General features: G+C 38.2%; 7 protein-coding genes across 10 annotated transcripts; 2 read left to right on the forward strand and 5 right to left on the reverse strand.

Moving 5' to 3' along the window:
• Nucleotides 1-21,406: 21,406 nt before the first annotated feature.
• tmem181 (transmembrane protein 181) lies at nucleotides 21,407-39,917 on the forward strand. 3 transcript variants are annotated; one of them, XM_062994640.1, is made up of 18 exons: nucleotides 21,538-21,556; nucleotides 22,232-22,355; nucleotides 22,637-22,740; nucleotides 24,139-24,200; nucleotides 25,794-25,887; nucleotides 26,368-26,483; nucleotides 28,209-28,337; nucleotides 28,468-28,548; nucleotides 28,690-28,789; nucleotides 30,128-30,258; nucleotides 30,708-30,799; nucleotides 33,340-33,397; nucleotides 34,881-34,983; nucleotides 35,209-35,260; nucleotides 35,667-35,749; nucleotides 36,250-36,339; nucleotides 37,370-37,436; nucleotides 37,612-39,917. In XM_062994640.1, exons 2-18 carry the CDS (start codon nucleotides 22,348-22,350, stop codon nucleotides 37,694-37,696), a joined length of 1,455 nt encoding a protein of 484 aa, XP_062850710.1. In that variant the 5' UTR covers nucleotides 21,538-21,556; nucleotides 22,232-22,347; the 3' UTR covers nucleotides 37,697-39,917. The 3 variants fall into 3 exon arrangements, with proteins under 3 accessions (XP_062850708.1, XP_062850709.1, XP_062850710.1); XM_062994638.1 differs by lacking the exon at nucleotides 22,232-22,355 and having other exon boundaries at nucleotides 21,407-21,561; XM_062994639.1 differs by lacking the exon at nucleotides 22,232-22,355 and having other exon boundaries at nucleotides 21,407-21,561; nucleotides 37,615-39,917.
• A 1,567-nt stretch (nucleotides 39,918-41,484) lies between these two features.
• On the forward strand, nucleotides 41,485-52,316 carry yaf2 (YY1 associated factor 2). 2 transcript variants are annotated; one of them, XM_062994643.1, is made up of 4 exons: nucleotides 41,485-41,598; nucleotides 41,888-42,013; nucleotides 47,712-47,921; nucleotides 51,842-52,316. In XM_062994643.1, the coding sequence occupies exons 1-4, from the start codon at nucleotides 41,573-41,575 to the stop codon at nucleotides 52,083-52,085; spliced, it is 606 nt and encodes a 201-aa protein (XP_062850713.1). In that variant the 5' UTR covers nucleotides 41,485-41,572; the 3' UTR covers nucleotides 52,086-52,316. The 2 variants fall into 2 exon arrangements, with proteins under 2 accessions (XP_062850713.1, XP_062850712.1); XM_062994642.1 differs by having other exon boundaries at nucleotides 47,775-47,921.
• cntn1b (contactin 1b) lies at nucleotides 47,593-83,405 on the reverse strand. Its single transcript, XM_062994641.1, has 25 exons — nucleotides 83,341-83,405; nucleotides 77,807-77,888; nucleotides 77,621-77,662; nucleotides 77,390-77,516; nucleotides 74,853-75,034; nucleotides 74,570-74,665; nucleotides 73,174-73,380; nucleotides 71,373-71,472; nucleotides 71,047-71,228; nucleotides 69,072-69,196; nucleotides 68,859-68,976; nucleotides 68,219-68,369; nucleotides 67,869-67,996; nucleotides 66,741-66,913; nucleotides 66,379-66,502; nucleotides 64,377-64,544; nucleotides 64,105-64,254; nucleotides 63,791-63,861; nucleotides 63,448-63,679; nucleotides 61,000-61,112; nucleotides 60,242-60,431; nucleotides 59,325-59,440; nucleotides 58,922-59,078; nucleotides 58,247-58,401; nucleotides 47,593-47,842 (listed from the first exon to the last, which is right to left on the reverse strand). The coding sequence occupies exons 2-24, from the start codon at nucleotides 77,880-77,882 to the stop codon at nucleotides 58,319-58,321; spliced, it is 3,111 nt and encodes a 1,036-aa protein (XP_062850711.1). The 5' UTR covers nucleotides 77,883-77,888; nucleotides 83,341-83,405; the 3' UTR covers nucleotides 47,593-47,842; nucleotides 58,247-58,318.
• A 2,029-nt stretch (nucleotides 83,406-85,434) lies between these two features.
• Nucleotides 85,435-91,243, reverse strand: LOC134322830 (uncharacterized; the record flags this gene model as incomplete). Its single annotated transcript, XM_063004189.1, has 3 exons — nucleotides 85,435-85,652; nucleotides 88,857-88,864; nucleotides 90,552-91,243. Coding segments are annotated over 3 exons (897 nt in total), but the record flags the coding sequence as incomplete, so codon positions are not given.
• Nucleotides 91,244-101,062: 9,819 nt separating this feature from the next.
• Nucleotides 101,063-184,475, reverse strand: nrcama (neuronal cell adhesion molecule a). The gene is made up of 30 exons (XM_062994644.1): nucleotides 184,389-184,475; nucleotides 145,339-145,514; nucleotides 142,036-142,053; nucleotides 141,700-141,805; nucleotides 140,488-140,681; nucleotides 140,207-140,329; nucleotides 138,835-139,051; nucleotides 138,379-138,498; nucleotides 136,167-136,351; nucleotides 133,623-133,754; nucleotides 128,985-129,128; nucleotides 128,642-128,753; nucleotides 128,329-128,489; nucleotides 128,069-128,216; nucleotides 126,394-126,518; nucleotides 125,619-125,720; nucleotides 121,485-121,682; nucleotides 119,952-120,022; nucleotides 118,968-119,193; nucleotides 118,712-118,827; nucleotides 118,261-118,465; nucleotides 117,290-117,412; nucleotides 116,964-117,128; nucleotides 114,691-114,720; nucleotides 113,039-113,104; nucleotides 111,312-111,425; nucleotides 110,962-111,117; nucleotides 110,317-110,448; nucleotides 109,819-109,897; nucleotides 101,063-101,697 (listed from the first exon to the last, which is right to left on the reverse strand). The coding sequence occupies exons 2-30, from the start codon at nucleotides 145,430-145,432 to the stop codon at nucleotides 101,463-101,465; spliced, it is 3,897 nt and encodes a 1,298-aa protein (XP_062850714.1). The 5' UTR covers nucleotides 145,433-145,514; nucleotides 184,389-184,475; the 3' UTR covers nucleotides 101,063-101,462.
• A 6,142-nt stretch (nucleotides 184,476-190,617) lies between these two features.
• On the reverse strand, nucleotides 190,618-207,133 carry pnpla8 (patatin-like phospholipase domain containing 8). Its single transcript, XM_063004201.1, has 9 exons — nucleotides 206,375-207,133; nucleotides 204,040-204,189; nucleotides 203,797-203,948; nucleotides 202,807-202,901; nucleotides 200,191-200,362; nucleotides 199,680-199,737; nucleotides 199,375-199,569; nucleotides 196,049-196,247; nucleotides 190,618-191,880 (listed from the first exon to the last, which is right to left on the reverse strand). The coding sequence occupies exons 1-9, from the start codon at nucleotides 207,131-207,133 to the stop codon at nucleotides 191,606-191,608; spliced, it is 2,055 nt and encodes a 684-aa protein (XP_062860271.1). The 3' UTR covers nucleotides 190,618-191,605.
• A 466-nt stretch (nucleotides 207,134-207,599) lies between these two features.
• Nucleotides 207,600-208,778, reverse strand: LOC134322844 (uncharacterized; the record flags this gene model as incomplete). The annotated part of the gene is made up of 2 exons (XM_063004214.1): nucleotides 207,600-208,378; nucleotides 208,574-208,778. Coding segments are annotated over 2 exons (984 nt in total), but the record flags the coding sequence as incomplete, so codon positions are not given.
• Between the last annotated feature and the right edge of the window lie 5,805 nt (nucleotides 208,779-214,583).

Genomic DNA, 214,583 nt, shown 5'->3' on the forward strand with positions numbered 1-214,583 from the left:
TTGTTTTCGTTTTTTATTCATACTAAGACAGAGGAAAGGAATTCATTTAAAGCTCTTTATTGTACTGTGTCTTTCTTCTGTCTCTGTTGCAGTTGCCACATTTGTTTAACAAAACATACCAAGTGCCAAGATTGTAAATTAAAAGTCATTGAAGACAATGAGTAGTTGATGAATTTCCCAAAAGTAGATCTCTACTTCCTTCAACCCTCAATAGACTGAAAGAACTGTGTCCCTACTTATAACCTTCTTTATATTAATACCAGAAGAAAGACCTGTTTTGAAAAATTAACAAAGCATACCATTATGACATTATAAGCCATGGTTTTAATAGTTGGCAGGAAATATAAATGTACCCACAGTATATTGTACATGGAGGTGAAGTGTGGAGGCATGCCTATCACATATGTTTTTATTTTCCATTGTTTAATAACATGCAAACACTCATTCAGTCTACCTAAAGTCAGATGTGAAATTCAAAATTCTTAAGAAATTTTAAGGATTTTACAAATCACAGGCTATCTCATATATCTGCAGTTATAAGTGGATTCTTGTGGATTCATTGCTAGTGTTATAATTTATTTGAGTAAAAGCTGAAATTTTATTTTAGGTGATTGCAGTTATCTGTCATTTCTGGTGAGAGCCACTAATAGAATAAGTTACAGGGGTTTGCACAGAGTAAGGCAGACTTTATCACATAACTGCAAATTTAACTGTAACAGTTTTTATCCCACAGAAAAATATAAGACATTCTTGTTCACACTCTAATTCAGTATCTTTGGTGTAGATCCAAAAATGGAGAAAGCACTAACAATAGGACAACCCATAGCCTAGTGGTTAAGGTACTGGACTAGTGATCAGTAGGTCACTGGTTCAAGCCCCACCACTGCCAGGTTGCTGCTGTTGGGCCTTGAGCAGGGCCCTTAACCCAATTGCTCAGACTGTATACTGTAAATGCAATGTAGTTCGCTTTGGATAAAGGCGTCTGCCAAATGCCTAAAATGTAAATGTAACAACAGCATTGTACCAGATAAGATGCTATGCATAAATGTTGTTAAAAGAACTTCCTAAAGATTTTGAATTCCAGCAGCTGGTAATATTGTGATAGGTTTTATATATTTTGTCTGTGGCTTTTCACTGAGAACTTTGGATTCTCAACCTATTCAGTAGGTAAAGTGGCTACTCTTAGCTGAATATTATGCTCTGCAGTGGACTGTCTGTCAGTGGCTTCTCGAAAAAGAAAACTTTTAGTAAAAAACTAAAGCTCATACACTACCCTGAGTTCTAACTGTCCTTCTCTGTCTTTCTCTTAGTTTTGTTGCAGATAATAAAAAAACACAGAGTTTCTTACATTTACTTTGACTTTTATTTGCAACACATTCCAAAAAAAGTTTGGGCGGGGCAATTTAGGGCTAGTAATGAGGTGAAAAAACTAAATGAAAACAATGGATGCCATGTGCTTCAAACCAAAGATGAAAAGGACCATCCAGACTGTAAAAAAAGTTGGGACAGCATGGAAATGCAAATAATAAAAAAATGCAGAGTTTCTTACATTTACTTTGACTTTATTTCATTGCAGAACCTGAGATATTTCATGTTTTGTCTGGTCAACTTCAGTTCATTTATTAATAAACATCCATTCCTGCATTTTATTGCTTGGCAAAGGTTTGCCAAAGTAATCCCTTGCCCATGAGTTTATATCAGCTTTTGTTGAGTGGCAGTTCTTGATGCAGCGCCGTCTGAGGGATTGACGATCATGGGCGTTTAGCTTAAACTTGCACCCTTGGCCTTTACACACTGAAATTCCTCCCGATTCTTTGAATGGTTTAATTATATTATGCACTGTAGAGGGAGAAATATGCAAATCCCTTCCAATCTTTCTTTGAGGTACATTGTTTTAAACATTTCAATAATTTTCTCATGCATTTGTTGACAAACTGGAGATCCTCTGATCATCTTTGCTCATCAGTGACTCAGCCTTTCCTGGATGCTGCTTTTGTACCAAACCATGATTACAATCACTTGTTGACATCACCTGTTTGGAATCACATAATTATTTTGTTTTTTCAACTCATTACTAGTCCTAAATTGCCCCCGTCCCCGAGTGTATTAACAAATGAAATGAAGTTGAGCAGACAAAACATGAAATATCTTGGGTTCAAACTGTCTGCAATCAAATAAAAGTCTAATTAAATGTAAGGAACACTGCATTTTTTTTATTTACAACTTTTTCTGATCTGGGGTTGTATATGAGCTGAGTCAGTTATTCTGCTGAATGAGCATACTGGCAGTTCAGTCCAGTCTTTTATTAAGGAAGACACATGGGATCGTTTAAAAGTCTGTTTGTTTGTTTTTTAAAATTCTGTTATGCGAATTGCATGTCTTGATAACTATTTAACTTACATTTAAAATTACATGAGTTTGAAAACATTTTATTATACACTGCCTGGCCAAAAAAAAGGTCACACACTCTAATATTTTGTTAGACCGCCTTTAGCTTTGATTACGGCACGCATTCGCTGTGGCATCATTTCCACAAGCTTCTGCAATGTCACAACATTTATTTCTGTCCAGAGTTGCATTAATTTCTCCCCAAGATCTTCTATTGATGATGGGAGATTTGGACCACTGCGCAAAGTCTTCTCCAGCACATCCCAAAGATTCTCAATGGGGTTCAGGTCTGGACTCTGTGATGGCCAATCCATGTGTGAAAATGATGTCTCATGCTCCCTGAACCACTCTTTCACAATTTGAGCCCGATGAATCCTGGCATTGTCATCTTGGAATATGCCCGTGCCATCAGGGAAGAAAAAATCCATTGATGTAATAACCTGGTCGTTCAGTATATTCAGGTAGTCAGCTGACCTCATTCTTTGGGCACATAACGTTGCTGAACCTAGACCTGACCGACTGCAGCAACCCCACATCATAGCACTGCCCCCACAGGCTTGTACGGTAGGCACTAGGCATGATGGGTGCATCACTTCAGCAGCCTCTCTTCTTACCCTGATGCGCCCATCACTCTGGAACAGGGTAAATCTGGACTCATCAGACCACATGACCTTCTTCCATTGCTCCAGAGTCCAATCTTTATGCTCCCTAGCAAATTGAAGCCGTTTTTGCCGGTTAGCCTCACTGACAAGTGGTTTTCTTAAGGCTACACAGCTGTTTAGTCCCAATCCCTTGAGTTCCCTTCGCATTCTGCATGTGGAAATGCTCTTACTTTCACTATTAAACATATCCCTGAGTTCTACTTTAGTTTTTCTACGATTTGATTTCGCCGATCACGATCATTCAAGATTTTTTTCCGACCACAATCCTTCCTCGAAGATGATGTTTCCCCACTGTTCTTCCACTTTTTAATAATGTGTTGGACAGTTCTTAACCCCATTTTAGTAGTTTCAGCAATCTCCTTAGATGTTTTCTCTGCTTGATGCATCCCAATAATTTGATAAAAAGCTAAATTTGATTAATTAAATGAACATGAAATTATTTAAATGTAATTTCAGGCTTGACTTGATATCGTATTGTGTTAAATGATTAGTTCTGTGTCCCAGTTCTCAGTTTTGAAGTGTGTATCACTAACAATACCCTCATCTATAGTATAGTACATCTTAGTTTATTATTGAATAATAAAGTTCAGCTGCTTTAAACACACCCATTGCTAAAAGGGTGTATACATTAATTATATCAACGAAATTATATGCAAACCCACAGAAAACCACAAAAATCCACACCACTTTTATAGACACTACATATCCTGCAGTGAACAGCGTGCACAGTGTTTGAATAGCTCTGGAGCAGAACAAACACAATAGATCTTGGGGGGTTGTCATGATAAAGAAATTTATTTGCTAGATTTAGATTGGTAGAGAAGAGTTTTCTTACATTTGGTGCCAAGAAAAGCAAGCAAGCCATGTGCTTTATACTAAAGAACCTTTTTCTCCACCTACAGCACAACTGCTCCTACATTAAAAGCTTCTTTATGTCTGTGGCCACTGCATAGCACATTTGTCTAATCAAATTTCTTTTGTTACATTTAACACACACACACACACACACACACACACACACACACACACACACACACACACACTTTATAGAATCTAGGTCCAATATTCCTACTGTGCTTAAGGTGACAGTGGCAAGAAAAAATACCTTGAGAGGAACTAGACTCAACAGGGACAATTCCTTTTTGGGCAGATGAATTGAATTTTTACTAATTAATATAAATAAACCAGATTATTATTTAAGTAAAAAACTTTGACTAGTGCCAGTCATATGTAAAAAAAAAAGGTTTGCTAGCAAGAAATAGCATAGTGCTGTATATTGTATTATAGATCTTTTATCTGAAATGTAATTAGTACTGAATGTTATTACAAAGCTTTTACTCTTTAGTCTCATTGAGGAATTGCCAGAAAGAAAATGCACATTAGCACAATCATTTATGTATGTGCAAACCCTATTTCCAGACGTTGGAACAGTTGGTGCAGTAAAAACAAGAATCTGTGATTTGCTAATGGTCTTTAACTGGCAGTTAAAAAGAAGTACAGTAAGGCAAGTACAAAGAAAATATTTCCAGTGTTTTTACTGACCAGCTTAACTGTATTCTGTAATTATAAAAAAATGTATTTGCAGCAGAAACAACTGTTACATTCCTCTTCCTATTAATTACACTTTTTAATTGTTAGGGAACTATGGATACTAATTGTTGCAGTTTTGCAAATGGAATTTTTGCCCATTCTTGCTTGATCCTATTCATGATGTGCCATACTGGCAGGCTAGTCAAGCACATGCTCTCAGTGCCTACAAAGCCACACTGTTGTAGAGTGTGCACAATGAGGCCTGGTGTTGTCTTGCCGATCTTCTTTTTATCCTTGGCAAAGACCGCTAAGGCAGTTTTGGAGCCAAAACGTGGACTCATCTAACCATAGCACACATTTTTACTGTCTTTTAGTCCATCACAGATAAACTAATAAAGTCTGGCACAAAGTAATAAGCCACAACCCTTGCTTGCAAAGAGTGATCAACCCTCGCCTCATAATACCCTCAGCTGTTTTCTTATTGTGGAATGTTTCAAAATAGTGTTACTTAAACAATTCATAAAGGTTTTACTCTTTTTTGCCTTTTTTTAAGTGTATCCAGGGATCAAATTCACAATTAAATTAACAAAATGCATTCAAATGCATTTAAGAATTAACAAGTTACAGATTCATGTTTTTGTTGCATTTTGCAAAATGCCAGAATATGGGAAAAGTTTTACTTATGTGCTGTCTTTGACTTTGCCATGACCTGTACCTTTATCTTCTCTCATGTTTTTTTTTTTTGTAACTGACTTGGGTTTTTACCTTCATCATCTTTTAAACTCCCTTTTTAAAACAATCTGAACTAGCCCAGAGCATAGTCTAGACAAGAGGCAATTTTATTTTCGTCTGGCTACTAAATGCTGTTATTATTTTTTGCTTTATCACTCATCTTCATTTAAGCAAAGTGAAAATTAAATCACTTCACAGTTATCTGATTACACCTGATGCACATCACTGATACACAAAAAATCCCCAAACTTCTGATAATAAGCACCCTGTATTGCTTTAATGTTTTAAATTACACACATCAAACTGTTCCCTCCTTCATGGCATCTTATTTACATGCTCCTGCGTGACTAAGATTGGCCAAGTTAAACTCTATTTAACTTAGCCCAACATCTTGGACTTTTCTTGGAACTAGGAGAAGGGCTGGGATGATCAAGGGAAGAGAATGGCCCTGGGCACAAGTCATTTTATACTGCTTTAAAATATTCTGCACACTACTTTCGTAATAGTGTGCAGTTAAATACACTGATCAGCCATAACATTAAAACCACTTCCTTGTTTCTACACTTACTGTCCATTTTATCAGCTCCATTTACCATATAAAAGCACTTTGTAGCTCTACAATTACTGAGTGTAGTCTATCCGTTTCTCTACATATCTTTTTAGCCCCCTTTCACCCTGTTCTTCAATGGTCAGGACCACCACAGAGCAGGTGTAATGGTGGATCATTCTCAGCACTGCAGTGACAATAACATGGTGGTGGTGTGTTAGTTAGTGTGTTGTGCTGGTACGAGTGGATCAGACACAACAGCGCTGCTGGAGTTTTTAAATACCGTGTCCACTCACTGTCCACTCTATTGGACACTCCTATTGGTCCACCTTGTAGATGTAAAGTCAGAGATGGTTGCTCATCTATTGCTGCTGTTTGAGTTGGTCATCTTCTAGACCTACATCAGAGGTCACAGGATGCTGCCCACAGGGCGCTGTTGGCTGGATTTTTATTTGGTGGACTATTCTCAGTCCAGCAGTGACAGTGAGGTGTTTAAAAACTCCATCAGTGCTGCTGTGTCTTATCCACTCGTACAAGCACAACACACACTAACACACCACCACCATGTCAGTGTCACTGCAGTGCTGAGAATGATCCACCACCCAAATAATACCTACTCTGTAGTGGTCCTGGGAGAGTCCTGACCATTGAAGAACAGCATGAAAGGGGGCTAACAAAGCATGCAGAGAAACAGATGGACTACAGTCAGTAATTGTAGAACTTCAAAGTGTTTCTATATGGTAAGTGGAGCTGATAAAATGGACAATGAGTGTAGAAACAAGGAGGTGGTTTTAATGGTATGAATATAAAGTATGTGAAAACTGACATTTGGATAAAACTACAAAAAAACAGGTGCCTGTTGTCACATAGCATTTGCCTTCCTCACTGCCACTAAAATCCAGAAACTTATCATTTATTTTTCTACATTTAAAGTTTTTTTTAATTAGCTACATTAGATTATCTCCTGATTGGGCCCTTGATAAAATGCTTCTGTATAAATTCTAAATGTAATTACTTTTACCTCCAAACAGTGTTTTTCAGACCCTGTTCTTTGTGTGCATTACTAAAACCCTAAATATTGTACTGAATGGGTGGGTCAGTATAAAGTTGCTAAAACATATACATAACATACATGCATTGGGCACTGGGTGAAATTACAATTGCTATTGAAGTTAAAACAGAAGCAAACAAAAACTTCTGCTTAACAAACAAAAAAAACATGCTGACCAAAAAGGCAAACCAAAAAATATGACCGCAAAGCACCACTACAAAGGATTATCTTACACAGGAGTGGGGGTGCACTGTACTACTGTTCGACAGTGCTTGCACAAAAGAGTCGGCATGAAAGAGTCATCAAAAGAAAATCTTACCTGCTGCTTCATCACAATTGCAACCTCATCAAAAAGGTCACCAGGGGCAAACTGAAAACAAGTGCTGACTGATAAAAATTAAATTAGAATTACTTGACCACCAAAAATATGTTGGAGAACAATAATAGCATGCTTTGACATTGTGTGGCAGTCCGTGAAACAGAACACATGTTGATAAAAGAATGGCCCAAATAATTAAATCAGAAAATCATGAGCAAATTCAGTCAGTCAAGCAAGTAATACTGAAAATTGGCTGGCTTTGAAAGTTACGACATATTTGTGTGTCAAAATACTGTGCAAGCAAGAAAGATCAAAACTTCCAAAAGCAGATGACAAATTTAAAAGCAAGAATAGAAAGCCTACTGTCTAGCTACAAAAAGCATTTGCAAGGAGTGAAATCTGCTCAAGACAAAGCTTAAAAATAAAGCAACTATTAATTCTAATGCTGGGATAGTATACACTGATCAGGCATAACATTATGACCACCTCCTTGTTTCTACACTCACTGTCCATTTTATCAGCTCCACTTACCATATAGAAGCACTTTGTAGTTCTACAATTACTGACTGTAGTCCATCTGTTTCTCTGCATGCTTTGTTAGCCCCCTTTCATGCTGTTCTTCAATGGTCAGAACCCGCACAGGACCACTACAGAGTAGGTATTATTTGGGTGGTGAATCATTCTCAGCACTGCAGTTACACTGACATGGTGGTGGTGTGTTAGTGTGTGTTGTGCTGGTATGAGTGAATCAGACACAGCAGCCCTGTTGGAGTTTTTAAACACCTCACTGTCACTGCTGGACAGAATAGTCCACCAACCAAAAATCTCCAGCCAACAGCACCCCGTGAGCAGCATCCTGTGACCACTGATGAAGGTCTAGAAGATGACCAACTCAAACAGCAGCAATAGATGAGCGATCGTCTCTGACTTTACATCTACAATGTGAACCAACTATGTAGGAGTGTCTAATAGAGTGGACAGTGAGTGGACACGGGATATATAAACTGCGCTGCTGTGTCTTATCCACTCATACCAGCACAACACACACTAACACACCACCACCATGTCATTGCCACTGCAGTGCTGAGAATGATCCACCACCTAAATAATACCTGCTCTGTGGTGGTCCTGGGAGAGTCCTGACCATTGAAGAACAGCATGAAAGGGGGCATGCAGAGGAACAGATGGACTACAGTCAGTAATTGTAGAACTACAAAGTGCTTTTATATGGTAAGTGGAGCTGATAAAATGGAAAGTATGTTAGTTATCAGCTTAAGTGCTTAGTAAAGAGATCGTTTTTAACCATCTTTTGAGTCTCAGTGAGAGACTTAGATGTTCAGACAGACAGAGGAAGTTCATTCCACCACTTGGGTGCAAGTACAGAGAAGAGTTTTGATGCGTGTCTTCCCCAAATTCTGGTGGAGGATCAAGTTGAGCAAGCCTAGTGGCTTGGAGGTTGCGTGGTACAAAGCTGGGTTTTAGTAGTCCTCTAAGGTAGCTTGGGGCTGGCCCATTTTTGGCTTTGTAGGCAAGCATCATTGTTTTAAACTGAATGCGCACAGCTACGGTAAGCCATTGAAGAGAATGCAGCAGTGTGGTGATGTGGCAGCATTTAGGTTGACTGAAAATCAGGCAATCAGCTGCATTTTGAATTAGTTGCAAGGGTTTAATAGTGGACATGGGAGCACCTGCCAGGAGGGAGTTGAAGTAGTCCAGTCGAGAGATTACAAGTGATTGGACAAGAATATGAGTGGCTTCCATGGAGAGAAATGGCTGAATCTTCTTGATGTTGTAAAGAAGGAACCAGCATTATCTTGTTATGTTGGCTAGATGAGGAGAGAAGGACAACTGGTTATCCAGGACAACATCAAGGTTTCATGCTTTGTCAGATAGTTGGATCTGAAAGTCATCAAGAGAGATGACTAGGTCTTGGGTTAGAGATTGAACTCCAGGAATAAGTAACAGCCTGGTCTTGCTGGAATAAAGCTGTACGATTTAGCCAAGCAGTACACAACGTACTTGGAAAGTATGCAGGGAATACTTGAGCAGTATGCAGTTAATACTGGGGCAGTATAGGGGATATACTAGAGCAGGGGTCGGCAACCTTTTTTGTACTCCGTGCCGATTGAAAAAAATAGGTTGAAGATGAAGTACTAAGTGTGCCATGGAATATGTCATATAATACAAACTGTTGCTATGTATGTGACATAAACCAATTAATCAGTTAATTAATCTTACATGTCAGTGTGATCCTTGTCCCTGACTCTCTGCAAAGATGATCCATCTGTGGTGTATATGAGGTGAACTTACTGGCTTAAATTTTTGAAGAACACTCGTCTGTTTCTTGTACCTTGAAATTGCTCGTTTGATTGATTCCATTTTGTCAGCATCATCCTTAAATGAGCTTTGGTGTTTTGTCTCAAAATGGCAGCGCACACTTGAGGTCTTGTTGAATTGAACAAACATCCACTTTTATATAGCCATGCTATACCACATTTTGCACAAAACTCAAAAGCTGACTCATTTCTGACACCTTGATTAACTTTAACTAGCATAAATTACTCAACCTTAACTGGCCATAGGTGGAGGCAGTTAAGGTGGAGTAATTTATGGTTGTTAAGGTTAATCAAGGTGTCGGGAGTGAGCATATGTAATAGGGTGTAAGGACGGATCCAACTAATAAGGCGCAACCCTGAGCATGAAATACATTTTTTACTCTTACCAAAGAGAGTGCCACACAAACGTGCTTCAAGTGCCAGCTTTGGCACGCGCGTGTGCCATAGGTTGCTGACCCCTGTACTAGAGCATTATGCAGGAAGCAGCAAGAATTATGTCCTGGAGTAGTATGCAGGATACTGTAGCAGTAGATTCTTTGGAGCATGTTGCATTACATTAAAAATATTTACAATTTAAAGTTTATAAAGTAAAACAGTACAACATGTCTGCGAGATATCTCACTATAGATGTCGTCTCATCCCCTACACACCGCCCCCGCTTCCAAAAAGCAATGGCTGCACAAGCGTAACAGCACTGACATCTAGTGTTAGACTGTTTTCAGTACAGTATTGCATTTTGTATACCGCTCTGGTAACCGCAATACACATTGAATGCCATCACGGTACAGCCTTCTTACTGCTGTAGTATAGCACTGCATTCTGCCTTAGAATCTACTTCCCAGTATAGGATGCACCATTTCAGTTCATATTATATCAGGATCATAAATCAGTTTGCAGTAAGAGGCAGAATGAAAGGCATACAGCATATCCTGAGGCAGAATTTATGTTTACTGCATAGTATTTATGGCCTTTTGCTTTAATATATGCTGCATACTGGGCAGCACGGTGATTTGGTGGGTAGCACTGTGGCCTCACAGCAAAAAGGTCCTGGGTTTGATTTCCAGGTGGAGCAGTTCGGGTCCTTTCTGTGTGGAATTTGCATTTTCTCACAGGGTCTGCGTGGGTTTCTCTGGATGCTCTGGTTTCCTCCCACAGTCTTAAGACACACAGTCAGGTTAACTGGAGATACATAATTGCCCTAAGTGTAAATGCGTGTGTGTGAGTGCCGAGTGCGTTTGCCCAGTGATGGACTGGTGACATGTCCAGGGAGTTATCGACCTGAATAGGATTTAAAAAAAAAGGCAATAGATAAAACAGACAATGAATGAATAAATGAATTAATGTTTAAATGAATATACTGCATACTACTCTATTATATATGGTAATCTGCTTTACTATTGACTGCACACTGCCTTGGTATATACTGAGGTACTTAGGTGTGCACCTGAGTAACAACCTCACCTGGAGCAACAACACTTCCTGTCTGGTCAAGAAGGCACATCAGCGGCTCTACTTCCTCAGGCGGCTGAGGCGAGCCGGACTCGGGAGCTCAGTCCTCACCTCCTTCTACAGATGTGTGGTGGAGAGCGTCCTGTGCTCCAGCATCAACGTGTGGCATGGAAGCTGCTCGGCTGCAGACAGGAAAGCTCTGCAGAGAGTGGTGAAGGCGGCACAGAGGACGGTCGGAGTCAGCCTCCCCACCACCACCGACATCTACACCTCCAGATGCAGGAAAAGGGCCACCTGCATCATGAAGGACCCCACTCACCCAGCACACTCACTTTTTGTCCCGCTCCCCTCAGGCAGGAGGCTGCGGAGCATTAAGTGTAGAACAACAAGACTGAGAAACAGCTTCATTCCCGAAGCTGTAAGACTCTCAAACTCCACCTCGCCAAACACTCTGCACTGACACTTTCAGAGTACACTTGGACACCTTACATTTACGCACAATAAGACACTGTCTTTGCACCTTGCACTTGGTCATTTTATTATGCTGCTACTCAGTTCTACTACCCATGCTTATAAGTTAAATGCACTCTTATTGTTCATGTTGCTGCTACATTTCTACATTTTTACATTTCTACATTTTTACATTGCTACATTTACTTCTACTTTTTATATTTGTAAATATTTTTCATACTATGATTATTCTTTTGTATTGTATATATTAGATATTTTATTGGGTGTAACTGGGACCTTGGGTCATAATTTCGTTCCACCTCATGTACCACATGTGATGTGAATGACAATAAACCCTCCTTGATTCCTTGATTCCTTGATACTGCATATTGTCTCAATGTTTATTCACTGCCTTTATACATGCAGCATACTGCTGTACTATTTCCTGCACATTGCTTTTGTATTAACTACATAATGCTTTGGTATAGGCTGCATACTGCCTCAGTACGTAGTGCATATTAATTTAGTAGGCGGTAAATACTTTACTGGATACTATATCAGAATTTTGGTTGGTGTATAATGAACACGATCAGCTTGAAGCCACTGGTCAAACTGCTATGCAGTAATTCTTCTTAGCGCCACATAAACATAGCCTAGTGGTTAAGGTACTGGACTAGTAACCAGAAGGTTGCTGGTTCAAGCCCTACCACTGCCAGGTTGCTGCTGTTGGGCCCTTGAGCAAGGCCCTTAACTCTCAATTGCTCTGACTGTATCCTGTAATGTAAGTCGCTTTGGATAAAGGCGTCTGCTAAATGCTGAAAATGTAAATGTAAATGTAAACATTTAATTGTTTAACAGGTCTTGCTGATATTCAGCCCTGGGTCTGGACTGCTTTGCTTGGGGGGGCAGTAAAACATAATGGGTGGGCATGTAGTTAGTCATATTTTTAAAGCCAGAACTTTATTCAGGGCTTGATTTGTGGAGGGATGACGACAGCAGAGCTAATGATACTGGTTAAAATAATGGTTAAATACAACCCCAAATCAGAAAAAGTTGGGACAGTATGGAAAATGCAAACAAAATAAAAATGCAGTGTTCCTTTCATTTATTTTGACTTTTATTGATTGCAGACAGTTTGAACCCAAGATATTTCATGTTTTGTCTGCTCAACTTTATTTCATTTATTAATAAACCTCCATTCCTGCATTGCAGGCCTGCAACACATTCCAAAAAAGTTGGGACGGGGGCAATTTAGGGCTAGTAAGGAGGTGAAAAAACTAAATAATGATGCAATTTTAAACAGGTGATGTAAACAGGTGATTGTAATCATGGTTTGGTACAAAAGCAGCATCCAGGAAAGGCTGAGTCTTTGATGAGCAAAGATGATCAGAGGATCTTCAGTTTGTCAACAAATGTGTCAGAAAATGATTGAAATGTTTACTAACAATGTACCTCAAATAAAGATGGGAAGGGATTTGCATATTTCTCGCTCTACAGTGCATAATATCATTAAACCATTGAAGGAATCAGGAGGAATTTCAGTCTGTAAAGGCCAAAGGCGCAAGCTGAAGCTGAACGCCCGTGATCTTTGATCCCTCAGACGGCACTGCATCAAGAACCGCCACTCAACAATAGCTGATATAACCACATGGGCAAGAGATTACTTTGGCAAACCTTTGTCAAGCACTACAATACAGAGTTACATGCACAAATGTCACTTAAAACTTTACTGTGCAAAAAAGAAATCTTATGTTAACCATGTCCAGAAGCGCCGTTGACTTCTCAGGGCTCAGAGGCATCTAGGATGGACCATCACACAGTGGAAACGTGTGTTGCGGTCAGATGAATCAGCATTCCAGGTTCTTTTTGGAAAAAATGGACGCCGTGTGCTCCGGACCAAAGACGAAAAGGACCATCCAGACTGTTATCAGAAACAAGTCCAAAAGCCAGGGTCTGTCATGGTATGGGGCTGTGTCAGTGCCCTTGGCAAAGGTCATTTGATGCACAAGCTAAGCAAACCCCTTCTAATGCACAACATGGTCAAAAATGACCCATATTCATCCACTCAAGAATTATTTTCATATGCACATTTATCAGTTATTCATGTATTTGCTGTCTTAGCTAATAAAAGCTATCTATACTAGAATATGTAAACAGCTAGCAAGCAAATAGTATTGGACATATTCAAGATTCAAGAGCCTAAACTTTGGTTGTCTTTCAAAAGATCAGTAAATATGTTTTTGACTACAAACACTTACAAATGTCAGTAGTTTCTGTCAAATTCCATAGTAAATACATAAGGGTCATTTTGACCCATGTTGACCCATTAGAAGGGTAGTGATACAAAAATGATTTTTATTAAAAAAGCAAAAAATATAAAACTGAAATAAGGATTTGTAATGATCAACAACAACTTAATTGAAAAATTCATGGAAGCTTGAATGACGAAATTAATTTATTGCAAAGATATAGAAAATAAAAACTCAGTTGGGTCACTTTTGACCCAGGTTGTGCATCAAAGGGTTAAGTACTTTGAGATCTTAGAGCAACATGTGCTGCCTTTAAGACGTCATCTTTCCCAGGGACGTTCATGCATTTTTTAACAAGACAATGCAAAACCACATGCTGCACACATTACAAAGGCATGTGGAAGAAGAGGGTACGGGTACTGGACTGGCATGCCCGCAGTCCTGACCTGTCCACAATAAAAGAATTTTGAAAGGATAAATGTGACAGTGACAACCCTGTACTGTTGCACATCTTCAGACGTGTTTGCAGGAAGAAAGAGACAAAATAAAAGCTGAAAGTCTTATTGGTGCCAAAACGTCTTTTAAGTTTGGTGAAAAGGAATAGCAACATTATAAAGTGGTAAATGCTTTACCGTCCCAACTTTTTTTGGAATGTGTTGCAGACCTGAAATGCAGGAATGGATGTTTATTAATAAATGAAATTAAGTTAAGTTAAGTTAAGCAGATAATACATAAAATATCTCAGGTTCATCCTGTCTGCAATCAAATAAAAGTCAAAGTAAATGTAAGAAACTCTGTATTTTTTTATTATTTGCTTTTTCCATGCTGTCTCAACTTTTTCTGATTTGGGGTTGTAAATACTGGTTAAATTATCTTAAATGTTAAACTCAAAAATATTGGTAGATGGTTTTAATAAACCTGTCTGTGAAATTACAGCCTGCAGCTGAAAAATCATCAATGAAAGTTGCATTATTTTTGTGATCATTTCAACTGTTTGGTAGAGGCTCATTAAAATACTGTGTGCACTAGTAAAAAATGTATTAATTGTTTGTTAAAGGTATAATCCCAAGAAACTAAGAAACGTGATTTTATTGTTTTTTTTTTATTGATTTTAAGACCAGTAAAGGGTTAATGAATAAACTGTTAATAAATGAGGTTAAGCAGATGATGTTTAGATTTTTCAAAAACCAGTTAAACCACCATGACCTACAAATTAATATCCTGGTAATGTGCCCTGATGTCAGTGTTACAGTCCTTCCAATCATCTGTAGCAGGTGATATCCAATGCTTTAATTCAGGGTCACTTTCCCATTCCTTTCAGTAATTTCTTTTGTATTTTCCCCACTTTGGCATTGCGAGCGCTAAACAAGCCAAAACCGTTAGCCTAGAAACGAGTCCAGAAAAAAAGCCTAGCCTATGCCAGACTTGATGGACTTGGCAACGGTGTCTTTTGTACTGGAAAGAATAACCTGTCGATCAAACTTTTGACAACGGGTTGGATGTGGTGGGAGAAGGCAGGCCTAGAGCTCTTTGGTCTTGCCCATGGTGGTCGAGAGATTTGAACGGAAGAAACTGATTCTGTGACAGGAGTCTTTTATACAGGGACAGGACTAATTTGTGTGCCTCATGGGCACATAACCAGTCTGTGGGGGTCAGAATTCTTGCTGGTTGGTAGGGGATCAAATACTTATTTCCCTTAATTAAATACAAATTAATTTATAACTTTTATTTAATGTTTTTTTTCTGGATTTTTTGTTGATATTCTGTCTCTCTCTGTTAAAATAAACCTTCCATAAAAATTATAGACTGTTCAAGTCTTTGTAAGGGGGTAAACTTACAAAATCAGCAGGGGATCAAATACTTATTTCCCCCCACTGTATATATACACACACACACACTTACACACATCCACTTAAATATATCTATAGTAATTCAAAAGTTTTGTTCTTTTTGTGTTTGTAAATGTAAAAGATTGAAGATGTGACCTACTTTATTAAGAGTGGGTGTAGAGCTTTTCTATGCAGCCTAAAAAAAATTATACATACAAGTATTATACAGATTATTACAGAAACTTTTCTATCCCTGGAGTTAGTAACTTTACAGTCAAGCCGGAAAGTCTGCACATCCCTTTCACCTTCTTCACATTTTATTATGTTACAGACTCATTCTATAATAGATTGAGTTCTTTTTTGCCTCAAACATCTACACACAATCACCAATAATTACCAAGTAAAAACAGGGTTTAGAATGTGCAAAATACGTTTATTTAGGGGTTACATATCTGAACACACCCTCAGCCTAATACTTGGTTGATGCACCTTTGGCAGCAATTACAGCTTCAAGGCATCTTGGGAAAGAAGCTACAAGCTTGGCACACTTGTTTCTGCCCATTCCTCATGGCGTATCCTTGCAAGCTCCGTCAGGTTGGATGGGGAGCGTGGCAATTTTCAGCTCCTTCCACAGATGTTTGATTGGATTCAGGTCTGGGCTCTGGCTGGGCCACTCAAGGACATTCACAGATTTTCTCCGAAACCACTCCTTTGTTCTCTTGGCTGTGTGCTTCAGGTCGTTGTCATGTTGGAAGGTAAACCTTCGCCCCAGTCTGAGGTTTAGAGTGCTCTGGAGCAGGTTTTCTTCAAGGATCTCAGGGTACTTAGCTTAGAGCATTTTTCCCTCTATCAGGACTAGTCAACCTGGTCCCGCTGCTGAAAAGCATCCCCACATCATGATGCAGCCACTGCCATGCTTCACTGTAGGGATAGCATTAGCCAGGTGATGAGCAGTTCCTGATTTTCTCCAGACGTGATGCTTGGTATTCAGGCCAAAAAGTTTAATTTTGGTTTCATCAGACCAGAGAATCTTGTTTACTCTAGGTGCCTTTTGGCAAACCTTTACTAAGGAGTGGCTTCTGTCTGGCCACTCTACCATTAAGGTGTGATTTGTGGAGTGCTGCCTGGATGGTTGAGGTTCTCCCATCTCCACATAGATATGCTGGAGCTCTGTCAGATTGACCCTCGGGTTCCTGCTCACCTCCCTGGCCAGGGACAGTCTTCCCTGATCGCTCAGTTTGGCCGGGCGGCCAGATCTAGGGAGATTTTTAGTGGTTCCAAACTTCTTCCATTTACGAATGATGCAATTTTTCTGTACCCTTCTCCAGATCTATGCCTTGACACAATCCTATTTCAAATTCCTTTGACCACATGGCTTGGAGTTTGCTCTGATATGCACTGTCCACTGTGGGACCTTGTATAGGCAGGTGTTGGCAATCCCCAATCATGTCCAATCAATTGAATTTACCACAGGTGGACTCCAATTAAATTGTAGAAACATCTCAAGCAGTATCAGTGAAAACAAAATGCACCTCAGCTTGCTTTTGGGTGTCATATCAAATGGTGTGCACACTTGTGTACATATGATATTTTACGTTTTGATTTTTAATAAATTAGCACAAATGTCTAAAAACCTGCTTTCACTTTGTCATTGTGGGTTATTTTGTGTAGAATGTTGTGACAAAAATGAACTCAATCTTTAATAGAATGAGTCTGTAATGTAATAAAATGTGCAGAAGGTGAAAGGTGTGCAGACTTTAAGGCTTGACTGTAATTGCTTTTAGCAACTCCTGAAGATTAAAAATGAAAACGTTATGTAAATCTTAATGATAATCTTTTGTTTTATTGGGCATGCAAAACAGCCAGACATCGCTAATGTTTATCCTAGAAGGACTGAAAAGTGGCTAGTGTGATTTTTGTGGCAACTGAGTTATTATTTTTTCCCCACTTTTCCCCAATTTTTCTTCCAATTTAAGTCATATCCAATTACCTGATTGCATTTCGCTTCCTCTACTGCTACTAACCTTCACTCCTGAATAAGGTGAGCCAACTAACACATGTGTAGAGTAGCAAACCGCCTCCTTTGAAAGGAGCTGAAAAAAAACTACACCAACAACAATTGTTTGATTAAAATGAAAAAAATACATTTATTACAATTATTACTACTAAAATTGATCATTTTTCTACTTAGTTGTAGTAGTAGTATTTAATTTAAAAGATTATTTTCAAAATTTGGAATTTTTCTAAAACCAAAATATGAATATGCAATTACAATATAGGTATATTCTGTATACTTCCTCAGTATTTACAGCGTACTGCCTTAGTTTTAACCGCATACTATCTTGAAATTTACTACATACTGCTTTAGTATATACTACATACTGCCTCAGTATTTACTGCACACTGCTCCAGTATATACTACATACTGTCTCAGTATTTACAGCATTCTGCCTTAGTTTTAACTGCATACTATCTTGAAATTTACTACATACTGCTTTAGTATATACTACATACTGCCTCAGTATTTACGGCATACTGCCTTAGTTTTAACTACATACTATCTTGAAATTTACTACTGCTTTAGTATATACTACATACTGCCTCAGTATTTACTGCATACTTCTTTAGTATTTACTACATACTGCTCTAGTATATACTACATACTTCCTTAGCATTTACAGCATACTGCTCCAGTATATTCTACATACTTCCTCAGTATTTACAGCATACTGCCTTAGTTTTAACTGCATACTCTCTTGAAATCTATCCTTAGTATTTACTACATACTGCTCTAGAATATACTAAATTCTGGCTCAGTATTTACTGCATATTGTTCTAGTATATACTACATAATGCCTCAGTACTTACTGCATACTGCTCTAGTATATACTACATACTATTTCAGTATTTACTGCATACTGCTCTATACTACATACTGCCTCAGTACTTACTGCATACTGCTCTAGTATATACTACATACTTCCTCAGTATTTACTGCATACTGCTGCAGTATATACTACTTACTATCTCAGTATTTACTGCATACTGCTCGAGCATATACTACATACTATTTTAGTATTTGCTGCTTACTGCTTTAGTATATACTACATACTGCCTCAGTATTTAGTGCGTACTGCCCTAGTATTGCTGCATACATGTGTAGTCCATACCTGTCAAGTCTCCCGTTTTGGCCGGGAAACTACCGTATTTTACCCCTCTTTCCCGCCGTCCTCCCGTATTAGTATTTTCCCGTAAATTTCCCGTATTATATTATAATTAGTGATGGGTCGGTCGTGAACGATCCGGCTCTAAGAGTCGGCTCTTTAAAGTGAACGACGGGATACGATTCGTTTTTTTTTTCCGGGTTTTTTTTCTGTTAAAGCCGCACATGATTGGTCAAGATGCGTAGCGGTGTGCACACGAACAGAGGAGAGAGAGAGAGAGCGAGAGAGCGAGAGAGAGAGAGAGAGAGAAAACTTGATAAGGTTTGACATTGCGCTTTACATACGCAGACATTACACGCTGGAAAGGTGAGGAACATGAGTGAGAGGAAACAGTAAAGTTTGGACACGAGGAGCCCCTTTTACAGACCCACTGAACTGGTGTATTCAGTCTACCCACATATACAGTGTATCACAAAAGTGAGTACACCCCTCACATTTCTGCAAATATTTCATTATATCTTTTCATGGGACAACACTATAGAAATAAAACTTGGATATAACTTAGAGTAGTCAGTGTACAACTTGTATAGCAGTGTAGATTTACTGTCTTCTGAAAATAACTCAACACACAGCCATTAATGTCTAAATGGCTGGCAACATAAGTGAGTACACCCCACAGTGAACATGTCCAAATTGTGCCCAAAGTGTCAATATTTTGTGTGACCACCATTATTATCCAGCACTGCCTTAACCCTCCTGGGCATGGAATTCACCAGAGCTGCACAGGTTGCTACTGGAATCCTCTTCCACTCCTCCATGATGACATCACGGAGCTGGTGGATGTTAGACACCTTGAACTCCTCCACCTTCCACTTGAGGATGCGCCACAGGTGCTCAATTGGGTTTAGTCCATCACCTTTACCTTCAGCTTCCTCAGCAAGGCAGTTGTCATCTTGGAGGTTGTGTTTGGGGTCGTTATCCTGTTGGAAAACTGCCATGAGGCCCAGTTTTCGAAGGGAGGGGATCATGCTCTGTTTGAGAATGTCACAGTACATGTTGGAATTCATGTTTCCCTCAATGAACTGCAGCTCCCCAGTGCCAGCAACACTCATGCAGCCCAAGACCATGATGCTACCACCACCATGCTTGACTGTAGGCAAGATACAGTTGTCTTGGTACTTCTCACCAGGGCGCCGCCACACATGCTGGACACCATCTGAGCCAAACAAGTTTATCTTGGTCTCGTCAGACCACAGGGCATTCCAGTAATCCATGTTCTTGGACTGCTTGTTTTCAGCAAACTGTTTGCGGGCTTTCTTGTGCGTCAGCTTCCTTCTGGGATGACGACCATGCAGACCGAGTTGATGCAGTGTGCGGCGTATGGTCTGAGCACTGACAGGCTGACCTCCCACGTCTTCAACCTCTGCAGCAATGCTGGCAGCACTCATGTGTCTATTTTTTAAAGCCAACCTCTGGATATGACGCCGAACACATGGACTCAACTTCTTTGGTCGACCCTGGCGAAGCCTGTTCCGAGTGGAACCTGTCCTGGAAAACCGCTGTATGACCTTGGCCACCATGCTGTAGCTCAGTTTCAGGGTGTTAGCAATCTTCTTATAGCCCAGGCCATCTTTGTGGAGAGCAACAATTCTATTTCTCACATCCTCAGAGAGTTCTTTGCCATGAGGTGCCATGTTGAATATCCAGTGGCCAGTATGAGAGAATTGTACCCAAAACACCAAATTTAACAGCCCTGCTCCCCATTTACACCTGGGACCTTGACACATGACACCAGGGAGGGACAACGACACATTTGGGCACAATTTGGACATGTTCACTGTGGGGTGTACTCACTTATGTTGCCAGCTATTTAGACATTAATGGCTGTGTGTTGAGTTATTTTCAGAAGACAGTAAATCTACACTGCTATACAAGCTGTACACTGACTACTCTAAGTTATAGCCAAGTTTCATGTCTATAGTGTTGTCCCATGAAAAGATATAATGAAATATTTGCAGAAATGTGAGGGGTGTACTCACTTTTGTGATACACTGTACATGTGATGGCACATAGACTGTGTAATGTAGCAACATCTGTCCCCTCAAAGAGAATCTTTTCAAAAAAACAGGGCAGATGAAAACAGAAGGAGAAACAGGATCTTCGCTAAAGACTTACAAATACCTGGATGCTGCTTTTTATTTTTATTTTTTTGCACATTTTCATTTATACTGTTGAGTGATGCTTTGTTGATGTGTTCTTTTACTCTAGATGCAAATGTACAAATAATATACACAATCAGACCTTTTTGTTTAATTGAGATGGGTCTTTGTTTTTGTATTTTATAATTTATTGTTGTAGCACTCTTCCATGTTGAGTATATAAATAAAACAATTTAAATAATAAACATTTGATACAATGTTTTTACATTAGTAATTAATTTTACATGTAATTTGGTAATAATTTAATTTAAGGAACAAAAAAATCTAAGGAGCCACTTGGGAGCCGAAAGAGCCGGCTCTTTTCAGTGAGCCGAGCCAAAAGAACCGGCTCTCTAAAAAGAGCCGGAATTCCCATCACTAATTATAATTTTAAAAAACATTCCTGTGCCTCTCCAAACTGAAATGTCACTAACCTCGTGAGAACTGCCACCCAGGCTGCTGCAAGTGGCAGTTCTCACGAGGTTAGTGCGGACAGCGGGAACAAACCTGGAACAGGGAGAGATGGATGGATGCAAGGAGAGAGAGGGCATTCCTGCCAAAAAAGTAAAGACTGCATGTAAATATCTAGAGAAATGGGACATCGAATTTACCTTTCTAAAGAGGAGCAGGATGGGGCAGAGTTATGCATTCTGTAAGGTTTGTAACTGTGTTTTCATTTAGGCTGTATTATAAGAATTACATATGTAGGAATGTCCACAGCATTTCAGTGTCAACAAAGGTAGGCCTATCAGATTCTGATCATCTAATTGTAGTATGTAAGTGGTTCACAGGTGGTTATTTTAGATTTCTTGTAAACCTGTCTTAAAATGTAAGGGATACTGAACCTCGGTTGGGCTGGTGGGACGGCTCGAAGCGCGCGGCGGAAAATTTCCCTTATTTTTAAATCCAAAACTTGACAGGTATGGTGTAGTCCAGTATGCAGTTTGGGAGAATTAGGGGCTGTTTCCTCAGAATACTATAACAGAACGAATAAATGTATCAATAAATTAATAGAAAGTTACAATGGTGAACATCCCATGATCCTGGAACCTGGGATTTGTTTTTGTCGTCTCTTACTGTGTGTATTACCGTGTTTACTACCGTGTTTACTACCGTGTTTCCTCCACTCTCCCTAAAAAGATGCCAAAGGTGAATTGGCTGTTTTAAATTACCCCTAGATATGAGTGTTCAGTGTACCAGTGTTCAGTGTTTCCGGGTAAGCTCCTGATAAACCGCCACCTTCATCAGGCTGAAACTTATAAAATATAATTGAATAAATAAATCTCTGGTTCAAGCGCAAGTGGTTGACAGACTTTTATTTTGACAGAAATTACCGCTCGCTCTTATCAGCGAAAATTATACAGAGCTGAGGTATACGGATATGCTGTGCTGACCTGTCAGGAACTACGGTGATGTGTTGGGTTTTCAAAACAGATTGCCAAAATGGACATGTACGTTTAAATACATTTCTTTATTTATTTTGATATTTTTGCAGTTCCAGATATGGGAGCGTTTTTAAGTTTATTGTGTCCGTCTACTGTAGCTGTGTATGTAGCAAGCTAGCCGTATGTTTGACTGCACCTAGCTAGGTATATAGCAATAAGTGGTTTCAGTAGATTGGTAGGTGCATGATAACTGTTACCGGTTATCTTAGCAAATTCTCAGTCAGATTGTCAATAAATCTTCTATTTGAAACGATAGTAAATCACATCTTTGTTTCTGTGTGTATTAGGTTAGCACCTATGCGGCTTTACACCCTCACCAGAAGGCATTTCGTTTTGATGTTTGTGGTGTTTTTGATGTGTTTTGGACTCACTTTGTTAATTGGTGTTGCAGGTAAGTCTGTCTGACTGATCAAAGTAAAATTATTTAATATTTTCTGTGTTTCTTAAGATACCATAGTTTTACTGCAGTGATTAAATCGTTTAAATCTGCAAGCATTTTTTCTCAATTCCAGTTCTACAGCTAAAACATCTATTCCTGCTAGAATACTGAATACACCGTGATAAATGTCTTATTTGTAAAAACGCATTATTTGTATGCATTATTAGCATAAACACTGATCATCCATAACATTAAAACCTCCGTGTTTCTACACTCACTGTCCATTTTATCAGCTCCACTTACCATATAGAAGCACTTTGTAGTTCTACAATTACTGACTGTAATTCATCTGTTTCTCTGCATGCTTTGTTAGCCCCCTTTCATGCTGTTCTTCAATGGTCAGGACTCTCCCAGGACCACTACAGAGTAGGTATTATTTGGGTGATGGATCATTCTCAGCACTGCAGTGACACTGACATGGATGGTGGTGGTGTGTTAGTGTGTGTTGTGCTGGTATGAGTGGATCAGACACAGAAATGCTGATGGAGTTTTTAAACACCTCACTGTCACTGCTGTGATCACTGATGAAGGTCTAGAAGATGACCGAACTCAGCAGATATAGATAAGGGATAAGCTAGGTAGGAGTGTCTAATAGATTGAACAGTGAGTGGACACGGTATTTAAAAACTCCAGCAGTGCTGCTGTGTCTGATCCACTAATCCACTAATCCACAACGCACACTAGCACACCACCACTTGTCACTGCAGTGCTGAGAATGATCCACCACCTAAATAATACCTACTCTGTGGGGGTCCTGACCATTAAAGAACAGGGTGAAAGCAGTCTAAAAATGCATGCAGAGAAACAGATGGACTACAGTCAGTAATTGTAGAACTTCAAAGTTCTTCTATATGGTAAGTGGAGCTGATAAAATGGACAGTGAGTGTAGAAACAATGAGGTGGTTTTAATGTTATGGCTGATAAGTGTACTTTATACTGGGAATAGACCTAAAATTACATTGAAAAATCCAGAAAAGAATTGTAAATTAAAATGACATTGTTTTTCATACAAATGACTTCTGTATAGCTAAACCATATAGCTGTGAGCTGTCATTTGCTTGTCTGCACTGTGACTTTTTTCTTATATTTTTTATATATAACGTTTATTAATCCAGAAAGCTCTGATTTTTAAAATCAAATCTTTACTGTTAGTGTTTCTGTAGGTGTAAATGAAGTATCTGCATTTGTACTTCATCTTTCATAATTAATGCATAGAATTCCCATGCTTAAAGAAATGCTGACAGACTCACTACATTCATTGAAAAACTTGAAACTAAAGGGTAAAATTGTGTCAGTTGGAATACAAGTAGCTGCTTTTGAACTGTGATTTCTTTTGTTTTTATTTTATAGGACCTAAAATTATAATTGAAAATTCCTACAGTGTTTTAAACAGTGGTGCCAATGCATCTAAGGTAAGTATAACTGCATGTAGAATGCTATCAGATGTCATCATTTGTATGTATAGGTTTTAGTGTACTCTCCACAGTACATGTGCCCTCCACAAGTTAATCTGAGAGTGTATTTTGAAATGGAGTAAAGTAGATTAGAAAATCCATTTAAAAACTCAATGTTTATTCCTTTATATACTGTATAATACTGTATACTCTACCATGTTGTTATACTGTGTCACAAACTTAAATTTCTCAAATCAGAATGCAGCAGATCGAAGTCTGATGTATTTAAACCCATACACAGTTCATGCATCGATGCTTTCTGTTTTTAGATGCATTTGAAATGTTTAAAAGTCTTTACTTGATGAGACATTAATGGCTGCATTAATGTACTTGAATTTAATATGCTAATAAGAAATACAAACCCCATGTCCAGAAAAGTTGGAACATTTTGTAAAATTGCTGTAAAAAAAAGAAGCCCCATCTGAGCTTTTTGGTGTTTGTTAGTGGTGTGCGATACTGCAAAATTTGGTATCGATCCGATACCAAGTAAATACAGGGCCTGCTGTAAGTACAGTAGCTGCTCTCAGTAAGGTTGTAAATAAATTCAGTTGTTTAAAGGGGTCTGATTTCTTGTTTCTGGTGCTTTACTTTCTCACAATGTTACCATCATGGCGTATCACCACCAAGCGGCTAACTCATACCACATAGTTGTGTTTGCTGGGTGAATACATTTGCAAATTTTTAATAGTGACCGAATATATGTGTCCTTGTCAATTTAAAAGAAAAAAATCGATGCTATTCTGTTTACATTTATAAGCACAAAGTCAAAAGGAAAGAGCTCTCCTTCACCAAAACACGGAATAAGAGCCTCACTACATGCGCCGATTCATTTGCGTAGGGTGCGCAAAGTGCGTAAGGTGCACCCGTACTTTACGTACGTATAGTTTACACTATTATTTCCATAAAATTGCCCCAATTTCTGTATCTGCAAAGCAAAGTATTCAAAAACTTACAATCTTCCAATACCTACCAATGTACTGATGTCTGTTAGGATTTTAACAACAGAACAACATGATGGTACCACAACAAAACACAGCAGAGCAGGAGGGGAGGAGTGGAGTCTGAACAGACATGGTCTTTACTTTCTGATGAAATGGGAGAAACGTGCTGAATGTAGCGGAGAAAAAGTAAAACTAAAGTATCGATCCCATCACACTAGTATCGATCCAATACCAATACCAACGTTGGTATCGATAATATCAATATTTGGATCGATCCGCCCACCACTAGTGTTTGTTACAGGCATCACATTCTACAATAAAAAGTGTTTATATTTACAAACTACAATGAAGTTGGTCAGTTGGAATATTTTTCTTAATCTTTATCTACTTTTACTATTAAAAATTCAAGAAAATTAATAAATTACAGATTCTTTTTTTTATTGCATTTTACCAAATGTCTCAACTTTTCTGGAAGTAGGGTTTGTACATTTTCCATATAGATTCTTCTATTAATTGATAATGATTATTCATACCGTTGAACATTGTTTAAAGAAACTATACAATATTAAGAATGTTTGTGAGGTTTGTTGGCTTGTGTTTTGTTTTTTAGACTGGACCCTTTCAACTGAAATCCCCACCACTGTCAAATTATAACCAGCAACTATGGCTCATATGTGTCATAGAGATGGCACATCAGAAGGACGGTGAGACATTTTAGCATGTTTCACTGATTAAACACCTCCTAATCATTACTGTGTATCTAAGTTTTTTTTTTTTTACTTAATGTTGTGGACAATGTTGTGTGTTATTTTGTTATAGAGGTGAGTTTGTTCTCAATTTAGTGCACACTTTGTTATTTTGTTATAGAGGTGAGTTTGTTTGTTTGGTAAAACAAGGTTTTAGCAACACTTTTCAGGAGAGGCTCTATGTGCACATGATCATGAAACAACATGTTTTTTGCTGTATAACTGTAATTAAGTGGTTGTTCAGAGATGTCAGTACAATTTTTATCAGGCTATCAATTCTACTAATTTTGATTGCTGTGATAAAGTGATATTATTTGATATAATATTTATTTCTTTATAGTGCCCCAGTTGCTTTTTATATAAATGACCAGCATTCACATTAGTTTGGTTAATTTTCAGCATTTAACTTCTTACAGTTGTGTTGTTTGCTTTTCTCAGAACTCAAAAGAAAGTTTGAGATGAATGTGGAATTAAAAGGTGTGATGCAGGATGGCAGCATAATGCACATTAGTGATAATGTGCACCGTAAATCCCGTACCCTGCGCTGTGCCCCAGTGAGTCTTTCAGCAACTTAAGAAATATCATTTATTGCTGTCGTTTGAACTGTTTTGTAAATGCTGACTTGATTATTTGCTTTTAAATATTTATATTAATATTTATACAGTGGGGTCAAAAAGTATTTAGTCAGCCACTGATTGTGCAGGTTCTCCTACTTAGAATGATGAGAGAGGTCTGTAATTTTCATCATAGGTACACTTCAACTATGAGAGACAAAATGAGAGAAAAAATCCAGGAAATCACATTGTAGGATTTTTAAAGAATTTATTTGTAAATTATGGTGGAAAATAAGTATTTGGTCAATAACAAACAAGCAAGATTTCTGGCTCTCACAGACCTGTAACTTCTTCTTTAAGAAGCTCTTCTGTCCTCCACTCATTACCTGTATTAATGGCACCTGTTTGACCTCGTTATCTGTATAAAAGACACCTGTCCACAGCCTCAAACAGTCAGACTCCAAACTCAATCATGGCCAAGACCAAAGAGCTGTCGAAGGACACCAGGAAGAAAATTGTAGACCTGCACCAGGCTGGGAAGAGTGAATCTACAATAGGCAAGCAGGTTGGTGTGAATAAATCAACTGTGGGAGCAATTGTAAGAAAATGGAAGACATACAAGACCATTGATAATCTCCCTCGATCTGGGGCCCCATGCAAGATCTCATCCGGTGGGGTCAAAATGATCATGAGAACGGTGAGCAAAAATCCCAGAACTACACAGAGGGACCTGATGAATGACCTGCAGAGAGCTGGGACCAAAGTAACAAAGGCTACCATCAGTAACACACTACGCCGAGAGGGACTCAAATCCTGCAGTGCCAGGCGTGTCCCCCTGCTTAAGCCAGTACATGTCCAGACCCGTCTGAAGTTTGCCAGAGAGCATATGGATGATCCAGAAGAGGATTGGGAGAATATCATGTGGTCAGATGAAACCAAAATGGAACTTTTTGGTAAAAACTCAACTCGTCGTGTTTGGAGGAAGAAGAATGCCGAGTTGCATCCCAAGAACACCATACCTACTGTGAAGCATGGGGGTGGAAACATCATGCTTTGTGGCTGTTTTTCTGCAAAGGGCACTGGACGACTGATCTGTGTTAAGGGAAGAATGAACGGGGCCATGTATCGTGAGATTTTAAGCCAAAACCTCCTTCCATCAGTGAGAGCATTGAAGATGGAACGTGGCTGGGTCTTCCAGCATGACAATGATCCCAAACACACCGCTCGGGAAACGAAGGAGTGGCTTCGTAAAAAGCATTTCAAGGTCCGGGAGTGGCCTAGCCAGTCTCCAGACCTCAACCCCATAGAAAATTTGTGGAGTCCGTGTTGCCCAGTGACAGCCCCAAAACATCACTGCTCTAGAGGACATCTGCATGGAGGAATGGGCCAAAATACCAGCTACAGTGTGTGCAAACCTGGTGAAGACTTACAGGAAACGTTTGACCTCTGTCATTGCCAACAAAGGTTATGTTACAAAGTATTGAATTGAACTTTTGTTATTGACCAAATACTTATTTTCCACCATAATTTACAAATAAATTCTTTAAAAATCCTACAATGTGATTTCCTGGATTTTTTTTTTCTCATTTTGTCTCTCATAGTTGAAGTGTACCTATGATGAAAATTACAGACCTCTCTCATCTTTCTAAGTAGGAGAACCTGCACAATCAGTGGCTGACTAAATACTTTTTGACCCCACTGTATATAATATTTTTTCCCTGACAGCCTGAACAGAAGTGTGATGAGATCATTGTTGTGCATCTGGGTTATCTGACATACACTCAGTATCAAATCAATGTCAGTCTAAAAGACCTGGAAGATCTGGTGCAGAACATCCAAAATGTTACATTTATGGTGAGCGACTACTGCCGTATTATCGGTCAAAGATGATTTAATTTTATGCTCTTTTTAAACAACAAAAATTTTGAATTGTTTAATGATCCTAGCAGAGTAATGTCCATAATCCTGTGTTGTCCTGTAACAGATCAAAACATACAACCCTACATTCTCCCAGACTGAGATCTGGTTCCGGTTTGTGTTTGTCGTCATGACTTTTGCAGTGACGGTAAGCATGTTCTCAAATTCTGTTGTAATAACGATATCTGTTCATTTGTTTTTGTTTTTTTGCGTATTGTATTTATATTTTTGGGAAATGTTTTTTTTTGTAAAATGAGATGATAAATAGTTTATTTTATGTGTTTTTTAGTGTATATTTGCTCACTCTTTAAGAAAATTCTCAATGAGAGATTGGGGAATGGAGCAGAAGTGGATGTCCATTTTGTTGCCTTTACTTTTGCTGTACAATGGTAAGCATCCCATGTTCATAATTTAACTAACAATCTTGTACTGGAATTCCTAAAGACTAAAACCTGGCAGTATAAAAAGTCTTGGCACTAACAAGGATTTTAAACCACACATTAGCTTTATGCGGTGAAAAATTTAATTGCTCTAATTACAATCTTAATTCCAGATAAATGAGGCTATTTGATGTATTGCTATATTAGTCTTTCTAGTTAAGAAACACCACTTGTCGGGAATGGTTTAACCCTTAAGCTTGTAGTGGGAAAACCTACATGGTGTCCCTGGGTAGAATAGGTCCCCAGCCTTCTCATGGTGTTTGTTAGTGGTGATCAAATGAGGTGCCTTGTTTACAGTGAGGTGTGACCCGTGTTTGCAGAGAAAGGGATCCTGGTGTTTGAGGGGAGTGGTGATCGTGGTCACCATGTCCTCAAAACAGTACTTTGGCCCAGACTTTGCATAGATGGGAGGTTGGAGAGGCCCGCTCCTATAAATCGGCTGTTCAGAATATGTCTTGGTTGTATCTTTCATTAGATCCCTAAAATGTGCTTGCTCAGGGTCAATCAAGCACCAGTAACACCTGGAGTTTTGAGTATATCACCCTTGTATCCCTTTGAAGAGGAAATTGCTAAAGTACATACAATGAACGTACAATAAAAAAGAAAACAAGAAAGAACCAAAAAAAATCACATTTATTTGTTTTATGAGTGAAGCTCATCATTGGATACCAAAGGGGAATGTTGAGCTTTATACCCCAAATACAATTATATTCTGTAAATGTCAGAAGTATGGCCATGGATCATTCACATTCACGGTACCAGCTGCACCTGCAGAGAGGGGGGCCTTAACGTCCTAAAGCCCCCAAATGCAGGAACTATGGGGGCTCACACTAAGCAGCAGACAACTTTTCCTACATGGTTTAAGGAAAAGCAACAGATAATCAAATGTACAAGAAAAATGAGCCATACAGAGTCCAAAAAAATCGTAGGTGACTCCCCCAGCTTTAGGTTTACAAAGTCCTTTGCAGCAGTAGTGAAGGCTACCCGATCCAGTGCGTTTTAAAGTAAACATAAATGCAGATTGTGTCCATTTGTATTTACTTTTGTCTGAAATTTAATTAAAGTGCATTCAGGTGGCGCAGTCTGTTACACTAGCCCACTATCAGCTGGCCTGGTGTCTACACAGACATAATTGGGTATGTCTTGACTATGACACAGACATAACTGGCTATGTCCGCCTCGGCCCTGACCAGGATAAAGGTTAATGAAAGTAAAAAAAAATTAGTTAACCTATAGAGTTAAGTGATCTATTAAAACATATGCCATATTTTTCCTCTCCTGTTTTAGATCCATTTTTCCCGTTGTCCTTCCTGACAAACAGCTGGTTTCCTGGAACACTGGACACGTTTTTTCAGGCTCTGTTCCTGTGCATGCTGCTGCTCTTCTGGCTCTGTGTATATGATGGTATCAGAGTACAGGTTTGTTTTTTTCCCTTCTTTTATCTAAATGATTAAAATTTTAATTATTTATTTATGATAGTAAATACTCAACGAAATAAGGAATTAAAGTTTTAGCAAATGTCGAAAATATTGAACTTTTTGACATGTTATAATTTGTGCTGATATGGCGTTAAACTCTACTGTCTCTAATCTCTAATAGACAGATATACCTTCCTAATACACTTGGGTATGCTTAAGAAAATAATTTCCCTAATTTGCCAAATTCTGGGCATTTTTGTTTTTATTTTTTAAATCGTTGTGCCTCTTGAAATTGCCGCCTTGTGTTTCCAGAAACATATCCTAAACATTTTGTCCTGGCATGTGAGGAGAACTTACAATCTCTTGACAATCTCTTAAAAATAAATTGTGTTTTTTACAGCATTCTCTTACATTGTCAGGTAAATTCTAATCTGTAGTTATACCCTTAGGGGGAGAGGAAGTGCTTTACATTCTACTTGCCCAAGCTGGCAATTGTGGGCCTGCTGTGGATTTCTGCCGTGACCCTAGGAATATGGCAACTGTAAGATATGTCTATAATTCTATTATTTGTCGTACAAAGGAAAGATTTCCAATGTTTTCACTGAACAGCTTCATTGTATTTTGTGAATGTAAACAAATTTTCAATTTGATGCCTGCAACATACTCAAAGTTGGGACGGGGTTAAATGTGGCTCTACCAAAGGATCAGTCTCTGCAAGCAAAAATGGGTCGGGCTCACCACTTTGTGTAACCTCATGAGGAAATTGTCAATCCAGTCAAACAACATTTCTCAAAACTGCTAATAATTTAAGTCTTTCACCATGTACTGAACCTAATATTATACAACCCCAGATCAGATGAAGTTGGGACAGTATGGAAAATGCTTGAAAAAAAAAACAGAAGTTGTGTTCTCTGTGCGAAAGACACAAAGGACCTTCCACATAAAAGACCTAAATTGCTTAGTAGTAATGCGTGTGCTTGATTGGCCTGCCAGCAATCCGTTTCAAATTAAAAGCATATAGAACATTATGAGAAGGAAGATTGCACAATGGCATCCACAGACTGTTGAGCAGCTAAAGTCTTCTACAACCCCTGGCAAAAATTATGGAATCACCACTCTTGGAGGATGTTCATTCAATTGTTTAATTTTGTTAAAAAAAAAAAAATCACAAACATGCCACAAAACTATCATTTTTTTAAATTCCAACCTTCTGGCATTAAGAAACAATAAAAAAAGAAAGGAATATAATTGTTGTGGTCAGTCACAATTGCTTTTTTTAGATCAAGTAGAGGAAAAAAATATGGCATCACTCAATTCTAAGGAAAAAATTATGGAATCACTCTGTAATTTGCAGTTCTAAAACAAACACCTGCAGCAGATTAAATTAGCTAATTATTCTTTAGTTTAAAAAGAGTGCTCACACCTTGGAGAGCTGTTGCACAAAGCGGCTTGACATAAATCATGGCTCCAACATAAGAGATGTCAGTTGAAACAAAGGAGAGGATTATAAAACTTCTTCAAGAAGGTAAATCATCACGGAATGTCGCAAAAGATGTTGGTTGTTCCTAGTCAGCTGTGTCTAAAATCTGGACCAAGTACAAACAAAATGGGAAGGTTGTAAAATGGAAGCATACTGGTAGACCAAGGAAGACATCAAAGCGTCAAGATAGAAAACTTAAAGCAATAGGTCTTGAAAACAGAAAATGAACAACAAAACAAATGAGAAACAAGTGGGCGGAAAGTGGACTCAATGTCTGTGACCGAACTGTAAGAAATTGCCTAAAAGAAATGGGATTTACATACAGAAAAGCCAAATGAAAGCCATCATTAACATCTAAACAGAAAAGAACAAGGTTAAAGTGGGCTAAAGAAAAGCAATCATGGACCGTGGGGCACTGGGTGAAAGTGATCTTCAGTGATGAATCGCAAATCTGCATTGGGCAAGGTAATGATGCTGGAACTTTTGTTTGGTGCCGGTCCAATGAAATTTATGAAGATAACTGCCTGAAGAAAACATGTGAATTTCCACAGTCATTGATGATATGGGCCTGCATGTCAGGTAAAGGCACGGCGGAGATGGCAGTCATTACATCTTCAATAAATGCCAAAGTCTACATTGAAATTTTGGACACATTTCTTATTCCATCAGTTGAAAGGATGTTTGGTGATGATGACTTAATTTTTCAAGATGATAATGCATCTTGCCATAGGGCAAAGGACGTGAAAACTTTCCTTCAAGAAAACATATAATGTCAATGGCATGGCCTGCAAATAGTCCGGATCTCAGTCCAGTTGAAAATCTCTGGTGGAAATTGAAGAAAGTGGTCAATGACAAGGTTTCAACCTGCAAAGTTGATCTGGCAACAGCAATAAGAGACAGTTGGAGCCAGATTAATGAAGAATACTGTTTGTCATTAGTTAAGTCCATGCCTCAGAGAATTCAAGCTGTTATAAAAGCCAGAGGTGGTGCAACAAAGTACTAATGGTGCAGTGTTTTTCTCATGATTCCATAATTTTATCTTTAGAATTGAGTGATTCCATATTTTTTTCCTATACTTGATCTAAAAAAAAAAAAAAGCAATTGTGACTGACCACAACAATTACATTTCTTTCTTTTTTAATTGTTTCTTAATGCCAGAAGGTTTAAGAAAATTAAACGATTGAAAGAACATCCTCCAAGAGTGGTGATTCCATAATTTTTGCCAGGGGTTGTATAAAGCAAGAATAATATTCAGTTATATACAGTTCACAAACAGTTAAAAATGTCATTAATAGGATAGGTAATGCAACACAGTGGTAAAACATGCCTCTCTCAAATTTGAGCGTGTCAGTAAAAGCTTTGTTAACCTTTATTTGTCTCTTTGAGGGAATGACGGTATCTAACAGAACACAAATTCTTGTTTGTGTTGCATTTTAAAAAATTTACCAGAATGAATAATTTTCTAGTTAAAATACAATGTGTGGACATATGATTGAGAGAAACTGTGGTATAGGCTTGAGAATAAACAATTCAATACACTGCCATCAGCTGACATTTGACTTTAGGCTGCTTGTTGTTATACCTTTTCATTGTATTTTTAGGGTAAATGAACTGCAGGATCCTACTTATCGATATAACATCGATATCAAACACTTTCAGGTATGAACACTACACGTTGAAAAGTCTCCCTAGAACCTTTCTTTAAGTCAAGCTAGAAAAACTTTTAGTTTTTTTTCTGTGTGCCATGTACTGGAAAGCATGATTCAAAGCATGAGCTACACAGCATGTGGATGCCTGGCCTTCAGGGTTTTTATCCTTTTAAATGTAGATCATAGACAATGAGTCGTTGTATCTCACCAGCTCAATTGCATCAGTGGGTTCCAAGTATAGATCTAATGTCAGTCAATTCCTGTTTAGTAAGGTTACATTTTAACGCTGAAATATTTTGATCTCTGCAATTATAAAACATAAGATAAATAAACACATTTAAACATTTAAAACACATTTACACCATTAAAAATAGTTTCAATAAAAATTAAAGACTAAGTGACAGGGGTTTACAGATAGTATAAACGATAGAAGGTTGCAAAAAAGTTGCAATATATTCCACAGATTATTTAAATACCTAACTGAGAATAAAGTACTTGCTGTAAAAGTATGGTTCATTGTTACATTTTTTAAAGGTGTTTTTAGATGGCAGTCTTTCAGCGTAGCCCTTTAAAAGGTTGATACAATATTGATACCAAAGCGGTTCTAGCTACCAAGCCTTCATTCTGCAAATTATTCAAAATATTACAGCCATCATTATGACCGATTCGCCTTATGTTTACTTCTTTAATAGACACATTTACAACCCAGAGTAAATCAATGTATTGGATCTGAAACAGTTATGTTAAGATTGTTCTTATCCAGTGTTGAAACCATGTTCGTAAGGAAGTCCTGATATTGGATTTTGTCCTGCTGACATTCTGAATATAGTGACATTGACAAAAGTAATTTTACTTTGGATTATTAGGCATCTGTTTATCGGTGTGAGTAGAATTGCTTAAACATTTTGCCATACAGTTTAGACCTCTTCAAATTCTTGGGTTTGTTGATTTACTTAGTGAAAATAATTTAACACCCCCCTTACTGAAAACAAAGTTAAATATGGCATTTTTTACTAATGTCTGTTCACACTTTTTATTCCCTGAATTTAATGTAATTAGACAAATAAATGAATGCATTATGAATTTTTGCATATGCCACATTTTGTTTCATTATTTTTTTCAATTTGTTAAATGAAGCTAATCAACAGTCATCGTGCATTAAAATATGAAGAACCTTGTGTCTTTAAAGGATGTTAAGGTTATTAACAAAAAATGGAATTTGATCAGGGTTATCCCAATTTTTGCGTTAGACCAAATTTACTGTCCCCATCACAAATATTGGTACCTTTTGAAAACAAATATGTACTGCTTATCCACATGATTAAATAAAAAGCTATTATCTGTCATAAGCAATGATTAAAAGAAAAAAAAACAACAACAAATGCACAGTTTGTGCACAATGAACAAAATATTTGTTTACATTTTACATTTCAGTTGTGTCTCTGTCAGTGTAATGTATGTATGTTTGTAATGCATAATGTATGTTTTTACAGGGCATGAAAATGTTGTTTGTGTGCTTGGTGGCTCTGTATGTTCTGTATCTGGGGTTTCTTCTTATTCGAGCGTGGTCAGAGCTGAAGAATATGCCGTACTCAGGTAATGCACACATTTTCGTGGATTAATGTATTTTTCGTTCTTTTTTTAACATTAGTTAACATCGTCTGCATTTTGAGTTTTTACATGATAACCAGTGCTAATATTTTCTGATTTCTACATAATTAATTCAGACTATTACATTTGAAGAAATTTTAACGTAGACTTTATATTCAGTTTGAGTTAAAGAATTGTAAATCAGTAACAGTTGTTTGGGTTTTGTTTTAGATTTGCGAGTGAAGTTTCTAACAGGTCTCACTCTGCTGGTTTTGCTAATAAGGTAATTTTAATTAACTTTTCCACCATAATGCTGCAATACATTTGGATGTTTGCTACTAAATAAAACTACTGATAATTCTCTTCTTTTAAACAAAAGGATAAGTTTTGGTCACACAAATGTTTACTCTTCATAACTGAATGATTGGTCATGTATCATTCATTGGTCCCATAGAAATAAAATAAAACAATATTTACACTTTTATTAAGTAAGAGCACTTTAAAGTGAACTTCTGTGATAACTGATAAAGATGACTAACAAACTACTTACATTTCAATGGTAAAAATATTTGCTAACCATTGGGATATTTAGTTCAATAAAAGAGTAACAGATTAAGTTTACATTTGTAATCATTTTACACTGACTGTTAGACATGTTATTGTTTTATATATCTCTTTTACTCTTTCAGCATGGTAATACTCTACCTGCGGTTTGGCTCAAAAGCTCTACAGGACAACTTTGTTGCAGAACTGTCTACCAACTATCAGAATTATATCCTTTGATGTCATTTTAAATGATCCCACATTTCTTGTGCCAGTTGTTAAGAACATTATTTATACAGTTGTATGTGAAAATGTTCAAACCCCCCACTAGTTGAAGGGTATTATAGTGATGTGTATAAAATTAAATGAAAATATACAACAAGAAGTAAAACAGAGAACAAATATTTATTGATACAAGCAATTTTGACATCATAAGTTGACATGATTTGGAGTTTAAATGAAAAACATCCGATTCTCATGAAAAATGTCCAAGTCGTAATTATATTAATGTGTTTGAAATTATATCATTATTTAGTCCATACTGTGCAGTGAAACACTTTTTTTGCATTTTCCATACTGTCCCAACTTTTTCTAATTTGGGGTTGTATGTAACAAAGCATTGCTAATTTATCCACACTAAGTAGTAATAGTAAATAACAATTAAAATATTTTCAGATGTTTTAAGATATTTTGTGTTTTTTGACCTACCATGTTCCTTAACGTCTTTACCAGCTGAATTTTTATCCTTCTATGGTCTTTTGAACTTTTACCTGTACACACTAGCTTTTATCTACTCGCCCTCCAAAAATGCAGTGTATGGTAAGTTGTACATCAACACCAATAGACACCTAATAATGTAAATACACAATAAGGACAAGGGCAGTTAGTGTCCTGACCCAATAAATATATTTTTACTTATGTTGATGATTTTGGAATAGTGAAGGTCAGTAGTTTGCCCCACTTTTATATATAATTGCATAGTGTTGTTTTTATATAGAGAATTTGTTAAAAATATTATTTTTGCATTATTCTTGGCTTGGCTTTACAAAAACAATAATAGTGAAATCAGTTTTTCCCATTGTGAAATTACTTGTTGCAACTCTGCATTTGTGTTAGAGTGTGTTTCTACAGAGAGCTCCAATAAGTATGGAGAAGCATGCTACGCTCGCAGTATTCCTCTGCTAATGCCACAACTAGACAGTGAGGGTTGTTGCAACAGCAAGGCAGTGGCTCCACATGAGCCTTTCTTCCTTGGCTACAGTCTGTGTCTGTTTAGTTCTTCATCAGGCTGGTAGCACTGCTAAGACTCGGAAATGAACCTATATTTCTGCCAGCTGAAGTGATTATACAGTATAATTAACATCATAATGAAAGAAGCAGGACTGGAGAAAAATGATTAAGGATGCAAGATGGAAAAGTGAAGGAACCATTAATACCTTTGATGTGTAGATGACACAACACCCAGGCCCTTAAAAGAAAAGAGTGAAAAGATAAGACTTAAGCTCATTATGATAAAGACAACAGTCATGGCAACAGGCAAGACCCTTACTTTGTCATTAAAAGAGATGGTGTCGAAGTGGTGGACAGGGTTTGCCTACTTTTTAACATTATTAACAGCGTAGGATCCAGCAGTTAAAAAATACACAAACTGGTACACAAGCAGAACAAGAAAAAGGAACTAGTGATCTTCAGATGTAAAGTTTTTTTTCTCTTCAAACAATATCAGAATTGTCCCGACTATGACCCACTGATTTTTTAAGTATAGATGTACAAGTTAAATTTGAGCGATTTGAGTGAATGCTTGTTTAGCGTTCTGTACTTTGACATGCATTGTATGTTGTTTTTACAGATTCCCAGATGAAGGACAATCCTGCCTTTTCCATGCTGAATGATTCAGATGATGAAGTTATTTATGGGTATGACTAAAAGTAACATTTTTAAAAGATTCTAATTTCTAGCACTACAAAATATGCTATAACATTATATTATAAAAAAGTGTATACAGTGAAAAATTCTGATCCTTACTAAATGCCATGCTGTTTCTGTACTTTATTTTGTAATTTTATAATATATTTTTTCTTATGTGTTAAGCAGTGACTATGAAGACATGCCTCTTCAAAATGGCCGTGCCATCAAATCCACCTCCAAGTACCAGGATGAGACAGACAGTGACTAACATGATTCCTGATTTGTTCAGTTGCAATATTTTGGGACATGAGATATGAAGATTGTGAGAGGCTTTAGTGGCCTTTGTTAAAAAATGCCAATATCATATGCATACGTATGCTTAAGTGACAGTTTACTATGTCAAATCTACTTTGTACCTATACTAATTGGTCAGATGCAAGAATGTCTGCAATATACTGTAAGTGTACTTTATAGGTTTACGATTGTTTATGAGTGGGACAGCTGGTACAGTGGGTGCTGCATTGGTTGTAGGTGTGTGCTGCCCCACATGTCCATGGCAACCATGACGTGGACGGTGCATAGCATACCTAGATTGTTTTTTTTGTTTGAAGTACCCCATCCTTTAATGAAAAGGGACAATGGTTGAACGTTATTTGGGAGGGAAAAATCAAAAACCTGCAGAGTACACATACACGATGGGTGTACCAAATAAAATGGTTATTAAGTGTAAGTACAAGGTAGCTGTATCTAAAGAACAGGTGCATACAATAAGACAAAGTGCCAAAAAGTGCCTGTTGCCTAGGTCCTTTTGGATATGCATGCTAAATTGTATATACAAATTGGATATTTTTAGATGAATGTAATAATGAAATTCTACCTGTACTTTGCAATGGATTACAACTTGTTTTGTGGCAAATTTGTAAAGCTTAGTTTAAACATTTTAATCTGCGTTAACATGACTGCAGTCGAATATGTATTGAAGTGTAATTCAACACTTTGTAAATGTCATTTTTTTTATTCACCAGATATGGTTAACTTGACAAGAGGTGGTAATCTCTTGAGTTAAACAGTGGTGATGTGAACTTTGCCACACGATTCTGTTAAACAGCTTTATATATTTATTTATTGGGATTTTCTTTTTGCTGGACTGTTCAGTTTAAGACATCTTGTACACTACAGTGGCTTGAAAAGTAGACTTGACGGGTACTATTTTGCATTCTGCATGTGTAGCTAATTTAGAAAGCTATTTTGCCTAAGAGATTGTATTACAGATTAAGAGTAGTTAAATTAGCTTTTAAGATATTTCTTAAAATTGTATTGTAGCTAGCTCCTTCCTTGTGTGCTAGGGCTGGCTAGTAGCCCTACCAGTTGTACCAGGATCTTGTGGCACTTTAAGTTTTAAGATAAGACCACTACTCCAGACCTCAGTTCCAGTCACTGTTGGTGAGGATATTGTTCATGTTTTCTTTATGTTCACAAGCCACCCCCCCACCCCCAAAACCATGCAGTGTTCAGAACAGGCCTCTTAAGTGTCTCAATGGCTTGGGACAATGAATACTGACCAAATGTACCACACAGAAAAAGGCCTGCTAAAATATGGGACCAGAACTAAATTACTCATACTGTTTTTGTTTGTTGCAGTCACTGTCTGTGAGTTTATCACATTGTGTCCATATGAATTCGCTCCCACATCCCAAAAACATGCAGAAGGGGGATTTACAATTCTTAATTGCTTTCAGGTGTAAGTAACTAAAAGAGTGTATGATGTCCTGTGTTGGATTCTTGCCCTGCTCAGGGTGTGTTCCTGTGTATTTCACTTTTAACCAGTTTTACATTGAGCAAGCTAGCATGATTGTTTTCGTTAATACCGTACAGACCAATATCAATTTTACCTTCCTGTCAGAGATTTAAATTGATGGCTAAATTCAGTCCAATCAATGATTGTGACATTGTGTGGTAAACTGTTGTTTGATAAACTGGTCTTAATTTTTTTCTGAAGAGAACTGTCTTTACTGTGTTACACAATTTATTTTGCACACGTTCTGTCATTGCCATTCCAATTTTTGTGATATGAAAGCAAAAAAGTGCATTTTTACATTCTGATTTAATTTAATTGGGCTTTCATCATAATGTTTTGTATACTGTAAATAGCCAAAATGTATGTGAAAGAGAGGTGAAGTAAAAGCATATTTAAAGGTGTGGATATATTTTGATGTTTGTCGATTTATTCTACAAGCATATTTCCCAATACAGTGTTTAATCTGTGAAACTGTATTATTTAAACCACCTAAAACCTTAATTCCTTACCTATTAAATTGTTTTAATATTAAAACTGTCATCTTACCAATAAACTTGGCTCAAAGTAAAAACAGTTGTTCAGTGTTTGTTTTTTACTAAAAAGAAAAGCCTGAACCACTGATGTGAGTTATGCGATTATGTTGGACAGGTTAATGCAATTTGGAATCTGAAGTCTTTTAATATTTTCTGTAGAATAAAAACTTTAATATTGTCATAATTAAAATAAAAAAAGCTTTGAAAAATGTTTCTTCCTGCAGTGCTTATTCTGATAGCTTTTTACCAGCAATACAGCTATGAAGAATTTAAGGCCAAGTTAAATGTAGTTTAGACTTCAACTACACACTTCTTAATCACTGAATTCAGGTGTTTCATTCAGTCCTATTGACATGTGTATACAATTAAGCACCTAGCCATGCATACTGACTAAAAATGGGTCCTTCCAAAGAGCTCCCTAAAAGTGTGGTACTGTAATAAAATGCCACTTTTGCAACAATCCAGTTTGCTGAGTGCTAAGTCGCAATGCTCAGCTGACTCAATAAATGCAAAGTTTCAAACCTTGTGTTTCATTAACATCAGCCCAAAAAATATGTGCCAAAACTCTGGAGCAATGGAAATGTGTTCTGTAAAGTGCTTATCAATCTGGCATTCGAATGGATTTCAGTTATCTTCTTGAAAGGTGAATGGTTTTAAAGATGCCCTTGTAAATGGACAAGAACGGAATCTATTTTAAAGTTGTAATATTTTGTATGAAGGTTAGCCTACCCCAAACAGCATCTTAAACCATTTTGTCCAACATACGAACAAGCTTAACATTATGACCACCTTCCTAATATTGTGTTGGTCCCCCTTTTACTGCCAAAACAGCTCTGACCCGTTGAGGCATGGACTCCACTAGACCCCTGAAGGTGTGCTGTGGTATCTGGCACCAAGATGTTATCAGATCCTTTAACTCCTGTAAGTTGTGAGGTGGGGCCTCCATGGATCGGACTTGTTTGTCCAGCACATCCCACAGATGCTCGATTGGATTGAGATCTGGGGAATTTGGAGGCCAAGTCAACACCTCAAACTCGTTGTTGTGCTCCTCAAACCATTCCTAAACTATTTTTGCTTTGTGGCAGAGTGCATTATCCTGCTGAAAAAGGCCACAGCCATCAGGGAATAACCACATGGAAGGGAGGACCCAAGGTTTCCCAGCAGAACATTGCCCAAAGCATTACACTGCCTACACCAGTTTCAGCTTTGGTTTTTTGCAAGGCCAGAAAGTTACAAAATTACAAACTATATAATGGGCATCATATATATTTCATGGAAACAATTCCTCCTTTTTCCTTAAATGCAAAGCTTGAGCATGTCGTTTTTGCCATCTTCTCACAGTATTGTAAACGTTTTGGACACCCTAGGTCCATGATTTTTATGTTTTAACACATGCTTAAATATGACCTTCTTAAGATTTCAGTGCACAGCTTACATTTATTCTTCCTCTCATCAACCAAAAACTAGGATTTGAAATAAAATACGTATCTGGATTTCCTGTAGAACACCCGAGTTTTCCCTCGAATATATTTCAATGACATATTCAGTTGTAAAACGACGGTTTCTAGTTCGTAGTGGTTTTTCCGAGAGAAAACCCGAAAGGGAAGTTCTGAGTTATGAACTAGCATCATCAGCCAGCTGCTCTGTTTATGTTCAGTGAAACGCGGGGGAAGTGCTCGTGCTCTGTCACGTGACCTTAATTCTGGCTCTGGGGCTGCTGCAAGAGCCGGGGACTCAGGAGCCGCATCGCGGCTTCAGAAAAACACCGACCGTCCGCTCTGTTTACACCGCTTGGAAACCGTTTTTTTCTCAAATGGGAGACAAACGGAGCCCGACGAGGTAAAAAAAACCGCAAACAAATAAACGCTCATACAGTCCGTGAGGAAATTCGAAGCGAGCTGAGACGCTGTAATGAGTCTCCGCGTGAATGAGTGTTAACGTTAGCTAGCATCACTCGCGACCATGGCGGACTCGCGTTTTTAACAGCCTTTCATGACAGGAGCTTATAAAGTCGGAACACGCTTTTGGATGGCGCGACTCGCTATGGGTTAAGATTAAAGGCGGGGCGTTTTAGAGAAAATACCGAAAGTTAGACACGTGGTTTTTGTGTTTGTGTGTTTTTCGAAAGGCCGAAACGGCAAGCAAAACCCTCGTCCGACGACTCGCACTGGGACTGCAGCGTGTGCACGTTCAGGAACAGCGCCGAGGCGTTCAAGTGCATGATGTGCGATGTCAGGAAGGGTACATCCACTCGGTAAGTACAAAACTCAAGCCTGGCTAGTTAGATAAAACTAAACAATTATCATTCATTATTAAATGTTCCTGGTCCGGGTCAAGGTGGGCCCATTGCTACCCGGAAACAGTAACTGGGCGCCAGTTTATCGGGCCATTACGCACATTCAGCCACTCACTTGTAATGGTAAGTCACTGGTAACTTTGAGCAGCATATTCACTTTATGTATATTTTTGGAAAATGGGAGCAAACGCAGTACCTTTCTGAGTCCACATACAGTAAACAGGCAATGATCGAATCCAGTCGCAGGACCAATATTGCTGTGGTGGACCCACTCTACCAGCTGTGCAACCTTGTTTTATTTAACTTTATCTTAATTAATCTTGTCTGCTTGGTTGAAAACCATATTTGTAAAGCGTGTCAGAAGTCATTATTTACTGAGAGGATGTGGTTTGGAACTAATTAGTAAATAGCTCATGTGTGATTGTAAATATTGTGTACTCTTACATAAACATAAGATGGAAGGGTTAGAAATGTCCAAACATCATAATAATTAAACACGTGTGTGGCAGGTGCAGTTAAAGCATACAAAACTACATTCTGTGTATATTTACATTTACATTTTTGGCATGTAGTAGACGCTTTTATCCGAAGCGACTTACAGTTATGATTAAACACAATTTTTGAGCAATTGAGGATTAAGGACCTTGCTCAGGGGCCCAACAGTGGCAACCTGGTAGTGGTGGGGCTTGAACCGGCAACCTTCAGATTACTAGTCCAGTACCTTAACCACTGAGCTACCACTGGCCAAATTAAAAGCACATCATGAATGATTGATGACGGTATATTTACATTTGCAGCATTTATCGGATGCTTTTAGCCAATGCGACTTACAGTATATTGTTTATTGAGGATTAAGGGCCTTACTTACTTAAGGGCCCAACAGTGACAAGCTGACAGTGGTGGGCAGGGGCGTAGCACCAAATTCTGGGCCCTATGCACAAGCAGTGCCCATGGGCCCCCCTCACCCCAGTCCAGACTCCTTCTAGACTCCTCAAGGGCCCTCCCCCGACTTGGGGCCCTGGTAGCTCAGTCCCACTTTTCACCCCACTACGATACCCCTGGTGGTGGGGCTTGAACCAGTGACCTTCTGATTACTAGTCCAGTACTTAACCACTTGGCTACAACTGCCTACTTTATTTGTATAAATAAACCAGACTGCATTTCTGTGCTGGTGGTAAAAATAAATGACAATGGCACTGTGCCATTTACAATTCAGACATGGAGCTAGATAAATGTAATAGTTTAAAATAAACTGCAAGCTAACATTGTAAAAAAAAAAAAAAATACTAGCATTTGCATTGGCACTAAGCAATGCACTCTTCTTATACTAAATGGACACATTAGTTTTAAACACTGGTTTACTTTAAACTGCGGTTTTGCTTTTGTTAAGGCTTGAACTCTGGCTTTAACTTTCTCCAGACAATTATTATTCCAAGATAACACCTGGCCCTGTATTACAGCTCCAGGGAAACAGCAGTGTATTAATTCACTTGATCTTTAGTAATTGCAGACAATTAAATGCAATTACAGTAATACTTGACTTGGTTTATACAGAAGTGTATGCCGTCATTTAACAGTGATGTTTGTTAATTTAGTCTTGACAGATTTGAACATGATCACTAAACAGTAAATACCTGTTGGCAAATTTAATTGAAACCAGTAAAGAACCAAGAAATGATTCACTCCATACCTTAATATCATTATTGAATTCTTGTGTGCGACAAACATGGAAACTTAGTCTGTTGCAGTAGGTAAAGGTAAACACACAAACCAAAATGCCAGAAATTGTATGTCTGTAGGTCTTATATCATTTGTTTAATGTGCATGCTTATCCAGACATTCTGTTTTGTTATTCATGAGGCATGTTGTAATTTGTACATGCAATGGGAAGATTGCTTTGGCAGGCCTGTGTGGCAGCTGGCTTGCAAATATCTGTCTTACTGGTGGTATACAATGGCTTAATCAAGCACAATGTAATCAGTGACTAAAGCTTTATACACCCCGAGTCTCATTGGTAGTCTCTTTCCCTTTAACAACCCCTATCATTTTTGCTGTTGTCAATGGCAGTTGGTTATGATGTAGGTAAATAAAAGCTCTTAGTTTCACAGAGAATCATGTTGTGACTTGTAAGAGTTATATTTGTTTTTGTTTTTATCTGTGATGTATGAAATATTGCGATATACATTATAGTTATTAGTTGCTTTTATCATTTTACTGGCTTTTTCTATTTGAATTAGTCTGCAGTCCTTATCATGGTTTTAAAGTCAAATGCTTTATAAGGCAATGGCAATATTGGCATGCAGGTACTGTATAAAGCAGTAACTGAAAACACGTCTGGCCTTCTAGGTCAGTCGAGACATGAAAGCATATTGTCTTTGTGCTTTACGACAGACTGTAAAGAAATCACCTAGTATTTATTTCAGTTATGCTGAGGGTGGCAAAAGAAATGTTCTGAAGTCTAAACACTGTCAGCCATCTCTAGTCAGCACATTTTAGCATTGCCTGTGTTTGCCCTAGTTCTTAGAGGTCTATGTATATTTGATGTTGACAGACCGACAGCCGATTAATGAGGCACTGTGTTTTTGTGACTGATGCCAGCCACCCATGTTAATGTGACACCCACCTCTGTGACGTTCGTTGAAAATAATGTTCTCTGAAGTAGGAATACCACTAAAATACCACTAAAAGTCATAAGATAACTAGTTAGTGTAATTTTGACTAGTTAAGGATTAAGTCAATGGACATAATTTGTTTTTAAAAGTGAGAGTTGGCAGGAAAAAGACAGCGGTGGCTATAGTGGAGAACAGCAACCAAATATTTTTAAAAAAACCTAGTAAAAGGGAAAAAGAGTAGATAATCAGATCACAGAAAGCAGGGTCCAGGATATCTTTGCGCCCAGTGTTTTTCAATGAAACCAGACCCACGATGACCCTGACCAGGATAAAGCAGTTTATAAGTAAAAAAGTAAAGTGGGGTTTCTCAAATGTGCACTACTTTGTTATATTTTTAAATACACATTACATTTTCCTTGCTCTTTAAGCTTACTTTCTATCTGTGTAATGTCATTATGCTGTCACCTGTCATTGGTGGACCATGCTACTCCCTTTGCATTCTCCCGCTGTGTTTGCAAAGTGTGTGTTTAGCAAATGCTGCATAAATAAATGACCTTGCTGTTGTTAACAGAATTGCTAAGCTTTCATACAATAGCAGGACAGTCAGTAGTTTTGTTTCAATGTTTTTCACAGTGCTGCTGTCTACTTAAATCTTTTCTGTAAAAGTAATTGATGGTAATAGCAGTGGTAATTTCAGTGCCAAATCAGAAACAGTTGGGACAGTATGAAAAATGCAGATAAAAAAAAAATGCAGTGTTTCTTTTTTATTTGTATGAACAGTATGAACCCAAGATATTTCATGTTTTGTCTGCTCAATTTCATTAAATTTTTTAATATTCATCCATTCCTGCATTTCAGGCCTGCAATAATGTGGTTTCAAACAGGTGATATCAACAGGTGATTGTAATTATGATTTAAAAAGAATGATTGGAAAGAATTTGCATATTTCCCCCTCGACAGTAAATAATATAATTAAACAATTCAAGAAATCGAAAGGAATTTTAGTATGTAATGGTCAAGGGCACAAGCTTAAGCTGAATAGCTGAGCTCTCTGATCCCTTTGACAGCACTGCATCAAGAACCATCATATGTCAGTCGGTAGCTGATATAACTACATGGGCAAGGGATTAGTTTTGCACACCTTTGTCAAGCACTACAATGCAGAGTTACATTCACAAATGGCACTCAAACTTTACTGAGCAAAAAAGAAGCCTTTTTTTTTTTTTTTTTTTTTTTTTTTTTTTTTTTTTTTTTTTTTTTTTTTCCCTCTTCCTCCTCCTCCTCTCCCCCCTTTCCCCCTCAATAAATGGTATGGGGCTGTGCCTTTGGCAAAGGTAATTTACACTTCTGTGATGGCAGCATTAATGCAGAAAAGTACATTGAGATCTTAGAGCAACATATGCTGCCTTCAAGACATCTTTTTCAGTGTAGTCCATGCATTTTTCAACAAGACAATGCAAAACCACATGCTGCATACATTATTAAGTGTTGTAAGAAGGAATGGCAACATTACAAAGTGGTAAATGCTTTAACGTCCCTCCTTTTTTGGAATGTGTTGCAGGCCTGAAATGCAGGAATGGATGTATATTAACAAATACACTGCCTGGTCAAAAAAAAAGGTCGCACACTCCTTTAGCTTTGATTATGGCACGCATTCGCTGTGGCATCATTTCCACAAGCTTCTGCAGTGTCACAACATTTATTTCTGTCCAGAGTTGCATTAATTTTTCCCCAAGATCTTGTATTGATGATGGGAGATTTGGACCACTGCGCAAAGTCTTCTCCAGCACATCCCAAAGATTCTCAATGGGGTTCAGGTGTGGACTGTGGTGGCCAATCCATGTGTGAAAATGATGTCTCATGCTCCCTGAACCACTCTTTCACAATTTGAGCCCGATGAATCCTGGCATTGTCATCTTGGAATATGCCCGTGCCATCAGGGAAGAAAAAATCCATTGATGGAATAACCGGGTCGTTCAGTATATTCAGGTAGTCAGCTGACCTCATTCTTTGGGCACATAACGTTGCTGAACCTAGACCTGACCAACTGCAGCAACCCCAGATCATAGCACTGCCCCCACAGGCTTGTACGGTAAGCACTAGGCATGATGGGTGCATCACTTCAGCAGCCTCTCTTATTATCCTGATTTGCCCATCACTCTGGAGCAATGGAAGAAGGTCATGTTGTCTGATGAGTCCAGATTTACCCTGTTCCAGAGTCCAATCTTTATGTTTCCTAACAAATTGAAGCCGTTTTTGCCGGTTAGCCTCACTGACAAGTGGTTTTCTTAAGGCTACAAAGCTGTTTAGTCCCAATCCCTTGAGTTCCCTTTGCATTGTGTGTGTGTGTGGAAATGCTCTTACTTTCACTATTAAACATATCCCTGAGTTCTACTTTAGTTTTTCTACGATTTGATTTCACCAAACATTTAAGTGATCGCCGATCACGATCATTCAAGATTCTTTTCCGACCACATTCCTTCATCGAAGATGATGTTTCCCCACTGTTCTTCCACTTTTTAATAATGTGTTGGACAGTTCTTAACCCGATTTTAGTAGTTTCAGCAATCTCCTTAGATGTTTTCTCTGCTTGATGCATGCCAATAATTTGACCCTTCTGAAACAGATTAACATCTTTTCCACAACCACAGGATGTGTCTTTCCACATGGTTGTTTAACAAATGAGAAGCTACTCACTGCATCAGTTAGGGTTAAATAACTTGTTGCCAGCTGAAACATAATCACCCATGCAGTAATTATCCAATAGGAGGCTCTTACCTATTTGCTTAGTTAAATTCATGTGGTGACCTTTTTTTTGGCCAGGCAGTGTTTAATGAAGTGGACCAGACAAAACATGAAAAATCTTGGGTTCATCCTGTCTGCATAAATTAAAAGGCAAAATAAATGTAAAACGGGTTGTAGATATTCAGAAAGCCTTGGTTCCTTTTATTACTCTATGTACAGTGGATCAGATTTCTTCAGTGCTTTTGCTCAGGCATGTTTTGATTTGATGTTTTGTTGCTTTTCTCATCTCATAAGGTGAGGTCACCTAGATTTGCAGTTCTGGTGTTCAGTTTCCCACCCCCTTTTTCTTTTTTTTTTAACAGGAAACCTCGTCCTGTCTGCCAGCTGGTAGCACAGCAAGAAAAGCAGCAGTTTGCTTCGCCCACTCTACCTAAGAAAGAGAAGAAGGAGAGGACAGAAAAGGAAAAAAGTGAATTCACACTGAAAAGGAATAACCACAAGAAAATGAGGTGACTGTTTGGCATGCATGTTGTTTTACCTCTTTATGACAATATTAATTGACGCTCAGGAAGCATCCACTGAATTGCTAACTTTAGTCTTAATAGTTGCTATGAATGATCTAGTAGTACAATGAATAAGGACTGTGATGAGCAGAAAGGAAACCTAAAATAAACATGAATGTCTAACCTTGAGAGAGAAGGGTTTCATCAGCAGAAGACCACATTGGTTTTTACTCTTGCCAGTCAGAACGAGGAATTTAAGACTACACAGCTGCGACCAAATTTTTAACAACAAACTACCAGGAAAAGTACTGAACTTACTATAAAAAAAAGTTATTTACACATACAGTATTTAAAACATTATATACAGTCAAGCTGGAAAGTCTGCACACCCATTTTACCTTCTCCACATTTTATTATGTTACAGACTCATTCTATAATAGATTGAGTTCTTTTTTGCCTCAAACATCTACACACAATCACCAATAATTACAAAGTGAAAACAGGGTTTGGAAAATATGCAATTTTATTTTACTGACAAAAATCCTTTATTTAGGGTTACATATCTGTACACACCCTCAGCCTAATACTTGGTTGATGCACCCTTGGCAGCAATTACAGCTTTAAGGCGTCTTGGCAAAGAAGCTACGAGCTTGGCACACTTGCTTCTGGACATTTTTGCCCATTCCTCATGGCATATTCTTGCAAGCTCCCTCAGGTTGTATGGGAAGCGTCGGTACACGGCCATTTTTAGCTCCTTCCACAGATGTTCGATTGGATTCAGGTCTGGGCTCTGGCTGGGCCACTCAAGGACATTCACAGACTTTCTCAGAAGCCACTCCTTTGTTCTCTTGGCTGTGCGCTTCGGGTCGTTGTCATGTTGGAAGGTAAACCTTCAACTCAGTCTGAGGTCCAGAGCGCTCTGGAGCAGGTTTTCTTCAAGAATCTCAGGGTACTTAGCTGCATTCATTTTTCCCTCTATCAGGACTAGTCGCCCCGTTCCCGCTGCTGCAAAAAAACATCCCCACATCATGATGCTGCCACCGACATGCTTCACTGTAGGCATGGCATTAGCCAGTTGATGAGAGGTGCCTGGTTTCCTCCAGACGTGACGCTTGGCCAAAAAGTTCTGTTTTGGTTTCATCAGACCAGAGAATCTTGTTTCTCGTGGTTTGAGAGTCCTCTGGGTGCCTTTTGGCAATCTCCAAGCGGGCTGCCATGTACCTTTTACTAAGGAGTGGCTTCCGTCTGGCCACTCTACCATAAAGGCGTGATTTGTGGAGTGCTGCCTGGATGGTTGATCTTCTGATAGGTTCTCCCATCTCAACAAGGATACACTGGAGCTCTGTCAGAGTGACTCTCGGGTTCTTGCTCACCATCCTGGCCAAGGCCCATCTTCCCCGATCGCTCAGTTTGGTCAGGTGTAATAAGATTTTTGGTGGTTCCAGACTTCTTCCATTTACAATTGAATTTATCGCAGGTGGACTCTTTAAATTGTAGAAACATCTCAAGTAGTATCAGTGAAAACAAAATGCACCTCAGCTCACTTTTTGTCATATCAAAGGGTGTGCACACTTGTTTACATACAATATATTACATATTGATTTTTAATAAATAATCACAAATGTTGAAAAACCTGCTTTCACTTTGTCATTGTGGGCTATTTTGTGTAGAATTTTGTGACAAAAAATGAACTCAATCTATTATAGAATGAGTCTGTAATGTAATAAAACGTGGAGGAGGTGAAAGGGGTGTGCAGACTTTTCGGCTGGACTGTAGGTAGACACTCCACTGATCGACCACATTTCATTCTGCTATTTTGGTCAGAATTTTTTTGTCCTTGTTTTTTTTATTATTATTTTTTTATTGTGGGAAATTAATTAAAGGAATAAAGGCAGTATGTTATATGACTAACATACCTTGAGTTCTAATAAAAGGACTATTACATGGAATTAAGAAATCTTATTTTTAACAAAAAAGAAATAGAAAAATTTGGTATGCAATGGTAATATAGACTGAGTGCAATAAACAATGAGTGCAAATCTATCATATTATTAAGTTTTTTATTAAATGTATTTTTTCTTATATTTATTGCATTTTTTTTATGCAGTTTAATTGAAATGTTGCAGTTTGTGTTCTTCTCTGTATGGCACGTGTGTGACCTGCATATAGCTTTCCCACGGTTCAGTCCAGAATGTGGAAATAACAATGCACAGGACTTCGAATCTATTTAAAAGTGTTATATTCCTTATTTAAATGTGTATACATTATTTTATTATGCATACACATCTTTTATGATCTTTATAAAGTTTGCATTTTAAAATACAAATCTGAAATTCCCATTTAAAACAATAAAGGGGACTTTTAATCATGAGAGTATAAAACCAAGTCAGTTAAACTCCAGAGATAACAAGTTAATTTAGGAAGCATAAGCAATTGTAAATCAGTTTCACCTGCTTTGGTGCAAACAAAAGTGACAACAGTTGAACTGGAGAGGCAACAGCAAGACAACCCCCAAAAGAAAAAAGGTTTTTGCAGCTGGTGGTCACAGATAATTACTCTCTCCTTATATTTTCTGAGTAATTCTTCTTTAGTTTAGCATTTTACTAGTGTCCTTGTCACTACCGGTAGCATGGGGCAGTACCTGCAGCCCTTTCAGGTTGCACAAGTAGTTCAAATCCTCCATTATGGCACATCCGTACATGGATGGCCTTTAGTAGGTTTGCTGTGTCTCCCAGCAAAGTCTCAAGAGCATGGAGGAGATAGTAGGACCGATACACAAGGAGAGCTGGACAGAACTGTTAAAGGGCATCAACCCAGCTGCAGGTCCAGTATCTGACCCTTTGTGTTAGGAGTAACAGGGGGAGCACTGCCAGAGCCTTACACAATGACCTCCAGTGGGATAATGGTCTGCATGTTTCTGACCAAACTGCCAGAAACAGACTCCATGAGCACTCCAGGAATGAGGGCCTGACTTGCAGCTCAGCACCATGCAGTATGATTAAAATTTGCTAGAGAACACAGGTATTGGCAGGTCCACCATTAGTGCCCTGTTTTCTTCACAGATGAGAGCAGGTTCACACTGAGCACATGACAGACATGTCTTTTGCTTAGAACACCTTTGCAGCTCCAGTTGAATTATGGGATGGATGATCGGAACACAGTGTGCCGTGCTTGCATACTCAAACATGGCTGTCCATGCGGTTGGTCATCCGGGTACTTTTCACGTACTGTTTAATGAATATTACGTATTCGAACACACTACCCCCTCTCGCATACTATTTTGCGTACTATTCATTATGGAAGTATGTGATTTCGAATGCAGCTTAGATCCATCAGTGCATTAAACATCACCAAGTAGCTCTACAGACTGTCCAGGAGCTCACTGATGCCTTAATCTCGGAGGAGATCCCCCAAGACTTCATCGTCTTATCAGGAGCATGCCCAGACATTGTCGGTTGTGCAGGCATGTGGGGGCCATACACACTACTGAGTCACATAATGAGTTGCTGTGAAGAAATTCATGCAAATTGGATTAGCCTGTGATTTTCAGTGTTATTTTTAATCCAGGGCTCAGTGGGTTGATGATTTTGGTTTCCAGCAATTGTTACATTATTTTGTTTTCGACAAATTACATAATTTATATCAGTAAGATTTTCTATTTGAATCTTTTCTTTAGTGAGATCTGATATGTTTAAACAGTGTAATTGTAAAGATGTTATGATGTAATAATGATATGGGCAAAAACAGGGCAAAAATTTTCAATCTAGGGACAGTCTAAACTTTGTAGCGTCTAGTAGTAGTTTAATGTTTATTTTTTATGCCTTGACATATTATTCCTACACCAAGTTCTTTGTCCCCTGAATACATTTATTAGCATTTACCAAAGTTAGTATGGGTCTTTTAAATCTTTGTGTTTGTGTCACCAGGCCCAGGTTAAAAAACGTGGACAGAAGCAGCGCTCAGCACCTGGAGGTGACTGTAGGAGACCTGACTGTTACCATAACAGACTTCAAGGAGAAAATCAAGACATCGTCAAGCTCATGTTCCACTGTCGCTTCATCTGAGCAGCACAGCCTGAATGGTTTGGGGACAGAGAACACAGAGATGGGGTTCTCCCGGCCCTCCTCACCACACAGGGAGGATTCATCTCTTAATGGGGAGACCCATTAAAAATCATTCTGTAGCAGGCCCTTTTCCCCTTATGTCCCATGCAGCATTCTCTTTGCACCCGACAGTACACAGCAGCAAGTGTGTAAATGCCAAGACTTAACTAATGATGTAGACTAAACACTGATCCATTAACTAACCCTTACTTCCTCATCTGGAGGATTTAAAGCCTGGAACTTTCAGGATCATATGCTTCTGTTTTTTTTTTTTTTTTTTTTTTTTTTTTTTTAAGAATACTGTCTGTAACCACACCCACTAAGTTAGCTATAGTGCATTTGGAACAGGTACGAGTATCACTTGATGTACAGTGCCAGTTTGGTGGGTTTGTATTATACATCAGATTTCTTGCTAATTGTACAAATGTATTGCATTTGAACTTTAACACTCATCATGTCTATTATCAGGTAGGTAGGCATGATGTGGTGAAAGGCTATTTTTGGAACATCAGGTACAGTGTGGTAAAGTAAGCGTCATTTCCTTCTCTGATTCTGTACTGATACTTCAGTACTGATACTGAAACTGTGATGAAAAGCGGGAGGTATTTCTTATGTTTATTGCACCTGCTGGCACTTGGTGTTTTTTTTATCAGTCAGTAACTTGTTTTATCTCTTTTAGTTTCTAAGAGTAGTATATTGTTTCATTCATATTTACTGCAATATTTCATCTTGGTTCTTTTTTACCACAATAATTAGCAGTGAGATATAAATATATTGCAGTACAATATTTTCTCTTTATTAAAACCTGATATTTAGATTCTTTATTGTATGTATCTGAATTAAAAGAGTGTTATGTCATTCTTATTCACCTGATTTCGGTATACTTTCTTTTTCTCCCTTCTAATATTTTATTTTCTAAAGTTTTTATTACAATGCTGTATTTCCCCACATGATGGTAATGATGGTCCAAGTGCAATGCAGTGTAAGATTGTTCCACATTTTGTATGAAAGCTGATTTTTACTGTCTTCATAGGTGGGGTTACAGTGGTAAAGAGATATTTAACATTTTACCTCATCAACCAATTGAAAAATATGCTGTCAAAATATGCTAATTATTCATTTGAGGCATGCATTACATGACAAAAAAAGTTGGTGCAATGTAAAACAAGAAAGCTTGTGGAATGGTAAACATCTGTTAAAACGTTCTTCTGGATATGCTAACAGTAGATAGTAACAGCTGCTGCTATCATGATTGGTTATAAAAGGAGCATTAACAAAAGGCCTAATTGTTTTCAAGCAAGGATGAGTCAAGGCTTACCACTAACTGTGAGTGAATAGTCCAGTTTATGATTTTCTTATCATTGTACAATTGCAACAAATAAATAAATAAAAGATAAAGCTTAAATTATAAGATATAGAAAACGTAGAGTACTCTTTCTGCTTAAAGGGCAAAGCCAAAAACAGGTATTAATGTTTAAAACGTTGGAACCATCAGATGACTCTGCATTAAAAATCAATAGCGAGATTGGCTGGGGAATACTTAAAAAAAAAAGTCTTGTCAATAAACACAGTTTGTAGCTGCATTTACAAAAATCTTTTAATACTGTTCAAAGCAAATGTCATATATTAAAAGCAGTCCTATATCCAGAAATGCCACCATATTTTCTGGGCTTTAGCCTATCTGAGATAGATTCACGCAAAGTGAAAATGTGTGCTTTGGTCTGACGAGTCCATCTTTCAAGTTTTTATTTTTTAAAGAAGATAGTGCAGTAAAAAAGTATTCTCAATTTTACAAATTGCTTTTTAAAATGATCATTTCATTTATTAAATGAAAAAATTGCTGTTCAGCTACTAAAAGAACTACAGGCCTCACTTGCCTCAGTTTTGTCAGTGTACACAATTCCACAATAAGGAAAGACACTGGGCATTAATGGCATCCATTGTAGAGTTGGAAGACTCAAACCCTATTGTTTGTGTGCATTGCCCAAAAACATCTAGATGACACCAATACCTCTGAGATGATATTATGTGCACTGGTTACATCTGGTGTAAAGCTAACACCTCATTCCATCATAACATCATACAAGTAGTGTGATGATCTTTGACTGATGTAAAAGTAAATTCACAAACATCATTGCAGTTGTCACTACCAAGGGTGGCACAATCAGTTATTATGTGTGGGGAGGGAGATGAAACATTTAAATGTGACAAATTAGCATAAATTGAAGAAATCAGATGGTGGGCAAATATTTTTAACTGCACTGTAAATGTCATGGTCTTTAGTCAAAGAGAAAGAAAAAAACATCCCCATTTTTACTAATTTAAGGTTTAAAAGCTAGTGCCATATGGTATAGCTTTGTATTAATGGCAATGCATGTGCAGCTTGCTTTTAAATCTGTAAAGGCATCAGTAATTAGGGTTATTTGTGCATTTTGGGGTAACATGCTGCCACCTGGACGACATCTTTTGTGGGGACGTTTCTGCTCATTTTAGCAAAACAATGCCAAGCCACATTTCTGCATGTGTCAGAACAGCATAGCTTCGAATACAGGTTTGTTGCTGTCTATATAAAAAATAATTTGTATAAATACAGTTAAATTTGTGAGTCTTGTGTGGCAACAACAAACTAAACTTGGTTTCAGAGGTTTTGGCTAGTTAAAAGCAAAAAATCCTGTCAGTTTACAATTTATGTAGAATTTATATAGAGTTTGTTCTGTTTGTTTCATTTTGTAATTTAAAGTACATGCTAATTTTAGGTGCACCAGATGACCCTCCCTTTAAAAAAAAAACAATTAACCCTTACCCTTGAAACCCTCTTAAATGTTCCAGTTAAGACCGAGGTCAAAAGACTATACAGTCAACTTGTAAATACATGCAAAACAAGAGTGCGTGCAAGTGGATTATTAAATTGACCCTCTACCACCTCACCCTCTTACTATAAAGTCACGTTGTAACATACAGAATGTGGCTTGGCATGGTATTACTGAAACAAGCAGAGATGTCCCTGAAAAAGATGGCATAATATTTTGCTCCAAAATGATTATTAAGTCCTTAAAATTAATGATGCTTTTAAAGGTGTGCAAATTACACATGCCATGACAAATACTGGCTTTAGATAGTAACGATGGTCATTTTCCTTTGGCACAGAAAACACAATTTTCCATTAATTTCAAGGCCACTTTCTTCAGACCACAGCACACATTTCCACTTTTTATCAGTCCATCTTAGATGAGCCTAAGCTTAGAAAAGTCAGTGACATTTCTGGATGTTGTTGAAATATGGCTTTCTCTTTCGGCTTGGTGGGTACATAAAGTGTGCAATAGGCTGTCTGCACATATATCCCTCGTTGCTGTCATGGGTAAAATTGTCTTCCCTGGGGCGGATGGGATCTTCCATCAAGAAAATGTGACATGTCCGACATTGGTTGGAAGAGCGTGGCCAAGGTTTCTAAGTACTACCCTGGCCCCCTAATTGCCCAGACTTGAACTCAATTGATCATCTGTGGGACTACTTCGATCGTCGTGTTCGCTTTTTTGGATCCTCCCCTCCAGCAGCTGTGGGATGCACTGCAGTCAGCACATGTGACAACCTACCAGGACCTGATTGAGTCTCTCCCTGCCCATCTAGCTGTTGTATGTATTGCACACGGGTTGAGTCTCTCCCTGCCCATCTAGCTGTTGTATGTATTGCACACGGGTTACTCTGGACATTAGCAGGTGGTCATAATAATGTGACTTGACTGTGTATTTTTATATATACCCCTGTTAAAATGGCAGGTTTTTGTGACATTAAAAATTCTCACAAAGATAAATCATTTCAGATTTATTTCAATCTTTGACGACACAATGTGGTTGCATACGTGTACACACTTATCATTTGGAATGTGCCTTTGTTCCTGCCACCAGTTTAAGTGTATATAAAATTTAGCTCTTCTAGCAGGATTTTACTCACTATTTACACAGTTACATCTTACAGCAAAAGCCATGGTCCACACAGAGCTTACAAATCTTAAAAGGGATCACGTTGTTAATAGGTATCAGTCAGAAGAAGGCTACAAAAAGGCATCACTATATCACAAAACACAATGAAGACCTACATCAAGTCTGCCAAAAGCATGTGGGGAAAATGTATGGTCTGACAAGACCAAGGTTGAACTTTTTGGCAATAATTCCAAAAGGTATGTTTGTTGCAAAAACAACTCTGCCAAAAGAACTATACCCACCATGAAGCATGATGGTGGCAGCATTATTACAACACAAAACCTGGCATTGCAACAGGGGTGTTTAGACTTTATATATCCACTGTGTGTGTATGTATGCTACATGCATACATACAGTGCTCACACTGTAGATGGTAACTAATTATTGTTCTGTTGTTGTGTGCATTGTGATGCAAACTAAATAAAAGCAAGAAATTCTTCCCAATGCTTTTCTAATTTGAAATACAAACTTTATTGATGACAGGGGTTTCCTTAAAGATTATTGTGTCACACTTGTAAGTGGTAGTTCAAAATGGTCAGTCTCTGTAGTGACGTTAGGTAGGGGGTTCAGCTGTTAACCAAATAAATGATTTTTTAAGTATGAGACTCAGTTTGACCTTAGTGTAACAATTTTATGGCTCTTTAATAGTGAAATAACCTTTTAGCTCCAGTTCTCATAGTCTAAATCTTCTATCCTTCTGAAAAGTTTTCAAGACCACTTAAAGAAGTGTACTAGCCAGTGATAGCTCAGTGGTTAAGGTACTGGACTAGTAAACAGAAAGTTGGCGGTTCAAGCCCCGCCGCCACCAAGTTCCCACTGTTAACCCTCAATTGCTCATCGTGTTCTGCTCATTGTGTAAGTCGCTTTGGATAAAAGCGTCTGCTAAATGCTGAAAATGTAAATGTACTAAGGTGGAGAGCACATGGCAAACATTTACATTTGTAAACTCTTGACTACATAGCACAAATACATAGTGTTGGGAAGTAGGATGTTGGCTGTTGTGGCTTTACACAATTTTAGAGATTACTTGTAACATAGATTAAACATTGATAAGGTTAAAAGACAACAATCGGTACAAGATAGTTCAAGGTGCATTCTAGGAAGAACTCAGTTTGGGTCCCAGCACATCGATGCAGATGATCTGTCCTCCCCCAGTAAGCTTTTGACCAGCAGTTTAGAACTCTGGCCTCAGTGTCAAGAATAACAAAGCAAAAGTGCAGGGCCTCATACTTGGGTATCACCAACCCCAGTCATTTGGCAATGCTGCTCCAGAAAACAACATATAACCAGAACAAAACAAAACCTACAGCATGTGCACTATTTTAGGGAAGTGAGTTTAATAATCCACTCCTACACACGAGCCGTAGGAAGAACATAAAAGCAGTGCAAATCAGAATGCTTAAATTGTCCTCTACTTTGTTTTCTAAATACATACAAGTCCTCTGGGTTTAATGATAATTTTTTTAAGATATGACAAGGGTGTCCAAACATTTCATGTTGGGGGGCCAGATGTAAAAAGAAAAATCTGCAATTACAGGCCACAGACTCCATGTATTACATAAAAAGTAACAGGCCTCCTTAATTACTATAAATGCCACATTAAAGTGACTAACTTTAATGATCTACCTATGACAGTGTTGTGTGAACTCAGATTTCTACCAGTAAATAATCCTTATGAGAACATTATTACACCCTGTCATTACAGCAACTCTTTCCTGACAAAATAAACATACACACTTTCCTCTGAAATCAGTGAAGAATAATAATTTCCCAGTGTGCCTGAAATCTTTCTTTGGAGCTGTCATGTCTATTTAGAAGTTCAGAAACATTATTGTACGTGTAACGTCGTTAATGGTTCGAGTTAGGAGAAAAGATAGTGGGAACGTTTTAAACTGGTTTTATGTATTAGCGACACCCAGTGTTCAAACTAGGAATATCTTTTTTTAAAACCTTTGGGCCAACTTTTATTTCATTTCTAAAATACCTCACGGGACGTTTTAAAAAAGGTAACTGTAGTTTGGACACCTCTGAGTTATAGTCTGTGTGATTTGTATTTTAAATGTATTGTTATTTCTTAAGCTAGTAAAGCTAGTTTGACATTACAAAATAGCATGTAGGTTAATGATAAATCCAAAAAAGACTATAGTGTGCATATTTGGGATTAACTAAATAATGTGGAATACTTTAGATTGCAAATCATGACTGTAAAAAACAAATAATTTAATTATGTAATATTAATAAATTGCACCTCCATAGACAAAGGGAGTAATTAGAGTAAGGTTCGAAATCTTCTTTTGACCAGAAAGTGAGCAGGTCCTCCTTAAAGGTCCAGATTCATGTAGACCAACACCAGCAGCAGCAGAGACACAGCACAGAGAGACTGAGAGCTCAGTACAGCTCCACCTGTATTATAAAACAACACACAACAACTGTAGTAAGTGATACAGGATGGGGTCAGTACAAAGGTAGGAGTTAATGGTAAATCAACAGTCAGCTGTTAATTCATTATTTTTCTTCAGTAGCTGCTTTATCCTGTTCAGGCCAATGGTTGGTTTAGAGCCTATCCCGAAACTCTTGGTGAAATGCAAGAATGCAACCTATCTTCAATCTACTTCAGGGCAGCACACACCCACCTATTCACTTACTAACATCTGCTAAGAAGTCCTAAGAATAGGATGTGTTATATACTCAGTATTAAATATAAATATGATTTACATAATATCATAATTTACATTAATAATAAATCTAAATTGAATACAACGACAAATAACTACCATTGACTAACACAAGCAAGAGTTGCGGCACAAGGAGAGGTGCCTGCTGAGGAATAAAAGAAAGAAGAAAAGGATAGAATGAACCAAGCAGGAGAGAAACGTAAAAAAAAACCAAAACCAGCTAAGGAAAAACAGAATTCTCTGCACACCTTGCACTCGTATCTGTGAAATCGGCCCATCTCCTCCCTCGCAGCGAGCCCGTATCTCTACTAAATAATCTCCTGTCTCAGGCATGGGGAAGTCAATGTAGTGCCTGCCAGTGGTGTATAATTTCCCATAGCGCTCCCCTTCTTTCCTAAACAAGATCTTCAAGCAAAGAAAATAGAGTATAAACTGTAATGTATAGTTATTCAATGCTGAAAAAAAAAATTATTGCATGGATGCAATCTGGTGGGAATAGGCATTCAAACTACTCAAATTTGAACCCATACAATAATCAGTTTTATCAAAAAGGAATTATATACATGAATCATTTTAAAGTTACAGCAACAAACATATGTACGAAAAAGTATTAAGTGTACATTTTTATTCAGATACAACAAAATTACTCACCTTGTACCCCTCCACATAAGACTCATTCCAGTAGTTGTAGATGTGATCCCAGTAGATATACAGCCATTTACGTGTGAAGCTGACATATTTGTACACTCTCAGACGACGATTTGGAGCTAATAAAAATAGTAAATGCAAAAAGAATAGTCAGGTATTGATGTACATTGTCTTCAAAGACACAATACTTATTTTTAAGCTTTGATTAGAAATGTTAAAGGTTTTTTTTAATGTTCCTAAAAATACATTGGCAAGCACTGGCAAGTCTCAGTGTATCTCTTAATATAAAACATTTTAAGTGTCTGTACTTAATAAAAAAAATGTCAGAGACATACAAGATTAACTTGATGAAGACCATTAAAGACCATTCAATAGTCTGATTATGTAAAATATGCATTTACATCACACCCTATAAGAAAAGCTTTAATTAATTTACCTATTGCTGATCTCATTAATTAATTCATATTATATCAATTGATTAATATTTTATGGGCGGCATGGTGGCTCGGTGGGTAGCACTGTTGCCTCACAGCAAGAAGGTCCTGGGTTTGATCTACAGGCGGGGCGGTCCGGGTCCTTTCTGTGCGGAGTTTGCATGTTCTCCCCGTGTCTGTGTGGGTTTCCTCTGGGAGCTCCGGTTTTCTCCCACAGTCCAAAAAACATGCAGTCAGGTTAATTGGAGACACTTAATTTATCCCATAGGTGTATGTGTGTGTGTGTGTGTGTGTATGTGTGTCTGCCCTGCGATGGATAAGCAGACACACATACACAAGCCTGGATGGTGACCCTAACTGGATAAGCAGTTAAGAAAGTGAGTGAGTGATTAATATTTTATTTATAAGTAACATATAAATTAATACAAAATATACAGAACAATCTTTTGATATATATATAAATAATTAAGAAAAATATATAATTACGTGGTCTTCTGGTGAACATCTCACAGTGCTCACTAGGTGGTCCAAGTCCAGCTCCATTGTAAGCGCGCACTTCAATGAGATAGTGTGAGTCGGGTCGCATGTTCTCCAGCCGGGTTTGGTTAACTGAACTGTGCACCAGAACACGAGAGGCTGCTGCCTCGTTGTCGTCATATTTTCTCCAGTACCGGATCTAAATAAACAGAAAACAAGTCACCATTTATGCAGGTACAGGGTTATCTAATTCAGTCTCAGAAAGAGCTGCATTGTGTACGGAGAGACAGGCTAAGCTCTCCAGATCAAATGCCTGTGCAGGTGTCTTGACCAGACAGCAAAAGCCAAAATTGTACTGCGTCAATAAATTTACAACCTTTTTTCTACCAGAGAGACACAGCCAGTCATGTCTGTGTAAGGGTGTCCAGAAGGTCAATAGCACAGCTGAGATTTGGTGGTGAATGAGCCATTAAACAGCTGTGCTATGTTTTGCTCTATAGCTGTTTTTGTTTCCAAATGTAGTTGGAGTTTAAAAATGTACAGTTGGAAAAAGTGCAAATTCACTGCTCAAAATAAAAGAAAAAAAATTGAACACTTAAATCACACATCGATCTTGATAAACAAAAGATTCATGTTAATAATCATGATATAAATGATCTTATTTGTTGAGTAGAAAAATGAACTCAAACCCTCTTTTATTTGAGCAGTTTAAGTTTACTACCACCACTACTGGCTAACAGTTAGATGTTGTTCTTTTTGGATCTCACCTGGTAGCCATCCACCCAGTGAGGAGGAACCTGATAAACTGGCAGCCACCACACTAGAGCCTCAGTGGAGGTAACCTGACGTGCATAAACGTCAAGCGGTGCCTCTGTGGGAGCTGCAAAATACAACAGGGTTCACAAATGGAGTAACATGAACAAAAAGCCAATTATACATTTTGACTACACTAAAACATGATTGGTTTGACCTTACAACAGATCCACATAAAAATAATATAATTGCACACTTAACCCCACAGCATTGCCCTCAGGCAACAGAAAGTTTTCTTAAGCTCCATGTCCAGTGCCTGTTTTTTTAAATGATTGCAACCAACCAGAATGGTCACAAAAATATAAAAAAAATAATCTTATAAAGTTTGAGATCATCATCAAGCATCATTTTAAAGTGGGACTGCCTTTTCTGACACATGGTAACAGGAGCACATGGTATAAGAAAAACATGAGATTTTTTTTTGCTTTATTAATCTTATTTAAAATAACTTGGACTGTAAATAAAAAATATGTGCACGTGTATGAAGGTGTAAAGAAGTCGTCTGTCAGGTTTTATGAAGTTTATTTTATTTTGCATGTTTAGAAATGTGTTTTTTTCTTTTTGTTGCCTCAGGGCAACGTTGTGCATTAAGGGGTACTTTTCAAGGATGTTTTTGCTGACTATGTTTTAGAATGTTATAATGTATTAACACATGTATTTGTGTACAGTATAAGCTCCAAATTCAAATGTGTTTTTTTTTCTCATTTAAATGAACTTTTTTCATACTTTTTGATAAAAATGGACATAAGGGTGTTTTATGGAAGACAGGAACAGGATCGCCATGTTAGGCCAATGCCATCTGAAAGTGAAGACAGTGAGACAGACAGCACTGACAATGAGGAGGAGTGGAGTGTAGAAAAAGGTTTGAGCAATAATGAAAATATAGGGTTTTAATTTCATACAGCAGACAACATACAAAAAAGTAGTTGAGAAATATTGGAGCAACATCAAGCTGTGACAATAATTGTTTTATTATTGTGTTTTTGTTGGCATTGGAAATATACTCAAGACACCAGTGAGGAAGAGAACAAAGAAGACAATTTGTCAGAAGATGACAGTAGTTCTTCCTAAATCCCTTGATGGAAAACACACCTTTGCCTCTACAGTACCCCCTGAATGGTTACACATTTCTCCATCAGCCAGTGAAATGTTGGCATGTATACAGATAGAATTGTGCTAACAATGGCATAATAAGAAGTGACCTCATGCATCTTTATGCCTTTAAGTCCCAATTTGCACATAGTTTGTGCAATTACAAATAAGATGTCAGGAAGAGAGAGCGACCCAGTGGTAGGATTTCCCAACAGTATTAGGAGAAGAGGGGGAAGCAGGGGCCCAGAGCACCTATCCCTAACCAACATATCAGACTGGATAATATCTTACACTGGTCAATAATGTGTGACAAGAAATAAAGATGCAGGGTTCCTGGGTTCACAAGAATGCCCAAAATTATGTGCAAAAAGTGTAATGTACCACATCACAGCAGAGAAGAACTGCTTTTTAAAGTTTTATGAGCGAAGTCTTAGTGCATGACACAACACACTACATAATACAAACCTATACCCATGTACAAAAAAAAAAAACACGTTTCTAGCGCTTTTTTTCTTTCCTTTTTAATTGTTTGTTGACATTTTTAAAAATATTTTCTGATTTAGTACTGCTCTCTGAGTAGTTAATTATGATCTGTTTTATTCATCATTTTCTCTGAGAATCAAAAAATATTTTTTGATGGGGGGGTCAATAAAATAAAAAAAGATATTTTATCAAAAAAAATTTCCAAAATAAACCTAGAAATAATGTGAAATAATTTGTTTCATGTACCACCAAAATGTGTGCAGGGTTAAGCCTTATATACACACTTAATTTTGCAATAATTTTGTTTATACGTTTTGTATTCATGTCAATTTGTGTACAACCAAAGAACATAAATCCAAAGTAGCAAATCAAAGCAACATTTTTTAACTGCAGTGCAAAAGCCAAAAAATGTGAGCCAAAGTCACCAGTAAGAAATAACTTCTGTCAGTTGCACATTCATGCTGCAAAACTACTATGCTCTACTGGATTCAGATCTGGTGAATGGGGAGGCCACTCACAAACACTGAATTCGTTGTAATGTTTATGAAATCAGTTAAAAATAGCATTTGCTTTGTGACACTAGCCATTATCAGATAAAAATTGTGGCTATAAAGAAATGCATATGGTCAACATGCCGTGCAACATAGGTGCAGCAGAACAGATTTATCTGTTTAGTTTTGATAAGCCTGTGCCCACTGTAGCTGTGGATTCCTGTTTTTGGCTTATGGTTGTGGAACCCAATGTGTTCTTAAACTATTGTGGCCAACACATATTACATACTGGGTTTGAAATAGTTGAGTTTTAGTATGGCCTTTAGTGTGACTCACCACTTTCAGATGAGTAAACCACTTTGATGAGGCTGTATGGGCCCTCTCCCTTAGTGTTGTAGCCTTTTACTTTGACCTGAATCTCAGTGTTGGGAATAATGCTGTCCCTGTAGACATAGCGTCTGGCCTCATGGTCGGCCACCGTTGACCATTTCCAGTTGAAATCCTCGTGAGCTTTAAATGCAACCACATAGCCAAACCTTTTACCAAAAAAGTACTGGGGCTTCATGGGCTAAGGAAAAAAAAGCATGAGATGATTCATTTCATTCAGATCAGTGTTTTGTCAAATCATGATAAAAGTAATGGAATGCTTTGGGCTACACAGAGGAATAATAACACCTACTGTCCAACTGATTATAAGCTCGCCATTCATGCCCACAAAGCCATCCACATCAGTTGGAGACATGGTAGGAACTAAGAACATAAAAGGCTGGTTAGACCTTGTTTTCTATGTGAATATTTAAAATGATTCTACAAAAAATAGATACTTTTTGCTTAATAAGTTGAAGGTCCCATTAAAAATATATAAAACAAGCATACCATGATTTTATGTTATATTTCAAAGTCTATAATAGCTCTAGGGTCATTAGGCAGTGACCTTTAAACAGAAATTCTGTACGTGTACTGCAAATCAGTATAGTAAACAAGGAAACTTACTAGCATCCCAGGTTTTGATTTTGATGGAGGGCACACTGCTCTCTCCTGCTCCCACCTCATTTATGGCATATACACGAAACTGATACTCCATCCAAGGATACAAGTCAATAACCTCTGCTGCCTCAGCTTTCCCATCCAAGAATGCAGGAGCTAAAAAACCCTTTACATCAAAACTTGTAACTTTTTTTTTTTAGATTTTACTAATACAATTTGTCACCAAACGATTGAAAAAATGTAGACAAAAGAGAGGGAAAGTATTCCAATACACTCACATGTATCTGCAGTCTTCCAGTCCTCTGGGTCTAAAGCGTAAAAGTCTCGTGTCTGTATAATGTGTTGGATAAGTGTGTTGCCATGATCTGAGCCCAGACTCCATACTAGCTTTACTGATGTGTCTCTGATCTCCTCCACACGCACCCCACCAGGAGGACCAGGCCTACCTGATACATGAAGAGATACATTTTATGTATACCCCGCGTATACCAGTGGCGATTTCTCTAAGACTGCAAGGGAAGCTCAGCTTCCCCTAAAATGTAAAAAATTAAATGGTCAAATATGTACAGTTGTGTTAACATTTCATTGACTACAAATGCGTTAGAACACGTTCATCTTGAAGACGAGTTCGTTCAGAATCAGCTACTTATCACAAATCGACTCGATTTTGTTAACTTAACTCATACATTACCGGAGCGTCAATGCATTTACCCGCAGACGCTGAGAGTCTCTTTGCTTCTATGGGGCTGCATGGGCGGGACTTCGAAACTCGCCGGTCATTGGATAAATGCCACGATTTTGTCCCGCCCCCAGACGCTGAGCGTCTCTGGGGGTGAATGGGGCTGTGGGCGGGTCTGGACGCTGAGCTTCTGCAAGATGATTGGAGGATCAGTCGAAAGGCTGAATGCCGTTTTGATTGACAGCTGTCGCTGGGAGCTTCAGTACCATCGCGGATTTTGCGAGTGAAGTCGGAAGACAAACTGCAACCCATTTCATGCCATTTTCTTGAAAACTAACAAAGGGGAGAATTTATACATTTATATATAAATAAATTGACAAATTTTATGATGTAAGCCGACAATGAGCTTCCCCTCTTTGAAAGACCAGCAGCCGCAACTGCCGTATACTATACTTAAAATATAGAGAAGCACTTACAGTGGCAGACTGTTATCGCTGTGTTGTATTAAAGAATGCCATGTGAGATCTTTCTTACCTACTGCTTTAAGGCTCTACAACGAGTCACATCATTCTCTTTCATCACACATGCTACTGTAATAACACTTTTCACTATGCACTGTAAATAGACTGTAAATACTGTTAATTCTCCTAGTTATGTTCATACTCATTGTTTTAAACTATCTTATACCATTTAGTGCGATACCTCTTATATTTAGTGCAATACCTTTTATGTAAATGCAACAAATCTGTCTTATATGCTTATTTAAACATGCTGATAGCTATACTTCTATTTCTTTTCCCTCATATTTTACTCTAATTTATGTCTCCATCCATCTATTCATCCACTGTTGGCTCCTTAATAAGCCGATAAAGCAGAATCACATATAACATATAACATGTGACCTATTAATCACTCTGACAGTGTGCCATAAAACCTTTTACTTTATGCATTATTTATGCATTTTCTTCCCTTTTCCACAATTTACAGAGCCAATTAGTCTTCCGCTGCTAAAGATGCCAAGAGTCACATGCTGATCTTTGTGTTCCTCCACATCTGTACAGGTGCTTCGGGCTACTAACCAGTTGTACCATTACAAACTAGAGATTTTTTATTGTTTCCTGTCCAATATTAATTTTCTTGTTTCTTCTAGCCTTTTATTAGGAGACACTTTGTGATCACAGTACACTGTTGTTTTTTGGAGTACTATTGTCCTCCCAGTATTGACAGTAAGGTGTCCTAACAACAACCCAACACCTGATACCATATACACTGATACCTGATAATAATAAGTTCAATTTATATAGCGCCTTTCAAGAACCCAAGGATGCCTCGGACACCAAAGGAGTGATGGACTCCACCAGTACTCTACATATTAATAAAAAGGGTACAATAAGGTGACAGAGTGTACAGAGCAACAGATGAGCTACAGTCAGCAACTGAATACAGACAAAGTGGGTGTTTAGTTGCTGTAGCTTATAATAAATAAAATAATTAATGATTGTTCATATCAGATAGATGTGCCTAATAAAGTGTCCAGTAAGTATATATTGTATTGATGTTTATTATAGAAATCAATTATTGCTTCTTTGATTAGGACCAACCTTTTACAACAACCTCAGCAGCTGCAGTGGTGTTGTCAACAATGCTCTGTGCTGTGCAAGTGTAGTGCCCTGCATGTCCAACCTGAATATTTTTAATCATCAGGTCTCCACTGTTCTCCTGATCCTGTACAAAATCCAGACATATGTGAATTAATGTCATGGTAAAGACACTACAATTACAGCTAATTCACTAATATATACAGTAGTTTTCCTAATAATGACATATTTATTAGATTATCTATTTCACAAATAATGAATTAATGTCTAAAATTCAGTTATAAACTTTAGGATGCAGACATAACAACGATAATTTTAAATGGCTTGTTAAGCCTTGACAATTACGTAACCAATTTGACTCTTACCAACAACTGCTCATAGTGCTCAAAGTCGGTGGCAAAGTTAATGACGTTTGAGTCCACTGACCAGATGAATATAATATCCAAGCTGGTGTCATAGGAGGCAGAGCACTTAAGAACAGTACTCTCACCCACCAACAGCTCCACATCTGATGGACCTGTTGTGATTTTAGTCGCCTCTGAAAAAGGAACACACAATCAGCCAAACATCTAAAAATATGTACCAGATAAGTACCATACCTCCTCAGACAAGTTCAGTTTTATCACTGTAGAAATGAATAACATATAAACTAGTATTAAAGTTAATTTAACATTATAACATTATTAACCTTATTAATAATTCTGGTAACAACCCATAAGCAAAAATCACCAGATAGACAGCAAAATTTAAAAAAAGAAAGAAAGAGAGAGAACTGATAATAAATATAGATCAGACTTTTTATGCTTATTCTACCTTTTCTGTGCTTAAGTAACCATAGTTAAAATGGTACATAGCTTTTCTTATACAATTTGTATACAATATACTGTCCAAACATTTTATAATTTAGGGTTGTAGTATAATATTTTTCAGGGTGCATCTGTCCAGGGTAAACTTTCCATGAACCTTTTACTTGTGGATTGTTAAATCAGTTGTGGTGATTTGTAGGTTTGTAGGGATTTGTAAAGAAGTATTTGCAATGGCTCTGTAGGTCAATCCAATGCTGTTTAAAAAACTGTCCCTAAAAATGATAGTACTTTTCCTTGCATGGTAATTGTCTTTATACTGAATTCAAGTACAATTGCTTAAGAGTTTTGCAGCATTAATAATCCATATTATTTTGATGTAATATTTAGATATTTTTCAAATATTATTTGAATAATCCACATAACAGTTTAAACATATTTTAATGCTCATAAATGCACAATAAATAACAATAAAACATAGACAATTCTATTAAATAGCAATAGACAAGTGGTTTAAAACTTGCCTTACATTTATAATAATTTATAAAATAAAACATACTGGGCACTGATTAGCAGATTGTGTTCATTTTTATTCTGTCAGTTGCTTATGTTTGCTAAATTACAATCTGATGTACAATTTCACATGTATTTATTTAACTGAAACCATAAAAAAGCAGTGTTGTCACTGACCAGTGATACTAAGGGTCCCTGTGCTGTTGGCCTTTCCACGATCATTTTCAGCATAACATGTGTATAAACCTTCATCACTCTTCGTCACATTTAAAATCTCTAGACTGCCATCATCCCAGACAAACATACTATAACAAATTAGAGAGAACAAGAGGTATCAATGTTTAATTAATGTATTAAATAAAACAATACAGCACACTAAAGGCGAATCATATGACGCTAAACCAAGACAAGCTAACAAACTGTAATAAAATGTTCTTTAAAAAAATTATTTTACCTAGTACTGTACATATATAATTGTGAAATCTTGGCCTTGCTTGGCAATAGAGGTGGATCAGAATCATACCTACCGGGAGTTGTTGGAAAGCAGTTCAGAGCCACGTTTCCAAATGAACCTGGGTTTTGGAGCTGCTCGTGGTTTACACTCAATGACCACGCGGCCATTCTCAGCCCCTAGCAGGACTGGTTTCACTGGGTTGTATATAAATGTAGGTGCACAAGCTGACAAAAGTGTGTTAAAACAATTTAAATGTTGATTATTAAATATTTTAAGATAATACATTGTAATACATTATAAGAATCTTCCATCCACTGTGGTAGGTTAATTGAGAGGGGCCACTCCATTCCATGTATTAACAACTAATAAATCTTTTTTAAATTAATTTTTTTAAACACAATCCTTCAAACATTAATAGACACAAGACACAATAAATTTCCTTTTTATACAAGGATTTCACAGATAATTAAAAAAGACTAAAGTATTAACTAAGTGAAATGCATATATTATATTTTTATTTTTATAATGATTTTTATTTATGCATTATAAAAGAAGATGTGTGCAAACCAGTTTTACATGTAGATATGTACACACAGTAAGAGTCTACAGTCTCTCACTTTGTCATTTTGATTAACTGTAAAAGAAAAAGTGCTGAATTAAGCACTTGCTGTGGTCAGTAACTATTTGTGTGCATGTTTGTCGAAAAGACTTACAGACGACACGCAGCTCTGCATTAGCGTAGATGGTTCCCCAGTTGTTTTCAGCAACACACTGATACATGCCTGAGTCTTCAAATGTGAGACTGGAAAACTTCAGTTCCCCTTTTCCATACTTAAGCAAAAACACAACAAGAATTTTGTGCAACTCATGCAAGTTTATATTATGCCTTGTAATTTAATGTTCAACAAACTGGACAGAGAACTCACCGAATAGCCATCCTTTAACCAGCGGATCCATGGCAATGGCTTGCCTACAGCAGTGCAGGACAGAGTAAGCTCACTGCCAACATCTTTTTCTGTGTCATTAATATGCTCTGCCCACTCTGGAGCACCTGGCCAGGCAATAATAGAAAAACAAATATGAAGCAAATAGAATAATAAGACTGAAATGTATGTGTTTATGTGATAAATGTATGTGTTTTTGTTTTAAGTTTAACTGCTAAAGAAATGGGTTTTTTTTTACCTTTATTTGATATTTAATTAAAAACAGTATGATTACAAGATATTTAATTTTTTAACTAATCGGCTTTATTTGTTTTTTTATGTATATATACACTGATGAGCCATAACTTTAAAACCACCTCCTTGTTTTTACACTCACTGTCCATTTTATTAGCTCCATTACTTTGTTCTACAATTACTGACTGTAGTCCATCTGTTTTTCTGCATGCTTTGTTAGCCCTCTTTCATGCTGTTCTTCAATGGTCAGGACCACTACAGAGTAGGTATTATTTGGGTTGTGGATCATTCTCAGCACTGCAGTGACACTGACATGGTGGTGGTGTGTTAGTGTGTGTTGTGCTGGTATAATTGGATCAGACACAGCAGCGCTGATGGAGTTTTTAAACACCTCACTTTCACTGCTGGACTGAGAATAGTCCACCAACCAAAAGCATATCCAGCCAACAGCACCCCGTGGGCAGCGTCCTGTGACCACTGATGAAGGTCTAGAAGATGACCAACTCAAACAGCAGCAATAGATGAGCTATCGTCTCTGACTTACATCTATAAGGTGAATCAACTAGGTAGGAGTGTCTAATATAGTGGACAGTGAGTGGACATGGTATTTAAAAACTCCAGCACTACAACACACACTAACACACCACCTTCATGTCATTGTTACTGCAGGGCTGAGAATGATCCACCACCTAAATAATACCTGCTCTGTGGTGGTCCTGTGGGGTCCTGACCATTGACGAAGAGGGTGAAAGCAGGCTAAAAAGATATGTAGAGAAATAGATGGACTACAGTCAGTAATTGTAGAACTACAAAGTGCTCCTATATGGTAAGTGGAGCTGATAAAATGGACACTGAATGTAGAAACAAGGAGGTGGTTTTAATGTTATGGCTGATCAGTGTAAGCTCAAATATAGCTCCAACATGTTCAAAATCATGTGGGACAGGGGCATGTTTCCCGATGTTCTTTCCTATTAACAGTGTTCAGTAAAGGTTTGAAAACTGTTGACACCAATTCTTGTAGTTTTAAAAATTTCCCATTTTTGCTTGACACTTTAGCTGCTCATTAGTATGGAGTATTCATTGTTATATATTGTGTTTTATAATGCTCCACATGTTTTCAGTTAGAGAAAGGTCTAGACTGTAGGTGGAAGTTGCAAGTGGGTTGTGCATCATTTAAACCAGGATAACAAGAGTAGCAGAAGGTCTGGAAATGGACAATCTAGAATGGCAATAATATGAGGGTTCTTCAAAAAGTTTCCACACTTTTTTAAACTCTATTTATTAAGAATTTCAAACACAAATGACATCACTTTTCTACATAGCCACCTTCCTTTGCGATGCATTTTTCCCAGCGTTGTACCATTTTAATGCCATCAACAAAAAATGTTTTTGGCTGAGCGTGTAGCCACTGATGCACCGCTGCTTTCACATCATCATCACATGAAAATCTTCTTCCCCTTAAAGCTTCTTCAACTGTCCAAAAAGGTGGAAATCAGATGGCGCTAAATCCAGACTATAAGCTCTCTGTCTTTCAGACACAACCAATTACTACTCCTTCCACCCTCATCGTCACAACTAAATTGTATAAGTGCGAAAACTTTTTCAAGATCCCTCATATATTATGATTTAATTATAAGTAACATTTAATAATTATCAGGCCTTGGCGAGTCATGAGGTGAAAATTACTTTTGTACACTGGTGTCACACATAAAGTTGTCCATACCTTCAACATAGAGCCACTGGCGGTACCAATCCATGCCTTTGATGTTAAGGGCCTCACATTCATAGCTGCCCTCATCTTCATACTGCACATTAATGAGGTGCAGCAGCGCACCATTCATGCTAACCTCATAGTTGGGTGGGAGATCCGCATCCAGCTTTCTCCAGCGGATGTGTGGGAGAGGGCTAAACAGCACATACACACAATTAGTCATGATGATAAGCTGACTCTTATTTTTATTAAAACTTCAGACAAGTAGTAGGACTGAAAAGTGCAGTCTAACCCTGTCAAACCCTGGAAAAAACCTATATCTGATTGTGATGACTTACTTTCCCAGAGCAAAACACTCCAGTGTGATGTTTTGTCCCACTAGGGCATACGTCTTAGGAAATTTGACCTGGATGTCTGCAGGATATCGCTTCACTTCCTCTATAAAGAAACAGAGGGAAAAACAAATTATTATTTTTTTATTTACAGTCTCCAATTCAGATGGCTGACAAATTAAGGAAAACAACTAAATAAATGAATACAGAAACAATAATGCTTTTAGAGGTTTACAACATTATACAATTAAGCAGTAAACACCCTACAATGCTCTGTGACATAAATAATAAAGATGGTAGAGGAGGAGCGACTCTTTATCTGGGCATTGATGGGAGTTAATTAACCACAATGGATGCTAATCTGGCTACTATTTGAATGGAAACTGTTACATACATACAGTAAATAATAATGACAACCATATAAAGGGTTGGGAACTGACAGTAATGTCTGTGCACTGGTGCAATACATAACAGGAGGAATCAACTATTTTAAATGATCAAATAACAATAATTAAGGATGCCAAAACCAAAAACAATAGTAAGATTGTTAACAGCAGAATGCTGAGCAACAACCTACAGTGTGTAAAATAAAAATGATTCAACCCCAATTGCTAATTAGTTTTATTAGCAAAATATACAAACTTTCAGCTGCTTGCAATTAACTAATCATACAAGAACAATTTTAACGGCTCAACACAACTAATATGAGTGGTTTCTTCAAATCCAAGACAACATGCCACTTTTAATGACCCCTGCAGTGTCAGAATTATTCAGCTTCATCATGGCAAGTGTTTTAGTACTTAATAGAGCACCCATGTGCTGCTATGACCTGCTGCAAACATGATACACCAGTTTCTGGCAGCGTTCCTGAGAAATTTTAGTACTTTTCTTATGCATAATAATATTCTTGGGTTTGCGCGCTATAACTACCTACTTTAAATCTCACCAAAGATTTTTATAGGGTTTAAGTCTGGTGACTGTGACAGCCATTCTAGAATCTTAAATGACTTCTTCTAACAACCAAGCCTTGGTGGACTGATAGGTATGCTTGGTATCGTTGTCCTGTCAAAAAGTCAGGACATCCCGATATTTGAATGAACAGAGTAAAGTTAAAAATGATCCGAGGCCTTTAACTGGTCTCCCTCTAGCTCTGGCCCAAGCTGCCTCAACAGCAGGGATACTGGTTTAGACAACTGCAAACTTTCCTGAATGAGTTTACCTCCACTTCAAAGCAGACAGACCAGAAACAAACAAAAGGGAATCAAGTTTTCCCCATTCACACACACGCCATGGATTAAAAGCTCAAGCAAGCCACAGGCCTAACAAGTTAGCAGCAAAAACAGCATTCTGCTGCTACCAATACCATTGGCTCCTACTGTCATTCTGCTGGTTCTCAGACTATGGTCCCTTGATCTTCTACTTATTACATCAGTAAGAATTTTTAACTTCGATCTTTCATTCATTGAGATCTAATGTGTAATTTAAGTGTTTACGTATGTGAGCAGTGTATTTAGTTAGCTAATTTGTTAATACTTACTTTTTAAAAATATAAAGTAATGCATCTTAAACTGTTTCATGTTTTAACAGTCAAAATAGTGAAAAACATGGATGATTATGAAAACATTACAAAATTCTTAAAACTCAAAATTCTTACACTTTTATGATGTCACTTACCCTAAGGCCCAAATATGTTCATTTAACTATCTTATTTTGTCATCGCTGTACACACAGTTTGCTTTGTAAATGAGACATACATATTTAAAAAAGCCTGTCCTATCAATGTCAATATTGTTCTCTACATACTTACTCTCTATCTCTGGCTCCAGGGCAATGGGTGTGCTGAATACACTTTTGCCAATTAAAGGGCTCGACACAAAGCATGAGTAGTTGCCAATGTCAGAGACCTCTACTTTAGAAATATAGAGATTCCCTGTGGTCTGTGACACAAAGCGTCGTTGATCAGGAATGATAAAGTTGGGAAAATCATTGTAGATCCATCGATACATCACCTCAGCTGAGGAAGAGAGTGCAGGACAAACATTAGAAACTCAACACTTATGGATTGTCAATTGTATCAAATATACTTCGTCACAAATTATACAAAACTTATCTGAATAACAGAATGTCTTTACCATATTCACAAGAAAGTTATTCTTAGCTATAATTATTGATGTGTTAAATTTATATTGCAAATACAAACTTAATTCTAAAAAAGCTGGAACTGTAGAAAGTATGTAAATAAAAACAGACAGCAACGATCTGCAAATCCTTTTTGACATGTATTCATGTAGACAAGGTATTTATGCTTTCAGCTAATTAACTTTTTCTTTTTGTATATATGCTTGAGACAGGGGCATATTTACTGTTACATCCCCTTTAATGTAGTGCACTAATCAAATTAGGAATTAGTGTAATAACAACAAACAATAATCACTCACTCACTCACTTTCTTAACCGCTTATCCAATTAGGGTCGCGGGGGGGGGGGGGGGGGGGGGGGGCTTTTTTCAATGAGCGCAAGGCACACAGTAACACCTTGGACGGGGCGCCAGTCCATTGCAGGGCAGACACACACACACACACATATAGGGCAATTCAGTGTCTCCAATTAACCTGACTGCATGTTTTTGGACTGTGGGAGAAAACCGGAGCTCCCTGAGGAAACCCACGCAGACACGGGGAGAACATGCAAACTCAGCACAGAAAGGACCTGGACCGCCCCGCCTGGGGATTGAACCCAGGACCTTCTTGCTGTGAGGCAACAGTGCTACCCACCGAGCCGTCCTTCAAACAATAATCAGTAAAGTTTAATTTCATTTCATTTCAAGTTTTACCACTGCTTAAACCTGGGATGTAAATTCATCAAAGTCCTAGCCATCCCCCTCTTAGACATAGCCATTTGTGTCTGTGTATACATGCCCAACTGTTTGAAAGCACCACTGGGGATTTGAACAATGCATATAGCAGTAGTGGGTAGTGTAATTTACCACAGCACCACCCATGCGCCTAACAAATAAATGTACATTTTTTATAAATTAAAAAAAAACCTGGAAAGACAGTTTACAATGCTTTCTGCTTTTATTCGAATCTTACATACTGTCCCAGTATTTTGGATTTGAGTTAGTATATGCAAAAAAAAGTCTTTTTTTAAAAAGTATTTTACGTTAACACTGGGTTAGTACTGTTGTGAGCAGGAGCCCTTACTTGGATAGCGAGAGGGTGGATTACACAGAAGAACAGCCCCCTGTCCCTCTTTAACAGTCACAGGCTCTCTCTCATCAGTAGGAAACTGGTTAAGATCTGAGTGTAAAAACACAGAATCATACAAAGCAGCAGAAGGGACAAAGTTGTATAGAAAATGAAATAGAAAGGATTTTTTTAAGCTGAATTAGCAGACTGAAAATATTTATGATTAAGACCGTAGGAACAAAAATAATCTTCTACAACATTGGTTGAGAAAATATAAAAACAGGTATATTCCACATACATCCAAATCGAACAACAGCTTCTTTGCTGATGACCACGCCGTAAACATTCTTTGCCACACACACATATTTTCCAGCATGCTTGCTTTTGTCTGGGTTGGTGATGACCAGGTTTCCACCTACTAAACTGTGGTGTTCATCTGGCTGCTCCAACAGCTTAATCTCCCAGTTATTATGCCACCATCTGCAAAGAAATTAAACCATAAGCTATATATATATATATATATATATATATATATATATATACAGTATATATATATATATAAAAATTTAAAAATCCACATTATAGCATACTAATTCAAAATACTATATAGATAAAAAAATCTAAGACAGAATTATTTTTGCCTGGACATACTTCAGTGGAAATGTACAGACATATTCATTAATTCATATTCAATAACCACTTCTTTCTTCTTTTCTGCTCCAGATTACGGTGGATTTAAGCTCGTCTTCATAATGCGCCAAACATTTTCAATACCAGACCAGCAGACACACTAATCCAGCACATGCCCTCTGTGTCTATAAAGCTATGCTGTTGTTGTGTGTGCAGAATGACACATGGCATTGTCTAATATGTTGCCTTGATGGCAGCATATGTCTCACTATTATGTTCACAAATATTCAAGTCACTCATGTCTTTAACACAGTACCTTTTTATCTTTAGGACAAAGAACTCGGTAGCAGCATATCTTAGTAACATCTAGTATACAGTCTGTATACAGTCTGACTGTACTAGCAGTTTATTTAAATTTTCATCACAGATAAAAATTGACTGCAAATTGTCACATAGCAGCAGTGTTAGAGCTGATAACTGCTTATCTAGCAGTGTTATCCAGCTAAATACAGGCTCAATTTAGGGCTAGTAATGAGGTTAAAAAAACTAAATACTAATGTGATTTCAAACAGGTGATGCCGACAAGTAATTGTAGTAATCATGATTTGGTACAAAAGCATCCACAAAATGCTGGTTCTTTGAGGAGCAATGATGGACAAAGGATCTCCAGTTTGACAAATTAAGGTCCAAGTAAATGTAAGGAACACTGTGTTTTTTTCATACTGTCTCAGCTTTTTCTGATTTGGGGTTGTGTATTCTCTGAAACGACAAAAGTAAAGTATGGTGTTCCACAGGGGTCAGTTTTGGGACCTCTGTTATTTGTTTCACTGCTATGCAGACAGATTTTGCATAATTCATTACAAGTAGACACTCAGACATGGAAAAAACGGAAACATGATAAATTAACTAACATTCAAGGGCAGATGACTGTCAGACACTGACACAGCAACAGATGGGCTCATTAAATTTATATACCAGCCAAACTTATCAACATCTACACAATTAGCATGATAGGACAGTGTAAACAAAATAAAAGACTGGATGTCATGTAACCTGCTACTAAATTCAGATAAAAATGAGGTATTACTTGTCAGATCCAAAGCCACAAGGGTCAAGTGTCTAGGCTTTCTTTGTGACACTGTAACATGGCAGCTGCTAAAGTCCTTCTACGTTGCCTTTTTTGGCCGACAGGTGGAGGTTTTTCAACATATCACGGTTTCTCCCTCAAATTTTTTTGTGCCAGAGACAAACAGGTCTATCCAGACTGTTATCAGCAAAATGTGCAAATACCAACATCTGTCATGGTATGGGGTGCATCAGTGCCCATGGCATTTGTGACTTGCATATGTATTAAGGTATTATTATTGATAATGCATATATTGAGATTTTAGAGAGACACTTGCTGCCATCAAGGCAATGTATTTTTCCAGGAAGTCCATAATTATTTCAGGAAGATTATGTCATTCTTATTCTGATGATGTCGTGTCTCATTCTGTACAAAGTATAACAGCATAACTTCATAGACACAAAACGCATGTGTTTGTTTGGCCTGCCTGTGTCCTTTTGAAAATGTATGGTGCAGCCTGAAAAGGAGAATCGGACAATGATGGCAACTGACTGTTGAGCAGCTGAAGTTGAAGTGGTATCAAGCAAAAATAAAGAAAAATTCCAATTGCAAAACTGCAACAATACTGTCCTCAGTACCCAAACCATAAAAGTCTCCTGAATAAATAAGAACATTTTTGAAATGTGTTGCAGGGATCAAATTCTAATGTTTTTTTATATTTACAAAATACAATAAAGCTGATCTGTAAAAACATTTAAAATATTTTCTTTCTTGTTTCATTAAAACAAAAGATTCAGGGGAATTAATAAATCACAGATTCTTCTTTATGCGTTTTTCAAAATTTTTCTGAAAATGGTGTTTGTAAATTAAAGTATTATAGGTATCTGCAGTAATAATGAAAACAACAATAACATTGTTTGGTAGAAAGGCCATTAAATATTTTTTTTTGTAAAATGAGGGTTGAATAAAAACTGGCCTAATGAACACTCTACCAAGACTACAGTGCAACTTATACAGTAAGCTAAAGATCTACTGCATCTCTACAGACAGAACTATTAAAATAGATTATACTAAATAAAACTGATAAACAATCATAATTACAAATTCAGCAAGATGAAGAGTATCAGTGTAGTGCTTACTTAATAGTGGCTGGTGGGTTGGCCCGGACTCTGCAGTTCATGGAGATTTTGGCTTCAGGTGAATCCTCAGCGTATACTGTGTCTAAGGGCTCCTCCTCAAATATGGGCCCAAAACCTGTGGCCTCCTCTGACAAACAAACAAACACAGTTATAGTTCAGATTCACATTTCAGTAGATATTCTATTAATATAAACCACATTCAAGTTGGAGGGAGGAATGTATGCAACTTACTGTCAAAGATTCTGGGTTCAAAGAACCTGGGCTTGATTGCATCTACATGAGACATGAGAAAAGTAGCAAAGTCTTGAAAACTGTTCCTTTGTTTTCATGTATTGATAAAGTATAAACTGGTATTAAGTGAGTGACAGGTTATAAGTAAACTTTTATAAGACATGAACAAGAGTAAGGTAAACTTACTAGCTGAAAAGAGCAAACAAGCTAAACAGCACAGGACCACCAGCTGGGCTGCCATTTTGATGCCACCGACCACCATGCAGCCCTGAGCAAAAATAGAAATGCATATGATCCTGTTAATCCCAGTAATATGTGCATATATACTTTCTCTCTCTGTCTGCTAAAAACAGGAAACAATTAATCATCACAGTGTAACAGCAAGTTATTGAATTCAGTGACATCAATCTGTCCTGTTAGGAACCATAAGCAATTGTAAATTAATTTCACCTGCTTGGTGCAGATGAACGCTGGAGAGGCAACAGCAAGACAACCCCCAAAAATAATATGGTTTTGCCGATGATGGCCACAGACATTTACTCTCTCCTTATCCTTCCTGCCTGGTTGCATTTTGAAAGTGTCATTGTCACTACTGGTAGCATGAGGTGGTACCTGCAGCCCATTCAGGTTGGATAGGTAGGGTAGTCAAGCTCCTCCAGGATGGCACATCCAGACATGCCATCACAAAAAGGTTTGCTGTGTCTCCCAGCACAGTTTCAATAGCATGAAGGAGATATCTGTTACACAAGGAGAGCTGGACAGGGCTATAGAAGGGCATCTGCCCCTTTATGTGAAGAGGAACATTGTCAGAGGCCTACAAAATGACATCCAGTGGGCTAATGGTCTGCATGTTTCTGACCAAACTGTCCAGACTCTATTAAGGCACTCTAGTCCTCTAGTAGGATCTATGCTCTCAGCCCAGCACCACTTGTATTCGCCAGAGAACATAGGAATTGGCAGGTCCACCACTGCAATCCCATTCTCGTCACAGATGAGAGCATGTTCTCAATGATCATTTGTGACATATATAAAAGAGTCTGGAGATGCTATGGTTATGTGGCCTGCAACAACTGATGGTCTGGAGAGGCATGTCCTTGGAGGATCGTATCATGTGAAATCATCAAATCCTCAAAGCCATTGATTTTAAATCCAGACCTCAATGGGTTGATGGTTTTGGTTTCCACTGACTGCTGTTACATCATTTTGTTTTCAACAAATTTATATCAGCAGATTCATTTTCATTTCACTGAGATCCACTGTGTGCTTTAAGTGTTCCCTTTATACAGTACTGTGCAAAAGTCACCAGCAGCTGTACAAAAAGACTTCTTCAGGTGAAGGTCAGTATTTAGTGTTACCTTCCTTGGCACTAAGCACGTCATAAACTCTTTTTCTAAAGTAACATTCTGATGTATTATACCAGGCTTCTTTCAGCACTTCCCAGAGTCTTCTTTCAATTTATGCTGTGTTTTATTTCTTTCTCTGTCTAGGTGATCTCATACCGTCTCTATAATATTCAGGTCTGGACTCTGTTTAGGCCAGTCCATGACTGTCAGTGTTGTATCAGCTGTTTTACTCTCCAAATATGATTTCACTGCATTAGCACCCTTCCAAAAAGACCATTCCTGATCAAGCTTCTTTGGACTGCAGAAGGGTCAGCCTGGCATCCTAATGAAGCTGTCAGATGCTGACAGGTCTTTGCTGGACTTCTTCCGGACTCTCAAAGAAGACATTCTGAGAAACCTTTTTTTGAAAGTTTGTTTCCTATCAGTCCTTTTTTGTCCTTGAGCTTTCATGATTCTTAATTTTTTTTTTAAATAGCAGCTTGATTACCACATCCTGTGTCCAGTTTGTTTGCTGATTTCCCTTTGTATTAGTGATGCAACATTATGATTTTATGTGATCTTTGGCATTTTAAATAGAATGATCTGATTAAAAGTTGATCTTATCTGTATTAGCATGCTTTCAATGACTTAAACTACACCGATCAGGCATAACATTATGACCACCTCCTTGTTTCTACTCTCACTGTCCATTTTATCAGCTCCACTTACCATATAGAAGCACTTTGTAGTTCTACAATTACTGACTGTAGTCCATCTGTTTCTCTACATACTTTTTAGTCTGCTTTCACTCTGTTCTTCAATGGTCAGGACCCCCACAGGACCACCACAGAGCAGGTATTATTTGGGTGGTGGATCATTCTCAGCACTGCAGTGACACTAACATGGTGGTGGTGTGTTGTGCTGGTATGACACAGCAGTGCTGCTGGAGTTTTTAAACACCTCACTGTCACTGCTGGACTGAAAAAAGTCCACCAACCAAAAATATCCAGCCAACAGTGCCTCATGGGCAGCGTCCTGTGACCACTGATGAAGGTCTAGAAGATGAGAATCATCCACCACCTAAATAATACCTACTTTGTGTTGGTCCTGTGGGGGCCCTGACAATTGAAGAACAGGGTGAAAGCAGGCTAAAAAGTTATATAGAGAAACAGATGGACTACAGTCAGTAATTGTAGAACTATAAAGTGCCTCTGTATGGTAAGTGGAGCTGATAAAATGGACAGTGAGTGTAGAAACAAGGAGGTGGTTTTTTAATGTTCTGGCTGATCAGTGTATATGTAATACTCAAGCATATCTTGTACAAACCAGATGTAATAGACCTTTTCACAGCAGTCGCTTTAACATGAAATAGTAGGACAAATACAGGTATTAGCAATGATATCAATTAGAATTTTATTCCATTCAGGTTGAAGAAAGTCAGGTCTCTGTTATTGTTAAAATGTAGGGGGATTCCACATTAAAAACTTGTCACTTTAGCCTATTGCCAATTTTTCTCTGTTTTTGAATGCTTCATACAAATAACAAGACTGAGAAATAATTATAAATAGTTATTATACCATTGCTAAAACAACAAATCTAATGGTCTAATTGGATTTTTGTACTGTAAAGGCCAGTTATCACCAAGGTTCAATGATATGTCATACCATCAAGTTTACCAGTTCCTGAAGCAGTAAAAAAAATCCCTACATCATCCCTGACCCACTTTTATGCCTGACCGTAAAGATTATAATCTTCTGAGTGAGACATGTCTTTCTTGTACTGAAAAGCCTGCTAAGGTTTACTGCTGCACAAAAAAGTATGGAAATTCTGGACAATATTCCCAGTGGTGTCTCTGTAAATGCTCAAAGTCTTGAAACCCTTTTTATACCAATTGCCCTTTTAGTTCAATAAAATTATCTCCTCTCTTAGCTTTGTGACAATTTCTTAGTTTTCACCATGGTTACAACACACCTTGACACATCACAGCTGAAGAAAATTTAGGTGGTTATTGAGTTCCCAATGGTTTAATCATAGTGTAAACCAACTTTAGGTTATGCAGACTAGCAGTAGGTTCTAAGATAATACAACCCCAAGTCAGAAAAAGTTGGGACAGCATGGAAAATGCAAATAATAAAAAAACACAGTTTCTTATATTTACTTTTATTATTTACTTTATTTCATTGCAGACAGTATGAACCTGAGATATTTCATGTTTTATCTGCTTAGCTTTATTTCATTTATTAATAAACATCCATTCCTGCATTTCAGGCCTGCAACACATTCCAAATAAAATTGGGACAGTAAAGCATTTACCACTTTGTAATGTTGCCATTCCTTTTCACCACACTTAACAGACGTTTTGGCACCAAGGATACCAAGTGATTTAGTGTTTCAGCTTTTATTTTGTGCCATTCTTCCTGCAAACACGTCTTCAGATGTGCAACAGTACAGGGTCGTTGTCGCATTTTTCCTTTCAAAATTCTCCACACATTCTCTATTGGGGACAGGTCAGGACTGCAGGCAGGCCAGTCCAATACCCGTACCCTCTTCTTCCGCAGCCATGCCTTTGTAATGTGTGCGGCATGTGGTTTTGCATTGTCTTGTTGAAAAATGCATTGACGTCCCTGGAAAGAGGATGTCTTGAAGGCAGCATATGTTGCTCTAAGATCTCAATGTACTTTTCTGCATTAAAGCTGCCATCACAGAAGTGTCAATTACCTTTTGTACCAAACCATGATTGCAATCACCTGTTGACATTATCACCTGTTTGGAAGCACATCATTATTTATTTTTTTACACCTCATTACTAGCCCAAAATTGCCCCTGTCCCAACATTTTTTGGAATGTGTTGCAGGCCTGAAATGCAAGAATGGATGTTTATTAATAAATGAAATGAAGTTGACCAGACAACACATGAAATATCCTGGGTTCAAACTGTCTGCAATCAAATAAAAGTCAAAGTAAATGTAAGAAACACTGCATTTTTTTTATTTGCATTTTCCATACTGTCCAAACTTTTTCTGATTTGGGGTTGTATTATGCAATATTATGTAGGTGTTCACTAACTATGACATGGCATCGCAGCAATGACAAAATATCATTCTACTCTAAATAACTACATCATTCATTTTCTTTGTTTATTTGCTGTATCAGTCAACTGAGACTTAATCTAATTTAACTTTAAAATTAAAGTGCTTATGCTAAAATGTATCTATTTATAGTTCTGATAATGCAAGATAGTTTACAAGCAATTAGCTATTAGGCCCAGTAAATATGAACTTTTCATTTCAAAATACTCCACACATACTACAGGTCAGTACTACAGACTACAGCATGTGGTTTTGCATTGTCCCTGGAAAGTTGTCTTGACGGCAGAATATGTTGCTCTAAAATCTCAGAGCATTTTCTGCATTAGTGCCACAATCAAACAGTGTAAATTTTCTTTGCCAATGGCACTGACACAACCCCATACCATGACAGATCATGGCTTTACGACTTGCTGCTTATAATAGTCTGGATGATTATTTTCATCTTTGGTCCAGAGCACACAGCGTTCATGTCTTTCAAAAAAGACCTGGAATGTTGGTTTGTCTGACCACGATACACATTTCCACTGGGATGGTCCATCCTGTTTAAATCTATTAAAAAAGGCCAAGATCAAAAAAAGTAATAATTACTGCAGATATATCTACTTTGTATTAATGTGAGTCAGGTTTAGACTTGAAATAAAGTATTGGGTTAATTTTTGAAGTAAAGAAACCTTGGGGAGCTGGTTTGTAAATCACTCTCTCACATTTTTCAAAGTTAGCAGTTCAAAGTTTCTTCACATGGAGGTGCTATGGTTCTTTACTGTGTCTTCTGTCACACTGACCTGTCGAAATGGCAAAAACCCCTGATGTTTAAGATAATTATTCCAGTAGCGTTACATATACGTGTGGTGGTAAACGTGTGCACGAAATCCGTGATCTTACATTAGATAATTCTAGAAGTGAGAAACACCTCAGGGAAAGCAATGTCACTGAACTCAACACCCAGCAGCCCAGCCTACTGCGTCACTCCATCCTCACCCGCAGTCTCCCAGATTATTTTACTCTCACGATCCACATGACGGTGATACACCAGTGCCCTATAGAAAAATATTTTACCAACACACTTTACCAAGTTTGTTGCGTTAAACTAGGATGGCATCCAGACAAATATCTTTTAAAAACTCAAATACTGACGTCACTCCTAAAGGCACGGCATCAAGCGCACTGTCCCACTTCTGCATTGCAGTACTCTGTATCTATCCTCCGCCCTACTGAGGAGGAAACCGTTTTAAACTACAGCAGAATTTTAACATTACCTGACAACACATGAAGCTTCACACGAAAATAACAAAACAGAAAAAATACGTACCTGTGATGCGCATTTAAACGCCCTGCAATTTCTTCCAAAAGCCCACCTGGGTCAGGAGTCGGCACAGAACCGAGTGAGCGAGCCGCTCACTGATGCCCCTCTGCTATTGGCCGAGAAAGCATGCAGACGTGTGTGCATATGCGTGTGGTTAGGCAATAATGTATTCCCTGGCGTCGTATAAAGGTCATAATTTAAAGACATTAATATTAGTAAATAAAGGCACAAATAAATTGTTTGATATATAAATAAAAAATTTATTTTTTGTTATTAAAAAGGGCATTTTAAAATATATGTCAAGAATTTATTTCTACATTTTCATACATACATTCCACACAAGTGACTTTGGTATATTTCTATATCTCTACATTTTTTATTTCTGTATTTTTCTATTTCTTAATTATTTATTTCTGCGTTGATATGTTAACTGGACGGGTGGTCCTAACCCAGGGATGTCCAAACTACAGCCCACGGGCCATTTGAGAAATTAAAGTTGGCCCGCTGTTAAGCATGCTTAAAAACTGCTTGAACTGTTTGAGCTCTGGGTGCCACTATCACATAAAACAAATCTAAAATGTTCCCCATCTTCTTTCCCCCAACTCAAAACATTAACGTTACACCTATACATGTGTTTTTGGATAATCATGGCAGCTCCAAAGAGACTAAAACTAGACAGAGAATGCAGAAGATTTCAGGTGCACTGGGAAATTAATATTTTTTCCCTGAGTTTAGAGGGAAGTGTATACGTTTTATTTAGTATAATGATTTTCCCATTGGGATTATTAAAAAGTGGTGAACTTAACAAAATCTTAGTTTACACAACACTGTCAACGATAGATAATTAGTCACTATATATAATGATAATATAATTAATTATAAAATAGTAATATAATAATCATATACTTATTAACTGTATAATTATAATGATATAATTATAATTAGTCAAAAAGGAAGGGTAACTGATATTAATCAAGTAGGTCTATTATATTTTTACTTGTTTTATTACAAAAGAGTCTGTGTCCTGTGTTTGCATATCTTCTACTCCATCTGTCCCCCAACAAGAAAAGTTTGGACACCCCTGTCCTAACCTAACTTTAAAATAAGATTGTTTAGAGAGAAGGGATTGTTTCGGCTCTATTACTACTGCCTTGGCTGCCATACTAGTCATTCATTTAGATAACTGAATTTTTCTGGTGATACTGGTTATTTTATTCTGAGAAATATGAACAGAACTTTTTTTGTTGCGTACTGCTTTCAAGCTGGTTAGCTACATTCCGCAGCAGGTCTGCCAGGGCGTTCTCCCACTCGAAGCCATTGCATAGTTAATAGAAGGTTAGCATAGCTAACATTGGCCATGTCAAGTCAAGTCAAGTCAACTTTATTTATATAGCGCTTTTTACAATAGACATTGTCTCAAAGCAACTTTACAAAATCCAGGACCAGCAGATACAAAACCCAAGCAAGCCGAGGGCGACTGTGGCAAGGAAAAACTCCCTGAAAATTACAGGAAGAAACCTTGAGAGGAACCAGACTCAGCAGGGCCCATCCTTCTTGGGTGGTCTGGAGGATACTTTAAATAAATAGGATTTACACAAATCATACAAACACAGAATTAAATTAACTAAAAGTTATAACTGGCAATAAATAAAGAAATAAATAATAATAGAGTTATTATTCGGTCTAGTCTTTAATAAAGTCTGTAGTTAGTTCTTGTCATTCTTGGTGCAGTTACTCCCGACCTGTCACATCTGGCAGAAGCAGCATCATTGGCACTGCAGTCTCGACTTTAATCCTTAACCTCGGCGGGTAAACAGGTTTCCATCAGAATGCCCTTGGGGTGAAACAATAGAGAATGTAGTTAATAATGTAAATGCTAGTTAAGTAAAACAGTTTTACAGAGAGTTTTAGACTCCGGCAGCCCTAATTATTACAGCATAACTAAAAGGGAGAGCAAGCAGGTAACAAGGTCATGAAGGCTTTCACAGGACATCAGCGCCCACCTCCCCTACCCAAACCTGAGTGATCAGGCAAGAGAGGCAGAACGACAGCAACCCAACATCCCTGATCACCACAAGTTTCTATGACCAAGAACCCCCAAGCTCTGCGCCTTTGTCTATACTAATCAAAAGCCTGAGAAAATAAATATGTTTTCAGTCTAGACTTAAACATTGAGACTGTGTCCGAATCCCGAACAGAGGCAGGAAGATTATTCCAAAGTTGTGGAGCTTTGTAAGAAAATGCTCTTCCACCAGCTGTGGTCTTTTTAATTCTAGGAACTATAAGTAACCCTGCATCTTGTGAACGAAGTGGACGCGCTGGGTTGTAGTGATTACAACATTTGTAGTGACAAAGCCGTTCTTCTGTGACTACCAGCAGAAGCGCCGGTGAATCCAACATAAACATCATCTCCAACTCATCTTGTAAAGCTAAGTACATTTCTCTGTTATTATGGCCCCAGCAGGAGCATTATATCCATGTTCCGAGTGTAATATGTTCAGTTATTCCTTCTCCGTGTTTAGTGATAACTTTACATGTGATAAGTGTAGATTATTTGTTAGTCTGACGGAGAAGATCTCAGTGTTAGAAGGGCGCATTCGGGCGTTAGAACAGACTACTACTAGTGAGTGCTTAGATACAGCTGTAGCAGTCCCGAATGCCAGCAGTTCAGGTGTAGAACCCCAGACTCCGGCATTAGAGCCCTCACAGCGGGGCGACTGGGTGACGTCTCGGCGACATAGTCGAAGGGCAAAGCACCGACCATCTCAGTTGCACGTGTCCAACAGGTTTTCCCCACTCAGTGAGCCACCCGCTGAGCAGCCTGTTAATGTAAGTGCTCTGGTTATAGGAGATTCTCAGCTCCGACACGTGCGTATTGCAACCCCCATAGAGACACCAGCAACCATAGTCACTTGTATTCCGGGGGCCAGGGCGCCTGACATCAGAGCAAACCTGAAAGTGCTGGCTAATGCTAATCGTAGATTTTCGAAGATTGTTATCCACGTCGGCACTAATGATGTTCGTTTACGGCAGTCTGAGGTTACTAAGAGTAATGTTAAAGAGGTGTGTGAGTTAGCTAGGTCGATGTCTGAGGCAGTAGTGTGCTCTGGCCCCTTACCGATTCGACCCAGTGGCGAAACCTACAGCAGGTTGTTGTCGCTGAACCGCTGGATGTCTAAATGGTGCTCAGAAAACTGCATTGATTTTGTAGATAATTGGTCCACCTTTGAGGGAAGGCCTGGTCTTTTGAAGCGGGATGGTGTCCACCCCACGTGGGAGGGTGCTGCTCGCATTTCTTGCAGCATAGGTGACAGGCTTTACCACCGCGTTAGTGTAGCGGCAGATAGTGTTAAATGACTATCCAGAGCCAAGACCAGGCAGCAGACTAACAGGCCTAACCAACTGTCTGCGAGTCGCCATCGGACGTCACCCGGAATCCTTAGGTCACAAACCATTGAGACTGTGTCTGTTTACCGTGGCAGGTGTAAGCCAAAACAAAATCAAAAAGTATGTCATAATAACTTAATTAAAATTAATCTAAATTAGCATCATGAAAACCATAGTAAAGCTAAACTAAAGTTAGGACTTCTAAACATCAGGTCACTTGCATGCAAAACAGTAATTGTAAATGAAATAATTACAGATAATAGTCTTAGTGCACTTTGTTTAACTGAGACCTGGGCTAGACCTGATGAGAATCTAGGTTTAAATGAAGCATCTCCTCCGGGTTACAGTTATGAACATAAGCCACGTCTTAGTGGTCGTGGTGGAGGAATAGCCACAATTTATGACAAGGACATAGGTCTCACTGTAAAATCAACTCCCATAACAAACTCGTTTGAGGTTCTTATCTCTGACATAACTAATAAATGTTCATCTGATAAAACTAGTATGTTTAAGCTGGTTACTGTTTATCGACCCCCTGGTCCTTACTCAGAATTTCTTAACGAATTTGCCGATTTTCTTTCTAAATTAGTTTTATCAACTAAGAAAGCTTTAATTGTTGGTGACTTTAATATCCATTATGAGGATAAATGTAATCCACTCAAAACTGCGTTTGACTCTATTTTAGAATCTTTAGGCATCACCCAAAATGTAACAGGACCCACTCACCGCTGTAAACATACCTTAGATTTAATACTTACTTATGGTATAAACATAGACAACCTGGTAATCGTACCACAGAATGACTTAATCTCTGATCACTCTACTAATTTATGAAGTGTCCCTGTCCAATAAGGTACAGCAACCAAATCGTTTTAAATATAAGCGCACTATTACATCTGCAACTGCAGCAGTGTTCATAAACTGCCTACCAAAATTACCAAATATACCAGCATCAGAACCTAAAGAACTAGATCAGGCAACTCAAAACCTAGAGACTGTATTGCGCACAACCTTAGATAACGTAGCCCCACTCAAAACTAAACTGATTAGGGAGAAAAAAATTGCTCCTTGGTACAATGACCACACATGCGCACTTAAACAAGCAGCACGGAAATTAGAACGCAAGTGGCGTCACACTACACTGGAAGTGTATAAGATTGCTTGGAAAGATGCTCTAACTGAGTATAAACATGCACTTATAAAAGCTAAATCTTTATATTATTCGTCCCTAATAGAGAAAAATAAAAACAATCCCAGATTCCTTTTTGAGACAGTGTCCAAATTAACTAAAAACGTTAATGAAACTGAATCTAATATACCGCCTGACTGTACCAGCGATGATTTTTTAAAATTCTTTAATGACAAGATAGAAAAAATACGACTTCAGAGTCAGAGTGTGTCACTTGCCAATGTTAAGTATGGACTCACTCCGAGCAGCATTGGTGATAACAGTGATGATAACAGTAACGAGTTAATCCAACTAAATTCCTTTAATCCAATCTCCCAAAATGAACTAACTGTGTTGATTAAATCATCGAAGTCATCATCGTGTATACTCGATCCTGTTCCAACTCGTCTACTTAAAGATTTACTCCCAGCTATTGTAGAGCCCCTGCTTACATTAATCAATGCATCCCTTAGCCTTGGATATGTACCTAAATTGTTTAAAAGTGCTGTTATTAAACCCCTGATTAAAAAACCTAATCTTGATCCACATGTACTAGCTAATTATAGGCCAATTTCAAACCTTCCTTTTGTCTCAAAGATATTAGAAAAAGTCGTTTCCAAACAGCTATGTTCTTATTTGAATGAAATTTGTATTCATGAAAAATTTCAATCAGGATTTAGACCCAACCATAGTACCGAAACCGCATTAATTAGAGTAGTTAACGAGTTGTTAATGTCTTCTGATAATGGATGTGTCTCTTTTCTTGTTCTATTAGATCTTAGCGCAGCGTTTGATACGGTCGATCATAACATTTTACTGGAGAGGCTAGAAAATACAGTAGGTGTTAAAGGACTCTCACTCTCTTGGTTTAAATCATATCTGACTGACCGCTCTCAATTCGTTTATGTAAATAATAAATGCTCGGAAACTACAAAAGTAAAGTATGGTGTTCCACAGCGGTCGGTACTGGGACCGCTATTATTTACACTCTATATGCTTCCACTAGGTGAAATTATTCATAAACATGGCATAAACTTTCACTGCTATGCAGATGACACACAGCTGTATATATCAGCCAAACCAAATGATACTGACACAATCAGTAAGATAGAAGATTGTGTAAACGATATAAAAAACTGGATGTCGTGTAATTTTCTTTTACTTAATTCAGATAAAACTGAGGTTTTACTTGTTGGCTCTAAAGCTGCAAGAGACAAGTTGTCTAACCTGGTGCTAAACTTAAACACGTTCTCTGTTACTCCCAGCCCAGATGTAAAAAACGTAGGTGTCACAATAGATTCAGATCTCTCATTTGATACACACGTTAATAATATTACTAGAGTTGCTTTCTATCATTTGCGTAACATTTCTAAAATAAGAAATATACTATCTGTTAATGACGCTGAAAAACTGATCCATGCGTTTATAACTTCTCGGTTAGATTATTGTAATGCTCTTCTAACTGGATGCTCTGGTAGATCCTTAAACAAACTCCAATTAGTTCAAAATGCAGCAGCTCGAGTGCTAACTAGAACTAAAAAATTTGACCATATTACTCCTGTTCTATCATCTCTACACTGGCTGCCAGTTAAATTTCGCATTGATTACAAAATACTTTTACTAACTTATAAAGCGCTACATGGTCTGGCTCCACAGTATCTGAGTGAACTTATTAATCACTACAGCCCAGCGCGTCCACTTCGTTCACAAGATGCAGGGTTACTTATAGTTCCTAAAATTAAAAAGATCACGGCTGGTGGAAGAGCGTTTTCTTACAAAGCTCCACAACTCTGGAATAATCTTCCTGCCTCTATTCGGGATTCGGACACAGTCTCAATGTTTAAGTCTAGACTGAAAACATATTTATTTTCTCAGGCTTTTGATTAGTATAGACAAAGGCGCAGAGCTTGGGGGTTCTTGGTCATAGAAACTTGTGGTGATCAGGGATGTTGGGTTGCTGTCGTTCTGCCTCTCTTGTCCGATCACTCAGGTTTGATGACGGTGGGGAGATGGGCGCTGATGTCCTGTGAAAGCCTTCATGACCTTGTTACCTGCTTGCTCTCCCTTTTAGTTATGCTGTAATAATTAGGGCTGCCGGAGTCTAAAACTCTCTGTAAAACTGTTTGTCAACTAGCATTGTACATTATTAACTACATTCTCTGTTGTTTTACCCTGAGGGCATTCTGATGGAAACCTGTTTACCCGCCGAGGTTAAGGATTAAAGTCGAGACTGCCGGGACAACGATGCTGCTCCTGTCAGATGTGACGGGTCTGGAGTAATTGCAACGACAAGAAATCACTACAGACTTTATTGAAGACTAGAGCGGATAACAACTCTATTATTATTTAATTGTATATTTATCTATTTATTACCAGTTATGACTTTTAGATCATTTAATTCTGTGTTTGTATGATTTGTGTAAATCGTGTATTTATTTAAAGTATCCTCCAGGCCACCCAAGAAGGATGGGCCCTGCTGAGTCTGGTTCCTCTCAAGGTTTCTTCCTGTAATTTTCAGGGAGTTTTTCCTTGCCACAGTCGCCCTCGGCTTGCTCAACAGGGGTTTTTGTATCTGTTGATCCTGGATTTTGTAAAGTTGCTTTGAGACAATGTATATTGTAAAAAGCGCTATATAAATAAAGTTGACTTGACTTGACTTGACTAGTGATTAATAAGTTCACTCAGATAATGTGGAGCCAGACCATGTAGCGCTTTATAGGTTAGTAAAAGTATTTCGTAATCAATGCGGAATTCAACTGGCAGCCAGTGAAGAGATGATAGAACAGGACTAATATGATCAAATTTTTTAGTTCTAGTTAGCACTCGAGCTGCTGCATTTTGAACTAACTGGAGTTTGTGTATGGATCTACCAGAACATCCAGTTAGAAGAGCATTACAATAATCTAACCGAGAAGTTATAAATGCATGGATCAGTTTTTCGGCATCATTAACAGATAGTATATTTCTTATTTTAGAAATATTACGCAAATGATAGAAAGCAACTTTAGTAATATTATTAACGTGTGTATCAAATGAGAGATCTAAATCTATTGTGACACCTAAGTTTTTCACGTCAGAGCTAGGAGTAACAGAGAAAGTGTTTAGGTTTAGCACCAGGTAAGATAACTTGTCTCTTGAAGCTTTAGAGCCAACAAGTAAAACCTCTGTTTTATCTGAATTTAGTAAAAGAAAATTACCTGACATCCAGTTTTTGATGTCGTTTACACAATCTTTTATCTTACTGATTGTGTCAGTATCATTTGGTTTGGCTGATATATACAGCTGTGTGTCATCTGCATAGCAGTGAAAATTTATGCCATGTTTATGAATAATTTCTCCTAGTGGAAGCATATAGAGTGTAAATAATAGCGGTCCCAGTACCGACCCCTGTGGAACACCACACTTTACTTTTGTTGTTTCTGAGCATTTATTATTTACATAAACAAATTGCGAGCGGTCAGTCAGATATGATTTAAACCAAAAGAGTGCGAGTCCTTTAACACCTACTGTATTTTCTAGCCTCTCCAGTAAAATGCTGCACTAAGATCTAATAGAACAAGAAAAGAGACACATCCAATATCAGAGGACATTAACAACTCGTTAACTACTCTAATTAATGCGGTTTTGGTACTATGGTTGGGTCTAAATCCAGATTGAAATTTTTCCTGAATACAATTTTCATTCAAATAAGAGCATAACTGTTTGGAAACGACTTTTTCTAATATCTTAGAGACAAAAGGAAGATTTGAAATTGGCCTATAATTAGCTAGAACATGTGGATCAAGATTAGGTTTTTTAATCAGGGGTTTAATAACGGCACTTTTAAACAATTTAGGTACATACCCAAGGCTAAGGGATGCATTGATTAATGTAAGCAGGGGCTCTACAATAGCTGGGAGTAAATCTTTAAGTAAACGAGTTGGAACAGGATCGAGTATACACGATGATGACTTTGATGATTTAATCAATGCAGTTAGTTCATTTTGGGAGATTGGATTAAAGGAATTTAGTTGGATTAACTCGTTACTATTATCATCACTATTCTCACCAATGCTGCTCAGAGTGAGTTTATACTTAACATTGGCAAGTGACACACTCTGACTCTGAAGTCGTATTTTATCTTATCTTATCGTTAAATAATTTTAAAAAATCATCGCTGGTACAGTCAGGTGGTATATTAGATTCAGTTTCATTGACGTTTTTAGTTAATTTGGACACGGGGCATGTTTATACTCAGTTAGAGCATCTTTCCAAGCAATCTTATACACTTCCAGTGTAGTGTGACACCACTTGCGTTCTAATTTCCGTGCTGCTTGTTTAAGTGCGCATGTGTGGTCATTGTACCATGGAGCAAGTTTTTTCTCCCTAATCTGTTTAGTTTTGAGTGGGGCTACATTATCTAAGGTTGTGCGCAGTACGGTTTCTAGGTTTTGAGTTGCCTGATCTAGTTCTTTAGGTTCTGATGCTGATATATTTGGTAATTCTGGTAGGCAGTTTATGAACGCTGCTGCAGTTGCAGATGTAATAGTGCGCTTACATTTAAAACGATGTGGTTGCTGTATATTATTGGACAGGGACACTTCATATATTAGTAGGGAGTGATCAGAAATTAAGTCATTCTGTGGTACGATTACCAGGTTGTCTATGTTCATACCATAAGTAAGTATTAAATCTAAGGTATGTTTACAGCGGTGAGTGGGTCCTGTTACATTTTGGGTAATACCTAAAGATTCTAAAATAGAATCAAACACAATTTTGAGTGGATTACACTTATCCTCATAATGAATATTAAAGTCACCAACAATTAAAGCTTTTTTAGTTGATAAAACTAATTTAGAAAGAAAATCGGCAAATTCGTTAAGAAATTCTGAGTAAGGACCAGGGGGTCGATAAACAGTAACCAGCTTAAACATACTAGTTTTATCAGATGAACATTTATTGGTTATGTCAGAGATAAGAACCTCAAACGAGTTTGTTGTGGGAGATGATTTTACAGTAAGACCTACTGTATGTCTTTGTCATAAATTGTGGCTATTCCTCCACCACGACCGCTAAGACGTGGCTTATGTTCATAACTGTAACCCGGAGGAGATGCTTCGTTTAAACCTAGATACTCATCAGGTTTAGCCCAGGTCTCAGTTAAATAAAGTGCACTAAGACAATTATCTGTAATTATTTCATTTGCAATTACTGTTTTGCATGCAAGTGATCTGATATTTAGATCTGATATTTGCTGCAAGAAATTCAAGCAGCACCCTCCCACGTGGGGTGGACACCATCCCGCTTCTAATGACCAGGGCTTTCCTCAAAAGTGGACCAGTTATCTACAAAATCAATGCCGTTTTCTGAGCACCATTTAGACATCCAGCGGTTCAGCGACAACAACCTGCTGTAGGTTTCGCCACTGGGTCGAATCGGTAAGGGGCCAGAGCACACTACTGCCCCAGACATCGACCTAGCTAACTCACACACCTCTTTAACATTATTCTTAGTAACCTCAGACTGCCGTAAACGAACATCATTAGTGCCGACGTGGATAACAATCTTTGAAAATCTACGATTAGCATTAGCCAGCACTTTCAGGTTTGCTCTGATGTCAGGCGCCCTGGCCCCCGGAATACAAGTGACTATGGTTGCTGGTGTCTCTATGGGGGTTTCAATACGCACGTGTCGGAGCTGAGAATCTCCTATAACCAGAGCACTTACATTAACAGGCTTCTCAGCGGGTGGGTCACTGAGTGGGGAAAACCTGGTGTACACGTGCAACTGAGATGGTTGGTGCTTTGCCCTACAACTATGTCGCCGAGACATCACCCAGTCACCCCGCTGTGAGGGCTCTAATGCCGGAGTCTGGGGTTCTATACCTGAACTATTGGCATTCGGGACAGCTACAGCTAAATCTAAGCCAACACTAGTAGTAGTCTGTTCTAATGCCCGAATGCGCCCTTCTAACACTGAAATCTTCTCCGTCAGACTAACAACTAATCTACACTTACCACATATAAAGTTATCACTAAACACGGAGAAGGAATAACTGAACATGTTGCACACGGAACAGGGATATAAAGCTCCTGCTGGGGCCATTATAACAAAGAAATGTACCTAGCTTTAGAAGATGAGTTGAAGTTGGAGTTGAAGTTAGTTGAAGTTGAAGTTGGAGTTGAAGTTAAGTTGGAGTTGAAGTTATGTTATGTATAGTTGTTAGGAATTGGTTGCTTTCGTCTGGTGAACTAAACTGACCGATCCTGCTTTAAAGTAAGAGTAGGACCGCCCACCCATTTAAATATAGTATAATAAACATATATATTTTTAATAAAGCTCATATATCACTCATTTACATACCATTTAGCCTGCTTTCACCCTGTTCTTTAATGGTCAGGACCACCACAGGAGTAGGTATTATTTAGGTGGTGAACCATTCTTAGCACTGCAGTGACAATGACATGGTGGTGGTGTGTTAGTGTATGTTGTGCTGGTATGAGTGGATTAGGCACAGCAGTGCTGCTGGAGTTTTTAAACACCGTGTCCACTCTCTACCTAGACACTACTACCTAGTTGGTCCACATTGTAGATGTAAAGTCACAGACAATCGCTCATCTATTGCTGCTGTTTGAGTTGCTCATCTTCTAGACCTTCATCAGTGGTCACAGGACGCTGCCTACAGGGCGCTGTTGGCTGGATATATTTTCGGTTGGTGGACTATTCTCAGTCCAGCACTGACAGTGAGGTGCGCTGCTGTCTCTTATCCACTCATACCAGCACAACACACACTAACACACCACCACCATGTCAGTGTCACTGCAGTGCTGAGAATGATCCACCACCCAAATAATACCTACTCTATAGTGGTCCTGTGGGAGTCCTGACCATTGAAGAACAGCATGAAAGGGGGCTAACAAAGCATGCAGAGAAACAGATGGACTACAGTCAGTAATTGTAGAACTACAAAGTGCTTCTATATGGTAAGTGGAGCTGATAAAATGGACAATGTGTGTAGAAACAAGGAGGTGGTTTTAATGTTATGGCTGATCGGTGTATATTGGAATTATAAACACATGCATATACACTTGGTGCTGTCTCTGTGATAGACCTTTGAGTATGCTTTTTACTCCAACTTCATTTTGTTCTAAATCATCTGACAAGTGTCCACACCAAGCTTGAAGCATATCCATGAGGGTAAATTTGAGGTTTAGAAAAGTAACCACCGTAATGTTTACTGTAATTACAGTGTATCACAAAAGTGAGTACACCCCTCACATTTCTGCAAATATTTCATTATATCTTTTCATGGGACAACACTATAGACATGAAACTTGGATATAACTTAGAGTAGTCAGTGTACAGCTTGTATAGCAGTGTAGATTTACTGTCTTCTGAAAATAACTCAACACACAGCCATTAATGTCTAAATAGCTGGCAACATAAGTGAGTACACCCCACAGTGAACATGTCCAAATTGTGCCCAAATGTGTCGTTGTCCCTCCCTGGTGTCATGTGTCAAGGTCCCAGGTGTAAATGGGGAGCAGGGCTGTTAAATTTGGTGTTTTGGGTACAATTCTCTCATACTGGCCACTGGATATTCAACATGGCACCTCATGGCAAAGAACTCTCTGAGGATGTGAGAAATAGAATTGTTGCTCTCCACAAAGATGGCCTGGGCTATAAGAAGATTGCTAACACCCTGAAACTGAGCTACAGCATGGTGGCCAAGGTCATACAGCGGTTTTCCAGGACAGGTTCCACTCGGAACAGGCTTCGCCAGGGTCGACCAAAGAAGTTGAGTCCACGTGTTCGGCGTCATATCCAGAGGTTGGCTTTAAAAAATAGACACATGAGTGCTGCCAGCATTGCTGCAGAGGTTGAAGACGTGGGAGGTCAGCCTGTCAGTGCTCAGACCATACGCCGCACACTGCATCAACTCGGTCTGCATGGTCGTCATCCCAGAAGGAAGCTGACGCACAAGAAAGCCCGCAAACAGTTTGCTGAAGACAAGCAGTCCAAGAACATGGATTACTGGAATGCCCTGTGGTCTGACGAGACCAAGATAAACTTGTTTGGCTCAGATGGTGTCCAGCATGTGTGGCGGCGCCCTGGTGAGAAGTACCAAGACAACTGTATCTTGCCTACAGTCAAGCATGGTGGTGGTAGCATCATGGTCTTGGGCTGCATGAGTGTTGCTGGCACTGGGGAGCTGCAGTTCATTGAGGGAAACATGAATTCCAACATGTACTGTGACATTCTGAAACAGAGCATGATCCCCTCCCTTCGAAAACTGGGCCTCATGGCAGTTTTCCAACCGGATAACAACCCCAAACACAACCTCCAAGATGACAACTGCCTTGCTGAGGAAGCTGAAGGTAAAGGTGATGGACTAAACCCAATTGAGCACCTGTGGCGCATCCTCAAGTGGAAGGTGGAGGAGTTCAAGGTGTCTAACATCCACCAGCTCCGTGATGTCATCATGGAGGAGTGGAAGAGGATTCCAGTAGCAACCTGTGCAGCTCTGGTGAATTTCATGCCCAGGAGGGTTAAGGCAGTGCTGGATAATAATGGTGGTCACACAAAATATTGACACTTTGGGCACAATTTGGACATGTTCACTGTGGGGTGTACTCACTTATGTTGCCAGCCATTTAGACATTAATGGCTGTGTGTTGAGTTATTTTCAGAAGACAAATCTACACTGCTATACAAGTTGTACACTGACTACTCTAAGTTATATCCAAGTTTTATTTCTATAGTGTTGTCCCATGAAAAGATATAATAAAATATTTGCAGAAATGTGAGGGGTGTACTCACTTTTGTGATACACTGTATCTGTGCATGATGCATTTTGAAAATATGTATTAAAGTATGCAGTGGGTGTGTAAAATGTTAAAAACAACATTTGTACCCTGGATATGTTTCACATTGGGTAAGGTTAAGTTAAATAATTGATCAGTCATGAGCTTTAGGAATTGTGACATGGTAGAAATAACTAAATATACTGATACTCTAAAATGGTACATCATTCATTTTCTTTGCTCAACTGCTTTATCATTCAACTGATAAAAGACGTCAAAATATCGATCTGCAGAAAGGTTTAGAGCTATAAATTCTCAATTGCATCTTACATAACCATGTTTTAAAATTTGTCCTGTTTTAGCTAATTTGTTGAAATGCAAATGTAAATATGTTTTAGGGCTAGGCTGCATGCCTTCAGTAATCATGACACAGTTTCAGGCCAAACTTATGTTTAGGAGCAGTGACAAAACTGCAAACCATGTCAAAAACATTTTCGATATATGGTGACTTTTTTACTTACAAAAATAAAATAAGGTACACAAAAGACAAGAAACAGACAAGGTTGGTAGTGAAACCCTGAAACCAACATTTATTTTTTTCTTCTGTTAAAATACAAAATATTTTGCAATAATATAATAGAGAGTAAACCATTTTTGCAGCAATTCATGCTTGTCCACAGAGCTACAACACTGACCAGGTGGTTAAATATACTATTATATCTCATCAGCAGTTACCAATACAGGTGCAGGGGCTCGCTCCTGTTTAGACAGGTAGCACAATCTGTGAGAAGTGGCATGGTTGTGGTGGTGTTCTTCACAACAGAACATGTGCAAACATGAAGCATCAAGTGGCATGATGAAAGAAAGAGTGATTTGTTAAAAAAGTCAAACACAATGCATTCTACTGGCCATCAGACACCTACTACATAGAAATACAAAATTGAGAGCAGGTTAAATCACCGTTGTACATTAAACTGTGGTAACTTTTGCTGTTTCCATCCACAGATAAATAAAAAAATAAGGACCACAGCACATACAAGCAATTTAACTCCCCCCATTCTTTACCCCTTTTACAATTGTTTTCCATTCCTACATCTGGATATTTACAAATTCATCTGCACATACAAAAACTTGGAGAATTTTCAAACTAAAAAACTGATGCAAGATATTAGATAAAGATGCAAGTCGGGCCATGCAAAAAGGCCTATCAAGCTCACCACTACTGCACACACGCACATACACACACACACACACACACACACACACACACAGGGTTAGAAAATATTTTGGGAAAAATACTAATTACCCTCTTTATTTATTTAGTACATGCATTTTGTTACAATAGCCCCAATTCCAGTTGGAAAAACAGGAAAATCTAAAAAACTGAAATCTACTTCTGAAATGTCCTGTATTTAATTAAAACAAAAGAAAACAAATAATGTTACATACCTGGATGAAAATGGGCATTCGAAAAAGGCCTGGTTCTTTATGATACAAGATGTACTGAGCAAAAAAATGTGTCAGCATATAATCCAACTGAATTTTAGGTATTTTGTCTGTCTCTACAGTGCATAATGCAATGTAAACAATGTGGGTATTTTAATGAAATCTCTGAGAAGCTAAGGCTAAGGCTTTATTACCACTAATAAATGCCCTCGGGTAACACCACCCGCATTTATACATTAGCATAAATATATGAGCTTGTAGGTACTTTGACAAGCCTTGACAAGCTGTAAGTAAACACCATTCATCTCTGCATCCAAAACTTAAGTTAAGATAGTATTATGCAAATTATGTCAATGTCTCTGGCTTGTGCTCAAGTAGATAAACTAAAAATGTGTATTGTGGCCTAACGTGTCCTCCTTTAGATTCAGATTTATTATTTTTAACAATAATGAATTTAGTGTCTGAGCCAAAAAAGGATCTAAATTGTTATTAGTGCAATGTTGAAAAGCCAATGTCCAGTTTTTGCAATGGTATGGAGATATATAATTGCCCAAGGCATTTCATTTACAGAAACACTCCTGCATGTGAAGCAATATTAAAATATTAATTTACACAAAGGATGGGTAAAGTAATAGTCCAACAGTTTAAAATTAACATTACTGGACACACAGTTAAACAATCTAGAAATATCCTGACACTGTTCTTTCAAAATGATAGTTCATTCTGAAGGCTGTCTTTCAAAAAAGTATCAGGACTAAATAGAATTTCTAAATTTATATGTATACTGAATGCTTGTATTACTATTCAACCCTGTCAACCCTGCGCATACACCTACACACACTCTCACACAGACACACACACACGTATGGATTTGGTTTTGTTTGGCTACGTTATACTGAAAATTGTTGTGTTATACCAAATCTTTCAAGAAATAAGCCCATTGTTGTTAAAACCATTCATGAGAAAAGGCGTAAAAGGTCTTTTCCAATACATGCTTTGAAAAAAATATTGGATTTTTAAAGCACACACCATTTTCTGATATGGAAAAAATAAACATGACAGTTTCTCTTTCATATCTGAGCACTGTGTATTTTGTGTCTTGTTGATTGCTTTATTACAATACTCACTAACATGCAACATAAAACACTGGTATGTGCAAAAAGTTATTATTTTTAACCAACTCATTCTGTCATACATTAAGAGGTTCTAAAAATTGTGTCATGGTCCCCAGCAGTTCACCTTAAGAGTAGATTGGCAGTAAATTCAGCTGCTTTTTGTAACAATGTTGCTCAATGTTGGTGACAGATTATAAATGGTATCTCGTGGTATCTAGCAGTTGATTGAACCCGGACTAGGCAACTTCAAGTTGAAAGCTGTGCCCTGCTCAGTCCCAAAGCCATGTTAAGATGATCAGAAGGGATCAGAGAAAACCTAGCACTCTGATTATTTAAATGGATTTTGGAAGTTAAGGAAGGAGTGACCAAAGAATGCTGCTTTCCACCAAGGCACTGAGGATCTGTATGACCTAAACTGCTTACAAATACAAACATACTAAATAATTCCAATTAAAACAGAAGGCAAGATTACCAGATGGTGGATAATGTTGTGAATGAATAAAGTTGCATTACTGAGTGATAAACAGTCATGCTTTTCTAAATGCTAAATGTAAGCAAGAGAAACTTTTAACTACGAATAAATATTTAAATAATATTAATGTGTGGCAGCACAATAGTGTGGGTGCCACACATCAAGATTAGGTCGTGGGAATCTAAGTTTAAACCTTGCCTCCAGACACTGGTATGTTCACCTAGTGTCTGCATCAGTTTTATCTTTGTGATTTTGGTTACTTCTCAGAAGTGCAGAAGTGGAATTGGTTGATATAAATATCTGAGTAAGTAAGAGTGTGGTACCTCGTGATGGATTGGTTCCTTGTCCAGGGTGTCTTGCATATAGTGTTTCTTGGTGGTGCCGGATCCGCTGCAACCCTGATTAGGCTGAAGCAGTTATTGAGGATGGATGATTGGCAAAATAGTGTTGGTGTTTAAAGGCGCTCAAGTGGCACAGCAGTATACTAGCTCACTAACACTGACATCTTGTTTCGAATATCAGCTGTGCTATTGACTGGTCGTGCGTGAGAAAAACAGAAGGGTTGTGTCAGAAAGAACATCCAGTGTAAAAAGACCTGGTATGAGAACCAGAACTGCCTCTCCGATCCAGAATATACATACGGGAGCAGCCAAAAACAAGTGTTGGTGTTTTAAAATCTGGGTTTAAACCTTGCCCCTGTTACTGTCGTGATGAATTTAGAATATTCTTCCCATATCAGCATTGGTTTTCTCCAGATACTAGAGTTTCCCTTCACCTTTAAAAGCATGCCGAAGTTTGGCTTCTATACACATCACCCCTAGGTAAGTGAGTAAACGAGTAACTGTGAGATGTCCTGTGGTGGTTTTGCGTCCTGTGTAGGGTGTATTTCTGCCTTGTACTCAGGGTTTTTTGGTGGCTTCAGACATACTGCAACTCTGATTAAAAAGGAGTGCTGACTGAGGATTAATAAATGAATTATATGAATGAATGAATGAATGAATGAATGAATGGACTTAAAACAGTCAAGAGAGTGAATTGGGTAGTTTCTACTTCACTCTGAAAGTGACATTGCAATCATTTGCTGCAGCTACTGCCTAGCATAAAATACATCCAACAGTTTATACAACTTCACATATTTTCACAACAATGTCCACACAGACATTGATGCCTGTAATATGTATAATAGCACTTGCAACACTTTTGATGGCAGAAATTAAAATGCAGCCGTGATATGAAGGATGTAAGACGAAAACCTCAAACAGATCCAATAATTCTAACATAATATTTCTGGAATTGTGAAAGTGATCCATGCAGTGAATCCATAGCACAAAGCCTACATACTTAAACAGACCCTTTTTAGCAAATATACTTTTATATAGTTTTATGTATAAGATTGCAAAAGATAATACAGAATTATCACATTAAGGTCATCACACTTTCACTCTGACATTCTGCTCATACAATACATTGCTTCTGGGTCTGCTGCTTTCTCCTGTTTCCCTGATTTTTCCTTCCTCCCTTTCTCAAGCACTCCCTTATATGTACTTTTGTTCCTCTCTCTCTCTCTTGCATTATTTCCTTTTCACTTCCGATCTCTCTCTGTTTCTTATGCGAATGAATAGATTAGTTGGTGTGGTAGATGCTGCGTGATGTCAGGAGGATCACAGTGAAGTTACAACTTTCTGTTCTCCAGATGAAGGCGTGACAAGAAGAGACAGGTGTTTGGTGGGTTCTCAGGTCATTGGGCCTTCAGGAAATTACACAAACGAATTCATAGCATTGACAGGAGATGGCGCCTCAGAGCTCTCATTGCCCTCAGCCGTATCCTTCTCTTTCTTGCCACTATACTGGCCAATAAAAGAACCATCCTCATTGAACTGGCCGTCTCCTCCTTCTCCATAGTCCACCAGACTGTCATCACTGTCATCCCTCTTCACAGTACCGTTGGACAGTGTCCTGCTGCCCTTCAGTGGTTTGTGGTCTTCTGTGTCACTATGACAAGAAATTGGCAAGTCAAAATGAAGATCTATTCACAGGTTTGCTAGTTAAAGAGCACATGCATTATCGTGCACATGTAACTTTATTTATATGCTCTTTTTCCTCAATGATAATCATGCATTCAGTAAATAATAATCGTTTGGGGAAGTACAGTCAGCTGTAAAATTCTTGGCACCATTGTTAAATATAGATTTAAAAAAAGCTTTTAAAATGTCTTTTTATGTGTTTAATCTTATGTTTCATTGAACTAAGTCTTCTTCTATAACACTTTATATAATATAAAATAAAAAATAAAAAACAGACTACTACTACTTTGTAACCTGAGTGACTTTAATGCTAATTTTACACTTTGTTGTCTAGTGTTATATTTCTTATAATATAAATAACACAAGCTGCTACATTTTTTTACTTTTACTGCTGCTATGGCACATTTCTTGAACACATTTCATAATCCATAATAATAATAATAACAATCCCTAATAATAATAATAGTAATAATATGGGGCGGCACAGTGGCTCCGTGGGTAGCACTGTCACCTCACAGCAAGAAGGTCCGGGTCCTTTCTGCGCGGAGTTTGCATGTTCTCCCCGTGTCTGCGTGGGTTTCCTCCGGGTGCTCCGGTTTCCTCCCAAGTCCAAAAACATGCCACCAGGCTAATTGGGAACACTGAATTGTCCTATAGATACCTAGCCGCTAGTTGCACAAACCAGTGCATTGTGGTGCCGGTCCCAAGCCCGGATAAAATAGGGAAGGTTGTGTCAGTCAGGGCATCCGGCGTAAAAACTGTGCCAAATCAATGCGGAGCATGATCCGCCGAAAGCCGACCCCACAACAGAACGGGACAAAGGCTGAGGAATAATAAGACTGAATTGCCCTATAAGTGAATTGGTGTGTGTATGTGTGTTTGTGTGTGTGTGTGTGTCTGCCCTACGATGGACTGGCGCCCCATCTAGGGTGTTACTGTGTGCCTTGCGCCCATTGAAAAGCTGGGATAGGCTCCAGCACCCCCTGCGACCCTAATTGGATAAGCAGTTAAAAAAGTGAGTGAGTAATAATATGTAATAATATGTGCACTAGTTTACCCGTCTCACCCTTTTTATTCCCTTATTTGTCCCATTCACACCCACACCAAATACATGCTTGCACTCATAGTCACCTGTCTGAGCAAAAATATTCACACCCCACCAAATACATGCTTGTACACACAATTACCAATCCGAGCAAAAGTATTCACAGCTTTCTCCACATACAGTGTATCACAAAAGTGAGTACACCCCTCACATTTCTGCAAATATTTCATTATATCTTTTCATGGGACAACACTATAGACATGAAACTTGGATATAACTTAGAGTAGTCAGTGTACAGCTTGTATAGCAGTGTAGATTTACTGTCTTCTGAAAATAACTCAACACACAGCCATTAATGTCTAAATAGCTGGCAACATACAGTGGTGTTCAAAAAAATAGCAGTCCAACACCATTAACTTGATAAATCAAAGTTTTTAGTAGAAATGCTATTTCTACATAGCAAAAAATTGACTTGAAAGTGTAGTAGAGTATTGAAAACAAAACAAACCCAACAATTAGGACATGCATGCCGTTCATTCTGAGTAATCGAAGCATTGATTGAAAGGGGGTTGTTCAAAATAATAGCAGTGAGGAGTTCAGTTGGTGAAGTCATTCATTCTGCAGAGGAACGGGTGTCAATTTTGGCCCTTATTTAAGGTAGGAGGGTGGCAAACAGCCCCGGTTCTGGACTGCTTTGCTTGGGGGGGCAGTAAAACCTAATGAGGGGGCATGTTGATAGTCATGTTTTTGAAGCCAGAAATATATTCAAGGCTTGATTTGTGCATGAATGATGACAGCCAAGCTATTGATACTGGCTTAAAGTGATGTATGAGGTAAAGAAATAAAAATGCATGTTTTCGAACTTAAACTTAAAACCCAATGATTAAAAAATACATGTTGATTATGTAAATGGAGAAAAAAGATTATCTAATTGTATTTCATTTTAATACGCCCCCTTAATTAAATTGCCATTACTAATAGAACAACTCTATTTCTTGAAAGGCTTTAATACAAATTTAAGTCAAAGCTGACAAATGTACCTACACACAGACTGAGAATATTCAAACGTGGAAATAGGAATGAGTGAGAATATTTATATTATTGGGAAATTAAAATATAAAGAAAACAAAAGAATACTAATTCTGTAAAAAAAAAGTGTTTACCAGTATACCTGCCTCTCGCTCACACTAACAGAACATATACTGCCGAACTGAACTGTTTGGGGCAGTCTGCCGATTTTTATATGACTCAAAGAGCCAATCAGGAATAAGCAAGGAAATATCTTCACACTGTAAAACAAAATGCATTTTTGTGATTGGTTCAGAGATAATTTTAAAAATAGCCGTTGTTTGCATTGTGCTTGGGGGGGCAAAGACACAATTTGGGGGGGCAATGCCCCCCTCAGCCCCCCCCCCCCCCCCCCCTAGCGCCGGCCCTGGTGGCAAATGTTGCACACGTTGGTCATAGCACATTTCCTTCTGAAATACTGGGTAAAATGGGTTGTTCCAGACATTGTTCTGATGAACAGCATACTTTGATTAAAAAGTTGATTTTAGAGGGAAAAAACATACAGAGAAGTGCAGCAAATGATAGGCTGCTCAGCTAAAATGATCTCAAATGCCTTAAAGTGACAACCAAAACCTGAAAGATGCAGAAGGAAGCGTGGAACTACTGTTTGAATGGATCAAAGAATAGCCAGAATGGCAAAGGTTCAGCCAGTGATCACCTCCAGAAAGATCAAGGAGCATCTGAAGTTCCCAGTGAGTACAGAAGATGATTAAGTGAAGCCAATTTACCAGCAAGAACTCCTGCAAAGTCCCGTTGTTAAGAAAAAGACACGTCCTGAATGGGTTCAAATTTCCCAATGAACACATTGACTGGTCCAAAGAGAAATGGCTAAACATTTTGTGGACTGGTGAAAGCAAAATTGTTGTTTTTGGGTCAAGTGGCCATAGACAGTATGTCAGAGGACCCTCGAGCACTGAATTCAAGCCAAAGTTCACTGAGAAGACAGTAAAGCATGGTGGTACAAAATGATGATATGGGGATGTTTCTCATACCATGGTGTTACGCCTAGTTATCACATACGAGGGATCATGGATCAGTTTAAATATATCAGAATACTTGAGGAGATCATGTTGCCCTATGTTGAAGAAGAAATGTCCTTAAAATGGGTGTTTCAACATGACAATGACCCAAAACATCTTGGTTACAGACAAACAAGGTTGAGGTAATAGAGTGACCAGCCCAATCCCCTGACTTCAATCCCATAGAGAACTTGTGTTCTGACATCTGAAACGCGTTTTTTTGAGGCAGAAGAATGTAGTGTAATCATCCTGGACTGGAATACCTGTTCAGAGGTGCCAGAAGTTGGTCGACTCCATACAACACAGATCTCGGAAACAATTGCTATGCCACTAAATATTAGTTCAGTAATTTAAAGTAAAGTGAAACCTCAAACATTTTCAGTTTATAGATACATTTTTTGAGTTTTTAAAGAAAAATGCTGGCACTGCTACTTTTTTGAACAGCCTAATATTCATTTTTCTTAACTTTCTGTAAAGGATGAACACAAACTGGCTAAATGTTGTTAATGTTTTGATTTAGAATTGAAAGTGTAGTATTTTCAGTGCATTTGCATTTATGGAAATAAAAGTTATTATAATGATTTTGTGCTTTATTCACTTTTTTAAAATCACTGCTATTTTTTTGAACACTACTGTAAGTGAGTACACCCCACAGTGAACATGTCCAAATTGTGCCCAAATGTGTCGTTGTCCCTCCCTGGTGTCATGTGTCAAGGTCCCAGGTGTAAATGGGGAGCAGGGCTGTTAAATTTGGTGTTTTGGGTACAATTCTCTCATACTGGCCACTGGATATTCAACATGGCACCTCATGGCAAAGAACTCTCTGAGGATGTGAGAAATAGAATTGTTGCTCTCCACAAAGATGGCCTGGGCTATAAGAAGATTGCTAACACCCTGAAACTGAGCTACAGCATGGTGGCCAAGGTCATACAGCGGTTTTCCAGGACAGGTTCCACTCGGAACAGGCTTCGCCAGGGTCGACCAAAGAAGTTGAGTCCACGTGTTCGGCGTCATATCCAGAGGTTGGGTTTAAAAAATAGACACATGAGTGCTGCCAGCATTGCTGCAGAGGTTGAAGACGTGGGAGGTCAGCCTGTCAGTGCTCAGACCATACGCCGCACACTGCATCAACTCGGTCTGCATGGTCGTCATCCCAGAAGGAAGCTGACGCACAAGAAAGCCCGCAAACAGTTTGCTGAAGACAAGCAGTCCAAGAACATGGATTACTGGAATGCCCTGTGGTCTGACGAGACCAAGATAAACTTGTTTGGCTCAGATGGTGTCCAGCATGTGTGGCGGCGCCCTGGTGAGAAGTACCAAGACAACTGTATCTTGCCTACAGTCAAGCATGGTGGTGGTAGCATCATGGTCTTGGGCTGCATGAGTGTTGCTGGCACTGGGGAGCTGCAGTTCATTGAGGGAAACATGAATTCCAACATGTACTGTGACATTCTGAAACAGAGCATGATCCCCTCCCTTCGAAAACTCATGGCAGTTTTCCAACAGGATAACGACCCCAAACACAACCTCCAAGATGACAACTGCCTTGCTGAGGAAGCTGAAGGTAAAGGTGATGGACTAAACCCAATTGAGCACCTGTGGCGCATCCTCAAGTGGAAGGTGGAGGAGTTCAAGGTGTCTAACATCCACCAGCTCCGTGATGTCATCATGGAGGAGTGGAAGAGGATTCCAGTAGCAACCTGTGCAGCTCTGGTGAATTCCATGCCCAGGAGGGTTAAGGCCGTGCTGGATAATAATGGTTGTCACACAAAATATTGACACTTTGGGCACAATTTGGACATGTTCACTTTGGGGTGTACTCACTTATGTTGCCAGCCATTTAGACATTAATGGCTGTGTGTTGAGTTATTTTCAGAAGACAGTAAATCTACACTGCTATACAAGTTGTACACTGACTACTCTAAGTTATATCCAAGTTTTATTTCTATAGTGTTGTCCCATGAAAAGATATAATAAAATATTTGCAGAAATGTGAGGGGTGTACTCACTTTTGTTATACACTGTATACACACTCAGACACACCTTAGCAACCACCTGTAACAGCTCAGCACCCCTTGATAACCACCTAGCTATACCTAAGCAACTGCTTCACTGCATCTTAGCAATCAAACAGTTACCAGGGTTACTAGGAACACCTTAGAAGCCATCCACTATATCCCACAGCCAACCTAGCAACATCTTAGGAACAACCTAGCAACACTTTAGCAACCACTCTGTATATCCTGGCACCTGCCTAGCAACACCTTAACAACCACCTTGCAACAGCTTAGCAACCTCTGTTCACCTTGGCAACTAAATAGCAAACACTTAGCAACCACCCAGCAATTGACCCATGGCCATAGCAACCACCTAACAACACCTTAACAACCACTTGGCATCATTTTAGTAACTGCCTAGCAACTCTTTAACAACAACTTGTTAACATAACAACCATCTAGGGATACCTTAGCAACCACCAGAAAACTTTAAGAACCATCAAATACACCTTGGCAACGACCTAGCAACACATTAGTATTTGCCAAGCATGCTTGCGTCTTTGCACAATTACCTGTCTGAGCAAAACTATTTATACTCCACCAAATACATGTCTGCATACACACAATCACATGTTTCACGAAAATTGTTCAACCCCACACATACTCTACCACTACTGAGCCACAATCACATTTTCTTCAGGAAAAAGCACCTCTCTAGTTTTTCTTATTATTCAGCCTGTTTTTTGTCTGACTTTCTGTTGCTGCAATTTGTAAGATATCAACACTGTTCCTACTCGTCCCGTCCTGTTGATGAAAGCATGGCTTGTATACAGCTTTTCAGTACATGCACTTGTTCACCCACCATGATGTAAATCACATTTACTTGTCTGAACAAAAGCATTTGCACCCCTGTCTAAACAAACATACTTGAATTACTACCAAATATGTTAGCACACACACAAAAAACATTTGTTTGAGTGAAAGTATTCACACCCACAACAACTACATGCTTGCACACACACACACACACACACACACAATCACCTGTCTGAGCAAAAGTGTTCGCACCCATATAAAATAAAATATGATTGCACACAACACAACCACCTGTCTAAACAAAAATATTCTCATCCACACCAAAAACTTGCTTGCACACACACACACACACATTCACCTGTCTGAGCAAAAGTATTCACACCTCTCCTCTACACACATAGTCTACAACAACATACAACCCCAAATCAGAAAAGGTTGGGACAGTTTGGGAAATGCAAATGAAAAAACTCCAGTGTTTCTTACAGTTACTTTGACTTTTATTTTATTGTAGACTGTATGAACCCACAATATATCATGTTCTGTCTGGTCAACTTCATTTGTTTTAATATATATATCCATTCCTGCATTTTAGGTCTGCAATAAATAAATAAAAAGGTTGAACAGTAAAGCATTTACAAAGCATTTACCACTTTGTAATGTTAATATTCCTTATGTTTACAATTGTCCACACATTTTCTATTGGGGACAGGTCAGGACTGCTGGCAGGCCAGTCCAGTATCCCTACCCCCTTTTTCCACAGCCATGCTTTTGTAATATGTGCAGAATGTGGTTTTGCATTGTCATGTTGAAAAATGTATGGACATTCCTGAAAAAGATTTTGTCTTGAAGACAGTACATGTTGCTCTAAAATTTCAATGTACCTTTCTGCATTAATGCTGCCATCACAGAAGAGTAAATTACCTTTGGCAATGGCACTGACACAGCCCCATACCATGACAGAGCCTGGCTTTTGGGCCTGGCTTTTTGCTGATACGTCTGGATAGTCCTTTCTGTCTTTGGTCTAGAGCACACATAGTCTATTTTTTTTTTTAAAAGATCTGGAATTCTGATTTGTGTGACCACAGTACACTTTCTCACTGTGCAATGGTCTATCCCAGATACCTCAAAGGAAAGAGAACTTCTTTTTGCCAGTAAAATTTTAAGTGGCATTTGTGAATGCCGAAGTATTGCCAAGGGAATCCCTTGCACATACGATTCAGCTATTGATGAATGATGGCTCTTAGTAATTGGAGATCATAGGTGTTCAGCATAAGCTTGTGCCCTTGCCTTTTATGCACTGAAATTCATCCAGATTCCTTGAATCGTTTTATGATATTATGCACTGAAGAGGGAGAAGGACGTAAATACCTTCCAATCTTTATTTGGGGAAAACTGTTTTTAAACATTTCAAAGCCCTTCGTGGATACTGACCAGTACCAAATAATTATTACAATCACCCATCAACATATTGTATTATTTTATTTTATTTTAATGAAATGAAGTTGACCAGTTAAAATATATAACATTTTGGTTTCATACTGTCTGTAATGAAATGAAAGTCAAGTAAATGTAAGAAACACTGCATTTTTTCATTTGCATTTCTTATACTGTTTCTGATTTGGGGTTGTACATTTTTTAAAAAGTGCAAATTTAACCACAATAACATTTTCATTCATTTAAATTATTGCTAGAAATAATTACAATGTTATTTTAACAAGGGTGCCAAATAACTCTAAGCTGACAATATAAAAAATGCAATAAAAATAAATGAGTAAAAGCAGTGTTCAACAATTCATTCAAAAGTCAAACATGGGTTAGGTTCAGAACCATGTTCATAACAACTAAACTAATAGATTAAGAAATACTGAGCAAGGAGCATTGTTAGATTAATAGCTATTTTAATTTTAAGTCAACAGGACATGCACACTTGCAATTTCCATCTTACCTCTCCATGGACCTACATGTTACATAAATACAAACAACATATAAGGTCTAAGGAGGCAGAAGAAATTCTGCCTGATTCAGGTTGTATGCAAATAAAACAAAACAATTTTTTACAAATCTTTTGACCACTGCACTGCAGCAAAGGTTAACCCCTTAACACAATCAGATTTTAAATGTTGTTCCTTAACAAATCCTCTTACCTGTATTCTCCAAATGTGCCATCATCATCTTTCATAGGCTGGATCTCTGGATCCTGATGAGCTTCCTCCTTTTCTTTTACTGAGGGCAAAAAATAATATGAAACTACTACATTTATATGAACCTACACAGCATGAATTGTACACAGCATGGCTGCCATCCTTTCTGAAGGGATGCCCTACCCCGGTACATATGGGACTGCCATATGTGGTGAGGTTTCTAAAAGGAATTACGTCTATAAAGGGAATTAAAAATAATAGACATCGACCACACACTTTATCATCAGAAACATTATGATTTAACAGCATTATATTTGGTTTGCTTATCCATTCAGTACAATTAATTGGCCAGTTATGAGCTATGAAATACACCCACAGTATAGACATGTTTAGGTGATTATAGCTGCAAAGTTGGTGGGAGCCTCCATATTAAAACACATGGTTTTGGAATGGGAAACCTTAAGGTCAGTAACCCACTAATAATAATACCAGCACACTTACCAGGGTATTTGCCTCCTTTGTTTCTCTTGATGAAACAGATGATGAGAAGGACTAGGATCAGCAGAGCAATGGCACACATCAAACCAATAAACCAACCTTGTGTGGCTATATCCACCTGTGTGCTGGTCTTAGCTACAAACACACACAAACACAGAATAAAGGATGCAAACATAAACATAACCTTTGTTTTTCATTGTTGAATGGCAGTTTTTAAACCACATTAAGACACGTCAAGATCATGTAAAGCAGGCATATTTAAAGTCTGGCCTGCACCTTCTTACTTTTGGAACTATGCTACAGTAAATTACCATTTTAGAAGAGCTGATTTACATTCATGTCTAACCTTATAAAAACAAACCTTTACCTATGTGACATTATACGAATTACAATGACTACGGCAGAATGCTTCTTTTAATGTATTAGTCTTGTTTAATTACTAAGAACCTAAAACAGTTCACACAGAGGACTCAGATCTGATCTGATCTGATCCGATCTCAGAAGAAAAAAAAACACATCTACTGCCCAGAACACAAATTCTTGTTGTAATATTGTAGTTTGGTCTTAGGTAGATCTACATAGAGTGTGTTTGGGTGGAATTTATGGTCACATCAAACTGGAATGTTCCTTAAATTTCTGCACTCTTACCTGGAACAGCAATTAGCAGCTCGTCCGTCTTATGCACTGTTGCATCGGTGTGATCTTTGGCCACCATGCGTACCCTATAGGTCATGCCTGCCTTTAAACCTTTTAACTGATATGTCTGAGAGCTGTTTACAGACTCCCTTTTCCAGGCTTCTTTACCTGGAGAGAAGAGGGCTGGGTCAAATAGGGTGGCGATGATGGATCAGGCAGATCAGTTAGACAGTCAGAAATTAATTATTTCACAGTGGCAGTAAAAGTATTTTTTGTATATATAATTAATTAATTTTACTTTTAAAAACAGCTGCCCAATGATTTTGATACATAAATCAAAAGCAAGAGAAGGGATATCTTACTGTTATCTAAGACATATTCCACATATACATTCTTTTCAGCCCCAGAGTACTCCCAGTTTAAGACTGTGTGGTCTTCCTTCACAGTATAGCTCATGTTGGCAAATGCTGAAGGCACTGTTCATAACAAAGAAACAAATAAAAATTGATTTCCTACAAGATCCCATTTACTTCTTAATATAGACCATGCTACTTCTTCTAACCAGCTAAACCTCTCCAAAGACTGTGTGAGAAATAGCATGTGACACCAGGCAACTCCAATATGAAAGGGATTATCCGATATACCCTAGTATGTAGTTATTTTTGTCCATCAGTTTAATAAAGATTTTTAGCAGTTCTCTGGGCCCAAGCTCATCTCATATAGACTGAAAGACAGTGGAAATATATGCAGTGAAAACAGTCCACATTTCAGATTGTTTTCATACAAAATTGATGTTCTCCATGTAAAATATAAAATGAACAATCCAAAGTGTTATCAGTAAAAAGTGCAAAAAGAAACATCGGTCATGGTATGGGGGTGCATTAGTACCCACAGCATGGATTACTTGCATGTGTATGATGGTACAATAGAGGCAGAGGCTGGTTCATCCCAAGGACAAAACACCCAAGCTCAAACTAAGCATGTTGTGTATGCTGTGCAATCCACTGAGGAGTGCTTTGACCTGTGCATGGAGACCAAACAACCACTCAATAGGTGCATGCCACAACATGAGAGCCAACATGTACTGTACATCTGCACTTAATAGAAAAAGGGCACTCTTTTGGACAGAGAACACAAATAGTTCGAAAGAGGAGTATAAGGAGACCATCTTGTGGTCCTAATTACTTGCATGTTGGCAGGGTGGGTCAATGACTCTCAGCACCACCTCCAAGAGGACAACCCCACTATAGGTCAATTACCTGGGATTCCCCATCTTTGGGAGCCTCTGGACAGTGTTCACATTGTGTTCGCATCTAGTAAGATGGACTGCACTTGAACAGACTTGTTCCAACACGCCATCGATACAGGACGGAAGCGCCAATCAGGTTGTAGCCTCACCACCTGCCTTTAGTAAAGTACCAAATCGCCCAAGAGAAGATTTAGTAGATGACAACCATCCAGCAGCAGGTTAATAAGAAGGGTGCCTTTTGGGCTCTGTAATGCCACTACCACAGTCAAGCTTTTGATGAAGTGGGTGCTTGTGGGCTTGCATGGGCCTAGTTTTGACAAAGCCCTGAGAACCTTTGCACCCCAAAAAGTGCATCGTGTCCCATTCTTGGTGCATATCTTGAGCAGAAATGATGTGGCCATGGACCCAGCAAAGGTGGGCGCCATACAGCACTGACCCACATTCACCAATGTTGAACAGCTGCACAGCTTCCTGGAGCTTGCATCATAAAACCGATGGGTTGTCTGGGGCTGCACAGACATTGCTGCACCGCTGCACCAGCTTACAGCCAAGGTTTATTTGTACAACCCGCAACAGTGCAAGGGACTAAACCCAAATCTCCAGAGCGTTGGAACAGCTTTCTTAAGTAGAGCAAGACAGTGATGGTATGTATTACTATTTTGGTAAATGCAATAAATTTAATGCAATTCATCCCACCCAAAAAATAGCGCCAATTATGCTCTAAGAATATTGTATCTCTTTGACACACACTCACACACACACACACACACATACACATCTTAATACACTGTCATTAATAAAAAAAAAGAGGTGAAAGCAGAGGGGTAAGGAAGTATGTACCCTTGTGAGATGGTGGGTGCAGAGACTGAGTGATTGAAGAGACTGCATGTATAGAGGGTTTGGTGCCTAAAAGAAGATAAAAAATGAGACACAAAGTAACAACAAGATACTGACAGGCATAGGTTGTACAATTCAAAGCATGCAGTATTACACAGGCCACTAGTGTGATGTGCATTCCAAAAGGTTAAACAGTTAACACAAACAAAGAAAAGAGTAAACAAAGAAAGATAAATCTGTGTTTATTTCATAACATTTTGAAATTTCAAAAACTTAAAACTCCTTTCACACATGCATTTTTAATTAAGGTCTCCATTACTGTGTGCTAAAACGTTTCCAGGTAGGATGCAGCAGTGAGCCACATAGAGACTTGTGTCCTTCTGCATTGCCAGTTTTGGTTCCTTTTAATTGACAGCTATCTGCACCTCATTAGCTTTAATTTGCTTCAGGTGGGAGTACTTCTATATATCATGGTTTCTCTTTTATAGATTTGCCAGTTCCTCTATCTAGTAAACTTGCTTTTCCTTGGAACCATAATGTTGGGCAGTCCAGTTTTGCGCTGGTGTGCAATGGCAGCACAATTTAGTTCCTTCTGGGAACTCACCCAGTGTTGCAGCTATTTGGGCCTCACAATGGACCACCCTGGGCCAGTGAATTACCCCAGAGACATACTGTTTCTGGCTCTATAACTGTTTTTTGGCCACAGAATTGTTCTACTTTGGTTGTCCATTTTTGCACTCTTTCATTTTTGCAAGTGCAAAACCAGTAGAATGAACAGATGTCAGAAGATACTTAGAATCCACTAATAAGTCTGCAAACTACATGTTGCAATTTATATGTAGGCCAAAATTACTCACTAAATTAGCTTATGTTGTTTTCTAATTTATAAGTAAATCACACAAATCAGAAGAAAATGCAAACAAAAGCATGTTCATGCTCTCAGCAAAAGTGACATTGTGGAAAGTGGAAAATACAGCATTAGAATAAGGTAAATTTGACCAAAAAAAAGAAAGAGTTTTCTTAAAAAAAACCTCAAAGAAAGAACTTCTCAGTGTTAAATCATGATAAAACTAAAGGTGACTAAAGAGACACTTTGCCCAAACTGTATTCATATTAAAACCACAATTAGGCAGACCAAAAGGACCATACCATCAGACAACCAATACATAAAGCTTCATTTAATAAAAGACAGAAAAAGCAACTTCTGCACAGATACAGAATGTGCTGAATACAAGTGACTCCCATCAGCAAAATTATGGTAAGAAAAAGCTACAAAGGTCTTAAAGGACCAGTAGCATCTCTGAACTACTTAGAACTCGTTGAAAACCAAAAAAAAAAAAAGAAGTGCTGACTGTCACTGACTTTCTCCACAGTCACCTGAACAAAACCCAATCAAGCATTTATAAGGACACTTAAACACTGAAGGCCAAACATTTAGTAACATTACACTATGCTTATTGGAATATTGTGAAATCATCCTGAATTAACATGGATCATCAGATTTTGCACAAAACTGTAAAGTCCATGCCAGCTGTAGCACATGCTGTCATTACAGCAATAGGGATACATACTAAATCATAAAATGAATTTCAAAACTCATAGCACAAGGTCAACTTTTGGAAAACATGCTTGTCTGAATTAAAAGGTACCTTTACCTGCCTCTACCGTTGGCATCCGTATTAATGCTTTAAAGAGAAGAAGAGACAGACAAGGGGGAAGAAATACACATAAGCTGTGGGTTCTAATTAACTCAGTCTACACAGATAGTTCTTGTGAAAGGAGATCCAATCATAGTTGATCTGAAAATTGTGGAGCAGATAAAATGACAGGTGCTACATCACATTCAACTTATTTTGTGGTTCTTCCTCTTTTATCTTCACCCTTGAGTGATTGTTGTTGCTTTAAACTGTGAACATTGTGGCTCTTCTACATTTTTTTTTAACATTTTTCAGCATTTAGCAGACGCTTTTATCCAAAGCGACTTACACAATGAGCTGAACACAATGAGCAATTGAGGGTTAAGGGCCTTGCTCAGGGACCCAACAGTGGCAACTTGGTGGTGGCGGCTTGAACCGGCAACCTTCTGTTTACTAGTCCAGTACCTTAACCACTGAGCTATCACTGGCTTCTAAATTATCTTATCTTATTTTTTACTTTTGCATATTTGTCACAAATATGTTTCATATCATCACACTTTTAATATTAGATAACCCAAGTAAACACAAAATGCTTTTTTTAAATGATGGTTTTATTTATTGAAGGAAAAATACTGTTCAGCCCTACTTGGCCCTGTGTAAAAAACTAATTGCCCCCTAAAATTCGAAATCAACCAGTTAACCAAATTCAATTGATAAGTGGGTCAAATATCACTAGTCACAGCAAGGCATGATTACTGCCAGATGAATCTAAACATAATTTAAATATGACCTGTTTGGCAATGTTTAGAAGGCTAGAAGTTCTCAAAAAGCAGGAGCAAAAGTCTGGAAAAGGGTTACAAAGCCACTGCTAGGGCTCTGGGACTTCAGAAAGCCATAGTGCTTGGAACAGTGGTGAACCTGCCCAGAAAAGACTGGACTACAAAATTTGACCAAGAATGCATCAATGACTCAATCAGGAGGTCATATAAGAACACAAGTAAACAACAAAATATCTGCAGGCCCTGCTTGTCTCATTTAAGGTCAATTTATATGATTCCACAATAAAGACACTGGGCAAAATGGCGTCCATGAGAGAGTGCAAGGTGCAAATCATTGCTGACCAAAAAGGCTTACGTTTGCCAACAATATCTAGTTGACCTCCAAGACCTTTGGGTTAATATGCTGTGGACTGATGAGGCAAATATGGAACTTTCTGGAAGACATTGGTCCTGTTACATCTGGTGTAAAGCTAAAACCGCATTCCAACTTAAAAACATGACACCAATAGTCAAACTTGGCAGTCATTAAAGCACACAAGCATGTCCACCCCAGACTGGCTTTCGAGGGCCTTAGCCAAGGTCCTGACTTGAATCCCATTGAGATGCTAAGGCAAGGCTGTTCATGCCTAAAAACCCTACAGTGTTGCTAAATGTAAAAAAAAAATCCACAAAAAAATTCTGATGTAAGCAGATGTTTGGCACAACCTGTTATTAGGGTTAGGAGGTGATTACTTTTTCACATAGATTATATACGTTTTGATTGATTTTATAGGTTTTGATCTTTAGTGATCAAAAGCTGCAGTTTTATTCACTCATGTTGTCTTAAAAGTAGTTTGATCTGAAACATGTAAATCTGACAAATTAGTAAAAGAGGAGAAATCAAGTGGGGGGTCAAAAACCTTTTCACAGTACTGTAATACACAATATAGTTATATTATAGTTATAAAAGAAATAATAATAAATGTGTAAAACTGGATAAATAGTTGCAGCAGGAACAATGGGCCACAATGTGTCTGCAGTTATATGCTGAACAGAAAGCTAGTTCATTACTCATTCACTTAAGAGCCATTTTTCTTTATTAAGTTAACTGCTGACATAATTGTGTTCTCTGGTGTCACTACATCTATCTTTAAAGCACATTTGAGACTACCAAAAACAAACTTTTCTTATCTGTGAACATAACCTGCTTAACACTTTACTAGCCCTGCATGAAATAGGGTGGGTTTATGTGATGGAAGCCTTATTTAATGCAAAGCATATGAGGCAAATTGTTTTATTTAGATTATATGTTTTTGAATGCTGTATGACAGATTTATTATTTAGGCATTTAGTAGTTCATACATCATTGTTCATACAAACTGTTTTTGTTTATAACAGTGTATCTGAAAAGCATAAAGCATCACAATGTTCCATAATATCAAAAATCAAAATGTATTTTATTAAAAACAAAACATTTCAAAGGCTTCATAGTATTTTTCTAAAATAGGTTCATCATTTTCAGATAAAGCTTACCTTCATCCATAATTGTGATCATCGTTGAGATGGCGGGCCCTGAGCCCTGGATTGTCAAGGCATTTAAGTTGAATCTGTAGCGTGTGCTGTACTTAAGGTTTTCCAAAGTGACACTGGTCTTATTTGCCGGAAAGCTAATCTCTTTAGGTTCATCTGTATTATTGACTTTAAAAAAAAGGCAAAAGAGAAGAAAAATGTTGGTTGGAAAATGGGTCATATGTATGTTCTATAATGGGTAAGGAAAGGTTATCTTTAAGCAGTTAGTAAATACTTTATAAAGATTATTAAACAAATGACATCACTAATATTACAGTTCTTAGACTTACTGGCCTCATATCTGAGCAAGTAGCCAGTGAGCTTGCCATTCTCATGCAAGGGTGAACCCCACTCCACTCTAAATGTGTGCACATTTGGATTTGTGATTCTGAGAAAAGTGGGAGGTCCAGGAACTTTTTTAGAACAAAAAAAGAGAACAAATAGTTGTTATTACATAAAAATCCTGTTTGGAAAACACTGGTAAATAACATAACAAGATGTTAACAGCACAAATGTTATATACAGATATGGATAAAATATTAGTAGTCTTGCATTTTATGTAAAGATTAATTGTTTATGTACGATTAATTGCCTATTTGGTCATATGCCTTTAACTCAACAATGACTTCTGTCTTGTCACTTAGTAATGGCGTGCTACAAAGATGATTGCAGTTCAACAGGTTCTCTCATCTGTGCACAGGGCTTTTAGAGATAATTTAGAGTGACTGGTTGCTTATTACATCCCTGATCAAGTGTCTTGTCTGGCTGCCTAATTTGGCAGGACAGGCCAATTCAAGGAAGGGTAAAGTTTGTGCCTTCCATTCCAAAATTATGGAGGCATCTGTAGTCTTTGGGCTGAAATATGCTTTGCCACAGTACCTCACACAGTACCTTGAACTTTGTGGCTTGATTTTTGTCAATGTGGAATAAAATGTGGGCCTTGATAGAACTAGGTGTGTAGCTTTTTAAAATTGTCCCATAAATTCAAGTTGCAGCAGGTGCACTGATTTCTAGACACATCAGGAATGATTAAAGATTGCACTGCCTGCAACATCATCCAGCATGACTGGTTTGGCAGTGGGTCAGTGATAATCTAGGGCGGCATCTCCTTAAAGGGTCACACAAACCTCCATGTAATAATCAACAGTACCCTGACTGCTGATAGGTACTGGAATGAAATCCTTAGCGCCATTGTCAGACCTTACACCGGTGCACTAAGCCCTGGCTATTTTTTGTTAGAAAAAAACAAATAATATTATACCTCCTTGGGGTGTCTCAAATTGCTGGTCAGCACTGGCAGGTCCATCACCTTTAACATTTATTGCCCTGACATTGACAGAGTATTGGCTGTAGGGATGCAGGTCATCAAGCTTGACCTGTGTCTCATTTCCACTACACGTGAGCACTGTGAGCATTTCTGGCTGAGATTCCCCTCTTTGCAGGCTCCTCTCTTTCCAGTAATGCACCTGATACAACATAAAATATCGTCAGCTATAGATGCAGCTTTAATAACTTTTATTAGCAGCTAAAACATGGACACACTGTTGACCGTAAAATGGTTTCATGCTAGGAACCATATTGCCGTCCATGTTTTATGAAAAACCACAATACAACAAATTTCTAAAGTGTGTTTCAATCATTTAGAGTCCAAAAATTAAGTACATCCAAATGTATAACTAATTAAGTATAAGGTAATTGACTCATGGACACACCTTGTATTCCAACATCCTCCCATTAATTGTATTGGGGGGAATGGGATCCCAGTGTACCTCGGCTAGTGTGCTAGTCTGCACCTGCACTTTCACAATCTCTGGAGCCACCATGGGAGCTGCAATACAAGGAGGAACACAGAAATTTAATCATTACAAAATCCAGCAAAGAAGTCACCTACAACTTTATTATGAATTTCTATGTGAAATGTTTGCAACAGATTAAGCCATTGTTTTAAAAGTCCATTTGTATACTCACTGTCCTCTCCTGAGTATCCCAGAATCACCTGTGGTTTGGGTCCTACTCCATAATCATTAACAGCCTGTACTGTAACTTCATAGTGGACAAAGGTGGGTGTCCCTGACACAGTGTACTCTGAGGCATTAACCACTGTGACTGACGTCCAGTCTTCATCTACATCCTTCCGTCTCCAGCTCACCCTATATCGAAGTCCAGGACCATTGGACTGAAGACCTGATAATTCCTGTTATTCGAATACAGATTTAGATGAATAATAATAATAATGAGTATTTAAGTACCAGACAATTAGCTTGTTGAACATCCCATTTAAAAAAAATGGTTGTAAAATAGAGTGACCACTATATGATCTTTTCAGCTATAACAGCCACTCGTCCCAGAAGGCTTCTCACAAGATTTTGAAGTATGTCTGGGGGAATTTGTGCCCATTTAGTCAAAAGAGCATTTGTATGGCTGGGCCCCGATACTGGTTAAGAAAGCCTCAACTGACATTCCAGTTCATTCCAATGCTGTTTAGTGGGACTGAGTTTAGGGCTCTGTTTAGGCCACTGGAGTTTCTTTAAATGAAGCTTTTCTTCATTTCTTTATAGACATTGCTTTGTACACAGGGGCATAGCCATGCTGGAACAGGAAATGGCCTTCCCTAAACTGTTGCTGCAAAGTTGAGAGCATATAATTTTTTTTTTATATTATTGATTTATTACAACTGTTAGCAATTGTTGTGCCTGAAACACAATGAATTCAATACTTAGAAGGAGTGTCCCAATAATTTTGTCTATAATGTATATCAATTCAGACACCTAAGATTGGCTATTGTGGCTCTGACAAACAAACATGAGTGAAATGCCATCTCTAATACCCAGAAAACGGGGACAATTGTGCTCCCTTGAATTAGTCTCTTACTTATTTCTTTACATCAGGAAACACGCTGTAGCATTGCACCAATCAGAATAATTATAACTTTTACCTTGAAAAGATTCTTACCCTCCAGGATATCACCATATTATCTGGCTCTGTTCCAATTGCTTCAGTGACAGATGGATTTTCATCAGGCTCTAGGAAACACAAAGAAAGTCACTTCATAAATAAACAGTGTTGGTCTAAAACAACCGCTTAGCTAAATTTTGGAACTCAGATTTTGTCATTTGTCTCGAAAAAGCATTTCACTGTGCAGCAGTAAAACAATAAAACACCAGAGCTGACATCTCGAACTTGTGAGTTCGAATCTCAGCTCTGGCTGGACGCCTAGATGGACAATGATTGGCTCGTTCGTTGGGTTGGATTGCCAGAGAGGATTACAACCTCTGCTGGCTGATCAATGGCGCCTGCACAGTGAGACAGGGGATAGTGAAGAAAAGAAGCAATTGGCTACTGCACACATGTCAGAAGGGGTATGTGTTAGTCACGGCTCTTCTCGGTCAGAAGTGGAAGTCATCAGCAGCAGACGAAGCAAAATGCAATCTACTTTATGAAGTTAAATTCTATACCCTTTTTTTTTTACATATTAGTATACAGTGGTGTGAAATGCCTCATTTTTGATTGTCTCTGTTACTGCATACACCGATCAACTATAACAGTAAAAACACCTCCTTGTTTCTACACTCACTGTCCATTTTATCAGCTTCATTTGCCATATAGAAGCACTTTGTAGTTCTACAATTACTGACTGTAGTCCATCTGTTTCCCTACATACTTTTTTAACCTGCTTTCACCCTGTTCTTTATTGGTCAGGACCCCCACAGGACCACCACAGAGCAGATATTATTTAGGTGGTGGATCATTCTCAGCACTGCAGTGACACTGACATGGTGGTGGTATGTTAGTGTGTGTTGTGCTGGTACGAGTGGATCAGTCACAGCAGCGCTGCTGGAGTTTTGTGGAGTCCACTTACTGTCCACTTTATTAGACATTCCTACCTAGTTGGTCCACCTTGTAGATGTAAAGTCAGAGACGATCGCTCATCTATTGCTGCTGTTTGAGTTGCTCATCTTCTAGACCTTCATCAATGGTCACAGGACGCTGCCCACGGGGCGCTGTTGGCTGGATATATTTTTGGTTGGTGGACTATTCTCAGTCCAGCAGTGACAGTAAGGTGTTTTAAAACTCCAGCAGCGCTGCTGTGTCTGATCCACTCATACCAGCACAACACACACTAACACACCACCACCATTGAAGAACAGCATGAAAGGGGGCTAACAAAGCATGCAGAGAAATAGATGGACTACAGTCAGTAATTGTAGAACTACAAAGTGCTTCTATATGGTAAGTGGAACTGATAAAATGGACAATGTGTGTAGAAACAAGGAGGGGGTTTTAATGTTATGGCTGATCGGTGTAAGTGTTACACAAAATTATTTCAGATAATTAAATTAAACATGACAAAAAGAGAACCCGACACAAAAAAGACAGGTAGTCCAGATTTAGTCATCCTAAAATTTGTCCAGTAACACTGTTATTGTCATTGATTTTGAATTATTCACTGTAAAAAAAATCCCAGAAATAACAGAAAATTCTCACGAGCAGGGTTGGTGCGGTACTGGCCAGAGGAGCTGCTAGGTTCGCTCAATCCCACATCGTTGAGCGCCAACACTCTGAATGAGTAGTAAACATAGGGTGAAAGTTCCAGATGTGCTGTGGTACTAGAACCTGAGGCCTCCGTCAGATTGTACCACACACCTGGCTCATGAAGAGAGTCCTCATACTGGACTAGAAACACTGGAGACACCAAGAGTTAATTCAGTACACAGTACAAATAAATTACATTTGTTTATTAATCTCTCTCTCTCTCTCTCTCTCATGGTGAAAAACATATTTTTGACTCCTATTTACTTTTAATTTACACTTACTTCTCAGTTCTATGAATGTGTGTCAAAGTGGTAGGAAAGGTGGAGGAGTAGCTGCCTTATTTAAAGATGTATTCCAGTGCAAAGAGACTGTACTTGGCAATTTTATGTCTTTTGAATACCTCTGTTTTAATTTGAAAGGTACTCCCAAAATTTTATTTTTAACTATTTATAAACCTCCAAGATACTCTGCACATTTTATAGATGAACTTGCTGAACTACTGTCAGTTATCTCCACTGAGTACAGCTTTTTCATCATAACTGGGGATTTTAACATCCACTTAGATAACAACAAGGACAATAACACCAAAGAACTTTTGAACTTTTTAGACACATTTGGTCTATTGCAACATGTGAAAGGGCCTACACATACTCGAGGGCACACTCTGGATCTAGTTATTTCTAAAGGTCTTAACATTTCTTGTGTTATGGTCAAGGACTTGGCCCTCTCTGATCATTTTTGGGTCTTCTTTGAAATGCTGATCACTCCAGATGCTCAAACTAGCTCTGTTTCTGTTAAGAAAAGGTACATAAATGAAAGTACTAGTTCTCAGTTTATGGAGGCCATAGCTATATCACCAACTTTAATTGCAGAGTCAGTTGATGAACTCCTGGATAACTTTAACGTGAAAATATTGACTGTCATGGATGTGGTTGCCCCGGTAAAAGTCATGAAAACGTTGAGCAAACAGAAAGCACCATGGCGTAACACAATGATGGTAATAACTCTGAAAAGAGAATGCAGGAGAGCTGAACGTAAGTGAAGGAAAACTAAACTTCAAATCCACTATGATCTCTATAAGCAAAGCCTTTGTAGTTTTAACTCGGAGTTATGCAGGGCTAGACAGCTGCACTTCTCTAAGATCATTAACAGGAACATCAACAACACCCGCACTCTATTCAACGTGGTCGACAAGCTTACAAATCCTCCAAAACGGATCACACCAGAACTTCTGTCCACAGAGAAATGTAATGAATTTGCTCATTTCTTCTGTGAAAAAAATCAAAACTATTAGACTGACCATCAACGCCACACAGTCAAACAATGAAACCATGCCGCCCCTACAGACACCTAAAAATAACATGACTATTATGTCACAATTTAATACAATAGACCAAAAAACACTGGAGAGAACAGTTCAGCATCTTAAATCATCGACATAATGTCTCGACAAACTGCCATCTGAATTTTTTTAAACTATTTTTAACTCTGTAAAAACTGATTTGCAACAAATAATTAATGGCTCACTAGAATCAGGCGTTTTCCCAAAGTCACTGAAAACAGCTGCCATTAAGCCACTCCTAAAAAAGAGAACTCTGGATGTGTCTGTGTTAAACAACTACAGGCCGGTCTCAAATCTTCCTTTCATAGCCAAGATCATCGAGAAAGTTGTTTACAATCAAGTCAGCAGTTTTTTGAATTCCAGTGGTAATTTTGACAAATTTCAGTCAGGCTTTCGAGCTCACCACAGCACTGAAACAGCTCTCATAAAAGTGTTAAATGATCTACGGCTGAAAACTGACTCGGGTAAAATATCAGTTCTGGTTTTACTGGATCTTAGTGCTGCCTTTGACACTGTAGATCATAGAATATTGCTGGATAGGTTGGAAATCTGGGTTGGACTTTCTAGAACAGTCCTTAATTGGTTCAGGTCTTATTTAGAAGACCGGAGTTACTTCGTCACTATTGGCAGCTGTGAATCTGACAGGGTGGCTATGACATGTGGAATCCCCCAGGGATCAGTTCTCGGACCTCTTCTGTTCAATCTTTACATGCTGCCCTTAGGCCAAATGCTACAGGCTAACAACATTGATTACCATAGTTATGCAGATGACACACAGATATATCTGGCTCTCTCACAAGATGATTACAGCCCAATAGATTCACTGTGTCAGTGTCTGGAGGACATCAATAACTGGATGAGCCAGAATTTTTTACAGTTAAATAAGGACAAAACAGAGATTGTGGTGTTTGGCAGCAAAGAGAAGAGGATTAGTGTCAGTGAACACCTCAGTTCCCGGGCTCTAAAAACCAAAGACCAAGTCCGAAATCTTGGCGTTTTAATAGACTCAGATCTCACATTCACCAGCCATATAAAAACCATCACCAAAACAGCCTTCTACCATCTTAGAAATATAGCCAAAATCAAGGGTCTAGTGTGCCAACAAGACCTAGAGAAGCTGATCCATGCTCTTATCTCCAGTAGGGTGGACTATTGTAATGGTCTCTTAACTGGACTTCCCAAAAAGACCATTAAACAGTTACAGCTCATTCAGAACGCTGCTGCTAGAGTTTTAACTAAGACGAAGAGAACTGAGCACATCACTCCAGTTCTAAAATCTCTACACTGGCTTCCGGTTAGTTACAGAATAGAATTTAAAGTGCTGCTACTGGTCTATAAATCACTGAATGGGTTAGGCCCAGAATACATCTCAGAAATGTTTAGAGAATATAAACCCAGTAGCTCTCTTAGATCCATGAACTCAGGTCAGCTAGTTGAGCCCAGAGTCCAAACTAAACATGGTGAAGCAGCATTTAGCTGTTGGGCTGCATATAACTGGAACAGACTGTCAGGAGATATTAGATGTTCCTTAAATGTAGAAATCTTTAAATCCAGGTTAAAAACTTTTCTTTGTTCTTGTGCCTATGATTGAGCTTGACATTTTTGCTATTACCCTCATTTTACCATATTTCTTTTAGTTTTTCATGCTCTTCTAAATTGTAGTGTATATTTTACTATATTTTCTTTTAGTTTTCATGTTCTTAATTTTTTATCTCTCTTGTTTTAATTTCATATTCCCTAAATTGTAGGTTATATTTTACAATATTTTCTTTTAATTTTTCATGTCCTTAATCTTTTATCTCTCTTGTTTAAATTTCATGTTGTCTTAATTGTAACTAAATGCTTGCAAGAAGTCTTTCTGAGGTTCTAGATCTCAGGAATGTTTTAATGCTTTTAATTTTTTTTTTCCCTTATGTAAAGCACTTTGAATTGCCACTGTGTATGAAAGGTGATATACAAATAAACTTGCCTTGCCTTGCCTTACTTCTGCTCTAGATCTGCGCTAGCCATTTCCCTTCATAATCATACAAGTTTCTACACATCACTACACATCACTCTATTCATTTATCTAGCCATGTATTACCCATTTTATATTCTATTGTATGTGTTACGGCTTGTATTACTTTATACCAATACTTCCAGTTTTGTTACTAGTTTCCCTATCATCCTAGTTCTCTTGTTTCCTATTATTCCTCTTAGTTATATAAAAGTCACTGTTCATCAATCACTAGTACAAGAGCCTGGACCAAACAGAAGAGGTTGCAATTGTGACCAGTTGTCAACCCTCCTTTCTCAGACACAGTCACTGTTTCTTTTATTGATTTATTTATTTATGGGTTTTTTTATGTGACTGTTTTGGACACCCGGCTAGTTCTGGGATTTGAACTTCAGATAAATATTAGATGAATATTATTACTGGCTTGTATAACAGTTTAGGAATATGGTTAAGTTAAGCTAACATCTGGTTATAAGAAATTTTATTAAAGTGTTGGGTTATTTGTAATATCATGATAGATACATTCTATTATATTTAAATTTCTGATCTCTTTTTGAACCTTGCTAGTTGAATTTGTTTTTTATATGGCTTTACGTACAATTAGCAAGCTATCCTGCAATCCTACCAGCGCTATGTCTTTAAAATTTTAGGTAAGCCTAAATAAAAGAACTTCACTAACCCTCACCTGTCTTTTCATACATTACATAAAATACATGTTTGAAAACATTTTGTTAATTGTTGTACACACCCTTAATGGGGCTATTGTGATCCTCTCCAGGAATCCACGTAAGCTGCACACTGCGCTCACTCTGATCTGTCAGCTCCAGATCTTTGGGTTGATCTGGAACCTCTGGGACATGACGCAAACTGATTAATTCACAAACTTTACCAAGAACTTCACCAGTGACAGTCAAGTGAGCCACATTCAAATGCAAACATGCACATGTATAATTGATTGTCAAAGTAAAAGGATTTGTAAATAATAAATGACCCAGATAATAGCAACTGAACAACATATATTAGATATAACACATAAGTTCTAATATTTGTTTTTAAAAACATATGATATTTAGTTGTGAAGACAAAACGAAAGATAGGAAATGAAAAAACATAATGATAAAGTGGTAGTAAATTATGAAAACGGTGGAAAGAAGGAATTTGGGGTATTTGAGGGTCACATGCTTTACCATAGATAATAGGTGGAGTTGGAGTGGCCTCTGCCAGTAGAAGAGCAGCAAGAGAGTTTATTATTAGATACAAATAGCAATTAGAAAGTAGCAATTACGGCAATTAAAAAGCAATCATATTACACATATTTTCTAAAGACTAAAATAAAACAGATATTTTAATAAAAATTACATTGAAAAAAAAAAAGAAAATTAAATGTAACCTAAAGTTTAATGTAATCTAAACATACCCTAAATCGGCACTAATTAATACATGAATGGCAGGCCTTAAAGCCACTTAAAACATGTTGAGGAAATTAAGTCAATTTAACTGAAGAATGAGGAAAACATGCGCACCGACTACAGTAAGTGTAGTGCTGACAGAATCCTGGTCTAGAGTTGTGGTTCTAATGCATGTGTAGGTTCCTTTATCTTCCTCAGTCACATAATTTATAGTCAGACTGTCTGAGCTCATCACAAACCTAGCAGGAGACACATATATGCAAAACTTTTATCAAAAGTAACAGTGTCACATATTAAAATGAAAAATAAACCATGTCATCTTTGAATGATAATGAATTAAAAAGGCTAAATATTTAGACAGAAAACATATAAACTTACGACCTACTTTTATCTTTTATTGACTGAACAGAATAAAATCTTAATTTGATAAATTCAAAAATCCATGATGTGTGTTTCTAATCTACAGTATATAAGTTTTTTCCTTGGCACTGTTGGACTGTGATTTCTGTAAAACTGCTTTGATAGGCACAGATAGGTCAGTTCTAATAAACCTTTCCATGAAGACTACAATTGTCTGAAATCGTAATTTTTCTAATATATATATATAGTTACTCATTTGCTGTTTTAATGGATGGTGTGTTTTATATGTCAGTGCCATATTTTGGAGGCCATGTCTTTACAATTTACATTAAGCTTGTCCATCTCTTGGTGCAAAGAGTGCAGTCGATTTGATTTTGGTATACTCCAAACTGGTGTTGTTCAGATGTAAAGACCTTGTTTTGGTTGCCTAATAATGTATTAGTATGATTGCCAGATTAATTACTGTTTCCAAGGCAGTCAAACTGTATTTCCCTTCATCCGATTTCCAACCTCGGCATTCTAGTCTCACATAACCAGCAAGACATTTTGTTTGCACGTCTTTTAAATGTACCTGGTATCATTTTACAGCTCATTTAATTGTTGGCAAAAAAGAATAAATCTTTTGCAGTCCAAAACTAGATCATGGTAATTTTTAACAAGACTAAAATCCAATAAATATTTTTGTTAAAATAGCTTTACCCTATACCAACCAACAAGAGCTTAACTAACAATCACAAATTAATGGCCTATGTCTAAAGGTCTTTAAACAGTATGTACAGGTATTCATGTTATATATTTTAACTTACCAGAGTGCCTGCATATTTCAAACTATGTATAATGGGTTCCAAATGAATTCCTATTCCCTCCACATTTACTACATAGAGCACAAACTTCTCTATGTAGTTGATTCAGAGCCCTTGGCTTTTTGCACACTTTTGTGTTGCAAATTTAATTGTAATGAAATTAAATTTCATTAAAATGCCATTTCACACGTCAATCTTTACTTAATGCCCAGTTTGGCCAAGCAGCTAACTCTAGGACAGTTAAAGGTTGTGCCAAGCATCATCCATTTTAAAATGAATGAGGACACTGTGGTCCTATGAATACTCAAACACTCAGGATGGACCTGACTGGGCAGTTTTTAATTTATAATTAAAAAAGATTAAGTGTAGATTGATGGGTTAAAGCAGCGGTGCATCAGTGGCTACGCACTCAAAAAAACATTTTTGCTGATGGCATTAAATGCTGATGGCAGGAAAAATGCATAGCAAAGGAAAGTGACTGTAGATTAGTGATGTCGTTCTCAATCAAATCCACTACACAGAAAAGTGTGTAAAAAGTCAAGGGGTCTAAATACTAAACTATATTGGGAGTATAAAGCCAATTGGGATTGAGCCACATGTTAAAGGAATGTTATGGAAAGCCTTACCGCTCGTCATCAGGAAGTCTTTCGTTGTCTTTGAGCCAAGTCATGATAGGTGTAAGCGTGGGATCATGTGTCACCTGACATTCAAACACAACCTTGCTGTTCCTCTGGACCACTTTATACTCAGGCTGCTCCAAGATCTGGGTGGGCTCTGAAAAAAAGAGTAGGTACATGGCCAATGCTTTTTCATACTTATACTAACAACAATATATATATAAATGTGGTACAGCAAATATACACACATGCCATAGAATGAATTTTACCTTTAATTTCCAGATGGACAGAATTTTCTTTGTTGCCCAGGTTGTTTGTTGCCACACATATATATTTACCACTATTATTTGACTGTGCTTCATTTATTTGTAAAGTACCATTTGGATGCTGGGCATAGGAATCCCCATCCAGTGTCTGGCCATCTTTGAACCTATAAAGGATTGCAAAATACAGTATGACAGTACAAATTTAGATAAGACCTACTTAACACTATTACTCCATTAATATAAGTTTTCATATTTATATAACAGAGACTCTCGGAGGTATCAAAGTAAACGTTAAAGGTATTAAAATGGCACTTACCAAGTGATCTTAGGTAAAGGTGACCCGAAGGTGGCACAATCCAGCATGGCTGGATTGTTGGCAATCACCTGGTAAACTTTGTTTGGGGGCGTTAACACCCTCGGAGGCTCAGCTAAAAAAAAATGTTCTAAAATTAAGTGCATAATTGCATCATTATAAAACCATTGACCAAAATCATACTGACATCAATAGCTAAGTGGGGAACAGAACAACAGATTAATGTTTTATAAGAAAGAAAATTAATTACAGATGATGCTTTTGACATAAAAAAAAACATGTTATCAACATTGTTTACCTTAAAATTAAAATATACGATACAATACGAATAAACAACATAACTTACCAATCACACTGACAAAAGCATTGGCCAGCAGATAGCCAAATTCATTAGAAGCATTGCACTGGTACACAGCACTGGATCCACTCTGCACATTACTAAGAGTGATGATGTTGCCTTCTTTTTTTATATTGGAATCTTGGGGTGAGTCTTTGAATGAAAAACATTTATATAAATACAGTAAGTTGGGATATTTAACCACTTTTATTTATATACTTGTTATTTAAAATAGTTTCAGTGTATAAATTAAATTCACATTTAAACAGACCGTATACTATCTTTTAACTTGTACATTTAAACAAGAAGTAGATTAAATACAACAAAATTGATAAAGAAAAAATATACTGAGACCACAAAAAAATAACATTTGTAGTTTATTGCAAAATTATTGTTTTAGGCAGTTACCACTTTGAGACACCTATATTATGACATATCCTGCTCAAAAATAAAGGAACTCTTAAATTACACTTGGGATCTCAATAAACAAAAGATTCAAGTTGAAAATCTTTACTGATATAAACCGTGTAATTTGCTGAGAAAAAAATGACATAATAACGGTCATCCACTAAAAACTAAAATCATCAACCCATTAAGGCAGGGGTGGGCAAACTTTTTGGCTCAAGGGCCACACTGGGTTTTAGCAGATGGGGGGTAAACTAATATAAATTATCAATCAAAGAATGAAATGTCTGTGTGTATAGACGATAGACTCGACTTTAACAAAGGTCGGTAGGGTTTGAAGTGCGCCAACTAGTGGAATCAACTGAAATGCAGGGTATTGAAGAAAAAAGGTGAAATAAAAGCAGGCTCTAAAGGACAGTTTTGTAAATGCTCAGCCGTATGTGGCTCGCGGGCCATAGTTTGCCCACCACTGCATTAAGGCCTAAACCAATCCCCTTTTGAGGGCTGTACTGCTGTTGCCTCTCCAGTTTACCCCACTTTCATTTGCGCTAAAACAGGTGAACTTGATTCACAATCGCTTATGCTTCCTAACTGGACAGATTGATGTCCCTGTAGTTTAACTGACTTGGTGTTCTACTGTGATGATAAAGTGTTCCCCTCATTTTTTGAGCAGTATACGTATATATATTAGGGCTGTCACAATTTGAACAGTTATACACATTTTTATTGCAAGAACATGTTTACCAATAAAAATTAATAAAATTGTGATCAAATTATTAAATCTAAATTATCTTTAGAAAGCCAGATAATGCCTATAAAGAGTTGTTAACAGCTACCCATCTTTCAGCCAGTTATTATTTAAAATGACAAGTCTGTTCACATTATCTGGTAAAAGTGAGGATCTTTACCTGTTCGTAACCCTGCCGCTGAAAACAGGCACTCATAATATTAACCAAATTGCATATGCTGATAGCTGATCAGAATGAATTCAAAGTACTCACTCAGAAGTTACACTTCAAGTCCAAATTCCTGCCTCTGGTATTTTTAATGCACAGTTTTAGTTATTTCAATTTTACTTAACGAAAATATTGTAATATAATAATAACGACCTGGGGAGTGCAGCCAATGGGGAGGCAGTGAGGTGAGTGGTTGAGTTCATGGTCCCCAGTGCACATGTACCATCCCCCACCAACCCCCGCCCCCCGGTAGTTACGCCCCTGTGCAACAGTATAATGTCCTGTTGACCCACATCGTTAACTATGTTAAAGCGTCTACAGTCAATTGTGATCCATTTAACAGCAGGTGTTTGTAATGTTCCGGGTTCAGTTCATGCGCTTTACATCCAAATTCATCTAAAATACAGTCTGAGCTCTGCAACGCCTATCCGTGCGTGCAGATGCCTGGCGAGATACAGTGGGGCCAAAAAGTATTTAGTCAGCCACTGATTGTGTTCTCCTACTTAGAAAGATGAGAGAGGTCTGTAATTTTCATCATAGGTACACTTCAACTATGAAAGACAAAATGAGAAAAAAAAAATCCAGGAAATCACATTGTAGGATTTTTAAAGAATTTATTTGTAAATTATGGTGGAAAATAAGTATTTGGTCACCCACAAACAAGCAAGATTTCTGGCTCTCACAGACCTGTAACTTCTTCTTTAAGAAGCTCTTCTGTCCTATACTCGTTACCTGTATTAATGGCACCTGTTTGACCTCGTTATCTGTATAAAAGACACCTGTCCACAGCCTCAAACAGTCAGACTCCAAACTCAACCATGGCCAAGACCAAAGAGCTGTCGAAGGACACCAGGAAGAAAATTGTAGACCAGGTTGGGAAGAGTGAATCTACAATAGTCAAGCAGGTTGGTGTGAATAAATCAACTGTGGGAGCAATTGTAAGAAAATGGAAGACATACAAGACTATTGATAATCTCCCTCGATCTGGGGCCCCACGCAAGATCTCATCCCGTGGGGTCAAAATGATCATGAGAAAATCCCAGAACTACACGGAGGGACCTGATGAATGACCTGCAGAGAGCTGGGACCAAAGTAACAAAGGCTACCATCAGTAACACACTACGCCGAGAGGGACTCAAATCCTGCAGTGCCAGGCGTGTCCCCCTGCTTAAGCCAGTACATGTCCAGGCCCGTCTGAAGTTTGCCAGAGAGCATATGGATGATCCAGAAGAGGATTGGGAGAATATCATGTAGTCAGATGAAACCAAAATGGAACTTTTTGGTAAAAACTCAACTCGTCGTGTTTGGAGGAAGAAGAATGCTGAGTTGCATCCCAAGAACACCGTACCTACTGTGAAGCATGGGGGTGGAAACATCATGCTTTGGGGCTGTTTTTCTGCAAAGGGGACAGGACGACTGATCCGTGTTAAGGGAAGAATGAACGGGGCCATGTATCATGAGATTTTAAGCCAAAACCTTCTTCCATCAGTGAGAGCATTGAAGATGGAACGTGGCTGGGTCTTCCAGCATGACAATGATCCCAAACACACCGCTCGGGCAACGAAGGAGTGGCTCCGTAAAAAGCATTTCAAGGTCCTGGAGTGGCCTAGCCAGTCTCCAGACCTCAACCCCATAGAAAATTTGTGGAGGGAGTTGAAAGTCTGTGTTGCCCAGCGACAGCCCCAAAACATCACTGCTCTAGAGGAGATCTGCATGGAGGAATGGGCCAAAATACCAGCTACAGTGTGTGCAAACCTGGTGAAGACTTACAGGAAACATTTGACCTCTGTCATTGCCAACAAAGGTTATGTTACAAAGTATTGAGTTGAACTTTTGTTATTGACCAAATACTTATTTTCCACCATAATTTACAAATAAATTCTTTAAAAATCCAACAATGTGATTTCCTGGATTTTTTTTTCTCATTTTGTCTCTCATAGTTGAAGTGTACCTATGATGAAAATTACAGACCTCTCTCATCTTTCTAAGTAGGAGAACTTGCACAATCAGTGGCTGACTAAATACTTTTTGGCCCCACTGTAAATGCGGCTCTGACCAAAGATCGTCAAGCGTCAATTAACAACTGTAATTTTGTCTAGTAAAGACCTTAGCTGTTTTTGGAATTTGTAATCCATGTGCCAATACTTAGCCCTAGTGTTTTTTTCATGTCTGTTGTCATTTGTGATCTACAGTGTATGTGTATAGCTTTGCCCTTATCCTTGATATTGTCTTTGTCCTTATGTTTACTAGTGTGTCCACTTTTTTACATCTTCTGTTTTGATGTTCTAGTGTATGTTCCTTTATTAGCATTTCTGGTATTTGTCTGGTTTAGCATTACCTTTAGTGTTAGATTAGCATAGGGATTAGCATTGCCTGTTAGATTAGTTAGCTTAGAAACGTGTTTTAACTTCATCATTAGCATAAGGTTAGCATTTAGTGTAGCAGTAGTGACATGGCATATGATTTGGTTTCTTTGCCCATTGTGTGTTTTGGCCATCTGTCTTTGAGCCTTTTGTGTGCTGTTTTTTGACCTTTTAGTGTTTATTGTCCATTCCAGTTTTGTTACCTGTTGTTTCTTGTTTTATTCATTGTCAGGGCCGGTGCTGTCCCCCCAAGCACAAGCAAAGGCTTTTTTTTTTATTATCTCTGAACCAATCACAAAAACGCATTTTGCTGTTCAGTGTGAAGTTATTTTTTTGCTTATTTCTGATTGGCTCTTTGAGTCATATAAAACAGGCCGACTGCTTCGAGCAGCTCAGTAGAGCAGACAGGTTCTGTCAGTGTGAAGAGGCGATTACATATCAGGGCAATTTAAAACACTTCTTCGATTTTAAACTCACTAGTTAGTAGCAGCTAATCTGTCAAACTTAACTTTACTTGATACCTATTTGTATTTTTTTTTTTTTGTAGGAAAACCTATAATGAATCGTTTTCTGATTTAAAAAAAAATCAACTGAACTTGCCATATAAAAATTAATGACATGCCCACCCATTATGTTTTACTACCCCCCATCCCCAGCAAATTATAATCATTGTTAAATAAAACTATGTTGTTCACATCTCCGCAATTGTGTCTTGTTTTCATCCCTAGATGGGTGTTACATTGAGGGCCCATTACAACACTTTATAAATTACTGTTTTATTCTTTTTCTAAATACAGCAATATACACTGAAAGTATTAGATCAAAACAAAAATGATTGACTACTTATTTTCACCCACTGTGTAGTCAATCCTCCAATTATATTTGACTGATAAGGGATGCTTTTAATGAAAAGTGATACTCACCCTCAATTGGGACGCCATTGATGGACCAGCTGATGATGGGTTTAGGATTCCCCCCAGCATGGCAGGACAACATGCCTGTCTCTTTTGGGGCCAGGATAAGGTTACGGGGAGCGCTGGTCCAAAATGGAGCCGCTTTGGTGGAAACAAATAAAAGTTCTTTAGTAAAACAGTTTATAAAACATTTTCTATTCTCAAAACCAAAAAATACAATACAGAAAATGTTTTCCAAATCCATTTTTTTATATAAGATTTCCTTAGTAAGACTGCTCAAAACAATTGAGGGAACACTTAAGCATTATAGTATAACACCAAGTCAATTAAACTTCAGGGATAGCAATCTGTCATTAGGAAGCATTTCAATTCCACCTGCTTTGGTACAAATGAAAGTGACAAGAGATAAACAACCCCACACAAAGGAGAAAGGTTTTGCAAGTGGTGCCCACAGACACTCACTCTTATCTTGTCCTTTCTGACTGTTTCTTCTCTAGTTTTGAATTTTACTAGTGTCCTTGTCACTACTGATACCTGCAGCCTATTAAGGTTGCACAAGTAGTCCAACTCTATGGTACATTTTTATGTGCCGTCTCAAGAAGGTGTGCTGTGTCTCCCAGCACAGGCTCAAGAGCATGGAGGAGGTACAAGGACACAGGCCATTACACAAGGAGAGCTGGACAGGGCTCAGCCAAGCAGCAGGACTAGTATCTTCTTCTTTGTGCAAAGAGGAACAAGAGGAGCACTGTCAGAGCCCTATAAAATTACATCCAGCGAGCTACTGGTGTGCATGTTTCTGACTAAACTGTCAGAAACAGACACCATGAGCCCATCATCCTCTAGTGGTACCTGTGCTTACAGCCCTGCATGAAGTTCAATTGTCATTTGCCAGAGAACCTCATAATTAACAGGTTTGCCATCGGTGCCCCATTCTCTTCACAAATAAAAGCAGGTTCACACTGAGCACATGTGACAGACGTGAAGAAGTCTGGAATCGCCGTGGTGAAAGTTATGCTGCCTGCAACGTCAACCAGACTGACCTGAATCCAATTGAGAAATTCTGCAACATTATGCCTCAGTGCATCTTATGCAGCCAGCTAGCGCCACAGACTGTCCAGGAGCTCACTGATGCCCTGATCCAGGCCTGGGAGGAGATCCCCAAGACACCATTTGCCACCTCATCTTAATCAGTAAAGATTTTTAACTTCAATCTCTCGTTCATGTGTGATTTAAGTGTCCCCTTAATTTTTTTTGAGCAGTGTATTTTACATGTACAATTTACTAACATTTTGAGACAAGATTTTGGGGTACTTTGTACCCTATCACTTTTATAAATTTTTGTAAATATACAATTATTTCTCATTTGACACCTGCAACATATTGTGGCATATTGTGGTAGTGCTGTCCTGACTGGGTATAAAATAAACATTAACAGAAGACTCAGGTGTTTACAAGCAAGGATGGCTGGAGACTGGTCTGAAAAGCTATATATCAACTACACCCAAAAAATAAACTTTTACAGGCTCAAGCTCAAATGAAATGGACTCATGCAAAAATGTGTTGTGGCCGCTCAGTTGGTGCAGTGGTAAAACACGCTAGCACACCAGAGCTGGGATTTCAAATACATTGTATCGAATCTCAGCTCTGCCATCCGGCTGGGCTGGGTGGCTATATAAACAACGACTGGCTGTTGTTCACAGGGTGGGTAAGCAGGACCAGGGTTCCTCATAACTGGTGCAATTACGACCTCTGCTGGCTGACTGATGGCGTCTGTGCATAGTTGGGGAATTATGCTGATCAGGGTGTGGCTCTCCATGCACAAGGCTGATCTGCATATGAACTTGCCTCGAAAAGGTAAAAAGAGGCAGTCGGTACTGATCACATGTCAGAGGGGCCATGTGTCAGTTGCGAAGCTGGTGAAGCGTAACCCAAACAGGGTAATTGGATATGACTAGATTAGGGGAGAAAATGGGGGGGGGGGGCATGTTGGTCTGATGAGTGCTTCTTTTAAGTAGTTATTTTTATTTTTTATTAAAGACTCTCTAGTTATATGGCCATGAAAGAAAAAAAGACTATCCTGACCTTTACCAAAGTTTAAAAACTAGCATCTGTCATTATATGGACGTGAGTTAGTGCCAATGACATGGGTTACATGTACATTTGTGAAGGCACCATTAATGCTAAGGAACACATACGTATTTTGAAGCAACAAATGCTGCCATCTATACGACATCTTTTTAGAGACATCGGTGCTTAATAAGCCACATTCTGGAGGTGTAACAACAGGATAGCTTTATAGTAGGAGAGAGCAGATGCTAAACTGGCCTGCCTACAGTACACACCTACTTTATATTTGTAAATGTAAGCTGCGTTACAGTCCAGTATCAGACATTTTCTGTCAGAGGGAAAAGAAGTTTCTTAAAAGAAATCTTAGCACTGTGCACCAATGATTTTCCCATTTATTCTAACTAGACTGTCCATTTTTGCTCATAACATGATGCAACCACCACTTTTTTAATCATATATTGCTATTTAAAATGTAACAGTTAAAACCTTTGATCACCACAGTGATGGTGTGATTAACGCTGCCAAAATGGTTTTTGGCCAGGCAAACATAGTCTCCTCCATCTTCCTCTGTTACTGATGTGATATTCAGAGTCCTCTGGAAGTTTCCGAAGGAGATGCGGCTACTAGGTAGATTACCATTAAGCTTAGTCCATGAGATTTCTGGTGTGGGTCTGAAATGTTTTATTTCAAAGATAAAACAAAATAAATAAACAATCTACAGTATCAGCAAGTCAGTAAAAGTTGGGACAGTATGTAAAATCTAAATAAAAAAATGTTTCTTGCATTTACTTTGACTTGCATTTTATTGCAAACAGAATATTTCATGTTTTGTCAACTTTATTTCTTAACACACATCCATTCCTTACGGTGGCCGAGAAGTGCAAAACAAATTTACATTTCAGAAAACAAAATTACAAATAAACAAAAACAAATTTACAACGAAAGCAAAAACAAATTTACAAGTGCTTGGGTACCCAGTGTTTGTAAATTTGTTTTGGCACATGTAAAAGTGTTTCAGCACTTGTAAATTTGTTTTCGGCATATGTAATTTTGTTTTCTAAAATGTAAATTTGTTTTGCACTTCTCGGCCGCACATTTCTGACGGAAAGGGTAGGTACAATAAACCGGAAGTGCGTGTTGCTTACCTGCTGTCAATCAAACTGTTTCTCAGCGGTAAAGTGAACGGAGTTTGTGATGGTGACGATAAACGAGGTTTTGTCTAGTTTGTGGAAATCATTTTATCCAGTTGACCCGCTATTGTTTTTCTTGTGGAAAGTTGATGTGTATGAAACAGAAGGAAACTGCTGCTATGGGAATTAGAAAGTGTTTGGTTATTATATTAAGTAGTGTTCACTTTTGGTTATAGCAGCATAACCTGTTTAATACACCGTTGTATGAGCAGCGCAGTGGGCAGAGAGCAGATGAAGCCTCATTAAAGCTTTTGAAGCAGTTTCCTTCTGTTTCATACACATCACCCGTCTCCCATTGATAAAAATATGGAACAAAGTGCATCCTGTATCAGTTGAATACAGAACGCGGCGTTTAGTCTCCAAATAAAGAAGGATTCTGTATTTTACAGGATGATTGGTAACCCTGGTTTGACTCTTATATAGTGAGTGAGATAAAACACAGCACCAAAGCTTAGAATCAGTCCCGCACATTCCTGCTGGTTTAATACAAGCTCCGAGTCAAGTGTTACAAAAGTGAAACAAGCTTCAAAGCCTCGGTATCAAATGTTCCGTCCCTAATAAACAATGTTTTGTCCATTTTGTTAATTATTGTTAATTATTTTCATTATTTCGCTTTTGTTGTTCTTGTGGGAATTCTTTAGATGTTTAGAAGAGCGGACGGTAGATAGAGATGCACACGCCACGTCTAAACTTCTGCACAAACAATCTAATAACTTTCCACAAGAAAAACAATAGCAGGTCAACTGGATAAAATGATTTCCACAAACTAGACAAAACCTTGTTTATCGTCACCATCACAAACTCCGTTCACTTTACCGCTGAGAAACAGTTTGATTGACAGCAGGTAAGCAACACGCACTTCCGGTTTATTGTACCTACCCTTTCCGTCAGAAATGTGTGGCCGAGAAGTGCAAAACAAATTAACATTTTAGAAAACAAAATTACATATGCCGAAAACAAATTTACAAGTGCTGAAACACTTTTACTTATGCCAAAACAAATTTACAAACACTGGGTACCCAAGCACTTGTAAATTTGTTTTTGTTTTCGTTGTAAATTTGTTTTAGTTTTTTTGTAATTTTGTTTTCTGAAATGTAAATTTGTTTTGCACTTCACGGCCACCGTAATTCCTGCATGTCCCATGCAGCACATTCCAAAAACAAGTTAGCAATAAGGGGAAATGATTTCAAACAGGTGATGTTAACAGGAAAAAGCAGTTTCCATAAACGTCTTTTAAAAGAAAAGATGGGCAGAGGATTTCCAATTTGTCAGCAAATGTGTGAAAAAATATTGCAATATTTAAAATGTAAAAAAAAAAAAAAAAAAAAAAAAAAAAAAAAATTGGAATTGACAAAAGAAATAAAAGTGAAATTAAATGTCAGAAACACTTGTCTTTATTTGCATTTTCTATTCTGTCCCAACTGTGGTTGTATTACTGGTTAGCCTTAAAGCAGCTTGAGCAAAGATCCAAATGTATTAAAGCTTTTTTATTTATTCCTGATACTTACAGACCATCAGCGATGCATTCTAGCTCCAGATGTTCCCCTTTTAGGGCCTTGGTGGTGCTGTTTGACCCTACCGGGTGCATGATGGAGGGTTTTCGCTCTACTGGTGGTTGATCTGAAACAGTAGCCAGCCAATCAATGGTGAACCACATTCTGAATGATTCGTCAGGTAACACTAGTGGCTAAAGCTTCCTTCAAACAATTTACTGAATGATGCAACAATTGGCACTGTATTGTAAAGATTTAAAGTGTGTGTAACATTTTTACTTTATCTGTAACTATTATTAAAACTGCATTATATTGGTTTATAACTGTGTGTGTGTGTGTTGGCAGTGTAACTGCATTACAGAGTTTTATGGTAAGCAAGACAGAATAAAAAACCCTCTCTATTTTCATGCAAGTGGCTGATAATGTACAGTTAGTAAAATAGTTCATCATGATGGGTATGTTAAAGTTGATAATGAAAAATGATTGTCAGCAGCACTAGCTTTGCTGAGAAACTCACCATTAAGCACAGTGACAGTAATAGGCTGCTTCTGCTGAATGGTCTGGGTGTAAGGAAATCGTGCATAGCAGATGTAGTCATTCCTGCTGTCATCCAGCAACACATTGGAAAAGTACAGGTCTCCATTCAGTGCTTGAGCCACACGATGGTTTTGAGGCAGCTTCTGGAAATCTGTTAAATGCAGAAAAAGACGCCTCTTAAAAGCTTTGTCTTGTGTGTAAAATGAAATGACATTTTATACATTGAAATAATTTTATATATAAAATCCAATGTGAAAGTCCTATAATAAACCGAAAATCATATTAAGATTAACAATATTAACGTCAGTCATAATATTATTATTAAATAATAATTTCAGATCATTTCAGAATTTATTGTAAATGTCTGAAGGTGGAAAAAAATGTCAAACAAAAGATTACAATTCTAAAATGTTAAAATGAGAATTGTTTGTAAATGAAACTGAAAGTACGTAGTCGTAACATGACCTTCAGCTTTTACCTACACTCACTTTTATCATGAGCAGAATTCACATTTGTTTTAGTGAATACTGTTAATATTCACATGTTGGACATGTTTTAGGGCATAAAAAGCAGGTTTGAAGACTCAAGAGTCAAAAGGTAATATTTTTATTTTCTGGCAAAGTCATATTAATTCTAATGGATGCTTAAATACTCTGAACTTGAATTTGCAATTAATAAAATTTGCAGTAGGACAGAGGTAGCCAAGTGGGTAGAGATTTGGGCTATCAACTGAAAGATTGTCGGTTCAGATCTAGCCTCTGCTATGCAACCCATGTTGGGCCCTTGAGCAAGGCCCTTAACCCTGTCAGCTCCAGGCGCCGTACAATGGCTGACCCTGTGCTCTGACCCCAGCATCCAAACAAGCTGTGATATGCAGCAAAAGAGTCATATTGTACTGTACACCTGTATATGTATATATGACAAATAAAGGCATTCTTCTTTGAATTAATAAAAATTGAATGTTTTTTAAATAAGCCATAATCCTGATTAAAAAAAAAACCCTGAAGAGTTCTATTTATAACACCTTGCACATAATATACTGAAATATTATTTTTCTTTACAAAATTGACAAAATTTTTTACAAAAAGACTTCTTACTTGTTGTTCTTTTAACCATTAATTATTAATTTCATTGTAAAACATAATTGAAATATTTTTAGGCATTTGATACACTTTTTATTAATTATTTTATTAATATTCTAAATTTTACTGTGTTTACAGATTCATTTTTTTGATCAAATATCCATTCCATGGAGCTTCTGTTAAATATATCATACTTGTGGGTAAACTGCTGCTTTATGACTTACTATTGTCCATCCAGAAGATAACTGGTGGGGGAAGACCAGCTGGGGGTCTGCAGTGCAGGACCAGAGACATGCCCACCCGCTCTGTAATTGGTTCAATTCTTTCTTTTGACCACAAGGGAGACTCTATTCATTAAAATAGAAATACATAATCAATTACAGAATACACTCAAAACATCTTTGTACACAAACTGTGAGAATTCTATTTTTTATATTTTAAACTGGGAATAAATCGTGTTTTGTGAAAAAGTAATGTAAATGTAATGTAAAAATCAGGTTCTTACTAGACTGCCGTATGACAATATTGTTGGATACGGCTGTGCCATAATCATTGCGTGCCATGCATTGATAGACACCCTCATATGCCTCAGCTTTTTCTCCACTAGTGTCTATGACCAGTGTGCCCATGTTCGGTCTCATTGTAATCTTTTGGTCTTTGTCCACATTAAAATGACTCCCGTTACGTGTCCAAAAAAAGCTGCAATGTGAAAGAAGTGCACATGGGTCTGATTAATAAAATGTATTAAACATCCAGATCCTACCATACTGATCTTTTAATTAACTTAATCATTTTAAAGTTGTGCAGTAGACACAAGTTTACGAAACTGGCATATTGCAAATCCTTTTGACATTGTGTAATATTGGAATATTATAAAATTGTATTTAAATATTTATGAGAACCAGCTACTTCTACAACTAAAACTACTGGTCATTGTAATCGTCTTGCAAATGAACCAGCTGGGTGGCAAAAACAAAAATAAAAACCATTAAAAAACAAAAGTTTTAAGAGAGGATAAGAAGGGTTCGATTCTGGCTTTACTAGCAGAAAGTAATAGTGAGCGTCAGGTCACTTCCATCCCTAAATTTTCAAGGATGACAGTTCATAAAAACAAAGACAGCAGACACTTGGGAGCACAAAGACAACAACAGGATTGGATCGTAGAGGACTGAAGTAAAGAAATCTTATAAGTCAGTTTTTAGCTTGGCCCAATCACTGGTCATCTAATGTTTATACAAAGAACTCGAGTGGCCTTCAAGCCACATTGTCCTTCATCCACTGATGCTAAATGCATATTCAGCAGAGCACTTCGTTTGGAGATGTGCCTTTCTCCACAACCTAGTTCGTGGTGGAGGAAGTATGGAGTCACAGTGTGAGCTGTCATTCTCCTAATGACAGTCACCTGTGACTCATAAGCGCTGATGCACTTCAGGTTTCATATATAACATGAAACCCATGACTCTTTGCTTTATCCGCCAGCCAAACCAGGTTGCAGAGGGTTGCTCTGCTGAATATGCATTTAGCATCTATCCTGTTTTGTTATCTTGAAAAATAAATATAAACTTGTTTTTTTTTTAATCAATACACAGCATATAAGATATCCTAATATTTATTAGCAATGCTTTGCTACATGTAACTTTATGAAAACACAAAGCTTATTTTGTACTAGCATATGTTCATCAGCAGCAGTAAGCAAGACATTTAAAGTGACACCCACCTGGGATGTGGCTTTCCTTTTGCTTCACACTGGATGACAATGTTCTCTCGTGGATCAATGATATAATCCTTAGGGGACTGGTGGGTTATAGTGGGAGGTTGTGGTACTGAAGCAGAGATTAAAACCTTATTAGAGAGACACACACAAAGGCACACACACCCTTGCAAACAAGTACAGGGTATACCACATCTGCAAGTGTTCCCTACAAGACCCACAGCATGCAATGACATTTAAGTTTTTTTCTTCACATCAACTATTCTCACACTGCAGCATGCAATATAAACCACTTCAAATAAATCAGAAAACAAATAGCACAGCAAAGTAATCTATACTTACATCCTTCCAAAATTTTTGCTGTTTGTCCAAATAAGTTTGGTAAGCAGAGCGCAAGAGAGATAAGAATTAGTGGCAAGAAGTGGAACATACACTACTGTACATTCATGCTATCACTAGGGCTGTGTAACATAGCCAAAATCATCAAGTAATTGTGCATCATATTAATGTGTCATTTTTAGTGTTGAAACTAAAATACACTTTAATTCTATAAAATTAAAACTTTAAAGCTATAATTCTGAAAAATCAGTAAGCTACACAGCAAAATTAGTCTATTACAACTCAGCCTATCATTATAACTAAGAAAAATAAAACAAAAAACAGTAATTTGTACATTTTCTTTGTCCTGCAATAAATATAAATATAAATATAGTTTAAACACGTTATTTGATATTTTAACAAACAGCTTTTACTATTTTTGTAAACAACTTTTGATTGACAAATTCCATTCCTAAACTGATGGATTACTGATTGACGCATACATACATTGCCTCAACATATCCTTACCTATTACGCCCTTGTTCTTTCTTGGATGCTCCTACCCACAACGTGTTTAACATATAGTAAAATCAGACTCTTTGACAAAACTTACTACAAATAATAAACTGAGCTTTGTTATTCACAAAAGTATTCAGGCCCTTGATTAAATACTTTGTGAAAGCCAATTTGGCAACAATTACAGCTAAGGGTCTTTTTGGATACATCTCTACAGCTTTATGCACACTTAAATATGGGCAGGTTATCACATTGTTCATGTCAGGTACTTTCAAGGTCCATCAGATTGAATGGAGAGCATCTGTGAATTGCCAGTGGCTTCTGTCTTACCACATTGTTACAAAGGCCAGCTTTATGGAGCAGAGATGGTTGTCCATCCAACAGGTTTTGAAAATCTCAGCAGAGCACTTTTGAAGCTGTTTTAGAGTGACCTTTTTCTCTTTCTTTTTTTCTATTTTATTTATGCATTTTCTCCCATTTTCTCCCAATTTAGCGTAGTCAGTCTGTCTTCCACTGCTGGGGGATCCCTGATTGCAGTCAAGTTGGGTATATTGCTGCTCACGCCTCCTCCGACCCGTGTGCAGCCCTTAGAGGAACCCTTTTTCACCTATGCACTTTGCACAGGCGCCTCTCTATCTGCCAGTCAGGGCCCTTACACAGTGTCTGCTGAGAATGCTGAGTTTCGAACCGAGGAGTTCAGAATCTCGGTGCTGGTATGCTAGCAGAATATCCCATTGCACCACTCTTTTTATCTGTCTGACCAAGACCTTTCTTGCTCCTTTTTTCAACTTTAAAGGTTTAAAGCTTCTTCAGTTTCAAAATGATTGTGGCCACTGTGGTTCTGGGACCACTCAAAGCCTTAGATATTGTTTTAAATTTTTCCCCTGGTCTATGCCTTGCCAATATTTGATTATGGTAAACCACAGACAGTTCCTTAGACTTTATGGCTTGGTTTTTGCCCTGACAATGCAGAGTAATTTGTAGACGCAATAGACGCAACTGTCTTACCAAACTCCACTAATAATTAATCAGTGCCACAGCAAATGGTTTAAATAAGATTAAATATCTTTTTTTGTTCTAATTTAATTTCAATAGAGGTAACTGTATTTTTTTTTTTTTTTTTACAAATGCCTTCATTCCTAATTGCCCTTAGCATACTATCCTAACTTCTGGAATTTAGGTTTGTAATAATATATTTTCTAGGCCAGCCTTTCTCAACCGGGGTGCCGCGGCACCCTGGGGTGCCGTCTGGCTTCGTCAGGGGTGCCGTCAAAAATATTCTCACGTTACTGATATTATGAAATAAATAAAAAATAAAATAATAAAATACAAAAAAGTCAACTTATCATGAAAATGTAGACCATTAGCCGCCTCAAACATCAAATTTTGTCTCACACGCCCCTTTCCCCATGGGTTGCGTGCGTTGCCTATAGTGATGAGTCGTTCGCGAACGATCCGATTCTGTTGAATGGCTCTTTAAAATGAACAAAAGGAACCGAGTCGCGCCTCTGGGAGCCGTTATAATACATATTTATATTTCTGTGCAGTTCTTAGTTCTTCTTACTGGCTGTAATACATTGGCCGTAATACATTGGCCAGTGATAGCTCAGTGGTTAAGGTACTGGACTAGTAAACAGAAGGTTGCCGGTTCAAGCCCCGCCACCACCAAGTTGCCACTGTTGGGTCCCTGAGCAAGGCCCTTAACCCTCAATTGCTCATTGTGTAAGTCGCTTTGGATAAAAGCGTCTGCTAAATGCTGAAAATGTAAATGTAATACCATTCCGCTTCTATCAGTAGAGGGAATTAATTAGTCATAATAAGAGATGTTTATTGTCGAAATTCAAATCACTTTCAGTATCGCAAAGAGAGCAAACGACACACACACGCACACCTACAGAGAGAGAGCTCATTACCTCATTAATGTAAATATTATAAATTTTATTGTTATTATTTTGCACTGTTTTTATTAATATTTTATTCTATTTTATATTTTTGCACATGTAACTGTTTTGTATATAATTGTTCTTTTTTATTGTTATTTTTATTGTTTCTCTTTAACTTGCTTTGGCAAAACGAATGTCCTTATTTGTCATGCCAATAAAGCTTCTTTTGAGTTTATGTTTGAGAGCCGTAACCGAGCTACAGAAAAACCATGCAGACAATAAGCAGTGCTAGTGGTAAAATGACAAATAATTGAGCAATAAACTATAAACTTGTTTAATGATGTTAAATCTGATTGGTTCATGACGCGTATGTTTTAAAGCAGAAACAAACACAGGCACATCTCTACACAAGAGAGGATTTTTCTGAAACTTAATGCAATGCAACCACAGTACGTCTCTTCCCTGTAGTGTTTTTGTGTGTTAGCAGTCCGAGGGATGCAGAGTGTAAGTTTTTTAATACATTTTAGACTGGGGTGACTCGAGATTTTGAATACTTTTAAAGGGTGCCGTGACTGAAAAAAGGTTGAGAAACACTGTTCTAGGCTACTAAGCAAAGAAATGAAACTGCATCAATAAGATGTAAATCCACAGAGAGATTAAAGGTAACAATTTAGACTATCTGTTACAGATCTGTAGGTCTTATAAAATTACAGGTCTCTATAAAACTACTGGCAATCAGGCAAGTATGGTATGAACATATAGTGTATTTAACATTGTATTAGCCTTGTAAACAAAATTTTACACAGATTAAAATTAAATCAAAAATAAAATATGCTGAATTACAACACAAAAACAGATATGCAACTTTGTTACTGTACAATCATTTCTAAAATGTTAAATGAAAACTGATGTGTGAAATAATGCTTACAGTCCAGAGGAACTTCTAGAGCCGTGCTCATGTGACCCAGCAGCAGCACCACAACAACTCCTCCACCTAGTGTAGATTTCCTCTGCAAATGCATGGTGATGCTTTCTTCAAAGTTATGTGGTCCTACTCTGTAAAGTCAGAGTATACACCCAGAGATGCAGCGCGTCCACAATTTTCTGAAAAGACAGAAAGAAAGAAAAAACAATAAGAGGAAAGGGAACAACTTGTGCTTTTCACTGTTACATAAAGTGGTAAAGCCATAAAAAATTATAATAAACAAATAAGTTATTTAAAAAACTAAAGAAAAAGAAATGTGACAGTTGTTCCAAGTCATATACATTATAAATAAAAAAATAAACAACATAGCCTAATGTAATTCAAAATTTTTCACCTTTCTAGATTCAGAATTACTACTGTGGTGGGGATCATTGCCCTGTTACATGACCCAATTTCTACTCAGCTTAAGCTTCTTTTTAATTTAACTGAACACAGCACAAAGAAGAGGTATTTTAATTGTTTTACTTTACCAACATTATAAATTTTAATAGATATAAACAACTGAATGCCTTCAACACCCTTTAAAAAAGTCAGGACAGGGGCATGTAAGACTAAGAAGTGGAGAACTTGACAAACAGGTAACAGGTGATGCTTAGAATGGCTTACCCATTTCTAGCAAGAACGGGTTGAGGTTACCACTTTGCTACCTCAGTCAATATAAGAACAACCATTGTTGTTTTATTGGCTTAGAAATACTTTGGAAAACCCTTGTAAGTAAACACAGTTTGTTGCTGTAAAAAAGACACTTACTTACACTTTGGTTACATTTATGACAGAAACGGTAGTTACTCATTACACAAGATTCATCAGTTCACAAGTTTAATGTCAAACACAGTCACGGACAATTTTGTATCTCCCATTCACCTCACTGGCATGTTTTTGGACTGTGAGAAGAAACCGAAGCTACCAGAGAAAACCCTTGCAGACACGGAAGGAACATGTAAACTCCACACAAGTCCCCTGAATGAGATATTTGCAGCGTAATGTCTGTCAGCAGTGGGGTCGTCCCGGTTTTCCAATTATAGTGTACAATTTTATTCAGATGTAACTCAATATCAAACTTAAACTCATTATCATGTTCATGGTACATTATCTTGTCACAAAAAGAAGCCATTCTACAGTAATATGGGCAAATTGTGGCCATAAAGAGATGTGCATGGGTAGTTACTTTCAGAAAAGCTGGGTCATTTAAACAATGCTCTGTTGGTATGACTGGGTATTGTTAGCTTAATGATTAAGGTACTGGTCTATTAATCAAAAGGTTGTTAAATCAAGCCCCACCACCGAAAGTTTACACTGTTGGGACCCTGAGCAAGGCACTTCCTCTCCAGTTGTTTGCTTTTAGTCACACTGTATAAAAATGTTTACTAAATGCCATAATTGTCATACACAAATTGATTAACATTATATTTTTTCAACAAGGCTTTTCTGTTTACAGAACTACTGATTACTGTAGGTATTTTATTTCTCTTACAGTATTGTAAAACCTCTGTTGTGTGAGTGCTGTTGGGTGTTGAAATCCCAGACAGTCAAACGTTTTTCTACATATTAAACCATTCTGTACTGCACCATCAAAAATACTATGGATAAGTCACTCGAATTACATCTCATTCTGTGGGAAGACAGACACTGTAAAAACAAAGCAGTACAACATGACCGGGCAGATGTAAAAGTGTTCCTATATAAAGTTGCCAGCAAATGTGTATGTGTATACATTTGTGTCATTATCTTATTATTGTCATCACTTAAGATTACCAAATTCTAAAAGATGACATTAATGCATCTACAAGGACTGATACAACCAGGCCCATGAAAAGATCATTCAGCCGGAAAATAGGAAGCTGCTGTGATGGCAACACATTCACCACCGACATATGGGTCATAATACACACATGAAGTTCCAAATTAAGCAAGCTGCTCTCTGCTTCTACAGAGCTACCTACCAAAAGGAACACCATAATAGAATTTGCTTTATAACTCACTTAAGGCTTATCTGATCTTCCCTTTCACAGTTCTACAGTGCAATTCTAACAACTTAAAGAATAAAACAAGCTACAATCTGTACAGATTCATGATCATTATACAGTTGTAAGCATTTAGGTCATGTAAAATTAAACCCTTGAGCTTATTTCTAGGCAAATTTCTTTTTAGGTTAACCATTATATGTATACCATCTGTCATATGATAAATGTCATTGTTTGACTGACTGACTTCAGCTCCACAAGCCATTGTCATGGCCTTTCTCTCCCCACTGCTGCACCAAGGTTACCATGGTGATATCTGCCTGATTTGGTTCAGTTTCTGGCCTAGTCTCCTCCTTGATGTGTTTTAGTAGTAGTAGTAGTAGTAGTAGTCTTTATTGTCACTATAAATTGCAACAGGTACAATTACAGCGAAATTAGCCATCAACCCGTCCAGAAGATTCAATATGACAAGAAGGAGGTCGGGGAGACAGGATGGGAAGACAGGATAAGAAACAAGAAATAATAAGCACATTGGGAGAGTAGGAGATAAAAAAAAAACCAGCAACCAGATTGTGCTCCCTGAGGAGCACACTATGGTAACACGAAAAAAAGCCCCTTACAGCACACAAGCACATGTAAACATAAGAACATAACATAGTCACACCATCAGCCACGGGTTAGGGATGTGGGGGATGAAAAGTAACCAACTACGACAAGCAGCCATCCGGCGATTCGCAGCCATAACCAGCGCGCGCTGCAGACCCGTCCTGCCGTATTGGTGGAATTAAGCTAAGAGTGGAGACGTTGGGTTGGGGGTTGGGAAAATGTTCTGTCAGTCCTTCATTCCTGTAAGCAAAAAGTCTGTACAAAGTTTGCGATAAGATTGCGTTTACAGCAGTTGCTACCCAGAATGAAAAACAGCCAGAGAGCAGGGGAGGGTAGGTACAAGATGACCCATAGCAACAGATCCTCTGGAGGAATTTCCTTATCAGCAAGGCCGATGCTGATAACAGGGTAAGCCGAAGAGCAGAAATGACTTGTTTTTTTAAATCTGAGCACGAGTAAAAAATTTCTCAACACATGCTCTCAGATTGAGTCAGTCTCTGGTTCAAACCGCTTTGCAAAGCCGTTAGTTTCTCCAAGATGGAATCCATATTGCGATTTATAGTCACAGTCTGAGTTCCAACGGCTCTGCCCATCATATCAATCAAATTGGGCAGTTTCTGGGGACCTTTGACAACTGACCCAACACTTTTAATTTCCCGATACAGCAGGGTAAAGCCTAATCCAATCAGCAAAAACCCCACAATCAAAGTTCTGAATAGGTAAACATCCTCTATGTCCTCTAACAAAAGAGGTGCCAGGCACACGACCCTCCACTTCTCCCACGAGTCCATCGCGTATCCCGCCATCTGCGTTCCGCCGGGGCATGTGGGCTCCCCCGAACCCGAACTTCTCGATGAGAAGATGGTGTCAATAGCATTCAGAGACCATTTAACCAATTCCATAATTTGTTCTTTGAAGAGCAGTGCTAAGAGTAGACGAGACAAGACGATACAGGAGAAGCCAAGCAGGAAAGATAAGGGAGGAGAGAGAAGTGCGACCGCCTTCCACGAGAGCAAAAAAAAAAAAAAAAAAAAAAAAAAGAATAGCCTTATCATGTTTTCTTATTTTCTAATGAAGACTCTAACTACATGTTCTCCTTAGTTCTATTACTTAAGACTTTAAGCATACAGCTGTTAAACCTGAATGTTTTCTTGTTTTATCCTAAACACAGGGTTGTCACTGCTGCCTTCTCCTCAGCCTTTAGGTGAAATGTGCCAGAAAAGATGGTGGGTGCTAGCAGTTTTCTAGTCAACGTCTAAGATCTGTACTCATTTTTGTTTTTTAAAATTTTTATTTCAGTTAGTAATGAATAATATAAAGAAGGCCCAATCCGGTTTCATATATCTTTGTCTTTGAGTATCATGTATAACAGTTCTGTTTACCATTTTAGCTACAATTATGATATGTTACTAATCTCTGAATAAATCATCTGGACCAGAACTAGGGCAGATTTTTTTGTAATCATAGTAGGATTAAATATTACTTTACGACATTGTGTTGTAATGTTTTGCACCCATGTTCTTAACAATTTCATCAAAATTGACAGTTCAACAAATCAGCAATAGCTTTTTTTTTTTTTTGCATTTTATCTGTATTCAGCCATCACATTTTATGATGGACATTTGTGCCTCAGTTCTCATTGGTTATAAAATTGTGCGTCTAGTTGTGCATGATGCATTTATTCTATTAGTCTCACCAAGTGTTATTTGGGAATTCGATGAAGCATATATTTCTAAATACTGTTTACATTTCTGTTTACATTTATTAAGCACACTTACCCTGCTAGCACTTGTTGTGGGTGTACAGTTAAGGACTACAGCTATTTTTTTTATACACAACATTTGTCATTTCTTATCTAGACATTTATTAGTTGATAGTTTCATCTAAATCATTTTGGTTGAAGCATTATTTACTCATACACCAGTTTAATAAAATATAAATTGCAATTTAAGAATCATTATGGTTTTGCCTGCTTAGTTAAACCAAATTAACATCCTAAAATTAATGATTAAGACCAAACTGGCTATTGTTTAACTATGCAACATTTGAAGAAAAAAGGTAGAAAAAAAGCTAGAAAACACAACCAGTTGTTGGATCAGTGCACCTCCAGTGCTTTGAATATCAATAAATAAAAAAGGAATTGCACATTGCTCTAGACAGCTGAGGTCAACAATAATCATGAAAATTATGGCTCGTATCACGTGGGCAATAAAATCCAGCATGGCTGGTTTCTATTATGTGATTATAATATGAATGACAACATGCAGTGACACAACAGTCAGGGGCTGAGTGCTCCAACACACACACACACATACACACTCACACACACAGAATTAAATCTACAAGGGAATGCCAGCCAGTGCTCCTAGTCCCATATGAATACACATCTGTTTATTTATTTGTACTTGTGTAGCTGATGAAATTACGCAAGTAAATATCTCATGTGTGCCAGAAAAGTGGGTATGTGGTATTTGCCTAATGGTACTTTTTTGGCCTTCCCTAAGACTTACACGTGATGCAAGAGGAAATCTAGATTATCACAGATAAACTATATTAATGTTTTTTTTTTTTGCTGTGTATGCCATGCAATACAGTATAATTTGTGAGTTTATACAAAAATGAATTATTTATTGCTGTTACAATCATTCATGATAATTACAAAACGTCAAGGGGTCTAAATAATTTGTGGATTTACTGTATGTTTCCAAAACCACTGTAACACCAATAAATTTTTTTTTTTGGTTTGATTTTCTATTAACTGCTTTATCCTGGTCAGGGTGACAGCAGGATTCCTGGTTTCATCAGGTAACACTGGGCACAAGGCAGAAATTTACTGGACAGGGCACCAATCAATCTGCCCACCACCTCTTTGGACATAGTCACATGGTTGACATATCCACATGTCTGTGTAAACACCCAGCCAGCCTATAGCATCACTGAGATTTGCCACCTGATCTCAGCGGTGGTGGGCTAGCATAACAGACCCTGCGCCACCGAAATACCTTAGTTCTACTGTTATGAATTTGGGATTTTAACAGAAACAGAAGTTAAACAGAAACTAGGCACATTAATTGATTAGTACACATCATGACCACCCAAATGATATGCTTTCAAAACAACTTTGGCTTATTGAGAAAAGGACTCCACAAGACCTCTGAAGTTTTTCTGTGATATTTAGTAGGAGGATGCTATCAGGAGGTTTCTGTGCATTGGATGGTGTCAATGGTGGATTGTTCCAAAGTGTATCTATTGCTCCAGTGTCGATTTCTGACACTTGCTTGCCCATTGTAGATGCTTTCAGCTGTGGGTAGGGGTTTGTATGGCCATTTTGATGCACTGTGTAATACATTTTTAAACAGCAGTCCTTCTGTTGGTCCACACCATGTTCTCTAGCACTAATAATAATTTGTTACTCCTGTAATTTAGGACTGTTATAAAAACCTTACATTTTTACTTTACTAATAAGATCGTTGTCATGCAGTAAAAGAAGCTGCAATGATAATACATAATGGTACATAAGCTAAAAGGACTATAATCATTGTCTGTCTAATCAGTATTTGCTTAATTTAATCATTATCTGTTGTTGGTAATTAGTCTGTTAGTAACACACATTTGTTACCAGACAAAAATATATTTACAATAATATCAGTAAAGGCGACTGTGTCAAAAGAAGATTTTAATTGTATACAAGAATTTCTCAAGCTAACAAATAGATTTGCTTAAACTGTTACACAAAAGAGTCATGAGTCATGTGTAGCACTATTACTAAGCTTGTTTTGCATTCCAGAAAAACCCAAAAGAAAGAGGACAGTGACTGAAACTCCAATAAGATTTCCATCATAAGGATGTCATATTGTTATTCTTCCCATCCTCCTTTGAGGAACAGCCAAAGTAAAGGATCATGAGGACTGGCAGTTGTCCCAAACCAGCAGTCCTGACTACTCATGCCAGTATCAACTCAAGCATGGTGTTTCAAAAATGTCTGCAGGCACTGTGAGATATGGCACTCAAATAAACAGGGTATTTCTGAAATTTGCACATAAAAAGCTTAGTAAAACAAGAAATAAAATGCCAGAATATCAGCAAAATTCACATTTACCATTAGCATTATAAATATAAAGTGCATAATAGTATGAAGGCCTCCCATGGGCAGGAGTGCAGTAGAACATAATGCCATTTCTCATTGATAGTATTACTGTCTACACAAAGAATCATGAAATGAATACCCAGTCTTGGGCATCTGTAGCTCATGTAAACAAAATAAGACAGTAAGGGCTGTTTTTAGCATAAAGTCATGTGTTAGCCCTTTTACTCACATTAAAAATGGAAGACTCTGTTGAGTAGACAGTGACCAAATAAATGGGTCAACAACCCCAACATCAGAACACAGGATAATGCACACTGACTTATCATTTAATCCTGGCTTTTAAAACATGTATTAATTTATAGCTGAATAAAAATGAATAACTGAATTATGTAGGACTACCATCATACTTTTAGAATCATACTTGACCTAAATCACACTAAAAAAAACTATAGAGTGGGTGTTTGTTTAGTGCAGTGGTTTGTTGTGCTAGCCCACCCCCACTAAGAACTCAAGTTCTCAAATCTCTGGCTGTGCTATCGACCTTACTGTGCACCCAACAGGCATAACTGGCTGGGCCTGAGGAAGGGGTGTTCACAGGTTTTCATTGCCGCTACACATTTGCTGTCTGGTCAAGTCGCCAGCAAGTGATGGGGTATTTGTGAAGTTCATAGATATAATGATATAGTTTTCTGTAAGACACATTAGCAGATGTAAATACACAACCAGTGACTGTATGTGTGTATAATTTTTTATGCATATATCCACTTTAAATGTACAGACAAAATTACTTTTGATTTTGTCCTTATAAATATAAACAACAATCTTTTAAAAATTTGATTAATATGAGAAAAATTCAGGCACCACAAATTCATTACATTAGTGAGTGTACAAAAAGAAATAATACTCTTTTTGCAACAATGTTTATTAGTTTTGGCTCCATTCTCTCTGCCAATCTTTGTTTTAAATTCATTATTCTGAATTTTGAGGTGTCTCTGATTAAAATCTCTTATAAATTTTCATTTTAAATCTCGATTTAATAAGTTGTGTTGTGTAGGAACTAATACACTTGTCAACAGCTGTAATTATGTGCTTCTAAATATGTAATGCCAACTCCAGAATTATTGTTATCTTTGGTAAAGATGGGCAAAATGTTATTAAAATATGTTTGCATAATTACAATAAAAATCTGGGTAAAATCCATGCTTAAATTAAATAAATTCATAGTGAGGGAAAACCTTTCTACCTTTCCTACCTTTCTAATCTTTAATCTGATACAGTAATCTGATTACAGATAACTTGTAACTCAACATCCCCTAAACTCAAAATCTTTGAAACTCAACGCCCTTCGTTGAGACATTTGTACCCTTAATCTTAAAGTTTCCCTTAAACTCAACATGTTCAGTTTATTTAAAAAAAATTATTTACTTAATTTCAAATTAACAATGATCAGCTGCTTAGTTCAGTGCTTGGCTTGAGCGGTGCAGTAAAATGTCAAATGTGTTGAATAACCGTCAGATTCTCTCTGAAAGCTCCACATACATCTGTGTTTAGCTGTATTTTTCTCCTGTTTCACTTTTAAACTTGTGTTATAGCTCAGCGTTTTGAGAAATTTTAAGAATCAGCTTTTTTTCAAGTCTAAAATGCTTATTGTTAAAATGAAGTGCAAAAGCTAATGTGCCGCTTCTCATGTGGATGCACCTTTATTGAATGGAGTACAGTATTTCAAGATTTACATTTACATTTTCAGCATTTAGCAGACGCTTTTATCCAAAGCGACTTACACAATGAGCTGAACACAATGAGCAATTGAGGGTTAAGGGTCTTGCTCAGGGACCCAACAGTGGCAACTTGGTGGTGGCGGGGCTTGAACCGGCAACCTTTCGTTTACTAGTCCAGTACCTTAACCACTGAGCTATCACTGGCCCCGTTCAGTGATAGCATCAAGCATAGTTCAAGATCAAGCATCTCCACGATTAAGAAGCATAAGGAAACAATTTTTTGTGTTTTTTTATTGATTTTGAACTGTTTTTCAATTGTATTCAATGTTTTTATATTATATTTGTGATATTTTCAGTGTATAAGTGTCAAAAACAACCCCATCATTTTACATAAGCTGAAACTATATGCAGTTACACGGGACCATGGAACGCATTAACAGATTTCCCATACATCCTTATGGGAAAAAATACCTTAAAACTCAACACCACTCCCAGAGCCAGCTGACGTTGAGTTTCAAGGTACCACTATATTACATGTGGTGCATCTTATTATTTAAACATATGTTTTCATTTCAAATATTTGATGTGTTACAGACTGAACTATAACCAGCTTTACTTGTACTACAAATGCTTTTTGAACAGGGTATAAAAAACAGAATGATTTGTAGGAAAATGTCACAGAATGTCACATATACTAGCTACTGTAAAATTCACTAAACTACCATGCATCAAAATTGACACTGCTGCTCCCATTATTATAGTTAACACTGGTGTCCTTTAATGTATAGATTATTTCTGAGGTCACCAAATCCTATTACTTAGTGTCACTTATCCTTTAATGTACTGTATATGCATTAAGTGAATAAAACAAAGTAATTGTGGCTAGGATAGAGCACATGGAAAATGCAGATGGGTAAAATGTGTTTTTATAATAAGCTCCTCTTCTGACAATAGCACTAACATTCCTCTAAAGACTTAAGGTCAAGAGATGAGACAAGTACTTCAGTGTAACCACAGCAACACACTTATCCAACAAACCCAACACACACACTCACACGCACAGCCGCAAAGGCACATAAAAACATGCAGGCTCATCTGTCATTTTAATGTAAATTTGCCAAGCTGCTGGACATTGCACAGTCCCTACTCCAGAGCCCTTGGGAACAGTGCAAAGAAAACTATTCTTTACTTAACCGCAAACTGTCTCCTGGGAAAAGAAGCAGACTTGTTGGGTCATTGGGACTGCAATACAGCATTTCAGCATATCCTGACCATTTTATTTTACACTATAAAATAATCGATTACATCCTCAAATCAGAAAAAGTTGGGACAGTATGGAAAATATGAAATAAACCCACAGTGTTTCTTACATGTACTTTGAGTTGTATTTAATTGCAGAAAGTATAAAGCCAAAATATTTCATGATTTGTTAGCTCAAAATAATTTCATTTGTTAATAAAATTGCATTTATTTAAAGTTGGGACAGGGACAATAAAGGGCTAGTAATGAGATGAAAAAAAAACCTCTTTAAGTCTTTGAGGCAAATATAGGTAAATGGATCTTCAGTTTGTCAACAAATGTGTGAGAACATTATAAAAATGTAAAAAAAAAAAAAAAAAAAAAAAACATTAGAAGGGACTTGCATAGTTCTTTCTAAACAGTGCATAATATCATTATGTGGTTCAAGGAATCTGGAGAAATCTCAGTGCATAAAGAGTAAAAGCACATTCCTCAGCTTAACACCTGTGATTTCTAATCCCTTAATAGCTGGTATAACCACATGGGCAAGGGATTACTTTGGCAAACATTTGTCAAGCACTACAATACAGAGTTACATTAACAAATGTAACACTCAAAAATTTACTGCCTTAAGTTAATCATGTCCAGAAGCGGAGTCAAGTTCTCGGAGATTCGAGGGATGGACCATTAAACAGTGAAAATGTGTATTGTGGTCAGATGGATCAGTATTCCAGATCTGTTTTCAAAGAAATGGACTCTGTGTGCTCTGGAGCAAAGATGAAAATGACCATCCAGACTGTTATCAACAACAAGTCCAAAGTCAAGGTCTGTCATGGTATGGGGTTGTGTCAGTGCCACCGGCAAAGGTAATTTACACTCCTATGATAGCACCATTAATCCATAAAAATCTGATGAGATTTTTGAGCAACATATGCTGCCTTTAAGATTTTTCCATAATGTCCCAACGTTTTTTTTCTAATTTTGGGTTGGAATATAATACAATGGCACAAAATATTCAAATAGGTAATTCTATGATTCACAAATACTCCAATCTTTTTTCTTTCTTTTTACAGTTAATATAAAAGTTTAATATATAATTTAACAGCCAAACATTGAAATATACTGCCATGGTTTTTCTAATTTGCTGGTACATGCAATGCCAGCTTTTTAACTGCTAATACATTAGTTTAAGTAATCAAAATATCAAAGTTTACATTGTTTTCCCAATTTTCCTCCCAATCTAGTCGTATTTAATTACCCGATTGCATTATGCTTCCTGTCTACTGATGTTGATCTCCACCCTGGTTGAGGAGAGCCGAGACTGACACACGCCCTCTCTGACACATGTGCAGTAGCCGACTGCATCTTTTCAACTGCACAAGGTGAGTTCATTTTTGTGAGCATCAGCTTTGTGTATGGTGAGACACAACCTGATCACACATTATCCCTCAACTCTGTGCAGGCGCCATCAATCAGCCAGCAGAGATCATAATTGCACCAGTCATGAGGTCCCATCTGGTCCCCCCCCCCCCAACAGCCAATCGTTGTTCATGTAGACACCCAGCCTACTGGATAGCAGAGCTGAGTTTTAAACCAACAAGTTTGACAAGTCAGCTCTTGTACGCTAGTGTGTTTTACTGCTGCGCCACCTGAGCGACCAAGTTTACATTTGTTTACATTTTTATATACCTGTTGATTTATTAGTAACAATGAATAAAATACCTTCAACATGTAAGTATTTAGCATAAGCTGAATAAAATATATCTTAACTTACAGTCCTTACTTACAATCATTGTCTTTAGTATTAAGTTTTAGTTTTAACTCCCCAAAGCACAAGAAAGGTGGACTGACTAAACTGTGGAAGTTAATGTGTTTGTGTGTGCAGACTTGTGTACAGCTAAATAATGTGATAGGCTTAAAGTTTTGGATCTTCCTTTATTAAGTCATAATGGTTCTCTACAGGTACTCCTGTGTCCCTCCACCTCCCACAATATACAAAGCTTGGCTGCTCCAAATTGCCCCTGTGTGACAGGAATTAAGTGAATGGGTAAGTGTGTGATTCTCCACAACAGATTAGTGCCCTGTCCAGGATGTACGCCTGTCTTGAATAAATCAATAATGTTGACACAAATTTATGTTTTTCTTTCTCTTTAAAAATAAATAATTCATAGTCTTGTCAATCACAAATGCAGTGTATTTCTATGTAAATTAAATGTCAAAAATTTTTATTTTTAAAATACATTTTTATTTTAGATTATTAAATGGTTTTATAACTATTTAGTGTCCCTTTTTTGTGAGCCTCAGAGTGTAATGCATGTTAGAAATCTTGTAGCCAGGTTTTATTTGTAGTTTTTTTTTCTTATTAAACTACTCTACAAAGCTATATAGACTTTAGCTAAAGCAAACACAAGCTCCTCTAGAAATGAGACTACTACTCAGATCCTCACTTACAGTAGCAAACCAAATACATGACCTCAGCCTGTTTCAATGAGCCAGCAGAGTAAAGATATCTGCCGGTAGCAGGGGTCACCTATTCCAAAAGTATGTGCAGAATAGGAGCTCTTTGTTCTCTCCTGGGGTCTAGAAATTTGCTGAGCAACAGCAGCTTCCCCTATTAACCAATCTCGCAGAGTGGCATTTCTTTTGGTCAGACTGAAGAAGCAAGTGTGAACTGTACTAGAGCACTAGTGTGAACCACAAATATCTGAGTTTGGTAGGTAAAAAAAAACTTGGATATAATTACATAAAGATATGAAAAAGTACTACAATTTACCTTAGAGTACCTTACAATTCACAGTTCAGCCAAAACGCTAGGACCTTCACAAAATATGCATGGAAATTTGTTCATGTCATGGTCAGAAATATATATAATGATGGGATTATGGCAGTACATATGTTGAATGCAGCAGATAACATCAGCCAAAAATACCTTTGATAAGGGGCAAACTGTTATGACCATATGACTGGGTTAAATGATCTTCAAAACAGCAAGGGATGCTCACATGCAGCCATAGCACACACCTACTGACAGTGGTAAATAAAAAAAGGTAAAACTGTTCTTGTCATCTCATCATAACTACACTAATAATGTCAAGAAAAAGCCTTAATACACTTACTGAGTCTTTGTTATTTATGGTTAGTGTGTTCAGCACCTGCATTGAACTGTTCACTGTTTAAAATATACTGTCTGGATGATGAACTAGTTCTGAACATGGTGTTTTGTACATCTTACTGTTCTACATTACTGCCACCTTCACTACATTCTGACTGGATCATTGTTTTACAGAAACACACTTTAGTCCCAGCATCTAAAGGTGCTACTCAGTTAGTATATTTTCATACACATCTGACATTAATGAAATTGATGAGATTTCAGACTAAATAACCTACTTTGTTTTTTTTTCCAAAACAGCAAAGATCTGACAATTATGGCTCTTTTGCTATTTTCATAGTCAGCAACAAATGCAACTGTGCTGACATGATTAAACTGGAACATCAAGAAAACAACTTTTTTAAAATAAAAAAACCCTTTACATTTTTAGTGACTTTACGCAAATGATAAATTTTTTTTCTATTTAAACAACCCAGTTGTTATCATAACATTAAAATGGTGCTCTAATGATCTACTAACAATTCATTTCATTAAATTACTGTTTTAAACATTTTAGCTTAATTACTAATGTTATTGTTTACATTTTACAGTTTTTGACAAAGCATGTATAATCAAATTTGTAGCAGATGATCCTTGGAACACTTGGACAGTGAAATCTCACTTGCGTCAACCTGTGACCAATATACTTGTTTTTACAGGTCACCAGCCAGCCTGTTAAGTATGTATAATTGTTACAAGATTCAACAGAAATTATTATTGTCTATTCTGTCTATTATTATCATGTTTATCATTAACTCTATTTGTGTTTATCCACAATTACATACATTGTGAAAAATAATGGACTTTTTATAAGTGGTGATTATTAATGCACAATATCCACCTGATTAATGCACAATATCCACCTTAAATAGTCAGGCAATGATTTCAAACATATTCCCAAAGTTGTGGCAAAAGGCTCAAGTATAACAAAGTGAGAGTAATAGAGTGTCCATCACAAAACCCTGACCTCGATCCCATAGAAAATTTATGTACAGAAATGAAACAATGTGTGTTAGCAAGAAGGCCCACAAACCTAATTTAGTTACAGCAGTTCCGCCAGGATGAAGTTAGACAATTGAAAGACAATGCTTCTAAATACTAACCAAGTGTATTTAAACTTAAAATGTAGTAGTAATTCTAACTGATCTAAAAGAAGGATTGTGTACTAGGATTAAATGTCGGGTATTGTGTAAAACAGAGTTTAAAAGTATGTGGCTAAGAATGTGACTTCAACTGTAGATATTATTATACAGTGGTACCTTGAAATTCAACATCAATTGGTTCTTGAAGTGGCGTTGAGTTTAAAGTGCGTTTAAAAAGTTTCAAGGTATTTTTTTCCATAAGAATGTATGGAAAACCTGTTAATGCATTCCATGGCTGCCAAAAAGAAGTGGATTATTAACAAGTGGATTATATCCCTAATGGAACAACACATGGATATAGATTTGATCTCAATTTGAAAAAGAGCAGCTCAGGTAAGCAGCGGTTATGATTTTATGCTGCTCTGTGGTTGATCTGGGTCACGGTGCTGCTGTTTACCGTGCGCTTTCTTTTTGCAATGATAGAAAAGCATTATCAAATATCGAACTTTATCGTGATTTGTTTAATGCTCATTTATTTGAAGGTACCACTGTATTATTAAATTATTATACTACAATATTATTATTTTAAACTAAAATCTTTTTTCTACCCCCCAAAAATCCCAAAAATTTTTTTAGTTTTTATTTTGATGTAATCTGGATTTTAGCTGTCATTTGTATTTCAAAAAATAAATGAAACACATAATTAAAACATTATGTTTTTATATAATACGAATACAGTTTGGTGTTTGGGTGGCACAGCTTAAATTACACTAGAATCTTTAGTGGTGCTATTGGCCAGTAATGCTTCTACATATAGGCATGATTGGCTACGTCTGGTGAGGGGGTGGGCTACACCGATCTTTAACCACATCACATTGCGCCACTTTTGAAATGACCTGAAACGTCTCTTGTAAACCAGGCCTTCTTGTTTAGCATCAGTGTCTAATCTAATTAATTTTCTTCACTAAACCAGCACTGGAGGAAGAAACTCCATATTAATCCCTTTAGTTTTTTATGGAATGTCTAACAAGCTCATGGTCAAGTGTCCACATACTTTTGGCCAAGACTTGTAAATTAACAGACAAATGAACCTGGTTTCCACATGACCACACAGACCTCATGTCTTGATGCATGCCCATGCATATATTAGAGCGTTCCCCAAGGACATGTGCATTGATTTCACACAAAAGCACAAAGAGAGGCCTGCACTGCAGCCATTGCTTTTGATGTCAAAATCTGACAGAGATGGGAGAAGGACAGTCACAAGAAGATTTCTAATTTTGACAATACAAGAGGTGAAAATTAAACAATAAGAATTAAACACTCGAATCACTTGATACTCACACTAGTACTGTTAAGAAGATCTCAAGTGAATTGATTTTAATTGAAGAAAGACAGAGGAAGAGAGACACATTCACATGCTCCCATCTCACTAAAACTGACCTGAGGGGTTGCCATGGAGAACAGGCAACTGCTGCTAGATTTTAAAAACCTATTATAATCAGAATCTATATATCAGGATGACACAGTGATGCAGCAAGTAGTGTTTGTGCCACAAAGCATCTGTGTTATGGAGACGTTTTCATTTATGCTGAAGCAGAAAAGTAAATTTTTAATGCAATTTATGTGGCTATGTTACAGATTTTATTTAGCATACATGTTGTACTATGTAGAGAAAGTGGTATGATACCGCAGCTGCAAGAGTGGGTGCGGCACAGTTTGTTTGTTTGTTTATTAGGATTTTAACGTCATGTTTGGTTACATTCATGACAGGAATGGTAGTTACTTATTACACAAGGTTCATTAGTTCACACAAGGTTATATCAAACACAGTCATGGACAATTTAGTGTCCAATTTACCTCACTTGCATGTCTTTGGACTGTTGGAGGAAACCGGAGCACCCGAAGTAAACCGATGCAGACACGGGGAGAACATGCAAACTCCACACAGAAAGGACCCGGGCCACCCCACCTGGGGATCGAACCCAGGACCTTCTTGCTGTGAGGCGAGAGTGCTATCCACTAAGCCACCGTGCCGCACCCACAGCAACTTGGGTCTTAAAGGCCTGGTGTTAATTGATGTCACAATCGTTAAGGTTTACATGTGTTTTTTCAATCATGGGTTATTGTTACTGCCCCTAGATGCGAGTGTCTAAGTAAATATGTAAGTGCATGTTGTCCTTCAATTAATAGACTGGCGCCTTGTCCAGGGTGTATTGTGGCCACTGTTTCCAGGTGTCGGGAACCTGGATCCACTGTAAACTGACCAGGATAAAACAGTGACTGATAGTTAAAAAAACATGGCAGTAGTTTGACTGGCTACTATAAATTGCCCATGGTGTGAGTAAATGGTTACGTTTGTGAAGGGGTCTGCCATGGGTACAAAGGTCTGCCATGGATTGGTGTCCTATCCAGGGTATATTTAAACTTTATGTTAACTGAACTGACAACTCTCCCCTGTTTGACACAGGTTTGACACAATGGGGTGAAGCATGACCCATAATTGTTTGTAAAGACAAGCAAGCACCTAATACCAATCCACCTGCTTACTCACTCTTATTTTGCCTCTGTCCCAACTTTCTGGAGTGTGTTGCAGGCATTAAATTCTAAATGTGTTTTCAAATGTATGACTAAAGCCATCTAATAATTATCAAAGACCAAACTGTTAAGTGCAGTAATACTAATAATGCAAATAAACAGGACAACAAAAAAGAGCATAACATACTTAAGGGTGACATTAATATATTAGTAATGCTGACCGACCGCTTAAAATAATGCATCTACCACAAACGTAAACATTATAAACATTATAAATATGCCTGACAAATTATGCTTTTAGTAAATTTGTGGTCAATAATTATTTACCTTCTTTTTCAGCCAGATATGTTACCATTCCAAACAGCTCTCAATGCCTGTTGTGTGCCTTAGTGACAGACAGCCACTTCAAACACACACACACACACACTTTCCCTGTCTCCTCCCTCAATAAGCTTAACATATGCGCTCATCCATATACAAAGGGAACACATTTTCTGACAATCATACTGTCATCCCAAAGGCTGAAGAATAAAGAAAAGGAAGAGTTGATGGCACAGAGAGCACAGAGTTTGATATTTATATAAAACAAAGAATCTGACTCTGCAGTTAACCTATGACATATAAAGCATATTCCTTTAATGAACTACAGGCCTGATACACACAGCTGGAGACTTTACGCTTTATGCTTTCTAACCCTTGAGCTCTAAGGGATTACATTTTATCTACTTCATAAATTAAACATTTTCAGGTTCAGGATTTTAATATAGTTTAATTTTTACTGTTTATTGTAGAAACAATAAATGTAAATACATATTTAAACACTATTCAAACCAATATTTTTTGTTTAAATATTTAAAATACTTTCAATACATTTATTCATTCTTTTGGTCTTTTAGCATTGTACTTTTGTATTGTATTGTATTGTATTTTTAAACAATTATATCAATATTTTATTTATAATACATTAAAAAGTTAAATAAATATTTAAACAACCATATCAACCATATACATGAAAGTGTAGTAGAGTAATGTAAACAAAACAAACCCAACAATTAGGACATGCATGCCGCTCATTCTGAGTAATCAAAGCATTGATTAAAAGGGGGTTGTTCAAAATAATAGCAGTGAGGAGTTCAATTGATGAAGTCATTCATTCTGAACTGGTGTCAATTTTGGCCCTTATTTAAGATAGGAGGGTGGCAAATGAATCTTAAGGCTGTAATTGCCAAGAATGGCTTTTGCAACGAAATACGTACAGTGGTGTTCAAAAAAATAGCAGTGATTTTAAAAAAGCGAATAATTCCACAGTTCTTCTGCATTTTTGGTTTTAGCCTAAAAAAAACACGCTTCAGATGTCAGAACACAAGTTCTCTATGGGATTGAAGTCAGGGGATTGTGCTGGCCACTCTATTACCTCAATCTTGTTTGTCTGTAACCAAGATGTTTTGGGTAACTTTAAAACAGTTAAAAATCAACAAAAAAGATACACTAAAACCTGCACTTTGCTTTTACTTTTTTATTGTTTCCTTATCGTAGAGATGCTTTATCTTGGAAAACTGTCGTCCTTAGCAAGTTCATACTTCACATTTACATGAAAAGAGGTAAAAACCACTTTTGCACTGTTATTTCCTATGGAGCTTGCATGTGCACAAAGCTTAATGAGACTTATTGTACTAAAACAACAAGCGAGGAATTTTATTAGTGGACAGAACTTATGAGCAGTAATAATTAAGAGAGGTTTAGTGTTCCTGTGTCATTCTTTTAATACGTTAAGTCACATACCAAGTTTAAAGGGTACAAATTTCTCGACAAAGGGCATCCAGTTTCAAAGATGTTTCAAAGAGTTTAGGGGACGTCTAGTTACAAGGTACTACTGTACTGGCAATACAGAAAATAATTAAATGTATGAAGTTCTTAAAATTTCATAATGCAACTGCTTATTTTAATCACAGTGGATAATAAAATCAGATCCTCAAATGAACAGCTGTGTGATTTGTACACATTTCCCTTTCTCAGGCCTTTCTCAGACAGGACATTCTGTCAAGTTGCACTAATGAGTTTCTCTCTTGCACACTCTTTGCACTTTCCTTTACAGAGACACAGTGTTAACATCCATCTGACAGTGGTTTGTGTAAAATACTGGACAGTGACACAAAAACTCACACAAAGGCTTTTCAAGGAGCTTCAGTGATCAGCTGGGAACAGCAGAGAACAGTCCCATTCTGCTTTATCTGCTTATAACTCTTCAAATATCATGGTATTAGGCTAATTATTAATAACACTATTCAAATAATCAAATAACCATGTCATCTTTATTCAGTGCTTAGTATATTATATGCCAATTTCTTTGTATAATAAATCAGATTACCTTGTTACGCATTCTTTTAATTGAAACACATGCTCAGACATCTTAGAGCACGTGGTTTTGTTCTACTTATTAGAAGCTCATTCAATTTAATATTGCCACCATTGTTTATGCCCATACCAAATATTAAGAGATTCGAACATGCAAAACAGAAGCATTTTCACAAAGGGTCTCAGACTTTTGGACCCCAGTAAGAATTTATGCTTACTGTATGTGAGCTGACAGGGTGTGTTTATACTTGTAGTTTGGTACCATTTAAGAATATTATACATTGTTACATTTTAGTCCTGGTTTGCTTAGCTTTTACAATCACACAATTTATAGTCAAACCAAAAAGTAAAAAGTTAAAAAAAAAAGTGACATGGCACATGTATGACATTTTTTGTATTACCTAGCTTTTACATTTCCACACTTCTGTTGTGCCCCCTTTCTTTCAACCTATCACTGAAAAGTTCGAACATATTAACATTTTGTCCTTTCTGACCGTTGTGGAGATCTGTTCGTTGGACCAATGTTAATGAGGCATTTTACCTTCTCGTTGCTACAAGTTTGACCTTTTTTCTGTTATTTAGTGTTGCATCTTGTGACTTCACATTCATTTAGATGCTGTTGGTGTTCTCCCTGTGTCTGTGGAGGTTTCCTCCGGGAGCTCCGGTTTCTTCCCATAGTTCAAAGACATGCAACTGAGGTGAAGGTGAATTAATGTTTTTTGACTGTTATATATATATATACAGTATATATATATACAGTGTATCACAAAAGTGAGTACACCCCTCACATTTCTGCAAATATTTCATTATATCTTTTCATGGGACAACACTATAGAAATAAAACTTGGATATAACTTAGAGTAGTCAGTGTACAGCTTGTATAGCAGTGTAGATTTACTGTCTTCTGAAAATAACTCAACACACAGCCATTAATGTCTAAATGGCTGGCAACATAAGTGAGTACACCCCACAGTGAACATGTCCACATTGTGCCCAAAGTGTCAATATTTTGTGTGACCACCATTATTATCCAGCACTGCCTTAACCCTCCTGGGCATGGAATTCACCAGAGCTGCACAGGTTGCTGCTGGAATCCTCTTCCACTCCTCCATGATGACATCACGGAGCTGGTGGATGTTAGACACCTTGAACTCCTCCACCTTCCACTTGAGGATGCGCCACAGGTGCTCAATTGGGTTTAGTCCATCACCTTTACCTTCAGCTTCCTCAGCAAGGCAGTTGTCACCTTGGAGGTTGTGTTTGGGGTCGTTATCCTGTTGGAAAACTGCCATGAGGCCCAGTTTTCGAAGGGAGGGGATCATGCTCTGTTTCAGAATGTCACAGTACATGTTGGAATTCATGTTTCCCTCAATGAACTGCAGCTCCCCAGTGCCAGCAACACTCATGCAGCCCAAGACCATGATGCTACCACCACCATGCTTGACTGTAGGCAAGATACAGTTGTCTTGGTACTTCTCACCAGGGCGCCGCCACACATGCTGGACACCATCTGAGCCAAACAAGTTTATCTTGGTCTCGTCAGACCACAGGGCATTCCAGTAATCCATGTTCTTGGACTGCTTGTCTTCAGCAAACTGTTTGCGGGCTTTCTTGTGCGTCAGCTTCCTTCTGGGATGACGACCATGCAGACCGAGTTGATGCAGTGTGCGGCGTATGGTCTGAGCACTGACAGGCTGACCTCCCACGTCTTCAACCTCTGCAGCAATGCTGGCAGCACTCATGTGTCTATTTTTTAAAGCCAACCTCTGGATATGACGCCGAACACGTGGACTCAACTTCTTTGGTCGACCCTGGCGAAGCCTGTTCTGAGTGGAACCTGTCCTGGAAAACTGCTGTATGACCTTGGCCACCATGCTGTAGCTCAGTTTCAGGGTGTTAGCAATCTTCTTATAGCCCAGGCCATCTTTGTGGAGAGCAACAATTCTATTTCTTACATCCTCAGAGAGTTCTTTGCCATGAGGTGCCATGTTGAATATCCAGTGGCCAGTATGAGAGAATTGTACCCAAAACACCAAATTTAACAGCCCTGCTCCCCATTTACACCTGGGACCTTGACACATGACACCAGGGAGGGACAACGACACATTTGGGCACAATTTGGACATGTTCACTGTGGGGTGTACTCACTTATGTTGCCAGCTATTTAGACATTAATGGCTGTGTGTTGAGTTATTTTCAGAAGACAGTAAATCTACACTGCTATACAAGTTGTACACTGACTACTCTAAGTTATATCCAAGTTTCATGTCTATAGTGTTGTCCCATGAAAAGATATAATGAAATATTTGCAGAAATGTGAGGGGTGTACTCACTTTTGTGATACACTGTATATATATATATATACAGTACATATATATATATATATTTTCTCCCCTTTTTCTTCCTTTTTAGTGCTTCCAATTGCCCGATTGCATCATGCTTCCAATCCACCAATTCCAATCCCTGCTATGATTGAGGAGAACGAAGCTAACTCACGCCCCCTCTGACACGTGGGCAGCATGCCGTATGCATCTTATCACCTACACTTTGATGAGTGCAGTGCAGCTTAGCGTTGTGTATGGAGAAACACACCCTAAGAGCACTCTTTCTCATCTCTGTGCAGGCACCACCAATCAGCCAGCAGAGGTAATTGCATTAGTTATGAGAGAGAAAGAGACCCCATTCGACTTAGTCCCGCCCATCTGAACAACAGGCCAATCGTTGTTCATGTGGTTGCTCAGCCTCAACCGACAGGCAGAGCTGAGATTCGATACGATGTATTCAAGAACGCAGCTCTGGTTCCATCGTGTGTTTTTACCGCTGCGCCACCTGAGCGGCTGTCCATGACTGTGTTTAACATTAAACTGATTGTAAACTGATGAACCTTGTGTAATGAGTAACTACCGTTTCTGTCATGAATGTAACCAAAGAGTGTAAAACATGATGTTAAAATCCTAAGAAATAAATACGTAGATACTGTTGGTACATATTATGTTCATACCTGAAACGAATTGCACCAGGATTCATTTAAAAATGTACTGAGACTCACCTGCCCTGGCGATTTTGATACACTTGTTCGTGCACTGCACACCAGAGTTTGAAAGGAACTAACAGAGCAATTGCACCAGGGTTTGTTTCATTGAACCAAAGCTGACAAGTATAAATACACCTGACAAGTATATGTTCTGGTGCTCAAATAATGTAAAGAACAAAAAAATTCTAATATAATTTAATGACACTTTAAAATAATGTCAACAGTATCAAAGAAAATTACTTCTTATGTGCATCAGTTTTGTCAAGGTTTTATTTAATATCATCACCACACAGTCCCTGGAATGTGCATCCAGGCAACAACATTACTACCATGGATACTCAGTATGAAAACAACCCTCAAGAATCAACCTTAGCACCTTATCGACCTCTACCCTTTAGCCAAAAACAGCAATCTTGATAGAAAGTAATCTTGTGTAAGACACATACTGAGTAAGAAGAATCTGATTCAAGAACTGCCAAAAAAAGAAACCAAGACAGACCAAGCTAATATAATACTTCTTTTTCAGCCAAAAATCAAAGCTATGGCTATGACAAACGAAGTATGACACTAGGAGAGGAAGTCTATTTTGCCTTTGGTGACGGTCCATATCTAATATAAGCAAACACATGGAAATAGAAGTAGCCATGTGTCATGCTATTATTAGCTACACTGGAGAGGAAATATTCCTGTAAGCCAGCAATTCATCCAATTGAAAATTTCACCCAGCACTGCTTTCCTAAACTCATGAGTCAAAATGGCATGAACTGAGCACACTGACACACGTCTGTGACAAAACTGAGAATAAAAGCTCACACCAAGGTACAAACAGTTCTAACAGCCTAAGTACATAAATAATTGTCAGGAGAACACATTTAGTTTTCTAGATCTAAACACATTTAAAATAGTCCAACTCACAAATCTGATTTAGCTCAGATTTGTCAGATTTGTCAGAAATGCAGTTAAGTAGACTCAAAATGTATGAATTATTTCCAACAACTTTCAGAAAAGTTGGGACTTTTTTCTTAAATACAATGATTACTAAAAGCTGTAATTTGTTGCATTTAACGATAAAAGTACAAAGACAACATTTTCATTGTTTATAAAATGTGACGCTCAAACACACTCAAAAGAAAATTGGGACAAAGGCAAAATAAGGTTCTGGAAGGTTCCACAACTGTCTGTGTTCTATAAGGTCTATAACTTTGGTCTGGAGAAACCTAAGTGAACTGTAAGGGCCCTGATCTTAACACGGACCACCTTTGTCATGAGCTGAAAGTTCAATTGTCAGCCAGGCCTTTTTGTCCAACATCAGTGCCTGACCCCACAAGTGACTGAATGGGTGCAAATTTAAGCAGGACATTCTAAAATTTTGTTAAAGCCTTACCAGTAGAGAGCAAGTTTGTATAGAGAGAAAGAACTGGGGCCAACTAAATACACCGATCAGCCATAACATTAAAACCGCCTCCTTGTTTCAGCTCCACTTACCATATAGAAGCACTTTGTAGTTATACAATTACTGACTGTAGTTCATCTGTTTCTCTGCATGCTTTGTTAGCACACTTTCACCATGTTCTTCAATGGTCAGGACCCCACAGGACTACCACAGAGCAGATATTATTTGGGTGATGGGTCATTCTCAGCACTGCAGTGACAATGACATGGTGGTGGTGTGTTAGTGTGTGTTGTGCTGGAGTTTTTAAATACCTTACTGTCACTGCTGGATTAAAAATATTTGCATTTAGCAGACGCCTTTATCCAAAGCGACTTACATTACAGTTACAGTATACCGTCTGAGCAATTGAGGGTAAAGGGTCTTGTTCAAGGGCCAAACAGCAGCAACCTGGCAGTGGTGGGGCTTGAACCAGCGACCTTCTGGTTACTAGTCCAGTACCTTAACCACTAAGCTACGGCTAGTCCACCACCACAGCGTCCTGTGACTACTGATGAAGGTCTAGAAGATGACCAACTCAAACAGCAGCAACAGATGAGCGACCGTCTCTGACTTTACATCTACAGGGTGGACCAACCAGGTAGGAGTGTCTAATAGAGTGGACAGTGAGTGGACACGGTATTTAAAAACTCCAGCAGCGCTGCTGTGTCTGATCCACTCATACCAGCACAACACACACTGACACACCACCCCCATGTCATTGTCACTGCGATGCTGAGAATGATCCACCTAAATGATACCTGCTCTGTGGTGGTCCTGTGGGGGTCCTGACCATTGAAGAACAGGGTGAAAGCAGGGTGAAAAAGATATGTAAGGAATTAGATGGACTACAGTCAGTAATTGCTTCTATATGGTAAGTGGAGCTGATAAAATGTGAGTGTAGAAACAAGGAGGTGGTTTTAATGTTATGGCTGATCGGTGTATTAATGCCTATGGTTTGGAATGGGATGCCCAACAAGCTCATGGTTAGATGTCCACATACTATTGGCCATATAGTGTATATGTATATTTGACATGACAATAAATAGATTTCAGTGGGCTGACGCCAATTCATGAAGGTTTGCTTTTTCAGGTGATATTACTGTAAATATTTTCATAGTTTGCTCTGTGATTTAAAAATCTGGCTTCTGATTCTAGGCAAAGGATGATAGCATGTGATAAGAGCAAGGCCTGGTCTGCTTGCAGTGAGAGCAGTGCCACCCACTCTAGGTTACACGCAGAGAGTGCTGCATTAGCACACAGAAACACTGCAGCCCACTGCAACACAACACATAAAATAACTAAATAAAATAACCTGATAAAATAACTGGAGATAATCTTACCTCATGCCTTATGTTACATATCTGTAATCTGGCTGCATGGAAATACAGTTAACTATGCTCAAATATGGTAGCTAACAATCTATCTTAAGAATGATGAGCTAAAGCTAGATAGCTAAGTGACTTACTGCAGGCTCAAAATGTGCGTTACTTTAAAGAAATAATCAGCAAAGACTCACATTTTTACTTTACAACTATAGTCCAGATCATGCCTCAGATAATCATACCATGTTTTTGCCCTCAGATAAACAACTGCAATGATCTGGCTCAGATATAAGAAATGAGATTTAGTGTTTTTTTCCTGTTATAAGCTCTTTTATTAGCTGTCTTGAATGAAATAATTTTAACATATATTAGTATTTAACTACTTAATGTCTGATTGATATTACTGATTTACGTTTTTGCTTTAAATGGTTTCAAAATAGCAAAATTTGAAAACATGTTACATTGAGTTCATAAGTAAAAGGCTAATGTCTGGCTAGTGTGTTATTTATTATTCAATATATATTTAATGGCAAGATGACTTTTTGTTCTGTTTGCAGTAGAGTTACATGAAAATTGCTTACTACAATGCACAGATTTCTACTTTTTTTGGCGGTGTTTTCACATCTTTTCTGGAAAAAATGGACACTGTGTGCTCTGCACCAAAGACAAAAAGGACCCTTCAGTCTCTTATTAACAACAGTTTCAAAAGCCAGGGTCTGTCATGGTTTGTGGTTGTGTCACTACCCTCATCAAAGGTAATTTACACTTCTGTGATGGCAGCATTAATGCAGAAAAATACACTGAGATTTTAAAGCAACATGCTGCCTTTAAAATGACATCTTTACAAGGGACGTCCATGCATTTTTCAACAAGACGATACAAAACCACATGCTGCACACATTACATTACACATTACATTACATTGCATGGCTGCAAAAGAAGAGGGTACTGATACTGGACTGACCTGCCTGCAGTCCTGACCTGTCCCCAATAAAGTGTGGAAAATTGTTAAATGAAAAATGACGATGACAACCCTGTACTGTTGCACTGAAGATGTGTATGCAGGAAGAATAAGACTAAATAACACCTGAAACACTTTATCACATGGTATCCTTGGTACTGTGCAGGAATGGATGAATAATAACAAATAAAATGAAGACGATCAAACAAAACATGAAATAACTTTGATTCAAACTGTCTGCAATGAAATAAAATCAAAGTAAATGTAAGAAACGCTGCATTTTGCATTTTCTGTACTGTGCCAACTTTTTCTAATTTGAAGTTGTAAAACAACCACAACAATAATAATAACTAATAATAAGATTACGAGAAATGCACGATAATTCAAGACATTTTAATTAGCACAATTGTTAAATGTGCCAACCTTGCACATTCATCACACTAGTGTGGTGGCACAGATCTTTTTTCACTTTATTTAAAGCCATATTAAACTACTGTTGTTAAATTCACTTAACAATTGGTTTAAGTTACCAATTACTTAATGTTGCTAAACCTACTGTTAATGATAATCATAAGCTTTTTCATTAGGTGTCTTGGATAAAATATTTTCAACATATATTAGTAATTAACAATATTAACAATTATCAACATTCATTCCATTTTATTCAAAATTGTTTTAAAATAGCAAAATCTGAAAATTATTTAAATATGTTTTACAAGTAAATAGGCAGAAACATGTAACACTGAGTTCATAAGTAAAATAAAAACAGAGTTATTTAATGAATAATGTGATGATAACTGGTAGCACGTGTGGGTGCTTTAATATATGAGGCACTGGGAGAAAGACAAAAAGAATGGGTAATTGGATGATGACATCATATTTTTGGGTCATTTTTTTTTGTATTTTGTAATGAAGAAGCACTAACTATATTAAAAATGGGTGACCGGTGGCACAGCAGTCTAATACCCTAGTGGTGGTGTAAAGAAGCGGTCAAAGACTTGACATGTCAGAGAGAGAAGGTGCTAACTTAAACTCTCCCTGGCCAGCATTGGGTGGTACAAACGTTAGAAGAATTGAGTATATTGGAAATGACTAGGTAAAAGGGTAAATAATAAACATGCTAAAAGCTTAAACCTATACAGATGTTCAAGACAAGTTTCTTAACTCATGGCTCAATACACCTGACACAAACAGAAGTTAATAAAAATTAGGCTTGTTGTCAGACTCAACCTGGGTCAGCTGTGTTCTTCAAACCTGTTGCTGTCAGTTATAATTCATATTAAATAATAAAACTTAGTAAGTTCTTAGATAATTAGGTACAACTGCATTTAAAAATATTGGTCAAAACACAAGTTTTACTCATTTTTAAATAAGAAAAACACATAGTCCCTACAAGTTAATGAAGTTACTATTTATTTGCTTAACATAACACCTCAAAACCAATAATACAGTAATTGTGGCATGTGCAAAAAGTTTTACTGACGCATTAGGCCTTAACTTTTAAGTTCTATAGTAGTCAGTACATAGTATAGACTAGGGATGCATCGATACCATTTTTTCCCAACCGAGTACGAGTACAAGTACATGTATTTTTGTACTCGCCGATACCGATACCTATTTAGAATGATGCAATCTGGAGCATTATGGAATAGTGTAGTTTTTAGTGTAAAATAGTGCAGTGGAACAGTTGCTTGGGTTGCCATCACTAATTGTAAAAAAAAAAACACCGCACAGACATCATTGAGAAAGCTTCTGACAAGCTAACGTTAACGTTCATTAATAAACGCACGTAATTAACGTTGTGCACATCATACATGCGATGCGATTCTGCTGATTGAAATATTTACTTTAAAAGGATAATACAGTCCGATCCCATCTGAGCCGATTCTATCAGCACATACATTCGTGGTTCACCTCGGTAAATCGTAAACGACTCTGAGTCGGCTCCTGCTCTGTGGTAATAACCAGTATAATTAAGCCTGAGCTTTATAATGTAAGCGAGTCACACAAAATGTTCTGTAGTATTTGGTGTTTATTTACAACCGCATCATTCATTATAACAGTAAACACGGAGAGATGACTGAGAAAAGAAACTTACGCTGCGCTTAAAATTAGTCGACTCCTGAATCACTTGTATCGACACTGTGAACAGAGTATTAAAGACACACACACGTCCTATAACAGCAGTCGCTGCTTTTGTAACCGGTTATCTTCGCTGTTAGCTCTATTTTGAAGTTTGTTTTTTTTTTTTTTTTCAAACGGAACTAAATAACATTAAACGTGCGTGTGAGCGTGGTCAGTGAGAATAATTCAATCTGTCTCCCGTGGGTGAAAAATGAATTGCTTTAGTTTTAGAAGTAAAAAAATCCCATGTTTCATGTCTATAAACAATGACACCGTTATTAATAAAGTGCACTGCTTAGAAGGCTTTTGATGCTGTAGGTAGCCTACTAAATAGTGAAGCTACTTAAGAGTTTAGTGTAAACCTAACAATAGAGCACCTCTCTGTTGGGAAGACAAATGCAATTTTAATTTTTATTTCAACTTATTGCTCATGTACAAATGTAAATACTTTTTCATCTTTATCAGATTTTTTACCTTTTAAATCTTTATCTGATTTAAATTTGAATTAAACATGTTTAAGTAAAGTGTTTTCTGTTAACTTACCAACATACACCTGAACTTATACCCAATAAAAAGTAATTGTAAGAGCTAGCTGCTGTTTCATTTATTCAAATTTTTCCTCTGCGGAAAAAGTGGGCCGGGTTTGGGCATGAAACTCCCGGGCTGAAAAAGGGGCCCACTCTGGCCCTGGATACTAGTATCGGTACTCATGCATCTCTAGTATAGACATTTAATAAACATGCACTACTCTAAGTTACTTACTGTTAAATAAAAATAATCAATTTATAAAGCAGAAAGCTCCAAAGTTTAAAATATTAAGTATTAAAATAGTTTCTGCTAGTAATTTCTACTGTCCAAACATTGTCCAAATATTTATTGATAAAGGCAATAAGTTTTTATATACACATAAACATGTGTACAGTATACTGACATTCTTTTCTTTGCATCTCTCTTGCTTTTCTTAAACAGAGTTCAAGGTCGGCCATTATACATATAGACCGTTACACACCGATCAGGAATAACATTATGACCACCTTCCTAACTGACTGCCTATGCAGCCCAATACGCAACAAACTGCGATGCACTGTGTATTCTGACACCTTTCCATCAGAACAAGCATTAACTTCTTCAGCAATCTGTCTGTTGGATCGGACCACACGGGCCAGCCTTCGTTCCCCACGTGCATTAATGAGCCTTGGCCGCCCATGACCCTGTCCCCGGTTTACCACTGTGTTCCTTCCTTGGACCATTTTTGATAGATACTGACCACTGCAGACCGGGAACACCCCACAAGAGCTGCAGTTTTGGAGATGCTCTGACCCAGTCGTCTAGCCATCACAATTTGGCCCTTGTCAAACTCGCTCAAATCCTTACGCTTGCCCATTTTTCCTGCTTCTAACACATCAACTTTGAGGATAAAATGTTCACTTGCTGCCTAATATAGCCCACCCACTAACAGGTGCCATGATGAAGAGATAATCAGTGTTATTCACTTCACCTGTCAGTGGTCGTAATGTTATGCCTCATCGGTGTATGTCCCATAAGTGGCTGCCTGGTTAGGCTGGTGGCTTTCAACCCTCAACCTTCAAACTAAAAGCTCAGAGCAATAATAATTAAGACACCACAGCCCCAGTTATGAGGATCTAAGAAAATCACAAAGGCAGTGGCATTACAAGCAGTGTGTTTTTTTCATGTGTTATAAACTTCTGAATACTCTGTGTGCCAATTTGCAGTTGGCAGCTTCATATATGACAGAGCAACTTGTGTCATGTAAGTGGTAAGGGTTGCAAGACTACACATTGACAGATTGACTTTTATTTAAGTGATGTTTAGATTCAGTAAGTCTGGCAGCAGTCATGTCAGGGTTTGGCTAATGAAACTGAACACAAGTGTTAAATGAATTTGGTTTACTGGTTGAGTAGCTAAGGACACCATTACTTTTTCACACAGGGCCAGGTAGTACTGAATATTAGCTTTCCTTTAATGAATAAAATCATCATTAAAAAATACATTTTTGTTTACTTGGGTTATCTTTGTCTAATACAATATTAAAGAGAGTTTAATGATCTGAAACAAGCGTGACAAATGTGCAAAAATTAAAAAAACATTACCTTTCATGGGTTTCTCTGGATTTTTTATTGGTGACTGGAGGGCTGTGGGAGGGACTAACTAAATTACACAATAATAGTACATAATTAAAAACAAAACATAGTTTGTCTATGTATCTATTTCTGTCATGAAGTATAAAAACGTAATAGTTATGTAAATTAACTACTAGTTTTATCGCTATCAAAATAAAGCTATTTTAATATGTAACCTGGTCCTCAAGTGCAGATGTTCAGCAGATGAGGCTAACTTGAACAAATGCAAATAGAGTAAATTTAGCTACCTGAACTAAAGTCACCTCAATATTTAGAAATCACAATCAATCAGATTAATTTAGGTGGACATATAGCATTTTCAGCATTTAGAAGACGCCTTTATCCAAAGCGACTTACAATTGAGAGTATACATTGCAAGCAATTGAGGGTTAAGGGCCTTGCTCAAGGGCCCAACAGTGGTAAGCTGGCAGATGCAGGGCTTGAACCAGTGACCTTCTGATTACTATTCCTGTACCTTAACCGCGGAGCTACCACTGCCCTATAAAACACTTAAATAGCCAACCTCAAATTTACAAAGGCAAGAACATTTCTTAAATAAAATGTAAAAATTATATAGAAGTGGAGTAATAAATTGGAATGATTTTATTTAGTGTGTATTTTTGCATGTTTTCCTCATGACAAGATATATTGCTATTTAAGCCATATAAAAACTAAGTTTTGTGTTATTGATCATTATGGACCTGTCAAGCTGTTTATAGTTTGCTGTTTTTTTTATTTCATTTTCATGTTTTACCACCACTTTATCCTGTTCAGGGTCATGGAGGGTCTGGCTTTCCCAGAATTACTGGGTACAATTCAGTAACACTCGGAAAGTACACCAGTCCATCGTGGGGAATTGGCCATTACCTCTTCTCAAACATAGCCAGTCATGTCTGTATGTAGACGCCTGACTATTCAAACAATATGGATTCAAGCAAAGGATCCAAGTGGTAATGGGCTAGTATAATAGTTTGAGTTGACGTACAAAAATAGAAAATGGCTTGGCAGCAAGTTAATGTTGCAAAAAACACACGTGTCAATAATCTGAAACAAATATTATACTGCAACTGTATAGATACTCTTTGAACATCACAAAATAAAAAAGATCAGTTATGGTATTAAACCTTTTAAAAACACCATACATTTTAGTTACATAAAAAGTTATAAAAAATAATACAGAATCATTTCAGCAAACCAATGGGGTCATACAAATTATGTTTATTATGGTGCCCATAGGTGCAGGAAGGAGAGTGTTTTTGAGTTTGTATCCCCCCTAAGTAAAAAAAACCCCACTAAGAATCCATCATAATCATAAGAGTAATAAAATGGATAAGGAGACTCACATTTACATAATATTTCAGCATGAAACTCACTGTATCAGGCTGCACATGGAGCAGAGGAGAGTTGTTGTGTGTGACATTGAGCTCCTGTGTGCCTGGCTGCTAATTGCTGGCAGCTGCACCTCGTCTGGGAGGAGAAGCCTGGGACATTTAAGGAGGCAGCTTCTCCTCAGACTTTGGGAACTATTTGACTTTGTTTGATGTGGTATGGATTCTGTTTCTAGCTCTTGTTTCTAGCTCTTGTTTCTAGCTCTTGTTTCTAGCTCTTGTTTCTAGCTCTTGTTTCTAGCTCTTGTTTCTAGCTCTTGTTTCTAGCTCTTGTTTCTAGCTCTTGTTACTAGCCATGTTCCTAGCTCTTGTTACTAGCCATGTTCCTAGCTCTTGTTACTAGCCATGTTCCTAGCTCTTGTTACTAGCCATGTTCCTAGCTCTTGTTACTAGCATGTTCCTAGCTCTTGTTACTAGCCATGTTCCTAGCTCTTGAAACTAGCCATGTTCCTAGCTCTTGTTACTAGCCATGTTCCTAGCTCTTGTTACTAGCCATGTTTCTAGTCTTGTTACTAGCCATGTTTCTAGCTCATGTTACGCTAGCTCTTTGTTTTGCCTTGTTTGCCTAGTTTTGTTCTATCTTGTCTTTTTTTATAATAAATCCTTTGTTTTTGGTATACATCTCTGCGTGTGTGTCCGCCCCCTTTGTCTCGTCCCTTAGCCCCCGCGTGACATAATAGTTCCCCTTAATAGGATGCAGTGAGATGTCTTTTGTTCCAGGATTTCCTGAATTTGACTCCATGAGGTTTCCCCAGACCTTTCCGCTCTGTACGCTAGCTCCCTATGATGGAAGCGACCCTTGGGTCGAGGGCTTCCTCCTTCAGAGCCAGCTCTACTTGCAAGACCTTCTTGATCCTCAGCCTACTGAGACACAAAAAGTTTTGTTTATGATGTCAAGGCTAAAGGGTGCTGTGCAAGAATGGGCTAGGCAGCTCTGGTCTGAGAAGTGAGCTGAGCTGAACTCTGTTAAGGAGTTTGATGGCCTCATGAGAGTCAGGTTAACAGGAAGGAATCCTTATGAGTTTGGTATAGGGAAGTTCACTCAACCTCCCATACCCATTGGCGACGCTACACGCAGCATAGCGCCCACTGCAGCTTATACCCGGCATCCAGTGCCCACTGGGGAGGTGGAATTTCCTCCGGTGCCCACTGCTGATGTGGTCCAGTGCCCGCTCAAATTGCTTGTGACTGTCCCAGGTCTATGTTAGGAGCCAGTCAGGATCACTTGTTTAGTTTTGTTCCTTGTAATGACCCCAAGGGCTACGGGGGTCCCTGTTTTTTCACCGGCTCCAGTTTCGTGTGGTCGTGTATATGTCCGGCCCCTGCCTGTTCGGTTAGTCTCTAGTTTGTCGGTCTCTGACTGCTAAAGGTAATTTAGCAGTTCAGAAGTCCATGGATGCTTTGTTTGTAGTCTCGGGTCCTCCAGCCACCCAGTCAGTCAAGCAATTCCAAGTTTTCTCTAGTTCACTCTCCAGGGTCCAAGCAGCTGATTCAAGACGCCTCTTCTGGCTCCAAGCAACTGATTCAGGATGCCACTCCAGGGTCCTCGCAGCTGATTCAAGGAGTTTCTCAAGGGTCCCCGCAGCTGATTCCGGACGCCTCTCCAGGGTCCTCGCAGCTGACTCGAGCAGTTTCTCAAGGGTCCCCGCAGCTGATTTCGGACGCCTCTTCGCTATGGTCCTCACAGCTGATTCCGGGCGCCTCTTCGCCAGGGTCCTCGCAGCTGATTCTGGACGCCTCTTCGCCAGGGTCCTCGCAGCTGATTCCGGACGCCTCTTCGCCAGGGTCCTCGCAGCTGATTCCGGACGCCTCTTCTCAAGGGTCCTCGCAGCTGATTCCGGACGCCTCTTCTCAAGGGTCCTTGCAGCTGACTTTGAATGCCTCTTCGCCAGGGTCCTCGCAGCTGACTCCGGACGCCTCTTCTCAAGGGTCCTTGCAGCTGATTAATTACATTTCTCCAGTGTATCCGCAGCTGACTCCGGACGCCTCTTCTCCAGGGTCCTCGCAGCTGATTCCGGACGCCTCTTCTCAAGGGTCCTTGCAGCTGATTAATTACATTTCTCCAGTGTATCCGCAGCTGATTCCGGACGCCTCTTCTCAAGGGTCCTTGCAGCTGACTTTGAATGCCTCTTCGCCAGGGTCCTCGCAGCTGATTCCGGACGCCTCTTCGCCAGGGTCCTCGCAGCTGATTCCGGACGCCTCTTCTCAAGGGTCCTCGCAGCTGATTCCGGACGCCTCTTCTCAAGGGTCCTTGCAGCTGACTTTGAATGCCTCTTCGCCAGGGTCCTCGCAGCTGACTCCGGACGCCTCTTCTCAAGGGTCCTTGCAGCTGATTAATTACATTTCTCCAGTGTATCCGCAGCTGATTCCGGACGCCTCTTCTCAAGGGTCCTTGCAGCTGACTTTGAATGCCTCTTCGCCAGGGTCCTCGCAGCTGATTCCGGACGCCTCTTCGCCAGGGTCCTCGCAGCTGATTCCGGACGCCTCTTCGCCAGGGTCCTCGCAGCTGATTCCGGACGCCTCTTCTCAAGGGTCCTCGCAGCTGATTCCGGACGCCTCTTCTCAAGGGTCCTTGCAGCTGACTTTGAATGCCTCTTCGCCAGGGTCCTCGCAGCTGACTCCGGACGCCTCTTCTCAAGGGTCCTTGCAGCTGATTAATTACATTTCTCCAGTGTATCCGCTGCTGACTCCGGACGCCTCTTCTCCAGGGTCCTCGCAGCTGATTCCGGACGCCTCTTCTCAAGGGTCCTTGCAGCTGATTAATTACATTTCTCCAGTGTATCCGCAGCTGACTCCGGACGCCTCTTCGCCAGGGTCCTCGCAGCTGACTCCGGATGCCTCTTCTCAAGGGTCCCCTCAGCTGACTCCGGACACCTCTTCGCCAGGGTCCTTGCAGCTGATTAATGACATTTCTCCAGTGTTTTCGCAGCTGACTCCGGACGCCTCTTCTCAAGGGTCCCCGCAGCTGACTCCGGACACCTCTTCGCCAAGGTCCTCGCAGCTGACTCCGGACGCCTCTTCTCAAGGGTCCTTGCAGCTGATTAATGACATTTCTCCAGTGTTTTTGCAGCTGACTCCAGATGCCTCTTCTCAAGGGTCCTTGCAGCTGATTAATGACATTTCTCCAGTGTTTTCGCAGCTGACTCCGGACACCTTCACCAGGGTCCTTGCAGCTGATTCTGGACGCCTCTTCTCAAGGGTCCCTGCAGCTGACTCCGGACGCCTCTTCGCCAGGGTCCTCGCAGCTGACTCCGGATGCCCCCCGATGGCGCTTTGGCGATCCAGGTTGGCGCCCCCCGATGGCGCTTTTGCGATCCAAGTCGGTGCCCCCCGATGGCGCTTTTGCGATCCAAGTCGGCGCCCCCCGATGGCGCTTTTGCGATCCAAGTCGGCGCCCCCCGATGGCGCTTTTGCGATCCAAGTCGGCGCCCCCCGATGGCGCTTTTGCGATCCAAGTCGGCGCCCCCCGATGGCGCTTTTGCGATCCAAGTCGGCGCCCCCCGATGGCGCTTTTGCTCCCCTGATGGCGCTTTTGCCTTCAAGTCTGAGCTCCCAGCGGACGTTTCTGAACTCTCGTCGGCGCCCCTCGACGGCGCTTTTGTTTTCTCTGCGGCACCTAGCTCCTAGCTCTTGTTACTAGCCATGTTTGTTCCTAGCTCTTGTTACTAGCCATGTTTCTAGCTCATGTTACGCTAGCTCTTCGTTTTGCCTTGTTTGCTTCGTTTTGCCTTGTTTGCCTAGTTTTGTTCTGTCTTTTTTTTTTAATAATAAATCCTTTGTTTTTGGTATACATCTCTGCGTGTGTCCGCCCCCTTTGTCTCGTCCCTTAGCCCCCGCGTGACATTGTGTACCAAATATCATCCTATATAATAAATAGTGTGCTAAATCTAATTTCAAGAATGGTGAGGCTACTATTTTGAACACACTGTATAGGATTTTGAGTGTGAATTTAAATAAAACACCCCAGCTTTACTTGGTAAGCAGTGTTTTTTTTGCTCCACATGTAGTCTAATATGGCAAGTTCTATAAATTATACCAAAACATTTTATGGTGAGTTTGATATTTTAATTAGTAGATTGAACAAGAGGGCAATTTAGGGGCATTCAGGTTTAAAATAAACCAATTCACACTTTGTTGTGCTGTTTTGAGGCTTAGACAGCAACTTAAAAGCACTATGATCCAACTGTTATGCAAGTATACGATAATAATTCTTCAAAAATATAACACCAAAACATTAAAATGCATAAGATTATTAATTCCTAACACTACTGCCTGCATTGAGAGTTCACTTTTTCAGCACCTGTAGGAGCAGCTAGAGGAAAGTACTTTACCAAGCAGTTACTGTTTGTTTGGACTGTGTGTGTTTGTGTTTGCATGTAACTAGTTAGCCTGTAGTTCAACGATATGAAACAGTTTATTGAACATGCAAACAATGTTTATGCATCAGAGTAGGGAGCACTGAATTAAACTGCACTAACTTAAAACAGATTTAAAATCTTAGAAGGCACATTTACAGAGACAATAAAGAAATCAAGACACATCAACTGCAAACATCAAAGAAAATGCAAGTAGTGGTTTTTCTGATAATAATGGACATAATACTGAAGTATTATGTTTGTACTACTTCTATCTTCTCAATTCAAAAGGAGCTGCAATAAGAATTACATTTAAAAGTGTGTGTGATCTAGTATTGTTAGCAGTGAGAAGATTCAGTGTCAGAGACTGCTGAAAGCTATTATACAATGAGAAGATCTGAGGCACACAGAACCATTAGAATTATGCGATGAGACCATCAGCCATTGTTCCATAGAGGCACACCGAAAAAGCACCCATCTCTTAGTGGCCATTTATATTTATATTTAGAAATACACAAAGAGAATGAATGTTCTATAGTAACTCTTGCTATTATAACTGGGTTAAACAACAAACCATAATTATAAAAAGTGCACAGACAATAAAAAAATTAAATTTGATGCCACAGTAATTTAATTATTTTATTAAAGTTTATTAACATATCTGAAAATGGGGGACAGAATCTGCTGCTGTAACCAACCTTGTAACCATTAGAGCCAAAAATCTACCTTCACAGCAGGGCCACCACTACTGGCAGTTCAGAAGGAGGGGAATCATAGTGGAGCACAAAGAGTGTGTGGGACTATAGAAATTAGGCCACTAATATCTTGATTTTAGCCTTTACATTCCTACTTATGCAAATTTATACCCACAGCTCATAATTTAACAGCATGTTTCACACACATTTCCTATCAAGAATAAAAGTACTTAAAATTGCCTTTTCTTGTCAGTGAGGTAGTGTGTTTACATATTTTGTATTTCTAAGTGGTTTAGGTACCTGACTAGTAATCAGAAGGTTGCTGGTTCACACACCACCACTAATTGCCACTTACAGTGGGGCCAAAAAGTATTTAGTCAGCCACTGATTGTGCAAGTTCTCCTACTTAGAAAGATGAGAGAGGTCTGTAATTTTCATCATAGGTACACTTCATCTATGAGAGACAAAATGAGAAAAAAAAATCCAGGAAATCACATTGTAGGATTTTTAAAGAATTTATTTGTAAATTATGGTGGAAAATAAGTATTTGGTCAATAACAAAAGTTCAACTCAATACTTTGTAACATAATTTTTGCTGGCAATGACAGAGGTCAAATGTTTTCTGTAAGTCTTCACCAGGTTTGCACACACTGTAGCTGGTATTTTGGCCCATTCCTCCATGCAGATCTCCTCTAGAGTGATGTTTTGGGGCTGTCGCTGGGACACACGGACTTTCAACTCCCTCCACAAATTTTCTATGGGGTTGAGGTCTGGAGACTGGCTAGGCCACTCCAGGACCTTGAAATGCTTTTTACGGAGCCACTCCTTCGTTGCCCGAGTGGTGTGTTTGGGATCATTGTCATGCTGGAGGACCCAGCCACGTTCCATCTTCAATGCTCTCACTGATGGAAGGAGGTTTTGGCTTAAAATCTCACAATACATGGCCCCGTTCATTCTTCCCTTAACACGGATCAGTCGTCCTGTCCCCTTTGCAGAAAAACAGCCCCAAAGCATGATGTTTCCACCCCCATGCTTCACAGTGGGTATGGTGTAGGATGCAACTCAGCATTCTTCTTCCTCCAAACACGACGAGTTGAGTTTTTACCAAAAAGTTCTATTTTGGTTTCATTTGACCACATGATAATTTCCCAATCCTCTTCTGGATCATCCATATGCTCTCTGGCAAACTTCAGACGGGCCTGGACATGTACTGGCTTAAGCAGGGGGACACGCCTGGCACTGCAGGATTTGAGTCCGTCTCAGCGAAGTGTGTTACTGATGGTAGCCTTTGTTACTTTGGTCATTCATCAGGTCCCTCCGTGTAGTTCTGGGATTTTTGCTCACCGTTCTCATGATCATTTTGACCCCACGGGATGAGATCTTGCGTGGGGCCCCAGATCGAGGGAGATTATCAATGGTCTTGTATGTCTTCCATTTTCTTACAATTGCTCCCACAGTTGATTTATTCACACCAACCTGCTTGCCTATTGTAGATTCACTCTTCCCAGCCTGGTGCAGGTCTACAATTTTCTTCCTGGTGTCCTTCGACAGCTCTTTGGTCTTGGCCATGGTTGAGTTTGGAGTCTGACTGTTTGAGGCTGTGGACAGGTGTCTTTTATACAGATAACGAGGTCAAACAGGTGCCATTAATACAGGTAACGAGTGGAGGACAGAAGAGCTTCTTAAAGAAGAAGTTGCAGGTCTGTGAGAGCCAGAAATCTTGCTTGTTTGTGGGTGACCAAATACTTATTTTCCACCATAATTTACAAATAAATTCTTTAAAAATCCTACAATGTGATTTCCTGGATTTTTTTTTCTCATTTTTGTCTCTCATAGTTGAAGTGTACCTATGATAAAAATTACAGACCTCTCTCATCTTTCTAAGTAGGAGAACTTGCACAATCAGTGGCTGACTAAATACTTTTTGGCCCCACTGTAAATCTCAATTGCTCAAACTGTATTCAGTCGTAATTGTGTCACTTTTGATTGATGTCTGTTACATGTGGCAAATGTAAATGTTTGGAAAATTTTTACTTATAGCAAATATACATTAAATACATATGAATTGTAAATGTAACATAATACACTGTTGTACCTTAAATCACTTTCTATGTATTTCCCCATGAAATAGACAAAATATAGGACATATATAGAGAACAAAAGATGTCCTCCTAAACAAACACCAGCCTCCATAAAAGTACATTATAGTATTTCCATTTTTTTAATGTTCATTACACCTAAACTGCTAAAATATAATTCCATAATTTACATAATTTTTGTTTGCTAGTATTCTTGTGCTGGGGCTGTTCTACCTTATAGTGCACATATTGCTTTGTACTACATCATACTGTTTTAGTTAACCCATGATTGACTGGATCTATTGTGTGTGTCAGAAGGCAAAAAATGTCATAACTGGTATTATTCCGTCTCACTAAACCAATCATGCCGCGGCGTTGTTCGCACCCCGCACCCCACCTTTAGCCAGTAAGGTAAGAATGCGGATCCGAGTTCCATCGGCTTTCACAAAAAGGCCTACTGATCATCAACACATGACTGATTTTTATCGCATAATGTAAACACGAGCTGTATATTTAGTGCTGTTGGCTTTACAAATGCACCTGTCCTGAATACAGCAGATGTGCGGCTCTATGCGCGGTTGCTGTGAGGGAATAAAGCTCTGTTCTCATTCACACCACTGCGCATCTGCACAAACTGTGCATCCCTGCCAACGCTACCATACGCGCAACAACCATTTCGGGCTTTATGTTAAATAAAGGAATTAAAAAGACACGCAGACTTACCGATAGAACGGGTTATTGATTTCCTGCGTCTACTGGTTATTGAAACGCTGTTCTGCTGCGTTTGTCCTCTTTCTCAATCACTCTTCCAGCTCCTGTCGCTGTCCAACAGCACAACGCCGAGCCGCGGATCTTCTGCGCAGGCGCACTAGCGCCGACCAACCGGTTCCATCACACACACCGGCAGCGAATACTACCTTCATCAAAATAACACGTAGTAGCTTTTATATTGTAATATAGACTTTATAAACAAAACAACGAACAATAGGGACCATAATAACAGAAAAGGACGTAAGGCCACAGTTTAATCAAAGCCTAATCTAGAGACCCCCTCTGATTACCTGTGTTACTGCATATTTAAAACGTTAAATTCATTAAGGTCAATAAACAATATGTGCTATTATTAAAAAAAATCAAATAAAATAAACCTGGTTGTGTTCATTGGGCCAATTGGTTTAACAACTTTTATAACTATAACAATTAACTGATTGGTGCAATAAAAGAGTTGATTAAAAAGGGGACACTTTTACAGCACAACATAACCAAAGTCCTCAATGTCCTCAATGTTTAAAAATGTATATTTTTGGCATTTAGCAGACGCTTTTATCCAAAGCGACTTACAGTACTGTGATAGTATATTGTCTAAGCAATTGAGGGTTAAGGGGCCTTGCTCAAGGGCCCAACAGTGGCAACCTGGCAGTGGTGGGGCTTGAACCAGTGACCTTTTCAATTACTAGTCCAGTACCTTAACCGTTGAGCTACCACTGCCCCTTTGTTTTGTTGTGGTATGATGGACAATTCATCTTAACATCTTTTTACTGTCTGTAAACTTCATACAGTGTATCACAAAAGTGAGTACACCCCTCACATTTCTGCAGATATTTAAGTATATCTTTTCATGGGACAACACTGACAAAATGACACTTTGACACAATGAAAAGTAGTCTGTGTGCAGCTTATATAACAGTGTAAATTTATTCTTCCCTCAAAATAACTCAATATACAGCCATTAATGTCTAAACCACTGGCAACAAAAGTGAGTACACCCCTTAGTGAAAGTTCCTGAAGTGTCAATATTTTGTGTGGCCACCATTATTTCCCAGAACTGCCTTAACTCTCCTGGGCATGGAGTTTACCAGAGCTTCACAGGTTGCCACTGGAATGCTTTTCCACTCCTCCATGACGACATCACGGAGCTGGCGGATATTCGAGACTTTGCGCTCCTCCACCTTCCGCTTGAGGATGCCCCAAAGATGTTCTATTGGGTTTAGGTCTGGAGACATGCTTGGCCAGTCCATCACCTTTACCCTCAGCCTCTTCAATAAAGCAGTGGTCGTCTTAGAGGTGTGTTTGGGGTCATTATCATGCTGGAACACTGCCCTGCGACCCAGTTTCCGGAGGGAGGGGATCATGCTCTGCTTCAGTATTTCACAGTACATATTGGAGTTCATGTGTCCCTCAATGAAATGTAACTCCCCAACACCTGCTGCACTCATGCAGCCCCAGACCATGGCATTCCCACCACCATGCTTGACTGTAGGCATGACACACTTATCTTTGTACTTCTCACCTGATTGCCGCCACACATGCTTGAGACCATCTGAACCAAATAAATTAATCTTGGTCTCATCAGACCATAGGACATGGTTCCAGTAATCCATGTCCTTTGTTGACATGTCTTCAGCATACTGTTTGCGGGCTTTCTTGTGTAGAGACTTCAGAAGAGGCTTCCTTCTGGGGTGACAGCCATGCAGACTAATTTGATGTAGTGTGCGGCGTATGGTCTGAGCACTGACAGGCTGACCCCCCACCTTTTCAATCTCTGCAGCAATGCTGACAGCACTCCTGCACCTATCTTTCAAAGACAGCAGTTGGATGTGACGCTGAGCACGTGCACTCAGCTTCTTTGGACGACCAACGCGAGGTCTGTTCTGAGTGGACCCTGCTCTTTTAAAACGCTGGATGATCTTGGCCACTGTGCTGCAGCTCAGTTTCAGGGTGTTGGCAATCTTCTTGTAGCCTTGGCCATCTTCATGTAGCGCAACAATTCGTCTTTTAAGATCCTCAGAGAGTTCTTTGCCATGAGGTGCCATGTTGGAACTTTCAGTGACAAGTATGAGAGAGTGTGAGAGCTGTACTACTAAATTGAACACACCTGCTCCCTATGCACACCTGAGACCTAGTAACACTAACAAATCACATGACATTTTGGAGGGAAAATGACAAGCAGTGCTCAATTTGGACATTTAGGGGTGTAGTCTCTTAGGGGTGTACTCACTTTTGTTGCCGGTGGTTTAGACATTAATGGCTGTATATTGAGTTATTTTGAGGGAAGAATAAATTTACACTGTTATATAAGCTGCACACAGACTACTTTTCATTGTGTCAAAGTGTCATTTTGTCAGTGTTGTTCCATGAAAAGATATACTTAAATATCTGCAGAAATGTGAGGGGTGTACTCACTTTTGTGATACACTGTACATAAGATGTTTAAATCTGGTAATATTAAAGGTCATAAAACATGCTTGACCTACTCTTGGTGTGTTTTAAATCACACTTGGATCATTTTAAGTCCTGAAATATCTTAATAAATGGGAACAGGAAATAACGTTCTTTACCATAGGGCATACATTCATGTTTCTTTGCATAAATAATTGGAGCTAATGTTATCAACACACTTCCATACCATTTTGTATTTCCCAATGAACAATATACCCAGTGTAAGAAATATAGTGAGTAAATATAAAGTGGTTCTGTTTGGCCAAATAACATTTTGCAATGCTCAAGGCTCCAGTGATTTTCAAATTATAAAGCTACTTAATCATTTATGAAGCTACATTATATGACTCGTCAGTCAAGTAAAGGCCAAGTTATAGAGTTGGTCTGCCTTTTGGAGTGTGTCTGTCTGTTCTATCAAAACGGCAACTGTGAGGTGCCCAAAGTTTACAGAAGCACAGTAATGCTGAAACCGGAAAGGGACTTTTTCGAAAAGTTGTCACAAAGTAAGAAGTATATTGTTAATTCTGTAAAACTGATTTTTTACACCTACTTACAATAGATGTGGTCTTGATAATTAGAAGTGATCAAAACATACTTTTGTATTTTGCATGTATTTAGTAAATGTTTTTTAATGTTGTAACATGACTGGCCAACTGAATAAGAACAGACAATTCTGTTATTATCTAATAAAATTAAATTATTAATTACATTTTATTAAAATATTGAAAACTAATTAGAATAGTATGGAAAACTTTCCGTATCCTTGTGTCCTCCCCTCTCAAAAATATGCAGAAGGTGGCTCATCTACCATGTCGAGTGTGTATTCCTGTCTTGTACCCAGTGCCTGGTCCTTGTTACAGTTTTTTGTAAAATGCAATTAAATGCAATAAAAAGAAATGCAAAATGCTGTGGTTTGTTAATTCAGTCGAATCTTTATTTAATTTTTTAATTAATTAATTTAAACACATTTACAATTTGATGGCTGCAACACACTCCAAAAAACTTGTGACAGGGCAAGAATAGAAAATGGTCAGTGTAGGGAAAGAACAGAAAACACTCTTATATGTTTATGACCTTCAGCTCCAGATGACGTTGTGTGAGAAATGGGCATGCTACTGTGAGAAATATATTCACATGGGCTCAGGAGTACTTCAGAAAACTGTTGTCACTTAACACAGTTATCCACTGCATCAAGGACTGTGTTTTGTAATCAGATGAGTTGATGTTTCAGCTTGTATTCTGGAAAAAAGACAGTGAGTTCTCAGTGACAAAGAAGAGCCATACAGAATTTTATCAAAAAGGCTGCAAAAGCCTACAACTTTCATGGTATGGGTGACTTGTATATGTTTTCTAAGGAAGTTCATAGTTATTTTAATCATTCTGTACATGCTAAAACAGCATAGCTTCATAGACACACACAGGGTCACACCTGCCTGCAGTCCAGATCTATTTCCTATTGAAAATGTATGGTGCAGCATGAAGAGGAGAATCAGACAACCTCCTCATTACATTTATGGTCATGCACTCCTCCCATCTATACTCCAATTAAAGTGCTTTTTCATTTTGTCATTGTACAATGTGTACAGCTAAGATTATATGCTTTTTAGGGATACTTAATTTTCTTCAGAACAAATAAAGCATGTATATGTATCACTCAATTAAAAAAGTACAAATCACATTTCTAGAAAAGTTGGAACATTTAGTAAACTGCAATAAAAAGAAGAATCTGTGATTTGCTAATTCTCTTAAATGTTCATTAAACTGACAAAACAGAAAGAAAAGATGTCCAGTTTTGATCAATGTATTTTAAAAATATAAACACATTTAGAATTTGATGTCAACACACTGCAAAAAATTTAGGACAGAGGCATGTTTACCACTGTGTTTCATCACCTACCAGTTTTGGTAGTGAATTTTTTTCTCAATTCTTGCTTGACGAGGCTTCAGATGTTCAACAGTCGCTGTTGTCTGATTCTCCTCCTTATGCTGCTCGACATATTTTCAATAGGATCTGGACAGATCTGGACTGCAGACAGACTGTGTCTACCAAGCCCCGCTGTTGTAGCATGTGTTGAATGAAGCCTCGCATTGTCTAGCTGAAATAACCATGAACTTCACGGTAAAAGATGGCAGCATGTGTCTCTCTAAAATTCCAATAGACGCCTCCAATGGTACCATTTTACATATGCAAGAGTACTGATGCCTCTGTCCCAACTCATCAAGAGTGTTGCAGGCATCAAGTTGTAAACATGTTTTTATTAATAAAAAACAATAAAGCTGATCAGTGAAAACATGGGAAACCTTTTCTTTACCCATTTCTGTTAAATCACAGGTTCTTCTTCTTCTTTTTATTGCATTTTACTAAATATACCAACTTTTCTAAAAATTTTAAATGTTTTGTCTTTCATATTAGGGCCTTCTTTTAAAGAACCTCAAAAATTTTTCTGAAGAATCTTAAAAAAGCGGCAGCAGGGTCATGGTTCCCTGAGACTCACTGATGCTCATGGGAAACAAAGGCTAGCCTGTCTGGTTCAATTCCCCAGTAGAGCTGCAGCACAAATTTTTGAAAAAGTTAATGCTGGCCATAATAGAAGTGTCAGAACACACAGTGCGTCACAACTTGCTGCATTTGGACTTGCATAGCTGCACGCCGGTCTGCCCACCGAAAGTGCTTACAGTGACTACATGAGAATAAGAATCCGACCATGGAGCAACAGAAGATGGTGGCTTGGTCTGATTTATTACATTTTCTTTTACATTATGTGGACGGGAGAAGAAAATGCATACTGGAAGAGGCAGTATGACGCTCCTAGCCAATGTTCCGCTGGGAAACCTTGGGTTAATTCATGTGGGTATTATTTTAACACATATCATCTAGCTAAACAATGTTGCAGACTAAGTACAGCCCTTCATGTACAGTATGTGCCCTGCCACATGGCAAAAATTGTTCAGGAATGGTTTAAGCAATATGACAAGGTGTTTAACACGTTGGCTCGGCCTACAAATTCCCCACATCTTAAATTATAAGTTGAATCAGGTTTTTTTTTTTTTTCAAAGACCTATTGGTTTAGGACTCTGGAGTTGCAGAGCTGCACCATTGTACTACATAGTTTTAACAATATTAACAGCAATAATGTTTGTGTACTATTCTGTCTATCACAGAATAGGGCTGTGTCTGTGTGCACAAATCAATGTCCAAGATTTGATGTGGTCTGCACAGAGCCCAGACATCAAGTCCATGTCTTTTTGTCCAACACAAATGACTTTACAAGTGTTCTTTAAACAAATCTTCCCACTTAGCAGATGATGGAGGGTGGTGGCTGTAATGGAATGACCAAAAAGAGCATGGTGAGGTGTTCACATCTGCTTGGCCACCTAGTGCATGTCTGCTTTTATGTTTATGATAATGTGTAATGCCAAAATATCATAAATACACTCAAAGCATAATATCCCTCAGTGGATCAGTTGTAAAAAATGACAAGTCTAAGCTACACCCACTAAAGAACTTCATAATGGTGTTAGGACTTATATTAATAAACAGTATTGGGTCAGCACATTGCATTTGATTAATATGCAAAATGGCACCCTCAAGTGACACTGCTTTATATCTGTTTGGAAAGTAAAGCAGACTTACTGCACTGAAAATACTTGGTCTCATCTGGATTGTGGTAATACTAAAATTGATTTTATTTATGCATTTACAAATTGAAAAATAAAAAACATATACACGTACAATAATTAATTAAATTAACATTAATAATGTTTATGTTCACACAATTAAAAAATAATTTAAAAACATTTAACAATTGAACTTAAAATGTAAACTCCATATTTTAAAACATTGTTTTACATAACAAGGCTGTAGGTCTAATACAATATCTTATGATACAATATTTGGAGTAATAATACAATAATTTGTGTAATGTTTTAATAAGCTGCTCTAAACAATGATGTTCTGTAAAATTATAATGTAAGATTTACTGTTTCTTCATATTAACCTTACAGACCTCAGTAAAATAAAACATTAACCTTACAGATGAACATGATCCTTTCACTAAGAATGAACTAATAATTCAGGGTCTGGTGTGTTCTATGTACATTTCTTAGCTTATTATTTACACTTTCATTATACATACTTCCCAAATGCAGATTACTATGCATGCTAACACAAACAAGTGTGAGGAAATGCAACCTGCTTTTAAAACAGTTATCTTAAAGAAAATGTAGCAGCTAAAAGTCTCATTTCATGCAGGAACCAAAAGCATTCTCACCCAGGATTTCTGAACTCAAACTTGTGCTTAATCTAAAGCTTTCATGTTGCAGCATGTCATTTTTTGTTAACAATTTAAGAAGCAGCAGTAAAGAGTCAGTATAGGACACTGAACATAAACATGCCTAAAACACGTATTAAAAAGTAATAACTGTCCAGTAGGGCTTGTGTAAAATCCTTTAACGTGGTATATGTCATTTTATAAAACATGGTATATAACACACAATTTTGTTAAAAAACAGTGGCAGCAAATGTGGTCCTCAACACTTCCTAAACCATTAAACATACTTTAAACCAAATGGCCCTCGAGAAATAGCTTCGTTACTGAATGTTATTTAGATTTAGCTAATCATAGATAAACCAATAATTAAGTCAACTTTTTTGGCTAATGCTATGTTCTGATAGTGCTTTTTACATTACGCAGAATTTGTGCATCAGCTCAGTCCTAGTGTTACAGTTTGGATTTGAAGGGGATCCCATCATACATATCAACTTTAAGTCTCGCCCATTCCGCCAACCTCTGGATAGCACTTTTCTCCTGTACAAGCACTGAAGCTGCTTTCCTCAGCTTGGGCTCATTGCGTGTCAGATAGCACTCGCCCTCAGCCTTCAGAAAATTTAACCTCTCCCGTCTGCTCTCATCCAGAGGCACGTCCTCACTTAGGTACGGGTTGAAGCGGAAGTAAGTGTCTGATGGAAGAAGGGCATCCAGCATTGTGTGCACTTCTGCAACCAAAAAGAAGAAGAAATAAAATATCCATCAGTAAAAGGAACTGTCACAATGTTGATGACACACTAAATTAATTGTAAAACTTATTAAGACAAAGAAATCCTGAGTAAACAGGTGTTCAAAACCAACTGGCCCTGTGTAACCACCTCTGTTCTTTAATCAATTAATCACAATTACATGTTTAACAAAACTAGACAAACTTAGGCTTCATTACTGCCAGCCATGTTAAATCTAAAATCCTTCAAATAGAGTAGAATAGAATAGACCAACAAAAATTGCTCCAAACGCACATCTATGCTGTATATGTGTAAATGCTCATATCACATACACTATGTGTAACACTCACTTTCTCAACCGCTTATCCAATTAGGGCCCCGGGGGGGCTATCCCAACTTTTCAATGGGCACAAGGCACACAGTAACACCCTGGACGGGGCGCCAGTCCATCGCAGGGCAGACACACATACACACACCCATTCACCGATAGGGCAACTCAGTGTCTCCAATTACTGTATGTTTTTGGTCTGGGAGGACACTGGAGCTCCTGGAGGAAACCCATCCAGACACAGGGAGAACATGCAAACTCCGCACAGAAAGGACCCGGACCGCCCCGCCTGGGGATAGAACCCGGACCTTCTTGCTGTGAGGCGACAGTGCTACCCACCGAGCCGCCCTTATGTGTAACATAATCTTTAAAATCTTCCAAGCCTTTGGTTCAGTTAAAAGGGAAACTTTTTGGATCACATACAGTGGGGCCAAAAAGTATTTAGTCAGCCACTGATTGTGCAGGTTCTCCTACTTAGAAAGATGAGAGAGGTCTGTAATTTTCATCATAGGTACACTTCAACTATGAGACACAAAATGAGAAATAAAAATCCAGGAAATCACATTGAAGGATTTTTAAAGAATTTATTTGTAAATTATGGTGGAAAATAAGTATTTGGTCAATAACAAAAGTTCAACTCAATACTTTGTAACATAACCTTTGTTGGCAATGACAGAGGTCAAATGTTTCCTGTAAGTCTTCACCAGGTTTGCACACACTGTAGCTGGTATTTTGGCCCATTCCTCCATGCAGATCTCCTCTAGAGCAGTGATGTTTTGGGGCTGTCGCTGGGCAACACGGACTCCACAAATTTTCTATGGGGTTGAGGTCTGGAGACTGGCTAGGCCACTCCAGGACCTTGAAATGCTTTTTACGGAGCCACTCCTTCGTTGCCCGAGCGGTGTGTTTGGGATCATTGTCATGCTGGAAGACCCAGCCACGTTCCATCTTCAATGCTCTCACTGATGAAAGGAGGTTTTGGCTTAAAATCTCACAATACATGGCCCTGTTCATTCTTCCCTTAACACGGATCAGTCGTCCTGTCCCCTTTGCAGAAAAACAGCCCCAAAGCATGATGTTTCCACCCCCATGCTTCACAGTAGGGTATGGTGTTCTTGGGTTTTTCTTATTCCTCCAAACACGACGAGTTGAGTTTTTACCAAAAAGTTCCATTTTGGTTTCATCTGACCACATGATATTCTCCCAATCCTCTTCTGGATAATCCATATGCTCTCTGGCAAACTTCAGACGGGCCTGGACATGTACTGGCTTAAGCAGGGGGACACGCCTGGCACTGCAGGATTTGAGTCCCTCTCGGCGTAGTGTGTATACTGATGGTAGCCTTTGTTACTTTGGTACCAGCTCTCTGCAGGTCATTCATCAGGTCCCTCCGTGTAGTTCTGGGATTTTTGCTCACCGTTCTCATGATCATTTTGACCCCACGGGATGAGATCTTGACCCCAAGGGAGATTATCAATGGTCTTGTACAGGGGTTGGACAAAATAACTGAAACACCTGGTTTTAGACCACAATAATTTATTAGTATGGTGTAGGGCCTCCAATACAGCGTCAATTCGTCTTGGAAATGACATATACAAGTCCTGCACAGTGGTCAGAGGGATTTTAAGCCATTCTTCTTGCAGGATAGTGGCCAGGTCACTACGTGATGCTGGTGGAGGAAAACGTTTCCTGACTCGCTTCTCCAAAACACCCCAAAGTGGCTCAATAATATTTAGATCTGGTGACTGTGCAGGCCATGGGAGATGTTCAACTTCACTTTCATGTTCATCAAACCAATCTTTCACCAGTCTTGCTGTGTGTATTGGTGCATTGTCATCCTGATACACGGCACCGCCATTGGATGCACATGGTCCTCCAGAATGGTTCGGTAGTCCTTGGCAGTGACGCGCCCATCTAGCACAAGTATTGGGCCAAGGGAATGCCATGATATGGCAGCCCAAACCATCACTGATCCACCCCCATGCTTCACTCTGGGCATGCAACAGTCTGGGTGGTACGCTTCTTTGGGGCTTCTCCACACCGTAACTCTCCCGGATGTGGGGAAAACAGTAAAGGTGGACTCACCAGAGAACAATACATGTTTCACATTGTCCACAGCCCAAGATTTGCGCTCCTTGCACCATTGAAACCGACGTTTGGCATTGGCACGAGTGACCAAAGGTTTGGCTATAGCAGCCCGGCCGTGTATATTGACCCTGTGGAGCTCCCGACGGACAGTTCTGGTGGAAACAGGAGAGTTGAGGTGCACATTTAATTCTGCCGTGATTTGGGCAGCCGTGGTTTTATGTTTTTTGGATACAATCCGGGTTAGCACCTGAACATCCCTTTCAGACAGCTTCCTCTTGCGTCCACAGCTAATCCTGTTGGATGTGGTTTGTCCTTCTTGGTGGTATGCTGACATTACCTGGATACCGTGGCTCTTGATACATCACAAAGACTTGCTGTCTTGGTCACAGATGCGCCAGCAAGACGTGCACCAACAATTTGTCCTCTTTTGAACTCTGGTATGTCACCCATAATGTTGTGTGCATTGCAATATTTTGAGCAAAACTGTGCTCTTACCCTGCTAATTGAACCTTCACACTCTGCTCTTACTGGTGCAATGTGCAATTAATGAAGATTGGCCACCAGACTGGTCCAATTTAGCCATGAAACCTCCCACACTAAAATGACAGGTGTTTCAGTTATTTTGTCCAACCCCTGTATGTCTTCCATTTTCTTACAATTGCTCCCACAGTTGATTTATTCACACCAACCTGCTTGCCTATTGTAGATTCACTCTTCCCAGCCTGGTGCAGGTCTACAATTTTCTTCCTGGTGTACTTCGACAGCTCTTTGGTCTTGGCCATGGTTGAGTTTGGAGTCTGACTGTTTGAGGCTGTGGACAAGTGTCTTTTATACAGATAACGAGGTCAAACAGGTGCCATTAATACAGGTAACGAGTGGAGGACAGAAGAGCTTCTTAAAGAATAAGTTACAGGTCTGTGAGAGCCAGAAATCTTGCTTGTTTGTGGGTGACCAAATACTTATTTTCCACCATAATTTACAAATAAATTCTTTAAAAATTCTACAATGTGATTTCCTGGATTTTTTTTTCTCATTTTGTCTCTCATAGTTGAAGTGTACCTATGATGAAAATTACAGACCTCTCTCATCTTTCTAAGTAGGAGAACCTGCACAATCAGTGGCTGACTAAATACTTTTTGACCCCACTGTAGGTCCAATTAAATCTGGTGTGATCCCAACATTGGGGTCTGAGCCACTGCTTTATGACAGAATAATTTATTCTGCTTTCATTCATGATGTAAAGCTCAACCATCAAAAGCACAGAAACATGTCAAATGGCTTAAAAGAAATAAAATGTCCAGAGCGGGCTAGTCCGAGTCCTCGCTTGAAACTCATTGACATGTTGTGGAAGGACAAAAAGTTCATGCCAAAAATTCTTCACAGTAATGTAAATGACTGGTCTTCATTTAACGAAGGTATCTGTGCTGCACATGGTACAACCAGTTATTATGTTTAGGGGAACAATAACCTTTTATATTGGTTATATACAGTAGGTGTTTCATAACCTTTTCCCTTTAATTAATGAAATGATTATTTTAGGATTATTTAAAATTATTTAGTGTGGCAAATGCAAAAATACAGAAAATTGATTTTGTTTCTTGCCATTGTAATAGTCTGCATTCACTTGTAGTTTATTTACTTTGACAGTAAGTCAATAATCATAATTTAGCAAGTGTTACACATCTGTAACTAAATTAACCTATCTATACAAGGCGATAAGTCAGGAACATCTTTGCAGCACTACAAACCCACCCTCTGTGTCAGTGGCACTGCTGATGACATGTGCGAGCTTGGTCTTCAGGCTGGTGTAGGTACTGGAGCTGCTTTTGCCAGTTGCCTCGTAGCGACCCGTGCCCAGAGATACCACACACTGCACCGGAGTGTTAGGCCACAAGCACTTACACTCGTGGATGGCTAGTGCTGTGGGATTGTTGATCAGGAGACCACCATCCTACATGGAAAAAAGAGAAAAAAATTGTGTCAGTTTGAAATAAACATTGACATTATTATTAAGAAACAACAGGTTGACATCACATTTCCTTTCAGAATGTCTGTTATAATTATGCACAAAACTCATACAAAACATAACAATCAGAAATAAATGATATAATAGTGTAGATTTAAAACTCTATTTATTATGCATTGGTCTTTATGTGCATTACTATTTAAGAGGGGTGACCAATATAGTCACAATCGTTCATTAAGGTATATGTATTATTTAAGCAATAGAACACGAGAGGGAGTGTGTTATCGCGAATAACACATGACCTCAAGTGTTCTATTGCTTTTATACAACAGTTTTTACAAAATACAGAAAGAAAATAAATCAAAGAAGCCCTGAATTTCATAATAAATATGCTTTAATATTGACAATACCTGCCGCCAAAAAGTAGTTCCACAACGAATATAAAGTTTAACACTACAAAGCAGACATCCCAAGTTGCAAAAACTCATTTTAGGCAGGTAAGAACAAGAAGAAGAAGGCAAGAACCTCCGAAGGGAAAAAAAGAAATAAAAAAACTTGCACACACACCAAAGGATATGGGTGATAACAGAACTCTTAGGAGCTGCTAACTGGGCTATTAAGCTAACTGTTCGCGTTACAAACACATTAAAGTTCCCTACATAATGCACTAGATTGTGTATCAGATCGCGGATTTATGTTCCCTACATAGTGCACTAGATTGTGTATCAGATCGCGGATTTATGTTCCCTACACAGTGCGCTAGATTGTATATCAGATAACGGATTTAAAACGCAATCGGAAATAAAGTCTGTGTCGCTTGCGTGCACGTTTGTGTGCATGAAGCTTGTCGTTACTGGCAACGCGTCAGCGGAGTAATACAGTTGTGGTGTGAAAAGGCTGTGCTGTTATCACGAATATCAGCACGGTTAGAACGCTTCTCAACCAATCAGATTGTAAGGTCGGAACTAACTGTTGTATAATATACATTGATACATGTATATATGATGATTCAGTACTTTTTGTAGAAAAGTGGTAGAAAAGGTTGATTGTGTTTTTTTATTTATTTTGCTGTCAGACTAAACCATATTTCTAAAACAAATTGGGTGCATCCTTAAATTATTTAAACAAACACATTCATGTTGATTTGGAATCCTCTCCCTCATGCTTTATTTAGATGCAAATTATTAAAATAGTTTGATTACTGCAGAATAAACGGTAAAGCAAAAAATGGTAAATACCTTCTTTTTTTATACAAGATGTGAATGTGTGTGATGCTGACTTTAATGCCAGTGGAGTTTAATGCTAGCACACTAGAGCTTTTCATTCTATTTCAATTTATTAAAGTAAACATTTAAACTGAAAATAACAGTTCCAGAATCAGAGCCATACATGCACTGAAACACGGATAATGTTTTTGCGAAAGCAACAATTTTTGTGTGACCATCAAATTCAAGCACTGGCAGTCTTTTGCATGCACTCTTCTGAACGGGAGCATTCATCTACAGCCAAAGATTTCCTTGCCAGTTTCTGGACAACTGGCACATTGAGCCAGTCTGGGTGACAGACAGCATGGTGCTTTCATCGTGCCACTCCACACTGCCTGATGTCTTTACAAAATGTTTGTTCATACTTATTAGTGTAGAAGCAGAGCCAGGAGTATAGTGGCTGTCCAAACATTTGGTCAGAGCTATTCAGGAAATAGTACTTTATTTTGGAACCATATGGTCCATTGTTGTGATAATGTTTTATAAGTTATAATGTACAGTTACACCAGCAAGACTCTAAAAACAAACTGATGGTAAGCACAGTTATTAACAACAACAAAAACAACTGTACAAACTGTGCCTGAGCAGTAATATTTATATAGTAAATCAAGAAAAAACTGTCCATTTTATCAGCTCCACTTACCATACAGAAGCACTTTGTAGTTCTACAATTCTTGACTGTAGTCCACCTGTTTCTCTGCATGCTTTGTTAGCCCCCTTTCATGCTGTTCTTCAATGGTCAGGACTCTCCCAAGGCCACTACAGAGTAGGTATTATTTGGGTGGTGGATCATTCTCAGCACTGCAGTGACACTGACATGGTGGTGGTGTGTTAGTGTGTGTTGTGCTGGTATGAGTGGATCAGACACAGCAGTGCTGAAGGAGTTTCTAAACACCTCACTGTCACTGCTGGACTGAGAATAGTCCACCAACCAAAAATATCCAGCCAACAGCACCCCGTGGGCAGCGTCCTGTGAACACTGATGAATGTCTAGAAGATGACCAACTCAAACAGCAGCAATAGATGAGCGATCGTCTCTGACTTTACATCTACAAGGTGGACCACTAATAGAGTGGACAGTGAGTGGACATGGTATTTAGAAACTCTGTGTCTGATCCACTCATAAGTCTTCATACTTTTTTGTGTTATCCCTGACCATTTCTGTTTTTATAAGAGGCACTGCATCTAGAGAGGGTGTGAGTGCTTGTTATGTTTAAAAATATGAAATGGTTTAATAAAATCAATCAATCATACCAGCACAACTGCAGTGTCACTGCAGTGCTAAATAATACCTGCTCTGTGGGGGTCCTGACCATTGAAGAACAGGGTGAAAGCCGGCTAAAAAAGTATGTAGAGAAACAGATGGACTACAGTCAGTAATTGTAGAATTACAAAGTGCTTCTTTATGGTAAGTGAAGCTGATAAAATGGACAGTGAGTGTAGAAACAAGGAGGTGGTTTTAATGTTATGGCTGATCAATGTATATTTAAAAAAAGTATTCTGCAATTAACCCTTTGGACACCTACCATCCTTTAGAACCCAATAACTAAGCATATCTGCACACATATTAATAAGCTTAATATATTTCTAAATAATATCTATTATTAGTGACTTATTTAGTGACAGTTAGCTGATGTTATGACAATGATTTCGTCATATTAACCAGCCACCAGTAATTTTGCATAATGACCACAGATGTGTCAGTAAAGGCATAAATATTGTCTAAAATTGCACTATTTTTTACATATAAATATAAAAGCAATAATTTAATGGGATCTTATATAGTTCTTTCAAAACACAAGCTACGAGTAAAATGTGTTTTAATTAACACATAGAAATAACTTTACCTGATGTAAATCCTGTCCAAGCACATACTCCTGAAAGTAGCCTGGGGCTGCAGATGATGCTCTTATAGCTTGCCACATCTGATGCTGGGAGCCACCCAGGTAGTGTGAGCGGACACCAGGGGGCAGGTTGTAGTTCCTGAAGATGTACGCCTTTAAAGGCAGCCCCCGGTTTACTACTGTGCTCACTGCTGCCACCTGAAGAATTAGTCAAAGTAAATTCATAATTCCTTTTTATTTAAACACCTGCTATGAGGAACACAATGGTGCAGCAAAACAGCAAATAACAAATTGTATATCACGCTTACCTTTGGGCATTCTGCATCTTTGGCAGTGTCTATCATGAGTCTAGGCCCTATTCTCTCCCTGTTGGTTAAACATACTTAAATTATTTTAATATAAATAAATACAATTAAATTAGTTTAAAGCAGCTTTGCAAATAAAAAAAATATTTTATAAAATAAAATAACAATAAAATTATTTTAAAACTGTATATAATAAATCGAATATGATATAAAAGTATAATTAACTATAATTACTATTATTAAGTGCCAACAAGTTAATTTAGACTCCATGCAACAAAATGAATAGTGTTTCTCCAGAACATTCACTCTTCTGTTTGGGTCTTTATAATCAACTATACAATTGTCAAATGTCTTAGGTTTCATCATTTTTGCATATTTATCACAAAGCATGCTTTAGATACTTGTATAAACTGTCATATAAGAAAATGGGGAAACACAACCACAGTTTTAAAATAATAATTTTCGTTTAGATTGATGGATACAATCATAGTTGTGTAACAAACAATTGTCTCACTTGAGGATATTCTCCCAGATGTGACTGTCATAGAAAGCGTGACTCCAGCCCATCTTCACCGTGCCCACGATTGGGTTCTGTTTGAAAACGTCCGAGCCGAGCTTTCTGTAGAGCTCCTCACACTCAGTCAGAGGAATTCTAAACACTCCAAGCATAAAGGCCAATATAGCACCTAAAAGATCCCAATAAAAAACTGTTAGATCCTATTATTATTGTTTTTATCTCCAGTTAAAATTTAAAGCAATAAAAAAGCAATTGCACTCTTTCTAAATGTCAGTTTTGTTCTAACAAATATTGTAAAACATAATTGCTTTAATTTAGGGAAGGTGTTTATCAAACATCTATATCACCCTTGTAAAAATGTAATTGCTCTTAGTTAATTAGTCAGCCAGTTACCAAATTAATTGGCAAGCCAGTCTGGCTAGCTAAACACAGCCCAGCTTGAGATCAAATAAAGTATAAATGTACAATTTCTTTAACTGTACATTTGCACCTGGGTGATACCAAAACCTTTTGGAATAATATTTTATGGACTAACCATTTTATGGTCTACATTTAGGAACAACAAAGGTCTTGCTGTGTCTGGTAACATAGTAGGAAAATTATTCCAAGGTTCATTACAGCTAAAAAAAAAAAAGGTGCAACCAGTTATTATGTAAACACAATAAAATAAATTTAATTAGGTTTTAAAAAATGTATTGGGTTTTTACTTGAGTGCACTGTAAAATATCATGTTTTGTTTAATGACCTGAAATAAACCTGACAAATATGTAATAACAGAAAATCATAAAGGGGCAATTAAGTTTTTCCACCACTGTATGCATTCTTGCGAATGAAGCAAAATCTACAGTTGTTGTTCAGCTAAATTTTAAGCTATTCTATTACTGTAGCAATTTTACATTAAAACCCAGTAAACTACAACAATTTGAAGATTGTTACAGCAGGGCAAACAAGAATTGAAAATCAGTTCTGTGAATGCTTAGGAGCCACATTAAAGGGCTTTTGTGCATGAACTACCTTTATACAACAGTTAGTTCCAACCTTACAATCTGATTGGTTGAGAAGCGTTCTAACTGTGCTGATATTCGTGATAACAGCACGGTCTTTTCACACTACAATGGTATTACTCCGCTGACGCGTTGCCAGTAACGTCAAGTTTCATGCACACAAACGCGCACGCAGGCGACACAGCCTTTTTTTCCCGATCGCGTTTTAAATCCGTTATCTGATATACAATCTAGCGCACTGTGTAGGGAACATAACCAATTGTCTAATATATTGTCTAGTGCACTGTGTAGTGAACATGAATGCGTTATCTGATATACAATCTAGCGCACTGTGTAGGAAACATAAATCAACTGTCTAATATATTATCTAGTGCACTATGTAGTGAACATGAATGCGTTATCCGATACACAATCTAGTGCACTATGTAGGGAACATTAATATGTTTGTAACGCGAACAGTTAGCTTAATAGCCCAGTTAGCAGCTCCTAAGAGTTCTGTTCTCACCCATATCCTTTGGTGTGTGTGCAAGATGATTTTTGTTTCTTTTTTTTCTCTTCGGAGGTTCTTGACTTTTTCTTCTTGTTGTTCTTACCTCCCTGAAATGAGTTTTTGCAACTTGGGATGTCTGCTTTGTAGTGTTAAACTTTATATTCGTTGTGGAACTACTTTTTGGCGGAAGGTATTGTCAATATTAAAGCATATTTATTATGAAATTCAGGGCTTCTTTGATTTATTTTCTTTCTTTATTTTGTAAAAACTGTTGTATAAAACGTGCCTGCGACCGAATCACAGCCGTGATGTTATTCGCGATAACACACTCCCTCTCGTGTTCTATTGCTTAAGTATAATATCTTGTCACAGCATCTTAATGAAATCAGGACTTCAACTAGGCCACTCCAAATCCTTAATTTTATGTCTTTTAAGTGATCAATGTGCCTTTTGGAAACATTTTGGTAGACTGGACACTTCTGAGAGAATTTAACATTAACTGTTCCAAGTTTTCTTCTTTTGGAGATAATGACTCTCTCTGTGGTTCACTAAAGTCCAAAAAACAATCACTTTTTAGACTGTTATATTTTTAAAACTTAAGACCATATAGCCTATTGCTGCAATACATTTGCATTACATTTCTGAAAAGCTGATTTAACCAGGCCAACATTAATCAAACTTTGAGGATGTCTAGTGTAATAGAACCCAATTATCTATTTAACGAGGTGTAATTGTTGAGTAGATTATTAAGGTGGTAAACACTGCAAGTTTCACATAAAGCAGGTTGGTGTTGAGTAAGTTTCATCTTGACTATAAAGGTTATATTTTGTGTTTACTCAGGTTGTCTTTGTGTTACACAGAAACCATCCTGTGGTGGTCCTGTGGGGGCCTTACCATTGAAGAACACAGTAAAAGGAGGTTAAAAAGTATGTAGAGAAACAGATGGACTACAGTTAGTAATTGTAGAACTACAAAGTGCTTCTATATGGTAAGTGGAGCTGATAAAATGGACAATGTGTGTAGAAACAATGAGGGGGTTTTAGTGTTATGGCTGATTGGTGCATATACAGCATAAAAAAAAATCGAAAGGGAGTTATGATGTGACAAACATTTCTGTACCTGTACTGACTCCACAGATGTAATCAAACAGCTGGTAGATGGGCTTTCCAGTAAGGCTCTCCAGTTTATGCAAAGTCTGCAGTGCAACCAGGCCTCTGTGATTAACAGAGTATAATACATTATTAGAATAATACATTATTCTCATCATTTTAGTACCTTACCTTAGTTTACCTACTTAGTTTCACAACTAGCATGTGCTTTCCAACCACATTTTTACAAGCATTGTTTGTTTGTTTATTAGGATTTTACTATCATGTTTTCCACTTTGGTCACATTCATGACAGAACAGGTGGTTACAGTTTACACATGATTCACCAGGTCAAGTTCAATGTCAAACACCATCAGGAGTAATGTTGTATTTCCAATTCATCTAACTTGCTTGTCTTTATACTGTAGGAGGAAAACAGAGCTCCCGGAGGAAACTCACGCAGCCACAGGGAGAACATGCAAACTCTACACAGAAAGGACCCAGACTGCTGCACCTGGGCATCAAACCCAGGACCTACTTGCTGTGTGCCACCCAGAAGCTTTGTCCCACACCTTTACACAGTGCAGGTCAAAATGATTGAAAATGAAAACTTTAGAATCTCTTTGTATAAGCTCACACTCTCATAGTATTTGGTTTCATCACATGAATGTCAGGCATGCTGTGATTCCAAGCAATAATATGGTGAATTAGCTCCCAGCTATAAACAGCTTGGGGTAAGCTGGAACTGAACTAATGAGGTGGACGCTAGAAGGTAAAGACTTCTTCCATTGTGCCATGCTGAAGTCACAACATTTTTATTATTATACTAGTAATAGTGGTGGTGGCAGTGAGGGAGTTCAATTGAATGCTGCTGCTGAATAATACTGTGCAGCTCTTGTTAAGCCTGTGTGTGCTTTCCTCTGTATGCCTGAATTAGTGTATCATTGTGACTTCCCTCATGTGTGTTTACTCATCTGTTTTAATTTGAAATAAAATATTACAGATTAGAAACTCTTCTCTACCTTGTTCCTCCTCCATCAATGGAGAGGACACGAATGCCTTTGCCTTTGACTGGATCAGTGTAGCCCACAAGAGCCAGAGCTTGTCTCACTGTACCCTGCAGGCCGAGGTCATGTCCCTGATGCAACTGCAGCAGACAAGGGATCACTTTCTCCTGCAAAAAAATAAAGAGAAACACAATGATGAATTAACTGTACTCTTTATCAATAATTTCATAATACTGTGAAACAAACATGCATACTTACTGTGACGGCCACCCCTCTGGTCTCAGGAAACTCCATCAGGTGTAAGCTTAGTTCTTCCACTCGGCTGATGATGAGCTTTACATTAGTCGCTTTCCTAATGCTCTGAACAAGCGCTCGGGTCCTGTTGTCTACACTCACCCTCGCAATGATCTACACATCAGTCACACAAAACACAAATCATATGCCTGTTTAATCATACACTGTGGTTGTATATAGAAAGGTATACAGTCATACACAAATATAGGCACTTAGGGAAACAAACAAAGTATTCATCCCTCTTTTTGCAGAATTTCTTGTATTGTCGGTCTGATTTCAAATAGATAGATAGCAATATTTAACAAGCAATCTACACATCATCCCCTTGAGGTCGAAGGAATTGCTGGTTGATCTTTATAAATTGTAGCAAGGCATATATAAAGGCAAGAATATAAAAATAATGTCTAAGGTTTTGAGTGTTCCCAAAACCACAGTGGCATAAATAATTTATTATTATTTATTTATTTATTAGGATTTTAACATCATGTTTTACACACATGGTTACATTCATGACAGAAACAGTAGTTGCTGGTTACACAAGACTCATCAGTTCACAAGTTTAATGTCAAACACAGTCATGGACAATTTTGTATCTCCAATTCACCTCACCTGCATGTCTTTGGACTGTGGGAGGAAACCGGAGCTCCCGGAGGAAACCCACGCAGACACGGGGAGAACATGAGTTTGAAGAACTTGTTGAATAGACTACCATCTTAGCAGCATCTTTGTAGAGTGGCAAGAAGAAAGACAGTGTTGATTTGTAGTTTGCAAAATAACATTTAATATGCTCAACGGCAAGAACTCTGTGTCTTTGAGTGGCTCAGCCAAAGCCCAGATGGCAAAGAAAAGAGGATCTTCTATTGAGAAAACGATAAACTGGCCAAATCCAGCTGTTCAAAGCTTGTAGAGATATATCCAAGATGATGAGCAGCTGCAACTGGGATTCTATAAAGTAATGAATAAAGCATCTGAATACTTCGGTGAATAACGTTAGTTTTTAGAATTTACTTTTAGAATCACTTTGTCATTATATATAATTAAGTGTAGACTAATAAAATGGCTATTACTTACAATTAAAATTATATATTTATTATTATATTTGTTTTTGTAAAGTCATTAAAAAAGTTAAAGACTCAATATTTTTCGAATCCACTGCATTTTAATGTTTATTGTTAATTTAAACAAAAAACTGCATTATTAGAAATACACTGATTAAAAGAAAGAGGACTTTATCTTGTCATGAAATAATTATTTTTCTTAAATTTATCACAATCATTTGCACCCCGTGCAGCTTCCTTTTAAAAGACAACAGCTCCGAGTTCTCTATAATAACTGATACTGGGGGCGGCATGGTGGCTCGGTGGGTAGCACTGTTGCCTTACAGCAAGTTGGGCCTGGGTTTGATTCCTGAATGGAGCGGTCCAGAGTCATTTCTGTGTGGAGTTTGCATGTTCTCTCGGTGTCTGTCTGGATTTCCTCCGGGTGCTCCGGTTTCCTCCCAAAGTCCAAAGACATGCACACAGGTTAACTGGAAATACAAAACTGTCTTAGGTATGAGTGGGTGAGTGTGGCAACCAGTCCAGGGCATTACCTACATTTTGCCCAGTGAATTTATTCCACCATGACCTTGACCAGGATAAAGCGGTGGTAAAACAGACAGGATAGCACCCAGAATACATGAGACCTTTCCTCCATACTGAATTTCTACAGATCCTTCAAAATCAAAAGTCGCTTGCCAATACAGCTCATCCCATGTTTTCTATGAGGTTCAGGTCAGAGGACTGGGATGTCCATGGCAGAAGGTTGATTCTGTGGTCAGTGAACATTTGTTACTGATTTTAACTGTGCTTTGTATCATTGTTCTGCTGAAAAATCAAATCATGGCCCAGTTAAAGAATAGTAACTAATTTATCCTGATCCGGGTCTTTGTGGGTTCAGTGTCAAATCCAAAATCACTGGACACCCTGGACAGCACATACTAGCTTTTTTCATCCGCATACTAGCTTTTTTAAAGGCAATAAAATGTACCCCGAGCAAACTAATGCAGAATCGATATCACATAGCATATTACATAGCATATACCATATAAAGTGGTCTTAATACTTATTATATCTATAAACTGTAACTGTATATTTCTACATAATATATAGAAAAAGTATACATTTTAACACACAAGCATCTTACCTATACTTAAAATACACTGGAAAGCTTTTTAATTAAAAGGTGCTGCGTACATTTAATTTCAATTAATAAACTGGTACGTTTTAGGAACATTAAATCTGAAGTATGACTGTGGTACCTTTTCTTTCTGGGAGAGCAGCTTTTTGGCCTTTTCCTCCATCTGTTTCTGTTCCTTGTTTTCTGTAGACTCTGCATCCTGAGGTCTCACCTGACCCACCTCAGAGGTCTTGTCCTTTTCTGCAGCAGCACTTTTGAACTTGGGAACCAGAGGAGCAATGTAGCTTCCCACAAACGCCTGCATGCTGGGACTCTTATATGACAGGTACTGACTAATGCCTTTCCTCTGTACAGTGGGTGCAACATTGCCCTCTGGGTCTGAACAGGCTGTTTTAATAGTAGTCTGTTTCGAGGGCTGGTCCAAGTCCACTTTTTGCGTAACAGGAGCAAGCATGGGTTGATGATCTTTGATCCCACTTAACTGAGCTGTGCTAGATGACGTGACTGTATCTCCATTTCTCTGCTGCTGCTGCCTTTGAATGTCACTTCCAAAGTATTCATTGACATGTGCAGCCAAGTGGTTGTAGGTCTCATCCATGTTGGTGGTAAAAGCTGAGGGCTGAAAACGCTGCAGAGGCTTGACTTCAGCTTTGGGGGCATCTTTGACTTCCTGAACTTTTTCATCATTTTTAGCCTCAAGCTGTTGATTGACAGCCACAGTCATGACTGCTGTTGGCTCAGATTCCACCCTAACCTCTACAGCTTTGCATGTGCCATCATCATTGAGTCTGAGACGTGTTATTTTAGAAAGGAGTTCTGTGTTAACTGTCCCACTAACAGCTTTGGTGACAGTGTCAAGGGTAGTCCTGATACGAGACATGTAGCAAGGTAGTTTAAAGAGAAGTCAGAACTGTTGTGTAAAGCCTAAAGCTCCTCACTTCCTTGATTTTTGAAGCCTTTGTATTTAAAGTAGGTTGTCTGAAAAGTGGTTTATCTTGTATTGCTGGTGACATATGTGGACCATAGTCACTATATTAATGTATCCAGTGGACTCCCTGGAAAAAAACAAAATAAGGTAATGATTAGTGCAACAGTAAAAAAAAAAAAAAATTATTAGGGTCTATAAACTTGCCCCAATTTACATTTACATTTTCAGCATTTAGCAGACGCTCTTATCCAGAGCGACTTACAGAAGTGCTTCTATAGTGAACATTTCATTTCTCAAGTTTAGGTAAACAACAGTCGAAGAACATAAATCTGCTAAAACCTGTTGGAACCAAAGTGCCTTTTTTTTTTTTTTTGGAAATGGAAAAGAATGGAACAGAATGTTAGTAAATAAGTACAAGTCAGCCTAAGTGATTAGTAAAAAGGTGAGTTTTTAATCGTTTTTTAAAGACAGCAAGAGACCCAGATGTTCGGACAGACAGAGGAAGTTCATTCCACCACTTCGGCGCTAGAACAGAGAACAGCCTTGATGCTTGTCTTCCTCGAGTCCTGGGTGGAGGATCAAGTCGAGCGAGACTAGAGGCTCGGAGGTTGCGTGGTACAGAGCGGGGTTTGATTAGGCCACGAAGGTAGCTTGGGGCTGGTCCATTTTTGGCTTTGTAGGCGAGCGTCAGTGTTTTAAACTGAATGCGTGCAGCTACAGGAAGCCAGTGAAGAGAACGTAGCAGTGGGGTGATGTGGCAGTGTTTGGGCTGGTTAAAAACCAGATGTGCAGCTGCATTTTGAATGAGCTGTAAGGGTTTAATCGTGGACATGGGAGCTCCTGCCAGGAGGGAGTTGCAGTAGTCCAACCGTGAGATTACAAGTGATTGCACCAGAATCTGGGTAGCTTCCCTGGAGAGAAATGGACGAATCTTCCTGATGTTGTACAGGAGGAACCGGCACGATCTTGTCATGTTGGCTATATGAGGAGAGAATGTCAGCTGGTTATCAAGGACAACACCAAGACTTCTTACCTTATCAGATGGTCTGATCTGGGAGTCATCCAGAGAAATGACTAGGTCCTGGGTTGGAGACTGATCTCCAGGAATGAGCAACATCTCTGTCTTGCTGGGATTAAGTTTTAGATGATGAGCCGACATCCATTGTGAGATATCTTGCAGACATGCTGAGATGCGAGCTGAGACTTGCGTGTCTGAAGGAGGAAATGACAGAACGAGCTGAGTGTCATCTGCATAGGAGTGGTAGGAGAAGCCATGGGAGGCTATGACCTTGCCCAGAGAGCGGGTGTAGATAGAGAAAAGAAGTGGGCCAAGTACAGAGCCCTGAGGAACACCGGTTAAGAGAGTGCATGGGGGATATATGGATCCCCTCCATGACACTTGGTAGGAGCGCCCTTCCAGGTAGGAGGCCATCCATTGCCATGCTGAACCTGTTACTCCAAGGTTGGAGAGAGTGGTCAGGAGAATGCTGTGATTCACTGTGTCGAAGGCTGCAGAGAGGTCAAGAAGAATAAGGACAGATGACAGTTTGGCTGCTTTGGCTGCATGAAGCTTCTCAGTAACAGCTACAAGAGCTGTTTCCGTAGAATGCGCTGCCTTGAAGACAGACTGGTACGGATCGTGGAGGTCATTCTGAGTGAGAAAGGCAGATAGTTGGTTATAGACAGCACGTTCAAGAATTTTGGATAGAAAAGAGAGGAGTGAGACAGGTCTGTAGTTGTTAATGTCTGTAGTGTCTAGTGTAGGTTTCTTAAGAAGGGGAATGACCTGAGCCTTCTTAAAAGCAGTAGGGACAACACCTGATGTCAGGGAGTTGTTGATGATGGGTGTGATGGAGGGGATTAGGTCCTGTGAGATGTCTTTGAGGATGGTGGATGGTATAGGGTCAAGTGTGCATGTAGTGGGATTGCTGGATGAGAGGAGCTGTGTAACCTCATCCATGGTGAGTGGGGTGAAGCTGGTGAGTGTGTTGGTGGGTTGAGGGTCAGTTGAAAGTGGGTCAGTCGGAGAGAAGGATTGATTGATTTTGTCGATCTTGTCCTGAAAGAATGTTGAAAAGTCAGTAGCAGTGAGAGAGGCAGAAGGGGGAGGAGGAGGAGGGTTTAGAAGAGAGGAAAAACCAATGAGGATAGTATTAGTATTTCACCTACTGTTTTTGACAAATGCAACTGTACTCCAGTTATAAACATCACATGCAGATTTATAAAACAAAGTAAAAACAAAGGGTTTGTGCCAGCAGAAGTACAATCTCTGTACTGGAACATCATTTTTCAAAAATAAATGTATTTCAAATGTTTTTTTTTACATCTGAATGAAAGATAGTGGTCTTGAACACTGTCTCACATTGGTAAATAACTGTGTTAAGGCTAGGAGGACAATAGCACATCGTTTTTTTATACTTACCTCTCTAACCTGTGGATGGGGGGGGTGGTCAGTTTCGAAAAGACTACTGTCTTATAGTCTCGAATTTGGTACTCAATCTCATTACAATGAACAAACAGGCAGGGCTTCTTTATTATTTGCCAATAAAGAAGAGGCACAACTGCAAAACAGTACTATTTGTTTAATTGACCAGGTTATAATTAATGCAAAACTAAATAATATAGAAAAAAATGCATGCATGGGTCCCATACTTTCGTGGCTTGAGATCTACTATTTCACTGGATGGTTATTGCAATCTACTTTTTAAGGTTGGCCTCATCATTTTTCAAAAAAAAGCTTTTTAAAATGTGCTTCAGTTGCCTATATTGATATTCAGAATTACAGGGCAAGTGATTGAAAAATCACACTAACCTTATTCTGATCATTTGCACTGAATGGTGTCAGCCTGGATTATGTAGTCTGGACAATAGCTGCTGATGCCAATTCTCAAGCAGCGTTCATCAGTAAGGGTGGATCGATATTTAGACGAATTATTTTCATGTGGAAAAAGGCTAATTCACACAAGTTGATCCAAAAATGCTGTCAAATATGTGGCACTTATTCATATGTTTGGATTTATTTCCTCAGCCAGCAAGTTCCAAAATTGTCCAGCAGAGGCCCTTGACTTCATATGAATGTCAGATTGTAGGGTTAAAATTGTTGTATGTAACATGAGATCTGGATATATTCTCTGTCAGCTTCTTCCAAGTATGAACGAAACAGCCGTCTTTGCAGTGTTCTTGCCCAAATTGAACTGTTTTTGGTTTCTTTGTGCTTTGTTGCGCGCTCATCTTCACAAAGAGTGTAGGTTATAAGAGGAAAAATGCAAAAATGGAGCAAACTGGCTACTGATGAATGAAAACTTACTAGATTCACAGTGCTTTAGGAGGGCTAAGGCGTAGCTATGGTAATAAACCTCAAATTAAAGAAACAGTGGCCACATGTCAATCCTGTTGACCAGTTTGAATGAGGCGCAATCTACCAGCGTGCGATACCACGGTCACGCCATCTGCACTTTAAAAAATCTCGGTCACGCTATCTGCACTTCGCTTTTTACTGCGCGTCTAAACCGTATTATACGGTAATACAGCTGCGAATATACATTACTACCGAGTTCTGATGCACATAAAGTGTAGCAGAAACAAAAGTGAGTTACAATCTATGTATAGAGCAATCTAAAAGGAAAAAAGTGTGTATTTCTTTGTGTACAGACCGCTATTTTAAGATCAATACAATAAAATTAATGAATCAAATTGTTATCAAGTGCCACCCATACAGTCATGAAGAACACTTACTCTAGTACTCATGGTGTGATTTTGGGAAATTTTTACTGTAGGAATTTGAAATAATGGCATGGCAAACTTATCTAAAGTGTCAATTCGGTTGTGTTTAGACCACTTTTTAAAAATCAATAAAATTAACAAATCAAATTGTTATGAAGTGCCACCCATACAGTCATGAAAAACACTTACTCTAGTACTTATGGTGTGATTTGGGGACATTTTTACTGTAGGAATTTAAAATAATGGCATAACAAACTTGAGTAAAGTGTCTATTTGGTAGTGTTTACACTACATTTAAAGTCCAATAAAATAAATAAATAAAATTTTTATCAACTGCCACCCATACAGTCATGAAGAACTCTTACTCTAGTACTCATGGTGTCATTTTGGGACATTTTTACTGTAGGAATTTAAAATAATGGCATACCAAACTTGAGTAAAGTGTCTATTTGGTAGTGTACAGACCATTCTTTGAAGATTAATAACATTAACAAATCCAATTGTTATCAAGTGCCACCCATACAGTTATGAAGAACACTTACTCTAGTACTCATGGTGTGATTTTGGGACATTTTTACTGTAGGAATTTGAAATATTGGCATGGCAAACTTATGTATAGTGTCAATTTGGTTGTGTTTAGACCACTATTTAAAAATCAATGAAATTAACAAATCAAATTGTTATCAAGTGCCACCCATACAGTTATGAAAAACACTTACTCTAGTACTTATGGTGTGATTTGGGGACATTTTTACTGTAGGAATTTAAAATAATGGCATACCAAACTTAAGTAAAGTGTCTATTTGGTAGTGTACAGACCATTCTTTGAAGATCAATAAAATTAACAAATCAAATTGTTATCAAGTGCCACCCATACAGTCATGAAGAACACTTACTCTAGTACACATGGTGTGATTTTGGGACATTTGTACTGTAGGAATTTAAAATAATGGCATAACAAACTTGAGTAAAGTGTCTATTTGGTAGTGTTTACACTACATTTAAAGTCCAATAACATTAACAAATCAAATTGTTATCAAGTGCCACCCATACAGTCATGAAGAACACTTACTCTAGTACTCATGGTGTCATTTGGGGACATTTTCATTGAAGGAATTTAAAATAATGGCATACCAAACTTGAGTAAAGTGTCTATTTGGTAGTGTACAGACCCCTCTTTGAAGATTAATAACATTAACAAATCAAATTGTTATCAAGTGCCACCCATACAGTCATGAAGAACACTTACTCTAGTACTCATGGTGTGATTTTGGGACATTTGTACTGTAGGAATTTAAAATATTGGCATAACAAACTTGAGTAAAGTGTCTATTTGGTTGTGTTTACACTATATTTAAAGTCCAATAAAATTAACGAATCAAATTGTTATCAAGTGCCACCCATACAGTCATGAAGAACACTTACTCTAGTACTCATGGTGTGATTTTGGGAAATTTTTACTGTAGGAATTTGAAATAATGGCATGGCAAACTTATCTAAAGTGTCAATTCGGTTGTGTTTAGACCACTTTTTAAAAATCAATAAAATTAACAAATCAAATTGTTATGAAGTGCCACCCATACAGTCATGAAAAACACTTACTCTAGTACTTATGGTGTGATTTGGGGACATTTTTACTGTAGGAATTTAAAATAATGGCATAACAAACTTGAGTAAAGTGTCTATTTGGTAGTGTTTACACTACATTTAAAGTCCAATAAAATAAATAAATAAAATTTTTATCAACTGCCACCCATACAGTCATGATGAACTCTTACTCTAGTACTCATGGTGTCATTTTGGGACATTTTTACTGTAGAAATTTAAAATAATGGCATACCAAACTTGAGTAAAGTGTCTATTTGGTAGTGTACAGACCATTCTTTGAAGATTAATAACATTAATAAATCCAATTGATATCAAGTGCCACCCATACAGTTATGAAGAACACTTACTCTAGTACTCATGGTGTGATTTTGGGACATTTTTACTGTAGGAATTTGAAATATTGGCATGGCAAACTTATGTATAGTGTCAATTTGGTTGTGTTTAGACCACTATTTAAAAATCAATAAAATTAACAAATCAAATTGTTATCAAGTGCCACCCATACAGTCATGAAGAACACTTACTCTAGTACACATGGTGTGATTTTGGGACATTTGTACTGTAGGAATTTAAAATAATGGCATAACAAACTTGAGTAAAGTGTCTATTTGGTAGTGTTTACACTACATTTAAAGTCCAATAACATTAACAAATCAAATTGTTATCAAGTGCCACCCATACAGTCATGAAGAACACTTACTCTAGTACTCATGGTGTCATTTTGGGACATTTTTACTGTAGGAATTTAAAATAATGGCATAACAAACTTGAGTAAAGTGTCTATTTGGTAGTGTACAGACCCCTCTTTGAAGATCAATAACATTAACAAATCAAATTGTTATCAAGTGCCACCCATACAGTCATGAATAACACTTACTCTAGTACTCATGGTGTGATTTTGGGACGTTTTTACTGTAGGAATTTAAAATATTGGCATGGCAAACTTATGTATAGTGTCAATTTGGTTGTGTTTAGACCACTTTTTAAAAATCAATGAAATTAACAAATCAAATTGTTATCAAGTGCCACCCATACAGTTATGAAGAACACTTACTCTAGTACTCATGGTGTCATTTTGGGACATTTTTACTGTAGGAATTTAAAATAATGGCATACCAAACTTGAGTAAAGTGTCTATTTGGTAGTGTACAGACCATTCTTTGAAAATCAATAAAATTAACAAATCAAATTGTTATCAAGTGCCACCCATACAGTCATGAAGAACACTTACTCAAGTACTTATGGTGTGATTTTGGGACATTTTTACCTTAGGAATTTAAAATAATGACATACCAAACTTGAGTAAAGTGTCTATTTGGTAGTGTTTACACTACATTTAAAGTCCAATAAAATAAATAAATCAAATTGTTATCAAGTGCCACCCATACAGTCATGAAGAACACTTACTCTAGTACTCATGGTGTCATTTTGGGACATTTTTACTGTAGGAATTTAAAATAATGGCATACCAAACTTGAGTAAAGTGTCTATTTGGTAGTGTACAGACCCCTCTTTGAAGATCAATAACATTAACAAATCAAATTGTTATCAAGTGCCACCCATACAGTCATGAATAACACTTACTCTAGTACTCATGGTGTGATTTTGGGACGTTTTTACTGTAGGGATTTGAAAGATTGGCATGGCAAACTTATGTATAGTGTCAATTTGGTTGTGTTTAGACCACTTTTTAAAAATCAATGAAATTAACAAATCAAATTGTTATCAAGTGCCACCCATACAGTTATGAAGAACACTTACTCTAGTACTCATGGTGTCATTTTGGGACATTTTTACTGTAGGAATTTAAAATAATGGCATACCAAACTTGAGTAAAGTGTCTATTTGGTAGTGTACAGACCATTCTTTGAAGATCAATAACATTAACAAATCAAATTGTTATCAAGTGCCACCCATACAGTCATGAAGAACACTTACTCTAGTACTCATGGTGTGATTTTGGGACATTTTTACTGTAGGAATTTAAAATAATGGCATAACAAACTTGAGTAAAGTGTCTATTTGGTAGTGTACAGACCCCTCTTTGAAGATCAATAACATTAACAAATCA

Source organism: Trichomycterus rosablanca, chromosome 1, assembly GCF_030014385.1.
Source record: "Trichomycterus rosablanca isolate fTriRos1 chromosome 1, fTriRos1.hap1, whole genome shotgun sequence".
NCBI classification, from domain to species: domain Eukaryota; kingdom Metazoa; phylum Chordata; class Actinopteri; order Siluriformes; family Trichomycteridae; genus Trichomycterus; species Trichomycterus rosablanca.

Coding starts and splice junctions, on each gene's coding strand:
- tmem181 (XM_062994638.1), top strand. Junction 30,800..33,339: donor ACCCTAGGAATATGGCAACT/GTAAGATATGTC, acceptor TTGTATTTTTAG/GGTAAATGAACTGCAGGATC. Junction 37,437..37,611: donor GATGATGAAGTTATTTATGG/GTATGACTAAAA, acceptor TTATGTGTTAAG/CAGTGACTATGAAGACATGC.
- yaf2 (XM_062994643.1), top strand. CDS start 41,573: ATGGGAGACAAACGGAGCCCGACGAG. Junction 42,014..47,711: donor AGGAAGGGTACATCCACTCG/GTAAGTACAAAA, acceptor TCATAAGGTGAG/GTCACCTAGATTTGCAGTTC. Junction 47,922..51,841: donor AATAACCACAAGAAAATGAG/GTGACTGTTTGG, acceptor TTGTGTCACCAG/GCCCAGGTTAAAAAACGTGG.
- cntn1b (XM_062994641.1), bottom strand. CDS start 77,882: ATGGTGGTCGGTGGCATCAAAATGGCAGCCCAGCTGGTGGTCCTGTGC. Junction 68,370..68,858: donor TGCAGAGCTGCGTGTCGTCT/GTAAGTCTTTTC, acceptor CACTTTTGTCAG/CTTGTGCACCTACATTTATA. Junction 63,862..64,104: donor AATCAAAACCTGGGATGCTA/GTAAGTTTCCTT, acceptor TTATGTTCTTAG/TTCCTACCATGTCTCCAACT.
- nrcama (XM_062994644.1), bottom strand. CDS start 145,432: ATGCATTTGCAGAGGAAATCTACACTAGGTGGAGGAGTTGTTGTGGTG. Junction 113,105..114,690: donor GATGCCAACGGTAGAGGCAG/GTAAAGGTACCT, acceptor ATCTTCTTTTAG/GCACCAAACCCTCTATACAT. Junction 111,118..111,311: donor GGAATATGTCTTAGATAACA/GTAAGATATCCC, acceptor TCTTCTCTCCAG/GTAAAGAAGCCTGGAAAAGG.
- pnpla8 (XM_063004201.1), bottom strand. CDS start 207,133: ATGTCTCGTATCAGGACTACCCTTGACACTGTCACCAAAGCTGTTAGT. Junction 202,902..203,796: donor ATTGATGGAGGAGGAACAAG/GTAGAGAAGAGT, acceptor TGTTAATCACAG/AGGCCTGGTTGCACTGCAGA. Junction 196,248..199,374: donor TTGGACAGGATTTACATCAG/GTAAAGTTATTT, acceptor TTTTCCATGTAG/GATGGTGGTCTCCTGATCAA.